This window comes from Muscardinus avellanarius (genome assembly GCF_963383645.1).
Source record: "Muscardinus avellanarius genome assembly, chromosome: 20".
Classification (NCBI taxonomy): Eukaryota; Metazoa; Chordata; class Mammalia; order Rodentia; family Gliridae; genus Muscardinus; species Muscardinus avellanarius.
Genome location: NC_137806.1, coordinates 13,442,689 through 13,731,046, shown reverse-complemented (window position 1 = coordinate 13,731,046; position 288,358 = coordinate 13,442,689).

The window sequence follows — 288,358 nt, the reverse complement described above, 5'->3', positions numbered from 1 at the left end:
CTGCAGTGTGTGAATTGTTGGGCTGCCACTGGCTGAGGAGCCTGGCAGACAGCATTGCCATGGAAACAGTGGGAAAACACAATTAACAGAATGCTCCTGATTTTTTCTTCCTATTTCTTTTTCTACTCTGTGGATTTAGGGAGGATATTCCCCCTTTAAAACCTGCACTCATAAATACATGAGCACAGGCACGTAAGAAAATAAGAAAGCATTTGAACGTCTACTCACTAAATTGGATCCTTCTATGGATGGCATCATTGAACTCAAGCAAAATCAAACCTCCAATATAAAGTATGTGTGAATTGTTCTCTCAAGGCATCCCTCTCTCCCCCCTCCAGTGTTTGTTCTTTTCAGACACTGAAATAATTCTTTGGAAATATCCTTAGGTAAACGACTGTTAATGAGCAGAGCCTGTGATTTTAACCCTGGCACATTCTCTGGACTTTTAATTAGTCCCTCTTACCATCACTCTGTGACAGAGCACAATGTGAGCCCGAGAGCTCAGCCCTAAAGGAGCCTCTCGTTAGATTCCCAGCCTTAGTTTGAGTTGGAGCATCAGGAAAATGTGGGTTGCATGTCCACGATGGCGAGACTCTGACCACAGGGTTAACAGGCGCATAAGGAATACATGTCTGATGTCACCTTAATGCTAAAAACGTGTCGCAGTCCAAACTTTGTCAGTCTTTGATTTTTTTAAAGGGTATGTATAAATAGAGGAAATTATTGAACATTGAAATCATTACAATTAAAGTAAAATATGCGTGGGAGACCTATTGAGCCTAGGTGTCAACTACCCCATTGAAATGAAACATTGTGCTTTGCAGATCAACACTACATGCCAAGAAACAGGAGTGAAAATCCTTTCCTTTGCAGGAGATTTGAAATGTTTCCTTCCCTAAACTTTATGGGAAAACACAGTTCTGTAAGAGGCCGAAGCTTAGTAGAGAACTTGAGCTTGCTCTGACTTTAGTTGAGATTAAAAAACAAGTTCTCTTCAATAATAAAGCTTTCAGTACCTTTTATTTGATACACAACTTATTGGCATCCCTGAAATCCTGGGCAAGCCTTCAGAAATAATTCTTAAATTTTCACCAATCAAAGAAAGTTTAATCGGGTAATACATCCTATTTTCTCAGTCTTTGACCTACTTAGAATTCTGTTCTTTTCTGCAGTTGTATTAATTGTAAAAAGTGTCTGTTAGCATAAAATTCCAGGAAAAGTTTTCAGGCAAGGTCATAATTTGTTTTCCTCAATTTAGAATCCATGTGAATTAAGAGACCCTATCAGTTCTGCTAAAACCTTCTGATTTTATTTAGCCTGGCAGGACAAACCATCATCTTTATGAAATAACACTAAAACAGAGCCTTGGAAAACTTTTAGATATTCTTGTCTTGAACATTTCTATATTTTTGAAAGATACTAGACATTTAGACTATGAAAATATTTTAAAAATCTAAAGAAATCATTTAACTAATAGTATTTTAGAAAAAATAAAAAATATGTATGGTTTTGAACTGAAGTCAAGCAGAATGTGGAATTTTTAGCAAAAGGAAATTACAAACCTGCTTAATTAGAGATTTCCAAATTCTCTATTCCCATGTAGCTCTAGTTAACTAAACTTAGTATAATCTGTCTTTGAGATGGACACAAACCCCTACAGAAGAATTCATAAGGCATATGAGATTAGTATTTTAATTTATTATTAAGGATTCTAGAATTTAAAGAAGTTAAAAAACACTAATTGTGTACCAGGTACCTAGAGGATGACAAATCCTGGTAGACACCAATAAGTGGTCTTGGAACTCATGAGATTCACTGACACATCAGATTGGCCAGCGTATCGGCAATTGTCTCAAAGGACTTTCTTGCTCGCTCTCCTGGTGCCGCCGTAGACTCTAGTACGGAGTGTGTTTCAGGGCACCTGCTCAGTGAGTGCATCTCCCTTTGTCCCTGCAGAAAAGCAAGTTCTTCTGACGCATCCGCCTGTCCTTCAACCACAGCCTTCAATCTGCTTGATTTTTTGTTCTAGGTTTTTTTTTTTCCCTTCAATAGATTTTATGCCAGGTGATTTACACACCTACAAGAGTGGCCTAACATGTATTTCCAAGTATTGCTTATTTTCTTATGTTTTCTGGAATTTTTTACATTATATATAGCCAGTATGTGAGTTAAACTTATATAACCTCATATGTACAGAAAGTATGTCTAAAATGACCATTTGGATCTTATTTCCTCTTGTATTTTCCATTTAAAAAATACTTGTACAGTTCAACTATATTTTGCTTTATGGATTCAATTTTTTAAAAGGAGAAATAGAAAATTAAGAAGAAACAAGATAGAAGTAGAGAAGTAGGAGAAACAGGAGAGAGAGAGAGAAGTAAGGACAAAATTGGGAATTACAGATTCTTCTCTGCCTTGCACCATAATTGAGCTCCTTGAAATTCTGTCAAGACAAAGTATTCGTCATGATTTGATTATTACCTTGTAGATCAGCTGCTCAGCACATACCTGAGTGACTCTGTATCTTCATAGTATATGTGTGTCTGCCTATAGATGTGTGTGTGAGTGTGTGTGTGTGTGTGTATGTGACTTTATACTGATTCAAGAATAAAATAAAGGCCCCTCATAAGACCATCACATACAGAAAAAGCACTTTAAAATTTTTGTCTTTTGTGTTTCTAATTTTCTGCTCATTAACTTTCTTAATCACAGTAACTATAAATTTGTCTCCATTCTAACTATATCTTAATTTAGATAAGATAGTAAATATATTTACATGCTAGACAGTGTTTTACAAAGGGCTAGGCCATTAGTTAAATTTGGCTCTTTAAATAGAAAGCAAAATTAATAGGACACAACCCACGCCCAGGCGGTGTGAGTGAGTGTCCTCAGCCCTCTTGTGGTTCAGAACCACAAGGCTGGCTGTGGAGACCACCTGGTTTGTGCAGGAGGCAGTGCCGTGCGGACACTTGTTCTGAGGCTGATGCACCAGCCTTGTCTTCGGCACAATCTTAATTGAAGCTTATGTCTTTCCTTGACACTGTACCACACTCAAGTTCACTTAGGCCCATCCTACAAGCTGCGATCTCAGGAGGCTGGTGTTGGACCTTCAGCCCTCCCCACAGGAGAGTGTTCTCAGTCGGGGGACTTGGAAGTGTATGCAATAATCTTTTGTGACTCCACTGAGGTGACCACCCCTAAGGCTCTGGAATGCAGAAGTAGTTGCAGGCTGAGTCGTATCCACCTATTTTAGATGTATTTCTCTTCTGCCTGATCAGCTGCATGGTTTTCTTTAAAAAACAAAATAAATTCTATGGAAACCTAACTGTGGTTTTCTAAGGCTTATAGGCATAAAAGTCAAACTTTTTACATGTGAACAAGACCAAACATGACTTACCTACTAACTCTTTCTCCTGCTAAATGTTGATTTAGCAAGCAATAAAACTGAAGAAAAGAAACCTCTCAAAGAATACATTATTTAATTTCATCTAATCTAATTGACTTTTTTCCAAAAGCATCTGTCCTGTATTGATGGGAAGTATCCTCTTGCCTTGGGGAGCTGCGCGGTGCTTATCATATTTCTGCGGTGCACTCAAGACAAGAACACACAGGAAGAGTGAATGGTACCCTGGACTAGGTATCCAAGAAATATGAATTATTTCCCAACTTGAATTTTCAAGCAAAATTACTTCCTGAGAAAAATGGCTTGCACACTTCAAAACTCAGAAGCACCTTTCCTCCAGGACGGGAAGCTCCAGCTTGGCTTCAGGACCACTTTGTTCTACCCTCTGGTGCTCCTGAGGGCAAGGGCACATCCTGAACCACAAGGGCATGGCTTCTCTCCTACCATCTCCAAAGGCTTGGGGAGCCTCTTCTTGAAATACACAAGATTAAGACATTATCTCTTCAATAACTAATGTGTGCAGGATGCCCTTGTTTGAAATCCCACACAATCCTCCTCCCTCTGGCTGGGATCAGCAACCTCCCTATCTACCAAGGTCAAGGTCAGTCTGAAAGAAAAGAGCCAGCTTCCAACCCTCCACCACTTTCCTCTGGGTTGACCAGCAGGTGAGGCTGCACAATAGCCCCTCAACACCAAATTCCAACATATAATTTTCTCTCATCTCCAAATGCTTTGGCCAGGATAGACACAGCTATATAAACCAGGAGGACACTCTTACACACGAGAACATCTGGAAACAAACTGATGGATTATTTTTATAAGGCTATGCCATGTGACGAAAAGATCAGTAGCTTTGGAATAATAGACAGGTGCTTGGGTATTCCACAGCTGTGAATTCCGGCTGGGTCTCCTGGACAGAATCCCCCCAACACACCCCAGAATTTGGTTTCTCCTGTGCAATACTGAGGTAGGGTTCATTATCTGCAAGGTTGGTGTAAAGTGAGTAACGTGAAGATCTCTGTACCTGGCCCATAAATGTTCCTAAATGAATTGAGGCTGTCACTGTTAGTATAAATTGAGTACTCACATCTAGGGCTGTTTTTTCCTCATTGTCAAAAATTCAGTTCCATAAATCTATTAAAAATCTAGACAGGTTTTGCAGAATTGGTGTGAGGTCCTAGGAATTTCCAAGATTTCACTGAAGAACACTATTATCTCTTGTCATTATTCTAAGAAGGCTGCCGGATAAAGTGATATTTTAATAGTTGCCTCAATAAAAGCAGAAATAGTGCATAAATGCAATTATAAAATGTGTGATCTGTGAGAGATTTAATGAAATTTGAGAGAAATTCAAAGCTAGAATCATTTAAATCATATATACAATATACAAATTTAAAATACAAAACGGGCTGTTTTCAAATTTTACACTTATGCAGAGAAAAATGATTCTTAATATCAGCAAATTGGTATTTAGAATTTAGGAATTACAAAGGCTGACATGTTGATGAAATATTGGGTCTAGGTTTGTAAATGCACTATAGATTTAATTCTACTGAGGTATCTAGCAGCATGATCAACTACTGCCTATCACCAGTACCCCGATTCCTTTGCAGAATAATGCGTTCATATTCCTCTCATTACCTAATAGCTCTTGACTTCTAGTCTTCTCTGAAAGTCGTCTGCCTTTATTTCTCTCTCTCACGTCCCACCCACTTTTTTTTTTTTTTTTTAGAAATAAAAGGTAGAAGTAGAATTTAAGAGTTTGAAATTTCACTGTCAGGCCCTATAAATTAAGCATCTGATTCAGGTAAATTACACAAATAAATTTCTCGTTTCTCACCTGCAAATAAATTAGATGAAAACATTAAGATTTCTTGAAATGCGTTTCACCAAGCACCAATTCTTGGAATTATTTCATGAGTTTATATTTTGAGTAGAAGTACTGTGAACTATAAGCCCACTTAGAGATTTATAATTTCTCTTATGGATATTAGTTTTTCTTAGAAGACAGTTATTAAATATCTGTGCTTAATTTATTATCTCAAATCATTCTAAGAAATATACTCAGCATCAATGGATTATGATATACTTAGAGAAATGTTAGAACAAATAATCTGTAAATGCATTTTTAACCAACATTTTTTTTTTTTTTTTTTTTTTAGGTCTGGGGATAGAACCCTGGAGCATTCAACCTCCAAGCTACAGTCCCTGCTCTATTTTTTTTTTATTCTTTAGTTTTGAAACCAAGTCTCACTGAGTTGCAGAGGGTCTCACTAAGCAGCTGAAACTGTCCGGGAACCGTGATTCTCTGGTCTCAGACTCCCGAATGCTGGGATTATAAGCATGCGCAAACGTGCCTGGCTTTTAAGCAACTTTTGAATGAACAATTTTGGTTTATAGAAGAATTGTGAAAATAGTGCTCTACTCCATTTTCTCTCTTACCAATATAAATACCTCATGAGGGTTAGATGAGCCCTCCTCTGCTGGGGATTCTGTCCAGGGCCCCGTGTGGCATTCAGCCATCTGTCTGTCTTGACTAGAACGGTCCCTCAAGCTTGCTTGTTATAGAGGACCTTGAGACTTTTAAGGAAAATTGATTGGAATTTTGTAAAATGACAATCTATTCAGATGTGTTGGGCTGTTTTCCTCATGATTAAATGCAGGCTTGGAGTTGAGGGAAGCAGAGATGTCTATGAAATTCAATTCTCAACACCTCACGTCAAGGCACTTGCTTATCAGCATGACTTACCTCATCACAGCCACGATGGTGTCTGTCAGTTTTCCTCACCACCAAGTTATTATTTTTTTGCTTAACACAAAAACATTTAATTTATACCTTGGATTAAAATCAATAGTTTTGCTACTTTTCTGCTCTTGTTGGTCCAGCCTCGGGTGGAAGTGGCCTTTCCATTCTGGTTTCACTGTTATTCTTTACATTTTTGTACTTTCTGGCACAAAATTCTCAAAGCTAGTCATGTCCATTTCCTGCTCTACCTCTATTTCTAGTATCAGTTGTTTCTCCAAGATGGCTCCTTCAAGTGCAGTATGGTGTTGGTATGCTCAGTTCTCCTGGGATAGCATGGTTTTAGGTCTTCTCAGCTTATGGAGTGCAGAATAGATGTGTGCTGATGCTAATCATAGAAAGACACATACCTACACAGATTGCGATGTGTAACCACCGTGTCTTTATTAAGTACTGGTGAGTTCATGTCATGCTTCCAGCTTAATTTCATCATGACACAGATGACGCTGGCTTCGTCCCTCCCTTATGAGCTCCTGCTCCAACAGTGGAAGCCTGGTCCTATCATTCCATGCCTTTACCTAATGGCTGGGTTCAACTATACGTTTATTACACCTCACTATTAGCACTGCTATCCCTTCCTGCTGTGAGAACAGCTTTCCCAATTACATTGTGCAGCTTGCGAGCAGCCCCCTTTGGTCATCTTTTATGTCTCCATTCCCTTTCAAAGGTGCATAGTTAGCACACTGCCTGGGTCTCATTCTTCATTCCATCTGGGATGCTCAGACCACCTTAATGCTTTTTATTGTTGCTATTTTTTTTCTTTTGCAGGTCTGGGGATGGAACCCAGGGGCATTTGACCTCCGAGCTACAGCCTCTGCTCTATTTTTATTCTTTATCTTGAAACCAGGTCTCACTGAGTTGCAGAGGGCCTCGCTAAGTAGCTGAGGCTGTCCGCGAACCACGATCCTCTGGCCTCAGCCTCCCGAATGCTGGGATTACAAGCGTTTGCCACCACGCCCAGCTTTTATTGTTGCTATTTTAAATTTTTTTTGTACATTATGTTTACTTTTTTGTTTCAAGGATAGAGATGTTTATTTAAAATGCTGGGCATTGGCCGGATGTGGTGGCGCACTTGGGAGGCGGAGACAGGAGGATCGTGCAGGTTCGTAGCCAGCCACCCTGGCTTAAGAGATCCTGTATCCAAATAAAAAAATATATAAAATAGGTCTGGGAGTGTAGCCTGGAGGTAGAAGGGCTTCCAGGAACTCCAGTACCATCATAAATAAATAAATAAATAATAAAATGCTGGGCGTGGCTGTGCACATGTGTAATCCCATCATTTGGGAGGCTAAGACAAGAGGATCGTATTTTTCATGACAGCCTCAGCTACCAAGTGAGGCCCTTTACAATTCAGTGAGACTTTGTTTCAAAATAAAGAATAAAAAATAGGGCAGGGGGTGTAGCTTGGAGGGAGAATACCCCTGAGTTCCATCCCCAGTACAGCAAAATAAAATAAAATAAAATAAAATGAGATAAAATGCACACAAATTGGTTAAATAAGAAGCCAGTCACCATTTCTGCTAAACCCAATAGCAATACACATGCTTTGACTTTTTCCCTTTCAAAATTCATGTTGAAACTCAATCCTCACAAGAGGTAGGTCTTTAGAGAAGCCCGAAAAGAGGGCCTGAGCTTACCTTAGTGAATACTAGCACCCTTTAGAAATGGGCTGGGGCAACTAGCCTAATCCAACCTAGGTGCCTCCCCTTCCCCTTTGGGCAGATAAGGAGGACACAGCAACAAAACATCTCTTAGCAGTGGGAACCAGGCCTCATCAGACACCAAACACACTAGCAGCTTGACCTTGGGCTTCCCACCCCCCAGAGCTGTGAAAGATGAACATTAGGTATACCTTTAAAACTGTACTCTGGTAAAGTTCTTTGATTTTTGATAAATGTGAAGTTTCTACATTACAGTACAGACAGAATATGTTCAGTGACCTTGCTTCATGTGCTAACCCACACTGAACCCCTTAAGAGAGCATTTCTACTTCTTCAGTACTCTACCACAGAGCCTCACTCCCAGCTTTGTCCTTTCTTTTGAGATAGGGTCTTGCTAAATTTCCCAGGCAGGACTCAACCTTACAATCCTCCTGTCTCAGTCTCTCAATAGTAGGATGCTAAGCATGCACTGTGCCTGGCAGTACCATGGTAATCCCTTCAGTTCATGGACACCATGTACACTTAACCCAATCATTTATATTTTGGATTGATATCTGCCCTGTTTGCTTCTTTTTTAAGTCATTAAAGTTGTATCTACTTTTCTTACATCCTCTTATTTTTGTCAACTGTCTCATACCATTCAACTGTCTCTCTGCTCATGCATTTTTAAAAAAGTGGCAGCAGTTTACTAGAACTGGTTAAATACATTTCAGATGAATCTGTGTTGTGGCACAAGCAATGACTCACACGTTCGTGGTGGTGCTGGTGTAGACAACATTCCTGCAGTCACATAAAATCGTAGCACATACAGCCATTTTCATTGGATGATACTTGACAATAGCAATAAATGACCATGTTACTGGGCTATATGCTCACTATACTTTACTTTTTATTGTTATTTTAGAGTATACACTTTCCCTTATTAATAAAAAAAAATCTATAAAACAGTGGCAGGCAGCTCCAGCAGGAGGTGTTACAGAAGGAGACGCTGACCAGAGCAGGCGCTGGCTTCCTGCTTGTTGTTTTCCTGAGACTTTGCACCGAGACAAACGATGGAAGATCCTGATGTGGGCAATTCTGTGTGTACACCTACATCAATTTTACGTCTGTGTCTTAGTTTTACCAAAAAAAAAAAAAAGGTTAACAAGCAAAAGAGGGGTGATATGGTTTGGATTCTGGATGTTCAGACCTTATGTTGTAGAGGAGGTGGCCATGTTGGAGGTAGAACTTGGCTGTTGGGGAGGGGTTCTGGGCTGTGCCCTGGGACAGGGTTCCGGGGCAGGCCCCTGCAGCTTCCTGCTCTCCTCTCTCCTTCCTGCCACGAGCTGACAATAAGCCCTCTCTTCCCTCAGCTTCCCCCCAGCATCACTGAGCCCCGCCAACATGACAAAGCCTAACATGGACCCATCCCTCTGAAACCTCGAGGGATTTGATTGTAGGCTCCCGATCACATCTTTACATCTTCTCTCACTTAGGGCCATCAGGGATTTTGGGTTAGAGCAATGAGAATGCTGAGTGAAACAAAGGGTAAAAATTTAAAAGTAGAAAAAAGGTGTGTGTGTGTGTGTGTGTGTGTGTGTGTGTGTGTGTGTGTTATGTGTGTTACTGGGGATTGTGCCTGTTCTAAGTGCTTCACATTTATCTATATTATCTAGAAGATAATATATCTTTTAAGTAAGTACCCCAATTATTCCACTTAGCATAATGTTTTCAAAGTGTATTCTTGTGTCAGAATTTCATTCCTTTTGAATGGCTCTTCATGAGTCCACTGTATGAGTAGACCACAATTTGTCTACACATCATTCTGTTGATGGACATTTGTGTCGATTCTTCATCTTGGCTTTTGTGGTAATGTTACTATAAGTATTAGTGATATATGTGTGTGTGTGTGTGTGTGTGTGTGTGTGTGTGTGTGTGTGTGTATATATATATATATATATATATATATATATATATAAAATACCACCAAAGGGGGGGGGAAATATATATATAGTAGGTAGGTTTGGGAGTGTAGCCCGGAGGTAGAAGGGTTTCCAGAAACCCAATACCACCAAAAAAAAAAAAAAAACTAAACTATATATATATATATATATATATATATATATATATATATATTTGGAAACAGAGTCTTAAGCCAGCAAGGCTGGCTTCAAACCAGTACAATCCTTCTGTCTCCGCCTCCCAAGCGTGGGGATTACAAGCGTGCACCACTACACCCGGCAGTGATACATATTTAATGTCTTTTTTCAGTTTTTGAGTATAATTAAGGGCATGAAATTGCTGGATCATAGGCAGCTATGTTGAATTGTTCAGAAACCATCAAATTGCCCTTTACATTAGCTATACTATTCTACATTCCAACCTGCAAGGCACAAGAGTTTGAATTTACTCTAAACCTTGAAGCATACTTGTTATTTTTCTGGAGGATATATATTATAACCTAATGGTTACAAAATATTTCCCGTCATAGATTTGACTCTCCTTTATCTAATGGATGGTATATTGAACATCCTTCCAGGTACTTGTTTACCATTTACATACTTTATTTAAAGAAATGTCAAATGAAGTTCTTTTCTCATTTTTGAAATTGGGTTGTTTTGCTGTTGAGTTGTAGGAGTTCTTAGTATTTTATATATATTAATCTCATGAGATAGATATTCATATTTTCTCCCATGCTTTAGGCTGTTTTTTACCTTTCTTGGTAGTTTTCTTTAGTACAAATTTTTAATTTTGGTGAAGTCCAATTTATTTGTTATTTCTCTCATTCCCATTGCTTTTGGTATCATACCCACAAAACAATTGCCAAATTTAATGTCATGAAGATTTTCATCTTTGTTTTCTTCTAAGAGTTCAAGCATTTCTGTTATTATTTTTGATATTTTATTATTTTGAGTTCATCTTTTGTATTGTGTAAAATAAGAAACCATTTGATTCTTTTTATAAGAGGGCATCTAGTTTTCCCAGAACATTTGTTGAAAAATATTAACCAGATTTGATCCTAACATAACTTTCTTATTGTAACATACCTATTTTTGGGGGAAAAAAAGAAGTATTTCTCTATCTTTTTCTTTCTCACATGTTCTTGGAAAGCTTTCCCACCTTACTGGCTTCTTTAGGACTAGGTGAAATAAATTTTGATATAGGTTCATTTCATATTTTTGTAGTAGTTTTATTATTAAGATTATAAAAAAATTATACTTTAGTTTTCACACAGTATTGTTAGAGTCAGTCAACCAGTTGGTTGGTTAGAAATACCCCATGAATTTTAAAACCAAGCAAATCTCCAAAATTCTTACTGATAGAAAATACATGCCCATTCTTTTTTTACTCCACTCTTAAGGAGCATAACTATGACCATTTTTTCCTCAGACTCCTCTATGTGCTGATTGATAATTTGATGAATCTGAGGGAGTTTGAATCTATGTTGATACAACATGTAATACCCAGTTATGGCTCTTCATTATGTGGTAGCATTTGCTATAGGGCATCATGAAATGATCTAAATCTTTCAGGTCCTAGAGAGAAATCTGTGAACAGTGCCTACAATAATAGCTCAGTACTAGCCAAAAGAATTTTGAAGAATGTACTAAGCACTAGTACATATTCACATCAACTAGACAACTGCAAGCTAGCATATACTCGCACAGAAAAGGCTTAATGTGGATACCCATAGAATCCCTAGTTGTCATAACTTTCAGGCATCCCCCTAAGGGAATACAACATTAATCTGTAAAGCAACATTAATTTTTCAGGACAAATCAAACATTAAAAAACAAAATGGGCATAAACATAAGTCAATGTCTCCTTTAAGAACGTATTGCGTTTAGTGAAAGCCTGCTGTTCAAAGGAGATGTGCAAAGAATAGAAATGCCAGTAAGAGGGTAACATTACGCACAAGAGAAAGACAAATGAAAAGGTGTCTGAATATCAACGTATAGGTGGCAAGTTGTACACAATACTCCATTTGTTTGTTAGAAAAGTCAGAAGTTAAAGGGAATAATGTCTAACCGTTTGTAAAAGCAAACTGATAATATGCTATTGCCAATCATTTTGAAGACAGAACCAGCACTCTCTAAATGTTTAAAATATTGAAAAAGTCATTTGTTCTTATAAAAATTGTTAATCGTCTTGGTTGCTATGGAGTTTTTTAATGAGAATTAAAGCCTCCTTCTTTAACAGAAAATATATATATTCTTGATTCCAAAAGAAAGCCAGAATACTATAGTGATGCATGCTTATGCACATCAATAGCAGCACAATTCACAATAGCCAAATTGAGGAACCATCCTCCATCAATAGGTGAATTGCTTACAAATATGCATGCAGTGGAGACTTATTCAACCATAAAGAACAAAATCATGTCATTCGCAGAAAAGTGGATGGAACTAGGGAATATTATGCCAACCGAGATCAGCCAGTCTTAGAAAGTCGAGAGCCACAAAGAGACTTCAGGCAAAGGAGGAGGGAGACCTGCAGAATGGCAGAGGGTGGGAGGGAGGCGAGGTGGGTCAGGAGGCTTGACTAAGGAGACAGTCCCAGTGAGTGGGGCTGCGTCCACAGAGGACGGGGTCACCACCATCCCACTGACATGCACAGGCGCTGGGTGGGTCTGGAGGGAAACTCACCAAGTATCGTGGGCAGGTATTTCGTATCACCTTGAGCTTCATCATGATGTGTGATTACAATGTACCAGGACAAGTGTATTAGAATAAATAATTCAGATTGTAAGTTGTTTTGCTCTCTTTTCCTTTAACCCAAATGCTAACCCCAAATATAAAAGGCCCCTATAGGATTTGGAGTAAATTTTTAAAAATCAAAGAAGTCACTAATAGCTAAAGATAAATAATACAAACAATTCATGATAAATAATACAAACAATTAGCTAAATATATGTCTAAAATACAGGCTAAGCTTATTTTAATTGTCTTCATTTAAGTTCTCTTACTCTTTCTTTTCTAAGATTCTGCATAGGTCTTGTGCAGACTTCAAATCTGAAGAAAAGATCATTTGCTTATATTACTAAGATCTTTAAATTGTAAATAGAATTGCGAGTTTCTCTCAATCAAGAGATAGATGTGTCTCCATGGGATGAGCTGAATTCCTATTCTCAGATATGTGCTACAACCTAATCTTAAACCCTGTAACAGCAAGCAAGTACTGTTTGTTTTCTTTTTCATGTCTTTTTGCTTTTTCTAGTCATCTTATTAACCAGATGAGCCTATAGTTTTTTTTTATTTAAAGACTAAAGATTTAACCAAAATATAAGATTTCACATTGATATTCAGTCAAGGTATCATAAAACAGATAATTTAAGATGAGCTTTAATTTTATCAATCTTTATTTAAGCTGAAGGCAACATTGGTACATGTTGAGTCTTTCTTAGTCATTAAAGAGTCATTTCATTTTAATTTGGAATCCTCTATAAAGAATTAAGGCAAGGAAATAAACCTCTCTTCTTTTGGCTTTATATAGTAGGCTATGTATGAGGTCAATATGAAGAAAGCCAAAATAAAACATTTACAAATATGATCATTTTGTTCCAAACCCAAGAACAGCAATCTTTTGATTTGAATTGTGAATTGTGTATGATTTCCTCTGAATTTAGTCATATCACTGTTTGAGACTCCAGACCCCATTAGCTTTCATGTGAATTGTTTTCATTTTATAATTGATGTGCCATTTTAAATGACCAGTTTTAGAATAACTAGCAGAGAACTTCATGGGACTGTTTCACTTTTGTTTTGAAATGTGATTTTAAAAATTATATTAATTTTACTTAGAAATTAGAATATTTCAAGGCAAGAACATTTCTAAAGAAAAATACTTGAAAGGACAATTGATTAAGTGAATTTATCAATAAACTTTATTCAATTTAAGATTAATTTAGTAAGTGATATTTGCACAGTGAAATAGAAAATACTCTTTGAGGAAGAAGTTAGTCAAAACTACACTGAGACTCCATGTATGCCCAATAGGAATGGCAATCATGAAGAATCTAAACAATAGTAATGCTGGCAAGGATGTGAAGAAATAGAAACTCTTACACCATGTTGGTGGCATTGCAAATTAGTGCAGCTGCTATGGAGATGGTGTGGAGTTCCTTAAAAACCTGGGGATGGAGCCACCGCTGGGGATGCCACCTTTGGGATGTTCACAAAGAAATCGAAGCTAGGTTACTATAGGGATACGTGCATTTCCATATTTATAGCAGCACAATTCACAGTAGAAAACTATGTTACCAACCTAGGTGTCTGTCAACAGATGAAATATGAAATTATGGCATATAAACAATGGAATTTTTATCCATAAAAGTACAATTATGTCCTTTGTAGGAAAATGTATGGAACTCAAGAATACTAGGCTAAGATTAGCCAGTAACAGAAAGTGAAGGGTCATGTGTTTTCGCTTATATGCAGAAGCTAGGGAGTAATTGGGTTAAGAGAGACTTTTGATGATGGAAGAGAAACCCCAGTGGAGTGATGGAGTCTTGGGGGTGGTGTGTAGGGGAGGGGCATCAATGAAGAAACACTTCCATTGACCCCATGTACATATGTGAAATTACCAATGCCAATCTCAATACGGTGTGTAGACAAGGGCAGTGTGCAATGGGGGCAGGCGGAGCTCACCAAGTGCTTTGTGCATGTTCATCACTACCACTGAACTTTATGGTGTTAGACTATAGTACGCCAACACTATTATTTTATAAGAAAGAAGCCATTAACCAACTAAAATATAAGGCAGAATAAAGAACTCAAATATTACATATACAAGAAAGGCTCGAAGATCACAGATGTCAATTGGTTTTAATAAAGGCTCAGAGTCATCTTAATGGGAAACATAGTGCCAAGTTTTATGGGTTAAATTTCACAGAATGAAGAAGAAATTCTAGGTGACCAAATGGTTTAAGTAAATGCGTGGTAGATAGAAAGTGTTCATTATATTCATGGGACAATGGATTCTATATAACGTTAGGAACTGAGCTCTCCTACAAACATAAAGAAAACATTGGAGGAAGAAGAGCACAGAATGGTAACTTGTAGCTGCCTTATGTCAAGCACTGTAACTGTACTTCCTAAACCAAGACTAAACCTTAAAAAGCAGGTAAATGACCTAATCAGATATGTACGCTTTAGCAGAATTATAGCAGAAATAAAGAAGTGCTGTAAAAGCAAAGAAAAGGCTTATATGCACAATGGAGTTTTATTCAGCCATATAGAAGGTAGAAATTGAGTCATTTGCTTGTAAATGGATAGAACGCAGGCACATCGTGCTGGGTGAAATCAGACTTGGAAAGTCAAAGGTCACATGTTTGCTCACACATGGAAAAACTAGAAAGAATAAAGAAATAAAAAAGGAATCTCATGAAAACAGAAGGGAGACCAGTAAACACAGAAGGAATTGGAGGTAAGGGGGAGGCGCTAGAGAATGAAATTGAGCAAATTATGTTGCAAGCATGTACCAGTATATCAGAATAAATCTCATCACTGTTATGTATAATTAAAATCTACCAACTTAAAAAAGACTAAGCAATGAACTTAGACATATTTCTCAAATAGGCTAAACTAAGAACCTAACTAAGAAATTATGTTTTTTAAAGAAATTATCATACAATTGGTAAATATAATAGAAGGAAAATTAATGAGAGTAAGTGACCAATTAAATGTTGAATATAAGTAAACAAAGTAATTTGATACAATCCTGTGGTTTTAATCCTAGATTTCTGGGAGGATAGTGATGCCTTTCATAAATGTAGGAAAAAGCAAAAGTCTCAGATTTTGGTAGACAAATACTTTTATATATGATTTTCTTTCTGGAAAATTCTTCCTTTTTTAATTATCATTGAAGATATAATTTATTTATAATACAATGTACAAGTCTTAAGTATATGGCTGTTTTTACTTCTCTTTTTATGTGTCTATGTAACCATATATCTAACCTACTTCCAGGAAATTCCCTCTTATTCTTTTATTATCTAGAACACACACATACACACACACACACACACACACACACACACTCACTCACTCACTCACTACTTTAATTTCCTTCATTACACATTAGTTTTTTCCTAATTTTGAAAGTCATACACAAAGAATAACATAATATATACTATTTTTTTGGTGGCACTAGAGATTGAACCCAGAGAATTCTACCTCTGATCAACCCTACTAGGCCTATTTTATTTTTCATTTTGGAACATGGTTTCCCTAAGTTGCTGAGACTGTCCTCAAACTTGCAACCTTCTTTTCTCAGCCTCCCAAGTACTAGGATAAGAGGTGTGCATCACCTTGGCCAACTCCTCACTTCTTTCCACATACTGTATTGAGAATAATGCACTCTGGCTTGTGTAATAATAGTCACTTCTATTTCTGTGTAGTATTTATTTGTATGAATATTTTACTATTTTTTATAATCTATAAGTAGATGTTGATTTTTATTCAGTAATGGGATATCATAAGTATGCTTCTATAAAACATCCAATAAAGATTTTCAGGGAGACAGGTGTACTATTTTTTCTTAGTGTGTATCTAGGAATAGACTTTTGGGGTCGTAGAGTAGAGATGAGTTTAATCAATGGACAGGAGCATGCTAATCACGCTGTATCTCTCAAGAACTTTTGGATGAGGCATGATGTTCTCTAATATGAGTGTAGGCACATGCTACTTACTTCTTATCCTTTATTTTGATTTTGCCATATATGTCTTCATAAATTTTATTCATTTTAGTGGGTAGATATTTGTGTCCCAATTTTTATTTGCATTTCTCTCATGCCTTACCAATTATCTTATTGTTGCATAGTATTTTTTCTTACTTAAATGTCAACCTATGTGTTCTTATTTTTTAAGTGCGTCTCTTATAAACAACATAAAGTTAGGTTCTTTTGTGTTCAATCTAGTCTAATGATCATTTTTTTTAATTGAAGAATTTAGTCTATTGATATTTAATATACTGATTTGGTTGGAGGTAAGCCTACTGTTTATTGTTTATTCCATCTGTTCCTTGTTTATGTTTGCTTATGTTTTTTCAAATGAATCAAGTATCTATCGTTCTATTTAATATTCTCTACTGGCGTGTGTGTGTGTGTGTGTGTGTGTGTGTGGTACTGAGGGTAGAACCCAGGAACTTTTCTACCTCTGGGCTACACTCTCAGACCTATTTTATATTTTATTTGGAAACAGGTTCTCACTAAGTTGCTGAGAGCCTCACCAAGTAGCTGAGGCTGGCTTCGAACCTGTGCGACCCTCCTATCTCAGCCTCCCAAGCACGGGGATTACGAGCGTGCGCCACCATGCCCAGCTCTCTACCATTATTTTTTAGCTACAAATTTTTATAGTACATTTCTAGTTGCTGCTCAGGAGAATACGTGAGTCACTGTTTACGTGTTATAGTTTGTCTTCATTGAATGATATACAGAGTCGTATCCCTTCACTTTAATTAATATTGCTATATATTTTATTTCTACATGTTGTAAAGTTTTCAATATGTTACTACTAGAAATTGCCCTACATAATCAATGATCTTTTATTATTCATACTTTTACCCTTTGTGGGGAAGCAACAGGAGAGTCTGTCTATAGTGACTCTACAGTCTCTTCCTTCATCAAAAAGAAAAAGGCTCATATTCAGAAAATATTTATTTTCTCACAGGTGTTCAGACGTCTTAGCACTTCTAGCTACTCCTCAGAAAGGCTTATTTCTACCTAGGATTTATTTCCATGAGATTTTTAAAAATTTAAAGGTGCATTCATTTCGAGTCACACCCCCATGCCATTTTGGCATGGGGCTGTATTTCTATTTTCTGTATTTCTATCTTTCTAATAAACTTCTTTAAATCTTCAAAAGATATTTAAAGCCCTTCAATGTATTCCAGATAATTTCTGTTTTGTGCTATAATTTACTCTACTTTTTGGAACAACAAAAAAATATGTAGAAACTATCAGTGTTATTTTTATAAGATATTAATATTTTCATGACCTTTATCCCCAAATATTTAAATCATATTAGTTCAGTCAAAATATCACTACTATAGGATACAAGATAACATCATAAATAATTCTGGGGTTAGTTATATAGCCAGAATATTTAGAGTAGTAATATATCAGAATAATTATGTTATTATCATAAAAAGTATTATACATCTATTTCTCCAGTTCTTCTAAGGATACAATGTGATTATATATACTTCATATATACGTATATATATGAAGTGTTTTGTAAGTTATACAAACTATTATATTCAAATTGTCATAATGATGATATATAACAAAATGCTAATTATTTTTAACATGGAAAGAAGCAATTTTTTTCATAGGTCCACATAGAGAAAGAGAGAGAAACTGTGTCACAAGTTACTACTTGTTACCCATATTATTGTATTTAACACTACCATAGGCTCATCCTAACATAAGCACTATATGTTTCCATTTTACAAATAAAAAAGAACACAGGTAATTTATATAATTTGCCTAAGATCATAGAACTAGAAAGTGAGGAAAAATAATTCAAGCTGATTATTTAACTCTATATATGCTATATACTTCCAAATGTTCTTTCTGACTTTGAAATTCTATGATTCTCATAAAGCAAATAAATTACCATAAAATCTAAAAAATTAGTTATGGTAAAATATAAAAAGAATTACTCAATATAGAAGGCGAGAGATAAACCTAAAGCAAGAAACAATGCCAGGCACCCCAACTCAGCCGTGAACAGCAGGCGGGTAGCGTGCGCACCGGCACACACTGCAAGACATGTCAAGGGAAATTCCTTCCACCTGATTTCTTCTAATCACAACTTAGAACATCCCTGGAGCCCCATCTAAGAACAATTCTTTTTGTTTTTATAAAAAGAAACTGTGCCCGGGCGTGGTGGCGCACGCTTGTCATCCCCGTGCTTGGGAGGCTGAGACAGGAGGATCGTGCAGGTTTGAAGCCAGCCGCGCTAGTTTAAGAGACCCTGTTTGCAAATAAAAAAAGATATAAAAATAGGTCTGGGAGTGGGCTTCCAGGAACCCCAGTACCACCAAACAAAAAACCCCCAAAAAACCCAAAAAACTGTGCATACACAAATACGTACTTTGTGCATACACAAGATGAATGGCCTTTTGTTAAAATCAGAGGAAAACAGACAATGGCTCTCCATATCTTATGAAGAATATCACACGATGACTTGTTGAGCTCACATTTCAGGAGGACTAATTTAACAACAGAGTAACTGACCAAGACAACCCGGGTTTGTATACAGTTCCCCTGTCTGACCCATAAATAACCATGAATGAGGAGACAGAAGTTGGGTTTTGTCATGAGTCATCAGAAGATCATAAAAGAAGTAATTATAGGCAAATATAAACTGAAAATGTGGTAAATGAGTACACAATTGTCTTCATAAGTCTAAAAATCTTAAAATCTATATGCTTAAAAATATAGAAATTTAATCTGTTAAAATGATTATTTATAGCTGGGCATGGTGGCACATGCCTGTAGTCCTGGAACATGAGAGGTTAAGACGGGAGGATTGAAATTTGAGACCAGACCGTTTTCAAATATTAAAAAAATATATAAAATAGGGCCGGGTATGTGGCACAGAGGTAGAACTTCCTTGGGTTTAATCCTCAGCAAACCCCCTCCCCACCACAAAACATTCATACATACATATGTGTGTATATATGTATGTATACACACAGTTTTTACTCATTGGCTTAGTATTAGCTCTGAAACATAAAAATAAAAGAATTGTATAAAATTTCTTTTGATATTTGAGGTGACTGTTCACCAACAACACTCTTTTCCTGAGTGAATAACACAGAAACTCTAATAAATAAATTACGGTGTCAAAATAGTCACAAAGTTTACTAATTAACATACAACTTGTCTATTGTGATAAACATATATTTGATTTATAAGATTAATTATAGAAAAAATATGTGCATATTACATATGAAATTTAAAACAATACGTTTTCAGTGATATCATAGAAAGCTCTCTTGTTAGGCAGATATCTCTCAGGGTCTTTTCTGAGCAGGAGTTCCCTAGCATAATACAGCCTAGCCTTGGTGCGAATTCAATCATCTGTTTTAGAAAACCTACAGCTTCTGTACTTTTACTAGAATGAAGCACTGAGTTCTGGCTCTGCTTGATAAACACGGAGGAATATCAAGGTAGCGCTAAAGGCTTGAAGGGGGTGTGGTACAGCCAGATAAAACACAGATTAAATAGTGGTGAGAGTCTAGAAAGAAGAACCGAGAGTCTGTTGTCAAGATGCAGCTGGGAAATTCCTTGTGATCTGCAGCTTCCGGGTACTTGTGCCAGGTGTGTGCATAGACCGAGTACGTGCACAGTGATCCTCCGTCTTCTCCAGTGGTGGTCTTAAATCCATTGTGCCTGCAGCTAAGTCGGAGGTGGAAGTGGGCGGCTCTCTTTGTCAGTGAGAGCTGAAGTAGAAAGTTCAGCAGGTCAGGAGACTGGCATGTTATCAAGGAACCAAGACTGTCACGAGGTACAGGAGGGACAGGAGAAGCAAGAGCTTTGGCACTGAAAGAATGAATCATCCTGGAAGCTTGAAGAAAGATAAAGGAGACTGCCTTTGTGACAGATCTTTTTTTTTTTTCCCTCTTTTCTCTTGGAATATTCCTCAAACATATAAACAGAATTATTTTGAAAAGAACACTTTTGAACCCCAGCTCTTTATTAATGTACTGCCACCCTGATAGCAAAGGCATTAGGAATAAGCGCTCTGTGACCCGCTGTGGGCCTGTGGTCTCTGCTTTCCAGGGGATTGAGATTCTGTGCTCTGGCTGCCCACCTTGCGCTAGCCTGCTGAGTATGTAGCAGATGGAAGCTGTTGCCTGAATAAAGAGAAAGCACGGGAATAAGAATAAGAAAATTCTGGCTGTTCTGGCCCGCCCTGCTGTTGGAACTCACTTTTTCTAGGGCTCTACTCCCCTTTCCCATAGAATAGGGATATCTAAATGTACAATTCACAAGAAATTCAGAAGCATGTTCAACCTGAGCTCTACACGGAGCGGAGTCATGTTAGATGTTAGGTTGTGTGGGAAGGCACTGCTGACCTACGCACAGATCTCTGACGGCAGCTGAGAAGCTATGGGACTTGGGCAAACCTCACAGCCAGTGAAAACTCCTGACGCCCAGGATTCTTGACCACAACTCCATTTCCCTTAAGGCAGTGTTTTTTTACATTCTTTAAAATTTACATTCTTTAAAATTTACATTCTTTAAAATTTACATTCTTTAAAATTTACATTCTTTAAAATTTACTCTGCGCAATGTATGAGACACAGAATTGCTTTTGGCAAGGTCATTTAATTAAAATAGGTTTTATAATTCCATTCAAATATTTGTCCACTCTGTAAAAATGATTATCTTAAAAATAATTACATTAACCATACAGTAGGTTTTCATGAGCTATTCTCTTTATTTCTTGGTTGCCAAGTTTTATTAAAAAAAAATCTCACATAGAATATTCCAGATAAATTAATTTCATCATCATCTCCTTTGTCCTGGTTAATTTGAAAGTAACATAAGTCTTAACTCTTTCTGCTGACAACTACAAGCAACCAATCATGTAGATTTTTCCTCTTTCAAGCATTCTTTGGTGAAATATTTCAATGTTTTGGAAGAGGTCGTCTCAGAGATGAGGGTACGCCCTCCATGCCTGGCGCCTTGATTGAGATGCCCCGTTCCCCCATTCCCTCTGATTCTCTCTTGAAGAAACTTCTGGAGCTTGCAGCACCCACCTTCTGTGGGGCACGCAGTTAAGGGGAGCCTCAGGCCTGCTCCTGTGTCCTGCCCTCTGCCAGTGTCACTGCCACTCACCAAAACCCCAATCCCTTTATGTGTGGCCTTTGTGCCGTGATTCCCAGCACAAAACTCCTGTATTGAGAATTAACTGAATTCTGTTTTTTATTTCTATTATTTTTGCTGTACTAGGGATGGAACCCAGGAGCATTCTACCTCCAAGATGCACCCCCAGCCACACTTTTTATTCTTTATTTTGAAACAGGGTCTCACTGAGTTGCAGAGGGCCTCACAAAGTAGTAGCTGAGACTGTCCTCAAACTGTGATCCTCCTCAGTCTTCCAAATGCTGGGATTACGAGCGCACACCACCATACCCGGCTGAGAATTAAGTGAATTCTTATTCATTATCCAAAAATGAGTTTAATACTAAATCTAGAAGCCTTTCTAATCTCATGATTCCTGATGAATTTAACCAATCCCACGTTTGTGATGTCTTCAACAAAATTCTATTCTTAACTTCAATACACAGACTAGATTTTGTTTGTTTGTTTGTTTGTTTGTTTTATCAGAGGCTATACTGCATCCATTCCTCAAAACCAAGAGCAGCGCCAGGCAGCATTCAACAGGATGTTGAATGAGGACTGCAGGTTCAGGGAAGCGTGTGTCAACCTGGTGAGACCAAAGATAAAATTAAAGATAAAAGGAGCTGGAAGTGTAGTTCAGTGGGGAAATGACCCTGGGTCCAATCCCCAGTACTACCCAAGGGAAGGAAAGAAGGAAGGAAGGAAGGAAGGGAGGGAGGAAGGAAGGAAGGAAGGAAGGAAGGAAAAAAGGAAAGACCTAGAGCACTGTAGTGATGAGAATTCCCTACTGAAGTCTCCATATATATTTGTTAAGTTAAATTGAACTGAAAAGTTACAGATTTTAATATAGAATCCTCACATTTTTGTAATATCCAAATAATAAACTTTACTGAGGCAGCAGCACTTAATATCAGCAATTAAACAGCAAAATGAAGTTATAAATTCAAGTTGAATTACAAACAACTCTAATTTTAAAAGTATTTGCCAATCTTCCCAGATCTGGAGATAATCTGAAATTGTTCTTGGTCATATGATATATATTCAGGAGAAAACTTTTTGTTTGCTTTGTGTGTGTGTTTGTGACAAAGTTTCACTATATTGCCCAGGCTGGCCTCAAACTCCTGCTTTCCAGTGATTCTCCTGCCTCAGCCTCCTGAGTAGCTTGGACTACAGATATGTGTCACCGTGTCATAGCAGCTACCCTATATCTTGATGAAGATGTCCTCCCTCCTTCCTGATTTTGTGACTCAGAGTTGTTTGACCAAAACCCAGGGACTGGACTTTAAGCCCAGAAACTAGAATGCCTTAGATGGCCATTGTGGAGAAGCTTGAATATGTTTCAACCTGCTCAGTCTGGTGGCTGCCTCCCAGCTTCCCTCCTCAAAACAGAAGGTCGTGCAGCCTCCCTGCCCAGGATGCTAGGTGCATGCAGAAAGCACAGAACGGAGCTGGAGTGGGCCCGGCTCCCTCGGCTCACCTGCCCAACACAGAAAGAGCGCGCTGCCGACACCTCTCAGCATGGCTTCCTGAGCTACTCAGAGCCGGCAAAAGCCCAGCTCACCCAGGGCTTCCCTTGTTCCCTCTCTTGCTTTGTTTTCTAGCTAGAACTATTGAGAAGAAATGTGAGACGTTCATAAAGGAAAGGCAACAGTCTTGCAGGTGTTAGGAACATTGTGTATGTTCAAAATGATTGCAATGGCAAGATATTATTGTAATAAAACAATATTCAAGAAATTTTTCATCATGGGCTCTGACAGGGAATGCTCTGGACATGCTTCTCCAGAAGGAATGATTAATAGCAGTGCCTTTCCCTCTTTCAATTCTTCAGTTTGCTAAGCTGTCAAGGATATTTTCCCCAGGATATATTTAGGGATAAAATAACCAGTTTTATAATAGATTCATATTTTTATCAGGTCTGCTTATTTAGCTATCTATTTCTAAGCCTCGACTTGTATTCTCTGAGCCACAAGACTTTCCTATATACCTCATTTGTGCTGGAACACAGTGTCTCCTTACATCATGCTCACTCTGAGTGTGTATACATTGGCAGTTGCTTTTGTATTTTTTACTCTCCACCTGTTCGTAAAAAAGCCTTGACTATCCTACTTAAAGCCAGACATGGTTCCATCAAAGCTGAAAGAAAATGCCTATAACATTCCAACACAGTAGGATTTGTAGGGTTATGATATGTGGGATCATTTATTTTCTTCACTGATTTTCATTAGAAAACTAGAATGAAGAATGACATATACAGACGTCTTAAAAGTAATCAAATTAACACTCAACAGCTTATAGTATAGAACCATAAAGTAATCTAATACCAAAGACCTGGGGAAACCATGTCCGTCAATTAAGGTGACAGAAGAGCAAAAGTTGGTTCTACTAAATACATCTGGCCTGTTAATTCACACGAGAAAACTGTGGTAGCCTAAGAAGTCCTTGCTGGGTTTTTAAGGACTTCAAAGCCCAACTAAGGTGTTAGGTAAAAAGAAAAAGAACAATCTAGCCATTGTCAGCACGGGGCACCTCCACTGTTAACACGATCACGGGTTAAGCCCAGGTGATTTATAACAATGCGAGACTGTGCCCTAGTGCTTGAGTTACAGCACACCCTTTGTGGAGGCCACACAATAAAAACCAGGACAGGTGACGTGCACTAGAACAAAGTCTTAGGCCACACAAAGGGAATTGTGCCTCAGATGAAATTTTATCAGCTTGTTTAATTAAAAGGTGATGGTAGGGTAAAATTAAAAAAAAAAAAAACTAAAAGGAGACATGTCCTCTATACTAGGTAAGGAAAACCAAAGCCATTGGGTTGAGTTTGGTAATATTTCTTTCAAATCTTGTTGGGTAATTGTGATGTAGCTCATTGTCTTTGAACAATATGAAACAGAGACTTTATACACACTTAAGAACATCCCTAGATACATATCACTTTGGAAATTTTGTGCATTTCACCTAAAAAAATTTACTCAATCTACTACATACAACAACTATAAAAATCTCTGAGAATGTAAGTTGAATCCAAAAATATGAAGACATATTTCAGCATTCTCTTTTATTTCCCGAAGCATCATAAGATGGCTGTGGAAAGAATTTTATCACTGTTATATTCTTAGAATTATGTCTGAGAATCAGGCCTATGTAAATACAGTGGTAACTCCATCTTCCCTGAAGATTTGTCTACTCAGAAATCTTCATACATGTAGACACTGTACATCACAACCCCAGGTGACCTATCTGCTGGAATCTTACGGTTGTACCTAAAGAAAATGTTGTGCCTTCGTAGTTCTCTTCTTAAATAGACTTTAGAAGTCCCTTTTCTGAATTTTATGAATTATTAATATGAAGAGAAACAAACTTGGCAAAATAGCTGGAGTTATAAATTCAGTTTATAAATTCAATGATACATATTATACATGATCTCCATTGTTTCTGCTTTCAAGCAGAAAGAAAAGTCAATTATTTTATATTATTCCCCTTGGAAAAGGGCTTTATTTACCTAATGGAGAAGAGTCTTGCAGATCAAAGATTGGTAACATAAAACAGTGAGCCAAAACAAAGCTCAAAACTGTAACAAATGGCCAGGCATGGTTGCGCACAGTTGTAATCCCAGCATTCGAGAGGCTGAGACAGGAGAATTGCGGTTCACAACCGGCCTCAGCTGCCTAGTGAGGGAGGCCCTTTGCAACTTAGTGAGACCCTGCTTCAAATAAATAATAACAAATAGGGCTGGGGGTGTAGCCCAGAGGTAGAACGCCCCTGGGTTCCATCCCCAGTACCACACACACAAAAAAGTTACAAATACTGGACTCCACTTCATTGTAAAATGGGGAATCCTAACCCTGCCGATGATGAAGATCTTATGAGGCTGGTGTAGGGTTCATGCGAAAAAAAAGCTTTCTTAAAATGCTTTTGAAAATTAGAAAATGAAGATTAAGATGATAAAATGATATTTGAAACAAAACAATTAACCCGGGGATAAAGTGTGTTCCCTAAAACAGACAGGGCCTGCATCGTCGTCACCAGGAGGATATGGCCTCAACCCACCAGCATCGCAAAGGCCGTAGTTCTGGTTCCTGGCACACTGGTTAATCACACTTTGGCTACACATTTTCTGAAATATGGAAATCTTCAGTCAAAAGGCCAGGTGTCCATCAACAGCTGAGTGGATAAAGAAGATGTGGTCTCTACACACAGTGAAAGTTTACTCAGTCATAAAGAAGAATAAAATTGTGTTATTTGCAGGAAAATGGACAGAGCTAGAGAATATCATGTTAAGTGAGATCAGCCAGTGTCAGAAAGGGCTTGTATGTTTTTGTTCACACGTAAAAGCTAAAGATAAAATAGGGAACTGAAGGGACTTCGGGTAAATGAGGAGAGGAACTAGTGGAACAGGGGAGGAGGGCTGGGGGAGGGAAATGGGAGGGAAAGGAAGCTCGGGGAAGGAAACTGTTCAGATAATGCTCTGTCCACCTACGAAGACACCGCCACCAATCTCACCGCCGTGTATGTGAGTGGGGGTCAAGATGAAACCTGGAGAAGAGCACCCAGCGCTGAGTGCATTTATGTCTGTATCACTTTGAATCTCACTATGATATATAATTATAATGTGCCATTAAAGTATAGAAGGAAATATGTGTCAGCAATATCCACTTTAGGTATCTATCTTGTTCTTATATAAACTCTAAAATACTCTTGACGGCGTGGTGGCGTACGCTTGTAATCCCAGCATTCAGGAGGCTGAGACCGGAGAATTGAGATTCGTGGACAGCCCCAGCTACTTAGTGAGGCCCTGTTTCAAAAACAAAGAATAAAAAATAGGGCTGGGGGTGTAGCTCGGAGGTCGAATGCCCTGGGTTCCATCCCCAGACCCGCCAAAAAAACAAAGACAAAAACAAAAAAACCTCTAAAATATTCTCTCAAAAACTAAAATGAGTAGGCTCAAAAGGCCTACCCTGAGCACACTAAAAAAAATTACTTCAACACAATGAAACAAAAAGATGGAATCATTTCCCAGGATGGAGCCCCATAGCCAGATATTGGAAGAAAATTGAGGTTATTTTAGTTCCAGTCTCCATTCCATGTACACACTCTCCCATTTTGAAGTTAATTCAGGCACAAATAATTTAGGTAGGCATAAATCATAAACATTCTATGCCTGGCATTTCAGAATTTTAAAATTTGTGGAAAACTATCATAAACTATCGTAGATTGAAACAAATATGTTTTTTAATTTTTTATCACCCCAGATCTCCTTCATATTGCCTTGCAGTAACTTTCTCACAAACCACTGGCCCTCGGGACCACTCCTCTTGCCGCAACAAACTCAGTTTCCGGAATTTCACAAGAACATTGAGCAAAATGTGAACTTTTGTGTCTTCTCTTTAGTATGGTTTAGAGAGTCTCTCATGCTGTTGCAGAAAATCAGTAGTTCTTTCTGTTTTGATTCTGTATGTGTGGAAATATGACATATTTATCTCTCACCAATGGATTTGTGAATACGATCAGTCTTTAATTTTTTAACAAATCAAGCAGCTGTATGCCATCAAGTGTGCATGTTTTCATTTCTATTAAGTACTTAAGGGTTGAACAAGTACATGTTTAACTTTCCTAATAAGCGGGCTAAATTGCCATATGGGTCGGGTCTACTCCTCCTAGCCCATGGCAAAGTGAGGACACGGGCATCTGGGTCTCCTCCAGCAGGAGGGACAGGCCTTCCTCCGGTGTTCGCCATAGCTTCTGCAGGGCGCTGCATCTTTTCTTCCGAGTCCCAGTCCTTGGCAGCCGACGATGATGCCATCTGCCCAGAGTTCATGGGCGTTTGTGCGTCTTTGGTGATGGTCCTCTGTTGAAATCCTTAGCCCATTTTGTTATTAGATTAACTGGTTACTACTGAATTTCATAATTTTCATGTGTTCTATGCAAAGTCCTTCTTCAGAATCTCTTTGTCCACAAGAAGGGAAACATGTTTTTTTTAATTTTGAAGGTACAGTTAGATATTTTTATGAAAATAGTGTAATTATTTAGATATTTTATAATCTGTTGCTCTATTTTATTCCCTATACAATTAGAAACCAATTTGGGGGTTTCTAATTTTAAGGGGTACTGGGGATTGAACCCAGTGGTGTTTGACTGCTAAGCTACATCCTGAGCCCTTGTAATATTTTGTTTTTATTTATTTTGACATAGGGTCTTGTTAAGTTGCCCAAGATGACCTCAAACTTGTGATCCTCCTTCCTCAGCTTCCCAAGTGGTTGGGATTACAGGTGTGCACTACTGCAAATATTCAAAATATTTCTGTTATCCTAATTAGAACTTTTATTTTTATATTTATGTAGAGATATTTAATTTAAAAGTAAGTACTTTTAAATATCTCTACATAAATTAAAAATATTTAATTTAAAAAGTATTTAAATACTTATTAGATATTTAATTTAAATATTTATTAGATATTTAATTTAAAATGTAAATACTTTTAAATTATTTATCATACATTAATTAAAATGTCTTTTTTTCTAATTGAGACATTTATTTTACTAGTATTTTCCTAGCTTATTTATTCATAAGCAGAGCCATTTGTTTATTATCATAATTTAATTATTTATGCCTATAATAAGGGTGTCTTATTTACAACAGAATATATAAGGTATACTAGCAATCCAAGTGTCAGAATTCTGTCAATATGAAGTAGAATTTTTGTTTTTTACATATTTTCTTTAAGAAGCTTGTATTCTATCTTTTGTAATTTACTATACTTTCATTTTCTCTTTTTTTGTTAATGGGTTGAACTATTCACCACTTTGGTTAAGTTTCATAAAATAAAACATAGTAGTTTTTTTTCTCTTACAATGCCAAGAATTGAATAAAATATATTAATCAGTATGGAAAAATATACGTTAAACAAACCCTTACCTCTTCCTGATCTTAATTCCTCCTACAACTGATTTCTGTGTGAACTCTTGGAATCCAAATACGGTTTGCCTCTCTTAAGCTTTAATAGTTTCACTGCATGAAAACCACTTTCCCATCTTGATAATTCCCACGTTCTCATCCCCAAGGATGAGCAGGTGGATGACTGGATTACTGTCCCACAGGAGTGACCACGAGCTTCCTCGTCTTCAGACTTCCTTTGTGTACTTTCTTTAGGGAAATATCCCAATAGTTTATTGCTACAATTAGCTAAAGTCAAGAAATGACTTTAGAAAGTTAACTTTAACTTCAGAAAGTTAAGAGTGAGCATTGGTAAAAGATTATAAATAATAGCTAAAATTTTCTATCTTCCAGGTGCTGCATCAATATGATAATTTCTAAACACAGATAAACAAATGTAGTTCCTTTATAGAGATATAATATTCATTTACTCTGTAATACAGATTTTACCCCTGAAATATCTCTTTTAAATCCAGGCAGTTTACAAAATGATTTCTTAAGGAGACTTGGTGAAGAAAACCACTCAAATAAAGCTATGTAGTTATACAAATGATAACATCTGCCTCAATTCCATGGACAGGGAGGGGGAGAGAGGAGGTGGGATGGGAAGAAAGCACTCCAAGTGCTGTGTGTACGTATGTTTTATCACTGCAAACTTCATTATGATGTATAATCAAAATGTACCAATAAAGGATGCCCTCATGCCGAGATGTCAGTAGCACATAGGCATTGTGGAGTGGAGGGTTGGACGAGATTCTCTCCAAACCACCCCTTTCCTCCAAAACAACATGTTGTGGTCCATTCACACCTTGAGAAATTAATTTATCTGGAAGTGTTCCAAACAAAAAGGGTTCAGAAAATAATACAGGAATGTATCACATGTGATATAGTATTTTTTAGGTTGCATATGTTAGGTTGCAATTGCAAAATGTGCTTCTGATTGTGAATTAAATTAAAATAAATTAAAATAATGAAATAAAGTTAGGTGTTTTACTAAGTGTTCCATAAATTTAATTTGGTTTAGAATATTTGTTTACTAGCAATACTTTTTAATGTATGTGAAACTTGTAGAAATTATTTTAGTATATAAGAGGATTGAAAGTTACTCTTTCTGCTTCTAAAATTTGAAACTTTATTTTAAAATTAGTTGCCAGATGATAATATATATTATGGGGCACCATGCATAATGTACCTTTGTCTTAAACATTTATCATTTGTTGCTGAAAATGGCAGAATTTTTTATTGTTGAAAAATAATAAATCAAATTCCTATCAATATTCCATTCCATCAACCAGTATATATGTATGTATGTATGTATGTATGTGTGTATGTATGTATGTATGTATTTTTACAGAATTTAGGATTGAACCCAGGGGCATTCTATCTCCTATACCCTCAACCCTGTTTTTATTCTTTATTTTGAAACAGGGTCTCACTAAATTGTGGAGGGCCTCACTAAGTAGCTGAAATGGCTGTGAACCTGCAATCTTGTCTCAAACTCCCAAGTGCTGGGATGACAAGTGTGCACCACCACGCCTGGCTCAGCTATTAGGTTTATGAACTGCATTTTCTTTACCCATTGATGTGTTGAGAGACACTTCGCTTGATTCTGTACCTTAGAAATTATGAATAGTGTTGAGAACAATTTAAAAAAGTATTATAAAATGTCTCAGTTAAAATACTGTGTTTTACTTTTGAAGGGAAGTAAGAATTTGGGACTCAGACACACTTCACTTTTATCCGCTACAATTTTGTTTTTGAAATGGAACTTGAATGTTCTAAGAATAATATTCTGAGAGTATTAAGTTCTGACCTTTCAAAGAATTAAAGCCTAAGTCAGATTCCAATTACAGTTTACTTGACGTTCTCACTAACGTATGTTTATTTATGTGAATATGTTTATCATCATTGACAATAACAAAAACACAAAAAGGTCATTTTTAAGTTGGATAACAAACATTTTTAAAAGTTATGCAGTTTTTTTACTTGTATGTGTGTGCAAATGCACAAACATTTATGATAGATGCATATATTTGCATATACACATATATGACAAATTAGCAATAGAATATTTATGAGAATTTACTCTCTGATTTGACGGCCCATTACACAAAAGGTAGACGTGGAGAAAACGTGAATGCAGTCCTAACATCCCTTAAGCGATCTGAAATATATCTGAAATTATTAAGGTATATGCCCAAATTAGAATCTTGTCTAATCCACCTTCTCTGCTTGTTATTATTGGGACATCCTTGTGCATGAAGCAGATGGAGATGTTTGATCAATGTCAAGTTCATAACGCAAAGGCAGTTGAAGGGCAGATTCAATGTCCGATGGGAGTGTCTTTTGTAGACCCTTCTCTTTTCGATCAACCACAAACCACTCACACCTGCTAAAACAAAAACTAAAAAGGCAGGTGGGAGAAATGCTCTACTAAACCAAGGAGTGTGTGCCAGGCCTGTTAGAGTTACTAAGCCACCCACCACCACCACCACCCCCACACACAAACACAGGTTTCAACAAAAGTGCTTAATCCTTCAGGAAATTGGCTCTAGCTTTCAAATTGTTAGCTATTTCTTTATAAAAAAAGACAGAGCAAAACCAAACAAGAAACATGTCCTTCTATGGCTTTTTGGAAATGAAAGAAAAAAGGGATTTGTAACTTTTCATAAAAGACCAAGGAGATAAGCTGGAACTGGTATATCTGTTCAATTCTGAGACTTACAACTTTTATAAAGAAAACCAGTAGACAGTTTGAACCAACTCTCATGTTCTGCTGTGTTCAGTAGAAACAATGAACCACATCCATATCAAGAAAAAAGGAAGGATTTAACACTTTCAACAACAAAGACTAGAGTATTTGACTTCTCTTTCTTAAAGCTCTATTTTTATTGAAGCGCTGTGACTGTACATCACTGTGAGATCCACTGTGATACAAACGTGTGTGCACACACGTCCTGTGTGATCCCCTCCGGATCCCACCTTTCTCCCCTCTTTGTAAGTTAGTGAGACTGGTAGTCACACCTCCAAATACAGAGATGGCATCATTGAATGGTTTCTTTCCTCAACCCTCCTTTTTCCCCTCCCCATCTCCTGCCCCCAACCCTCTTCCAGCATTCTACCCTTTCCTTATTTTTCTGAAGTCCCTTTTGTTTCTTATTTTATCTGTAGCTTCCACATATGAGACCCTTGATTTTATGAGATTGGCTGGTCTCACGTAGTATAATATTCTCTAAGTATTTATTAAATTCTGAATACTATGTGACAATTTTTATATTAATTTTTTAGTAAATTGAATATAATTCAATGGGTTTGCTTTAGTGATATCTTTGGTATGATAATTTTGAAATCATGATTTGAATTAGACACAATAATTTCTGATATAATAAAAATACAAGAAAATTGATTTTCTTTAAATATAGTTATTTCTTTCCCACACTAATTAAAGTGAATTGTATTTCTTTTTTCTTTTTTGGTGGTACTGGGGTACCTGGAAACCCTTCTACTTCTGGACTATACTCCCAGACCTATTTTTTTATATTTTTATTTGGAAACAGGGTCTCTTAAACCAGCAAGGCTGGCTTTGAACCTGTGTGATCCTCCTGTCTCCACCTCCCAAGCGCGGGGATTACAAGTGTGCGCCACCACGCCCGGCTGTGAATTATATTTCTAATGACAGAGATTAACACTAAATTATCTGACATTTAATGACATCCAGGAATGATTAGCCTTTCTATAAGATAGGTGTCTATAAGATAGGTATCTCAATACTTTCAAGAAGATTGTAATTGTGTGCTTTGAACACTAAAGATTTGTTTTCACGTGTCAGTATCAATTTTTTGTGATTATTTGTTTTACAATTACGTGCTTACTGTTTTCAGTGGCAGTGGTACTTGTAGAGTTTACAGAAGAAAGGAAAACATTGTCTGAGCCTTTTTATTAGGTAATTCATCACATAGATGGAGACATTTTCATTGGACCTTAAAGAATGAATGATAATTGGCAGTGAATAGGTAAAAGAACTGAAGTGGGTAAGTAAAGAACGAAGGGCTAAGTAAATTGGATAGGATGAGTCAAAGCAGTTTTAAGATAGGCTGGCTTTGCTATAAGCCAACTTGTCCGTGTCATTACAGTGTGGGTTTAAGAAGGAATGTGACAGACCAGTCAGGATGATGTCTCTCAATACCAGTGATTCTTCTATTTCACACTTAGATAACAGAATATAGCAATGACTTTTACATGCATACTATATACATTTCATCCATCTATACATTTTCCTTCTAGATTGATATATTTGGGTTACATTTGAAAGAAAGAGGTAGAAAGCTCAGTCAAAACAATGCAACTCTGTTCCACTCTATGATGCCTATGAGGTGGTCCCAGCTATCTGAGGCTAAGAAGGAAGATTGTTGCAGCCCACAAATTCAAGACCAATCCATCTCAAAACAAAACAAAGCAAAACATCAACAAAAAACAATTTTAACTCTATGGGCATAAAATGATGAGTTGCTAAGTTAAAGGAAGAGCCAATAAATATTCTCAGTTTTCTTGGTGACAAATTTGATAAAATCATCGTTAGAAAAAATGGATAATACCTTAAAGGTTTATTTGCTAAATCACAAACCATCTTTCTCCAACTCTGCTTCCAGGTTTCCTTCCTATTTTAAGTAACAATGTATTCTATGTTTACCTCATTTTTCAATTCTGTTTTAATAATTACTACCTTTTTTGAGCAGTACTATTGAAATTACCATAAGAATTCTATATGAGCTTCCTGAAAGTTTATGATTCTTGTTATTATAGTTATGTGTTGCTTAGAAACAGCCATTAGTTAATTTCATCCTTGTGTGAACATCATAGAATGTGTATATACAAACTGAAATGATATAGCATTTTACAAACATAGGAGATATGGTATACATAGTGGACCATCATATATGTGGTCCACAATTGACCAAAATGTTATGTGGTACATGGCTATGTTTGCTTTGAATGAAAAATATAATGGACCACTAGATTTTATCTTTTGAGTTCTTAAGAATATATATACCAATATAAAATATACACAGCACAGCATATTGGCTAAGCATGTGGTCTCTGGATCCAGACTATCTGGACCTGGAATGAATCTAAGCTCCTTCACTTTTTGACTATGTGACTTTGGGCAAATTAAGATTTTAGTAGCCTAGTTCCCTATAAACTGTAAAATGCAAATCATAATAAAACATATTTCCTGACTTGTGGGGAAGATTAAGTATACTTAGAATTATTAATGAAGTTTTTGCTGCATAATTTTGTATTTGCTTGAAAATGCAAATTCTAGAGTACTTTAGATCTTGATTCAGTAAATATCAGACAAGCCAGGACCAGCAATCTGCATGCTATTAAGAATCCCAGGTAATCCTCATACAAATGACTTTGGAAACACACTTTGAGGAACCCTGAAAGATACTGACACACAGGCACAAGGGGTATGACTAGGAAGTTCTTGGTATTTCCTAAAAGAAGAGTCAAGAGGAAGAGCTTCCTAGGGCTGTTGTGAAATATCTCAAACTCAATGGATTGAAACAAGAGGCGATTATTATCTCTTCTGGAGACTAGAAGGACAAAATCAAGACAGTAACAGTACCATGCTGTCGCTGGAGAGGCTAAAGAGGAATCCTTTCTTTTCTAGTCTGTGGAGGCTGCTGGCAATCTTTGGCATTCTTTGGCTTATAGATCCATCGTGCTAGTCTTTGCCTCCACCTCCCATGGTCTTCTCTTCACGTGACTGTGTCTCTTCTCCCTTTCATAGAAGGATACCAGTCATAATGAATTATCTATGACTTAATCTATAAGTTATATAACTTATATCTTAATTATATCTACAAATAGTTTAGTTTCAAAAAGCTCTCTTATAAAAATGCCAGTCATATTAAATTATCTGTGACATCATCCAACTAGAGGTTGTATAATGTGCTTTAAAATAGAATTTAGATGTTTACAAATACCTAAGGACTTAAGTCAGGTAAATGTTAATCTTAAAATAATATTGTTGGCAACAAGCTTGTCATTTCCCTAAGATGTAGGTGTTGTGACATGATTATGATATTTGCTGTTGGTATGACATGACTTGCTACTCACCTAGTAGAGTGATAGGAGGGCTTTAGGGAATATTATGGAGCCCTTTCTACAATAATATTATTTCCCATTTGCCCTGTTTTCAGGATGTGGATTTTGCCAGACTGGCAAAATATCTATTGTAAGAGGAAAAAATATTCTTAAGGTCAAGGGAGTCAAACTTTGGTAAGTCCTAGTCAACTCTGGATCCTTGCTTAGTGGTAGTCTATGAATTGCTTCACCTATTTGGATTCATAGAAACTTTATTAATACACTGGGCATGGTGGCACACACCAGTACCCCAGTACTTGGGAGGCTGAGACAGGAAGATCACAGGTTCAGGCCAGCCTCAGCTGTTGGGAGCCATTAAGGTCTTCCCCTAGATTGGTGTCTCTGACTCAGCTGATTGTCCTTCGCCCCGAGTCAACAAGGTTTGGGGTTATGGAAAGCTCAAAGAGGTCTGAGAGAGGATCAAGTGGTGATGACACGAGACTACTGATTGACCTATCTGTAATGTGTGTGTTTCGTATTGGTCTTTATTGTATTCTGGTGGTAGTAGCATGAGAATGTTGATTGACCTGTAGCTGTGTATAAATACCTCTGGAAAAACAAACCTGGGGTTGGCGTTGGCACAATAAAGACAAGTTTGACCCAGAAGCTGCGTTGGACAGGAGTGTCTGTGCAATAGAGAATACTGACCCAGGAATAGTCGTCGACCCGTAGGAAATATTGACCCACGAACAGGGGTCGACCAGTAGAGAGAGTAGGCTGGTGGCTCCCCCATGTTAGGGTTAAAAACTCTTCATCCTCACGCCTCGCTTCAGGACCCCTACTTTTGCCGGCAGGCTCCGGCAGGTGGTGGCCCATACGCGGAAATTCTGGAACTGAGGATCTCGTGAAGGACACCGCTGAATAAAAAAGGAGTGCACTCAAAAGATTTTTGGTAATGGTGAAACGTGGGAATTTTGTAATATAAAATCTGTCACTAAAGTAAAGCTTTGAGCAAAAGAAACTAAGCCGGCAAATGAAAGAAACTAAGATAGAAAATGAAGAAAGAAACTAAGATAGAAAGTGAAGAAAGAAACTAGGATAGAAAATGAAGGTGCCTAATATGTAAATAGTAATAGAGGATAGGTCAGAAGATTAGTTCCTAACATAAGAGTTATAAAAATACAATGGGAAAAAATATACAATGGGTCAAAAAATTAGTTTGTTTTTTGCATATATGTTAGAAGATATGCTTTGTGTTAAGCTTCCTAAGGAAGAAACTGCTGCTCAGTACCATAGAGATAAGTTGTTTTCTTTAATTTCACCACTTCAAGCAGGAATAAATCGGGCTGCAAAAAACGGAGAAGATACTAGGGGATTTAGAATTTTCCCAGATACTGAAGACCCTGATGGTTAAGAAAGTGTAAGTAGATTTCTTAGATGCCAACAAAACCGGGTCAAGGAGGTGTTATTACAGGACATAGACCCTTTTCAAACAATCCAGTTACTGAAAATCCTGATGGTCAAGGAGGTGTCATTAGAGGACATAGGCCTTTTCCTTTCAAACAATTAAAAGAATTAAAAACGGCTTATGCTCAATATGGACCAACAGCACATTTACTCAAGCCATGTTAGAATCTCTCTCCATGGAGGCTTTGTGTCCTTCTGATTGGAAACAGATAGCCCGAGCTTGTTTATCAGGGGGGGATTTTTTTATTGTGGAAGTCTGAATTTGCATAACAATGCCAATCCACAGCAGATTTTAACATAGCTCAGGGAATACCCATAAATTTTGATATGTTAGCAGGAGAAGGACAACTTAGGGAGACTGCTTAGCAATTAGAATTTAGTCTAGCTTCTTATGCTCAGACCAATGCTGCTGTGCGTCGAGCATGGAACAAGTTGCCCTCTTCAGGAAAACAAACAGAAGATCTTTCAAAAATAAGACAAGGACCAGATGAGCCATATCAGGAGTTTGTAGCCAGGCGACAGTGAAGCAGGGCTGTTGCTCGTAAAGCAATTAGCCTTTGAGAATGCTAATACTGTTTGTCAAGCTGCCTTACGCCCTTTTAGAAAGAAAGGAGACCTGTCTGATTATATTCGGCTATGTTCTGATACAGAACCTGCATATACACAGGGGTTAGCTATGGCTGTAGTATTACAAGGGAAAACTGTACAAGAAATCTGTTTCCAACAACATAAAAAATTGGGACCTTAAGAATAATATGGTTAAAAGCTATGGGTGTGGACAAAATGGTCATTTAGTTAACTGTCCACAGAGACAGAGTGCTAGTAATAGATGAGAGCCAGACTTATGCCCTCGATGTAGAAGAGGGAAGCATTGGGCTAAGGAGTAAATCAAAGACCGATGAGCAAGGGAATTAGTTCCTGTCGAAATGGGAAGAGGGGCCCGCCTCAGGCCCCGCAGCAACAATGTTATGGGGCACTTCAGACAACTGTACCACAGCAGGACAACTGTCAACAAAACAAACCATTCAGGACTTATTCAGAGCAACCCCAGGCAGTGCAGGATTGGACCTCTGTGCCTCTACCTATACAGTATTAACTTCTGAAATGGGAATGTAAGCCCTTCCCACTGGCCTTTATGCATGAAGACAATGCACGGAGGATACCTGAGCGGCTTGTACAACATATGGATCAAGCAAGAATAGAAGACTCTCGGATTACTGCTGATGACTGAAAGATAGAAGACTCTTGGATTAATGCCGGTGACTGAAACATGGGCTTACGTTCCAGATCATCCCATACTTCATCCAGCTATTTAGGAGCAGCGCAAGATCGCTGTCTTCAGTAACAACTTGCTATTGCTGGGACTTCTTGCTTTGAATTTTACACCCATTGTGGAAACTTTTGGTTATGCTGAACAAAAAACTTTTAAAAATGTCGGGAATTTTGCACCCATTGTGGAAACTTTTGATTATGCTGGACAAAGAACTGGTAAAATTGTCGGGAAGATGGGATGTCTACAGTTGATACCTGTGATATTGCAAACAAGTACAGAGACTGATATTTTGGACAGAGAATTGGTAGTACAAAGACTCATAGTATTTTTTCGGAACTGGTACTTTTGATTATTCTGGACAAAGACTGATAAGTTATTGTGCTATTGAAGGTTTGGTCTTGTGGGGCCCTGGTTACTCAGGGAAAAAAGATAAAAATGTTAGCCCACTAATAACTTGTTTACCCTGTAAAACTGATTTAACATGTAAAAAGCATTGTGTTAACTGGAGAAAATGTCTTGCTGAAATACCTATGTTACATAATACTCCCAATATCTTGTTTATTAGAAACTTGGGACAAAATGTGGTGTCAGGACAAAGTGAGAACATTTTTTCATCAGAAGTGCACAATTTACCTTTGAAGGGTACCCCCATTTAAGAGGCTGGAAGTCAATGATGGGTAAGATTTCCTTGGGACAAGGAAACCTAAGACAGAATATACAGCTTAGCTCTGTATTATCCAAAGACGGGTAATCCTTGATACAAAAAGGAAACAACCTAAGACTGACACAGTCTTCTTAGAATATAGTAAAAAAGGGGGAATTGTGGGGAGCCATTAAGGCCTTCCCCTAGATTGGTGTCTCTGACTCAACTGATTGTCCTTCGCCCCAAATCAACAAGGTTTGGGGTTATGGAAAGTTCAAAGAGGTCTGAGAGAGGATCAGGTGGTGATGACACAAGGGTACTGATTGACCTATCTGTAATGTATGTGTTTTGTACTGGTCTTTATTGTATTCTGGCGGTGAGAATGTTGATTGACCTGTAGCTGTGTATAAATACCTCTGGAAAAACAAAGCCAGGAAGGCAGCGCAATAAAGACGAGTTTGATCCAGAAGCTGCGTTGGCCAGGAGTGTCTGCGCAATAGAGAATACTGACCCAGGCATAGTCGTCAACTCGTAGGAAATATTGACACATGAACAGGGGTCGACCAGTAGAGATAGTAGGCTGGTGGCTCCCCCATGTTAGGGTTAAAAACTCTTCATCCTCACGCCTCACTTCAGAACCCCTACTCTTGCCAGCTGGCTCTGGCACTCAGCAACTTAGTGAGATTGTTTCAAAATAAAAACTAAAAGGGAATATAGCTGAGAGGTAGAATACCCCTGGGTTCAAACTACAATACCAACAAACAAAAAGAGGAAGAAAATTCAATTACTCATATAAAAGATTCTGTACATGGAGCTCAAATTATGCTATGGAGGTATCACTAACCCCCTCAGTAATATGTATGGGGAGGAGGAAGGGAAGCGCAGGGTGAGAGGCAAAGAAAACACACCAAGGAATGTATCACTTTGAACCTCACTGTGCTGCGTAGTTACAATGCACTAATTAATGTATAAAATATACACATTCTATTGTAAGTAGTAAGTATAAATATTTTTTATTCTGTTTTCCTGATTACATGGAAAATGATATTGAACCAAACACCAATAAAGTCTCACCAAATATTTCTGTAGCAAAGACAATTTTTGTGTGATGTTGGCCTGTTGGGACACTGCAGGCGTTTTCAGTGGTCTCTGCCATCTACTCATCCATCACCACTAAAATCAATGCGCAAACTTCCTTAAAAGCACCTTCAAAAATAGCCACTAGTCACTTTTGAAAGATGCTAGACAGTACCTTACCACTCTGCTTCTTAAGATCTTATCAAGGAATTCTATCCCAAGCCACATTATCAATATGACCTATGTGTGGATGAGAAGACCACTTCTGACTAATTATCATTTCTGTCTCTCCAGTGTGTTTAGTGCCAAAATACACGGAGAGAATCCAAGCTCTCAATTTCATTTACGGTAGGTCACTAATGTGTTAAAATTCCATTAACCAACCACTGGAATCCCTTAGAGAGGCATCATGTCAGTGAATTTGACCAAATCCAAATTTATGTTCCTTGCTCCTTGGTCTACCACCCACAGCATCCATTTCCACACATTTCAGATGTCTACCAACATAAATTATCAAAATTTGCATTTAGCCGGGCGTGGTGGCGCACGCTTGTCATCCCAGCATTCGGGAGGCTGAGACCTGAGGATCGTGGTTCGCGGACAGCCTCAGCTACTTAGTGAGGTCCTCTGCAACTCAGTGAGACCTGGTTTCAAAATAAAGGATAAAAAATAGGGCTGGGGGTGTAGGTCAGAGGTTGAATGCTCCTGGGTTCTACCCCCAGACCCGCAAAAGAAAAAATTTTTTTGCATTTATTTTTTAAAACAACTTTCCTTCTTCCTTACATTTTTCCATTCTCCCTCTCTTCCTCCCTCCCTTCCTTTCTTTCTTGCAATTGAACCCAGGAGTATTCTATCTCCAAGCTACACACCCAGCTCTTTTTATTTTTTAATTTGAAACAGGGTCTTGCTAAGTTACTGAGGCTGGTCGAGGTGAGAACTTTCTATTACGAAGTTTGCAAAAGTTTTCCATGGTTATGGATGTAGAAACAGCAAGAAATAGTAAAAGTGACAGAGGAGCCTGGCCTGCGGTGTTTTAGTCATAGTAAGAATGATACAGGAGAATGGCCCCATTGAGTTTTAGTCTGAAATCTCACCACCACTGTGACCTGAACACCCAACACACAAAACTTAGTAGAAGAAGGCTTTTACTTGTGTGCATCTCTGGAAGTCTCAGGTCATAGTCTGTGTGGTGGATGTTAGGACAGTGTGGTGGGAAGAGAGAGAGAAGGTAAGAGCTGTGTCAGCTCAAGGCAGCGGGGGCCCGGGGGAAGGAGGAGGAACAAGACTCTGCAGCCGCCAACCTGGAGCACACAGCCCTGACCAGGCCCCCAGGATCTCTCCCCAGCAACCGAGTCCTGCCATCAACATGGTGGACTTGTCTACTCCAGGAGGCCTGGGGACATTTAGATGCAACCCCAACCCTTGTAAGGTAATGCATAGGATAAGGTCTCTACAGAGCCTTCAAACAAAGCAAGATCATCGTCAAAGAACTGATTCCTTTGTCATTCACGGTGAGCTCAGTGGCTTCAGGCTTAGAAGAACCAGTGTCATCAGAATCCTTTCTGCCTGATCTTTAGAGGGGTTCATGGTATTGTGCCGAAACTTTCACATAAATGAATTCTGTAAGGTCTTACATTTAATTAAATTGACATTTTAACAAACAGTAGGATCAATATTCTTATTTGGCTTTTGGCAGGCCCACTCTGTTTGCAAAAGACAAAATATTTTAACAGTTACAGGGCATCTCTAGGTTTCAATTCGCAGATTGAACTAAAAATGGTAGAATTAGAGCCAGTTATTTTCTTTTGTTTTATAGTACAAGAAGAATTTGGTTTCAGACAGTAGACACTGTCTGCTTTTTCTTAAATTTTTTGTTTTTTGGCTTTTTTGTAATTTTGTAAAAAGTTTTCATGAGATTAGTGTGCTAAAATAGCAAGCGGAATCGGAAAACCTGAAAATGCATTTTTTTAGGATCAGTAAACAAAAATAAAATAGGATAACAACAAATATATTTCTCTCTTCCAAGAAAGGTAGATAAAATTAGAAAAAGTTTTCTAACAGAAACTATAAATTTCAAGTCAGTTTTTAGTCAGATTGTAGCTTTCAAAGACACTGATAAAGTTTTAATTCACATTGAAATACTTATTTTAAAAAAGAACCTATCAATATTAAAAGACAAATGTCATGCAAAAGAGAAGCACTGAATCATAAGTTTAAATCACAAAGGGGACCAACGTTACGCATTTACTTAATGTTGCCTTAATTCAAATTGAGACTTCAGATTTCCTAGGCTGTTAGATATGCACTTGCCAAACAGGAGCGTTTGTGGACTGACTACCTGCAATTTGCTCAGTGATAAAGCACAAAGATAGGTATGCATCTGAAGATGTCAATGAAAAATTTACATAAAACTTCCAAGAGTATAATTTTAAAAATAATAAATCTTTCCACTGAGTGGGAAACTATATCTGGAAGCCCAGCTGGGTGACGCACTATTTTAATGACTTCCTGCTCACCTGCAAAGCCTCTCCCTTCCCTCAATTTTGGCAGTTTGAGTTCCTGTTAAGGACTTGGTCTTACATTGGAGCTGCTATAAATGTCTGGGTCTCTGTCACGATGCTGTGAAGGTCGTTCTCCTTTAGGGCTCATGAGGATGCTGGAAAGCCGTTGCCCCAGGGAAGGGACATTTCTGAACCTGAGCTGTCCAAGCGTCAGCATGGAGTGGAGCGGCGTGCTGACTCAGGCCTGGCAGAGTCAGCGCTCTAACAGGGCAAACTGTGAGGCCCCTGCCAATCCGCCCAGGCAGATGTCACTAGAGGCAGCCCTGGGGCTCTGCAGCTGTGCCCTCAGAGAGGAGAACGAGGAGGAGAGGCCTGGTGCTCAGCTCAGAGAGGCTGGGCTTCACATACCCCCCAACCCGCACTTGGAGTTTCCATAACACCGTGATGGGGATTTCTATTATGAAACCAAAATGTTTACAGACTGTGCCTTCCTTTACACACAACACACTGGCTCGTATTTACATTGCTAGCTGAACACTGTCCAAGCTGCACTTAAACTGACAAAACATGCAGATGGTCTCAGTCCGACCACATGTCTGATGCAAGAAGAAACTTTCAGATAACTGAAAGAGGAGATGCTACCAGTCTAGAATATGGTGAGCTTAACATATATGTGAATTAAATATGGTAAGAACCTTTCCATCAGAAATCTTACAAGAGCAGCCAAGTACCATAGTCAGTCAGAGACACAGCTAATGTGGTCCTTGGACAACCTCGAGTAACTGTTTCTGTGAGTGGGATAATGATAGTATTCATCTCGCAGTGATGCGATAATTTACTGAATTATACATGAAACAACTCTGAGCTGTGCCAGAGCATGTGATCAGAGCTGTATAAGGGTGGGCTACTCATGCTTTTAACACATCTACAATATGCTTTTACTGGTGGTAATAGATCTCTTTTATGAAACGCCAGTCTCCTGTTTGTTCCAGAGCTCCCCGAGTCCCAGGGTGCCGCTAACACGTGAGCTGACTGTGCCTCTGCTCCCCTCCACAACATCCTGCAGGCTGCCTTTTGATTTAGCAACTTTATTTGTCCTTCACTAATAATAACAGAATATAGATCACATTTAAATCACTCCCCAAACTCCTCTTGTCCCCTTCCTGAATGGATTAACTGTGATTTTAAATAGCGTGAATGCAGGTCCACCGTCCATCAAGCGCAGGCTGCCCTCGGTTTTGAGAGAGGGTGCCAGTGACTTCTCTTCTGCTCAGCCCTTCCCACTGACTTCCAAGTTCAGTCATTTGCTCTTCCTCTTATATTTTTAGGGCCTATAAATAGGTTTCAAGAACTTCAATTGGTTACCACTAGTGGTAACATTGCCAAGTCTTTTTACTTTTTATTTTTTATGGTGCTAGGGATTGAACCCAGGGGACATTCTACCTCCGAGCTATACCCCCAGCCCGATTTTATTTTATTATTATTCTTAATGTTGAAACAGGGTCTCACTAGTTGGAGAGGGCCTCACTTAGTAGCTGAGGCTGACCGTGAACCCAGCTCCTCCTGTCTCAGCCTCCCAAGTACTGGGATTACAAGCATGCACAACAACCATGGTTGGCTTTGCCAAGTATTTAAAAAAAATGGAATGCCTTAAGTAAGGCACCTGATCTTTTAATCCAGAGGTCCCGCCCTTCTTTCATCCTTCCAGAGGAAGGGGCCGGGGGAGGAACCAGGGCCTTTCATACTCTAAGTAAGTGTTCCTCCACCAAGCAGTACACCAGCCCTGGCTCACTATTATTTTAATGTCTCCTCCATCCACATATACACACTACTATTAAATTACTTGCCTGGTTACTAAATACATGCATGCTATGGTAGCTGATTTAAATGATCTCCAGTAACCAAAATTATGCCTTTTCTTTGGCCCTACAGTAACAAATGGAAAAGTCTTAGTCTACTTCCTTTTTTTTAGAATTTTTATTGGTACAATCTATTTATATATAGCAGTGAAATTCAAAGTGGAACATTCAAACATGCGCACAACATCTCTCGATGTGGTTTTCTCCAAGCCCTGACCCCCTTCCTGACCCCCTGGTGAGGTTGCTGGTGATACTTTCATACAGACTTAACAACACTGAGCCTATTTCCTCCTTTAAGCCTCCTTCTCCCCTCTCTTCCTCACTCGATCCTCTTCCACTATGCTGCTGGGCTCACTCCTTATCATCATGAAGTCTCTTATCTTTCCTATTTTCTCTCTAGCTTCCATATATAAGCAAAAATACAACCCTTCACTCTCTGAGCCTGACTGGTTTCCCTCAGGAGGACGGTCCTAGTCCCAGGCTTTGCCCGTGACGGCCTCCTTAAGACATTTTTCCTCATCATGTTCGTCTCCCAAAAAGATGTGAACACTCTTTTCTCCCAATGACTGTTTTCCATTTGAGCATAACCATATTTTGCCTAACCTATTCCTGAACTTTTCTTTTTCTTTTTTTTTTGATATTAAGCATTCAATTCTGTGGATTTTTATTTAAAATTTTGTTTAAGAATGCTTTCCATACTGTAAGACTCCTAGGTATTTAAAGCTTATCATATTCCCAGATTAGTTCTTGAAAAGGCTATAAAAATGAATATCCATATGGCAGTTAAGATATTTACTTCCATATTATTGGTATCCTAAACATAAAAACACTCAGTTAAACAGATATCCTGAATAATTTTATTAAAGAAGTACGATTATTTTAGTTGTTTTACAGAATAAATATTCACTTATTACCTTCTGGTTATCTATTATTTTAAGGGGTTGTTTATTATTAAAGCCTCAGCTAGTGAGAATAATAACCCAGAAAGTTTTATTTTTACTTTATCCAATTTATGAAAGGAACAAATAGTTCTATGTACCATTAACAACTTTACTTCAGTGTCTTTTCCAAATCATTTATAATAATTTTTGGTCTTATTTTTAGTCTACTGGAGAAGTTATTATTTTCCTCTCATTCCAATGAAGTTACTATCAATATTTTAATATAAAAATATTTTTATATATAAAAATGCTTTGGCTTTTAGGTATGTGATTGCGGTATTTATATTTTACTGTTATGAATATAAATATATATAAATATAAATATATAATATCATGCTTTTAGTACATGTAATATGCTTTTCATCTCTAATTTTATTTGCTTTCTAATTTTGCCATTTTGAAAATACTTTTTTAAAAACTTTGAATATTTTTTACACTTTCTGTTATTCTTAATATTCCTGTGCCATTTTAGTCTTGACTGATATTTGTAAAAGACATGCTTTTCTAAAGCCTATTCTAGGTCTTTTAATTGGCTAATTACGTTTACGTCATGACTCAAGATTTGTTTTACATTAATCTTATTCCATAGACCCATTTTATTACTTATTCTTTTGCATTTCTCTCCTTATAACATTGAATATGCTTCATTAGTTTTTACAGCCTCTGGATATTTTCAAGTTATACATAGTCAAAATTATACAGGTGATTGTTTTGACTTCTCAAATTTTAGGTTTCATTTTCCAGGTTATCAAAGCCTTACTCTCACCTCCTGCGCTTCACTCTCGCGTCCAGGAGCTCTCTTCACGTTACTCCACTTACTTCCAGTTTGAACCCCTTCGCTGTTACTTGTTTTCTGTGTCATCAGTGTAGGTCTCATCAAATTGCCTGGTAGTTTTCCTGCTTTCTCTCCTGTGCTGAGAAAGCCTCATTTAGCCCAGCCAGCAGGTCTGACGTCTGGATTTGCCTTTCACCTTCAAACTGTTCCTAAGCTCAGGTCAGCTGTTTGCTTTGAGAGAAAGTCAGATTTTTATGTTATGTGTAATGTTATTGGAAGCAAATGGCAAGATTTTTATGATTTTCTCTCATTCCCTGTAATAACATCTCTAGAAGAGTGGCGTTTTGAGGGCAGTGGGTTCTCCTCTTCCACTGACAAAGGCTCCAAGGCTTTGACTGGCCACAACTCACCAAGGGCCAGTCTGGATTTTCCACACAGAGGGCTGTGGAGGCTTGGCTGTCCACACCGGCCTTGAACACACCTGTTCATAGTCATGAAGCTGGGTGACCTGTGCTCAGGAGGGATTCACTAGATCTTCAGGTTTTCTACAAGGCTCTCTTCTTGGCTTTTTGAGACAGATTTATTGAAAAAAAATTGTAGTTTCCCAGCACTTGGGAGACTGAGACAGCCTCAGCAACTTAGTGAGACTTTGTTTCAAAATAAAGAATAAAAAAATAGGGCTGGAAATATAACTTGAAGGAAGAATGCCCCTGGGTTCAACCCCTTAGTGTTGTGGAAAAATTGTAGTTGCCAGTGAAACTAGAATCAATGAGATCCTCCTTTCCACACCAGTTTTTTAAGCTCGTATTCGTAGACTTTCATCTTCTAGGATGGGAGGTCCTTTCCATGTCCTCTGATTGCGGGAAGAGACAGTCTAGAAATAGAAGGTATTAGTGTGAGGGAAAGGACAATGGATCTTTACTGAGTATTGACTCTACACCTGGGCCTGTCTTTGTCCATTCAACATCCACAGTTACCCCAGCCCTGGGTAGCATCACCACTTTGTATTTGGAGGGACATAACAGCCTGGAGAGGATAAGTGGCCCACCTAGCACACACTATTAAGTGACAGGGAAGGGAACAGACGCAGTTCTGGCTTCAGAGCAACCTTCTGAACCATGGATTTCTTCACTGTCTCTGGCAAATGCGCTGCCTTCGCCAGACTCTGCTCCTGCAGGGGGAGTGTGAGGCAAACCTGGGATGCCTCCTCCCGCCCATCCACACATCTTCACATTTACAGCTCAAGTCGGTTCAGACCTATTAGCCCAGAAAACCATGAAGAAACTCCTTAGTTCTCACAGTACCTTGACATCTATCTGTGGTCCAAATGTTATTTTGGTTTTTATATCTTTCCAGGTATCTTCTGTATTTTTAACAGAATACTGAGTTTGGTAAACTAGAGACTTCTAAAGTAATAACATTTTAGCCTGGAAATAAATTCAAGGCTAATATCAACTTTCCCAAAAAAGAGATTATGTTAGTATTTGAGCCACTGGCAATATAATTCTTCTTATTTTGAGACCAGGTTTTGTTTGTAATAAACTCCTCTGATGCCAGGTTGGTTTGGAACCTGAGCCTCTAGGAGCTAATGTAGATGAGCAGTAAGCTACATGAAGAGTAAGGATGTTTTCTCAATAACAGTAAAAGAATCTTGGAGACATGGGCAGACAACCTTGGATGTGGGCAAAGGGTAAAAGCCAGGCAAAAGTCATTACGGGTGAAAATTTTCATACGTGATCCCTCCTCATTAAGATCCAAATTGCTTTGTGTTTTTATAAATCACAAAGTATTTGGTATAATTGGATTATTGAAGAAATCATAGTGAAAAAAACTAAGTTTTACAACTCAGGAACTATTTACAACTGAAAGAAAATTCAATAAAACAGAGAGTCTTTGCTTCTGAATATCCTGTGCATGTGTTGGTGGCCAGCATTATTTTATCTCATTACTTGAGTTATAGTATGGTATCTATCAGGAAGTATACCTCATTCATTTTTGTTTTTTTCTTAATATTGTTTTTAACATTACGTTTTTTCTTTATTTTTATAAATTAGTTTATTTACTTTTTGTTAGTAGGGCTTGAATCTTGGGACATTCTACCATTATAAACCCCCCCCCCATTTTTGTTGTTGTTTATAACAGAGTCTTGCTAAGTTGCTGAGGGTATTGCTTATTTTCTGAGAAAAGCCTTGAACCTGTGATTTTCCTATCTTGGCCTCCCAAATACTGAGATTACACATTTGTGAAACCGTACTCAGAGATACAATATTTAAAATTTTAGAATTAGCTTCTCACTTTTCCACCTTCAAATCTTCTGTGAACTTTTTAAAATTACTACAGATTTGGCTGGGCGAGGTGGCACACACTTGTAATCCCCGCACTTAGGGAGACTGAGACAGGAGGATCACGCAGGTTCAAAGCCAGCCTCAGCTACTTAGTGAAGCTCTCAGCAACTTAGTGAGACCCTGTTTCCAAATAAAATATAAAATAGGTCTGGAAGAGCCGGGCGTGGTGGCGCACACTTGTAATCCCCACGTTTGGGAGGCTGAGGCAGGAGGATCGCACAGGTTCGATCAGTGAGGCTTCCAGCAACTTAGTGAGACCCTGTTTCCATAAAAAGGTCTAGGAGTATAGACCCGGAGGTAGAAAGCCTCTGGGTTCCACCCCAAGGACCACAAAAAAAAAAAAAAAAAAAAAAAACAGGTCTGGGAGTGTAGCCCAGAGGTAGAAGGCTCCTGGGTTCCATCCCCAGTACCACCCAAAAAAAAAAAAAAAAAAAAACCATCACAAATTTGCTGCCTACTTTGGGACTATATAATGTTTTTGTAATGTTGAATTTCTGATACCTAAGCAGTCTTTTTTGAATTCTCTCCATGACATATAAGTTCCTTTGGGGTAGAGAACAGGAACACTCATTCGTCCCGGTCAGTTTTCATTCCTGATGACTGTTTTTGCATGATTCACCTGTCATCTCCATTAATGTCCCAGAACTAATAAACTGGTAAGGGTTTGTCAGATTTTTTAAGAAGTAACTTTCAGTTGTGTTGATTTCCTCTAACATGTTTGTTTTCTAGCTCACTAGTTTCTACTTATATCTTTGTTATCATTTTGAGTCTTGCATGAGGCTACCTTATGATGGAATTAGAGGTTAACTTTTCTCTGCTAGGAAAACAGATCATAGGACTGACTCCTCACTGAAGCAGGGTCCTGGGGGGGCAGGATCTGGATCTGGTGCAACTTAACCTGAGAGTGATTCCCCCACGGCCGGTATCACCGGCTCCCTCCAGGCAGATGTCATCTCCTGTGGACTGCATGGCTGAGCCGTACTGTGGACAGCGTGCACGCAGCACTTGCTGTGACTGGGCGTGCGCCTCTGGCCTCCCCACGCAGGGGTAGACGGCGCAGTGGCTGGAGGCAGCGCCATGAGAGATGTGGCCAGTGGCTGCACTGTCCCCTTCCTCACCATGCAGGGCAGTGGGTGCCAAGGCGGAGAACGGGGCTGCTGCTGGTGGGCAGCACGCTGTGTGCTGTGCGTGGCTGTCGACTGCGGTGTTCCTCACACCTTCCCCGGGGGCACTCACGGAGGCCAGGAACAGTGTCGACTGCCAGGCGAGGAACTTCAGAGTGGTGGAGTGTGGGGACTGCTCGGCCGTTTCTCAGTGCTCTGAGAACTGAAAGAGAGCACGCACACACATATATATTTCACAGCTTTGCATCGCCTTTTCTTATTGAAGTCCACAGTGCCCAAGTGTCTAAATGCTTTGGCAGTGGATAAAGACTTCTACACTGTCCACAGTACTCTGAACTGTGCTGGGAACACAAGCTATGTACTTTGGGGAGCCATTGAAAAATGAAAATACAGAGCCTCCTTTTCAAAAGTTACTAATACTTTTAGGCAGCCCCCGCAGAGCAAAGCAGGTGTGCAGGCCTTCTAAGAGTGGGTCCTGTGCGCCGCTTGCCCCAGCCACAGCCCCCGGACCACCAGGGCCAGGGGACTTTGAGCAGCACTTGAGTCTCTCTGCTCTCCTGCCCTTTCTCCTGTTAAGATTATAATCTTTGCTGTAGTGGAATTTATTTGGTATGACTGTGAAGAAATTATCACCATTCTTCTCTCGTTTATGGCTGCATAGACGAGCACTGCAGTGCTAAAGCACCAGGCTATTGATGAAAATGGGCACGGATAAGTTTTTAATGTCACACTTGGACTCTGCATATATGCAGGAACATCAGAAATATCTGCATCTCTTCAGATTGCTTCCTTACCGTACAGGCTCTCACTAGTAATGTCCGTGTGCGTGCGCACGCGCGTGCGTGCGTGCGTGTGTGTGTGTGTGTGTGTTACTTGGAATTGGACCCAGGGGTGCTCTACTACTGAGTTACACCCACAGCCCTATTTTATATTTCATTTTGAAACAGGGTCTCTTCAGGTTGCTGAGGCTAGGCTTGAACTTGCAGCCCTCCTGCCTCAGCCTCCCAAGTTCTGGGATCACTATTCTTGGTGTTTTTCTCAGTTATGGCTACATTTGTCTGCATTTTCTGGGCTCCTCATGTCAACGTTTGCCTCCAGATAGATGCTCCCTGCTGTTAACAATTCTGATGGAGGTTTTCACTGTGAAAACACTTAATTGTACTATCTGTGAAATAAAATGTGCTAAATAGCACTCAGCATGATGCATTTGCATAATTCTTTTAAATACTTCGTGTCTTTCAGAAATATTAATGGAAAGCTTACATTACTCTGTGAAGGTTTTCCCCACATTTGTACTAAACATGGAGCTGTGTCTGAAAAGGTCTTCAGGACCCATTTGCAGAGCACGATTGCAAAAAACACTCTAACAAAAGCCATCATGAGCTTCTGAAAATAAGAATCTTAGAAAGCCCTGCCCTCTAATTGTTCTCATACGATCTCAACAGTAGAGTCAGCAATTTCTCGATGTTTGACACAGAACTAGATTAGCTGAGGCTTTACATCTCTGATGCCAGCAAGGTCCTGTGCTTGTTTATTATCCTAAGTTAGAACTCAGTGCTAGCTATTTTAGCATCAACTCAAGCTTCTCATGAGAGTCTGAATCAAGCAGGGTTTAGAGAAAGCAATAACCACTCATCTATGGATCCTCAAATAACCTAACTGTTGTTTCTTTGAAGTGTTGTGGATTATCAAGACAGAAAGAAAATTGCTTCGGATTCAGTTTATCTTCCAAAGCAGTTTTCTCTCCATCAGAGAAAAATCATCACATCACCCTATCATGAATACCTCCAATTGATCAAAACCCAATCATCCTAACACATGAGATCTAAAAATGTTGTTTGAAATTAAGATGTCAGCCGGGTAGGGTGGTGCCTGCCTGTAATCCTGACACTTGGGAGGCCAAGATAGGAGGATGGCAGGTTTGACACCAACCTCAGCAACTTAGCTTATTTTTTAAATAAGATGTAAAATGGGGTGGGGGTGTAGCTCAGAGGTTGAACACCCTTGAGTTCAATCTCTAGTATAACAACAACAAAATAAATAAGTAAGTAAATAAATAAATAAATAAATAAATGGAGAAAGAAAGGAAGAAAAAAGAAAGAAAAAATTAATATGTCTTAAATCTACTGCCTTTATAAAGGAAAGACATGAAGTCTTTTCTTGATAGCCCTCCATCCCGATGGATCTACTCTGGATGCTACTTGTCAATTTAGTGACAAGCGCCACGTGGTATTCTGAGTGCCTAAATATAAATGGCAAAAAATGCCAAAGTAGAGGTGGACTATCTTCAGGGTAAATCAGACCAAACTGGAGGTAAAGGCTCTATTACTAGTGAACAGGGTAGAAGGTTTTTAAAAGTATTTAACTGTCTTTTTGCTGATGTCAAAATATCAAAGATTTTATTTATTTTTTTCTTTTCCTGAAAGACAGTGTTCTTTTACATATGGATAGGGTTTTTGAGTCTGTGTGCTTTTGTGATTTTAATTTTGTGTCTTAGTTTGTTAATAGCTTATTTAATTACTAAGGATTTCTGGTAAAAACAAAATAAAGAGCCATTTGAACTTTATAAAGTGCTTAATTATATTGATCTGCCAATCATCATATCTCAAAGATTAATCACTTCCTTGAAATATTTACACACTACTCAAAGTAATAAATCTATGTATTTAAGAGATTTTAAATTTTAATATTTGTTTTAATATACATTAAAACATAATCACATTTATTTTTTATTTATTTACTTTTTTATGGTAGTACTGGAGTTCCCGAAAATGCTTCTATCTCCAGGCTACACTCCTAGACCTATTTTATATTTTTATTTGGAAACAGGGTCTCTTAACCTAGCTTGGCTGGCTTCGAAACTGTGCGATCCTCCTGTCTCTGCCTCCCAAGCGTGGGGATTATAAGCGTGCGCCACCACGCCCGGCTTAAATTTTTAACTAATATTGCAATTCTAACACACAAACAGGTAAGTCATAAACTACTATAATTATAAAATTAATTGCAATACCATACCATATCATATTCTAAAAATGGTATTTAAAAGTACTTTTATGTCATTTATTTAAGTTTGTATCCTGATTGCTGTTCTGTTTACTTCTTTTCAAGTTTATTTTCCTATAGTCTCAGTAGTTTTATTTGAATAAAATGGAGACTAGATTCCGAGTGGATTCTTTTCTTTCATGGTGGAGGTCCTGGTGAGCCTGGCCAGGCTCCTTAAACCCACCTCTGTACTGCGCTGAATTCTTACCTTGCTAACCGAGATTGTTTCACAACCAGAAGCAGTTAACATCTGCACCTTCACCTGAGTCTTACACAACCATCCTCAGCTCCAAAGGGTGGGTTTTCATCTCTGCCCCTTTTCTGTCATTATGTCAACCTGCTCTCTGGCCACGGTTGAAATAGTGCACTTTTAAATTTCATTATAATTATTTCATGTAGCTGGGATTTTTTTCTCCTAGAAATGATGTTTGCTCTGCATTTAAAACCTGTACGGCATGATTCAATAATATTTTAAATTTATTCTTTCCTTCCTTTACTGGTCAACAATGGCCTCATTGCTTTCTTTGCTATCATCCTGAGTGACTTGCTTTTTTTGTTAATGATAGATGTGATTTTCGATTTTGGAACTTATATAAATGGGAACTTACATATCTGTGGTTAGAGTGAGCCCTGACCCACCAACACAGCAGCGTTGGATCCATGACGGTGCATTCATGGCCGCGGAGGGGGGCTGGAGTCGGGCACGCGTGTGAGCAGATGTTCAGGGCTCTAACTCGACTCCTCAAGAACTGTCTTCCTTTTGTTCATACAAATTTGAGCTCAGTTGACATTAAGCTCACAGAATCATCTCTGTGGTCCCTGGCTATTGGAGCAGATGATAACAAACTTCCCCTCTGCACATTTGACAGTGAGAATATGGGTGACAGTTGGATGTTGGGATAACCTGTGACATTTTGGGCTAAATCAGTTGCAAAAAAAAAGTTCCTCATTTAGTGAACAAAGAGAATATTGAAGAATTTGTTTTTAGAGAAAATATGGAAGTACCTCTTCACGATGTTGGCACTTTGAAATGTTAGGATAAATCAGGAGAATAAAGAGAATAAGTGTTTCCTTTTGGTAATTACAGTTCTACAACTCAAGAAGGACAAATAAGTGTTCTTCTTGTGCTCTGACTGCAACAAACACAAGACGCAGAAGCCAGGAATAATAAACTCTGGTGTGTATAGTATCGCACACAGGGGCGAGAACTGTCTTATTAAAAACAAGACAACTCAGAATTCTGGAAGCTTCTCAACTGATCATTCGAAATTTAGAGGAACGCTGAATCATGACTTGTTTTGCAAATGTATTTGTTTTATTCTTTATTTATTTATTTTTGTGTGTGATACTGGGGATTGAACCCAGGGACATTCTACCTTCAAGCTATACCCCTAGCCCTACTTTTTGTATATTTTAAAACAAGGTCTCATTGTTGTGAGGGTCTAACTAAGTTGCTGAGGTTGGCTATGAAACTACAATCCTCCTGTCTCAGCCTCCCACTTACTACGATTACAGGCACGTGCCACGATACTTGGCTCTGTTTTTAATTATTAATTAGACCATAGCCTGTATATGATTAACCTTGATATACATTTTCAACATAATTTCAGTGTGACTATATTTAGTGTTTCAAAAGATAAAATAAGTGTTTATAGGCATTGAGATTGATGAAACTTTCTATTTTAGTTTTTTCTTTTTTAAAAGAATTACTTTAAACATGCACTGTCTCCAGGGTTGGGAAATAGTAGGCTTTAAAAAGTTTGTAGATTTAAATGGAAATATGATCTTATAAAAATTTTAAATAATTTTTCTTTAATTCCTTTTTGGACTCTTTCCAATTTTTCACTTCTTTCTAAATTTCTCCTTTCTGTTCTGCTTTATTTGCATGGTCTACTTATTTATTAGAATCCCCTTAACAGGTAGTCAAAAGAAGACACTGCTTTTTCAGAGACATATAAAGGAGCTAAAGCAAGACAAACGTCACGTTCTAGACTGTGTTTTCCGGCAAGATGAGCCTGGAGTTCTTCGACAACTACTATTAAAGGTGTTTGATAACAGCTTTGGGACCTCATTGTTATACACAAATACACAACTGTATTCTTTTCTTTTCTTTCTTTCTTTCATTCTTTTTTTGTGTGTGTGTGTGTGTGTGTGGTACAGGGGTTCCTGGAAGCCCTTCTGCCTCCGGGCTACACTCCCAGACCTATTTTATACTTTTTATTTGGAGACAGGGTCTCCTAAGCCAGCGCGCGTGGCTGGCTTCGAACCTGCGCGATCCTCCTGTCTCCGCCTCCCAAGCGCGGGGATTACAAGCATGCGCCACCACGCCCAGCTACACAACTGTATGCTTAGGAAGAAAATTTGCAAAGGTATGAAATAGGAAAAACACTTATATCTCGTCTACTTTCTCTCTAACACATGCATCCCTAAGAACATAACTTTGTAACAGCACCACAAAGAAAACGCAAGAGACTGGCAAATACTGGCATTTCTGATGCATCATAATACTAATATATATTCCTCCAAGTGCTTCTCCTGTGGGCGTCTGAATGTGATTCTAATGTGTGGACTGCTTGGACTGAGCCCCACTCACAGCCTGATGGTGTGCTGCTGGGACACATGTCAGAAATCACAGAGCAATACAAAGTCAGAATAAGTCAAAAGCATGGCCTCTGACGTCACAATATTAAAAATTTCAAAAGTGACTAGAATACTTTACATTGGTCTTTCAAATGTAAGCCAAATGTTCTTTTATGTTAAACCAATTCACTTTGGAGCAAAATGCCATGTTTTATTTGCACCGACAGAAATAATGCATGCTAAAAGCCAAAATCCTGATGCTTCGAGCTTATAAAATACGTGTTAGGATGCTGTGTGAGGGCGATAATTGTCACTGAAATACTTCTACTGTTAAATCTCTCCCCATAGTAATCTGTGTATGTGAAAATTATTTCCCCCACTTTAAAATTGGCAAAAGCCAATTTTTGCTTTAAAATATACATTCAAAGTTTAATTCCATATAAAGTATCAATTCTAGCTCCCCCCCTTTTTTCCCCTGAGCAAGCAAATATCCCCAACCTCAAATCTTTGCCAACGTTGGCCTTGAAATGTTATATTTAAAAAGCAAATAAAGAACACACACTTGTTCAGGTTCTCGGAATATTTGAGCTCACGACTCCAGGAAAGCCTTTATCTAAGACCGATGAACTTTTCAGGACTGTGGAGAAATGACCAGAGGGGCCAATTAGCTGCTGCACAACTGGAATTTTCCTGACGCTTTGTCAATAATTGATAAAATGGAGAGGGCAGAAGGGGTCACTGTCACTGAGGCAAAGTTAAAATTAAAACACTTCTCTTACATATCATGCTCTAGGAAGCAAAAGGATACTTTTTCTTTTGCAGAGGAAATTTATTTTGTTGTAAAACAGGTGATAAATTGTGCTTCATTAGAAGTCAACAGTTGTGCAGTACCTGTTATTGTGTCTGCATAACATCTTTCCTACTTGCCTTAGATTTCAAATCCCTAATAGATAATGCAAATATATTCCTTCTGATTTTTTCTATTGCTATTTCTAGACATGCTTGGAATCCTACTAATTCCCATTGCTTCATTTTCTGAAAGAGAAGTATAATCAATCTATCTTTTTCTTCTCTTGCTCAGTAATATGAATAATCTAAAAAAAATAAATTTAGCTTCAAATTCTATATTGCTCACAAAGAAATGAAGCTGAATCTCTTATTCCATTTCCTACTTAGTATATCCTGGTATTGAGATTCTTACCCCTTAAGTCCAACATTCAATTTGCTTCTCAAACTTTGTGACTTTATGAAAAAATTTATGTGATTCTCTCATTGTTTAGTAAGTTCATGATATGGCAGGATGAACTGAAAATGACTATATATATATATATATAGTCATTTATATGTCATTTACATAGTGTATGTATATATATATACATTTATAGTCATTTATATAGTCATGTATATACACACACACACACACACACACACACACATTGGTGGTACTGGGGATGGAATCCAGGGGCCTTCTACCTCCAGGCTATACTCTCAGACCAATTTTATATTTTATTTGGAAACAGGGTCTCTCAAGCCAGCAAGGCTGACTTCGAACCTGCGTGATCCTCCTGTCTCTGCCTCCTGAACACGGGGATGACAAGCGTGCACCACCACGCCCAACTGAAAATGACTATATTTAAACCAGAGGTTCCTAAATGTTTTTGACTTACTGCCCCCTTTTTAGAAAAACAAACAAACAAACAATACTACTCTGTGTCCCCCAAGGTTATTTCTTTTATTGTTTTATTTTGGATTTTAGAGAATTCCTTTCATCATTTCTTTTAGTGTACATCTTGTGACAAATTGTCTGAATTTTTTTTTGTTTCATCTAAGAATATCTTCACTCCCTCTTCATGTTTTAAAATTACTCTCACTGGATACTGGGCTCCAGATGGCAGTCCTTTTTCTCTACTCCTTTCTCCTTTTCTCTGTCCTCCTGTTTCCTGGTGAGAAATCTGCTGCCTGCAAAAAAGGTAGTAGGTGGGGTTTCTCTCTTGCTACTTTGAAGACTTTCCCCTTTGTTTTTAGTGTTGTAAGGTTTCATTATTATATGTATGGGTACAGATTATTTTCAGACTTACCTTGTTTGCGATCCACTCAGCATCTTGGATCTGTAAGTTTATGACTCTTGCCAAAATAAAGGAAGTTTCAGTACTATTTTATCAAATATCTCCTTCAGTCTTGTGCCCTTTTATCTGTGTTTTGGGGACTTTACTAATATGGATTTTAGATATTTTCTTCTAGTCCCATAAATCCCTTAAGTCTTTATTCATCTTCTTAAAACAACACTGAATTCTTCCTGTTTTTGCCCAGATGGGTTTTTTTCTTGTTCAGTTCGTGCATCCTTTCCTCTATACACTTAATTCTGCCATTGATGGAACTTTCTCCACTCACTGTTTAATTGTATTTTTCAGTTCTAAAATTTCCACTTAGTTCTTTATAGTGTGTATTTCTGGCTGAAGTTTCCTAGCTGCTCCCTTCTCAAGGTGTGTGTGTCTGGCCCTTGGTTTTGTCTTTTCTGTTCATTACTGTTTCCAGTGCCTTTATCTTGCTTCATCAAATCCCTCATTCAGCAGAGCCATTTTTTTCTTCCAGCATGGTACCACAAAGTTCAAGATCCTGGTGGATTCTTTTGTTGTTGGGTAAGGTGTGTTAGAAATAAATTGCCATGGCGCTGTTAGAAAAGAAATATGTTCAAAATGGCTTGGCAAGGCGATTTTGCTCTTTACAAAAAGAATCTTGCCACCAGAAAAGCCAGTTATGCAAGCATGCCGGGCCTGGAGCTGCGCAGGTTTTACATTACTAATGCGGACTTCTGCACCATTCCCCAGTTGGTGGGAGCATGGTCTTGAGTGTCAGACAGTTGGCTAGTTCATCTGGAGCAGGGTGCTAGGAGAGCGGTTGGCAGTTGCAGTATTTTAAGAAATGCTAACTTACAAAAAGACGAGTGCTTATGCAGGGTTATAAAATGGCAGTTTTACAAAATGGAGTTTGAGTTAAGCTGTTTCTTTGATAGAAAAGATCTAATTACATTCTCACCAGCATCACTTGCCTCACACTTCTTGGATTCTTTTTTCTTATGGAATCTCCAAGGTACTGAGTCAGCAAATGCTGACTCCATTTGCCCTCACACTACAGACGGTCTCTCCCTCAACTGTGTAGAGACCATGGGGGCCACACATGTCCTTCTCTCTCAATAGTTCCTCCAAATAGATATAAAACAAGAAAGAAAAATAAAGGTACACAAAAGTCACACACTCAGTGTAACCTGAAACCAGCTCATGCCTGAAATTCATATGATTGCAGAGTAAGATGACAATACCCCAGGAGCGCACTGCCTCGTCCCTGCAGGCTTCGCTGTGAATGAGAGCAGGCCTACGCAGGTCTGGGTAGAGGAGGCCCAGCTACTCACCCACAGTCAGCCTAAACCCAAGACCACCTATGAAATAGAGCAGAGGTGTCTGCCACTCACCCGAGTATCTGACGACTGCCTTAAAATCTTTGTCAGATCCTTGTGTTAGGAATAAATTCCCACAGCGTCTTAAGAAAAGACGCATGTTTGAAAATGGCTCAACAAGGCGATTTTACTTTCTGTGCAAAAGTTCTTGCCACCAGGGAGGTGAGGTCTGCAAACAGAGTGGCAGAAACCCGTTGGGCCTCTGATTCCTACCAGGAATCTCCTGTGCTACACTCCTATTGGTGGGAGCATGGCTTCACAATCTTTAAGCGATTGGCTAGAGGAGATGCCAGGGGAGGGGTTTGCATTTGCAAATTTAAATTAAGTTTAAATTAAGCTATTCCTTTGTTAGAAAAGATACAATTATATTCTCACACAGCATCAGGTCTGGAGTCTCTATGTTGACTATCTACACTCATTTTGATGCGTTCTGATTTTGGTATAACAAGTGATCTAATATTGAAGCCTGCACACTTCCTGTTGTGTTGTGAGACTGTATTTTATTTAAATCTTCTATTTTTACCTGCCTCTGACACCAGCCTCTTTATTTCCACCATGAAGAGGAATGGCCTTGTGACCACTGGGCAGTGGTGACTTTGCTGACTGCAGTGGGCCTCTTACAATACCAACCCACTAAAGGGCTGGGGGATGTGTGGTTACTGCTGGTGGCCTGGATGCCCAAGCTGCTCACGAGGCTCCAGCAACCCAGCAGCTGAGACAAATGTCATCTCCCTGGTTGATCTTCTCAGATGCAGCCTGGTGAATGTTGGAGCACCTTCTCATCACCTTACAGGAGAATGTGCGGGTTGGGATCTGTGCTGGGCTGGAGGATCTGACTGGGCCTGGGGCCCGTGACTTCTGTTGCATTTGTCCATTGTTGCCTCACAGCTCTCTGTCTGGCTGCACTGGCTTTTGTGTGCTCCTCTGGCGTAGACGGCAAGCTTTTGTTGGGACTTTTATTGTCTCTGCCCCTTGACATTTCCACTTTTCTGGCTGCTCCAGACTGAGTATTGGCTTTATGAAGAAAACTCCAACTCAGGAGCTTACCACCACACGGTAAGCCCTAGTGTCTTGAGCAACAGCCGAAAGGTCCTAAAACCCATAAGTCACATCACATGTGACCTGTGCCTTTCCACAGTGTCCTGCCATCTATTCAATACTTGAAGGCTGGAGCAGCCAGGATCTCAAAAGGCGATTCTCTAAATAAAGTTAAGCTAGTTTTGGATGCTGGGCAGCTGCTTTGCCCAAAGCCAATTAGCTAGGACCGAACATCAAACAATACACTTCACACTAGCAAATCTAACAGTTTAGTTTGAGCAAGTATACTAGGCAAACGCACAAGTTCCATAGCTATAGCGATCATCTACTTAGCAAGTAACATGCTACAAACAAGGAGAAAAGGGATAATGAGCCAAATCCAGGAATGGAGAGTCACGCTGGTGAGAAGACCAGCACCAGAGGGAGGGTGCCAGGTCGGAGTCATGGGAGGCACAGACTCATCCAGATGCAAGCAAGAGCTCAGCGCTCTGCTCATGGAAAAAGTTGCTCTTGTAGAGGGTTTCTGTGGGTGCGCTCAAGGGCCTTTGGCAAGCTCGTGCAGGCTTATAGGACATTACCAGACACTGTCAGGAGACAGATGCATTGATGGAGTAAGCCCATCAGAGGCGAGAATGCATTTTATGATCCAAGAGCCAGTTATCCACTGCAGCACAGATGTGCTGGTCTGAGCCATATGCCGACATGTTCAAACAAGCTGTGTGAGTTTCTGAGTTGTCTAAGCTATGCCAGGCATGTCTAAACACATTGTTTATGGGTTCCTGAATGTTTTTTTTTTATGTCCCATGCTCTATACAGCCAGTACCCTAGTCAACCAGCCACTTTCTTCCCAGCATTCAGGGGCTCTTTGTGTTGGGTGAAAATTGCTGATACCAAGGATGAGTAAATTGTTCTTGTCAGATCAAGACAAAATTACAACTGGGAAATAATGAAGGAGAGCTCAGGCCTCTTGGCTGAGATGAGAACTTTCTCAAGGATTTCCTAGAGGCCACAAAGAAATTCCTTCTCTGTCCACTTGCAGCCCAGCTATGGAACCCCTCATGTACACAGAGTTCTGTAAACAAGCTTATCTTTAATATTAGTTATAAGACTGTTTCCAAGTTTGTGGTGCATGCCTGTCATCTTAGTACTTGGGAGGCTGAGACAGGAGGATCCCAGGCTCAAGGCCAGCTTCAGCAACTTAGCAAGGCCCTGGGCAACTTACATGACCCTGTTTTCAAACAAAAAGTAAAATAGAGTGGGTGCAGCTCAAAGATAGAATACCTCTGGTTTCAATTCTTAGCATATTCAACAAAGAAAATAAAAAAAGGACTGCTTAAATTCAGACAAGATCCCTTCTGCAAAACAGTTGCTCCCCCATCAATGGGCTGATGCCAACTTCAGCCTTCTGTCTCCAAGATACAGCTGTGGAAGAGGCAGATCATGAAACATCCCTCTTACATGCCACAGTGAACTATGGCACATGTATTGCTGTGCTAGTGCTCTGCCAGTCCCAGTAAAAACCACTGTTCTCTAAAAATAACCTCTCTGATTATTATTTAGTTTGGTGGCTTTGTACATAACTGTCAAGGCTTTTGAGGAAAAGGAGCAGAGAAAGGCATGCCTGCTGTATCTTTGCAGAAGCAGAGGTCCTGTTCCTGTAGACTGTCCTTTTCCTCATAAGTGAGGCGGGAAGGGGCTGGGTAGGATGAATTCCTCCCTTCAGCTGGGATATTTCTCCATCTCATCCCAGATCAGTTGTCAAGCATCCCCTCTCTGCCCTCATCTAGTACAAGTAATGCGCTATGTCACAAAAATCATCGGTAGCCCCTCATCTCAGAGGAGCCATGTCTCTTTCTCTTTTTAATAGTTATTTTTGGGTTTTCTCTTCTGTGAACTTGTCTATTTATCATGTTGCCAATTTTTTCCTATGCTTTTGGTTTTTAAGTTTTTCATACATTCTTTATCCTAATTACAACCTGACTTCCTTTCTTTCTTTTTTTCCTTTTTTCTTTTTCTTTTTTTTGGGGGGTACTGGGGCTAGAACCCGGGGGCATTCTAGCTCTGAGCTACACCCCCACATCCCCAGCCTTATTTATTTTATTCTTTATTTTGAAACAGGGTCTCCCTGAGTTGCAGAGGGCCTCACTAAGTAGCTGAGGCTGTCTGCGAACCGTGATCCTCCTGTCTCAGCCTCCCGAATGCTGAGATGACAAGCGTGCGCCACCACTCCCGGAAGACCTGACTTCCTTTCCGAGCACTATACTGAAACTGATTTTTGAGGCAACTCCTGTATTTCCAAACCCGACGCTCTGGGGCCTCATCCCCCTTGCTGTCTCCTCGGTAGTCATGGGCTCACCACCCCCTTCGCTTTGGTGATTTATTTTCTCTTATCTTTTGTGTTTCTCCCTTTCTTGTGTGTCTTTTCAGCTACTAATTTTTTCAGTGTCAAAAACATTGCCTGGTATAAATATAATGCTTAACAAATACCTCCTAGTGCCTTGTCTCCAGTGAATATTCAAGATGTGCTCTGCAGTTCTATTCCCAGTTCTCTCATCAACCAGGAGGGCATCTGTGCACGCCTCTGGAGTTCCATCCCTGTTAACATTCTGTTAATCCTCATAAAGCATTCTTCCTTTGTCCCTAAGTGTATTTATTAGCTGTTGTAATCAGTAGCTTTTTAAATGAACTTTGATCCTGACACTTGGTAACATTTATTCTAACAAGCTCAGATACAGATGCCAGCAATTGTGTTAAATTATGAAGTGCATATGTAATGTGCTACAATAGTTAAGCCTAAAAGAGGTCATCCCATGTGCTCTCCCTGGTGGGTGACTAATACAACATTAAAGGCCAGGAATTCACAAGCACACAGTTATACTCTGCCTACTGAGCTAGTTTACATGCCTAAACCAGAATCATTTCTCCCTTTTCTTATTTTTCTTTTTCTTTCTTTCTTTTTTTTTTTTTTTTTTTGGTGGTACTGGGGTTCCTGGAATCCCTTCTACCTCCGGGCTACACTCCCAGACCTATTTTTACATTTTTATTTGGAAACAGGGTCTCCTAAGTCAGCACGCGCGGCTGGCTTCGAACCTGCACGATCCTCCTGTCTCTGCCTCCCAAGCGCGGGGATTACAAGTGTGCGCCACCACGCCCGGCCCCCCTTTTCTTATTTTTCTTCTCCTTTCTCCTCCTCCTTTTTCTTCCCAGCCTTCTCCTAATCCTCCCCTCCTCTTCCTCCTCCTTCTTTGTTGTACATGTTTCTAAAATCAAAGCAAAGGGAAAAATGTAATAGTTTTACCAAAAGTAAAACATTTTAAAGAGCTAACCTTTATAATGAAAAAAGTCAAAATATTAGGATATATAAAATATTTTCAATTTTTATTAATGAAACAACTGATTCCTTACTCTCAATGATTTAAAAATTACTTTAGTAATAAAGGAATTGAAAATTCCAAGTTGGTTTTTCACAGTTAGGAATTACCAAAAGATACTATTTTATAAAAATTAAATGTCACAAAATTCTGATAATGTACATATTTATTATGATAAAAATAAAGATCAATACTCTCTATTCACTTAGAATATAACTGGATTTAAACATCTCTTTTTGACCAAGAAGTCCAGAATGTGGTATAGAAATAGAATAATAGGATGCGAGTCCTTTCTTTCCACTCCTTTTCCTCATCCAGAGTGTTGAGGGAGAAGTCTCTTGCACGATGGAAACGTTACGTATTGGGAGTACATCAAGGACTTGCATGGACTCCATCCTCTTATTTGGAAAGAGGGCACTCTGACCATTAATACCTTTATTTCTATTGAATTCTATGAAAGAAGCAATGGTGAAGAGCTCCTTGAGGACAGGCACAGCTCTGTGTAAGGAGAGGTATTATAGGAGTGAAAACAACCTACGTTTTGGCGTTTTTGTTGTTGTTGCTGCTGCTGTTGTAATCAGTAGCGAAATGAGGGAGAGAAGGTAGAACTGTGGAGACCAGCCCTGTAGGACCAGGACGGGCTGACTGCCTGCCGTCCCCGCTGCTCCCTGGAGGGTCTGCCCTATGGGCATCCACTCCAGTCCTTCCCACTTACCTCTCCCGCCGTCCTGAGGAAGCACACCCAGAACCTTGTAAACCCAACCCAAGAAGCATTTGTTGCTATATGGGGTGCAAGAAGAGAAAAACCTGGGCGTTAGCTGTTGACCTGACCAGCCCCTTGGAAACATTTGCTTCTCTGAAGAAAGGAGATCTCAGAAGACTCCCTCCAGGCAAACAGGAGAAGCAAGAGGCACCACGGTTCCTGGCAGTGGTTCCCAGCGCTCTCTCCAGCCACGTCTCTGGTGTTCCTGAGTGGCACCCATGTCACCCCGGAGATGCTCGGAATCTTGCATCCATGCTAAGGACCAGCCATGCTGAGGAGGAAAGGTGGGCGGGAGAATGTAAGTTACTGTGCACAAATGAAGTGGAACTCACAGCTTCACAAACTGTCCTGCCTGGAACGCTTAGCAATTATAGTTATATTGCTACTGCCTGAAATAGTTCTAAAAAGCATTTTTTTTTTGGCAGTGTTCCTCAAGAGACTATTCTTAGCTTGCATTTTTTTATTCTTTTGGGAATAATTTTATTTTTGTAACAGCCAAAACTAAACTTTAAGTAGTATATGATGACTATTTTTAAACATTGTGTTTGTTCTATTTTTAAAAGTTATACTTAAACAATAATTATGGATTATAAAATGACAATAAAATAATTATCACAATGATTTAAGATGTATTATGGAAATCAGTGAATAGTATCAGAAGGTTGATGCCTAGAAATGCAACATTTACTTGAATATGTATTAACAAATGCAGTCACTTTATTTTAGTATCACAATTCAAAAGAAAAGTAATTCATCCATGTGGTATTTCCTGAGGGTCCTGAGGATCATGAATAATGTGAAGACACATTATATTTGCAATTCTCTCCACTACAAATAAAAAATCCTACACAAAAACAGACAATTTTTGAACTCAGTATTTTCCATTATTTCTGTACTTAGGGCTGCTAAAACATATTGCAAGCTTTCAAAGCCTCCTTCCAATGAAAACATGGGTCTGTGCCTCTCTTGTAGTTGAAGTGTGAGTTCTGAGTTCTTTCTTCAACATTGGTGATTTATTTCAGACATTTATTTGGATTTTTAAAAGGCATGGTGACCCTGGACCTACACATAGCAAATTGAACTACATAGTATCACATGATAATTTGATACTTTATTTCTATATAAAAAAAAAAACCTTCAATGCCTATTTGAAAACAACCTTTGCCACTGTTCAATAAGATTGTATGCAGGAGTTTACCCTTGTGGGATAAAGTTTAGCGACCAAACAGAAAACTTTGAAAGGAGTGAGCGCATTATCCTTTCAAGGAGAGATATCCAGTCTAATCATGTAAATTAGAGAGCTATAAACTCACAGACATTGTATGATTGCACATTGTCTTGTCATGAAATCTTTTATAAAATAACAAGGAAATTCTATGAAAGTTAGCCATCCTTAGAGTCAGTAACTTAAAAGGGACGTCTAATCAGTATGAGAAGTGCTTTAACTAGAGATTAATACCTAATAAGCATCTTAGCCATTATATTTACCCTATACTATCTAAGTGGCATTTCTCTCAACATATCTTTTGAATGATTTCTGATTATAATCTTAGATTGAAGCATTTGTGTGTTCCATGAATGTGGCGTGTAATGTAAAATGCCATTTTACTTATTTTATAGATTTTTGAAATTTCTTTATGGCCCAGAGCTCTGTCACCTAAGAAGTAGTCTTGCATACGGTGACAGTATAAAATGGAAAATAAACAGCAGGGTCCCCCCTTGGGGTGGGGAGAAAAGCTTACGCCAAATCTCCTAGCTACGGATCCTTCGAGCTCAGTGCATCCTTACTTGGCCCTGTCAAGAACCTGAATAAATCACAGATAAGTAAGTGGGTTAAAATTTAGTACCCAATGAGACTGAGAAAAATATACTACTTTCTGTAAATTAGTAAAATATTAACCATGGTGCCCCCAGTTTTGCAGACATGAATACAGGGAAGAAAAGGGCCCCTTTCTAATCTCTAGGAGAGGTTGGCATTGCCAGAAGGCCAGAACCATTGTCACAGAGATCAAGCTGAATGATATGGATGCTTCTGCTGAGAGGTTTTATGTCTTTATTTATAGACATAATCTTTTCTCTTCTGCTCATTAGTCACTATTTCTAAAATACTAACCATTTGGCAGACAATTTGGATTACTAAGTGCTGATTTTAAAATTGTTTGCTATTTAGCCAGGCGTGGTGGCACATGCTTGTAATCCCCGCAGCTTGGGAGGCGGAGACAGGAGGATCGCGCTGGGTTGGAGCCAGCCTTGCTGGCTTAAAAGACCCGGTTTCCACATAAAAATGTTAAAAAAATAGGTCTGGGAGTGTAGCCCGTGGGAGTGTATCCCGGAGGTAGAAGGGCTTCCAGGAACCCCAGTACCACCAAAATAAATAAATAAATAAATAAATAAATAAATAAATAAATAAATATAATTTTTTTGCTATTTAAAATCATCAAAACTTGATTTGGCTAAGCTCTATAGAAAATCACTTTCTAAGATTTATCAGTAAACCTGTTAAAATGGGAAACCTATTAAAATCATCAAGATAGCCTAAAGCTAATCTCATTGGCTATTCATTGATCACCACCAACAACACACTGTGACCTCACTCCAACAGAATGTAAACTTCAAGCTCATGATGGCAGGCCCAGCTGGGGCTAGAACCTGGGCTCTCTGTGTAAACTGTTTGACTCAGATGATGAATGGTGGCAAAGGTGATGGGCACTGGGTTCAGTATCATGGACTGAACTCCAAACTGTAAGGAAATAAATCTTTGCTCTACGTTATGTGATTGGTCTTTAGGTTATAGCAGTAGGAATGCTTACAGGAATATGCATATATATATATATTTATGGTTAGCCAATATGTGGTTTCAGAGGAATTATATTTTTATTTATATATTTTTATATTATTTTTTAATGTTTTAATTTTATAGTTGTACACATTTCTTCTCTCTCCATATAGAATTCATATACATATATGTGTTATGTATATGACTTCTCTCCACAACTTGCCCTTTACCTGAATATAAGTTTAACAAAACAAATTTCTTGTCTGTGTATTCTGGGCCACCCAGGCTTCAAAACAGCGTTTAACATTTAGTGAGCAAAAAATAGGTAGCTGTTGAATGAATTAGTGGATGTCAATAAGATAATTTATAAGTGTTCAGAAAAGATGTAAATAGGTCTGAGCACTGAAGTTCAAAAATTGAAATACCTACATGCTTTCGTAACATTTAAAACAAAACCCAAACCACAATAAATATAGCAAAATTGAAATACTAGATCTTTAGGAGCAGTAATATGTTAGATGTTTACTGGCTATGGTTGAAAGAGACAAGCTTTTGCTTTGGTAAACTTGTATACGTTAGCTCAGTGTAATCGCTTTGAACTATATCCCAATTAGACATATTATAAGATGGTTGATGTGATATAAGCATGTTCGCCAATAAATTCAAAAGGAAAGAGAAGCATTCTTATATAATAGAAGATTTAATAGGAAGGACTTTCTTTATCTCAAGTATTTACAATCAACAATAAAGCAAATACTAATTTTTTTTCTTGAAAATCTTGTAGAGGTCTTATATAATCATCTAAAGAAATAAAAATTTTATATTATAAATACCCAATTTTCAGGAGGTTGGCCATTTTGGCACAGGGTTAAAGGCCATGTCCAGCTGCAGTTCAAGTCTCTGGGTTGAGTTTACCGCTCTGTCGACCAGTGTGTTTTGTCTCTCACAGAACCAGTGCCACCAATGGCTGTCTACAAAATGCTCAGTGGCAGCTCCAGAAGCCGCCGCAGGGTGCACGTCATCTGCCTCCTCCTCCTGCACCATTTGGGAGGTGAGTGAATGTGATTCCTACAGCCAGGGCAGCTCTGCTCACAAACACTCCCCTCCGGGTCTTTAGCCTCCAGGCTGGCAACCTGGAAAGTGGCAAAGGCAGCATTTATTGCCTTTAATTTTTGTCTTCGCTTTTTAAAATACTTTTATTAGGTCTTTGTAATTGCATGTCATAGTGAAGTCCAAGGTCATACAAACACAAACGCGTATGCAGACACACACACGCACGGCACTGGTGTGTTTCCCTCCACGTCACACCCTGCCTCCCCTCCCTCCCGTACAGGCCAGGGGACACAGATGGACATCGTCTTATTTGAACTCTTTTTTCTAATCTTCCTTTGTCCCATCTGTACCCCCTCCCGCAATCCCCTCCCACTATTATACTGGTCTCTCTTCAGTTATTTTCTCTCTAGCTTCCATTTATCTTAATCGAATCTTGATTGCCTGTTTTATTTTCATGCTATACAGTGAAAACTATTTTTAAGGGTCAGTACAAATACTCACATCTAGTAATATCATCATTCAAGCTGAAAAAGAGTAACGTGCGTTACAGCTGGACTTTCAAGATCTGCCCTAACGGGTCTACGAGCCACACTCCCAAGTGCACACACACACACACACACACACACACACACACACACACTCTTGTGCACAGACTGACTCACAGAGCATTCGCTCAGTAGCACTTGGTGAATAAGAAGGTCAAATTAGTCCTCATTTAGATGGTATCATAAGAAGAGCAGGCTTGGCTGCAATAGGTCTTCTGTTCTGGTTCTAATTCATCTGAAACCATATATTGGCTAACCATGAATGCATGTAGCAGGAAGAAATGCTTCTGTGAGCTATAATTAAAAGGCTATTTGTACTCACTATGTAATTACGCTCCCTGCTTCCTAGCTCTTAAAGATGCCTAGGTGGAGGGAGCCCCTAAATTAGTTGCACATGTGAGGGGCTTTGCCTCAGCTTCTGAGTACAGCAGAATTTGCCAGTCCATTAGCCCACAGCTGACCCTCGTCTCATGGCCTGCTCGTTGCAGGTACACCCCTAGAGAGCATTCAGCTGGCGGGTGGCCAGTCCTGTTCCCCATGGATGCTGCTGTGGCCGAGGAGGGCCTTCCTGTCAACTGCTCTTGGTCTAGAGTTGGGCTGGTTCCTGAGTCACTCCAGCAGAGCGCCCTGGGCAAGGGCGGTGAGCATCACCACTCAGCACCACTGGGCACCACGGGCACCGGGCCGAGTGTGAGCTTGGCTGTTTTCTAATGCCATGCAACTCTCAAGCCATATCCTAGCCCATGTGCTGGTGGGGGCCAGGTCAGACCCCTGCCGTGCCCAAGCAAGCACAGCCCCAAGCAGAAGGAACTGAGGAAGTCCCGGGTCAGACCCATGAGCAAGGTCAGTGGTGTACAGTGGCCTTTCACCTCTTGCCAGTCCGACCACCAGGCTGCTGTGCTGGCCTCCTCATCGTGCACTAGGCCTTCCGTGGGATAGTTTTCTTGTTGGGGGTTTTACTTGGTGTGGGGTTGGCACTGTAATAGCAAATGTGGGATGTGTCTTATTCTGTTCGATTCTTGTTGTTTGCTTGTTTTAGGAGAAGCAAATCTTCTGTCAAACCAACCCAGCAATCTATTAGAACAAGGATTCTTGATTTAATCACTTAGTTAAATGCATCCTATAATTTGGCATATTGTGTTTTTTTCTTAAGAGAAAATTTTCCCTTCAGCACCATGTCCCTACTTCTTGTCCATGGAAGGGGAGGTGCAGGCCGAACTCAGCACATTCACACCATCAGTCAGGAAGGCCCATGGAGGCTGTGACACTGGACCCTTTGACCTGCTAAGAAGCGAGCCCAGTGAGCTGAGGCTGCTGTGCCCCAGGAGCAGGAATCAGACTTAGTGGCTGGTGAGTAGTGCTCACGTCACACACGGGGCTCTCACCTCTGCCAACTTTGCTGGAGTGATTTAAGGGTCAGTGCCCCAGGCTGCTCCTTTATTTATCTTAGACTTACTGGCCTCCGTTGATGAAAAGCAGCAGTTTTCATACTGCAGACTCAGCCAGCCAGTGGAGCTCAGTGTTTATGATTACTGCCCACTGGCGATTTGAGTTAAGGATTGGTTTGTGCCTCTCAAGTCACTTTCAAGTAGCAGGACGATGTCATTTTTTTTCTTTTTGCTTTTGTTGGTGCATTGTGGTCTCACACCCTAATGTAAATCATGTTGACAATGACATGCATGCACACGCTTTTGGTGCCCCCTCCCCCATTTTTCTCCCTCCCAATATGGAGCACCCAGGTTGACACTGGTATATGTTCACATGTACACGCATAGTCTATGGTAGTATTTCTGTTATGAACCTAAGTCTTCCTCCAGCCCTACCCTTATATCTCCTCCCTGGCTCCCCTGAGGTTTCTCCTCATCATCTGGAGTCTCTCTTGTATCCCAATTCCTCCCCATCCTGCACATATTAAAGAAAACACAGGATCCTTCGCTCTCTGTGATTGGCTAATTTCACTTAACATAATGTTCTCCAGGCCCTTCCATTTTCTTGCAAATGATGTAATTTTATTTTTCTTTATTGCTTAGTAGAATTCCATTGTGTGCATTTCCCATAATTTTGTTACCCATTCATCTGTTGATGGCTCCTAGGTTGGTTCCGTAGTTTGGCTGTTGTGATTTCTGTAGTAGCAGGACTGTGCTTAAGTTGCTGAATCTGAATATACAGTGGAGACGTAATGAAAAGCAAACCCCAGCATGAGCCTCTGGATCTGCTACGTGCAAAGCTATAGTTTTGCCACAAAGGTGCTGGAGAGATGAGGATGGCCCTGGACCAAATGTTAGAAATAAAGCCCAGTGGAGGGAATGGAAGTACTTTGAGAGGAGGCATTCCAGAGGAGGACTCCACTGCTCTTGGGGATGAATGGACCCGGGTTAATCTGCACAAGGAAAATGAGTTAGTGTAAACTTCAGCCAAGAAAGCGAGGACCTCGGTGGAGAGCCAGGTGGCTCTAAGGGAAGCCGTTCGACCTGCCCGAGGCTTTCAGCAGTGAGGATAAAGAGGGCCAGTGACTTTAGGGTGCTGGGATTTAATCTAGTTTTTCCTAACAAGGAGCTCCCACAGTATGATGGTGATGATATAATAAAAAGTAAAAAAAAATTGAAACCAAGGCTCATGAAATGAAGGACCATGGAGTCCAGGGCCATGTGTAGTGCGGCTGGCTTTCCCTTGGGACCACAACAAAAGTTGCTACCGTGAAGAGAAGAATTGATATTTTGAATAGAAAGGTTAAATTTAGTCTACTGACCCAAAAGCCTCTGGTCATACTGCAGACCTGCTGGGACACATACTGGTTTATTCTCAATCCATGCCACTAAATTCAGGGGTTAGTGTCCTCAAGTATCTGCCCCACATTCACCTCCAAAAAACTGCCAAGCAGGACTTAAAGTCACCTGACAGCAATGTGAGAATGTGACCTGCAAAAGAAGACGCAGATTCTGGCTCAGCTACTCAAAGTAAGATCTGAGCTTCCCCGAGGTTCTGAAGCTCAGTGACCATGACACTGGCCACAGACCCCACGTGAGGGTCACAGTTAGAGAGGGGAGTTGACGGAGGGGAAGACAGTAAGATGATGACTATAGCAACCAAGGAGCAACTGAAGGACAGACACAAGCGAATCGGGATATTCTTAAGGAAAACTGCAGTGTTGGTGACACACTAAGAGGTGGGAATTAAATGAGGCAAAGGCCCCGTTTCTAGCGTGAGTGCGTGCATAGTTACTGCACTGGTCCTGCTGGAGGAATGCCAAGGTCCCTACTGGCTCTGAACCCTGCACCTGTAGGCCACTATGAGATCTAAGTGCTTTCTGTGGGTTTAGTATTTTCCCAGGTAGAGTGTTATGCAACTATGAAAAGACATGACAGGGAAGTGATGTTTTGGCTTTTATCACTGTGACTGAAATACCTAACAAGAGCAACTTAGAGGAAAGATTTATTTGGCTCACAAGTTTAGAGGTTCAGTCCATGGTCGGCTGGCTCTAAGGCAGAGACATCATGACAGAAGGGTATGATGGAAGGAAGTGCTTAGGTCATGACAGCTAGGAGGTAGGGAGAGAGGGGAGAGAGGGAGGGAGAGAGGGAAGGAAAGGGGGAGGGAGGGAGAGAGGAAGACAGCTGAAAGACCTGGAGTCAAACAGAGCTGACACAGTCAATGGGTTCTCCAAGCCTTGCTTCCCCTGTCTAGGTAGCTTGAATGACATAATCCGTACACACGGGGTCACTATGAGAACAGAATGAGGTGTACAGTAGCACTTGGCAGGCTGGCCAGCAAGAAACACATGATCCATTATTAATTATTGTATGATGATTACATATTTGGCTTTCTCTAAGAACACATATCTTAGTGTAAAAGTATGTGGTTTTAGAAGATTTAAGGCTGAATTAAAATATATAAAACACAAATGAGTAACTATATAAAACACAAATAAGTTACTACAAATAAATAACTATAACAAATAAATATAAATAAATATAATAAATATTTAGTGCAAATATTTTTAAATATTTTAATATCTATATTAGGGAAATGGATTGAATTTACTTATCTTTTTACGTATGAGTTCATTAACATTTAAAAATAAAGTAGAAGCAACAAGAGTATTTTTCAGGACAACAATTTGCTCTCTTACGTCTTCTTTGAATTGTCCAGAGCCCCCACCTCGTCCCCCTCCTACTAGAGTTCTGTGATGTAAATAGACTTATTTCCCTGACCTATTACAACTTTTGGCTCTTAGAAAGTTCTCAATAAATACTTCCCCAAAAATAGGGATTTAAATGTCCCGAGTGTACAATTCGACACTAGGGAAGATCTGCCACGGCCAAAGGACTACCTCACTGCCCAAGTCACTTCCTGTGGGAACTTCAGAGATAAACGGCATCAGATGAACTGGTCCTCCTGTTAACTGGGTTGGAACTCATGTTTGTTGACTGAAAAAAGGTTCTTATTGAATTGCTTTTATGTAGTTTCATTTTTCAGTTAGTTTGGGCTAAAGCAGGATTTTAAATCTTGTTGGTGAAGTAATTGGTTACAAATACCATGCCTGCCACAGCATTTGCCTGACGCATGCAGCATTTTGTATTTTAGAGTTTATATTTAACCAAATGAACACATAGAAAATGAGAGGAAATGGACATCAATTTGTGTTTTTACTGTCTCCCCCCTCAAAGTCTTTTGGATTGCATAATTTAAGAATATATATTTTTTAATCTTGCAGGGCATTCGCTAAGTATAGTTAGTAAGAAAGTAGCTAAGGCCAACCCTATTTTTTATTTTTATGTAACATTTGATTAAATTAATTTGTGGTGACTTCTAGACAAAATATATTTGAATTTTATTCTTCTCTGTATCCAGAAAGAGGAAGGATTTTGGAATTCACTGTTTCATTTGTTGTTGTAATGAAGGTTGATTATCATAAAGACATACATTTTTATAAAAGCTGCGGTTTGTTTAGTTTTAAAGACATACTTCATGGTAGTAATGTATTATATAACACAACCCAAGTTCATGGCATCAGAGAGGCCTGTGATAGAAGCCAGAAGGTTGTAGAAATGTTTTTAGAATGGAAAATCTGATCTTATTCTCTCTTTCTGGCTCCTCAGAGCAACCTCCTGCATTCTCTTGTTCCTCTCAGGTTGGAAAGTTCCCAGAGTTCGGGAAGCCAAGCTCTGCTGCACGCTGGCTAGTCACGCTGCTCATCTGCAAGGAGAGAGCTGCTCTGGGGAGCTCAGGCTTCCCTGCAGGAGTTCACTTGTATTTCATGGTTTCCATTTAAAATGCTGAGTCCCCCATGGATGGGCTGTTTCCTACTAATCTCCTTACAGACACATGAGGAGAGTCAATTAGACATAAGTGCACAATACTAGGGCGATAGGTGCAGGTATTACTACCAATTTCAGTGCTGTGCATAGGAGGCAGGTAGACTGTACAGGGAAATACACAAAGAACTGAGTACATGTGTTTTTAATCACACTGAACCTCACTGTGATGTATAATTGCAGTCCACCAATATGATAATTTAAAACTTAAAAACACATATAAATATGCCTAGTTTAATGCTTGGATTAAATTAAATTAAATTGAGTAAACTGAGAGATTTCCCTCCTGGGGGAGAGCTTGGGTCATTGGGATGTGCCGTAAAGGTGCATCGAAGGTATACTTTCCAGTAGTGGAAAATGGACAGTTAAAATTTTAACAGCTTTTCCAGTCCTTTCAAAGCACTAGCCCTTGGCTGTTGGTTCTTCTGTGTTTTAATCTGGTTTCTAATCCCTTGCTTCCTTCTGGCTTTTCCTTTTCCTTACTCCCCCATGCTCATGACTTTAATTAATGGATCTTATTGAGCGCCTCTCACATAACAATAAGAAATCCAAACATGTATTCTGTCTAATCGCGTCCTGAGCTCCAGCTCGCAAGTTTTGATGTGCATTTCATTGTCATTCAGACTAAAAGAAATTTAAAAATAAAATTGTAATGTATTCTATTGAAACCATGGGTAATACGGTGTGTTGTTTAAACAGTTGATGAAATTCCAAATATTTTTCTGTTTTTTTCTAGTTTAATTCTATTCTGATCAGATAACATTCATTAAACAATTTATACATTCGTCATTTTAGAGCAATTAAAAATTAGGTAATTTTGCACCGGGCGTGGTGGTGCACGCTTGTAATCCCCATGCTTGGGAGGTGGAGACAGGAGGATCGTGCAGGTTCAAAGTCAGCTGTGCTGGCTTAAGAGACCCTGTTTCCAAAAATAAAAAAATTGGTCTGGGAGTATAGCCCAGAGGTAGAAGGGCTTCCAGGAACCCCAGTACCACACACACACACGCAAAAAAAAAAAAATAGGTAATTTTTACCTACATTTATTCATGATTTTTTGTTTGTCTAATTTATGTCTGATAAAAATTTTCGTCTCCCTACAATTTTCTGCTATAGTGTAGCCTGCTAGCAATGAGGTCTCCAATATTTTTGTTTGCAGAAATATATGTATGTACTTGTATATATATTTCTTATTCATTTTATAATAAATTCTATTAGATATGACTAGATTTATATGAAGTTGTATATATACTACAAAATCCCATGAATCTATTACTCTGTTCTTTCACTAGTGATATCCTGTACAAAAATGTATTCTCATAGCCAGGATAGCCATACTGATGGGGTCAAAATACCAAAACCTCCCTCCACATTGATGGAACAGATTTCACCGGGATAGGACACCCGCTCCCCTCCTGCTCCAACTGTCTCTGTCACCCTATCATCCACTCATTTTCCATTTCTATAATTTTGTCACATCAAGACTCTAATATAAAGGGAACCATGCCATATGCAAACTTCTTGGCTACTTACTGGAGATTCATCCAGGCTGCTGTTTGCATCAATAGTTTATTTCTTTTATTGCTAAGTAGTTTTGATGATGTGTTTCTACTGCAGTTTAATTAACCACTTACTAACTGAAGGATACCTGAGTTCTTTCCAAGGTTGGTATATTATGAATGAAATGTCAATGAATATTCATGTAAAAGTCTTTGTGTGAACATAAATTTTATTTTCCTGGCTAAATGCCCAAGAGAGCAATTGCTAGGTCATATAGTAGTTACTTGTTTTTATCAATAGACCAAATTGTTTTCATAAGTAGTTGGACTACTTTACATTTCTATATTCTCACCAGCATTGTGTTTTCATTGCTTTAACTTTAGTTATTCACATAGGTATATAGTGATATTTCATTATAGATTTAAATTTCAGTGCATGAATGGCTGATGATATTGAACATTTTTTTCATGTACTAATTTCCATCCATATATCGTTTTTTACTGAAATATCTCTTCGTATCTTTTTGCCCATATTCTAATTGGATTGTTTAGTTTGTTTACTGTTGAGTATAGTGAGTTTTTCTATGTTCTTAATGTTAGCCATTTGTCATCTCTGTAGTTTATAACTATATTCTTCCCCTCTTGGTTATTTATTTACCTTCTTCATCATTTCACACTCAGAACAAAATACTTTAATTACGGTAAAGTTCAGTTTATCATTTTTATGGATCATGCTTTTAGTACTAAGGCTGAGAAATTTGTCTAGCTCTATCAATTTTTATATTTTCCTTTCCTATTTTACATTTTATATTTTGAATTAATTAATGTATAAGATGTAATACTTAGGTGAGCATCTTAAAAATATTAATTACCTATGGACAACAAATGCTTATAAATGATCAATTTATCTTCTCTGTTTGAAGGCTATCTTTGCTATACTCAAATTGCTATTGGCAATTTGTGTGTGTTCTTTTTATTCCTGTGCTAGTCTCACTATTTTCCTATTGAATTGATTATTTTAAAGAGCTAGATCTTTGTTTCATTAACATTACTTATTATTTTATCTATTATCTTTTGTTTTATTATTGATAGTTACTCATATATACATTATTTCTTCTCATGTAAATAAAGTAATTTACATTACTTTTCCCATTTTAGGCTCTTGTGTGTGAGGTATGCTGGGGATTGAACCCTGTAGCATTCTACCTTTGAGCTATACCCCCATCCCTATTTTTAGTTTTTAGTTTTTGTTTGGTAACATGGTCTTTCTAAGTTTATGAGAGCCTCTATAACTTCCAGAGGCTGACTTTGAACTGGTATTACTCTTGTTTCAGTCTTCAGTTACTGGGATTACAGGTTTGTGCCAACGCAACTTTTTTGTTTTCTTTATTTTCTACCTTTAATCGCATCAATTTATCTTTAACTTTTATTATTTCTTTCTTCTGTTTACTTGGCTTAATTTGCTTATTTTTATAATTTTACAATTACAAAAAGTATAGACAATTTTATATTTTCTAATATATGCAATGCTATACATTTTACTTATAGCATTGCTTGTACTGAATTCCATAAAATTTGATAGATTGTATTTTCATTTAATAGTGTGAACTATTTTTAATTTCTATGATATTTCCTCCTTGACTTAAATGCTATTTAAAAATGTTATTTAGCTGGGAATGGTGGCACAGATCTGTAATCCCAGTACTTGGGAGGCTGAAACAGGGTGATTACAGGTTCTAAACCAGCCTCAGCATGTAGTAAGATACTCTCATCAACTTCGTAAGACCCGGTTTCAAAATAAAAATAAAATAAGGCTGGAGCTGGAGCTCAGAGGTAGTATGCCCCTGGAATTCAATCCCCAAAACCACAAAATATAAATAAAAATATGTTGTTTAATTGTCAATTGTTTGGGGAATTTCTAGCTATCATTTGGTCACTGATTTCTAGTCTAATTCCACGGTGGTCTATGATTAGACCTTGCACTACTCTACTCTTTAACGTTTTTTGAGGTTTGTTTTATGTGCCAGATTGAAGTTGTCTTGGTGACCACTTCATGTGAGCTTGAAAATAATATAAATTATGTGTCAGTTACTGATGTGTTTATAAATTCCTATTAGATCTAGTTGATTGATGGTGTTATTTATTTATTTATTTATTTATTTATTATTATTATTTTTTTTGGTGGTACTGGGGTTCCTGGAAGCCCTTCTACCTCTGGGCTACACTCCCAGACCTATTTTATATTTTTGAAACAGGGTCTCTTACACCAGCGCGGCTGGCTTCGAACTTGCGCGATCCTCCTGTCTCCGCCTCCCAAGCGCGGGGATTACAAGCGTGTGCCACCATGCCCGGCTCGATTGATGGTGTTATTTAGATCAACTAGGTCTCTATTGGCTTTTTGCCTACTAGAGTTATTACCAACAGTGGGGTATCGAAAGATCCAATAACATTGAATTTGTGTATTTCTCTTTGCCATTCTATAAGGTTTTGGTCTACATTTTTTGATGTTCTTTTTTTTAATTGCTTACACATTCATGATTGCTATGTCTTCTTGGAAAGTTGACCTTTTTTGTCAATGTTTTTACTACTAATCATTGTATTTCTTACTCTGAAGTTTTCTTTTTCTGCAGTTAATATAACTATTTCTGTTTTTAATATAACTATTTTCTGTTTTTTCTGTTTAAAAAAATCATATTTGGTTCTTATATGCTATAACAACCTTTAGACTCATGTCAATTATTTTCATCTTTCTCCATTGCATATATTTTTATTTGAGTATCATTAACTTATTTATCATGCTTTTAAATTTTAGGCCAGATAATTTCAATATCTCTAACATATCTCTATCATGTTGGAAAATGGTTTGGATATTAGAACATATTTTTTGTCTTTTAACAGGCCTCAAAATTTTTTCAAAGGCCAGATATGATGCACTGGGTAAAGAAACATAGATAAACAGAGCCTTTGTGTGAAATTTTATGTTTAACTTGGTGAATATTAGGCTATAGATCTGGCTAGCTGTAACTGCAAGTGTTAGCTGTTAATGTTACTTCTTAAATTCTTCTTTTTGTCTCTTAGCTTCGGGGCTTTCTAATGGCCTGTTCTTAAATGAGTCCTGGAGAGTGCAGTGCTTCAGCAGCAGGAGACCTACCCATGGTGGTGATTAGGTGTGGCCTTCCACGCTGCTAATGACTATCTCTCCATCTCTTTGCAACCCTGTGCCCTGGACTGTTATTCTCACAAGTTCAGAAATCCCCTTCTGAAGATGAGGTAGAAGGCTAGAACAGGCTGGGTTTGGGTATTTCCCTTCCTCAGGCCAGTTATACTCCAGTAAAACCACAGTGAGTTAGTTCCAATGAAATAATTTATTATGAAGATAAGACTTGCAAACCCTTTTTCTTTCCTATTTTATCCCTAAAAAGAGAAACCAGTAAAAACATGGAAGAGGATAGGGGAAAGGAGAGGGGGAAAAGGAGGCATGAGGAAGAAAGTAGATCAAATAATGTAATGTTCATAAATGAAGGTATCACTATCAGTCATAATTTTATAGGAGGAGGCCAGGTGGGATCCAGGGAGAAACCTACCAAGTTATTTGTGCATATAAAAATATCTCACTTTAAATATTACCACATTATATCATTACAGTGCACTGATACAATTATAAAATTTTTGTTTTTGTTTATTTTATTCTTTTGTGGAACTACGGATTGAACCCAGGGACATTCCACGGCCAAGCTACTCCCTCAGCCCTATTTTGAAACAAGGTCTCACTAAGTTGCAGAGAGCCTCACTAAGTAGCTGAGGCTGGCTGTGAACCTGCAATCCTCTTGTCTCAGCCTCCCAAGTACTGGGATTATAACTGTGTGCCACCACACCTGGCAATATATTAATTTTTGTATAAGAAAAAGGACAGAACTTACTAAGAAGCACCGAAGTCTCTGAACATATTTTAAAATAGATAACATTCCCCCCCAGTAGAAACACAAAATTAGTTTTATCCAATTTTCACTGGGAAAAGCTGATAGACTTCAGTAAATATACCTCACTGAGCCTGGGCCCTTTTGAAGTTTTTAGCTTTCAGAGTTATCTACATGGAACCTCCAATAATGTTTTAATGCAGTTCAAGTTTTCCTCTCCCAGTACTGGTCCCCCAGGAACCACTTCTGCTCATGAATGTCTGCTTTTAGAAACTGTAATTCTACTTAGCAGTGTGCCTCCAATTTGGGGGAGTGGCAGCAGACTGCCCATGTCCTCAATTTGAAAAATCCAAGAAGAAATGTTAATTTTCAGTTTGCTAAGCTTTTTTTCTTGTTGGGTGAACAAGAGTGATGATTTTTGAGCTTCTTCCATCCTGAATCCAAAGTCAAAAGCCTCCATAAAATTTTTTTATTTGGGATATCTTCCTGAATTAAAATGACCTCTGTTTATTGTTTCATCATGTCGTATTTGTTTGATAAGAGTATTTTTTTCTGTTTGTTAAAATATTTTAATGAATATTGAAGAATGTTTCTCATGGGTACTTTAAAATAATTGTCAGTTCTAATATCTATGCCATCTTGATATTGTTTTGCATTAAGTTTTGATTCTCTTAAGTAATTTTCTCTTGATAATTTTATAAACATTTTTCACTTGAAACTGAGACATGTTGGACATTATGCCATAAAACTGTTTTTCTTATTTACATCTTCTGTTTCTGCTGTCTTTCTTGGATTCTGTGCTTTGACAAGGAAGAGGGCATCGATGCCACTTTGTGATCATGTAAGATAGAATTTCAGGCTCCACACTGAACCTCTGTTGAGACTTGAAGATGGGTTTCCTGCTCCACTAGGCAAGAGTGGAAGCAGGACTTCCCACTGGTATCTAGGTTTTCCTCTCCAGCTGGGAGGTTGCTGCTCCTGGAGGCTCCACCAACCCCATACAGGAGGGCTTTGTCTTGCAACCCTGAGCATTGGTGAATCGTGACTCCCCATGAGCCTTCTCTGCCACCGCCTCACAAGGGCAGTTAGAGAGTCTGTCTGCTCAAGAGGGGGGCGAAGTCCAGTTGTCCACAGGCCTCTGCCGACACCAGGCAAAGGGGCCTTGTTATTGTCTTATGAGAATATTCTGCTTGCTGTGTTTTCTTCAGCTCCGGGTCTATGGAGGGTGGGAGACAGAAGCCCCATGGGCCAAGAGGACCATCACTGCCTCGCAAGGGTGGGACCTGCTCTCCCTCTCAGACTTTGCTGGTTGGAGATGAGAGCTGCAGTTTATGTTCTGGTATTTGGTTGGAATGGTTGTTTTCTAAAAGTATTGTCTTACTTGGCTGCCCCTTTCTTGGTCCTTTGGATATAGAGAAACTGATGTGGGGAGTATTTTGTCTGGGTGTATTGGTATTTCTGGATTATTGCTTGAAGCTGGAATATATTAGGCATAAAGAAAGCCCAGGGCACTCAACATCATATTGCTCTTTAGAAACTCTCTAATCACTATGCCAGCTACATCTACAAATTTGACCCTTTAAATAAAATATTCCTTTGAAATGGCAAATCATTTGAGTACAGAGAGAGAAAATACTTTGATCTTTTTCTTTTATTTCTTCATTCTCCAACACACTCTATGATCATCATGGATCCTTAAACAGTTGTGTATTAATGTTAACTTTCTTTTATGTGTACTTTTACAAGAATCGAATTTATTGAGTTTCTATATTTTATTATGTGTTTGATCTTGCCTTCTGTTTTATTTATTTATTTATTTATTTATTTATTCATTCATTCATTCATTTTGGTGGTACTGGGGTTCCTAGAAGCCCTTCTACCTCCAGGTTACACTCCTAGACCTATTTTACATTTGGAAACGGTCTCTTAAGCTAGCATGGCTGGCTTCGAACCTGCTGATCCTCCTGTCTCTGCCTCCCAAGTGCAGGGATTACAAGCATGCACCACCACGCCCGGCTTGCCTTCTGTTATTTAAAGGAACATATTCATTCTTTTGAAAATGTCTAATTTGAATTTTTCAAAACTACTACATGAAAAAAATTGTTCTTAACCAGACATTGGTGGCACCTGGCTGTACCTCTACTACTGGTTAAGCTGAAAGAGGAGGGTCACAAATGTTGGGCCAGTGTGTGGTAACTTAGCAAGACAAAGTTTCAAAATACAAAAGAGGTGCGGGTATAACTCAGTGGTAGACCACTCCTGGGTTCAATTCCCATTACCCTCCCTTACCCCAAATGAGAGAGAGAGAGAGAGAAGAGAGAGAGAGAGAGAGAGAGAGAGAGAGAGAGAGAGAGAAGAGGGAAAGAAGGAAGGAAGGAAGGAAGGAAGGAAGGAAGGAAGGAAGGAAGGAAGGAAGGAAAAGAAATAAAGAAAGGACACTCCATTTAAAAGCATGTGGAGTTGAGATCACACAAATTAAATGCATATGCACTAAATTCTATATACACTCAAAATAACTATTAAGTGCTAATATATTGAAAACACATAAGAATAAAATACATTGTATATACACTGTCCTTAAGTGAATCTGTTAAAGTGAACCAGGGTTGGAATACTTGGGTCTTATTAGAAGAGTTTGAAAGTGACAGTAAGTCTTAACAGTTTCAGGAAGAAATGAGAAAATGAGAAGAGATACATAGTCATTTAGGAGTGAATGGTAACCAAGAAAGAGAAGAAAATGAATATTGCTAATTTTGATCGATAAAGTTCAATTTAGAAGTTATTTTCTTCTAGGTTTGCAAAATAGGCTTCTCATAATGATTTGTGAATTCCATAGCCCTCTCAGTAATGATGCAGTTATCAGGAAAATGTTCTAGATGTCCAGTTTTAGTCACCAGATAGTCAGGAGGTGGAATATACTCTCCTAGTGCCACTGGCACGTGTTAAGTCCTCACCTGTCACGTTTCATGAGGCAAAATTGTCAAGAGAACTTATGCTCCAATACCCATGGTTCCCCAGATTTCTTTCTTTTTTAGAGGTGGTGGTTTAAATAGTTTTTATTTGGGGATAGTTTTATATTCATGGGAAAAAAAGTGAATTTAGTACAGAGTTCTCACTGTCCCATGCCTAGTTCCTCCTACTATTAATATCTTATATTTGTAAAAGCAAACATACATGAGTATAATATGATTATATTTACCTATAATGAATAATGAACTAATACCAATACACTGTTATTAACTAAAGATGATGTTTCACTCATATTTCCTTAACATAATTCTAATATTCTTTTTTCCAAAGATCTCATTCAGGATACCAATTATATTTAACCATCGTGTCTGTTTAGGCTCCTCTTGGCCGTGAAATGTTTTAGACTTTGCTTGTTTTTGACAAATCTGACAGTTTTTTCTTCCTTTTATTTTTGTGGTACAGGGGATGAGTCATAGGGGCCTTCTACCTGTGAGCTACACCCCAGACATAGTTTATATTTTATTTGGAGACAGGGTCTCACTAAGTTAGTCTGATACAGGAGGACCTCAGATTCAAAGCCACCCTAATAGTGTGAAGAGGGCTTAGTGGGGGTTTTTGTTTGCTTTGTGGTGTTGGCGATTGAACTCAGGGCCCCTGCACACTAGGCAAGCACTCTGCACTGCGCTACATCACCAGCTTGAATCTCTTCATGAAGGTTTGTATAGTAAAAAATTATTGGGTATTTTATTGCTCATTCTCATTTGAAGAGAAAAGGTCAATCTTGTTTTATTTTTAATTCTTTTATCGGTGCATTGTAATTATACATCCTAGTGAGATTCACAGAGAGACATTCATGCATAACTTGATGTACCCACACTGTATCACACCTGGCCTCCTTCCATCTCCTACCTGAGAGCGAGCTTGGTTGTGATACCATTACATGGAGACCTAACATTATTTGAACTGTTGAAAATGTCAGGATTTTTTTTTTTTTTTCAGTACTGGGTTGGAAACCAGGGGCATTCTACTTCTGAGCTACACCCGCAGCCCTATTTTTTATTCTTTATTTTGAAACAGGGTCTCACTGAGTTGCAAGGGGCCTCACTAAGTAGTAGCTGAGGCTGTCCATGAACCACGATCCTCCTGTCTCAGCCTCCCAAATTCTGGAATTATAAGTGTGTGCCACAACACCCAGTGAAATGTCAGATTTAAAAAATGTCTTTCTCTGCTATATTATTTTTGTTTACAAGTAAATTCATTATCAGATTTGTATGAGTAATTTTAAGACAAAGCTAATTTTCTCTCTTTCCTTCAATCCTTTCTGTGTTATATATAATGTTTACACATTATGACCAGTCCTTAGGTTTCCGGGTGTGTCTGTGCCACTTTTCAAAGTAACCCCTAAGGAGTTTTTCAAAATGGCGACTGAGGGATACAGCACTTCTCAGTAGCTGAAACAAATAAAGTTCAACTACTTAGAAAGCAGTGTCTTAATCAACAAAATAAATACATACCAGGAACCAAAACAGATCCAGGTACCTCGGCGGAACCCTGAACTCGAAGAAGAACAAAGATCGGACACAGACCTGCTGCAGATACAATTGGAACGCCCGCCGGCGGGCTGCCTGCGCAGTTGCCTGCCTGAAATCACCTCGGCAAGATAATCCGGGACTGAAAACGGACATAGGACCTCATCTTAGCGAGCAGCACCCATGTCAGAATTCTGTGTGCTCACCAGCAACTAGATCACAACAGCACAGGGACTCCCACGGAAGCCTGAACCAAGGAAGCCAGGTACCTGAGTGCGTCCAGGGAAAGTGCGGGTCCTAGCGTGCACCCCAGCCCCAACCCCAGCACTGGCCTGGGGCATCTGTCCCATGCCTCAGAACCCAGCACTGTCCTCGCGCACCCTGTCTGCACCCCGGACACCTGCTAGTAGTCAGTGCCGGCTCCACCGCCACCCCTAAATCGGAACCTACCTTGTGTGTCTAGCCCCCGCCCCCACTGGAGCCCAGACATCCACTTTGCCAGAGGTTTGCCTTCCAGGCGGCGAAAGCTCTGTGCGCCCCCGGAAATCTCCTCGGACCCCCCCCCCAGCTCCTACGTCCCGCGGGAGGCAGAGATCACTGCTGGTCACTGTGCAGTGCCTGTGCACCCGGACCCTTGAGCACCTATCCTGCACCCCTGGCCCACCGCTGGGAGTTCCCACCTGCCCGGTAGCCTGATGCTTAGTTCTAATCGAGAACACAGCTCAATACACCTTGGAAGAGCATAGCAGCAGCAATAGGCAGCTGCACCCACTCACACCTGGGTCCAGTAATAGCAGCGCACCCAGCCTGCACTCTTGGAATAGGCAGAGCTCTGGCAGTAAGTGTGGGCATCCAGGAACCAGCATCCCTTTGCCCAGGGTACATCTTGGGACCACACCAGCTAGCCCAGTTGGAATTTCCAGAAACAGGAAAATCCATCGAGACACAATATCTGCACAGGACCTCAGGGGGAGGTTTCAAGTATACTTTGGACATCCTCCACCCCTGCTGTAGGGAAGCACAGGCGGGAGTCTAGGGTGGTGAGTGCAGAGGTGCTGACTACAGGTTGGAACTTCGCAGAACCTGTGAATGGTACAGAATCTAATAACAGTGAAACCAGACATCCTGACACATAAACCCAAAGAAGTTAAAGGAAAGAAAGGTGTCCAAACACCCAGAGTGACCTAAGAAGATAAAAATAGAGTACAAAGAAAACTAAGAGACATTGGATTATATTCTGAAAGCTACCAAAGCAATCAGATACGCACATATTATATGAACCTGACCCCATATTCGTAAATAAGTAGGACTGTTTGTTTTACTTTTATTGTGGATGTTTTGTTTTGTTTTGCTTTTACAGTGCTTTTGTTTTGGTATGGTTATTGCTGCTTTATTTTTTTTTCTTAACCCACCCTTTTACTTTAACTTGTTTTTTTTATATATATTTGATAGTTTGCGTTATTTTCTGATGTCACACAGCTGCTAGTTCCTTTATTTTATTCTTGTCCTTTTTTCCTCTTTCTTCCTCTTTCCTTCCTTTTCTCATTCTCCTCCTTTGATTGGTTTTTCCTTTCTTTTTCTTGGATTACATAATAGTCTTGGTATCTTGTGTGGATTTTTTTTTTATGTTTGTCTGCTCCTTCCATCACCCCTATTTACAAACTTCCCCACACTAACCTACATACACTTCTCTCCCAAAGCTTTTCCCCATAATGTACCTCCTTGTTTAATACTCAAAGTATTTCATATATCCATACTTACTCTACTAATGACAAGAGTCCTACTAGTTAACTCTCTCTCATTCTTAGGAAGATATTACCTTATCATACTTAAAGTCTTTCTCAACCTAAACATATCCTCTACCTAAAACGACTCCTTTACCCATCACCCCAGTTCCTCCCACATCACCCACCCTCAACACTAGAAAAGCTCTGCTGACTTGCCGATACCCCTAAACTTCTAATATTAAGATTGGACTAAGCATAATACTCACGAATGATGGGTAGAAATCAGAAAAACAGGACAGAGAATGCTATAAATATGAGAACCAGGAATTATGAAGGGACAGCAGAAATCATGAATACTGACCTCCTAGAAATGCAAGAAGGGGAGTTCAGAATCTTGATTTTCAATATGATGAAAGGATTTAAAACAAGTATAGAGGAGGTTAAAGGTGAGTTAGAAACACTAAAAAAGAATCAGAAAGAGGTCTGGAATGAAATGAAAGAGGCAATAAGTGAAATGAAGACAGCAAGAGAAAGAAATTCTGAAAGATTAGATGAAATGGAAAACAGAATATCAATATTAGAAGACAGTACATCCCAAACCGAAAACACAGTCAGCAATATACAGAAATCTTTACAGCAACAAAACCTAAACATCCAGCAATTACGGGATAATATGAAGCGTCCTAATTTATGGATAATAGGCATTGAGGAAGGGTTAGAGGTACAGACCAAGGGCATCTGTAATATCTTCAAGGAAATAATCTCAGAGAATTTTCCAAATATGGAAAGAGACTTGGACCTTCATGTCCAGGAGGCATACAGAACTCCACTGAGACAGGACCAAAGAAAGACCACTCCATGCCACATAATAACCAAAATGACCAATATAGAGGCTAAGGAAGGAATCTTAAAAGCAGCGAGAACAAAAGGACGGGTGACATATAGGGGCAAAACAATAAGAATCACCCCAGACTATACAACCCAGGTCATGAATGCTAGGAGAGACTGGTACGCCGTGATTCAGACCCTGGAAGAAAATAACCTCCAGCCCAAACTAATCTATACAGAAAAACTACTATTCAAGATCAATGGTGAAACGAAAGTCTTTCAGGATAAATAGAATCTCAAAAAATTCATGAATTCAAAGCCAACACTAGAGAAAATTCTTAAAGAAATAAACCATAAGGAAGAAAAAAGAAGCAGACTTCAGAATCAGAGAAGAGAGGAAGTTAATAAGTAGGCCATTTAAGTAAAAAAGAAAGATCACACCACCCAAGAGTAGACAGAACACAAAATGGCAGAAAACAAAAATCATATTTCAATAATATCTCTTAATGTCAAAGGACTTAACTCACCAATCAAAAGATATAGACTGGCAATGTGGATTAGGAAACATAATCCAAATATATGCTCTCTGCAAGAAACTCACCTCCCAGCCAAAGACATTCACAGACTGAAAGTGAAAGGATGGAAAAAGATATACCATGCCAACAGTGACCAAAAAAGAGAAGGGGTAGCAACCCTGATATCCAACAAAACAGACTTTAAACTAAAACACATCAAAAGAGACAAATCAGGGCACTTCCTTTTATTAAAAGGAACAATACACCAAGAAGATATAATGATAGTAAATATTTATGCCCCAAATGTGGGTGCAACCACATTTGTAAAAAAAAACCCTTCTGGACATAAGATCCCAAGTAGACCCAAATACAATAATTCTGGGAGACTTTAATACGCCTCTCACACCACTGGATCGATCTTCAAGGCAAAAAATGAGTAAAGTCGCTTTAGAACTAAAGGAAACCATAAACAAATGGACTTAATCGACATTTTTAGAGTATTTCAACCAGGAAGTACAGAATACACATTCTTCTCAGCAGCCCATGGAACCTTCTCCAAAATAGACCATATCCTGGGACACAAAGAAAATACCAACAAATTCAAAAAATGTAATATAATTCCTTGCATCTTTTCAGACCACAACAGAATAAAAGTAGAAATTAACAACAGGAAACTCAAAAGAAAGTATTCAAATTCATGGGGAATGAATCATACACTATTGAATTATGAATGGGTAAGAGCAGAAATTAGGGAAGAAATAAAGAAATTTATGGAAACAAACGAAAACAGAGATATAACCTACCAAAATCTATGGTACACCATGAAGGCAGTATTAAGAGGAAAGTTTATTGCATTGAGTGCCCACATAAGAAGGACAGAGAACTACCAAGTAAAGAACCTAGTGACACAACTCAAAGACCTAGAAATTCTGCAACAGTCTATTCCCAAAGCCAGCAGAAGGCAAGAAATCATTAAAATTAGAGCAGAAATAAATGAAATAGAGAACAAAAAAAAAAAAAAACAATTCAAAGAATCAATAAAACAAAAAGTTGGTTCTTTGAAAAGATTAATAGAATTGATAAACCCCTGGCCAACCTAACCAAAAGAAAAAGAGAATCAACTCAAATTATCAAAATTAGAAATGAAAAAGGAGATATCACCACAGATAGCGAAGAAATTCAAAAGATTATCAGAAACTTCTTTAAACATTTATACTCCAATAGACTTGAAAACCTGGAAGAAACTGTTAGATTTCTAAGCACAGTTAACCTTCCTACACTCAGCCAAGAGGACATAGCAAGCCTAAACCAACCAATACCAACCAAAGAAATAGAAATGGCAATAAAAATTCTTCCACCAAAGAAAAGCCCAGGCCCAGATGGGTTCCCAGCTGAATTCTACAAATCCTTCAGTGAACAACTAATACCAATACTTCATAACATGTTCCGGGAAATTGAAAGAGATGGAACTCTTCCAAATTCCTTCTATGAGGCCAGTATCACATTAATCCCCAAACTAAATAAAGACACCTCAAGAAAGGAGAACTACAGACCAATATTCTTAATGAACATAGATGCAAAAATTCTAAACAAAATACTAGCTATACGCATTCAAAACTATATCAAGAGAATAATACATCATGACCAAGTTGGTTTCATCCCAGAAAAACAAGGCTGGTTCAACATACGCAAATCAATACATGTTATTCACCACATAAATAGAACCAAGAACAAAAACCACATCATCATAGCAATAGATGCTGAAAAAGCATTCAACAAAATCCAACACCCATTTATGTTAAAAACACAGCAAAAAACTGGGATAGAAGGAAAGTACTTCAACATCATTAAGGCAATATACTGTAAACCCAAAGCCAACATTATATTGAATGGGAAAAAACTGCAAGAATTTCTGCTAAAGTCAGGAACATGACAAGAATGCCCACTATTACCACTCCTTTTCAATATAGTCCTTGATACTCTTTCTGCAGCAATCAGACAAGAGAAGGAAATCAAAGGAATTCACATAGGAAGAGAGGAATTAAAATTATCCTTATTCACAGATGACATGATCCTTTATCTGGAAGACCCAAAGAACTCAACCAAAAGACTTCTGGAGCTGATTGACAAATTCAGCAAAGTCGCAGGTTACAAAATCAACCTAAAGAAATCAGTGGCTTTTCTTTATGCCAACAACAAATCCACAATGAAAGAAACAAAACAACAATTCCATTCACTATAACCTCAAAACCAATAAAATACCTAGGAATAAACCTAACCCAAGATGTAAAAGACCTCTACAACAAAAACTATAAAACATTAAAGAAAGAAATTGAAGAAGACCTTGGAAGATGGAAAGATCTCCCGTGCTCATGGATAGGCAGAATAAATATCATCAAAATGGCCATTCTGCCAAAAGTGATCTATATGTTCAATGCAATTCCCATTAAAATGCCAGCGACATTCTTCAGAGACCTAGAAAAATCAATCATGAACTTCATATGGAGAAAAAAAAGACCTAGAATAGCCAAAGCAATTCTCAATAACAAGAAACACGCAGGAGGCATTACAATCCCAGACTTCAAACTATACTATAGAGCAATAGTAGTAAAAACAGCATGGTACTGGCACAATAACAGATATATTGACCAGTGGATTAGAATAGAAGATACAGAAACAAACCCACACATCTTTAGTCAATTAATCTTTGACCAAACACATACGCTGGAGAAAGGACAGCCTTTTCAACAAGTGGTGCTCGGAGAAATGGCTAACCATTTGTAAAAAGATGAATCTAAACCCCTATATCTCACCAAACACAGGAATCAACTCAAGATGGATCAAAAACTTAGAAATTAGACCTGAGACTGTGAAGTTAGTAGTGGAGAGCATAAGTTCAACACTACAACATATTGGCACAGGTAGTAACTGTTGCCGACGGGCTCAGTCCTGTGGGGGGCAAGTCCACTCGTGGTCGGAAGCCTCAGAAAGATGGGGCAAAAGGCAGGTGAAATTCTGCAGAATCTTATCTGCAGTGGTTCTTTACCCTCTATGAATTCCTTAAGTTTTTAGGTACGACGCTTTGGAAAAGAACCTGAGATGGACAAAGGCTTCTTGAGCCAATGACACTTTATTACAAAAAACCCCAAAATTTATACCCTTCACCAGTAAAGTTAATAATAAGAGAAGAAGAGGGTGGGTGTAATCACTGTGAAATAATAATGAATGACATGTAAACAAAGGTAATAAAACTAGTCCTTCAGCTGGCTGTTGATCTTCGAGAGATTAACTCCCTCCGGATTCTTTCTCAGGTTTTGCAGATAAGCAGTTCCAAACAGGCATGCCCAAAGCTTGGGGGCTTCTCGGGGAATCTTCTTTAACTTTCTTGGAACTTTCCATCTTTTGGGCTCAATTCATATAGCAAGTGTGGGGAGATGTGGTGATTCAGGTGGATGTGATGGAGTTTCTTCAGGTGTTGGCATCTTATGTTCTAAATCTGAAAGCTTAAGCAAACTCACAACACAGTTTTGCAGACAAAATACCACAAACAACACCACAAAGTTCTTGGTTTTAATTGTCAGATGTATTTCCTTAACTGCTGAGCACTCTTCTTTAGACAACAAGCCTATTAAAAGCCTACTCATCTTTAATAATCCATTTCTCTGTCACAAACCCTCTGCAACCTGCTTCTAACTTTCTAATTCCTTTCTTTCCCAGTTGGGACTTTCTTATGATAAGCTCTTCTTCATGCAAAAATGCTTTTCTTACTCTTACACGGTATTTCCTTTCCTTCATACATATATATTTAGAACGTCTGTCCTTTATTTTGTCATATTCATTTCTAACCATGGGTCAGTCTCTGTCTCCATGAATGCTCATACTGAGGTAAAAGTCAACAATCTTTCTCCTTGAGTCTATTGTATTTGGGCAACTAAGTTGTTTATCAACTAAATTGCTTTAAGGTCACACACAAGGTTTTTATCTTCTCTGTCTCTAGGCAGGATCTCAAGGGTAAACAGAGTTACCTTAAACTGAGCTACCTTACCGGAGTTAATAGCTTAACCTAAATTAGTGATTGGAATGAGGGTCGGAGGCCATTTGTGATTGCTGCAGCTGGAGTGCTTATCACAGCATCTGAGTTCTGGCCAGTTTTTATTATTATTGAGCAGAGCCAAGGACGTTTAGACAAATTATTAAAGAATTTATTTCCTCAGACTCAATTTCTTTCATAGTCCTGTTCTCACATCACCGGAGCAATTCGTGTAGAAAGTTAAAAGAATACTAGAAGAATAATAGTTATGCAAGAATATCTAAAAGTGGAAAGATCCTTTTGGCCAGCGAGCACACCTTCTCTCGGGGCTTATTTCTCACTTTGAGATTTTGCCTATTTAACTGCGAAAATGCAGATGCCGAGAGAGCATGGCTTTTGCTGGTATCTGCAAGTAACTTTCTTAACAAAACCTCCAAAGCTCAGGAAATTAAAAGTTTCTTCTCATCAAAGGAAACTATCAATAACCTAAAGAGGAAGCCTACAGAATGGGAAAAAATCTTTACCAGCCACCATTCTGATAGGGGGCTAATATCCAGAATATACAAAGAGCTCAAAAGACTCTACACTAGCAAAACAAACAACCCAATCAAGAAATGGGCAAATGAACTAAATAGACACTTCACAAAAGAAGAGATACAAAGGGCCAATAGATACATGAAAAGATGTTCTACATCACTGGCCATCAGGGAGATGCAAATCAAAACTACACTGAGATTCCATCTAACCCCAGTCAGAGTGGCAAGCATAAAGAAATCAAACAACAACAAATGCTGGTAAGGATGTGGGGAAAAAGGAACTCTTTTACACTGTTGGTGGGAGTGCAAACTAGTTCAGCCACTATGGAGATCTGTGTGGAGATTCCTAAGAAAGGTGGGAATAGATCCACCATATGATCCAGCTATACCACTCCTGGGTATCTTTCCAAAGGGGTTGAATTCAGAGAACAGCAACATATGCATACCTATGTTCATAGCAGCACAATTTGTAATAGCCAAAATATGGAACCAACCCAGACCACCATCAACAGATGAATGGATAGCAAAACTGTGGGAAATACACACAATGGAATTCTATTCAGCCATAAAGAAGAACAAAATTATATCATTTGCAAGAAGATGGAAAGCCCTGGAGAACATTATGTTAAGTGAGATCAGCCAAGCACAGAAGGAGAAGGTACGTATGTTTCCTCTAATATGCCCAAACTAGGAAACACAAAGGATACCAGTGGGACTCCAGATAATAGAGGGGAAATACCAGCAATGTTTGAATGGAAAGATAGGAGAGGAGGAAGGCTGATCTTGATTAATGAGGGTCTACATCTGAACATGTGTAAAATTATGAATAAGACATGGTTAACCTGGACAACCATTGGTGGGAGGGGGGAAGGGAAAACGGGGGCGCAGGGGGAGAGGGTACCAAATATAGTTTAAATGTATACTATTTATGTTCAATTAAAAAATTGTTAAAAGAAAAAAAATAAAACAGGGCTGCAGGTGTATCTCAGAGGTAGAATGTCTCTTGGCTCACCCCCATGCCAAAAAGAAAAAGGAAGAAAGGAAGAAAAAGTAAAGAAGGGTGAGAAAAAATAGGTCTGGGTGTGTAGCCCGGAGAAGAGTTTTCAGTACCACAAAAAACAAAACAAAACAAAACAAAACAAAACAAAAAAAACGGGGGGAGGGAGTATCTTCCTGAATATAGATTAAATTGAATATTTTAAAAAGATTGAATTTTCGCCGGGCGTGGTGGCGCACACTTGTAGTCCCCGCGCTTGGGAGGCAGAGACAGGAGGATTGCACAGGTTTGAAGCCAGCCGTGCTGGCGTAAGAGACCCTGTTTCAAAAATATTAAAAAATAGGTCTGGGAGTGTAGCTTGGAGGTTGAAAGGCTTCTAGGAACCTCAGTACCACAAAAAAAACAAAAAACAAAAAACAAAGTAACCCCTAAACTATCTCTGAATAATAGTAGATAGTAATGTTTTTCACCATTTAACAAATGGCCTACTGTCACATTCCATGGTGCCAGTCTCGCTATTTGTGTAAAGTAGGTCAATCAAGGCAGCTGCAATTCTTGGAGAAGTCACTGCTGGCGGCTCTCCCTCCAGGACAGCCCCGGGCCTGGTGATGTGATGTCCCCAGCTCCCCAATCGTGGGGAACTTGGAGTTAATGTGAGGGTCACCATTCTACTTCATCTGTTACATGTGATGGAAAAGTTGATAACAATTGCCAGTAAAAATCCACTAACAATGGAAATGTTTAAACCAAACCAACTACCAGTAATTTCTTACTAAAAATTCCTCTGTATTTCCCCATTCTTCCCGTTGCCTGAGCAGCCACAGAGCGCCTCTTCCCATTCAAGTCTTGACCTCTGCACATGGGGAGTGTGAAAATCTAACTAATCAACACAATCGTGGGTGGCTAATTATTAAATCTAATAAGGTGTGTATGTTTTTGAAAGTCTGTTTTTTTGTGTGAAATGTGTTATAACAGAAGGCGATTGTGGCGGTTGTGTGTGTAATTGAAAGGTAGATGCATTTCAGACAAATCTTTGATTTGAACTTAATCCTTAGAGAAAATCTTCCTGGCCTGACTTTGGCTGTTTTTATGTAGTGTTGCTTGGTATAGGTGAAGCATTTTACCAAATGCTTTGTCTTTAGTAAAAGGGAAAGCAAAGTAAGAAAATATTCGAATCACAGAAATCAAGGCTGAAAACAACCAACTATCCATTTACCCAACACTTGCTAGTACAAATTTTAACTTTACTCAAAATTTATTTATTGTTGAATAATTTAAAATACTATATATTAATAAGTAGAGTGGATAAGTATTGAAAATATTTACTTTTACCTTCTATTTCTTATTCTTGCTTAATTTTCTTTGATGTTAGATGTTCCTTTCAAACTTCCCGAATCTCTACTGAAAGAAGTTGTATTTTATTCAACTAGTATTTTATTAAAATAGACCCAGTTCTACATAGTAAAACATCAATATTCAAACTCATGTATTAATTCATTTACTAAATGTAACTGGATATGTGCTGTAATTTCTGTTAAGGGCTGAGAATATAAAGAGTAAAAAACACAAACTTCTTAAGGCACTTTAGCGATTAGAGGTAGAGAAGGCACGGGAATATAGGCAGTAATATTTGATAAATCTGGACTTTTACCTTGAAATCCAGGCTTCTATACTTAACTTTGTATTGAATATTTCTTCTACAAGTATCGCAATCACTCACCCCATCCAAGCAGTCACTGAAGCTAGAAACTTGAGCACCTCCTTCCTTTTCTCTCTGTCCTCTTAACAATCTGGCTAGCCATCAAGAGTGAGTCATGACCATTTACCACTCTAGCAGCAGCAGGAAGCCATGTTGGAGGAGTGTGAAGTAGAGCCAGTGGACTAAAATATTTCAGGCAAGAGATAAGGAGAGTGGGAACATGGTCAGTGGGAATGGGATTGGCTGGTTTCCTTTGAGAAAGGAGATCTGAGACAAGGAGTCTTAATAGCATCACACTAGTGCTTGGTGAAGGCCTCTGGTCAGGTATGGCTCCAAGTATCATGTGTGAAGCTACCTTTGTGATTGTTATTAATAGTAATGTCACTAATAGTATAATCTACAGTAAGGAATCCAACCCATTGAAAAATTTTATTTCTGAAAACTACAATGGGACCACCAAAATCTGACATCTGTTCCTCTATCCAATAAATGTTGGTAGAATGCCAGCAGTGTCCAGGTATTATCATATGCAGGATGTATACATACCTAAAAAATATACCAAGTTTCTCTGCACGTGAAACTCAAATCCTGTCACCTGTCACAGAGCCAGACATGATGGTTCATGTCTGTAATCCCAGTACTTGGGAAGCAGAAATAGCAAGATCTCAGATTTGAATCCAGCCTCAGCAATTAGTGAGGCCCTCAGCAACTTAGTGAGACTGCTTCAAAATTAAAAATTTAAAAGGGCCAGGATGTAATTCAGATGTAGACTGTCCCTAGGTTCAATCCCTAGGAATACACACACACACACACACACACACACACACACACACACACATTGCAGGAGTCAAAACAAAATGCACAAATACAAAATCAGAATTCACATAGTCGTAAGCAATAGTGTAAATATACAACTCAGCTAAATAATAAAGAGTATTCTAGAAATGTCCATCATCCCTGCAATGAGATCAAGCCCAAATCCCTGAGATCTGTTAATTATACCTTATTGGGGGAGGAGAATAAATTGCTCTGTAGCCACACATAGTTTGGTGCCCTTTAGTGAAGAAAACCAAAATGTTCTGATATGAAATCAGAAATAAGGGAGGGACCACAGAAAATTCTCCCTCACTCAGCCCTGCCAGCACAGGTCACACTGAAGAAGAGTATGCTTTGAATTCCCGGGGAAAGTCGCTTTATAAATACCCAATAGGGTATCGTATTTATATGTTTATTTTTCCTGTTAAATGAATGCCTTCTCCTTTATGTGGTAGCATTTTTATTTTTACAGGCTGAGGGTTTTTTTCCTCTTTTTTTTATCATTCACCTTGTGTGCAGTTTAGGATTCTACTGTTCTCAAAATATTCAAAAATATCCTGTTAATATCTGTTCTATTTTTTCAAAAAGTATTAATGTCTGATTTGTAAAATAGCAATTTGCAAGTTCACTGTGTATTCCTTATTAAAGCATAATACAAGACTTTATTGTTTTTCTAGCTTCCTTTGCCTCTTTGAAGTCAATTTGTATATTAAAATAGTGGCAAGTGCAAGCAATTCTCTTGTTTTTTGTATATTCAGGTTGTTGAAATTGTACATACCCCCTGTTGCCAAAAAATCTTCTGGTATTGGTTTATTTTCTTCAATTTCTATCATGAAATATTTTATATATAATTTTTATGATGTTAGTTCTCATAAATACTTCATAATACTTGTTTATATTTTACCTCAAATACAATTATCTATGGTTAATAAATGTCATCATCTTTTTTGTGTGTGGTACTGGGGTTCCTGGAAACCCTTCTACCTCTGAGCTACACTCCCAGACCTATTTTTTTATATTCTTATTTGGAAGCAGGGTCTCTTAAGCCAGTGGGCAGCTTTGAACCTGTGCGATCCTCCTGTCTCCACCTCCAAAGAGAGGGATTACAAGCGTGCACCACCACGCCCAGCTTAAATTTAAATGCTATAATTTTAATGATAGTGTTTACTATCACACACACACACACACATACAGAGAGAGAGAGAGAGAGAGAGAGAGAGTTCTATTGGAAATAAAAGAAAAGAACTACTTGGAAAATTCATTTTTATATAAAAAATCCAATTTCTCAAACACCTCTTTCTCTCTATCCCTTTTCTTTTTCTTTTTTTAAAAATAATTTTAGTATTGGGGATTGGACTCATGGGTATTCTACTCCTGTGCTACACCCTCAGCCCATTTTACTTTATTTTTAGTTTTGAAACAGAGTCTAGGTTGCCACTCATGGGTCAACCTTGCGATTCTGTTTCAATCTCCCAAGTACTGGGGTTACAGTCATGCACCACGATGCTTGACTGTCTCTTCTTTTTGTTTCTATTAACATGCATTTAGCCAGGCGCGGTGGTGCAGCTTGTAATCCCAGCATTCGGGAGGCTGAGACTGGAGGATCGCGGTTCGCGGACAGCCTCAGCTATTTAGTGAGGCCCTCTGCAACTCAGTGAGACCCGGTTTCAAAATAAAGAATAAAAAATTGGGCAGGGGGTGTAGCTCAGATGTCAAATGCCTCTGGGTTCCAGCCCCAGACCTGCAAAACAAAACAAAACAAAACAAAAACAAAAAAAAACCCATGCATTTATCTTACCAGGCAATTGCTGAAACTGTTCACTCAGAATTCAATAATCATAACTCTGCTGAAGGAAATAAAAATAGTTTGAGGCTATGCCATTACCAAAATTTCAGGAAAATGAATAAAATGTTTAAAAAGTGAATTTGTACAAATATAGACACGTCCCCGCCTGTTCTGGCTTACTGAGGCTACTCTAGCAAAATGCCATTCATGGGGCAGTTCACACAGTACACTGTTCCATGGGCCACACAACTAAGATCAGAGCACTCAGACCTGGGCATGAGGGCCTGCGATCCTGTGCGTGGTCAGATCTGGGCAGCGAGGGCCTGTGTCCCTGTGCATGGTCAGACCTGGGCAGAGAGGGACTGCAATCCTGTGCATGGTCAGACCTGGGCAGAGAGGGACTGCAATCCTGTGCATGGTCAAACCTGGGCAGTGAGGGACTGCAATCCTGTGTGTGGTCAGACCTGGGCAGTGAGGGCCTGTGCCTCTGTGCGTGGTCAGACCTGGGCAGCGAGGGCCTGTGATCCTGTACATGGTCAGACCTGGGCAGCGAGGGCCTGTGATCCTGTACATGGTCAGACCTGGGCAGTGAGGGCCTGTGCCCCTGTGCATGGTCAGACCTGGGAGGCGAGGGCCTGCGATCCTGTGCATGGTCAGACCTGGGCACGAGGGCCTGCAATCCTGTGCATGGTCAGACCTGGGCACGAGGGCCTGTGCCCCTGTGCATGGTCAGACCTGGGCAGCGAGGGCCTGTGATCCTGTGCATGGTCAGAACTGGGCAGCGAGGGCCTGTGATCCTGTGCGTGGTCAGACCTGGGCAGTGAGGGCCTGCAATCCTGTGCATGGTCAGACCTGGGCAGCGAGGGCCTGTGTCCCTGTGCATGGTCAGACCTGGGCAGCGAGGGCCTGTGCCCCTGTGCATTGTCAGACCTGGGCAGTGAGGGCCTGCGATCCTGTGCGTGGTCAGACCTGGGCAGTGAGGGCCTGCGATCCTGTGCATGGTCAGACCTCGGCAGCGAGGGCCTGCAATCCTGTGCATGGTCAGACCTGAGCAGCAAGGGCCTGTGCCCCTGTGTATGGTCAGACCTGGGCAGCGAGGGCCTGTGCCCCTGTGCGTGGTCAGACCTGGGCAGTGAGGGCCTGTGCCCCTGTGCATGGTGAGACCTGGGCAGCGAGGGCCTGTGCCCCTGTGCGTGGTCAGACCTGGGCAGTGAGGGCCTGCGATCCTGTGCATGGTCAGACCTGAGCAGCGAGGGCCTGCGATCCTGTGCATGGTCAGACCTGGGCACGAGGGCCTGTGCCCCTGTGCATGGTCAGACCTGGGCAGCGAGGGCTTGTGATCCTGTGCATGGTCAGACCTGGGCAGCGAGGGCCTGTGATCCTGTGCGTGGTCAGACCTGGGCAGTGAGGGCCTGCAATCTTGTGCATGCTCAGACCTGGGCAGCAAGGGCCTGTGCCCCTGTGCATGGTCAGACCTGGGCAGCGAAGGCCTGTGCCCCTGTGCATGGTCAGACCTGGGCAGCGAGGGCCTGTAATCCTGTGTATGGTCAGACCTGGGGAGTGAGGGCCTGCAATCCTGTGCATGGTCAGACCTGGGCAGCGAGGGCCTGTGCCCCTGTGCATGGTCAGACCTGGGCAGCAAGGGCCTGTGCCCCTGTGCATGGTGACACCTGAGCAGCGAGGGCCTGTGCCCCTGTGCATGGTCAGACGTGGGCAGTGAGGACCTGCGATCCTGTGCATGGTCAGACCTGGGCAGTGAGGGCCTGCAATCCTGTGCGTGGTCAGACCTGGGGAATGAGGGCCTACAATCCTGTGCATGGTCAGACCTGGGCAGCGAGGGCCTGTGCCCCTGTGCGTGGTCAGACCTGGGGAGTGAGGGCCTGCAATCCTGTGCATGGTCAGACCTGGGCAGCGAGGGCCTGCAATCCTGTGTGTGGTCAGACCTGGGCAGTGAGGGACTGCAATCCTGTGCGTGGTCAGACCTGGGCAGTGAGGGCCTGTGCCTCTGTGCGTGGTCAGACCTGGGCAGCGAGGGCCTGTGCCCCTGTGCATGGTCAGACCTGGGCAGCAAGGGTCTTTGATCCTGTGCATGGTCAGACCTGGGCAGTGAGGGCCTGTGCCCCTGTGCATGGTCAGACCTGGGCAGCGAGGGCCTGCAATCCTGTGCATGGTCAGACCTGGGCACGAGGGCCTGTGCCCCTGTGCATGGTCAGACCTGGGCAGCGAGGGCCTGTGCCCCTGTGCATGGTCAGACCTGGGCAGCGAGGGCCTGCAATCCTGTGCGTGGTCAGACCTGGGGAGTGAGGGCCTGCAATCCTGTGCATGGTCAGACCTGGGCAGCGAGGGCCTACGATCCTGTGCATGGTCAGACCTGTGCAGCGAGGGCCTGCAATTTTGTGCATGGTCAGACCTAGACAGCGAGGGCCTGCAATCCTGTGCATGATCAGACCTGGGCAGTGAGGGCCTGTGCCCCTGTGCGTGGTCAGACCTGGGGCCTGCAATCCTGTGCATGGTCAGACCTGGGCAGCGAGGGCCTGTGATCCTGTCCATGGTCAGACCTGGGCAGCGAGGGCCTGTGATCCTGTGCGTGGTCAGACCTGGGCAGTGAGGGCCTGCAATCCTTCCGCGGGAAGGACTCTCTGGGATGTAGAAAGAGAAACGCTGATATGATCTTGGGGACTTACCCATATCCGCGCTTTAATCGAGTGCTTTCTGTTTGTTGGTAACTACATAATTTTATTTTATTTATAGATTATGAAAGGTAATCTCTATCTAGTTATATTTGTTGGAAAAATATAGAACATTTTTTTTGGGGGGGGTGGTACTAGGGGTGGAACCCAGAGGCTTTCTACCTCTGGGCTATACTCCCAGACCTTTTTTATATTTTATTTGGAAACAGGGTCTCACTAAGTTGCTGAAAGCCTCACTAAGTAAATGTGGCTGGCTTTGAACCTGTGCGATCCTCCTGTCTCAGCCTCCCAAGCGCGGGGATTACAAGCGTGCGCCACCACGCCCGGCTTTATAAAACAATTTTAAACATAAGCATTTGGTCTGACTAGGCTGCCAAGGATGAGAAAAAAATGTCATCAGTCATCTTATGCGTTTGGATGCCCTTGGATTGATTCTGACATGCTATGAGCATTTAGCTAATTTATTTTGGTAAAGCTGAGTGTATATAGTTCATTACAGTCACATCTTTTGGAAATTTTCTGACTCTTTATCATATAACCAATATATAAAAAAAAATAACAACACTTACGAGAATCAATGAAACAGACAACTTACACCACATTTTTCACCTGTTTTAAGCAACGTAACTATTGTTTCTGTGTGAGTGTGTGTGTGTGTTTAAATCCAGTATCTAATGTTGAGTTGTTTAAAACACTGAGGGAGGTACGGTAAACTCTTAGAATCACTCAGTGTCCTTTGTGTTCCCAGAACAGGGTCTTTCCTCTGACACGATGAGGGAGGAGGGTCAGGAGAAAGAAAGGTCATGGCTTGGAGCCTAGAAGAAAGAAGAAAAAGGACTTATCAAAACACATGACTTCTCTTCTGTGCTAGCTATTAGCCAGCAACTGCTTAGAAACCACCCAAGCACGCAGCTGATTTATTTTTGAATTCTTCTTTGGTCATAAACAGAATGTTCATGGTAATTGGAAAAATAGCTGTCACTATATATTGAAAGTAACAGATGAGCTATCAAAGAATGTCATGACTTTCCCCTTTCACCTCGCAAGCTGCTTCTTAAAAGACTGAATCACCTCCTTCACATTTTACTGATTTTTCCCTTCCATCCAATTAAATACCCTATTTGTGGGTTCTAGCACATTCAGTTTATTTTTTCCATCAAGTTAAGTTTACAAAAAGCTAAGTTCTCCTAGAAAATAACGTTTTGTTTAAAATAAGCTAATGATACTTTCAAAAATTAATCATGGAAGATGTCAGGGAGGGAGAGAAAATTATTAGAGCCATGGGTGGATGGAAGACAAACCCAGGTTTTCAGGCAGGAAGCGGGAGCCACCAGTCTTACAGAGGTGGGAGAGAAGGCTCTGAGCCCGCAAGGCCAGCGCCTTGCTGATGCGCACCTTTTCCTCCGAAGGAAGGTCGGCCTTTTCCTCGGACCTTCATTGACTGATGGTGCGGTGAAGAGGGGACAACCTGAGCATCACGCCTCCATCCCGCAGACTTTGGGTGTATAGCTATTTTTCAGCTAGCTGTACTTTTATGAGTGAATTTTAAAAATTAAACATTACCCTTATATTTTCTAATTTAACATATAAATTATTTTCTAATTAAATATATAAAATGAAATAGAAACTGCACAGAATGCTGCTTTGTAAAAAGTTTTTTGAGCTGCAGACATGTAGTTTATGTGTGTTCTGTGTTACAGCATTGTTTACTTAAAATAAGTTTACTTTAGAAAAGAATTTTCTTTAAAAAAAATAGCTGTTTCAGCTATGAGCCAAGTTCCAATCTGCAGATCCTTAAGAGAGGACTTATTTTTTTAATTAATATTTCAAACTGCGTATAGTGGTGCACGTTTGTAATCCCAGCATTCGGGAGGCTGAGACAGGAAGATCGCGGTTTGCGGACAGCCTCGCTACTTAGTGAGGCCCTCCGCAACTCAGTGAGACCCTGTTTCAAAATAGGGCTGGGAGTGTAGCTTAGAGGTAGAATGCTCCTGGGCTCCATCCCCAGTAGTACAAACAGATGAAAAATTGATATATCTAAATGATTTATCAAAATCTGTATTGTATTTACACTTTGGACACTCTGAAGTACCCCTTATCAGTGAAATTTAGTAACTATCTCTCAAGGCTATACTTGTAGTTATTACCGGATAATATAAACAATGAACTACGACCTTCATAAAAACTGTTTGGCTGATAACAAAAAGTATTCAGAGAACCAGAAAGAGAGACAGAGGCAGTGACAGAAAGATCACCCAGGGCCTTCCCATGCATTTCCCTCTATTATAGTTAAAGTTTGATTTGATTGCATTTGATCAAATTGAATTGTAGAATAAGCAAGATCAAATAAGGTGCAAGGGATTAAAGATTATAAATATATACACCCCATTTCAAATAGCCTCAAATTTACTACCTGGGCAGAGTAATTTTCTATAATTTTTTTTCAAATTGTGGAAGAACTGCAGATTCTAGCTAGAAAAGCCAGCAGCAGGCAGCAAAACCACTTAGTTTTGAGGGAAAGAAAAACATTCTCTATAAATAATTCCATTAGGTAGATTTTGATAGCTCTCTACCCTTCTGACTCTCTCTATATATACATATACATATTTGATCTTCCTTTATAACAGACACAGGAACTGTTTAGAAAACAGGCAGCTATTTTACTCTAAAAAAATTACCAGCCCGTACTCTTAAGTAAACTGTTTGCAAGCCCTCTCAGTATGTGGACAGAGCAAAGGAAAACAGATAAACATGTCTTGAATGCTCTGACAAAGTGTAAAATCTCTGTAAATCTTTCTTGGGTGTCTGGAGCCTCAAGGACTGACTCTCTCTCTCTCTCTCTCTCTCTCTCTCTCTCTCTCTCTCTCTCTCTCTGTGTGTGTGTGTGTGTGTGTGTGTGTGTATTGTAGAAACACAATAACACAATTTTGGTAGTCTTTGCCACATTTATCCAAAAAATAGCATATACATTTCATTCTGATTTCAAAATAATCTTTCATCTTTTATTTTTGTGAATTTCATAAGTGGAAATCCCAGTAGAAAGTAGGGTAAGCAAGAAGTGGTCGGGGACTGATTCCTTTCAGATAGAAAGAATGCTCTATGTCATGGATTATCTAATACATTTCACAGGCAATTGACACCTGATTCAGTTCGTGCACAGCAATTTGCCAAGGACTGAAAGAACACTCGAACTATAAACTTTTGCTCCGTCTGCAATTCACATTTGCATTTTATGATATGAACAGGAATCTTCACTCTACAGAAGTTCACAGAGGTGCTTGCAGAGCTAGTGATGTGTTAAGAACTAAAATTCAGTCTTGCCGATCCCCAGGCTGTCAGAGAAAGTTGTCCCTACTAGAAGCAAACACAAGAGTGGAATAAAAGTTAATTTGACATTGTGAATTTCAGTATATCTTTCTTAGCCAGACAACTAATTTTCTTTGAAGACCTACAAAGGTAATTTGTATCTTTCGTATTCTGGTTTTCTTGTATTCCAATTAGTATTTCCTCCCAAATTCATGAAAATATGTAGGAGTGACAGAGTTGCTATATAGCCAGGCTCTGAATGCCTGGAAGAAAAAGTATCACCTCAATTAAAGCCAGGGTTATTTTTGGCAATTTTAGCAGAACTTTCCTGTGGTATATTATGATTAATTTTCTTCAGGCAATCTGGATGTTCATGTCATGAGTCAAGAATGTTTAAGTGTAATGGAAGAGCTCTCTCAGAAACGCTGCCAGAGGAAATTGCTGGTATCTTCAGGATGCGTTTGACTCCCTGAACCCAGGTAAAGAATGACAGGATCCCAATATTGGACCAGACATCGACTACTGTTCTTGCGTCAGCATTTGGCCCAGGAATTATTCTTGGCCTCAGAACTGTCGGGAAGACCACTGGAGGAAAAGGAAAACAGTACATTCCTTGAGAATGTTCTTGCTGGGTCTTGGTGCCTAGAGCTGTGGTCGGCCTCAGGGTTCACACACCAAGACAGTGAAAAGCTCGGCCCAGTTTATTCTGCACTTTACGTCAGGGAGGGAAAAAAAGACGCATGTAAGTGGGATGAGCTGCTCAGCCAAAGCAGAACAACCAAATGCTGACATCGACTCCAAAGGGGTGTGAAAGGCTGATGCAGCTAGAGATTTTCAAGAAAAAAAGATGGCACTGGAGCTGTAGGACATAACCGAATTTAGAAGTTGAAAAATCCATAATTCTTGAAAAGTGGCCCACATTCCTGCTTCTCGCACTCACACGTGTCAGTCACTACACACAAAAGTGTATGTTTTGCGTCTTCCACACTACCCTCTTTCACGTCCTCTATATTTAATTATAAGCTGGATTTGGGGTTTTAGGTGTGAAATATCATTTTTCCAGGAAGATCTTATCTGGTCCTCCAGTTTAGATGTGTCTTCAGTATGTTATCATTTATCTCTGATTTTTTTGTTTGTTTGCTTTTTGTGGTACTGAGGATTGAGCTCAAAGGCATTCTACCTTTCAGATACACCTCCAGCCCTGTTTTATTATTATTTTTTAGTTTAAATGGGATCTCAGTAGGTTGCTGGGATTCTTCTGCATTGCTAGGGCTGTCCTTAAACCTGCGATCCCCCCATCTCAGCCTACCAAGCACTGAAATCACAGGCGTGCATCCCCACATCTGCTCCTCTCTGAATTTTGACAGTTTAGTTTTGCAGTGACACTTCAATGTCATCCCCAGTGCATGAATGTATTCTGTATAAAACAGGGGCTGTTTTATACAGAATACATTCTCATCTGAGTATATCCCAGCGCCTAGGACTGTCATTAATGAATACATAAAGGCTTAAGAAGTCATATGTGCCGCTGCTCTTGCGTAAGAGTTATTCTGTTACCAAAGGTAAATCCATGGGTCACCCACAGGGGCTACGTTACAACCGCCCTTGAGGATTGCCACCTGAATGTCTTTTTGCTTCAGCCTGATGCTTCACTGATTGCACAGGGGGAGAGGAGAAGGACAGGTCAGGACAAGGGACAGTATCTTCCAGAGGAGGTAAGAGCAAGAGGTCCTGGTAAGCCAGTCATGGATGATTTCACACCACTCCCTGTCCCAAAGTCGAGCAGGCATTTAAAGCGTTAAACCAGGCAGCTCCTGACTGAGCCCAGTCTGTCCCTTTCTCCAGGCTGGGCACCTGTGGCGGAGAGATAAGAACACTGACTTGCCCAGCGGGCAGAGCAGCCGGGTGTCCTGTCCTCAACGAGATAGAGAAATTAGAGAAACTTGTGCACCCCCTGACATAGTCCTGGGTGATATCAGAACAAAGGACAGATTAGAGAACAAGACCGGCCTATTGATGAATTTGCCAACAATGATAAAAATGTTAAAATTTAGAAGGCCACGGGCTTGGGAAAAGCTAAAAGAAACATTATCCTCTCGTAGATGCTGACAAAGCAGGGTATTGGCCTGGGAACTTAGAAACCCAGATAAAAAAGACCAGATAGGACAAACCCTACTTAAGACCTGAGGTCTGGGACGGCATGATGTTTTCGTTCAAACGCTCCACCCCATTTCTCTGCTGTGGCGTTTTCCTTGCTTTCTCTCTTCTGCTTCTCATAAGCCTACTTAGCTTTGAGAATGCTCTTTATATTTATATGAGGCTGAGGAAAGAGCTCACCATGGCAGCAGCAACCCTAACGTGGGAACTGGCGACATCTGTGCGGGTTCAGAGCAGTTGCTACTGACATGGAGGCACAGTGCATAAGGAATTATTCAGTCTGCACCCTGTAGTCCTTCCCCACGATCCACCAGGCTGCCCACGGTCTCCCTTTAGTACTTAAGCCAGGCTTCGTTCTTCACGGGAACACAATTTTGTTGTTTGTTTTAAACAGAAATCAATTCCTTGTAGATCTTGTACTGCAATTACTGACAGTCCTCATCATATTCTTAGAATCTCATCTGATGCATCTATTTTATTCCACTTGAGAATAAAACTTGTGTATCTTGCGATACTTTGTTCTGAAGGGGAAGCTTTTAAAAAGAACACAATTTGCCCACATAAAAACCTAGATTATTCAAGACTTGGAAATCACTTGAAGCTATTAAGGAACAATGTGTACTTAGGGATATACCCTCAAAGCAATGGATTTTAGTGTTTCTTTTAGGTGAGTCTAAAATAGCCCTGCAAAAATATTCAGCATTCTGTAGAAATACTTAAAGCTAATTTAAAAAGAAGTAACACACGTAAAAACAAAATCAATGGAACAAAGAAGAAAATTTCAAGAAAAAAAAGAAAACATTTAGAACATAAAGAGCCCAAATTCTTATCTAAATACAGAAACAATGTGTGAATACATGGACATTTGAAGAGATTTTTCTTTTTGTTTCATTCCTTCTCTTTTCAGTCATCTTCCCTCCATCATCCCCATAGGGGCCATGCCATGTCGCCATGTAAGAAACTGCACTTGGAGAAAGATTTGGGGTATTAAGTCTCAGCAAAGGGGCTCATATAACACAGGAGAGAAGTCTGAAGGGCCTGTACTACAGGCCCTCTTTCTCAGAATGATAAATAGGTTTGTGATACTCTTATTTTGGCTCATTTTCTTTCTTTTTTTTTTTTTTTTACTTAAAAGTGCAGGAGAAAACTAAAGACAAACTATTACTACTCTATTCTGCTAACAAAATTTAACTCAAAGTAGTTCAGCTCTTTTGTGGATTTTTGAAAGACATTCTTGGTGTTGGATGAATTTTTCCATTTTCTGTTGGATGAATAAACGGGCATGTCGACATGTCACGCACAACACCCCAGTGGCGTTTGCTGGTCTGGGGCAGAGAAGATGGGAGAGGAGGTCAGCCGGGGTAGCTTGGGGACAAGGGCGGTGGGGACTTTGATCAGAGAAGTTTGTGAAGAATTTTCCAGTGCGCAGGTAGAAGCTCGATGCCACTCAGACCAAAAATGATAAAATCAGCATGGAGCATAGAGTGTGTGCCTCGTCCTGATGGGAATCACGGATGTGTGGGGTGGGGACTCAGTGACACATGAGGTGATGCAGGATGAAGAAGAGACTCGGTACCATGTCCAGCCTGACACGTTTGACAGTGCTGATGTTGTGGCTTTGAACGTAAGAATAGTTAGAGGACACTTCACCTGGGTGTTCATTTAGCATTCAGAGGAGGCTTTTCATATTCAATGATCATCTTTACAGGAGGAACACATCTGCCTCCAAACAGCAGTGTCCAACTGCGGATTGGGTCACCCAAGTTGCTTGCTGGCCAACATTGTTCATTCTCTGGAACTAGCCCCGGAGGATGAAGTTGGCCTCTCTGAATTCCATTTCTGATCAGGACATTTTTTAAAAGAAGCCTCAAACAAAGCTAATCATATGGGCCTGTGTCTTTTTAGAAAATAGAAACAAAAGGCGCGCTAGGAATTCAAACAGTTACCTGGAATTTATAGCTTTGTAAAGTGTTATTTTCACATGTATTAGCCATGATTCTTTAGGTTGCAAATGATAGAAACTCAAACAGAGCTACTCTAGGCCAAGGGGAGAATTTAGTGGTTTGCCAACTAGACAGGAAGGTTAAACCATCAAAAACAGGGGAGCTGAGGTGGAGACTGGAGCTGCAGACTTGCATCCTCTGGTGGGCACTGTCTCTACCTCTCCTACCCACAGCTCAGCATGCCTGCCGTTTGTAACACTGGATTGTCAGATTGTCCTTTAAAGACTACTGCTTGAGTCACCACATTTTTAAGTTCAAAAACCCAAAATAAATTGGACAAGTTTTTATTTTTTTCTTAGAACAGTGACCTGGGTCACCAAGTAAAAACATAGCAGTATTTTTTGGAAACCCTTAGTTAGAGCTGATAGAAAAGCTCTTCCTTCAGAAAGGGTTAGTTGGTGGCCATCAAAAACAGTGGCGCACTTGACCATGTACTGGAAGAGCAAAGTTCATCAAGTTAGTTGGCATGCTTAATTTAAAGCCAGAAGTTGATTCCTTATTTCTCTCAATTCTATTTTTTTTTTACTGGACAATGAAAATTACAGAGTTCATTATGCTTCTTATTTTTGCCATTGCTGCTCTAAAATGTTGAGAATTAAATTAAAATATGCAGTCAGTAAACAACTGACTTCAGGTTCATAGAAACAATTTCCACTACTTTCTATAAAGTTCTCACCCCTTTTTAAAAATTGCTTTAATAAGACATATTTTATTCTGCCTTAAAAAATTAAGTTCCTTAGCTGAGTTCTGTGGTACACACCTATAGTCCCAGTACCTGGGAACCTGAGACAAAAAGACAACTGGTTCAAGGTCAAACTTGGCAACTTAGGGAGACCTTATTTCAAAACAAAATATAAAAAGTGGTGGACTATAGCTCAAGCAAAATTCTGTTTCAAGCTAAAAAATAAAAAGGGTTTGGGGTGTAGCTGAAAGGTAGAATGTCCCTTAGTTCAAACTCCAGTACAAAAAAAAATTTTTTTCTTCACTTAAAATGAATAACCACAATTCCTAAAGATGTTTAATACCGTCTATCTAATTTTGATACTGGAAAATTATATATATATATATATATATATATATATATATATATATATACACATACACACACACACACACACACACACACATACCCAAACTCTCTTCCAATACAAGAGTAGGAACAATTTGCCTTGCAAAAGCAGATGCTGTGCTTTGGTTGCCATGGAAACAGCAGTGGGCATAGAGGAGAGCTGAGCAAGATCAGAGCCAGGAAAGAGGTCCTGAGCCGCCATCCTGGGGAGCTGGTCCTCCACCCGGGCTGCACTTCTGGGGACTGCTCCCAGTCTGCTGTCATCGTGACAAGGACAAATGCCCGACATACATGGACAGAGTGGGTGAAGCCAGGAGATTTGACATTGGAGGAGACATCTTCAGACACTGAGTTATTCTTTGAGGTTGTTTGCTAGGTCACTGGCCCTTGAGGAAAGGCATCATAGACTGACTTCCTTCACATCAGGGTGACTGTTGATGCCCCAGCATTTATAGGGACTGCCAGTGGCCCTTCGCATTAACGATACATAAAACCCATTGGAGGGTGAGGAGCTGTTATTATTTTTATATCCATCCTTACATGCTCTGATTTCAAAGTAGGGACGTATTTGAAATGTGAGTTTAGAAAACAAATGATTTTTAAAAATCGGTCTTCTTTTTGGCATGCACGAGCACCATTGGGCAACAGAAAATTACAAAACCCTCTGGAGGTGTGTGGTTTCCTCATAATTTACCAGACCCCAGGCTTCAGCTCCACCATCACATGCAAAGAGCAAAAGTGTCTCATTAACGTGGAAATGATTATGTGAGCTTGTAGCACATCTACCCATACGCATTTCCAGTTATTCTTTTTTTTTTTTTTGGCGGTGGTACTGGGGTTCCTGGAAGCCCTTCTACCTCCGGGCTACACTCCCAGACCTATTTTATATTTGGAAACAGGGTCTCTTAAGCCAGCGCGGCTGGATTCGAACCTGCGCAATCCTCCTGTCTCCGTCTCCCAAGTGCGGGGATGACAAGCGTGCGCCACCACGCCCGCTCCAGTGGTTCTTGATGACAAGCTTTTCAGTGACACTGCTGGGGCACAGGCCTGCTCCATCAGTTGGCAGGAGAGTTAGACAGCCCAGGGACACAACGCAGGGCCCAGCACAACTGCAGGGGAGCCGGAGGCTCTGGCCTCTGGAAGCACACTCAAAAAGATCCATGGAGTCGCTCTTCCTCATGAAATGTGTCAAACGTGTCCTAAGGACGAGTGCAGATTCAAGGAGTAAACAACGCGGTTTTACGGAGGTTGGGACAGTTTTCAGTCTAAACGGGCAGCCCTTATTACTCTTGAAAGCCACTAACTTGACACCTGTCAGAAGAAAAGGTGGAGTTGCTATACATTCACGCACAGCAGTTTGCGATGAATTGTGCTTTATCCTGTTAGCTGCACAGAGGAATGGCCACAGTGGAGTCTGAGTTGACCCAGATGCCTATCCCAGTGATGCCCTGTCTGGTAACAGCGCTGTCATGTGAACATGCCCACCACATCATCGCATGTCTGGGTAAGAACAGCCTATTTACTTATGTTTATTCTTTAGAAAAAGAACATCACTCCGATGTTTTCAAGAATGTAGGGATAAATAAGTGAATAAGCTGTAACACACACACACACACACACACACACACACACACACACAGAGTGCAGGAGTAAAAAGAGTCAGATTAAAAGATTAAACCTACCTTGTTTTTTTCTTATGTGACCACTGCTAGATCAGAAATGATTATACGCATCGTAACAGTGAGAACCTTCAGGTTCAGCATAGGGACAGGGCAACCCAAGACACGTGACTTTACCTCCCTCTTTGGACACATCTGCTGCTGTTTTCTGTTTCATGGATGATGCTTCTTGGCAAAATGAGAAGGTGGCCCCAGCAGACAACACCCGAGGTGTGTGCGGAAAAGCAGGTGTGTGCTCACTGTGTATAGCTACACTGTCGACAGACGGCAGACAGGTCGCTCTCAGTGACCAGGTTGGGATCGGAGGCTGGCTGCCTCTTTGGGTAAACAATGGCAAGCTCACACCATATTTTCTATCATCTGGGTCATGGGGTGAAAGCTGTTAAAAAAGCTGTTAAAACCTTCCAAGCAGGTGTGGTCCATGCAGTACAGGATACACATGTAATACAAGACACACAGCATGTATTCTTTGTGAAATCTCATATCTATCGCAAACCTCTTTTTTTTTCTTTCTTTTTTTTCTTTTTTTTTTTTTTTGGTGGTACTGGGGTTCCTGGAAGCCCTTCTACCTCCGGGCTACACTCCCAGACCTATTTTATACTTTTTTTTTTTGGAAACAGGGTCTCTTAAACCAGCAGGGCTGCCTTCGAACCCGTGCGATCCATCCTCCTGTCTCCACCTCCCAAGCATGGGGATTGTAAGCGTGCACCACCACGCCTGGTGCAAACCACATTTTAATTCACCAGAGAGATGATCTTTCTCAACATCATCTCTAAATAAAAATAGAATATGGCACTGCCCACTTGTTAATAAAACATAAAAAGTTAGACACAGCCACGTCTGGGGACCTCATGAGTCAGGCCTGGGCAGCGCAGGGAGCGAGGAGGCGCAGCTGCGAGGCGGTGTGCGCTGCACCTGGCGATGAAGTTGAGTGTCAGAGAGCGGGGAGAGCGCCGCTGAGCGCGGACTGCGCGGACAGTAGTGCAGTGAGGTGCTCCCTTTGTGGTTTCTGCATCTGGATAAAGACCTTGCTTGTCAGCATAGCCCAAGGTTCACGATGGGTGATGGCAACTGCAGTGAGGTTCCCAAAGCCAAGGTTTCTGTTGAAAATCTAGACAGAAATATTCTAGGTGTAAAATAAGGTCATCATCTGATAGAAATGGACATAACATGAATCTTGGGTAACCATTTTTCTACTACTTAACAAACAAAAATAATCTCTGTGGTGGTCTGAAGGGCTACTATCATAAAATTTGTTTTTATAGGTTTTTTTTAACTTAAAATACTTGAGAAAGAGGACGTTTGTGGGGCCTCGCTGGAATACTCAAAGCAGGAAAAGAATCTGTGGTGACATTTTTAAAATTCCATCGAAATATGAGTCCTCCATTGTTTTGCTTGGGATCCTAGACAACTCCATTGTTTTCTGTTGCATTTGACCTTGCTAGTTTTTTTTTTTATTATAGTTTATTCAGAAGTTGGTAACAAAGAGGGTTTAGTGTACTCAACAGTAGCACTTTTTTCTTTCTCTCCATTAATAGAGGATCATAGAACTGCCGCACACTGCAACGTCCAGCCCCTTACACATGATCAAAACACACGGCCACTCTCTCAAGGGGTCTTCGGTGAAGAGCGGTGGGAGAAGTGGGGACAGACTAACAACACAGAAATCAAAGATGAGATTTTCCTGCAAACTCTAATTTTACACCAGGTTCTCAATTCTTTTAAAATTTATTTCTTGGCTGATGATCACTTGATAAGATCACACAGATAAAATAACACTTCTCATTTTTCGGGCATAATTAAATCCAACAAAAGCAATATTCAAAACAGAGCAGATGAATACACGATGGATAATTACGTGCACGAGTTCTATCTCCCAGCAAAAAGGACCTAACGAGACCTTACGGGAAAGCCTCGCGGTGATTCTTTGTGCCCAGCACCGCCTAGGCCTGGATAAACCTCCCGCACTCGGCAGGTTGCTGAAAATTATTCAGCTGTTTGTTTCCTCTGGTACAAATTTGCCGCACTTATCTTTCTGTTTTGAACATTTTCCCATATTAATGAGATAATAGGACTACTTCATTGTTTTGTAAAATGCAAATGATTTTAATTATTCTCCCAGAATAATATGCACATATAACACAGAAACCTCTTTGCGAAATTTTAATTTGGATTGTATGCTGTGATAATAAAATAAAGGTTTCTTCAACACAATTGGGCAGTGGATTTTATTCGTTCATTATGAACATACACTCAATTTCCCGCAGTTAACTTACTATTTATTCAAATTAAAGGATTCATTCTGTCCATAACTCAAGAGTCACTGGCTCTATTTACTTGAGGTCATTTCAATTACTATAAGAAGTGTTTGACAACGCCAAACTACCAGCACTACATTTTGCAGTCGGTATCGGCCCTGCTTCATCCCAAAGTCCTTTTTTTCTCTTCTGTATGCATTAAAAATTATAAAATGCAGCTGGTTTTACTAGTTTCAAGTATTATTTTTTAAGAAAATTTCTCCATGTCGAGGATATTTAAATGAGTGTTGAAAACTGACCTTGTAAAATAAAATGTATTTAACCCAAAACTCGATAATAATGATTAAAACCCAGGGGAGAGGGGTCTAGAATACTTTCTGTAAGTATATTGATTATACTTACAGGAATACACAAATATGTACTAAAAGCAAGTTGAGCTGAGCAAGTCAGCACAGTGGCTCATCAAAATTATCTATAAAGTTGTTTCACTTTGCTAAACACACACTTGGACCAACTCATGTAGGATTTTCTCAGGAGGTCCCGGCAATCTGGAGGCCTCAAGTCTCCACAGATAATTCTCACTTATTGGTGCTGAGTCTGAAGAAATGTTTTCTTTGCATAAAATGAACAATATCTGCATGCCTATACTTATTGTGGCACTATTCATAATAGCCAAGCTATTTCCTCAACCCAAGTGACTGGTACACAGAGGAACTGGTAAAATGTGATATATGTAGTAGAATATTATTCGGCCACAAACATAATGAAATCCTGTCATTAGCAGCAATACGAATGAAATTGGAAAGACATTATGTTAAGTCAAAGAAGCCAGACACAGAAATTCTACAGAAATTCCATGCATTCCTTTTCATTTGTGTGAGCTGAAGAAGTCAAGCTGAAAGAAAAGTAGTGGCTACTAGAAATGGAGAGATGTTGGAAGGAGATTGGATAATGGATACCAGTAAGATAAGAGGAAGAAGTCCTCACGTTTTGAAGCAAACCGAGGGGGGGATAGATCACAGTAACTTATGTTTATGAAGAACGAGGAGGAAGAGGTTTGAAGGCTCCAAGCATGAAGAAGTGATGAAGACATGACATTGGTACCTGTCCTGATTTGTTCAGTGCGCATCCTATGCATGTGTTGAAATATCACACTGGACCCATAATAAATATACATAATCTTGCATGTTAGTTAAAAGAATACCCGAAACTAAATAAAAATTTAAAATGTCTTAAATATTTTATATTTTGCGACTTTAAAAATCACACAACTAACATTTCAAGCATGTGGAACTAGTGAAATTTGGCAACTAATAAAACTTCTCTATTGTTATGGTCAATATTATTATTAATTAAATATGCATTACATATAATTTCCACCAAACCCAAATCTAAAGTTTATGAATCTAGTTTTGTTTCTTGTTAATTTGGGACAAATATATTACTTCAAAATATATTTTTCTAAGGAGTATGTTTAAAGTTTTTTTTTTAATTTTTAAATTAAGAAGTTTAACAAGCATATCAAAGTCAATCACTAAGCCAAGCATGAGAAGGAGGGTGGGGGAGAGAATGGGGCAGAATTGGGTAAGGGCTAATTGGGTGATGTGCACATATATGTCTCCACCATCTTGTATCCCACTAAGATATATGGCTACAATGCACCAATAAAAAATAAAAAGGAAGTTTTACAAATTACAAGATGGTATATTGCATAAGAAATATACAAATAAAAAATACGCATATGGCAGAAGAGCCTGAGAGATGAAGGCTCTCTAGAAAGACTTCCTTCTCTGACGATGTGGCAGATATAAAGCCTCAGCCACCCTCCCACAGGAATGATGGAGCAGCTCTTTCAGTCACCAGTCTCTGGACCAGCTGGGGGCTCCGCCATGTTAAAAGTGGTGCTTTGGACTTGAGACTCCTGCATGGAGTCAGGGCGGTCCAAGACTATATAGGCTTTGAAAGGGGGAACCTTTGAAAGGTGGCACACACTTGTATTCCCCGCGCTTGGGAGGCAGAAACAGGAGGATCATGTAGGTTCAAAGCCAGCCGCTCTGGCTTAAGAAACGCTGTTTCCAAATAAAAAAGGTCTGGGAGTGTAGCCCAGAGGTAGAAGGGTTTAATCCCCAGTACCACTAAAAAAAAAAGGGGTGGGACCTAAATTCTCAATGCACAGACAGTGGCAGATGAGGCCGTTGGCAGTTGGCCTGCCTGGGCTGTGGTTGGAAGGAAGCAAAAACAGACACAGCATCTCCACAGAACCCTGAGTCTGGTGTCCAGTGATTGGCCTGGAAGAAGCTTCTGGGCCTAAGTTCACGTTGACACAGAGATTTGTATGGCCCCTAAAAGAACTCTGATAACAGAATTATCAGCTTAACACTCTAAACATGTTTACAGTGAAAGGACATAAAGAAGGACCTGAAACTATTAGAAAGTCCAGAAAGCCAACAAAAATGATTTGAAAGCAACCAGAAAGAAAAGGAAACAAGATTGCACAAGATTCAATCCTAGTAACCACCCTCTCCCCAGATAGAGAAATACGCCTTGTGTTCAAGTAGTACAATTGTCAGTAAGAGTCATGCACGCACAGTGGTGCATGCCTGTAAATCAGGCTACTCAAAAGTTAAGGCGAGAGGATCACAAGTTCAAGGCCAGCCTGAGCAATGTAGGGGGAAAGAAAGAAAGAAAGAAAGAAAGAAAGAAAGAAAGAAAGAAAGAGAAAGGAAAGAGGAAAAAAGAGCGAGAAAGTGAACCAATAGGTTTCTCAAGTATTTTAATTGTTAGAGAAATTTAAAAATAACTTTGATAAGTGTGCTAATGAATGAAGCAGAAAAGTTGATAAGTTAACAGATAAACAGTTTTAACAAAAATAGATGAAAATGAAAATCCTTGAAAACTAGTAGCTTACAAAATGGACTCAAGTGGATACAAACCCCGGGTGAAGACCGTGTGTCTGTCAGAAGGGACGCGATGCACATGTTCTGTCACCGGTCGGCATCTGGAGATGCGGTGTGTGTAACGTTTCGGTCGGCATCTGGAGACGCGGTGTGTGTAACGTTTCTTGGCCTCTTTCTTTTTATTATTGGACTGAGAATTATTAATTTAGATGTTTGAAACAGACAAAGTGAAAGTTAGCATGTCAGGCCAAATCCAAACATCAACAGCCATATTTCCCACTTGGACAGAATTCATGACGTGATAGCAACTGTATTTCTGGGATTGTTTTCAGTTATAGCTATATTTTCTTAACCTGTATCACTTTCATAGTGGAAAACCACCACGGGCCTTGGATCGAATTCATGTGAAAGATGAACATGGAAAAGGAAAATATATTCTTGCAGATGATTCAAGAAAAAGTTGAAGTTCATGAAGAGGGTAAGGCGCCGCCGCTGCCTTGGTCTAGAATGTTAGAGTCAGGAAAAGTATGTTTCAAACCTAATTCGGTTTCTTAAAATAAATTTGCAGGTGACTGCTTTAATCTCTATATACCTAAATTTCCTGATTTAAATAAACATAAATTATAAGGTTATAAAATGCCTTTTCGGTTCTAAGTTCTAGAACAAAGACGATTTAAATAAAAAAGAATGACGATATTAACAAGAGACATTGAGATTGAATACTGCAAAAAGAACTTTACAAATATTTGGAATATTCACTTGAAAACTTAATAGAGATAATAAAATCATCATATTGAGATATAAATAGTTCCCCATGGAAACCCCTGTATTGACTTGCGCTGCTCTTCTATGGAGGAAATAATGTCAGAAAATGAGTTTAAAAGGCAGAAAGAGTGAGCTCCTGACTCCCAAAGACTGCCCGCCCGCCACTGGGAATTCCATGAGAATTGGCTGAGCTTTGACATCTCCAAATATCATAAAGAAATCACAACAATTACTTTGCAATACTGTTGAGAAGATTAGTGATGATGTGTTTTAGTAAAAGACTCATCCTGGTAAATGTTCGTAGGTAAATATTATGACCTCCAGAGACTATTCCATTAAAGTAAACTGTTATGGAAAACACACCATAATAGCAGTAGAACAGACCAATTGTTGATTTTCTCTTAATATCTACATAAAGGTCATTCACTTTGCTGTGGAAAAATGTTTTGAAAATTAAATTATAATGTATAGCTCACATTTTGAAATTTAATGGAGTGGGAAGTAAACTGGGCTCAAGTAATTAGTTAAAATTTTAGATTTATATTTGTTGACCCTAAAGTTTTGCCTTTTAAAAATTTGATTTGATTTGAGCTGAGTGTGGTGGTGCACACTTATAATCCCAGCATTCAGGAAGCTGAGACTGCAAGATTGTGGTTCACTAAGAGCTTCAGCTACTTAGTGAGGCCCTCCATAACTTAGTGAGATCCTGTTTCAAAATAAAAAATAAAAAATAGGGCTGGGGTTGTAGCTCAGAGGTTGAATGCTCCTGGGTTCCATCCACAGATCTGCAAAATAATTAATAATAATAATAATAATAATAATAATAATAAGTTGAGTTAGTTACTAAAAGATTCAAGTATACTGTCTTTACCTAGTATATTAGTCTGAGATTTAAAATTACATATGTACTAAAAATTTTTAGTCTTAAACTCTAAGGTCTTAAACTTATTTTTTCAACACACATTCACGGACTAAACTTCAAACCTTTGCTTTTTCAACCATTTTTAAACTCCCAAATTCTTTTGTGTCTACACACCAAGTGCTGTGCGCATGTATGAGTCACTTCAAAACTTACTGTGATATGTAATTACTACACACCAATAAAAGTACAAAATAAAGACTTTCCCATTTTCACCCGTTTCCCTTCCTTCCTCCTCACATCTTTGCGAATGCCTGGCTTTCTGCTCTGGCATGCAGTTCCCTAAGCTGTCTTCTTTGCCTCCCATAGCAAGAATTCGTCTCAGGAAGTAATGAAATGAACGAATACCATTCATTTGCTGAAAGATGTGGGTGGCAGCGCTCTTGCCTTGCTCAACCACGTAGGTCAGAAAATGAGCCAGCACATCAGGTGTGGCTATGTGTCTTTCCATTGAATTAATAAAATACTCAGAGCTTATGATCTGGGCCTGAAAAATAATAATAAATCAAACTCATAATATCATGAACCATTGCTAGCCCAGTGATGTTCCGGCGGGTGTTCTGGTTACAGTCTATGACAATTACAAAGTGCATATTCAAGCTGTGTGTTTCTAACACAACAGACAAAAAGTGTAATTTACCAAAGTGGGAGAAAAAGGAGAGTTCCTAGTGTTAGTGCACAAACAGTTGGCACTGTGATTTAGCCTCCTGGGGTTAAAGTTGCATGGGAAAAGACATTTACTAAGTAGAATGCACACAGCTCTTAATTTGACTCTATTACATGTTTATGAAATTAGAAGCCATGTTGTAATATACAGCCTTATTTTTAAATAAAAAGTGTCATGTAGTTCTATTATCCATCTTTTGAAAAATAACTGGGAAATCATGTTCACCATCACACATAACATAGATTATAGTACTTGAACCAAAAGTCTGATATAACTTCAAAACCATTTATACATAAGTATAATGGCACACGCCTGTAATCCCAGTTCCCGGATGCTGAGACAGAAGATCCAACTTCCCTTTATAATTTAGGCTTTTCAATTCAGTTGCAGAACATCCCATTGCAAGGTCTGGCCTGTTGTTCTAAGAAGAGGCATCTGCGGAGTCAGTTGGGGCTGCTGGGGCTGCTGCCAAGAGTTTTCTTCTCTAGTTATGGTGAAAGGCAGGCCTGGCACTCCACCTTCATAGAGATGGTCACCTTGGTTCCCACTTAAGCCAATTAAACAAGGATTGCAGCCCTTCCTCTGAGCTGCAGCATTGAATCTAGGATCTCCGCTCAGTGGCCCTTGTGGATGAACTCAGCTGAGCAAGCTTTATGCTCTGTCTTTCCTCCACATCCCACACATGGTCTCCATCTCCACGCACATCTCCCACACTTCTCTCTAGGGATATCACGTAGCTGTTTGGGAGAGTGTCGCGTATTTAGGGGTCACTCTTTGCTCCTTAGTTTTTGTGTTCAGCTGGGATTTTAGTGTGTCTAGAGATCTGGAAGCACACGGGCCGTGGAAGGGGCTCCACGGACAGTCATAGTCGGTGGGTTACGTAGGCCACTGCCTAAATGACTACGGGCAGGCAGCACTAAAATCTGCAGGCCAGGCCAGTCGGACACAAATCTAGGGAAAAACTGATGCTTTGGTCTGTAGTCCTAAGATGGTCTGGAAATAGAATGCATATCCCTGAATGACCTCAGGCTCTTTTTCTAAGGTCTTTAACTGATTGGACAAGGCCCACTCACATCATGGAGGTAATCAATTAATTTAAAGTTTCTTGATTTAAATGTCAATCACGTGTCTAAAAAAACCTTACAACAACATCTAGTGTTTTACCCAAACCTGGGTACCATGGCCTAACCAGGTTGATATACAAAATTAACCATCACTAACACAAAAGACATAATCCATAAAGAAAATTTTGATAAATTGGACTTCATTAAAATGTAAAACTTCTGCTCTTATGTAAGGCACTGTCAAGAAAAATAGGGGAAGAGGTGCTTAGTGGGAGGAAATATATGTAAAACGTGGCTGGTAAAGGATTCATGTGCAAATACTTAAACATCTCATAATTGAACAATTAGAAAGCGAAACAGGATGGGAGGGGGAAGGAAAAGGACAACTGAAGGAGGGCGTGGCTCAAATCAGGCTGTAGCAATGCACTATGGGAGGGAGGAGGGCGGGGCAGAAGAGATGGAGCCGGGGGTGTGTGCACGAAGGTCTGTGTCTCTGTGACTCTCGCTACAGTGTAGAACCACAACACACTAACAAACGTTCAAAAGATGCACAGGACAGTCTGCAAAGACATCTCGCAGAGAGGCTGGACGGAGGCAGATACACACACGGAAAGACGCTTGAAGGCACAAGGCAACAGTGACATACCTTGGCGACACCTTCGGCTGGCCAGAATGCAGACTACTCCTGAGGACCCCGAACTCCACTGGTCTGTGGTGGGGTTGCCAACGAACACAGCCAGGTGGGAAGACGCTTGGCAGTTTCTTACACACTGAGCATCACGTGACCCAGCAAGTATGCTCCTTTGTATTCACCCAAATTAGCTGAAAACTTGTATCTGTGCAAATCCCTGAATGTGTGTGTTTCAAGCAACTTTGAACATGATTGTCAAAAATTAGAAACAACCAGATATGCAAGGTGACTGGGTAAACTATGGTCTATCCATGCATGGAATATCATCAAGGACTTGAAAGAAATGGGTTACTGAGCTGTGAAAAGACAGGAAGAAAGGTTAAATGTTGAATTTATTAAGAAATCGCACACTGTATAACTCTACATGTATAGTTTTGATAAGGTAAAAAGACGAAGTCAATACAAGGGTCAGTGGTTGTCAGGAGTTTGAGGATGAGGGGTGACCGTGCAGAACACTGGGGTTTCCGTGCAGTGAATCTGTTCTGTGCGCTGATATAAAGTTTGCCAGGTGTCGTCATACATTTGGCAGAACTCACAGGATGAACACCACTGAGAGAGCCCTACTGTAAACTAAGGACTTTGCTTAAAAATGATGTTAGTGTTGGTTCACTGATTGTAACAAATGTTCCCCTGTGGCGTGGGATATTAATGGCGGGGCAAGCTGCCTGTATGGAGAGGTAGAGGTTTGTGGGAACTCTATATTTTCTGCTCAATTTTGCTGGGAACTTAAAACTTCCCAGACGTTCATTTTTCAGTGTCTTCTAAGAAAATTTAAGTCATCTCTTTCTCCTCCAATACCTACTGCAAAGTACAGTAAATGCACAAGAAAGCTTGGCTTCAGCCCATATTGTGTCACTAATTTATTAGGTGGGGAGAGTCAGTTCTCTTCCTGCCTTAGAATCTCATTTAAATAATAAAAGCAATAATGTTTCCCTTCTATGTCTCTTAACAGGGTTATTATTAGATTTCCAAATTATGTGGTATATGCAAAACCCATATATAAAGCATATATATTTTTTAATCAAGGACAACATTTGTAATAGCTTTGCTTAGAGTCCTTTATTCCCCAATTCATGTATTTGCTCTGTTTCTACATCTCCTGTTTCCCTCTCTCTCTCTCTCACTCTCTCTCTCTGCATGAAAACACACACACACACACACACACACACACCATCCACACAACGTGTCCAGTGCTAAAATATTGTTAAGATAGAGGTTAGACAGAGTATATATGCTGTGAAAAGTCTTATAATTCTCTGCTTTTTGATCAAGAACCTCTGTCATGTTGACCGCATGGTAATATCTCAGCCAGGGGATCATCCTAGGCTGAAGCCATGTTCTCTGCAGTCACAGTGTGGCGTCCCTTCTGATTGTGTAAAGTCACAGACATCAAGCTATCACACAGACCCACTGGGCAACAGCAGAGGGCCAAAGAAAACACCTTCAGGTAATCCTAATCCTGGCACATGGCTCTATGTGAAGGTCAAAATTATACTGAGAGCTGGGTATGATGGCAAACACCTGTAATCCCAGTACTTGGGAGGCTGAGACAGGAGAATTGCAAGTTCAAGGCCAGCCTCAGCAACTTAGAGAGTCCCTGTTTCAAAAAACTAGGGCTGGGATGTAGCTCAAAGGTAGAAAACTTCTGAGTTTAATCCCCAGCACCACAAACAAAGAAAAATTATATTAAAAGATTTTCTATGTAAAACTATTTATTTATTTATTTATTTTTGTGTTTGGTACTGAGGGTGGAACCCAGGGCTTTTCTACGTCCAGGCTATACTCCCAGACCAATTTTATACTTTATTTGGAAACAGGGTCTCACTAAGCCGCTGAGAGCCTCACTAAGTAGCTGAGGCTGGCTTCGAACTTGTGCAATCCTCCTGTCTCCACCTCCTAAATGCTGGAATTACAAGCTTGCACCACCATGACCGGCTTAAGTAAACCAATTTATGAGAAAAAATTACAGAAGATACCTTCACTATTGGAAGTATTTCCTGGGCTCCGTACAGTGCACTGCCTTCGCTGTGGAATGCTGGCCCCTGCGTCTGGGAGCTGCTGCACACATTCTATTGAAGTTGATGGCATAGAGTTTACAAGGCCTCTCAGATGTCAAAAGCCAAATTTTCCCTTTTTAACACAGTGTCTCATCCTCTATTTTACCTTAATATCAAAGAAAGTCAGTTAAAGAGAGAATGAGGGAGGATTCTGTCATAATTTGTGATGTAGGTTTTATAGACTCATACTTGGAGTCTTATTAACCTCAAAAAATGCTTATAAGCATTGATTAATTAAAATTAATACTGCCAAGAATCATCATAGCTCTGTGCCTGTGTATAGTGATTATAAATTTATCATTTATCCAAACAAAACTCTCATGTTCTTGGGTAGGCAAAATAAACATCATCGGATGGCCATACTACCAAAAGCAATACATAGATTAAATACAATTTTTATTAAAATACCAATGTCATTCTTCACAGAAATAGAAAAAAAGTCCAAAAATTTATATGAAAATACAAGAGACCCAGAATAGTCAAAGCTATTTTGAGCAACAAAAACCATGCTAGAATCAACATAATATCCAACTTCAAAATATACTACAAAGCCTTGATAATAAAAAACAGCATGATATCCAAACAAAAACAGACACATAGAACAAAGTGGTACAATAGAAGATATAGAAACAAAATCCTGAACACCTGTAGCCACTTGGTCATTGAAAAAGGGCTCAAAAGCATTTTCTGGAGAAAAGCTTTTTTAACAAATGATACTGGAAAACTGGTTGAAGATAACTAGAAGAATTGAGTTAAACTCCAAATTCTTACCCTGCACAAGAGTCAACTCAAGATGGACAGAAGACCTAGAAATTAGATCAAAGACCTTGAAACTATAAAAAGTGGACATAGTACCAACTCTTCAACACATAAGCACCATAAAGATTTCCTCAATAAATCCCCAAAGCTTAAGAAATAAAAATATCAATAAATGGCATAGCATCAGATTAAAAATCTTCCATAAAGCAAAGAAAATCATCAAGAACCTAAAGAGAGAGCCTATAGAATGAAAGAAAATTGTGCCAGCTACTCCTCTGATAGAGGATTAATATCTAGAATATAAAAGAACTTTAAAAACTTAACACTAAGAAACAAAAAAACCAAATTAAAAAAAATGGGTAATGAATCAGAATAGACACTTCTCAAAAGAAGAAACCCAAATGGCCGATAAATACATGAGAATTAAAAAGTTGAACTTCATTACCAATCAGGGAAATGTAAATCAAAAAGATACTGAGATTTTATCTAACTCTCAAACAATAATAAATAGATCAGGCTGCTACCACTGTTGGGTATCTACCCAAAAGAAAAGAAACCAAACTACCAAACTAATGCATGTGTATCTATGTTCATAGCTGCACAATTCACCATAGCCAAACTATGGAAACAGCCAAGATGTCCATCAACAGATGAATGGATTACAAAACTGTGGGATATGTACACAATGGAATTTTACTCAGCCATCAAAAAAAACTCAATTACGTCATTTCCAGGGAAATGGATGGAACTGGAGGACATTATGCTAAGTGAGATTAGTCAGTCACAAAAAATAAGAAATCAGATGCTTTCCCTAATATGTGAGAGTTAGGGAGAAAAGAGGAGCAAACAAGATAACCTAAAGGAAGAGAAAGGAGGGGGAAGAGAAAAATCTCTAAAGCACACAATGTACTTAAACATATTAAAGTCAATCACTAAGCCAAGCAAGGAAGGGAGGGACGGGGAGGGAATGGGGTGGTATTTGGGTAGGGGTTAAATCAGCGATGAGTACATGTTTGTACACACAAGTTTTTTACCCCAATAAGTTGTATGAATATAATGCACCAATAAAAAAATAAAAAAATAAAAAAATAAAAAAATAAAAAAAATAAAAATTAAAAAATAAATAAATAAAAAATAAAAATTAAAAAAAAATAAATAGAAACCCTTTCACACTGTTGGTGGGAATGCAAATTAGTGCAGCTGCTATGGAGATCCGTGTGGAGTTCCTTAAAAACCTGGGGATGGAGCCACCGCTGGGGATGCAACCTTTGGGATGTTCACAAAGAAATGGAAGCTAGCTTACTATAGGGATACGTGCATTTCCATATTTATAGCAGCACAATTCACAGTAGCCAAACTGTGGAATCAACCTAGGTGTCTGTCAACAGATGAGGGTATTATGAAAGTATGGGATACACACACAATGGAATTCTACTCAGCAATAAAAGAGAACAAAATTAGGTCTTTTGCAGGAAAATGGATGGAACTTGAGAATATTAAGATAAGATTAGCCAGTCACAGAAAGTGAAAGGTCCAATGTTTTTGCTCATATGTGGAAGCTGAGGGAGATCAGGAAGCAAAGAAGATTTCAGCTAAATGAGAGGGACACTAATCCAGAGTGGAAGAGGATTTGGGAGGGAGGTGGAGAGGAGACGGGAGCGATCTGATGATGGAAACAACTCCCATATATGAGCTTATCAGTAGCAGTGTTAAGTATACCTATAAAGAACAGAGGAGAGGAAGGAACCTAGAGGGAAACGAATGAGGAGTCCTGCAGGCATTTATATCTCTGTCACCCCGAAGCTCACTGTGATGAAAAATTACAAGCACCAAAAAAATTGTATTACAAACTTATTTTCTTTTGTATTTGGTTTCTCATGTACATAGATAACAACATTGACATGAGAAATAAAAGCATAGGATTGATATTTTGTATTTTGTTTTCATTGGAAATTTTAGAAGGTATATTTTTAGATTTTCGGGTAAATTATTTGTAATTTGATAACATCCTTGGAAAGGTTTCATAGTATAAAGCAAATTATAACACATGCTAAATGGTAAAGGGTGCTAACTTTATTGAGGCAGAAAAAATAAGCATGGACTTAAATCAATACCTCAAAAGCATTAATTGATCATGGCATTATAGTGATTGCAATATTTACCATTTTATTTTTGAAGAAACACTATAAATGATGTTGAAATTTGATAATAAACTCTATACCCATTTGAAAAGTGTGCAAACCAGGGCTTTTGTTTTTCCCTATGCCCTCTTTTTTATACTGACTTGGATGTCATCTTTGACTTGTATTTTAAGGGAAAATGGAAAATTAAAAGTATCCAAGCGAGGTGAAAATGAGTTTGGGAAATGAATATTACATATGCAAGCACCCTATTGTTATCAGGTTAAGAAGTTCCCAAGCTCCAGCCAAAATATCACAGCACTCTAAATTAGAGTCTGCTATTCAAAGTAAATGCAATATAAAGTTTCTGAGACAAGAAGTATATCAAAACAAAAGCCAAAGTTTCTGATGGACACCAGAGAAATAAAGCACTTTGGAATAAGTGAAGTGTCAGAAATGTTTTATGTTCACTCAGGTCAGACAGTGAGACCAGCCTTTATAAGCATAGTCTGGGGAGAAGGCTGTAAGCTATGTCACAGCCATCCTGACTGACGGGGCAGGTGCAGGCTGACACATGATGTCTAAAGGGTGTGTACATATGGTGTGGACATCCACCTTCTTCATTCAGTCACACCCCAAATGGAAATGATATTTAATTGAAAGGACAGAACAGATCTAACCTTATAATATAGTTATTTTCACTTGAGTTTATCAGTTTGGATAGTATGGACAATTATACCTCATATGGCAATATAAATTTCTCCTTATAAATGAGCAAGATGTAGCCAGACAGACAAGGGAGTCCTTATTTCCTTACAGTGGTGAGACTTCATAACAGAAAAGCACTGATCTACCGATTCCATTATCCTGTTTCAAAGTTTTCATGGCTTACCCAGAACAATTTTCAAACATTTTGGCCTCAGGAAACTTTGATACTCCTAAGAATCATTGAGCACCTCAAAGAATTTTGTTAATGTGGTTTATGCTTTACCACTTATTGTATTAGAAACTAAAACAGACATTTTATAAACAAAAATATACAAATACACGCTTTATTTTCCATAAAACAGTGATGTCATTGCATAGCATGCAGCTTCTGGACAGTTCCGTTGCATACTTGTGAAGACACGAAAGTAAAAATGAAAACAATGTCTTAGTATTGTTGTCGAACTGCCTTTTACTACCCGGACACTCTGTGAAGGTCTGAAGGAGGCCAGGGCTGCACAAACAAGCGGTGAAGAACCACAGGCCGTTGCTGCCATGTACTTCCACACCTGTTCTTTCTGCTCACGTATCTTGTCCATCTTCTCTTAAACTCTTCTTCAGCAGCACCCATTTGTCTGCATTTCAGCACAACTGTTCAATGCTCTCCTGCAAGGCTGCCATTGCTCTGGGTAGACAGTAAAGGTACAGCCTTGCTTTCAAGATCTGAAAATACACTGATCAAAGCCTAACTGCACAGATATAACTGATTTTGTAAAAAGATGTCTGCACCGTGCTGCGAAGGCAGAGAGGAGGAAGTTTCACCAGACTGGTGGTAAGACAGTTCACCCACGGCTGACCCAGGCTTGTTCTTCCATCTTGCTTTCTCTCTCTTCTTCGCCAAGGTCAAATTTCTTTCCAAGTGAGCTCTATTTGATGATGTCATCTACTTTGACTCCTTGTGCTTTCCTTATATTGAACAACTCTTTATAAAGATATCCCACTATGGTGTTTCTCAGCTATGATGAGGTGTAATTGACTATAAAATTGTGTTTATTTGAGGTATAATGCGTGTGGATATGTATGTATTCCACAGTGCATCTAATTAACATAGCTACATACTTCATATCTACTATTTTAGAAATTTCAAGAATACAGTACATTATTAGCTATAGTCATGATATTGTACATCAGGTCTTCAAGATTTTTCATCTTGTAGCCGAAAGATTGAACCCTTCCACCAATACCTCTCCTTTCTTTGACCAACCACCCTCCTGTTATTTGTCCCTATGAGTCCCCTATTTTAGATTGCATATAGAAGTGAGATCATGCAGAATTTGTCTTTCTGCATTTGGCTCATTTTACTTAGGAAAATGTCTACGAGGCAGATGCTTGTTGTTGCAAATGGTAGGATTTCTTTCATAAGTCCGAATGATATGTCTGTGCTCCTGTGTGTGTGTGTGTGTGTGTGTGTGTGTGTGTGTGTGTGATTTTCTTCATTCACTAACAAACAATTAATTACACTAAATAATTAATTACATATCTTGGCAATTGTGAATAATGCTATAATGGCAATAAGGATATTTGAGTTCATGACTTTATAGCCTCTGGATATATACCCAAAAGGGAAATGGCTGGATGATATGGCAGTTTCATTTTTTATACTTTATTGGTGCACTGTAATTATACATCAAGTGAGGTTCAAAGTGGTGCAAACATACAGGCTCACAGCATTCACTGTGCTTTCCTCTGCATATGAACACCCATTATCTGAACTGCTTCACCAAGCCGCCTGTTTCCTCTCCCTGCCTCCTTCCCCAGCCCCTCCCACTTCAACTGCTCTCTCTCATTTATCTGAAGTCACTCTTATTTCCTATTTTCTCTTAAGATTCCACATATGAGAAACAAATGTGAATTTTAACTTTTTAAGACTGGCTGATAGCACTTGCATAATGTTCCTTAGTTCCAACCGTTTTCCTGCAGTGGGTGTGTAAACCACATTTTCTTGACCCATTCGTCTCTGATAGTTAGTGTTTTTTTTTTTTTTTTTTTTTTTTGGTGGTACTGAGGTTCCTGGAAGCCCTTCTACCTCCGGGCTACACTCCCAGACCTATTTTTTTTTTTTTTATAATTTTGAAACAGGGTCTCTTAAGCCAGCACAGCTGGCTTCGAACCTGCGCAATCCTGTCTCCGCCTCCCAAGCACAGGGATTACAAGCGTGCGCCACCACGCCCGGCATATGTTAGTGTTTTGAAGAACCTCCATACTGTTTCCTACGTTGGCTGCACAAATTCACATTCCCTCCCACGGTTTGCAAGGTGCGCGCTTCTTCACATGTTTGGGGGCACTTGTTAAGCTTTAGCTTCTGAGAATGACCATCCTGACAGGCATGGAGTAATAGCTCATGTTTAATTTTAAATTTTATTTGGTACATTTTAGTCATACATCACACTGTAGTCTAAAGGAAGTTCTCTTGTACATAAAAACTTCTTTTCTCTTGCTTCAAGATTCTCTATTTGTCTTTGATTTTTGTTAACAGCTTGATTATAATAATGTCTTAGTGAAGTCTTCTTTGGGTTGAACCTCATCAAAGATTATCCAGCTTAATATGTCTGGAGGTTTGTATCTTCCCCAGATTTGGGGAATTTTCAGCCATGATTTTTTTATCCCTTTCTTTCTTCCTTCTATAGATTCCAAACTGCCATGTAGGAATAAGCAGACTGGTAGTAGTTCTGAGGTCTGAGATACGGGTTAAGTCACTGAGAGTGGCTTGATGTTTAGAGGTTCTCTGAACCGCAGTGGAACTTGGGGCAGGACTGTAGATCAGTGAAGAATGACCATGGTTCCAGGCCCCAGAATGGAGCTCATCAACAGCTGGATCTTGTCTGAGTAGCCAGAGTCTGAGGCATGGGCCGTAACACTGTATCCCATGGGTGGTAGAGGGTGCATCAGCATCTGTTTATCTGGGGACCTGCAGCGGCAGTGTCTGTGGTTGCCTCAGGGCCCATCCTTTGCCCCTGGACATCTGCAAGTGGCTCAGGGATGCTGACAACTCCAGCAACTCTCTGTTCACCGTTCCTCATATTTTGTCGCGTTGTGTTGCTGCGGGTTCTTAATTGAAACCTTGAGCCCTTGCAAGGCTATTTTCTCACAGATTATTTAATTGTTTTTTGCAGGGAAACGAAAGATGCTATCTCTTCCTTCTCCATCTTGCTGACATCCAAATTACAATTTTAATGTCTTTTCTTTCCATAGTGAAAATTAAAGAAAAGTCAGTGTATGATTAATGAGAAAACAAGATATCTCTGAGGAACTGAAGATAGTTCACTGTTCATAAGTAAGAAGCAGCACATTCCTCCTAGAAACAACCAGGATAGTGGCATTAACTGGGGATGTGGATGATTTATTTTTAACTCTTTTATGTTTAAAGGGCTGAAAGGAAAACTTGTATGGATCATATGGGAAGAAAATAACTCCAAAGATGGCTGTCCAATCAACCGAAACCCAAAAGTGCTGGGTGGGGCTCAGCCACTAGGAGAGTGAGCAAGAACAGGACAAGTCTGCCTGCCCTGGTCTCCCTTCACCTTTAGGGAACAGGCACACTCCTTGAGAATCCAGGGTGGTCAGCATCATCTCTTGATATTGAGTTCAAAGCTAAGCTTTGAATTTGACTGATACTAGCAGCAAAACTATGCTGGAAAGTTGGGCATATTATAGAACCTCTTTGTGGCTCAATTGACTCACTCAGAAAATTGAAATAATATTAACTCTTTATAGGAAAAGGTAAAGAGTTAATATATGGATAGGTCCCCTGCCCCACAGGACACATGAAGCAATAGCTTCTGCCTCTGGGATACAATGCTGATGTGCGTCTGGTGTCTCCTTTGCCACATCTAGAGCGGCACTTACAAGGTAAAGCCGGACAGTGTATTAAGTGCACGAGTGAGTGAATCACCAGTCAAACTGAATGCAGCACACTGTCAACAGAAACAGCATCTTGCTGAAATATAAATTACAGTTGAAGATCGCTGATTAAAGGTCTCTCTAACTGTGGCTGTGCAGTGAGTGCAACTCTCATATTGGGACTCTACCAGTCTCTTGGCCACTGAAGTAGTTAGGACTTCAGGGTAATTCTACTTAGAAGCAATAAGTTTGCAACAATTTTGAGATGTGGGCTCAAACCATTATTCACTTAGCTGGAATAAAGTATAAAATGACTACTTTTCTCTGTTTTGTGATGTGGATTTATTGGTTATATCTATGCCATGATACTTATCATATTGTATTACACAGACTTACGTTTCTACATCATAAGCAGCAAAAAAGCATGTAGATTTAGAGATATCAACATCTAGGATTTTACAGTCTAAAGGATTTTACTACCTGATAGTAGACAAGGGCTCTTCTCTGTACATCTTCCAGGATAAGACATATACAATTTAAATACTAAAGTGTAACATAGGTTTAAAAACATTTCTTTTGCTTTTATCTTTTGTTTTCCTCATAATATTTCACCAAGAAAGGGATTCTTAAATGAACGAGAAGAAGAGGGCAATTTTCAATTTCTACATGACTACTATAATTCATAAACACCCTTTTATAAAGTATATTGGTCTTTTGTCATAGAAAAACACTAAAAGATAAATAAAAATCAACTTTATGTTACATTTGCAAAAGAAAGATTATGGGTAAAAAAATTTACAAAACCATTGGATGCATTATGCTGTCAATATATCAACCAAAAGGAAACTCAGCCTCGTATTATAAGTGCTATAATGGTCTTGAAAACCTTCCTGTGTCAACAAATGAAATGTCAGCTTTTTAGAGTTAACTCCTAAAGTTACTTACTCAGAAAAAGAATGATGATCTATTCTTTTTCTGATGATTCCATTTATTCTGGACTAAATTGATTTTTAAAAAGATGAGGGAGTGAGGTTTAGAGACAAGAATAAACTAAGGAGAGTCACTTGATATGTGGATAGCCAGTGCATTAGCTTGGGATGTTGACGTCCATGAATCATTTGTCCTGACTTTGCTTCACTGTATTTTTCTTACTATATTTCTTCTCTTAGTTATACCATTTTGATGTAGATTATCCTTTGTATGCAGCCACTAGGGATTCACGGCACACAGTGGTTTCTGGGTTATTATCTCATTTAATCCTCACTGGCCCTGTGAAGCACACACCATCATTCCCAGCATGTCAGATGCAGATGAGGTTTACAGAGGTTAAGTACCTTGCCAAGGTCACACACATTTAATTGGAAGAGGCAAAATTTGAGTCCAAATCTCATAATCCTTTGTTTAGTGTTCATTAATACTTAAATCTAGTTCATATATTTCAAAAGCCATGTGATTTTACTTTACTATGTTTATAATAATATGATAAATGTACCCCAAAGTTAACCCTTTTTATCTTCTTTAGTGTACAATTACATTTCTCTTGCAGTACTGTAGTTATTATGGCATCTTATAGTGAACCTCATTGAAATATGATTTGTCATATTAATCATTCCCCAAGGCAAAATCTGGGAACAAGACCACATTTGCCTTCTATTAAAAATTTCTCTTTCTCCTTTGGTCAAGCAGGGTTCTGCCTATGACTTAACAGGGTCTGAAGACATTCTAGTCCTTGGGTTCCAGTTCAGAGCCTGTGCTGCACTGGTAATGACTTAGAAAAATATAAAGTAGTGCCAAGATGTGTTAAGATTTCTGGTCTCCATTCAGCTCCTGTCCCTACCTTTAATGCATGCACCATAGGGTGAAGACAGGGCAACCAGTATTTTGATGGTAAAGTCTCATTCCTGCAGGTTCTCAGGGACTTTCTGTTGTCTCATGTCTTCTCTCTGATCCCTGGGGGCTGTGAATATGCAGCTCAGCTCACTTAATAAGAGCACATGCACTAATTTTCAGGAAGGGTGTATATTGTCTTCTGAGCAATATAATTCAATATGCTACATTTTGTTGGTTTTTTTTTTTGTGTGTGTGTGGTACTGGGGTTCCTGGAAACCCTTCTACCTCTGGACTACACTATATAATACATATATATATATATATATATATATATATATATATATATATATTGGAAACAGGGTCTCTTAAGTGGCTTCCAACCAGCGCGATCCTCCTGTCTCCACCTCCCATGCATGAGGATTACAAGCGTGCGCCACTACGCCTGGTTCAATATGCTATTTTGAATAACACATAATTCACAAAATGGCTAATGCCATAGACAGACATTAGGTCAAAGCTGACTTGTTTCCCTTTAGAAAGTTACAGATATGGCTGTATTCAACAGATATCTTTAAGAGGGTAAGGAAACACAGATAACTTCTTCAATTTTCTAGGCATATACTGTAGGACATTTCTGAATCCTGTCAAATAAGTGTGCTTCTTAAGAACAAAAAGGCAAATAAGAAAACACTGAGAGCTGGGTATGGTGGCACATGCTTGTAATCCCAGCATTTGGGAGGCTGAGACAGGAGGATCGCGGTTCACAGAGAGCCTCAGTTACTTAGTGAGGTCCTCTGCAACTTAGTGAGACCCTGTTTCAAATAAAGAATAAAAAATAGGGCTGGGGTGTAGCTCAGAGGTAGAATGCCTCTGGGTTCCATCCTAAGATACACACACACACAAAAAAAGAAAACACTGATACAAATAGCTACTGGAACATGTTGCTTTATGTTTACAGTACAGATCTTGTGCAGGAAAATGTGTCCTTAGAAGTAAGAGGAGGTGAGCAGGCTTCAGTTTCTCCTTTCTGCTCCTATCATTCTGATTTGGCACCAAGTTATTGGTCTTTGGTATGTTGAACCTGAGAACAATCATCTAGCTTTGTGACCAAAACAAATAGCTATGGAAAACAGTGACCTTGAAGTTTTATGGTGTTCAGCATCTGCGCAGGGCTTCAGCCACGTGGCCGCCTTAGCTGGAGCTGGTCTAGTGTCTTGGTCAGGAAGTAGGTGGACACATTGGGAGGAAGTTGTAGAGATGTGTGATGAGGAGACAGGGAAGGTAGTAACATTTGCTGTGCTGTGTGTGGTTCTAGGGGTTGAGTTCAGAGACATTCTACCTCTGAGCTACACACCCAGCCCTTTTTATTCTAATTTAGTTTAATTTATTGTTATTTTGAAACAGGGTCTTGCTCTACTACCATGCACTGGCCTGAAATCTGTGACCCTCTTGCCTCAGCTTCCCAAGTATTGGGATTGCAGGCATGCCATCACACCCAACAAAGCGTGACATCTTTAATAAATGAATGCCCTCAGATTTCCATTTTAGAGCCGGAACGATGTCTTGGGGCAGAGGGAAACAAATGGCAGTTTCTGGACACACAAGCTGCTTTCCTGAGGGCACAAAGTAGCAGTGAATAGACCGTGTCAGTGGAGGGGGGAGGAACGCGGGGAAGTGGAGGCACACTATCACACTGAGCACCATTTGGGCCTTTTCTAGAGACTCATAAAAGCGTGAGGTACCAGAATATGTGCCTAGTATAAAACCAAATTTTATGTTGCAAACATGGGTTTATTCTCCTTGAAGGCATTGTTTCTGGATTTGATTCCTCTCTAAAACCACAAGAATGCAGTGCCTCCCTACTGTGAGAACGTTTACTTCAGTAGGGGAGAGAAGGGAATCTGGGCTCCCCACTCTGGAAGTCCAACATTTCAGTGGTTTCTGCAGCGTTGCTTCCGGAGCTGGAGAATCGCAAGAGCCCTGGCATTTCCTTTCACAGAGGAGTCAGGCACTGATAGCATAGCAGAAAACCCACAGTGTTTGAAACCTGTGAGCAGAGGAAGGAACAGCCCTAGAAAAACGGGAAAAAATCAGCCCCATGCCCAATAGAAGGTAGAAAATAATTAAAATTAGAGCAGAAAATGAAATAGAGATTTAAAAACACTAGAAAAAATCAATCAGACAAAAGATTATTTTTAAGAAAATAAACAAGATTGAGAAATCCTAATCCAAAAAAAGAGAGAAACAATCCAAATAAAATAAGAGATGAAAAGGAAATTAATAAAATATGCATCACAAAAATTCAAATGACCATCAGCAGCTGCTTTGGAAATTTATGTCTAGTACATTTGAAAATCTAGGAGAAATGGACAAATTTCTAGACTCTTGATTTTACACTGAATCAAGAAGACATAGATAACCTTAGCAGGTCTCTATCAAACAATGTGATTGAGAAAGCAATAAAAACCTCCCAAGGTGGAAAAGCCCAGATTCTTATAGATTCTTAGCTGAATTTTATAAAAAATTCATGGAAAAGCTAAGCTTTATGTTTCTGAAGTAATATCATGAAATAGAAAGAGATACAATATTTTCTAGGCCATTCTATGAAGCTAATGTCACCTTGATAACCAATGCAAATAGACATCTCAAACAAAAATTACAGACCAATTTCCTTAATGAATATAGATACAAAAATTATTAATAAAATACTAGCAACTTGAATACAGAAACACCGAGACAACCACCACCATGGCCAAGTAAGATTTATCCCAGGAATGCAAAGATGGTTCAACATATACACAAGTCAATAAATGTAATTACATAAACAGGACAAAAGACAAAACCACATATTCCTTTCATTAGATGCAGAAAATTTCACAAAAATCTAACACCATTTTATGCTAAAAACACTGAAGAAACTTTGCAATGGACAAACTACCTCAGTATCATAAACGCAATTTATGATAAACCCAACCTCAATATCATATAGAATGTCGAAAAACTGAAAAAAAATTCCATTAAAAACAGATAAGAAACCAAATAAGGATACCAACTATCACCACTGCTATTCAACATAGTACTGAAAATTCTAGCTAGAGCAGTAAGACAAGAGAAGAAAGTTAAAGGGGTATAAATAGGGAAATAAAAAGTAAAATTATCATTATTTGCTGATGACATGATCTTCTACTTAAAAGACCCAATAAAATTAATTTAAAGACTGCTAGAGCTTATAAACAAAATTCATCAGAAATTTGACAAGCAAATTCAGCAGAATAGCAGACTACAAAATCACTTACAATAATCAGTAGCCTTTCTATACATTAATCTTCAATCCACTAGGGAAAAATACAGGTAAACAATTTTTTATTCATGATAGCTCCAAAAATAATAAAATGCATAGGCATAACTAATCAAGAAATTAAAAAGTAAAAGAACTCTGATGAAAACTGCAGAATGTTACAGAAAGAAATATAAGATATAAAGACATCCCATATACCTGGAGGGGCAGAATAAACACCACCAAAATGACCATACTATCAAAATACCAATAAAAAATTAATTAGATGATGCAAAAGATGTTTTAACTAAGTGATATAAACCAGAAAATCGTCAATATGGAGGGGGAAGGTGCAATTGGCCAATGTGTATGTTGGGTTTGGCTGCAACCAAGAAAGCACAGAAAGACACAATCAAAGGGAAAGTGCATGGGTGCTTCACAACCATACTGAGTAGAAACAGAGAAAGCCCCTGCAACGTGCCAGACAAAAGGTCCCCAAAGCAACTTGAGTCAAGACTCTGCTAAGTGTCCCACTACTACCCTTCAACCTCCGGAATGTTAAGATGAGCAGTGCCCATCCCTTCTGAAATCTGGGAATTTATCAAGTCTAAAAGTGGAACAAACCATTTTATTCTTTTCCTACACAAATATTTATAAATTTTCTTCTGAGATTCACATGCTTTTAAGGATTTTTAAAACTTGAGTTTCAAAGCCAGGCATGGTGGTGCATGCTTGTAATCCCTGCGCTTGGGAGGCTGAGACAGGAGGATCGCACAGGTTCGAAGCCAGCCTCAGCTACTTAGTGAGGCTCTCAGCAACTTAGTGAGACCCGGTTTCCAAATAAAATATAAAAACGGTCTAGGAGTATAGCCCGGAGGTAGAAAGCCTCTGGATTCCACCCCCAGTACCACCAAAAAACAAAACAAAACAAACAAACAACAACAAAAAAAAACCCTTGAGTTTCAGGAACATAAAATATAAAACATATTTTCATATTTGTCAGCCTTTAGCTGAGAAATTTTGACAACAGAGTCATGCTCATTGCTTTTAGCTCAGCTTATGGTTTTGGGAAACTTCTTGTCTCTGTTGAGGGCTAGAAAATATAGTTTCTCCTCAAGTTTCTAGGTATTTGAGTATTCTAATTGTCTAAGAATTGCCCAAGATACTTTTCAAAGAATCTATATTCTGCTTCTAAATTCAATTTTTTGGTTGTAAATTTTTCTATTTGTAGTTTCTTGTCTTAAAATAAGCTTTTCTTGGCGCATTGTAACTATGCCTACTTTGCAGTTTAGTGTGATCTGGTGTACCTGCTCCGTCCCTTCCTCAGTCATATGTCGAAATTGGTATTGATAGTGTCATGTATTTATTTAGGAAGGTTTGAACTGTTTCCTTCATTAAGTCTCCTCCTCCCTCCACACCTGGCTGCTCAGCCCTGCTTAGTGTAGCTAACATAGATCTTGGCATATATTGGACTCTTAAATTGGATGTTAAGACATATCTAACATTTCCATTGACTGATTACAAGGTGGATGCTATTCTCTTTCCCTCGTATGACAAGCAAATCACTTGTCCATGTCCCTATCTAAGTGAACTGGGGCAATACCTGGAGTGTCTCTCTGCTGAATGAGTGGTCCTACAGGCTGTGGTCTGGGCTTATCAGCCTCACCACATCACACATCGTGTGCAGGTCTCATGTCTGTCCTGCTCTGAGGGAGGGGCATGGGGCCAAATACAAATGGCTGCTGTGGTTTGGGTCTGGACCAGTCCCCTAAGTCCCATGCATTGCTTCTGGGTTCCCAGCCTTCAGCTCCTAGGGCAGCACTTGGGGCAGTGGAGGCTCCTTTGGACTTGGGGCCTGGAGGGAGGTTTTAGGTTATTGCAAGTGTGCCCTAGGAGGGAAGCCTCAGCTACTTAGTGAGGTTTCTGCAACTCAGTGAGACCCTGTTTCAAAATAAAGAATAAAAAATAGGGCTGGGGGTATAGCTCAGAGGTAGAATGCCCCTGGGTTTCATCCCTAGTACTGCAAATAAATACATAAATAAAAATAAATAAAAAATAAACCTCTTCATAAATTCATTGTCTCAGTCATTGATCACAGTAACAGAAAGCTGACAGACAGCTGTTACCTCAGGTATTTTTCAGCCATTAGCACCTTAATCCGAGTTAGCCAATCGCTGTTTAGAATGCAAAGAGACCCTTGAGTCAACGTAAAATAGAAAACTCCTAAACCAACAGCGATACAGGAAGATGGGAGGGTGGCAGAATTCCACACCTGGGGCCTGGCACACAAGCAGCTCACACATCCTAGGTAAAGTGGATGCAGATGGGCATTAGGGAAGCACTGGGGGATGCTGGCGTGAGATTTTACAGTGTTCTCAGTGTGAGAAGCTAGCGAGCTTCATCCACCCAGGCAGAACCAGGCAGGCTGACCGCCACCACAGTCACAGTGGGTGCGGGAGATGAGCTGAAACTAAAATGCAGATTTTCATATGGGACCAAGAAGACCTTTTTCAAGTTAAATAATTAATGAATCAGTGCGTTCTGATTATTCCTAAGGATATTTTCAACCACATCGTTTCAATCTATATAGAACAATTTTGGCAGAAAATGCTAGCGCAAGCCATTCTAGATCTCTGTAAGGATGAGGTTTGGTCAAACCTTCTAGGCAAAGTGGACAGGGTTGGACAGGCCCTGGTGCTGCAGCTTTTGTTCTATAGGACAGAGTCCAGGAGCCCAGCAACTTAACATACACATGCACACGGACACACACACGGACACACACACACGGACACACACACAGACACACACACGGACACACACACGGACACACACACACACACACACACACCAAGGGTTTCCTGCCTCACAGCCTCTAGGATTAGAGGCTGAGCACATTTGGCTCAGCCAGTTCTTCCCCCTTGAGGCTCACAGGGCTGAACTCAGGGAGTCACAAGGGCTTCTTCCTTTTCCAAAGTTCTTGGAAAGAATACACCCGTGAGCGCATTCGGTTGTAGGAAGAATTCCCTTCTGCATTGCTTTAGGACTGAGGGCACCACCCCTTACTGGCCACAACCTGAGGGTTCACTCCAATACTATGCTTCCAGCTAGACTCTGCTGTGGCTCCTGCATCTCAGAACCAAAAGCCCAGCTATGAATGGTCTTCTGTTTGGAATTTTTCTGTCTTCTCTTTCTCTTCATCTCTCTGAATGCAGCCAGAGAGAGATCTCGAAGTTCAGGGCTTTGTGATTAGATTGTGCTCACCCAGGGAATTCACGCCCATACCTATAATTACACAGGCAAAGTCCCTGTTTTATGTAATGCTATATTCACAGTTTCCAGTGATTTTGGTGTAAACATCTGCTTGAATGGGAGCGAGGTGGGCAGAGGCACCGGATGCCTTGTTGTGGCCATTTGCTGGGCCCAAGACCTAGCAAGTTCCTGCTCCGGGAGGCCTTAGGATGGAGCCCAGGAATGTGAAGCTGAGCAGATTTTCAGGTGTTGTTGCTGCTACTGCTCTGGAAACCACATTTTTGAAAACCACTGATGTAGGATTTTCCAAACTAGGTGAAAATTATCAGCATGACAACCAGTTGAGATGATTTTTATATCTGATAATGTAAGTTGAGAAACACTGGCTTATTTTTCTTGCTTTTGTTGCTGATCTTTTAACCTTGAAAATTGAATTTCTAAATTAAATATTTGTGTGTCATATAACAGCTGTTCTCTATTTAGTTTTCTTATCTACATTGGGGGAAAAGCTGAATGAGTTTTAACCAGAGCTGCCCCACATGCCTATCTATTATGAGCTATGAAATTTTAATAGGGCGAGTTGAATTTTAGGAATTTCTGATGATTACAATGAAATAAAAAAAATAGTCAGCCTTCTCCATCCATGATCTTCCATTGTTCTTTGAGACACATTTGGATCAGGGACCACATAGAGGGCATTACTTTTAAAGTGAGGAAGCCACCATTCATGAAGTGGTTGCAATACCTCCGTAGCAGGCGGTATCACAGCCATGCCAAGGGCCCATACAATAAGATTCTGTGGCTTATTGTGTCAGTGAGCTGGGGTGAGCAGATTATTCACATATCTAAAGCCTTTGAAATGCTATATTCTCTTTCTATTTTTAAATCAAGGAAGAAGAGAACTCACCAAAATAGAAAATTATCATAAAGTAAGTTGCTCGTGAAATAAGTTTATTCATTATCCAAATTACTAATGTGTCTGCCAAAGTAGAATATGGGTTGCTTTTCTTTATTTGAGAGATGAACCGTACGAGCTACATATGCTTTGGGGGTCTTAGGCTTATCAGGTAGTGCTGTGGAGAGCATTTAAGATGTGTTTTTATCAAAGAGGCCCTCAGGCCACTGTCAAGAACACAGATGCTAGGTGGCCACTGCTCTTACTGTTTTGGCATTCTGTACTGTTCAGAAAAAAGTAGTATGGCTATTGATGGTCACCTTCATTTATAACTATATGGCAAAAATAACTGAGAAAGTGCACTCATACACGGCAAAGTAAGCATCCTGTGCCCCCTACACCCTCTTCTCTAAGATTCTAGAGATTCCTAATGCAACTGCTATAAACACTGACCACCGCTGCCAATGCAAAAACTCTAGACAGCTGTAACACACTGTGGTCTCCGTCCCTCCCAGCACTTGGAGGAGTGGAGGACCATCGAGCAGCCGCACGCCTTCCCTGCTGGGTACGGAGGCCTTCCCGACTCAGGTCCTGTGGATGCTCTTTCTAGCACTGGCAATGCTGCTCACAGAGAGAATGCTCTGGGCTTTGTGCCTGCAGACATCAGCGTAGGAATATAGAGACTGTAACTATGCCCTGGACCTTCATGCTGCAAAACAAACAGGCACAGGAAGAGGGAAAAACAAAGAGGACACAGAAGAGCAAATTTTTCCCATGGTCTTATTCAACAGTTCACATTGAATAATGTATTTCACTAAGGGTCCAACATAGGAGAGATAGGTGGTATATAATGAAAACCAGCTTGTGTATTTTGATTTAATATGCCCTGAGATAAGCTAGATTCATGAGTGAAATATAGGTTTGTGAAAACCAGACATCTTTTCAGCATTCAAGGAACTGTGTGATGGAGATGTTTTTTGGACAGGATGTCCACAGTCCAGGACCTGTAGACCGTACTCTTCTGGTGCAGAGCCTGGAGTCAGTCTGTCCACGTCGAAACCACAGCTCTGCTGTTTACCAGTGGGTAGACTTAGTCCAGATGAAGTGAGTATCCGCCCTCAAACATGACTGCAAAGATTTAATTAAATTAGCTACACAAAGCATTCATTTGTAATATCAATGCAAACTTAATAAAAACTAGTAATTATTAAGTGAATTGAAATAAAGTGATTATTTTCCATGTCCATTTTAATTGAATCTACTTTTAGTCAAGACACTAGGTTCTATGCAATAAAAGCCTAGGAGTTTGTGATATTTACTCAGCAATATAGAGATATCATCTTCCATATTTTTCCTTTTATAAAAAAGATATTATGGCTTATGTTTTATTATTAAAATTCAATTTTAAGAATTTAAATTAAAAACATACTTTGAGGCACAAATATTTTTTGAAAATAATTATTAGAAAAAGTATTTTAATTAAGCTTAAATTAATGCAGCATCTACAAAGAAATTTATTCCTCCAGGGAAAGATGCTTCCTGGAACAATTTTACAAACTTACCAATAACATTAAGCTTTGAAATTGATGATAATACCTTGCTCTGTGGTAGAAAAGAAAGCTTCCATCTGTGACCTGAAATTCAGAAGACCGAGGCTCTATGGTAACAAAACTTGCTATTTTCTTTCAAATAGAAAGATCCTCTTGATTTCCAGAATTTCTCCCTAGCAAATGTTATCCCACCCTCCAATACATTTTTCAGGAAAAATTTTTAAGATGATGATCTGCTGAGAAGTGGCTCGTGAATATCTAGAGACACTGATTCCTATAGATCACACTGCTATGAAATAAATGTCACACAATATCAGTTACAGTTTATTCTCTCTTCATATCAATGCTAAGGAATAAAACTATTTACGAATATAAATCCTCAATTTTCATGACCACTCATTAGCTGATATATCTAATTTATACTAAAACATTATACAACTGCCAGGAAAGTTGTGTTGTTGTTTAAGTACCCCAAGGGCAATGATCAATAGCCTTCCCTGTTACATTTTCCAACTGATAGCTTTACCGAATAGTTTTTTCCTCTGGCTGATGTCTTTGCATAATACAGATACTTAAGCCACAGTTACAGTTCCCAAGACTTGTCCTTCTGTGGATGAACCAGGGACCGATCCTGAGGCCAGGCAGGAAGAAGCCGACCGCCTCAGACCTCTCCTGCTGCTCCCTTCCTGCCTGGGTCAACTCTCCACTGCCTGAGATTCCTGAGGTTTTGCAAAATGTTCCATTTTGTCCTTGAAAAGCTATTATTTTGTGAAACATTTCCCAATTTAGCTCCAGCAGAACAATAGTCTAAAGATGTGCACCAGAGAGCAATTTTGTGGGTAAAACTACGTAGGGAAACTGTCTCGAATTACTCCTTTCCTACACATACATGGGAATTTACACGTGCATTGCTGTGTTGCAGATGGTGAAAAGTTCTATAGTAAAGAAACAGGTTTAGCATGGAGAAGTGTTCTAAATTTCTTTGACTAGCACTTTGGGTTACAGCTATTATTATTTATACGCTCTGTGGAGGAGACTCCAACACATAAAGCAAGCCTGTATTGTTATATTTGACCCAATCAGGTACCCCCAGAAACCTCACGAGAAGGCATGACTTCAACAAAGAGCCTTCTGTGTCCCAGAAGGTGACTCAGAAGCTGATGGACTCACTCGGAAAAACAAGCATCACTCCCACGAGGCATAGGCCCATCTTAGAGCCAATTTATATCTTTATGTCGATCACTGTGAATGAATTAAAGGAAGCACAGAAAGTTTACCAATAATTCTAAAGGGCTTGTCAGAAATATATGTAACTAATTCATTATTTTCTTTTGTGGTGGTATTGGGGGTGGAACCCAGGAGCTTTTCTATCTTCGGGCTATACTACTAGATCTATTTTATATTTTATATTTTATTTGGAAACAGGGTCTCACTAAGTTGCTGAGAGCCTCACTAAGTAGCTGAGGCTGGCTTCAAATCTGTGCGATCCTCCTGTCTCAGCCTCCCAAGCACTGGGATTACAAGTGTGTGCTACCATGCCCGGCTACCAATTCATTTTTAAAAAGTAAGACTTACTAAATAAATGGAAAAGGATTTGAACATATATACACATGCAGGGGAAAAGAATCAGATAGAGTGAGTGTTTGTACTTGCAAAGATAAAAGGAAAAAGTTAAATATTTAGGTGGCCTTAAACACATATTTCAGTTGGCTTCCAATGATTTACCATCACCCAAAGGCAAAATATGATATTGTCTTTCTAATTTCAATTCTAATTTTTAAATTATTTATTCTTCTATTTATTTATTCATACTGGGGTTTAAACCCAGTGGCATTCTACCTCTGATCCCAGGCCTTTTTATTTTTTACATTGAAATAAGATCTCCTTAAATTACTAAGGCTAACCTGGAACTTAAGATCCTCCTGTCTCAGCCTCCCAGGTACTGAATACCAATTTTAAATGAGCAGACTGAAGAACCTGTCGATGATTGGTGTTAACCATTTTCCATTTTCAATGTTTCTATTGATCATTTACTTACTAATTATACATATATATGTAGATAGATAGATAGATAGATAGATAGATAGATAGATGATAGATAGATAGATACACACACACTCACACGCACACATTTTCGAAACAGAGTCTCACTAAGTTGCAGAAGGCCTCACTAAGATGCTGAGGCTGGCCAAGGACCTGTGGTCCTCCCGTCTCAGCCTCTCAAGCAGTGAGATTACAAGCGTGCATCGCTATGCCCAGCTATTTTATTTTTTGTTAGTGCATTGTGATTATTTGTCTAAGTGATGCAACGTACAGGCACACAGCACTTGGTGTATTTCCCTCCACAACCCACCCCACATTGCCCTCCATCTCTCCATTCCTGTGAGTGAGACTGGGCGTGAGGACTTCACGTACAGACGTAGCATTGTTTGAATGTTCTGTCCTTAGTTTTCCTTCTTCCCCCCTCCCTCCCCCAGCCTTCCTCCACTCTCCTGCTCGCTCCTCCTTATCTCAAGTCCCTGTGCTTCCTCTTTGCTCTCCAGCTTCTACATATGAGAGAAAACATAGGACCCTTGACTTGCTGACACTGGCTGATCTCCCTCAGCACATCAGCCGCTTGTAAGGGAAAATGTATAGGATTAGACCACAGGAAGCAGATATCAGACAAACACGGGAAGTGATTATTGAGCAGGAAAGGTTAAAGGAAAGAGATTGTTTTTGCTTTCTTGGTATTCAAGTTTGAAGCATCAGCAGTAATAAAAAAAATTTGAAATTTCAGAACTGATTATTTATGTAATGTTGGCATTAAATGTCTCTCACATATTTATTTTTTAAAAAGATAATAATCGTTACCTTGATTTGAATATGTTTGTCAAAAGTAGGTCTTTCAAATCTGTGATTTTAGTGATCTTAGTTTAAATTAATGTAAGAAATATTCCATTAGAAAAGAAGTTAAGAATTTAAAGCAGCCGGGTGTGGTGGCGCACACTTGTAATCCCCGCGCTTGGGAGGTGTAGACAAGAGGCTCGCGCAGGTTCGAAGCCAGCCACGCTGGCTTAAGAGACCCTGTTTCCAAATAAAAAAGTATAAAAAATAGGTCTGGGAGTGTAGCCCGGAGATAGAAGGGCTTCCAGGAACCCCAGTACCACCGAAAAAAAAAAAAAAAGAAAAGAATTTAAAGCACTAGTTGTATATCACGGGCTTTAATAATAGACACAGAAGAAGTGCAAACTATGGTAATATTAAGGGTGGTAATACTTTGATATAAAATCTCCATTACTGGAGGAAGATAAGCTTGGGAGGTTAAATGGTAAAACTTGAAACTGAGTCACTAGGAAAACAGTATGGAGATGAGAAAAAGATTGCATTTTCTATGAAACTTAAATATTACCTAGTCAAATTTTTAGTTTTCTTCCATTCAGTATTTGAATAATCTTCTTTGTCCACTATCTCCAAATAGCCCCTTGCTAATATCATTAAGACAGCGTGTGATGTGGCCTCTTTCGTATTCCTCTGAGAGCTGGAATTTAGAAAATCACGGGTGTTTCCGCACCCCAGAGGATTGCTTGTCTCTCATGTAGCTCAGGTTTTTATCTACCTGATCTGTTTCCACGTGACCACTTTCATGCATGTTTGGCTGGTAAACAGCTGGGAAGAGCTGTGCGTCACAGTCAAGCCTGCCCACCACAGAAGAGAGATCAGAAGAGACTTTCTGTGCCCGGTGTCCTTCTCTGGCAGGTACTACCCAGGCAAGTGCTGTGGCGTGGGCCAGAGAGCGTCCCCTATGCAGCTTAGCATTGCACCTGCCAGCCTTATGACCTCGGGAAACTTGCTTGAATTCAGCAAGCAAGACTTAGTTATCTTATCTGCAAAATGGGGACAAAGGTATATATACCAAAGAGCTGTAGTGAGCCATAAAGGAGATAATAGATAAAGTACTTAGCATACATCATACATGGCACCTGGCTAATACATCTTAAGTTGGCTGCAAAACTAGAAAAATTGATGTTTTTATTTGTGGTGAGTAATTTGCAGAGAGTATTAATATATCTTTCCAAGAGAATTAAAGTTAGAATACTCTAGGAATATGTGCTAACCTATATTTATATAAGCACAGCTCACAATGGCCACATTATGGAGCCAGCCCAGGTGTCCATCAACAGATGAGTGGATGAAGAAAATGGGGCGCACACAAAGGAATTGTGTTCAGCCAAAAAAGAGCAAAACTGAGCCGGGCATGGGGCGCACGCTTGTAATCCGAGCACTCGAGAGGCTGAGACAGGAGGGTCGCAGTTCGAGGACAGCCTCAGCTATTTAGTGAGGCCCTCTGCAACTCAGTGAGACCCGGTTTCAAAATAAAGAATAAAATATAGGGCTGGTGTGTAGCTTGAAGGTAGAATGCCCCTGGGTTCCATCCCCAGTACCACCAAAGAAAAATGAGAACAAAGTCATGTCATTTGCAGGAAAAATAAATGAATTTCTAGAACATTCTTCTGGGTGAGATCAGTGTCAGAAGGTCAAGGGTCATATATTTTCTCTCATATGCGGACGATGGAGAGAAAATGGAAAACGTAGGACTTTAAATAATGTGGAGAGAGTGGGGGGAGGGAGAGAGCAGTAGAAGAGTGGAAGGAGACTGTTGGGAGGGGAAAGGAAGACTGAAGAACAGTTCAAATAATACTCTGGCCATATATGAGGGCACTGCTATCGATTTCACTGACATGTTCGGGAAGAAGATGGAGGAAGGTGGCACACAGAAGAAACCCCCCCAAGAGCATGTGTGTTTGTAGCACCCTGAACCTCACTTTGAGGAGTAATTGCAATGCACTAACAGAAGTATTTGTACAAAGAACATTGATGCATTTTCCCACAGTTCTAGAGGATGGAATTCCAAGGTCAAGGCTGTAGTAGGTGTGGTGTCTGGTGAGGGCTGACTGTCTCTCCTTCCAAGATGGCACCTTGTCTCTGTGTCCCCTGAGGGATGGACGCTGTGTCCTTGTATGACAGAGGGCCAAAGAACAGAGAATGCCTGCATACTTCTCTTCAGTCCTTCATGAGGTGGCTAATCCCGCTGACAAGGACACCTTCTCACGACCACAGGAACTCGAGTCCCACCTCTAATACTTGTTAAGGTTGGAGGTTTAAGTTCCCATATAAAATTTAGATGGGACACAAACATCCCAACCGGGGCATCTGGCCAATCATATCCATGCTTTCTTGTAGAAAATACAGTATGGTTCAATAACCTCAGAAACTACAGTGAAAAAAAAAATGTCTGAGCTGGGCGTGGTGGTGCAAGTTTGTAATCCCAGCATTCGGGAGGCTGAGACTGGAAGATCATGGTTCTGGGCCTGCCTCAGCTACTTAGTGAGGCCCTCTGCAACTCAGTGAGACCCGGTTTCAAAATAAAGAATAAAAAATAGGGCAGGAGGTGTAGCTTGGAGATCGAATGCCCCTGGGTTCCATCTCCAAACCCACAAAATAAAGGAAGAAGAAAGAAAGAAAGAAAGAAAGAAAGAAAGAAAGAAAGAAAGAAAGAAAGAAAGAAAGAAAGAAAGAAAGGAAAAAGAAGAGAAAATGTTTGTCTTACAATTTACTTTCTGTGCCATGTTTCACTGTCTCCAGATGTTACCGTTAGTGCTTTGAGGTTATCAGCCAGTGACTAGGAATTGTCTCCTGAAATTCAGCCGTGAATAAGAAACTGGAGCAGGCTGATCAAGTTTTGCATTAGAGTTGAATTGTGGCTGGTCACGTATTCCTCACCCTTTGTGTTTCCAAGATGACCTAGTTAAAGTGTGGTTGTTCCTGTGGAGTAACCATTAATCAGTGGTGTGGCACTGGCTATGACATCCTTTTGTAAAAACAAAAAGTATTATGTCATAATTAAAACTACAATGAGACTCAGAACGATGAAGCTTCATGGAGGCAGGCACACTCCAAAGAGAAAAGTTGTGAAGAAGATCATGAAAATCAAGTGAATCACCTAGTTAGGACAGCGAAGAGAGGAAGAGCCCACTGGCTCCAAGGAACTACAGGAGACGTGCGTGAGGGTGCACAGAAGAGCCATCGCCTGCCTGTCTAGCCAAGGTAGGCCAGAGCAAGGGCTGGATTGAATAGAATTGTTAGGTGGGGCCTCTGGGACCGGAGTGAGCGTGAGAGTGGTGGGGAAGGAAGAGAGCCGACAAGGAGTAGCTCCACTTCCCACACTTTAGAACATGCTGTTAATATTAAATCGGAAAACGGTAACAAAAAAGATCATGTGAAATTACCCTTGAAATGTTTTATATCTGCTTTGTCTCACCTTGTATCTCCTGAGATTATATTATGAGTCTTCAGGAGAAAAAACAGGAGTTTCTCCAAGAGATAGATATGTAGACCTGTGTATCCAAAGGAAACTTCATGCTGAATCCGAATCTGACATTGTTATTTGGTGATACTCTTTTAAGTTTCTTGAACAACTTGTATCTTTCAGTAAAAACAGTTATAGCTTCTTATTTTAAAAAATAATGTATTAAGAGACATTCCCTACCACAAAAAATCATGTTTTGTTCCCGAATTATTCTATCAGACAAGCGAGTGTGCATCCCAAGAGCGGCGTGGTGAAATATTTATGTTGCTGTGGCCCTTCCCGTAGACAGGCTAAGCTTGTGAAGGTTTCTGTCAGCCGCAGACCTGTGGCTTTTTCTAGCAAGGTCGCAGTTGCAGGCTGCAGCCATGTGATGCTGACACTATTTTTTTGAGCTGTTCTTTGAATAGATTTTGTGCTGTGGAGCATTTATTAGGCAGACTAGAGTGTGTGTGTGTGTGTGTGTGTGTGTGTGTGTGTGTGTGTGTGTGTTGATCTGTTCCCACTGCTCAAAATCTTGCCTACAGCTATCTTTTAAAGATGCTACAAATCTTTTGCCTCTGGGCTCTTCACACTTGTTTGTGACTTTCAGAAAGTTTTCCTGCAGATAATGTCTTTCCTCTGAAAATCGATAATCATGGGTTAGCAGATAATGGCACCAACTGTAAAAGCTCTTGTTAAGGTTAGAGCTACATCAAATAAACAACATCAATCTAATTACTCGTATCTTTAAAAATACTTTTTCTCTTGTACGTTATTACACATGGCTTATCTAGCTTTGAATTTCAACAGTTCTTTTGAATCAAAATTAAGTTTCTTCTTCACATTTAAAAGCAGCATAAAAGCATCAGCTTACTCCTAGAAATTCTTTAAAACCATATTTCCCGTGTGTCTCTCTTTTCATGTGTTGTGGAATCTCATTGATGGGTTGTTGCTTGCTTCTGTGACCTCATTTTTGTGACATGGCCCTCTTTTCTTTTTCTCTCCCTTCCTTCCGCTCTCCCTCCTTCCCTTCTTCCCTTCCTTCCTCTCTTCCTTCACTGGAGACTGCACCCAGGGCCATTCTATCTTCAAGTCATACCCCTCAGTACCCCTTTTGGGGGTAAATAGCACATCCCTACGTTGCTGAGAATCTCACTATGTTTCTGCATTTGTTGTCAACCTCAGAATTTGCAATCCTGTATTCACCTCCCGAGTACTGGGATTACAGCCGTGCACCATCATGCCTGGCTTTTCATTTTTAAAATTCACCTGTAAGTTACAGTACATGCAATCTGCATACTTATGATAAAAGTGAGCATATTTATAGGCCTGTCTATTTTGTAGAATATGTCATGGCTATTGTATAAATTCAGAACAATGCCAACAGCAAAGAATACAAACCAATAAGTTTGCTGGATAGAATCCTGCGAACACTAAATAATGTTTGAAATAAGATATTCACATGAAGTACATATATTAATGTTTATTCACGACTGAAGTACATTTGAGTGATTTAGAATTTCATACATGTCATAGAAATTCAATATTAGACAATGTTTATTGTAGCTCAACGTCTCACTTAAATTAATGATTAAACCTTTTTTGCAAAGGTAAACAATTATCACATAGCTTTAACTAATGGTTCATCCCCAAGAGACTACTAGACTTCATGTGATTGGTTTTATTTTTTTAATTTATTTTTATTGGTGCAGTGTAATCATATATCACATTGGAATACAAGACTTGAGAGGATATACAAGCACACATCATCCAATTAGCCCTCATCCACTCTCCATCCCATTCCCTCCCCCTCCCTCGATCCCATGCTTGTTTGGTGATTAACTTTGATACATTTGTTTATGTACCTCCTGCGTTTTAAAGAGGCTCCATCCTCCCCTATTCCATACCCTCTGATTGGTCACCTTAATTGCTTCACTATAGGACCCTTTCTATAGCTCGACCACTTCCTGTTGCCCCTTTCCTCCTACTTATTGCTGATTAGGGGAAGCATCTGGTTTTTATTTTCTGCGATATTTCTCTGTGCATGCTGCGTTGCAAGTACCAATCCCACTCTTGACGGCCCCAGTAGTGGCCTGGCTACCCGGTGGACTGATCCAGACCTCGCTGGCTCAAGCAGCAGCCTTGCCTCATGGGAGGCCCCTATTCTGGTCTCGCTGGCCCCGACACCAGCCTAATCCCTCAGCTGGCTCCGATCCCAGCCTCAGTGGCCCCAGCACTGGCCTAGCCCCAAGGCAGGCTCCAATCCCAGTCTCGCTGGCCCCGGCACTGGCCTAACCCCTCGGCAGGCTCCAATCCCGGCCTCGGAGGCCCCAGCACTGGCCTTGCCTCATGGCAGGCTCTGATCCTGGCCTTACTGGCCCCAGCATCGGCCTAACCCCTCAGCAGGCTCCGATCCCAGCCTCAGAGGTCCCATCACTGGCCTTGCCTCAAGGCAGGCTCCGATCCCGACCTCACTGGCCCCAACACCGGCCTAGCCCCTTGGCAGGCTCCGATCCAGGCCTCGGAGGCTCCAGAACCAGCCTTGCCTCACAACAGGCTCCAATCCCAGCTTAGCTGTGTCCGTTGCCAGCCTCACCCCTCGGCAGGCTCCAATCTGAGCACCCTCTTCGCCCAACCATTTGTCCCAAGTTCTCAAGGGTGCATGGTGGTAGCATTCTGCCTCTGGGGTTATTATTTCAAAGGTTCCAGGTGTAATGCATCAGATCTCTGCCTCCCCTGAGTACTGGTCACTGCCATTGCCACTGCCTCCACCATTTCAAATCTTTCCCAAGCTCTTTTACCACTCTGAATGTTTTCCAGTGTTCCTAAGCATGCGCGACGGTAGCATTCGCCATTTGATATAATTTCTCCAAAAAAATAAGGTTGGTAGGATCTGATTTCTTCTCCACCACCATCGCGGAGACTGCTTTCAACACTGCCTTTCTCCTTGGTCTCTGCTAAACTCTCTCCTTACAGGTGATGTCCAAGATTCTTAAGAATGTAGAGAAGAAGCAGTCCTCCTTCACGGGGAATTTTTCCAAAAGTTCCAGTTCATTTGGATAAGTTTTGTCTGCATCTCCAGTATCCTGGCATCCGCCACAGCCTTCTTGACCCCTCTCCGATATATATATTTTTTTCTTTTCCTTTTTTTTTTTTTTAATAAAAGAAGACAGTATGTGTGGTTTGAGGAGGTTGTGGGATCAGGCACTCAGTAGCACTGTGACCCAGCCCGGTTTCCCCAGGGGTCCAGCGTGCTCCGCAGGACTCCACCTGGGGCCCAGACCCCTGCCCGGGACCCCATGTGATTGGTTTTAAAATTTAATGACACCCGGGCATGGTGGCGCATGCTTGTAATCCCAGCATTTGGGAGGCTGAGACCAGAGGATTGCGGTTTGCGGACAGCCTCAGTTACTTAGTGAGGCCCTTTGCAACTCATTAAGACCCTGTTTCAAAATAAAGACTAAAAAATAGGGCTGGGGGTGTATCTTGGAGGTCGAATGCCTCTGGGTTCCATCCCCAGGCCTGCAAAAAGTAAATAAATAAATAAATAAAATAAAATTTAATGACAATATTGTAATAATAGTAAAATAGTACAGTTTAATTTATGCTTTTACCAAGAATAATTTCTACAATTTTATTGGACATATCTGTTGCACATTGACTACACTATTTTCATCAAAGAAATTCTTGTTAGTGATAAAAATGTTTAATGAAATTTATTTTTAACTGATGCCTCTTGTTTTCTGTTTTTTCACATGTGTGGTGGCACATGTCTGTAATTTCATACTTGGGAGGCTGAGACAGAAGGAGTGCCGGTTCAAGGCCAGCCTCCTCAACTTGGCAAGATTCAATTTTAAAATAAAAATTGAAAGGGGGTGTGGTTTGGCAGTAGAATGCCCCTGGATTCGATCCCCTGTGCCAAAAAATAGCATAAGCAACAAATAATTGTATGTGCATATCACTATAAATATCACTATTGTGAACAATTATAATACAGCAGTGAAATTTATAAAAATAATTGAAAATATGTAAATGAGTTCTACTTTTTATAATCACAAATAATATACCATTTTATCCTGGAACTTTTATTTCTTTCACATTCTTGTAACATAATTTTATCCTAATTTATTATATTTCTTAGTAACCCCATCATAAACTGGAAAAATATATGTATACATTTAAAATTTACCTAGAGATCAATATGGCTTTGTAGTTAAAAACAAAAACAAAACAAAACTTACTAAGTTATTGTTATAATTTTTACTAACTCACTCAAGAAAATGCATTACTGTTTGGATGAATGTATATAAAAGAAAAACTAGTCCCTGGAAATGAATTTCTCAGAGCCTGGACGCCGCGTGACTTTCTGGTGTGAGTGGAGCGTGGCATTTCTGAGCTGTGCTAACAATCCTGTGGGCTTCAAGAGCCCTTTCTTCCCGACACAGTTCCTGACTTGCCCGTCTTGTATTGAATCACTCCATCTGTGCTGTGCAGCCCTCACACCGAAGCCGTGTTGACAGAAGTCACTGCAGCTGGAATTTCCCGATGGCTGAATTTTCACGGATCCTACAGTTTGCAAGTCTAGCCTTAGGCCTCGGGACTCTGGAGCGAGAGCCTCCGGGCTGGGCATGCTTTCTGGACACTTCATCATGGCTCTTCCTGAGTGTGTATCAACGGGAGCTCATGTGTGCCTTGAACAGTCTCTTCACTACTTGCAGAAATGTCCTGCAATCCTAGGGGGAAAAAAAAGACTGCCAGCGAACGAGGGCAGGAGTGTAATGCCACCACATAATTGCACGAGAAAGGTGAAATTAGAACCACTTTCCGTTCTCTCTCCTCCGCCGGCCAGCGTGAAGCAATCCTGTGAAGGCAGTTTTCAGCAGCTCCTAGACTTCCACCTCTGATCTCTGCTCTGGTCATAAACACAGCAGCTCCTCGCAGTTCATTTCAGAACACTCGCAGCAAGCCTGTGACTTGGAGCACAGCGCCTGAGCACACGTCCTCAGGGTGCTCAGATGTGCTGTGGCCAGAGTCTGGAGCTGGAGACTGAGGGACGGGTGTTGTCAGCTCAGTGTTACTTTAGAACTTGTGGGCGCGTGATTGATGCTGTCTGTGGCCAGCTACTGTGGTTTCATCCCTGGAGCCCAAGCCATTCCACAGAAATGAGGTTATGACAGATGATTGCTGGTTCTGTTAGGAAGCTTCAGTCTTTACCAGCCAAAGTTTGGTTCTAACTAGAATGTCCACTTCTGATGCCAAATTTGGGAAATTAACAAAACAATTATGATTGGTGGAGTAGTCCACCACCACAGGCTTGACGCGCCGTATGTGTGCTCTTACAGCCGTACCTAAACCACATCTTCTCAGACCACTTGGCTATCAGGATGGCAAGAAAAACTGCTCTCCTTCCCGGGCCTGTGCTCAGCCAATAGCTGTGCCGAAGTCCAAGGAGCGCAAACAGGGTGGTTCAAGAAACAAGTCCCTCTATAGAGCGCAACCGTTTCTTAATTGTGAAGGGCTTGTCTTGTCTAGACATCTCGAGCACAGCTCCACCCTCCAGGCAGTAGGAAGACTCCTGTCGAGAGACTCCTTCACTTCTGCTAAGTCAACATGATTGTTTAGTTCTGTTTCCAAAAATTTCCAGAAGCTTCTACATGCCAGACAAACTTTCAGACATGGTGAAGGTAGAGAATAAAAAACGTAGAGTGCCGACTGGCTGATCTCACTTAGCAGAAAATGTCTAGTTCAGTCTATTTTCTGGATGACATACCTCTGCTCTTCATGGCTGGGCACAGTCATGTGTCCACGGTACATGTTCTCATCCTTCCTCTGCTGATGGACATCTACATCGGTTCCATAATTTGGCTGTTGTGAATTGTGTTGCTATAAACATTGATAAACAGGTATAATTTCAGTACTCTGACTTTAATTCTTTTGGAAAGATGCCCAGGCATGGTTTAACTGGGCCATAGGGTGCTTCCATGCCTAGTTTTTTGAGGAAATTCTGTAGTGATCTGCTTGGTGGTTGTACTAATTGGTAATCCAAGCAACACTGTATATGGACATTTCCCCACATTCTCACCAGAAATGATTATTGTTCTTGGTCATATATTCCCCTCATATGTAGAAGCTACAGATAAAATAGGAAACAAAGTTCCTTTAGATGAATGAGGAGAGACCAGTATAATAGTGGGATGAGGTCGGGAGGGGAAATACAAGCCTTGAGGAAGAAACAGTTCAACTAATGCTGTGTCCGTATATGAAGGTATCGCTGCCTCTACCAAGCTCGCCAACCTTGTACAGGGAGGGAAAGGGGAGATGGGGAAGGAAATGAACCGAGTGTATGCAAGTATGTTTACATGACTCTGAACCTCACTGTGATGTATAATCACAAAGCACTGATAAAAGTATTTTTAACAAGAAAAATGTAGATTCTCTAGAGCCTCCCAGGTGCTCGCCTGGAGGTGAGAGTCACATCATAAAAAGTGGAAAGATGGGATCATGCCCTGGTTAATCACAGCAGGGCTTGGTTGCAGAGGAACATTACATGACACACGTTCATTAATTGCCAAGTGGAGGATGTTGGCAGCCATGTTTTGACTCCAGCTTAGATAAACAATGGATGGCAAGCAGGCTGAGTTAATTATCACCTATGTGCCCGCTGGTGGCCGATGCTCTGTACACGGCCACAGTAGACAAACACGCATGCTCAAGGATGATGTCAGCAGTGCCTGGCTGTGCTGAGAGCGCAGAGTCACTGCTGTCTTCAGGGTGAAGATGCTGAGAGTCCAGGCCTGTGCAGCCCCTGGCTCCAACTCCATGGTCCCAAGAAAGAGCAGCTACTACCGTGTGTGTTAAGAAAATGGATTCAGAATCCAAGGCCGAATGTCAGAGCACTAATATCATGATGTTTTGATGGACAGCTCTTTGTGGACTGCTGGATGTCAGATCTGAGCAGAAGAAACACTTATTAAAGTCTTGTCCCTTTGGGCTTTACTTTCCAAACTTAAAGGACAAATATACACTTCAATAAAAGATCAAGACGTAATGCATAATGGAAACAGGACTTCACTACGTTGCAGAGGCCCTCGCTATGTTGCTGAGGCTGGCCACAGAGGTGCGATCCTCCTGTCTCAGCCTCCTACGTGTGCACCACCATGCCCAGCTGACATTTTTGTTTTCTTTATTTATTTTTCCCTCTACTTGCTTTTTCTCTGGAACTTACTCCGATGTGACCAGAAAAAAAAAAAAAAAAAGAAAAAAAAAGACAGGCAAAGCGAGCCCTTCCAGTTCTGTTCCACCTGTGAAAAGGACGTCTTTTCTCTAACACTGTGAGTTTATGATGTTGTGTCTATGTTTAATTTCTTGGAAACTGACTAATATCTTATTTCTTGTGAAAAATCACTCATGACCTGTGGACTCAAGAGAAAAGGAAGGAAAAATAGAGGAGGGGTGAGAATTGCCTCTCCATTCTGCGTCTGTCACCTGGTTCTTCAATTTCTGTCCATTGAGTAACTAAGAAAAACAAACATTTGCCTGTTTGCTTTGACTCCTAGGTGGTCTCTTATAATACAGAGCTGCCATCGCTGGCTGATTTCCTATTTCTTTTCTCTCTTTCTTTTTCTTTCTTTATGTCTTTCTTTTTCTTTTTCTTTTTCTTTTTTTTTTTTTTTGTCTTTGCAGTTCTGGGGATGGAACCCAGGGGTATTCTACCTCTGAGCTACACCCCCAGCCCTATTTTTTATTCTTTACTTTGAAACAGGGTCTCACTGAGCTGCAAAGAGCCTCACTAAGTAGCTGAGGCTTTCTACGAACTGTGATCCTCTTGTCTCAGCCTCCCAAATGCTTGGATTACAAGTGTTGCTCTCCTGTTTCTTAAGTGATAAAAGGTTTCCTGCAGGAGACAAATGGCAGAGGGTTTGTGCACCATGTGTCTCTTTGTATACTTCATTTTCTTACTGTTGATTTCAGGGTTGTGTACTATAGAAATCCCAGACTTCTCACTGGCTCTCAGTTTTGAATTCTCTCGTTTCTCTGTGAGGATGTTGTAAAGTTTCTGGTCACTGCTGTAAGAAGCACAGTGGTGTTTTATGCATCTGATTCTAATGAGGTTCTCTAGAGGACCTTTGAGGTTGTTTTCTACCATGCATACAGAGTTGGGAGGCTCTCCTCTGACAACACAGAGCTGTGGCCCAGGCAATATCTGAATGTTTTTCCTATGTGAAACACCCATCCAATCAAAGGACATTAGAAAGCGATCCACATGGGTCAGGGAGTGACACAAGTAGATTCAGTAAGTACATTTTTCAGTTCTGTAGCATAAAACATCTTTGAGTCAGGAGTAATGGTGCACACCTATAATCAGTACTTGGGAGACTGAGACAGGAGGGTCGCAGGCTTGAGAGCAGCCTTGGCAATTTAAAAATGTCCTCAGCAAACTAGTAAGACGCTGTTTCGAAATAAAAAATAAATAAACAAAAAGGGCTGGGGGTGGAGCTCAGAGGCAGCATGCCCCTGTGTTCAGCCCCCAGTACCAAAATAAAACAAACAATAAATGAAACATCGTTCACATGTTTCTCTGGCATCTGCCTGGTTTAGCAGCAATCTGACATCAGATTGCTGCAGCCAACTTTCAAACTGTCTGACTGCTTCCATTCCCAACTATGAGTCCATTGCTCATGCTATGGGCAGGGCAGCATGGTTCTCCAGATCCCCAGTCTAGCTGAATGACTTACAGAAAGGAAAGCAACGCTCCCATGTTCTTAGCTTCTCAGAGTGTTTGTACTCATCACACATTGTCCCCTTCCTGTTCTTTAGCCTCACACATGGCAAATTCCTGGTAAGCCTACAGAGTCCCACCATTTGCCTTCTGAAAGCTCACACCCACACCCTGCACTCAGCTTCACCCATGAAGGATGCTCGGCTAGAAGTGTGCATGGGGTGGTCCTCCTTCCCCTTCAGAGCCCTCTCGTGCCTTATTGTAGATACTCCTAACTCGTCTTCACAGGAGCTCCATGAAAATGGAACACCGTCTGTCTGCCCTCCTTTGATTTTTATAGCATTTCATATAAGGGAGTGGTGCAGAAAGAATGTTTGATCAATATCTCCCAATAGATGAGTAACTGAATCCACCAACTCGCTGATTTCAAGGGGACTGCTGGTGCGCCAGCTAGGAGATGAAGACGGAATTGGGAAACAAGGCAACTCTTTGCTGAGATCCAAGTTCAGGTTGGAAGAGGGGAGGGACTCAAGCTGAAAGCTCACTCATGAGCGCTAAGAGTCGTGGATGGGGAAGAAAAATACGAGGTCCTAGTGGTAGACACCAGGGTGGATTCGTGGACTAAACTACAGCAGATAATTGCTCCCCGTCTGCTTTTCACCCCAAACTCATCACATTACGTCACAGTTCTTTTCATTTACGTACGGCGACTAAGACTGTGTTAAAGATCAGCGTGATTTACGAGTGAGAAGACGTCCCCAGGAGCACAAAGGGCCCACGCAGGCTTCCCAGCCATTGTGCACAGACGAGGAAATCTTGGGTCCAAAAGTAAGGAGCACAAAGGAAGCTCTGTTACGGATCACTGTGTGGAATTCTGCACTAAGCTCCCAGAGCATTTTCTTTCTAACATTCTGTGATTTGGGTGAAAAGTGTTCACCTTCCCCACAACCCTCATGATGTGAGAGATTCCATTCATGTCCACTCTCATTATTTCCAGCCCGAAGAATCCCAATCTTTTCAGCCTATCCTGAATACAGTAGTTGCTCAAACCCTGTAATCATTTCAGTTACCCTAAGTAAGCCAAATACAGCTAAGGCAAACAAAACTCGTGTATCACCTTTCATTTCTTGACAACTCTGGGCCTGGCATTTTGATTTCTGAAAATTCGGAGAATTCTGAAACTTACTTCTTAGGTAATCTCAATGCACAAGCCTAATAGAATCCACAAGGAAGGTTCCATTGAAAATGTACTCAAGGCCGGGCGTGGTGGCGCACGCTTGTAATCCCCACGCTTGGAAGGCTGAGACAGGAGGATCGCACGGGTTCGAGGCCAGCCTCAGCTACTTAGTGAGGCTCTCAGCTACTTAGTGAGACCCTGTTTCCAAATAAAATGTAAAAAAAGGTCTGGGAGTGTAGCCCGGAGGTAGAAAGCTCTGGGTTCCACCCCCAGTACCACCAAAAAAAAAAAAAAAAAAAATGTACTCAAGAATCTAACGTAATTTCTTGACTTTACTGCTTATTTGCATCAATTCACTTGATTCATGTATGTAGTTACTGCTAAATTTAGAATTATACCATAAAATTATAACCAGTCACTTGACTTTAACACTTACATGACTCTTGGTTTAGCATAGGATAAACGTTAGATTTTGAAAAATACACTTTTTGGTGTAGTAGAGAATATATGTTGGTTTAGTGGAGGATATAGACAGTATTTCTTATACTCAGTGTGTAAGTAGGTCTCTATATTTTATAGTCTCAAAATGCCCCCCAAAACACTCAGTTCAACATTTGCTAATTTTATTAAATTTTATTTCCAATCACTTACCAATTTCAGATAATGTATTAGGAAGGTTCTGAACTACTACCTTATCAATTGATCCCCAACCACCCTGGGGCTAGAGGTGATTGATCCTTCTTAGATGAAAACAGGAGGAGGGACCATGGTTCACGAACAACTAGACGAGAAGCTTGAAGGTTCCAAACACAGGACAAGAAAGATCAGCTGCCCTGACTTCACCAGTGCAAGCTGCACACAGACACTGAGCTGCCACACTGCGCCTCCCAACCTATAAGAACGTGCACTATCAATTCTCGTAAAAAGTTTAAAGAGATATGAATTGTAACTGCCTTGATTTGATCATTATATACTGTGTTTTTGTGTTGAATTATTACATGTACTCCATAAGTTTATACAAATAAAAATAAGTTTAAAAATAATGGGGGAAATTACCTACTATAAACATAGTCTGGAATCAACAAATAAGCAATTTAAAGGCCTACTTTTCTAGGCTATATGTATCCCAAAGATAAATGTGCCTTATGGGAAGATGTTGAATACTGGGAAGAATGTTTCAGCTTAGCATGATCAGTAAACACAGTTATGATCTATTTTATTATTAAAATACCTAATAATAACATCTACTAACCAGGATTTAACACCTCCAGGCACAGTTGCCTTATTTTTCTTTGTCTTTACCACATTTGAGGTACAACATTAACCCTGTTTTATAGATGACAATATTAAAATGTCCAGGAATTAATAAACTTCCCCTTTTCACAAAACTAATCCCCCAAAACCCAAGTGTATTTATTTAGTGAAACTGAGACCTTAAACACATGTCAAGCGGTTACCTCATTTATTCATTCTTCCAATTGAAATGTATCGCGCATCTGCTGAGTCAGGCACTGATTTCGAAATCTTTGTTTTCTACAGTGTGATGAGCAATCAATGCTTCGTCTTTGGTGACAATTTTGAAACAAGATCTAAAAGAACAAACTATCCCAAGCCTGCCTTTCATTTGCATTTAGAGAAGAGCTAGGTTACTAAAAGTGAACTTTCTTTCACAATGTCAAACTTAGCAAAGATTCTGGAATTTATTTAGTCAGAGGAGGTATATTTTTTCCACAAGTTTTCATTAAATTATCAATGTTTATGAAAATTGTTACATATGAGAAGGCAGTTTGGTTTTCACTACTTAAATGTCATCAAAACTGCCAGCATTTAATTAAGAGACGTGAATGTTGTTTAGAGGCTGAAAGACATTATTTTTTAAATAAATTGGTGGATGTTAATTACTATTTATACATTAGAGGAACCCAATCAAGATAATAATTGCTTTAAATTTCCATTGCTCTGGACAAAGATATTTTTGTTTTATGTATGATTGACACAAACTGCAATCCTGGTATTCTGTAGGAAGAAGATTAAGTGTAACTTGTGTAGACAATTGCTCATTTTTAAAATTCATATTTAAATTACTTTGACTGTAAGGTACCATCAAACAAATTCAAATAACCTACCACCAAGCTGCTTTAAGCTTCCAAAAGTGTCCTATGAAAGATCTGTTTTAAACTCCCATGTATGAAAATTAGTTGATGCACCTGTCACTTATTTATAAAAATTAAGGACATGTTACTCAGGACTGTAAGGCAGGAGGATCACAAGTTTCAGGCCAAACTCAGCAACTTAACGAGACTGTGTTTCAAATAAAATAAAAAGGGCTGGGAATGTAGCTCATTGGCAGAGCACTTGCCTAGCCTGTGTGTGGCTTGGGCTCCATCCCCAGTACAACCAAAAGAAAACTATATGGTGAACTGGGCATGGTGGCTCACACTTGTCATCCCAGCATTTGGGAGGCTGAGACCGGAGGATCGCGGTTCACGGACAGCCTCAGCTACTTAGTGAGGCCCTCTGCAACTCAGTGAGACCCGGTTTCAAAATAAAGAATAAAAAATAGGGCTGGGGGTGTAGCTCGGAGGTCGAATTCCCCTGGGTTCCATCCCCAGACCCCCCCCAAATATATATATATATAGTCTTATACCAAGGTATGCCAACTCTCAGTTCACACATATCAGTGAACTAAGCAGTCAACTGTCTTCATAAACGCTCACATTTGAGGGGTGACGTACAAGAAATGCATTACACGCTGTGAGAGAATGCACTAAGTCTCTGGGAAGAAAAAAAGATCACAGCAGCCTGCAGGGGTTAGGATGTACAGTTCTGAGAGCAGAGATCCTAAGTAAATGGGGGGTTTTCCAGGACTAAGAGAGAAGGTGCGGGCAGAGGACGCAGAACCCGAGGTGGGTGGGTGTCCGGCACATTCTAAGGATCTTCTGGACGTCAGTGAGCCAGGAGCCAAACAAGTGCCCACGTGAGTATTTAGAGGCGGAGTAGGTGGTACCTGAGCCCTGATTCCAGCACCTCGGGCATCATCGCAAGGATACTGTTGCTACTGGATGTAAAGTGGGCAGCCATGGTAGTGCTGTAGAGAGAGCAGCGTGAGGACTCCATGAATGTCCTAGAAAAGGCCCCGGCTCCATTCTCAGGAAAGGTTACAAGTGGGCTGGGTTGGAGCAGAGACGCGGTAGAAGGAGGGAGGGAGGGTACGATGCTACCAGGGGTGGCCTTGGGTCAGAGGGCTAGTGGGGAGGTGTTGAGAACGTGAAAAACCCAGACAGATTTTGAAGATGGAGCCAGTGGGATTTCCCCTTATAGCAGATGATGATGTGAGAAGGAAGAGGAAATGAGGAAATAAATCTGTGTGTTGCTTTGAGAAGTTGGAAGAGGAACCTCCTCGCTTCACTGGAGATGGAGATGTTTACAGGCTAAGCAATTTGGGATCAAGAGGCCAGTTTTGATGGGATTGTGGATTAGCGCAGAGGCTATGGAGATCAGTGTAGAGATTCCTCAGAAGACTGGGAATGGATCCACCATATGACCCAGCCACACCACTCCTGGGAATCTTTCTAAAGGAACTGAAGTCAGAATAGTATAAAGGTACATGTATACCGGTGTTTATAGCAACACAATTCACAATAACCAAATTATGGAACCAGACTAAGTGCCCACTGACAGAGGATTAAATTACAAAACGGTGATATATACACAATAGAATTTTACTCAGCAATAAAGAAGAATGAAATGATGTCATATGCATGAAAATGGATGGTACTGAATACTATCATGGTGAGTGAGATTAGTCTCAGAAAATGAAGGTTCCTACGTTTTTCTCTCATATGTGGAAGCTGGAGAGGAAACAGCAAACAAAAGGGGCTTTAGATGAGAGGAGAGAACCCCCAGGTGAACCGCAGAGGAGGTTGGTGGGGACAGAAAACAGTGTGGATAACGCTATAGCCACATATGAGATTCTCAGGCCAATTCCCATGACATGTATGGGGAGGGAGGGGCAGGACCTGGAGAGAAGCCCACCAAGTGCTGTGTGCACGCATGTCTACCACGCTGAATCTCATTATGATGGTTCATTACAGTGTACCCGTAAAAGTGCATTAAAAAGAGAGAAAGAGACCAGTTTTGGACATGCCAAGTTGAGAAGTCAGTTTTATCTTCAAGAGATGATAAAACTGCATATAACAGTATGAGTTTCATAAAGACATCTGAGTTGGAGAAAAATATTTGGGCCAGGCGTGGTGGCGCACGCACGCTTGTCATCCCCGCGCTTGGGAGGCGGAGACAGGAGGATCGTGCAGGTTCGAAGCCAGCCGCGCTGGCTTAAGAGACCCTGTTTCCAAATAAAAATATAAAAAAAATAAGTGCCTGGGAGCTGGGAGTGTAGCCCGGAGGTAGAAGGGTTTCCAGGAACCCTAGTACCACCAAAAAAAAATAAAAATAAAAAAATAATGGGGATATGTTGGCATATATCAAGATAGCATTTAAAACTATTAAGAGTAATTAAATTGATGCAGGAGTTAGGAAGGACTGAGGACTAAGTGCAGGGACATTTCTCAGTAAAGTTAAAAGTGGAGGAAGACCATAAATGAGACTGAGAACGGCGTGAATGTGCCTGGAGGAAGGCCCCGGCGCGTAGGTCCAGACACCAAATGAAAACAGTCAAGGAGGAAGAACGCGCTATGGATAGGGTTGGTAAGACAGACGGACTATGGATTGAGCCATACAGACTTTGATAAGTTACTGAGACAGAAACTGAACTGACTATGGATCAAGCTATGCAGAGATTGGCCTTGACACTTTTTCATGGTATCGGTGAAAGCCATATTGGAATGAAATTCTACAGCAATGTCTTTTCCTTTTATTTTTTTTTTCAGATTTTTATTTATTTATTTTTTAATTAATTTATTTTTTAAATTGGTGCATTGTAGTCATATATCAATCACATTGGAGTACAAGACTTGAGAGGATATACAAGCACACATCATCCAATTAGCCCTCCTCCAGCCCCCATCCCATTCCCTCCCCCTCGCTCCATCCCACACTTCTTTGGTGATTTACTTTGATACATTTGTTTATGTACCTCCTGAGTTTTAAAGAGGCTCCGTCCTCCAGTATTACATACCCTCTGATTGGTCACATTAGTTGCTTCACTATAGGGCCCTTTCTATAGTTCAACCTCTTCCTGTTGCCCTTTTCCTCCTAGTTATTGCTGATTAAGAGAAGAGTCTGATTTATATTTTCTGCGATATTTCTCTGTGCATGCTGCGTTGCAAGTACCAATCCCACTCTTGATGGTCCCAGTAGTGGCCTGGCTATTCAGTGGACTGATCCAGATCTCGCTGGCTCAAGCAGCGGCCTTGCCTCATGGGAGGCCCCAGTTCTGGTCTCGCTGGCCCCTGAACCGGGCTAACCCCTAAGCTGGCTTTGGTCCCGACCTTGGAGGCCGCAGGAGTGAACTTGCCTCACGCCAGACTCCGATGCTGGCAATTGGCCCCTGCACCGGTCTAACCCCTTGGCAGGATTCCAATCCCGGCCTCGGAGGCCCCAGCACCGGCCTAGCCTCATGGCAGGCTCCAATGCCGGCTTCGTTGGCCCCAGCACCAGCCTAACCCCTCGGCAGGCTCCGATCCCGGCCTCGGAGGCCCCCGCACTGGTCATGCCTCAAGGCAGGCTCCGATGCCGGCCTCGCTGGCCCCAGCACCGGCCTAACCCCTCGGCAGGCTCTTATCCTGGCCTCAGAGCCCCAGTACCGGCCTTGCCTCACGACAGGCTCCGATGCCGGCCTCGCTGGCCCCAGCACCGGCCTAACCCCTTGGCAGGCTCCGATCACGGATTTGGAGGCCCCAGTACCGGCCTTGCCTCAAGGCAGGCTCCGATGCCGGCCTCACTGGCCCCAGCACCAGCCTAACTCCTCGGCAGGCTCCGATCCCGGCCTCGGAGGCCCCAGCACTGGTCATGACTCAAGGCAGGCTCTGATGCTGGCCTCGCTGGCCCCAGCACCGGCCTAACCCCTCGGCAGGCTCTTATCCTGGCCTCGGAGGCCCCAGTACCGGCCTTGCCTCACGGAAGATTCCGATGCCGGCCTCGCTGGCCCCAGCACCGGCCTAACCCCTCGGCAGGCTCTTATCCTGGCCTCGAGGCCCCAGTACCGGCCTTGCCTCATGGCAGGCTCCGATGCCGGCCTCGCTGGCCCCAGCACCGGCCTAACCCCTCGGCAGGCTCTTATCCTGGCCTCGGAGGCCCCAGTACCGGCCTTGCCTCATGGCAGGCTCCGATGCCGGCCTCACTGGCCCCAGCAGCGGCCTAACCCCTCAGCAGGCTCCGATCCCGGCCTCAGAGGCCCCAGTACCGGCCTTGCCTCAAGGCAGGCTCCGATGCCGGCCTCGCTGGCCCCAGCACCGGCCTAACCCCTCAGCAGGCTCTTATCCTGGCCTCGGAGGCCCCAATACCGGCCTTGACTCAGGCAGGCTCTGATGCCGGCCTCGCTGGCCCCAGCACCGGCCTAACCCCTCGGCAGGCTCTTGTCCTGGCCTCGGAGGCCCCAGTACCGGCCTTGCCTCACGGCAGGCTCCGATGCCGGCCTCGCTGGCCCCAGCACCGGCCTAAGCCCTCGGCAGGCTCCGATCCTGGCCTCGGAGGCCGCAGCACTGGTCATGCCTCACGGCAGGCTCCGATGCCGGCCTTGCTGGCCCCAGCACCGGCCTAACCCCTCGGCAGGCTCTTATCCTGGCCTCGAGGCCCCAGTACCGGCCTTGCCTCAAGGCAGGCTCCGATGCAGGCCTCGCTGGCCCCAGCACCGGCCTAACCCCTCAGCAGGCTTTTATCCTGGCCTCGGAGGCCCCAGTACCAGCCTTGCCTCACGGCAGGCTCCGATGCTGGCCTCACTGGCCCCAGCACTAGCCTAAGCCCTCGGCAGGCTCCGATCCCGGCCTCGGAGGCCCCAGCACTGGTCATGACTCAAGGCAGGCTCCGATGCCGGCCTCACCAGCCCCAGCACCGGCCTAACCCCTCGGCAGGCTCTTATCCTGGCCTCGGAGGCCCCAGTACCGGCCTTGCCTCACGGCAGGCTCTGATGCCGGCCTCGCTGGCCCCAGCACCGGCCTAAACCCTCGGCAGGCTCTTGTCCTGGCCTCGGAGGCCCCAGTACCGGCCTTGCCTCACGGCAGGCTCCGATGCCGGCCTCGCTGGCCCCAGCACCGGCCTAACCCCTCGGCAGGCTCCAATCCCGGACTCGGAGGCCCCAGCACTGGTCATGCCTCAAGGCAGGCTCCGATGCCGGCCTCGTTGGCCCCAGCACCGGCCTAAGCCCTCGGCAGGCTCTTATTCTGTCCTCGGAGGCCCCAGTACTGGCCTTGCCTCACGGCAGGCTCCGATGCCGGCCTCACTGGCCCCAGCACAGGCCTAACCCCTCGGCAGGCTCCGATCCCGACCTCCGAGGCCCCAGCACTGGTCATGCCTCACGGCAGGCTCCGATGCCGGCCTCGCTGGCCCCAGCACCGGCCTAACCCCTCGGCAGGCTCTTATCCTGGCCTCGGAGGCCCCAGTACCAGCCTTGCCTCACGGCAGGCTCCGATGCTGGCCTCACTGGCCCCAGCACTAGCCTAAGCCCTCGGCAGGCTCCGATCCCGGCCTCGGAGGCCCCAGCACTGGTCATGACTCAAGGCAGGCTCCGATGCCGGCCTCACCAGCCCCAGCACCGGCCTAACCCCTCGGCAGGCTCTTATCCTGGCCTCGGAGGCCCAAGTACCGGCCTTGCCTCATGGCAGGCTCTGATGCCGGCCTCGCTGGCCCCAGCACCGGCCTAACCCCTCAGCAGGCTCCGGTCCCGTCCTCGGGGGCCCCAACACTGGCCTTGCCTCACGGCAGGCTCCGATGCCAGCCTCGCTGACCCCAGCACCGGCCTAACCCCTCAGCAAGTTCCGGACCCGACCTCGGAGGCCCTAGCACAAGCCTTGTATCATGGCAGGCTCCAATGCCGGCCTCGCTGGCCCCAGCATCGGTCTAACCCCTCTGCAGGTTCCAATCCTGGCCACGGAGGCCTCAGTAGTGGCCTTGCCTCACAGCAAGCTCCGATGTCAGCCACTGGCCCCGGCGCCCGCCTGACCCCTCAGCAGGTTCCGATCACTGTCTCTGTGGTTATTATTTCAAAGGTTCCAGTTGTAATGTATTAGATCTCTGCCTCCCCCGAATATTGACCACTGGCATTGCCACTGCCTCCACCGTTTCAAATCCTTCCCAGGCTCTTTTTCCACTCTGAATGTTGTCCAGTGTTCCTAAGCATGCGTGATGGTAGCATTCGACATTTGGTGTAATTTCTCCAAAAAAATAAAGTTGGTAAGATCCGGTTTCTGCTTCTCCTGAATACAAGTCTCCACCACCATCGCAGAGAACTCTTTCAACACCGCATTTCTCCTTGGTCTCCGCTAAACTCTCTCCTTATATGTGATATCTGAGATTCTTACCAATATAGAGAAATAGCAGTCCTCTTTCACGGCGAATTTTTCCATAAGTTCCAGTGCATTTAGATAAGTTTTGTCTGCATCTCCAGTGTCCTGGCATCCATAACGGCTTTCTTACCACCTCTCCGATATTTTTCTTTATCTTTTTCTGTTCTGGGCCCGGTTTCTCCAGGGGTCTGGCGTGCTACTCGCAGTTTGGCCCGGGGCACAGAGTCCCGCGACCCGGGCCCCAGCTGGCGTGCCCCACGCGCGACCCCTGCCCAGAACCCAGCATCTTACTGGGCCTGGTTTCTCCAGGGGTCTGGCGTGCTACGCGCAGTTCGGCCGGGACCCAGAGGACCGCGACCAGGGCCCCAGCTGGCTGGCGTGCCCTGTGCTCGGCCCCCGCCCAGAACCCAGCGTCTTACTGGGCCTGGTTTCTCCAGGGGTCTGGCGTGCTACTCGCAGTTCGGCCTGGGGCCCAGAGTCCCGCGACCCGGGCCCCATCTGGCGTGCCCAGCCCGCGACCCCCGCCCAGATCCCAGCGTCTTACTGGGCCTGGTTTCTCCAGGGGTCTGGCGTGCTACGCGCAGTTCGGCCGGGACCCAGAGTCCCGCGACCCGGGCCCCAGCTGGCGTGCCCTGTGCTCGGCCCCCGCCCAGAACCCAGCGTCTTACTGGGCCTTGTCTTTTCCTTTTAAAACTTGGTGATTATCTTCATCTTATATCCTAGGGAACAAATAGTTTCTTTCCCCCACAAAACACAGCACAGATTAATCAGACTGCTGATTTCATGGGCAATGTTAATGCCAAGCTCATCTGATTTTGCCTCATTTTCAAAAATAGAGAGATATGGGCATGCTATTTAGTGCAAATATATTTGAGGCAGGAGCCTGAGTAGGTCCTTGAAGACAACTCTTTGGCTAAGCAGAAGACTAGCCAGAAGAATAGAACCTCCTTCCCAGACCCCCTCCAAGGTGGACAAAGCTGGGACCTTCTGGACAGCTCTAACTGTAAGAAGAGGCAGGTAACTTCTAGACAAAAGGTAATGTATGCCGGCTGATGCTGTACCGGTCCTACATCTGGCTTACACTAGAAAAAGGGTTTCCACTCACCCTTACCTTCTGAAAGGTGAGTTGGCAACTGTATAAAAACCCTGTATGCCCTAATCTCAGGGGCTCAGACCTGATGCTTTGCTTTCTGAGCCTCACTGGTGAATAAACAAACCTGCTATATCCCAATCTGGCACCTGAGTTTTGTTCTTAGACCAGTCTCCTGCAATGTATCTACACACTTGCAAATCAATATGGTTTTTAAAAGACCTGTGAGGACAGTGTTCCTTCCCAGAGGCCTGTGCTGCCCAGTTTGGACCACGCGTTCTTCATATTTAGAACATTCCCAAAAGTTTCTGAATGAGCAGAAGTTGGGCCGCCAGATTACACTACTAGATTACTTGATTACGAGATTACACTACCACATTACCATATGATAAGCCTGGCCTTTATTCTAGAATAAGGTTCTTATAAAGGGGAAAGTACAAGATACCGTGTAAAAGAATCATGTTCCAAAATAAAACAGTAACCAAATTCTGAAAACATAGAAGATGGAGTTGCCATTTTACATACCAAATAAAACATGATAGTATGTTTTCTCATTAATTAATCAGACTTTAAAAAGGAAATAACCACAGATCAGGAAAAAGAGAGATGCCCGTGGAGTACAGGAAGTCAAAACACCAAGACACGCAGAAATCGTGGCTCACACAGGAGGCTCGGGTACGAGTCTGGAAGCCGTAACCTTGTTGTCTACTGCTCCTGGGTGAGGGTGTGATTAGGACGGGTGCTGGATCGCACCTGCAGGGATGCCGCAGCGACCTCAGACGTTACACCTGGGATACGTGAAGGTCCCAGTCCCTGCCAGGCTCAGGGGCATGTGTGGAGCAGGGGCTAGTGAGGTGTGGAGGGAAACGCACCAGAGCTGCTGGGCACTTGTTCATATCACAATTGGGCCTCGCCATGATGTACAATTGAACTGGCAAACCCTTGTTCTAAAAATGTTGCCCTACTTACAAGCTAGGAAGCAAGGCCCAGTCACCAGGACGAGCAGCCGTGAGACTTGTGTCCATGTGGGATTCGAGGGTGGGGAAATGTCCACTGCTAGGTAAGCAAAGACAGAGTTGATGAGGAAATAAGTAATGAAGGGGCTTGCCAGACATTTAAATACCAAAACTGAAATTAAAAGGAAATCCTAGCAAAGACATATATGTATATAAGGATAAAATTAGAAGTAAATACAAGATTGGATGAACCAATACTGACCTTTACAAAGTAAAGTAAAAATGTATGCTAATATTAAAAAGCAACTAACTTAATTTTATTGTTGCTGTTGTTGTTGTTTTATTTTTGGTGGTACTAGAGAATGAACCCAGGACATTCTACCTCCAAGAAGACACATTCCCAGCCTCTTTTTTGGTTATTTATTTATTAATTTACTTATTTATTGTGTTGGGGATTAAACCCAGGGGCATTCTATCTCCAAGCTACAACCCCAGCACTATTTTATTTTTATTTTGAAACAGGGTCTCACTAGGTTGATCATAGTATCACCATTTGCTGAGGCTATACTTGAACCTGCGATGCTCCTGCTTCAGCCTTCCAAAACTGGGATTACATATGTAAGCCACCATTTCCAGCTTTTTAATATTTTGTTTTGCAAAAGTGTCTCGCTATGTTTCTGAGAGTCTTGCTATGTTTCTGAGGCTGTCCTTTAACCTGTGATCCTCCTATCACAGCCTCCTAAATACTGGGATTACTGATAGTACCACGACGCCTGCCAGCTTAATGCTTCTAAAAAATGTTCGCAAAGATTTTAAAACTTGCTTGTGATACAGAAAATAGGAGTCAAAATAAAGAAGTATAATAAGAGGTTACAGAAGCCTGTATATAATAAGTTGGAACTACTCTTCAAAGCTTTTAAAAACATATTTAGAAAGTGATCACGTTTGATTATAAAATAAAATTAACAATAGCTACATGTGTGAATAATTTAAACTATATTCCCTAAAAAAATTCAACAGAATAATAAATAAACATCAAACAGATCAGTATAAATAGATTTGTAGAGGTGAAATTATACTTTGAAATAATTCATTACTCAAAGAAAATTATAACTGAAGCTTTAGGATAATTAGCATTGCTCAGCAACTTAGCAAGACCATTTCAAAATTAAAAAGCAGAAACACAGAAAGGGCTGGTGGTGTTCCTTGGAATTGGAATGCCCCTGAGTTCAATCTCTAGAGCCAAAAATAAATAAATAAATAAATAAAAACACTTAACTGCCCCAAACTGACTGTGTTACAATGAGTGAGATGACTCTTCCACTTTTTACCCTGTCTATCTGTGCTCTTCCTGTGACTGTCACGCGTATTCTGTGGGATCTGTGTCCATTCCCATTGGCTTCCAGTCAAGGAAATAGAAACAAAGGAGACTAGGAGAGGGGGGAAGAGACTTTCTTGCTGTTACTTTTTTTTGCAGGGGCACTGCGGATTGGACCCAGGAGCATTCTACCTTCAAGATACACCCCCAGCCCTTTTTATTTTGAAGCAGGGTTTCCCTAGGTTGCTGAGGCTGGCCTCGAGCCTGCAATCATTGATATCCTCAAAGATTAGAGGAAGACTCCACTTCAGATCTGAATTTGGCCACCGTTCTGCACAGCTTTAGGGGTGCTCCTGCCAGTTGAAAGCACTGGAAAACAGGCCAGTCGTTACTTTTCTGTGCATTTTGAGGTCTCTTTCTGGGAAGCTGTGATTAGAATCAAATGTGATATTAAAAAGGAACAAATTTTGCGTGGTGGCGCGCGCTTGTAATCCCCGCGCTTGGGAGGCTGAGACAGGAAGATCGCACAGGTTCGAAGCCAGCCTCAGCTACTTAGTGAGGCTCTCAGCAACTTAGTGAGACCCTGTTTCCAAATAAAATATAAAATAGGTCTGGGAGGATAGCCTGGAGGTAGAAAGCCTCTGGGTTCTACTGCTAGTACCACAAAAAAAAAAAAAAAGGAACAAATTTATCAGAGTTTGGCTCTGAGACAAAGTGCTAAAACAGAATCAATATTAAACTTACCAAAGGAATTGCACAGAGAAGTCAGCATTTCTTTGTGAAGATTGATGGAGATTTGTCTACATTTCTTTTTGTGCTTTCAGCAATTTTCTTCTTTGAGAAAGTCTAAGTAGATGCCATAGTTCATGGTTATGAAATAGCTCCAAATAGATATTAATTGTGTTCCCATTCAGGCTGAAGTCCATTGTGAATCAGCACACTATACAGCAGTCTCAAAAAATGTAGCTTTAATTAATGTACATATATACGAATTCAGTATTTCACAACCAGATCCCATGAACACATTCCCAGTTCTGTCTCTTCAGCTCTCCAGAGTCACTATAGATGACATGTGATTGACTCTGTGTTCAATGGCTTACATTTTATAACTATGAAAATGCTGTTCACAACTAAACCACATAGTAGATCTATCATGATTAATTATCCTTATTTTATATCTATGCATTTTGTCCATGGTGAGCAACCTCTTTGTTTTTTGGCTTAGTTATCTTTAAACCTAATATTGATTCTGTTTTAGTACTTTGTTCCTGAGCCAAACTATGAGATATTTATTCCTTTTTGAGATCACAGTTGATCCTAACACTGCTTCCCAGAAAGAGACCCAGAATGCACCGCCGAGTGATGGCTGATCTGTTTCCCAGTGCCTCAACTGGGAGTATCACCAAGCCATGCAGAACGGTGGCCAAATTCAGATTTGAAGTGGATTCTTCCTCTAATCTGTGAGGGCGTCAGTGTTTTCATCAGAGAGGGGTCATGACAATTGTGGAAATATTCTCAAGATTAACTCTGAGTCAAGTTACACAATGAGAGTAATTTGAAAGTAAATCAAATTGGATTAACCTCTTTAAAATCCTAGTTTAAATATGAAAAATAAAACATCAAAAGAGGTTTTAGCATTCTTCTATGATAGTTTATAAAACTATTTTAAAATGTCAATCTTGAAATGAAAATATGCTTCTGAAATCCCACTCATTGAGGAAACAAATAACTTACCGGTCTTGATTTGAATCCTATGTAAGAGTATTTTTGTTTTAGTTTGGAGAATTGAACCCAGAGGCATTCTACCTCTGAGCTACACCTACAACCCTTTTAATTAATTTATTTATTTATTTTGTGGGTTTGAGGATGGAACCCAGGGGCATTCTACCTCCGAGATACACCCCCTGCCCTATTTTTTATTCTTTATTTTGAAACAGGGTCTAAGTTGCAGAGGGCCTCACTAAGTAGCTGAGGCTATCTGCGAACCACAATCCTCCTGTCTCAGTCTCCCAAATTCTGGGATTACAAGCATGCGCCAACCATGCCTGGCTTAGTTTTTATTTTGAAATAGGGCTTCTCTAAGTTGCCGAAGCTGGACTTGAACCTGTGATCTTCCTGCCTCAGCCTCCCAAGTATTGGGATTACAGGAGTGTGCCCCCCCAAACACCCAGCTATACATTAAGTAGTTTCATCAAAGGCAAACAACACCAGCAAAAGACTGAAGTGGAACACTTTTTTTCTGAAAAAAAAAAAAAAAAACAGAAGAGCGGCCACAACTGGTTCATGTGTTTACTTTATTAATCTTAAAATGACCGGTCATTTTGGACCTGCTTTTCCGCAAAGGGTTAAAATAATCACATGCTTCACTGCATAGAGTTCTGAGCAAATGTGCCTGGTTCTACATCAGGAGGAATCTCTGTGAGTGTCCGTGACTCTCGCTCAGTTCTCTGGCGCTATGCGTAGAGTGCTGTCGAGGGCATTAGCGCCATCTCTGATATGATATTTATATTCAGCTACTCTTAACTGAGTCATATTATTTCTCTTAAAACTCACTCATTAAAGCAGTGCATATGAGTTATAGTTATTAATATTAGACTTTTAAAGCAATTATCACTCTTAATATATGCGTTAAAACTCTGTTGGAAATAACTAGTGTGTGTGTGAGATTTGAAATTTTAAAAAAATTTGAAAATACCCTGATATCTTGAAAAAATGGGCAGCTTGAATATTCTCCAAAACAGAAAATTAAAAGAAAGGAAGAAGGAAGGAAACAAATAAAAAAAGAATAATTTTAAAAAGGGATAAAGAAAAAATGGATGGCTGCAACACATGTCCAGCATGCTCAAGGCACTGGGTTCCATCCCCAGCTCTGCAAAAAGAAAAAAACAACAAAAGAAAAGATATTTCCATGATGTACTTGGTAAATTAACTTAGGTCAGATTACTTTTGGGGAGAGTAATTGATTTGAAAGATTAGGACAATTCTTGGTACACAGTATGTGTTTATGACTAATGCATATTTGTTGAGTGAATGAAATTAGATAACAGAACAGGGATGATTTGTCTGAATTCAGCAAAAACCAGCTGAAAGGGAATCCTGCTTCTTGAATGAAAGCTGAGGAATGCTCATCTGCAAAGCCAGGTCTTACAGCTCATCACAAAAGCCTCGGAGCAATACCCCTCTCGAAAAGACTATGAAGTCCTGGGTGCCCCGTGGTTAGTATGGCCTACGGTCAATGAGCTATCTGTATATACTACAGTCTTCTGAAACCACAGGATACTTTGGAATTATAACTAATATTTGGTCAGATTCCCTCAAAATACATTTTCCACTCTTCTAACACGCCTTTGTAGAAGTGCCTGAACAAACTCAGAACTCTCCTGGAATTCTGTCTTCTTAAAGCTTTTGCATAAAGAAAGAATAACCTAAGATAAGTGACAAGTGTACATTTTTTAATTGTTGTTGTTTCAAGGGGCACTGGTACTAGGAATTGAATTCAGAGGTATTTTACCTCCAAATTGCACCTCTAGCCCTTTAAAATGTTTTGTTTTGAAGTAAGGTCTCCCTAATTTGCTGAAGCTGGCCTTGAGCCTGTGATTCTTCTGTTCCAGCCTCCAGAGTACTGGGTTCGAAGGTTCGTGCCACGATGTCTATCAAATGTGCATTCTTGTATGTATCTATATTTTGTTCTAGCACAGTCTGGAGCATGATATCACCTACTTTAGGAACCTAAGATACAGGCAAACAGACTTAAAACCTCTAAAAAATTATTGTTAGAACCCAAGCTTTTAAAATTCTCAGATAGGTTGTCTTAGTGTTGTTCAGTATGTGTATGTTTGAAAACACTGACTAGTACCTAATGTGCAAGACGTTGCCCTTGACACTAAGGGCCAAAGGCGATGGGGTGGAGCCTCTGCAGTTAAAGCATTCTCTTACTCTGTGACAAAAAAACAGAAGCAGGTGAATGAGGTCGAGAACCAGAAGTTATGGGCTTCGAAAGATGAGCCACTGAAGCAGAGAAGCCTGTTTTATTTTGTTGGTGCCAGCTATCACCAAAATGTCCCATTGAATCTTAGCTCCCTGCACCAACACAGTCACCATCGCAAACGGCCGCCATGTTAAATATCTCATTAGAGCATTTGCGATGCCTCTAAAGTGCTTTCTTGCAACTTAGCGTTTTCCAAACACTCAGTAGTCTTCATAATCCACGAAGTGCACACTGCTGTGCCTTACATGCTACATCCCCAGAGGCTGAGGCAGACCCTGAACTGCAACTCCACCTCTGTTGTATGCCTGGTGTGTGGGCTCACAGACGGACTTGAACGTTTTTCTCATCAGTGAAAGGTTTGTCTAGTGAGCTGGACAACACCCAAACAATGTTCTCTGGACACTGAGTCACACAGGCGCAGAGAGAGAAGCCAAGTTTCCAGCCAACTCAGACAGTTCCATGACTCCCAAGTCATTTGCAGGCAGTAAAACATGTGTTCAGAAGGCACCAGCAATGCTCGTGTGTGGCTCCAGCCTGCGGAGCATGGCTCACATGAAGAGATACTTCAAGCCTTCAGTTGGAGTATTGGATTAGGTGATTAGGCAGCGATAAATTCCACTAACAAGCAAACTCATTTTACTTTTCAATAGTCTTTATGAGATATCTGGGGCTTGGAATAGACAAATTAAAATTCAGTCCTGATCACCTGTGATATCCTATGGTCTCCCATGCACAACGCTTTATAATTTGATTGGAAATTTCAAGCACACACTCAAGACAACCTCGAGTCAAAATCTGTGATGGTTAGTGTCTTTCCTTAAGCTCTCACTATGAAAGGCTAGGCTGGAACATAGTAAAGGTTGAAGAGGATCCCCACCAGAGCCCAGCAAGGTGGACAAGTCGGCCTGCCGTCAGTGGATCAGGTACGGAAAGTGGGCCCTAGGTTCAAAACAGCACGTGGGCTTCTCTGGTGTGCATGCTACTTGGTATTTTAGGTAGTGAGGGTTTGTAAATCTTAACATTAGATATCAGCATTGTCACTGGGACTCTAAGTTCCCAAGTCACATTAGACTTTTAATACGTATATTATAATCTAGTGTCATAAAATAGAAATCCTTGCTAGTGATTATTTTCTAGCTGAACATGAGCACCCTGTTATTCCCCTTTCTTTCCATGTTTTGACACCATGCAGATATAATCTTATCAGGGCTAATTAACACATTGTTGAAAATGTGAAACAAGTAATCAAATAAGACAAATTTTCACTTACAAGCGTACACTTTAGAGAAACTTTCACTTGGATAAAGCCTGCTGTGTGCCTCGTGTGTGCTGGCCCCACGGGACCCTTCCAGTGGACACGCAGACCCCTCGTGAGGATCCCTTCTCCCCTCTGCCCAGCGCTTCCCAGCCAAGGCGCACCACACCCAGGCATCACAAACAGGGCATTTCTACAGCAGGCGTATTTGTTCCCGATTCTCATGCTCTGGAAAGACTCAGCTGACACTTCATAGGAACTTAATGAAGTGACAAGTGACCTAGTAATGATGATATAACACGAGGCAGCCATTTTAAGGAAAACTACCCAAAGTCAATGTCTCTAGCATAGATTTTAATGTCAATAGGGCCCACGGAATGGGAATTACATCATTTATAATGTAATGCCCTAGTGATAAGGTTAAATTCAATGTAAATTTGGAGGAAAAAAGGAAACAAATGCTATTTCCATGGAAATTAAATAATCTGCCAATTATAAAGTGAATCAAAATTCAAGATTGTAGAATGTATATCCTTCTTCCAGTGATAGGTGATGAAATTGCACCTTATTTTAAAAAGTAGAGGTTGGTTTGACTGTTCAATTAGACAGTCAACAGCTATATATTGGCTTCCTTCACTGCATATCATTCATTGAGACAGTTCAACTCCTTGAGCCCCTATGGGTTTCCCAACTGTTATGTGAATAAGTACTGTGGTTTATGAAGAAATTTCGGCCCCGTTTAGCTGAACTTTCACATGTAACTAACATTTCTCTCTAGTTAATACACTTTCTTTGGTGTGTTATAACTATACGTCGTAGTGAGGCTCAAGGTGATGCAGACACGCACAGCGCTGTGCTCCCCTCCCCAGGTCGGTGCGGTTGGCGTGATGCCTCCACGTTGGACTCGGCATTGTTGAATGCTCCTTTCCTCTCCCACCCCCTCCCCTCCACTGCGCTCTCTCCTCCTTGATCTCAAGTCTCTTCTCTTTCCTATGTTCTCTCCAGCTTCTATGTATGAGAGAAAACACACAACCTTTGACTTGCTGAGACTGGCTGATCTCACTTGGAATATCCTCTAGTTCCATTCGCTTTCTGCAGATGACATATTTTTGTTCTTTATAGCTGAGTAAAACTCCATTGTGTGTATAGACCACATTGTCTTTACAACAGATTGTCCGTTCATCTGTTGATGGACACTGAAGTCACTTCCAGAATTTGGCTATTATGAATAGTGCTATTTTTAACAATTCTTGAAAGGAAAAAACCATAAAAGTAATGCTCACAGACTTACCTTCTCTTCATTGAATGTATATACATCTACATAAAAATAGAAAAATCCAGTAATACATGGAGACAATTCTATCTAGAATCTTGGTTATTGTACTATAATATAGGATATACTATAGTATGTACTACAGATACTCTAGAAAATCCAAGTAGGCTAAACATTCATTATTCAATAAAGTCTTTATCAACGATTTATGTACTATATATATAATTTTTTTTTGCAATCCTGGGAATTGAATCTAGGGGCATTCTACTTCCGAGCCACATCCCCAGCCCTATTTTTTATTCTTTATTTTGAAACATGGTTTGACTAAGTTGTAGAGGGCCTCACTAAGTAGCTGAGGCTGGCCACGAACCTGCGACCCTGCTGTCTCAGCCTTCCAAGTACTAGGATTACCAACGTGCACCACCACACCCAGATTTTATACCCTAATTATTAATTGTTAAAGATTTGAGGTTTACAACGTATTTTTAAAATGCCGGGCATGGTGGCGCATGCTTGTCATCCAGCATTCGGGAGGTGGAGACCGGAGGATCTCAGACCGTGGACAGCCTCAGCTACTTAGTGAGGCCCTTTGCAATTTAGTGAGACCCTGTTTCAAAAAAGAAAAAGACAGAAATATAGGGCTGGGGGTGTATCTCAGAGGTACAAGGCCCCTGGGTTCCATCCCCAGTACCACAAAATATAATACTAAATCTCTTTGCAAATGGATTAAGCCTTGGATATGAGATTTGTAAGCTTATATAGTCACTCTGATTACCTTAGTCATCTTACAGAAGACTGTTCATCAAGTAGTGCATTCAATGGCTCTTCATTTTTTACAGAATAAAATTCAAAATCCTTTTTTCTGGTGTTCAAGGACATCCATAACAGATTAAACATAACTTTCTAAACTTGTTTTTTTTATTATTTCATTTGAAGCATCCTGTGCTAGAGCAAAACCCAAATAGTCTTAAGTTCTCTATATTTTAATAAACTTCAGTTTATAGGGCTGTTTAAGGTTCACTGTAAAACTGAGCAGAAGATACAGAGATTCCCCACCTATCCCCATGGTGTCTCATGAATCACAACCCACATCACACCACAAGGTACATTTGTTTCCCTTGAAGGACCTGCATCAGCATATTATTGTCCACGCCCGTCATTTCTGTTATGATTCACTTTAATTCTACAGGCTTTGACAAGTGGGTAATAACATATACCCACTTTTATAGCATCATAAAGAGTAGTTTCACTGCACTAAATGTCTTCTCTGCCTCACCTGTCCATTCTGTTCGCAATACTAGCCTCTGGCAGACACTGCTCCTTTTATTGTACCCATTGTTTGATGTTTTCTAATGCTATGTGGTTGGACTCACACAAGGTAGTCCTTTCTGATTGGCTGGGTTACGTACATTCAAGGTTCCCCTGAATCTCATGGACTGATAGCTCATTGTTTTCCAGCACATTATTTAGTTACTATTATTCATAGTCATTATTTTGTTGTCTTCAAGGATCACACATAGCACATGTACTTATCCATTCACCTACTTAAGGACATACTGGCTACCTCCATGTGTTGACAATTAAGTTTAGATAAAGCTGCTCTAAACACGTGTGCACCTACGCCTTTGGACATGATTTTTTAATTCATTTGGGTAGACACTGAGGCGCACAGCTGCAGTAGCATGGTCTGTGAGAATCAGCGGCATGTCTTCAGCGTGCCTGTGACCTGTTCCAGCAGTGCGTGAGAGTTCCCGGGGCTCCACATCCTCGCCTGCACTTGTTGCTGTCGACGGTGTTTAGGATTTAAGCTTTCTTTTTTAAGTGCACTTCTACTGGTGCATTGTGACCATATGTCCTACTGAGGTTTAGTGTAGTCGAACATGCATGCTGCCCTGCCGCCTCCTCTAACCCACTTGCAATGTTGCGATCGGTACTGATAGTTTCATGCATGTGCACACGTAGGATTGACTGAACCTACTCCTTCATTGACAAGTGTGTGTGAGTATGTTGTTGTTTAGATTTCCTAATGACATGACCTAAAACACGTTCCACAGGCTTACCTGCTTCCAGAGTATCTTCTTTGTTGTGTCTCTTCAAGTCTTTTGCCCATTTTTACATGAGGTTTTTTCTTATTGTTCCATTTTGTGACTTCTCTACTTAAGATAACAGTGTATTACCAAATATGCCTTTCAAATCCCTCTCTCTATGGCTTGTCTTCTCATTCTCTTGATAGTGCCCTTGGCAGAACACAAGTTATAATTTCAGTGAAGTCCTGCATTGAATTCTTTCTTTCACTGAAGGCACTTCAGGTGTGGCATCCCAAAAGGAATCACCATAGCTGATTTCACTTGGGTTTTCTCTCGTAGGATCTTCAAGAGGTTTTGGACTTTTGCATTTTGGTCTGTAATCCACTTTAGCTCATTTCTGTGAAAGGGTGGGGGAGGAGAAGCACGGTCATCGCGGTCTTAAGTGGCCACATTCACATTGTGTGGCTGGAGGGGCTGCAGTGAGATTTCCTTCTCCGTGGCAGGCCAGGGCAGCTGGAGCTGAAGTTCCCTTCCCCAGGTGAGCTACGTGCTGATGCAGCCCTGGCAGGGCACGCTCTGGCAGAGCAATTTCTCCAAGGCTAGACCTGTTAGGAGCAGACCCTCGGGACAGTCCTCACCTGCTCCTTTTTCTTTCCTTCTGCTTGAAGCAGGTGCTTCATTGATATCCATCCACTGTGAGAAACTGGCAGAGCCCCCAGAGACAGAACTCATGCAGCAGTGCCCCTGGGCTAAGCTCGGGTCTTACGGTTCCCTCTCGGTTTCTGCTCCAGTGGGAGGGGCCTCAGTGGCTGTCTGTCTGCCTCTCCCATTTGGAATTCAGTATGTTGCTCTTTGACCCTACTTCTCTGATGGATCTACAATGACTGTTGGTTTTTCCGGTGGTACAGCATTTTTTTGTGATATATGTATAAACGCAGGGGCATTCTGCCTCTGATCTACACCCCCAGAACTTTTATTTTTTATTTCTATACAGGGTCTCACCAAGTTGCTAAGGCTGGCCTTCAACCTGAAACCCTCCTCTCTGTCTCCTAAGAATGGGATGGAAGGTGTGCTCCACAGTGCCCAGTTTGGCTTTTCGCTTTCTCTTGGGATAACTTGTTCACGTCCAATCTGCTTTCGTGCTACACAGAAACCTGCTTTCGGTGGTCTAACTCTTCCTGCCCTCCTCCTTTGTCCCTGTCTTTCCCTGAAACTTGTACAGGCTTTCTCATTCCGTGTGTTTTCTAGCCCTATAATGCGCAGCACACATCAAATGCCACATTCTCCTCCTTGGTGCCCTTCAAAGGCCTGTGTGTTTTTATCTGCCATAGCAACTCTCACCTCCCATAACTTTGTGTTGGCTTTTTACTAACTAAGCTCATTTATTGAAGGTCCTCCTAGAACATAATCTTTTCGGAAACAGGAGCCATTTCTGGTTCTGCATTGAATTCCATGATGCTGCTATTTGCTATGTTTGTGGATATAAAAGAAATATTTTGGAAATAGGTTAGCTAATTGTGTGTGCTGCTATAATCAACATTAATAATTACAACTATAAGCTACACCCAGGCTGGGTGTTGGCACAAGTTTTAAGGGTTTGTGTACTGGGAAGATTAGTCTCCAGTTTACATCTCTTAATTCCTGTGTCCTGAGCAGATTTAGATGGAAACAACCAAAGGGCTGCCTCCGTCCTCTCGAGAACATTTATTGTAATCTCGACAGAGACTTGGGTCTGGGTCCTTAGATTGCCACCTTGGTCTTCAGACTGGACGTAAGGGCTAAGAGGATGGAAGGGGTCTCATCGTAAAAGAAACTTAGGGATGGCTGATAGGTATCCTGGAAAGCCTGGACTGAGTGCTGAGTGGTCGGTGGTCAGCAGTCAGAGCGCCCCCACCCCCGGGCTGGGATGCAGCTCAGGGGCTCCCGCTCGAGGCCGCGATTACAGCCTTCAGGTTGCTGGCGTTGGTTGCCAGTGAGTAAGCCATTCCTGGCACCTGCACATTGCCTGGAACACCCAGGTGTGTCACATCACCCCCAGAGTGTGTGCTTCAGGAGTTCCATGTCAAAAGCAAGTGTATCTACCCACAATCAAGTATGCTTTGAGAGATTTACATGCACGCTGGCGTGTCTCCCCATGGTTGAGTGTGCCTCAGGAGATGTGCATGCACGCTGGCGTGTCTCCCCATGATCGAGTGAGCCTCAGGAGATGTGCATGCACCCTGGCGTGTCTCCCCATGGTCGAGTGAGCCTCAGGAGATTTACATGACTCTGGTGTGTCTCCCCACGTTCAAGTGAGCCTCAGGATATTTACACGCACTCTGGTGTGTTCCTCCAAGATCGAGTCGGCTTCAAGAGTACTTGTCACTCTCTGGTGTGTCAGGCCTAGCCTGTGTCCTTCAGGAGTTATCAATTGTGTTTTGGTGTGGCCTGCTTGCTGGAGTGTGTTTCAGGAACCGCACCTCACTTGCGTGCGCTTGAGGACATACACACCATAATGTGCTGTGTCACGGTATGATGCAGTGTGCTTCAGAAGTTTTACAACATTCTCGAGTGTTTCGCACCAGACCCAAGTGTGCTTCAGAAGTCCACATCCTGCTCCCGTGCGTCGCACCACGCCCTGTGCTTCAGTGTTAAGTCTTCTTTGTGGTTGGTGGATTCTTTTTATATGTTCGCCATACATCCTGATTGTCCAGTGGGTTTCACGGCAGAGGCCAGGCTAGGTAACCTTTAACAATGTGAGTTCTCACCCTGTGAAGGAACTAAGGGTCCTGCTATCACAACAGTGACTGCTTGCCATCCCGTTCTTCTGCTCTGATCGTTTATCTCCGTGCTGGCTTCAGTTTGCCTCTGGCTTTAGGACCTCTGCACATCCCATAGGGGACGCTCTGAAGGCTGCCTGCCTCTGCACAGCCTTGGCCATGCCCTGGTTGGACGTCCCTGTGAAGGCGTGCTCAGAGCTCTGCGGCAGCCCGTTGCCTTCCCTGTCTGCACTGGACATCTTCTAGAGCCTCCTGGAAGGCTGGACATGCCCCGGGCTGGCGGGTGCCCCTGGTCCTGGGCAGAGGAGGCTGGCTATTTCCACTCCTGATGCGGCAGATAGGGCGATGAAGGAACAAAGCCATTCTCCTCAACCTCAGCAGTGTAACTTAAAGCTTTGAATTCTTGAGACAAATGAGAGCATTGTCTCCCGAGTCACGTCATCCGGGGATTCCGCCACGTCTTGACTTGGGATTACAAACCTTCTGAGTTTCGCTGCGCTCCAGCACTGCGGGCTTCCCAGCTGCGTCGCGGACTGATGCCACGCCACAGGCTGGCCGAGTCTCTCTCTCTTTTGAGAGTTTGGCTCCAATCATGTGAAGAGAAGTCCACCCACCTTGTCCTCTACCAACCTCAGAATAATAAGCCGGATAATATCCACTTCTTAAGGTAAGAACTTGTACTTCCCTAATAATTTTAGTACCATTTCTAGATGGTGGTGAATGAGTTAGGTATTCCACTTCCTTCAAGTCCAGCCCGTTTTGAGCCCAGCTTTGCGCCACACGCAGGCCCTGGAGTCCAGCATCTGTGAAGAGATCAATTTTGCACCACAGCGTCCTGGAGTCCATTACCTGTTACAGGGCAAGCCCGGCATGGTGGTGAGTGCTTCCTGGATGGTGGTGATCACTGCATAAACAGCACTTTACTTCTGTCCTACTCTGCTAGGAATACCAAGCGCTTTGCTCAGAACGTGTAGCAATGATACTTTACAAAAAGATGTTACAATTTCACCAAGGTTTTTTTCTTTTCTTTTCTTTTTCTTTTTTTTTTTTTTTTTCTGTGGGTCTGGGGGTGGAACCCAGGGGCATTCGACCTCGGAGCTACACCCCTTGCCCTATTTTTTATTCTTTATTTTGAAACCAGGTCTCACTGAGTTGAGGAGGGCCTCACTAAGTAGCTGAGGCTGTCCGCGAACCGCGATCCTTCAGTTTCAGCCTCCCGAATGCTGGGATGACAAGCGTGCGCCACCACGCCCGGCTTCACCAAGGTTTTTCATGCTAAAACTGTAAAAAAGATAGAATTGAGACATTACTGCCTCATTTTCTGTTTCAAATGGGACATACCAGGGAGACTGTAGCAGAGCCGTTTGGTGTTAAAGAAGCGTGATTTTTAAATATTAAGATGATTATTTAAAATGTGTGGAGTCTTTTTTTCTCAAAGTTTCTAATACAATTCAGTCAAGGGAACTGTTGAGGAGGCTATAATTTTGAGGGAAAGAATAATGGTTTTTAAATAGGAGACACATTTAAGACTCATCCTTTCAATCAAATTTAATTTATTTAATGACTGACTGATTTATGAAAAATAAAGCAATAAGATGCCTGGGAGTGTTGTGCTGTATTCCCATACCTCATCTCTCCGTGGACAAGGATTAAATCAGTTAAATATATCTCTTTAAAACTCCGTAAGACTTAATGTCACCAGGACATTCCTGCTTCCTCTCTATTAGGTGTGAACTCTACTAAGGGTTTATAAAGGTGTTTGGGGAGAAACAGAATACAGTCTTTGCCAAACCTGACTCAGTAAGGATTTACAGAGGAGGATTGTATAACGTAAGCCAATAAAGTCCCCGAAAGGAGCACAGGGACATCTGGAGCCAGTGATCTCACAGGACTAGTTTCCTCCGCGCAGCTTCTCTTGTTTCTTTCTCCCTTTCTGCTTTCTGGCAGGTTATCCAGGCCATAACTCTAGGACATTATATTTTGCTTGGTAATTAAAATATATGTGGAGATGCAGCTGCAACCTGAGTTTTGGGTCAAAATGAGAACAACTGTATAGAGAATTTAGGAGAGGGAGTTGGAAATCAAGTCATTTTACATGTATTTTTCATTGACCAAATAAACACAACCATTGCAAGGAATAATGGTATGTCTAAAAAAATCAAGGTTTCAGTTAAATAAACACAGATTTTCTATAAAAATGAGCTGGATTTGAAGAGAAAGCTCAGTTTTGTGTATAACTAGATATATCTCAAAGTGATGCAATCATTGAAATACAAAGCAATATTTCAGCTATCTCACACAAAGCATTAATGTGTGGTCGAGGCTCCAGGAAAAGAAGATGGAGAAGAGTGAGGCCTCAGTCACTTCCCTACCGCAGAAAGCCTCACCCTCTCCCCGAAGCTCCTGCCGAAGCTTGAGCACCATCCTCGGCTCACACATTTCCTTAAAGATGAGACAGAGTAAGGAGTTGGTGTTCTCTTCTATGTTGCTTTGCTGTGAGTTTGCTTTTTTGGATTAATATAATGTAAAGTTGAAAAGGGTATTTTCTGGGCACAGTGGTGTACACCTGTAATTCCAGGATTTGGGAGGCTGAAACAGGAAGATCGCAGGTTGGAGGCCAGCCTCAGAAACCTAGTGAAACCCTGTGTCAGAGTAAAAAATATATATAATATATATACATATATACATATACATATATATACATATACATATATATAAAATATATATATTTCAGTTTGGGGTGTAGTTCAGAGGTAAAATATCTCCGGGCTTAACTCCCAGTACTACACACACACACACACACACACTCATCCTATGAAGATAGCTGTCTCAGGAGCTAGAGCTGTCCATCATTTTACTCATATACCCCTTCCACGGTGACATGCCTAGGATGAGGTGGGGGCGACACATGCTTAGACTTGACCTTGTGTTTTTGATCTGAGGTCCTATCAAGCGCTAGGTCAATCGCCATTACTACTGATATTATGCCCTACAATGGCGCTATACTTTTTGTTGTTATTGCTATACTGGGGTTGAACCCTGGGACATCCTACCTCTGAGCTATCCCCTAAGCTATACCCCAGCCCTATTTTGCTTTTTATTTTGAAACAGGGTCTGACTAAATTGATGAGGCTGGCCTCAAACCTGCAATCCTTTCTCAGCCTCTTAAGAACTGGGATTATAGACATACATCATGCCTGGCCAGTGGCTGATATCTCAATATTTAACAAAAGTCATAGGTTGAGAGCAGCATTCGCTGTACAGGCTGAGGTGCCTGGCACTCAGTTCTATACAGTGGTAGAATCCCTACCCTAATACTTAGGGCATTTAACCCAGATGACCACTATCTGCTAGAAAATGGGATTCCTAGGAATTTGACCCACAAAATAAAGGAGAAACTTATGTACTTGCAAGACCATAATATGTTAGCCTTTCCAAGTCTCCAATGCTGGGTTCATATTTTCAGATGATAAGTAAAATCAGTTTTCATTCTGATATCAATGCCTCTTTCATTACAAATTATCATTTTAATGTTTATCCCAAGAGCAGCAAAAACCGAGTTTATTCATTAGCTGCTTTGGATTTTTGTTCATTAAGAAGTCTTTCAAAGGGGTCAAAAGAATCCTGATAGAATTTTGTTGTATAGTGGGGTTATCTGAAGGACACACATATTGTAGATTTCATTCAACTCAGCAATTCCTGTTAGTAATGCTAACTTGAATTAATTCTGTTAGTTCAAGTAAGAAACCATAAACTCTGATTAATGGATAAACATCAATGTTGCTTTATAAAAGGCAGCCCTAATTCTGATCAAAGTGTCCATCGATGTGCTCAGACTTTAAATGCATGAGCCTGTTGTCACCTGTTATTGCTTCGTCAAAGGCTGTGGTGCGGATTGATTACCTCTCAATCACCTTTTTTCCTACTGAGAGTCCCAAGAGCACAACAGGAATACCATAGCTTAGTCTTTAATAAATTTTAGCTTTACAGATCCGTAAATACTTTGCTATATTAGGTTATATTATACCTTGGAACACCTATCAACGACTGGAGCAGGAAAACATAGCAGTTTCATAATTTTGAAATAAACTCTACTCTTTCTGCTTTCTTATAGGTATATGGCTTAGAAAACACATTCTCTTCACATAGTAGAGGTTTAATAATGAATTGTTACATTGAGTAGAAGGGCCTGGATTAATTTTTAGTAAACTTCAATTTGAGAACAGTTTTATGTAATAATCACATACATAATCACTGAAAAGATAATAAAGAGAATTTTCATACACTTAGCACTCAGTTTCTTCATTTTACATTAGAAAGGCACACTTGTCACATTGTTTTAATTTAGGTTCATACTTTACTCAGTTTCCCCCCAGTGTCTGTTTTCAGTACCTGGATCCAATCACGATACCACATTGTTAACTGTCATATCTTCTCAGGTTCCTTCTTACTGGGGCAGTTTCTAGACTCCTCTTGCTTTGGATGGCTTTGACTTACTGAATATTACAAATCAAGAGTTTTGTAGACGGTCCCTCGGTTTGGAGCTTTCTGAGGTTCTTCTCATGAATGACTGAAGTTGGGGGAAGAAGAAGATAGAGGTGACTGCCGTGCCCATCACCTTCTCAGGGCTACATACTACCAACATGAATGACTCCTGCAGCCTAAGCTTGGCCCACAGGGCCCGAAGTGGTGTTTTCCAGGCTTCTCCACCCTAAGTTCGGTATTTTCGTCTCCTCTTGTGCTCTTTGGAAGAAAGCCACTCTAGCCAGCCCACATACAGGGCGTGGGGTGTTAATCCCCAACTTGTTAGAGCAGAGTATGAGTAGTCTTTGACTTCAGTCCTCCTCCCATTTCAAAATGTATTAGATAATTCATTTATATCCATAAGGTCTACTCGTTTTATGTTGCGGGTTGGGCCTCAGTACCATTTTACCACTCGGTTTTCCTCTAGTTCTGGTCACTGGGAAACCCGTCAGTTGGATCCTGCATCTGCCTGGTGTTTCCCAACCGGCAGGTAGTTTTTCTTGTTTAGGACTTTGCACTTTCTAACACCACAAGACACTCTAGGCTCATCTTGAGCATTCACCGTCCCAGTCCCATAGTAAGCCATTTCCCCACGGATCCCTGGCCTTTGGCGAGGTCCTTAGAATACAAGGGCTGGGTGCTAGGCATGTGTCCCCTGATGCCGAGCGTCGAATCTCAGGCCTCTTTCAGTTGCCCTAACATGGACTTAACGTGTGTGTAATATCATGTGTGTGTGCATGCCTTAGATCTATCTGTGTGCTACCATCTGTATCGACACCGAGCTGAATGTAAGTTCATGCTGATGTCTTCGCTCTTATCCATGATCCATAGTCACCCGAGTGTCTCCCATGACTTAATCGATAACTTCCTACTACAACAAACCTGGTTTTCACAATCAACCTCACACTTTCTGAGTACTAAGTTTTACCATAGGTGAGCATTAGTCATGGTTCTCCAGAGAAAGAGAAGCATTGGGATAAAATACACGCATGACCAGGGATTTATTATGGGATGGGCTTACTGTATTGAGAAGACCAAGGGATCCCATAGTGGGTGGTCTGGAGACTGCAGAATCAGGAAAGCCATTGAGGTGATCTAGCTGAGTCTTGAGTCCTGAGGAAAAGCGGGCCAGTGTGGGGGCTTCTAGTGTAAGGTCTGGGAGCCACATGAGGGCAAGAGGTTCCTGGGGCTCCAGGACCCAAGAGGCTGGAGCGTGGGTTTTCATGCTCAACAACAGAAAGCAAACCTGCCCTTCCTCTGCAGTTCCGTTTCTTCTGAGCTTCAATAGATTGGACAATGCATGCTCAATTTGATGAGAGTGGATTGCCTTTTTTTTTTTTGTCTACTGATTCAAATGTTTTCTAGAAACACCCAGAAATAGTGATTTATGAGCTAGATAGGCGTTCCAAAACTTAAGTTGACACATAGAATTAACCTCACAACATGTATAATGAATTCATAATTGTTAACCCACAGGCCTGTGGGAAGCAACGTCATCAGCTAGACTATGGTTCTTAGATGTAGCTCCTTTGATCCTTAGTTTTAGAAAATTTAGTCATTTCCAAAATTATCTGGATCGGCACACGACTCTCAGACTTCCAGAGAAGCTGTTTCTGTTCTTAGCTTTTTTTTTTTTTTTTTTTTTTGGTGGTACTGGGGTTCCTGGAAGCCCTTCTACCTCCGGGCTACACTCCCAGACCTATTTTTACATTTTTACTTGGAAACAGGGTCTCCTAAGCCAGCGCGCGCGGCTGGCTTCGAACCTGCGGGATCCTCCTGTCTCTGCCTCCCAAGCGCAGGGATTACAAGCGTGCGCCACCACGCCCGGCGTGTTCTTAGCTTTTTTTCTGGTCAGAAATGGGCAGTACCACGAAGAAAATAGAAGGAAGGAAGGAAGGAAGGAAGGAAGGAAGGAAGGAAGGAAGGAAGAAGAGAGAAAGAAAGAAGAAGTGGATGTTGCCAGACTTCCTTTGTGTCTGTTTTGAATTGGCATTTGGCCATTTAAATGGCCATGCAGTGTTTGTATTTATTGTTTTAACCACAGCACCCTCATAAACAATGCTGAGCACCATTTGAGAAGTGACCTGGGCTCTAGCAAGTTATAGTATTTTATGACAGACTCAATTCGTGAAGGGTTTCACAAGTACCTTAAATCTGAACGTGGTCAGAAAAGATTTTAAGTCACATTATGATTATGTTATTCAAACAAATGCAGTAGCCGTCTATGAAAGCCATGTTTTACAGTATCCTCCATGTTCTCTGAATAGATGTGTGGTATTCAAAGCATCATGATGTAGCAGCATACCATTCCTGTTTTTTATTGTTTTCAATGAATAAAGAATCTCCCCAGTGGTTTGCCTCCAAGGGACTTGGAACTTCTGAGTATTAGAGCAAGCCACCTCTAAGAATTTGCCAATTGCTTGGTTAAGAGAATGTAGAAATGATTTTCCCCATAGTTTTCAGATAATCTTAGTATCAAGTATATAGAGTTGAAAGTTTATCAAAGAGAGGACCCTTAGGCTAGAAACATCTCTGAAATTACTGAGAACTACAATATGAAAATAAAATTTGTTTTTAAGACCCCAAATTCTTTCTCTCAACTTACACAAATATTTTTATTTTCTTACAATGATATAATTTTGATTTAAGGCTGGTAGAAAACAACTTTGCTAGCTCACTTTGAACAGGCATCAGGTAAAATTATTTTTTTAAATAATGTCATTTTAAATCAGCCTGGATGTGTATTAAATGTTATCTGAGTGTCTCTGATAAATGTTCCCAAATTAGTTATCTTAATAGTGATTAGATTATAAGTCCTTTTACAAAGAAATAAAAATTTTCTTTTTCTTTTATTGAGACATATTTATACATCTTTTCAGTATACAGATGGGGCAATTTGATACATGTATACACTGTGTAACAATCAAATCAAGGTATTAAGCATTTCCATCTCTTCAAACGCATTTTTTATTTAAGAAATATTCCCTGTCTCTGAAGGTATGCTATACTATTCGCATTATGTGGACTTGGATTGTAACCTAATAAACAGAAGTGAAAAATTTTTGTCTTGGTATGGCTGATTCTTTCTCTTAAAATTTTATCTAGCTGTGATAACATACTTAAAAGATGGTTAACTTTTACCAACATACAGGCATTAGAAATAAGCCTCCAAAAATCACAAAAAAGAGATACTACAATAACTGGGAGTGTTTTTACAGCTGCTGATATCCCGTTCCTTCACAACCCCCTTTTACTTATATGCAAGGCAGTAACCTCAGAAACAATTAGGGAAGTATGTTTCTTTGAGCTCGATAATTAAATGCCAAGAAAACTCACCACTCAATATGTAATTCACTCAGCATCTTGCTGTTTGAAGGGGCCAGTGTTCAGCAGAGGATAGATTGAATTCCTAACCGCATCTGGCGTGAGCAGTGCACTTGGCCCTGGTCATAATAGCATTACATTCAAGGCCAGAATGACAGCTCTCTGGATGGATGGAGCCTGTCGCAGGCCGGGCAGATCCACGGCCACAGCATAATGAAGCAGAATGCTGTAACCCCTGGTCACACACACCCTGGCCTGTGGCTCCCTGCAAGCTCTATCAGGGGATGCGGAGTAAATTTCTGTTGTCAGATCTAATGGTGAAAGATGCTGGCTTCTAACTTACGGAGAAAGCAAAGTAGAATTTCCATTCCAATAATCCGGATCAAAACATTTCCTGATCGCCCTGGTCAATTTATTCTGTCACTTAATTACACCCAAAGCATTGCAAATCATGTCAGTAAGCAGAAGAGAGACTACCTCTCAACCTTGAAACCAGTCCCTGAGACAAAAACAAAGTTGGTTAAATTCTAGGATTTGCATTAAAGTGCTTTCTCTCCAGGGCTTTCTCATGGGTTAAACAGGGATTAAGGCAAGTGAAAAACAAAATCACAATTAAGAGTTACAAGAGAAATACAAATGCAAGAACAAATTCACACAACGTGATAAAGTAGAATCCCCACCGCGCAAGCTCTCCCACACAACGCAAAGTGAAAACCCGGGTCTGGGAAGAGAAGAGAACTTAGCTAATGTTATTTATTTTTTCCTTAAGCCTAACATGTCATCTGTAAAGTTTACTGAGTTAAGGGTCCTTGTATGTTGGAAATAAATAATACTAATTAATGATTTTTTTTAATTTTCAAATTAAAAAAATTTGAGCACATCTCTTTTCTTTATTTCAAAATATGCATGGTTTTGCAAAGCTCAAAATGACTGGAAGGAGAACTGAAATAACATGGCCTTTGCTGTTGGCCTCACGTTTACTGATCCCAAAGTAGCATCCGTTCCCAATATTGAAATGTCCTTGTCACCAACACCGTCGCCATTTAGGAGGCATGATGGTCGTAAACTTCCATCTGGTGATTATAGCTGAGCTCATGCTCTGAAACATTTGTAAGTATCCACTACAAATATGAACCAGGAGGATAGTTCTACACTGGCCCAGAGTTTTGAAGACATGACCGCACCTCTAGAGATGAATAGTGTCTCCTGATGGCACACGTTTATGAGGAAGTGTGCGCGAGCCCTGGGGGTGGGGGAGGAAGCACTTTCTCAAGAGGAAGAACAGATGGAGAGACGTTGCCAAATCACCTCGTCCATCCTGTATTTTAGAACACTGAATGTATAATTGGGGTATTTTCTAGGTTAATTTGCAACAGTTCCACCTGGAGGATAAGGAGGCTCCATACAAATTGTTGCATAGCTTAAAATAATGAACACAAGGATTTTAGCAGCCTGCAAGTTGCTCTACAAACGTTCTAAAAAATGCCGTATTGAAGGAGAGGGAGAACTCTTTGCCAGAGAGTTCAAATTACTTAAGTATATAGATTTTAGATTATGAGAAAGGATGACCCTGTAAGTATAAATATGGCAAATCTATATCTTGGTTTATAAAGTGTTTATTATGATGTTCTGCAAAACCATTTTTATCCGCCAAGACTCAGGTTTTAAAATCAATTCATCTGCAATTAGAGCTCCATCGGCATCTTAAAAGCATTAGACATTTTCAGAGATATGTATTCATTTTCAAAAATCAAGATTCTAGTATAAGTGTTCTCTAGGTAAAGAAAGAAATTTTCACAGATATGTAAAATTTTAAGATGAAGTTTTGTTTTTTGGTTTTTTTTTTGTTTTTGTTTTTGTTTTTTTTTGTTTTGTTTTTTGTTTTGTTGGTGGTACTGGGGTTCCTGGAAACCCTTCTATCTCCAAGATATACTCCCAGATCTATTTTATATTTTTATTTGGAAACAGGTTCTCTTAAGCCAGAGCAGATGGCTTCAAACCTGTGCAGATCCTCCTGTCTCCGCCTCCCAAGTGGGGGCGGGTGGGGGGGGATTACAAACATGCGCCACCATGCCTTGCTAAGATGAAGTTTTAAATGTGATAGGAGCTTTCGCCACCTGGAAAGCAGGCCCCCTGCAAGGTAGGTGCCTGGGCTCCAGTGGGGAGCAGGGACTAGGTGCACAGGTGAGCTCCAAGTTTAGGGGTGGGGGTGGCGCAGGCACTGGCTACTAGCGGGGGTCCTGGGGGTGCAGACAGTGTGCATGAGGATAGTGCTGGGTTCTGAGGTGCGGGACAGATGCCCAGAGCCAGTGCTGGGCCTGGGGCGCACGCTAGGACCCGCACTTTCCCTGGACGCACTCAGGTACCTGGCTTCCTTGGTCCAGCCATCCATGGGAGTCCCTGTGCTGCTGTGGTCCAGTCTCTGGTAAGCGCACAGGATTCTGGTGTAGGCGCTGCTTGCTGCTTAAAGAGGAAGCCTACAGAATGGGAAAAGATCGTTACCAGCCACCACTCTGATAGGGGGCTAATATCCAGAATATACAAAGAGGTCAAAAGACTCTACACTAGCAAAACAAACAACCCAATCAAGAAATAGGCAAATGAACTAAGTAGACACTTCACAAAAAAAGTGATACAAAGGGCCAATAGATACATGAAAAGATGTTCTACATCACTGGCCATCAGGGAGATGCAAATCAAAACTACACTGAGATTCCATCTAACCCGTCAGAGTGGCAAGCATAAAGAAATCAAACAACAACAAATGCTGGCGAGGATGTGGGGAAAGAGGAACTCTTTTACACTGTTGGTGGGAATGCAAACTAGTTCAGCCACTATGGAGATCTGTGTGGAGATTCCTAAGAAAGGTGGGAATAGATCCACCATATGATCCAGCTATACCACTCCTGGGTATCTTTCCAAAGGGGTTGAATTCAGAGAAATACAGCAACATATGCATACCTATGTTCATAGCAGCACAATTTGTAATAGCCAAAATATGGAACCAACCTAGATCACCATCAACAGATGAATGGATAGCAAAACTGTGGGAAACACACACAATGGAATTCTATTCAGCCATAAAGAAGAACAAAATTATATCATTTGCAAAGAAGATGGAAAGCCCTGGAGAACATTATGTTAAGTGAGATCAGCCAAGCACAGAAGGAGAAGGTACATATGTTTCCTCTAATATGCCCAAACTAGGAAACACAGAGGATACCAGTGGGACTCCAGATAATGGAGGGGAAATATCAGCAAAGTTTGAATGGAAAGATAGAAGAGGAGGAAGGCTGATCTTGATTAATGAGGGTCTACATCTGAATATGTGTAAAATTATGAATAAGACATGGTTAACCTGGACAACCATTGGTGGGAGGGGGAAAGGGAAAACGGGGGCGGGGGGGAAAGGGCACCAAGTATAGTTTAAATGTATTCCATTTATGTTCAATAAAAAATTTGTTTTAAAAAATAAAATACTTACAAAATAAATAAATAAATAAATGTGATAGGAGACAGTTTCATGTGTTATTATTACTTTAATTTAATTCTGTTTACATAATTTATGCAGATCCAAAAAATGCTTCAATACTACAGATAGATGGGCCCATTTTTTGTTAACAAGAAAGTAGCTACTTTCTGGCTTATTATTAACCATCTCAGGATCAAGAAAGCGTTCATTAATGTTTACTTAATTCATTAATGTCTTACCTGCCACTAGACTATATATTTCAGCAAGTACTTCAAAACTTGATGCAGAAAATATCACTTGTTTTAGGGAAAAACTAGATGAAATATTAATAAATATTAAAATATAAAAATTTTAATGTGAGTTGTATTTTAGAAAGCAACCGAGAGTACCAGACATGGTGGCGCACGCTTGTAATCCCAGAATTTGGGAGGCTGAGACCGGAGGATCACGGTTCATGGACAGCCTCAGGTACTTATTGAGGCCCTCTGCAACTCAATGAGACCTGGTTTCAAAATAAAATAATAAAAATTAGGGCAGGGGGTGTAGCTGGGAGGTCGAATTCCCCTGGGCTCCATTCCCAGAACTGCAAAAAAAAAAAAAGCAACTGGGAGGACCTCAGTTGTATCCGTTATAAGTGCGTTTAATTTGGTCTTTTGTAGTATACATGGTCCCAAAGAATTTGTATGAAACTTGACTCTTTTTTTTTTTTTCCTGGAAACCCTTCTACCTCTGGGCTACACTCCCAGACCTATTTTATTATTTTATACTTTTTTTAAAATTTTTGAAACAGGGTCTCTCTCTCTCTCTCTCTCTCTCTCTCTCTCTCTCTCTCTTCTTCTTTTTTTTTTTTGGTTGTGGTACTGGGGTTCCTGGAAGCTCTTCTACCTCTGGACTACACTCTCAGGCCTATTTTTACACTTTTTTTAAAAATTTGGAAACAGGGTCTCTTAAGCCAGTGCGGCTGGCTTCGAACCTGCATGATCCTCCTGTCTCTGCCTCCCAAGTGCGGGGATTACAAGCATGCACCACCATGCCCGGCTAAAACTTGACTTTTCACACCAGTGATTCTAGAATCATGAAAACACAAATGTAGGAAAATACAAAGACAAGAAATAATAGTACTGCTCTCTTTGATCCAAGCCAAGTGTCTTGGCTTCTTTAAGTCTGAATTTGTTGATGTGTTGTTAAAAATTCCAAATTCCAGTTATAATTAGCTATATAGCTATGGTCCAGAAACAATCAATTCACTGAAACACTAAAAATGCATTACCTTTTAAAATAAGTAGATATTTATTGGGGGTTTGAAGGCTAATTTTTTTTCTCACCGATAAAAATTGATATACCTGAACCCCAAGCACTTGAATCAATGACTAGTAAATAGAACTCAGTGATCTTTTGTCAAATGAATACATGTGAGTGTCTATGCAATTCCAGCGCATCTTTACTTCCAGTTATCTTTTTAAATGTTTTGTGTTATAGTATTTATATATCACATCTACATTAATAATACAGTGGGCTATGGACTCATTCAATCAATTTGTGAGACCCTCAGTAACTTAGCAAGACTGTTTCAAAATAAAATAATAAAATAGAGCTGAGGATATAGCTGGGAAGTAGAATTTTCCTGGGTTCACCAGTACCCAAAACCACAAAACCAAACCAAAGAAAAATCCAGGAGAGATTCTGCAAAAGGTATTAGAAAACTTCAGGACATTAGACGGATGGGAAGAGGGACGTGTGCAATGCCTTCTGGGAGCTAGGGTATGGGGAGGGCAAGGCAGAGTGAGCCTGGAAGCGGGGAGGAAATGCCATTTTCTGGGGACTGTGTTTAATGTGTCTGTACTTTATTGGTGCATCATAATTGCACCTCTTAGTCAGGTTTAAAGTGCTACAACATGTGCAGCACCCCAATGCATTTCCTTGCCTCCCACCTGGCTCCCCTCTCCTTGTTCTCCCTCCATATTAGTGAGATTGGTAGTGACGCCTTCCTATGTGGACAAACGTGTCATTCTACTATCCTGTGCTTTTCAGAAGGCTTTGGAGCACTTACATAGTGGGTTTTGGGGATACGAAAGCACATGGACTATAACCAACATGGTCACAGTGAGGACGAAGACGTAAGGTTTTGGCAATGGAGAAGCCGCAGGCAGCAGTGAAGTCCAGGGCCTGGGCTATGGCCGTGAGCAGCAGTGAGGACCGTCACATGGCTAAATAAAGGCTGCAGGTGAGTGATCTGGGTAGGAGTGGCCTGGAAGTTACGCTGGAGCTGGAGATGCTGTCCCATGCCAGGGGCCGAGACAACCCATGCATGAAGGAGACGTACTGGAAGACAGAGAGATAGAAAAAAGATTCCCTTATGCTAGACAGAAAACCCATAAAGGACTGCTTGGCTTATTGTTTGCTTTGTATTTTGTCAGTTCTTACACGAAATAACGGAGTAGTAGCAAATATGACCAACACCAGTGGCATTCCTGAGTTTGTTTCTAGGTCTTGAGTATCTGCAGAGTAAGAGAATAGATGCTATGCATTGGAGAGACCTGCAGGAAAGAAACTGTTCATTTGAAACAGACAGGGTTCAGACAGCTAAAAATGTTAAAAAAAAAAAGATGTATTAAAATGTTAGAGAGTTAAGTGTGTCCCAATATTTGTTTGTTTGTTTGTTTGTTTGTTTTTGATATACTTTTGTTGGTGCATTGTGGACTCACATTGTGATGTGTTCATAGGACAGGACATACATGCACCCAGAGGTTGGTGGGAACAGAGAAGGGGCAAGGCGTGGTCCAAGGTCAGCTAGGAGGGTGATGCAGAAGAGGCTGGGCAGGTGAGGATGAGCCCAACGAGAAACATTCGCTATTGAGCTTCCACGGAAACTATGGTGTAGGGATAATTCTGCACCTTCAAAGACAGATCTGCTGTCTTTGGTAACTGCGAGGAATTTGTCTTTCTTGGCCCAGCTTAGCCTCGTGCATGCCTAGGTAAAAATATAAAAGGAATAGAATTCACTGGGTGCCTTGGAACCCAGCGAAGCACCAACAGCACTGACCCAGACATCAGCATTGTCTCAAAGTGCTACTCTGCTCTTTCCCCAGGACATATTATGAGTCAATTATTTTTTAATGAGTCAGCCCAAGGACCTCAACACCCCTTTAAAACATTGCTGCTATTGGAAAATTGACTCAAAGTCCAAAACATCTGATTTTATAAATGGGCTTTCAGAAGCAAACTCACAAACCAGAGACACATTGTAGTGCCAAGATTTGTCATTCAAGGGGGGTGGAGAGCTACACTCAGCCACAAAAGTCGATATTAGCATTGCTGAGTATTCCTCAATAGATTATATCCTTACTTCTTCAGTATCAGAAGCTCCCTGTGGAATTATCTTTTCTTGAATGGTGTGTGAATAATTTAATATGGGATTTTAAACCATCAATAATTACTTTGCTGGGCGTGAAGTGTTTGTTGATTTCCTCATGTAGGTGGAGTTTATCTTTCCGAATTTATCCTTTCTTGATTTTCTTCAAAACTTTTTTTTAACTTCTCGGTGATTATGTGACTTTGCTCTGCACATAAGTCATTTATTTTTACTTCTACAGAGGGGATGTAGGAGGATTACATGACCGTCTATCCATCAGAGTAGTTTTACGGTAACAGAAAGTCCCCAGAAGTCAGTAAATGTCTCCTCTCCACTTCACACAGAGCCTGAGATTCCATCACTGGAGATATATTGCTTTAAGTTCATTGCTGCCAAAACAGCTTAAACCCAGCTTATCTGCTATTAAATTATTCTGATAAAGATCTGGGAAGAACACCCTACCAGGCAGGCACAGGAAGTCGAACAGCACAGGCCCAGGGCCTGCGACGCCTTGGTGGCTCTGTTAATGTCAGATTTAAAGTTCCATTTTCATGAAGTTTTTAAAGAAACGTCAAAATCACAGGACTTCTTGGCTGGGTGCAGCGGTACATGCCTGCAATCCCAATACGTAGGGGGCTAAGGCAGGAGAATCATGTGTTCAAGGCCAGCCTCATCACTTTAGGAAGATCCTGTTTCAAAAAAAAAAAAAAATTAAACAGGTTGAGAGGCTAGCTCAAAGGGTTAGTCCAATGACCAGTAGGAAGAAAAAGAAAAAAGAAAAAGAAAAAATTGTATACTCAGCCAACTTCTTGATCTTGATTCTGTTCTGAGGTTGCTGTTTGATCCAGCCCTTTCTCTGTCCTCCTTAGTGGAATCTGAAGAACACCTTGAAAATTAGCAGCATTAGTGAAAACGACAGTGGTTCTTACAAACACACTTCCCTGACCCCAGGGCTGAAGCCCGCGGTCGGCTTGCCAGGGCTGTGCATTTTAGTCTGGAGAGGAGAACAAAGCGCGTGCTCCTTCTTAGTCTGTTCGGGAGTTGTTCAAGCCCAGGTCCTCAGCCACCTCCCCCTCCTCAACGTTGGCATCACAGTTAGCAGAGTAGCCGGGGGAGGAGGGAGGGCAGTGTCAGGTGCTGCTCAGTCCTTGCTGAAAAGACCTCTACCTAAAGACGGGCCAAGACCGAGTGAACGCCAAGGCTTCCAATGCGTCCTGAACTGCAATATTTTGAGGCAGTAGCATGCGTGTGTGTGCATATGCGTGTGTGTGCATATGCGTGTGTGTGTGTGCAAATGCGTGTGTGGTATGCACTCTTCTGCGGATGAAAATAGACATAGAAAAAAAAGGAAAGTATAAAAAGTACTTGAAAGTATGAGCAATGGAAAAGGACGGGTTTTTATAAACTTGTTGCGGGACACGAAGCGCGTGTGTGGCTGACCTGCCGCTCACCCGCCTGGCCGGGGCGGCGTTGGGTCCCAAGGCCCTTTCAGCCTGGAGCCAATCCTCTGCTGCAGCTTTTCAAGTTCCAGACCAAGTGCTTAGCTTCTCTTCCAGAGCATCAGCATCCACCGAGGTGCTAGTAAACTGGCTTTATGGGGAGAGAAAATAAGAGCCTCATTCACAGTGTTTGCCAATTTCCACAGTGTAAACTCTCCCGCCGTGGCTAATTTAGAGCTATTAACAGTTGGACAAATGGATGGCAAAATTCCTGAATATTTAACAGCCCGTCTCTTGAGCCAGTACGAGCTAGCTCCTGCCCACTCTCCCCCTGTATAGACAGAACCAAACAACCCTAATTGTTTTTTGGAGAATTTGAGGTATATTCAAGGAATGTAAGATTCTTATTTATAGTTCCTTTTGCATATTATTATTGAATGCATACCAGGAAATATTTAAACGACCACTCTAAAAGAATACTTTTGCCTTCAAAATCTGTATATTTCATACTCTGGCTGTAGTATTGAATGAGCAGTTAACCCAAACACAAGCCTTTCTTCAAGATACTGAAAGATAAAGGTGGCCGGGCATGGTGGTCCAGACCTGTAATTGCAGTACTTGGAAGGCAGAGACAGGAGGATCATGGGTTCAAGGCCAGCCTCAACAATTTTGCAAGATCCTATTTCCAAATAAAAAATAGAAAGGACTGGGGTATAGGTCAGAGGTAAAATGTAAAATGCCTCTAGGTTCAAACCTCAAAAAAAGATAAAGGTAACACAATTAAACCGATATGGCGTACACACAAACTGCCTGTTCTTTAACCCTCTCTAGTGCACCATTAGCATCTGCAGTACTTCATCAGGTGCATAGCTTGCCACTGTTGTTTAAATGTTACCTCTGCTTATGTTTGGTCTCCCTCAAGTAAATCCAAACTTCTTAGTTTTTTGAAGTTAACACCCAGGTGTCCAGTTTTGTCTTCCTAGGGAGCCTAGAAAAGTGTCCCCCTCAGAAATTATGAACCCGATGAAAAGCAGATGTGGAGTTCCCCCAGGCTTTACAGGCCCCGCTCAAGCTGGCAAGCCGGCGCCCCCGGCTGGTTGTGATAGTATCAAGAGCATCCTGCGTCCCTCATGGTGAATATGGGAGACCGGAGTGAGCACAGACTGGCTTCTCGCAGGCAGCAGCTCCTATCTGGGCAGTGGATGTGGAGGTTCTCACAGGGCACAGAGGGAAAAGGAACACTGGTGCGGAAGTGGAGAGCGCGAACCGGGGACTATGCCGAGCAAGCATACTGCTAGCTTTGCGAGGAGAGAGGACAGTGCAGCCGGGACAGGAATCCTATCCACAGTTGGCAGAGAAAGGGGTGGGAGAATGAGAAATAGGAGCGTAGACGGGGTTAGCCAGGGAATCCACAGACGGCCCCGCACAGCAAAAGAACCCACTCGTTCTGCAAAGGTGGGGCCGGTGCCGTCGGAAGCGCTTGCAGGATACACGGGTGCTGCGCAGGATCACCATAGGAGCATGCAGAAGTCCATGGACAGAAAGGCTTGGAGCAGAGAATGCGCCACGTTCCGCAGGGGAAAGGAGAGATACGTGGAGATGTGGCTCCAATTTCATTTCATTATAATACATAGAATAGTTAATACATTTAAAAATGTAAGCTGGGTATGGTGGCACACACCTGTAGTCCTAGTACTTGGGAGGCTGAAAAAGGAGAATCACAGGTTTGAGGCCAGCCTCAGTAATTTAGCAAGACCCTTGGCACCTTAATGAGACCCTGTTTCAAAATTGAAAAATGAAAAAAGACTGGAAGGTGTAGCTCAATGATAGGGTTCATACTCAGTAGCCCCAAAAATGTGTCTATGTGCTGTGTGTGTGTGTGTGTGTGTGTGTGCATGTGTGTTATATACTGAAAGAAAAAAATTTCAGAAAGACCAGGCCCTTTCCTTAGAACTCAGAATCTCAGGACTAAGTGCACTATTAAAGGCAAATGTAACTGGCACAGCAACTGCAAATAAATCGTGAGGAATCCCAGTGGAAAGTGTTGCTTTTCCCATCACAAACCCCCCATTTCCCAGCTTGGCTTAACGGCCAGAGACTGCAAGAGTATTTATTTAAGCAGGTTGAATTCAGGGAAGTACCCTCCCTCATTCTTAACAGGTTTCAATGGAAAATCAAATTCTGTCCATTGGACATTTTGTCATATCTTAATGTTTAACACATTGATTTATTAGTGCACAGCCAAAATTGACCTTCATGGGTTATTCTAATAGAATCACTAAGAGGAAAAGTTTAGACTGAAGGCAGGAATCGGATCCAGTGGGTTAGAGACCTCCTGCAGAAACTGGGTTGTGGGTAAGGAAGAGGGGAGGGGGAGGACAAGGAGGGGGAGGGGGAGGGGAGGGAGAGGACGAGGAGGGGGAGGGGGAGGGGCAGGGGAGGAGGAGGACAAGGAGGGGGAGGGGGAGGAGAAGGAGAGGGGGAGGGGAGGGGAGGGGAGGGGAGGGGAGGGGAGGGGAGGAGGCTCCCACAGAAATGAAGGCAGAAGCAGACTTGCAGGGAAGGGCGTGTGCTGAACCTGCCTAGCAGCTGATGGCTGGAGGCCTGTCTTGCTTTCAGTAACTACGCACTCATCTTGTGTTTGCTTTGCAGTAATCCAAACGCCATCCAGCCAGCGTTTAGTTTTACATTCCATAAGCCCACAGGAGCCACTTGACTTCAAGAGATGATCTTCTCCCATCTGAACAGCTTCCTTTACACGATGTGCCAATAAGTTGGCCAGGAAATGAAAAAGAAAACCAAAGATATTATTGACTGCATTCACATCTTTATCATGTCTCGAAGAAAGAGTCTGCTATTTTTCATTTATCCTTTAAAGTAGAATGGTCACATGACCATAATAGAAATATCACTGAAGTCCAGCAAGTTCCTAGCACATGACCTGTGTTTTGCAGTAAGTGGAGAGCGCCTCTGAAGGCAGCGTGCCTCTGTCAGGAGTGTGGGAACTGTTCTTCCATGCTCTTTCTAGTCCTCCTTGGGATCTGCAAAACATTAAGTCACGTGACCCTCCCTCTTAAAGAAGGTACTGCAGACTGCTATAAAATATAACAGCACTCAGTTGCAGGCTGTCTCCTAGGCCAGCGAGGTGTTAAAGGAAAGACAATTTTAACTTAACCCTCCTCACAAGCACAGTGAGCTTGCAGCAGCCGCAGAAGCCACGAGGCACAGAGGCGCGAGCTCTGCCTGGAAGGCTGAGCGTTCCTCAGCCAAGGAAAACGTGGCTGGATGGAGCCTGACATGGTCGCCAAAGACACACACGAAGCACTTGGCAGGGAGCATTTGCCCAAATATAGCTCAGCATGTTAAGATGTGGGTGGAGTAACTTAGGAATATTCTACCTCTAAGCTACCCATCCTTTTTAAATTTTTTTTTTGTTTTGAAACAGGGATTTGCTAGGTTGCTGAGGGCCTCCGTAAGTTATTGAGGCTGTACAGAAACATAAACCCTCCTGTCTCAGCCTCCCAAGTACTAGGATTATACATGGAATTACATTCAGCCTCAAAACTCTTAAGGTTATTCTTAAGGTGCTGAAATAACTGGAGGGGAAAAAAATGAGTAAAAAATGAACAAAAAAAATTTTCTCATCATTCTGTGACTTTCCAAAGATCAAAAGTCCACTTGAAGGTGAGACAGGAGGATTGTACAGGTTCGAAGCCAGCCTCAGCTACTTAGTGAGGCTCTCAGCAACTTAGTGAGACCCTGTTTCCAAATAAAATATAAAATAGGTCTGGGAGTATTGCCCGGAGGTAGAAAGCCCCTGGGTTCCACCCCCAGTACCACCAAAAAAAAAAGGGGGGGGGTCCACTTGAAGTATGTTGTTTTCTCTCTGTAATGATCAGAAATTCTATAATACATAAATGGTGCCCATGGTCAATTTCAGCACTCACCATTCCAGTGTGTTGGGGCAAGACTGCTAATGCTCTCTGGACGCTTCTTTGGCCTGGAACCTGCTAGGGAGAGGTGTCCAGGAAACCATCCTTCAGGAAGCAGACATCATGGGATGAGAGGAGGCATCAGTACTTAGAGTCCGCTGTTTCTGCTCCCTGGGGTGTCGGGGCCCGCTCAGCTAGACCGGGATGGGCCGGTGGCTCAAGATGGCGCCTAGGCATGTTGCCAAGTCACGAGGCTCACGAGGCTCACGAGGCTGGCGGTGCCCTGAGCCTGCGCAGTGAGCCCTATCAGGCACCCTACGGATGATCAGTGACGCAGCGCCTCGTGCTACCACCAGCCCGCCTATGAGAGGGTTAGAAATGCGCATGCCCTAGCTGCAGGAAGCTTGGGGTTGGTGGAGTGATGAGGGAGGGGTTATGAGACTGATATATATTTGCCTGCTGTGCGCATTGAGGGGGAAGGAAGCATTAAAGAGGAAGCATCATCAGCAGACTCTGCATTTGTGTCTTCTTTCCTGGGGCTCTGCAGGACGGAGCCTTAGGGACGGGACACTGGGGGAACAACTGCTCTGCACCCCTTAGAACCCACGACAGCTCTGCCTCTCCTCAGATGTCACCTATACAGCAACACACGTCTCAGAGGCGTCTTCCCTTCCCTGTTTCTTGCCACTCAACTACCAGTCCAAAGGTCACTTCTGCAGAAACTCGCTGCTTCTGCAGAGACCCCACTGAGACACTGTCTAGAGCTCAGGGTGGGTCCATTGCCCAGAGCCGACCCACCCTGAGCTCAGCTGACCAGCACCTACGGATTTTCTGGACCTAGTCATTATTAAGAAAAGGCAGTATAATTTTCCTTCTGGATGCAAATTGAAATGTGCCCTGGGTGAGATGGTTCACATCTATAATCCCAGTACTCGGGAGGCTGAGACAGAAGGATCGCGGGTTCAAGGACAGTCTCAGAAACATCGCAAAACTCTCACAACCTAACAAGAATGTTTCAAAAAAATAAATTTTAAAAAGGGGCTGGGAGTGTAACATGGAGGTTGAATGTCTTTAGATTCAATCCCCAGTGCCACAGAAAGGAAGGAAGGAAGGAAGGAAATAAAAGAGAAAGAAGAAAAAAGGACGGAAGAAAAAAACAGAAAAACCTTGGCTTCTGGATCACACTAGAATTGATTAAAGTCCTGGTTTACTCTGTATCTTGGATGATTTTCTTAAGCTCATTAGACTTACTTCTTCATAGGTATAAGAGGAATAACGAAGGTCTCTGCCATGTAGGGTTGTAGTGAGGACTAATACAATCATCAATCCACCATGCCGAGCATGATACCAGCACGTGGGCGAGAAGCGATGAATGCTAATTATCAATTTTGTCTGAACAGCTGAAGCATCCTGAAGCAACTCCCCTGGTAAAACTGCAGAACACTTTGCAATGCTGCTTTTGCTGGCCGGCGACGCAGGCCTGCGATCCCACTGGGAGGCTGAGGCAGAAGGACTGCAAGATGGAGGCCATCCTCAGAAACTTAGCGAGATCCTATCTCAAAATAAATACAAAAGGTATCAGTAGTAAAGTGCCTCTTGTTAAAAAAAAAAAAAAACAACTAAGGAGTTAGAATAAACTGGTTTCAATACTAAGAAATTCGACTTTAGATTGAAGCTTTAAACACAGGTTTTTGAAAGCCTGGGTTTACTCAGAGCAACAGAGTCTTCAAGGCCTTGACCATCCTGTTTGTGAGCCATTCTTTGAAGAGATGAGGGATAGGAAGAGCCCAGAACCTAGTGGCGTGTGGCCTCCACAGAGGGCTAGGCAGATTCCCAGAGCCCCACAATGGATGACTGTCAAGATTCTGATTTAATAAAATAATTTGTAAGTGTGTTACAGACAGTACATATTTAGGAAGTTAATCACTGGTGCTTTCAAGATTTACATATTTTACATGACAATGGAGATTATAAAATATGTTTAAGGAAGTATTCGAGATTGTTTACTCCAGATAAATGTTTCCCACAGAGACATAAATTGGCTAGAGAGTCTTCATGGAAACACAGATTCTGTTTCTTTTACACTTAGTAATATGAACTTCTGGCCCTTTTTTGTGTTCTTATTATTTCTGGGTGGGTAAGAAGTCATGATTTATGTGAGAAGCTCTTGGAATTTCACACAAGGAATCATTGGAAAATATTTCAGTCTCTAAAGTTATTGCAACAACATTCCTAAATGAAAGATTTCAGTAGAATGGAGAGATTTTCTTGTTTCCATTAGACACTTAATGGGATCGCTTGCTGGTTTCACAGAAATTCATGGCGCTGAGGTCTCCCTGTGCTCTGGCAATCTTTTCCCGTGGACACAGAGGAGCTCTTCCGCCCTGGGTCTGTGGAGACTCTCAAAGCACCTCCTCTGTTCTCCAAGCTCACCATGGGGTTCCAGAGTCTGTCTACACACACCATTGCTTTTGTGTGTGTGTGGTACTGGGGCTGGAACCCAGGGGCATTCTATCTCTGAGCTACACCCTCAGCCCTTTTTTATTATTTATTTTTAAACAGGGTCTCACTGAGTTGCAAAGGGCCTCACTAAGTAGCGAGGCTGGCCGCAAACCACTATCCTCCTGTCTCAGCCTCCCGAATGCCGGGATTACAAGCATGTACCAACCACGCCCGGCGACAGCGTTGCTTTTAACCAGTCTCTGTGATAATACATATATCTAGTTTTAATTTTCCTCCCAGTATAAGGTAAAAGAGTAAACAAGAGCTGAAGTAGAAAAATGAATAGGCAAAGAACCAAAGATAATGGCAAATTATGTTTTTCATAGTCAAATATCGAGAGGAGTATAAGTCATTTTAAGACCTCCCCAAACCATGAAGAAGAAAAACACATGTACTTAAAGGACAGGAAAGTAAAAGGAGATCCCATGAGTCCGCATCTTCCTCTAGCTGCCGAGAACACACTGCGCCAAGGAACCTCAGAAGTTCAGACTCCTTCCCTCCCTCCCTCCCTCTCCGGCAGCTGCAGACACTCTCCTGCATCCTGCATCCTTGGCTCTCCTCTGGCCCGTTTCTTATGGTGGAGTTTCTCTCATATGCTGGCTGGGGAGCTGAAAGACTCAGGTTCAAACCCTGGCTCTGATATTTACCATTTTTTCACCTTTGGCATGATGATTAAAATCATAAAAAAGAACTAACATGTACATGTATTAGAAATGGACGTAAAAATTACTCACAAGTACTTGGGAGACTGAAGCAGGAGGATTGCAGATTCAAGACCTTCCTCAGCAACTTAGCGAGACACTCAGCTATTTAGACTTCGTCTCAAAATAAAAAAACAAAAAGTTCTAGGGTGCAACTCAGAGGTTGAATGCCCCTGGGTTCAATCTTCAGAACCTCCACCTCCCCCCCCCAAAAAAAACCCAACCTAATCACAAAATTTTGGTAGGAAGTGCACTATATAAAATGCTGAACATGAATACTAGCAAAAGCTCAATAAATAAAGCAGGGGGTGGTGGCGCACGCTTGTAATCCCACTATTTGGGAGGCTGAGACAGGAGGATCACAGGTTCATGGCCAGCCTCAGCTACTTCGTGAGGCCCTTCGCAACTTAGACCCTATTTTAAAATAAAGAATAAGAAATAGTGCTGGGGGTGTACTTTGGGGGTAGAAATACAATAAAAATCAAAATAAGCTGAGCGTGGTGGTGCACACTTGTAATCCCCACACTTGGGAGGCGGAGACAGGAGGATCGTGCAGGTTCGAAGCCCCTCGCTGGCTTAAGAGACCCTGTTTCCAAATAAAAATATAATATAGTTCTGGAGTGTAGCCTGGAAGTAGAAGGGCTTCCAGAAGCCCCAGTACCACAAAAAATCAAAATAAATAAATAAATAAATAAATAAATTCAACAAATATTAGCTACGTTCTCCCCTGACCACTATGGTACAGGAGGTGGCCACAGGCCAGTCTTTGACACCCTTCTCCCAGAGCACATCACTTTGGCTGACTACACCCAAGTCCTCAGGGTAACTTTCCTCTTTCCATGGAAAACAGTGTAGTCACAAGTAGATGTGGCTGTCGCAGGCACTCGGGAGCAAAGAAGGTTCTAGTAGTCCTGTCCTGATGAAAAATTTGCTGTAGACTACTTTATTTGCAGGGAATATCTGGACACCCAAGTGCAAATATATAATATAATGCAAATCTTGTTAATTGCCTCCATGGTGTGAAGGATGAGGATAGCACACAAAGAATGCTCGTGCATGTGCACACGGGCACACGCACACGCACGCACGCATACACACACGAGCGCACACGCGCGCGCCCTACTTTGAGTGGTCCTTTTCACCAGGCAGGCATGCATTACCTGTAGAAAGGTGCAGGAGAAGGAGAACCAGGTCAGGAAGAGTCCCCATCCCAGGCCGAGGGGCCGGGCAGAGCCCCCAGCAGGCGAGGGGGTGGAATAAAGAGCCTCCAGCCTGAGGGTCGCAGGTGGACCTGGATGCAGCCACACTGCCGAGCACAGCTGTGCATGCCCCGCAAGGGCCCCGTTCTTTTGGAACCCACAAGGAAAATAGGGTAAGGGAGAGGAGTAGAGTGAAGGATCAGAGCGGGAGATGCCGGATCCCAAAGGCGATCCTTGGGGTGAAGGGGACCCACCACTGGGTAGGCACTGGCTTCCTTACACCAGCCTCAGCCAGGCAATGGAGACCTGCTACCTCTTCTATGCTTCCTCTGCAACTAGGAATGCAATGCTATGAATTTATTAGTATCACAGTGGAGAACAAAACTTAGAATTCAGATAGCAACCTGAATGCCAGATACGCTTTGGTATTTATTTTAACAGTGGGAACAGGCCCGCGCAGAGCGACATATTTTCCTGTGTCGAATTCTTTCAAAATTAAATTTATGGACCATTCCTACATTCCAGCAACACGGGGTCACACTACTGCCTCAGTGTATCCTATGACCTCAGGAATTCGGAGGCGGCCATTCTCCTCCTGATGCAGTAAGAGCATAATTGGAAAGTTTAACTATTAAATATCAGGAGGCAGGCTAGTCCTCTGGACTGGTAAATTCATGTGGAATTATTTGGTTGGTAATTGTACCATGTCTAGTAGAAAGGATAGACATGTTTGTTAAAGATGTTGGAACTAAAAGCCAAAACCACTGGGAAGAGTTACGGAAAGGGATAGCCATTTGGTATAAGATGTCAGTTTCCTGGCTCCGAGAGTCTAAGTGGAAAAGAAATGGTGGAAATAAAGCAGCCTTGCACAGATACTGCCTGAAAGGAAAATCGTCCTGGTCCTGCTACCCGCCAGACATTGGGTTTGCAACAAATTAGCTCAGTTTCTTTGCTTGGCAATTTAATACCCCGCCTCATATCTGTTCTCCCTACCTCAAAAAAATAAAGTTGAAAACGCATTAAAAACTCGTGGAAAAGTGCACGGAACGTAACAAGAGTTCTCCTATAGAAAGTTCCATTGCTGTTATTCAGCTAATGACTCATGTGGCTCGAGCTCCCAGTGGCCTCCCTGGCAGTTTGTAACGTTTTTCCTGGTCGGAAGCCCACTTTTGCTTGGATCCTGTACAGTCTGGGTTTTTATGGAGGAGACATCCTGACTCTAGGTGAAGTGAGATGTGAATTTGGATTTTGAGCAGTTTTCCACAGAAGAACACTGGCCTCTCCCAGCACGCGGCCAGCTCTCTTAAAAGAAGGACGGCACTCGCGCTGGATGCAGTTACGGCGAGGCCGCTGAAGAACTGTGACGCTTCGTCAGGAGCGGGAGTTAGCTCTCTCCAACACTCCAGACAGGTGACAGGAGTCGTAAGAGGTCAGACGACTTTGCCGAGGACGATTCGAAGGCCCATGATTTGGGGAGTAGGCAAAGTAGAAAACGGACCCATCTCACAACACAGCGGCGCAGTCTCCTCCCTGCTCCCTTCCTGGCTTCCCTCTGGGGCGAGCAGTGTCTGTGCTGAGGCCTCCCAGGAGCTCCCAGGGCAGCAGCCGGGGAGGGACCTGGACACAGGCCCTGTGCTGGCCAGACCCTCCTCCCTCCCTCGCTGAGTTACATATTCTCCCTGAACTCCAGCCCCACTTAAAACCCACGGGAAAGTGAGAGGAGATCCGCGAGGGCAGGCGCTCTCAGGTACCCAGGGGCTTCCAGCGGGCTCTGACAGGCTCCCCCACGGGCCTTTATAACATGCTGACCAGGTACTCCACCAGCAGTGGGGCCTCAGGGACCCAAGAAAGTGTAGGATGGGGACTGGCAATCTTCCCATTAGAGCCTCTGGTCCATTTAAGGGCGGGTGGATAATTTGTGCTAACAGGTAGTTCAGAACAAGCCAACTTGGAATTTATTTAAAGTACCCTGAGCCAGGTGTGGTGGCGCATGCTTGTAATCCCAGCACTCAGGAGGCTGAGACAGGAGGATGGCGGTTCACGGACAGCCTCAGCTACTTAGTGAGGCCCTTTACAACTCAGTGAGACCCTGCTTCAAAATAAAGAATAAAAAATAGGGCTGGGGGTGTAGCTCAGTGGTCAAATTCCTCTGGGTTCCATCCCCAGACCCACTAAATAAATAAATAAATAAATAAATAAATAAATAAATAAATAAAAATACCCTGAAGTTAGACAAACCACCCAGTTCTTCCCATTGTCCTTCAGCCTTCAGCTCAGGTTTCCCCTTTAGGTTGTGACCCCCACAATGAAACCTCCGTGTCTTCCCTAAACAGGCTCTCTATCCCACAACTGATTTAATGAATGGTGTTAGTTTGTAATACATTCTCATGATATCAGCATTGTTATAAATTCCCATAATATCTGTGGTCAACATAGGGAGGTGATTTTTTATTTTATTTATTTATTTTTTTTGGTGGTACTGGGGGTGGAACCCAGAGGCTTTCTACCTCCTGGCTATACTCCCATACCTTTTTTATATTTTTTTTTATGTGGAAACAGGGTCTCATTAAGTTGCTGAAAACCTCACTAAGTAGCTGAGGCTGGCTTCGAACCCATGCAATCCTCCTGTCTCAGCCTCCCAAGAGCGGGGAGGACAAGCGTGCGCCACCACGCCCGGTTTCGGGAGGTGACTTTTTAAAAACCGTTCTTGTCTCCCAGGAGTTAGTGAAACTCCTGTATGACACACACTAAGTTTGATTGTTGATAATGGGCAAACCCGTAGGGGACGTGGTGGGAAATGGCTGGGTTGGGCGGCAATCCACGCGTCCACATGGGAGGGCAGCAGACGTCTATCTTTATGGTAAGCGTCTCTGCTGATGAAATAAGGACATTGGGCTACTGTAGCCACCACACAGAGTTGATCTGAAAGCCAAACACCTAAGTAGAAAAGAAAGTGCATTTAAGAAGCAAGAAGTGATCTAAAATAAATTATTTCCCTGTTAAGCAATGATGTGGCGACAGTATGAATCACACTCGTGTCTTCCAAACCTGATTGCAGGCGTCGGAATAATCCCCACAAAGACCGTGTTAGAGAAACACACACCTGGCTGCGGTTCTCGGCTGTATCTCGAGTACTCCAAAGGGCTCTGTGGCTGAGCTACTTACACATTCGCTCATTTGAAAGCAGAAGAAGGTTCACAGAAGTAAAGCCTCAAGTGCAGTAGTAGCTGGACCCGCTGTGCACCAGGAAGACTCTTGGCAAATCTGAAAGCGGATGAGGTCAAACACGTCCTCAGCTGAAATGAGGGGCGTTTTAGAAAACCGCGCGAGAAAGAGCGCCACAGGATGCGAGGCTTCAGTGGGGCCTGTGAAGACGAGGTAAGTAAGTAACCAGGCAGCAAGAGTGCAGGCGAACCACGCCATTCACTGCTTCTAGAAGCAGCTTACTTAATAATGTAGCCGTGGCGGAGACGTGCCGAGTACTGGCGTTGCTCAAGGGAAACGCTGGTCATCGAACCCTCCTGAAGAGCAAATCCCAAGGAGCCAAAGTTCTCCTACCTCAAGCCGGAGCTCCAGCCCTGCCCGCCCGCCTGGATCTGCTCTTTTGGCTGGGGTTGGGGCCGAGAAGGAAAAGGGGGAGATTCTAGAGTGAACAGGAAGCCCGGAGAAATAGGCCAGAGAGGGCGTTAGCAAAACTTGGGGACAGAGAGCCCAGTAGAAGCAGTCCACCCGCTGGGAGCAGAGGGCCCAGAGGGCCTCAGGTACCCTTCCTCTTGTTTGGGTTTTGTTTGTGATGACAAACGCTCTCTGGTGCCCAAGGTCATGACCTTTAGGGGGCAGCAGTTTACTAGTATTCACTGGAGACAGAGTGGCTGGGCTGTAATTAGAATGAAATGTGTGGGGCTTGTGCAGGGCCATCCAAGAAGCCGGCTGGGGAGTGCCGGTGCTCAGCTGGCCACTTTCTCATGGAGGGAGGCCTCTGGGGGTCCGTGAGGGAAGAAACTTAATCTGGCTGTGAGTAGGGGTGCTGCCAGAGAAACTTAGCATTCTTTAGCACTCCCCCCCCCCCAAAAAAAAGGAACAATAGGCTTAAGTGTTTTTAAAAAATGTGCTGACTTCTGTCAGGGAGTAAAAATGAGGCTGTAGCCCACAGGCCCGGCACTGGGCTGGGAGAAGGAGCCCCCACCTTGGAGTTCAGTTGCCTTTGCAAACTGGATTCAGCTCAGGCCACAGCACCTCTGCTCCCATCTGAGTGCGCACAGCCGGAGCAGAGCTCTGGGTCCCAGATCCTGGCCTCTCGGGGGCCTCTGTTGGAGGCTGGGCCTCACTGCTCTAGCCAGAAGGAACTCCACAAAGTCAGCTCTGGCCAAGAATCCTTGGCTTTGATTCAGAAAGAAAATAAGAAAATATTTTCTGATTATTTTTCACTTTCAATTTAAGGTCAAAAGAACTTAGAACCAGCCCAGGTGGTGGTGCACGCATGTGCTAGGAGACTAAGAAAGCGGGATGCAGGTTCAAGGCCAGCCTCAGCAATTTAGCAAGACTCTGTTTCAAAATAAAAGCTAAAACAGCTGGGGTAGAACCCTGAGGTGGAATGCCCCCTAAGTTTGAAGCCCAGTAGGAAAAAAAGTATCCCTGCTCCAGAAAGGAATTGGGAACTGCAAATCAAAATGACAGCGATCATCTCCCATTCTCTGGAAGCTCCTGGTGGTTTCCTTTGCTGTACACAGAAGCTCTTCAGTTTAATGCAGTCCTACATACGGATCCTCATTTTAATTTCTTGTGCCTTAATGGTCCCATGGAGGAAGTTTATACCTGTGCCTGTGTGTTGGAATGTGGCTCCTCTGCCTTCTTCAAGTAACCGCAAAGTCTCGGGTCTGATTTCCGAGTCTTTGATCCATCCTGAACCGGCTCTTGTGCAGGGTGAGAACGTGGGGCTATTTCCATTTTGCTGCTCATGGTTCACCAGTTTTGCCAACACCATTTGTTGAGGGGCTATCTTTTGTCCAGTGCATGTTTTTGGCTCCTTTGTCAAGCAAGAGTCAATTAGCTGTAAGTGTGTGAATTTTTTGTTACCTACATGTCACACACACACACACACACACACACACACACTCTCTCTCTCTCTCTCTCTCTCTCTCTCTCTCTCTCACATACATATATACGTATTCATGCATCTATGTGTGTATTTGTGTTGTATACATGTGCATGTAAGTCTATAAAGGTGTGTGAGCACATTATTTGGATCCTCTCTCTCTCTCTCTCTCTCTCTCTCTCTCTCTCTCTCTCTCTCTCTTGTAGTGCTGAGGATTAAATCCAGGGGCATACTACTTATGAGATATAATTCCAGGTTTTTTATTATCTATTTTGAATAGAATCTCACTTAGTACGGAGGGTCTCACTGAGCTGCTGAGTCTGGTCTCAACCTACGATTCCCAAGTACTGAGAGTAAAGTCATGCACCACCACGTGCAAGCGTCCCTTCTCTATGATGTCCCCGTTCAAGTTTTCTGCCCAGGCGGATGGACCTGCAGGGAGGCCGAGGCACAGTAGCCCGTGGGCAGCCAGGCTGCTGTCCTGAGAGGAGCGGCCTGGCTTCAGCGAGGCAGGCAGCTTTGAGAGCCGACACCTACGGGCCAGCTTCAGCCCTAACTCTACCCCCTGAGCCACGCACCACCAACACACACCCTCTCCGCAGGCCAGACAGCCATCTCCCCAGGCCTGCTGCTCTGTTCTTACTTTGTTCTAGAAGTGGCACTGCTCCCAGGAGAGACTCTGAGTCTTAGACCCGGAGGTCCAGCCGTCTGAAGGAGAAGCGGGAAGCTAGCAGAATTTGGCCTGTGTGCATACTCTGCTCATCAGTCAACTATGAAATTGATTTTTGAGAGCTGCTTTTCACAGTTGCTCACTGCCAGCCTTATACTATGTAAGAGACCTTTATAAAAGAGTGGGAGAAGAAATTAAACAGTTGCAGAATCTAATACCAGTAAGTGGAGTGAGGACACTTGTGAAAACAGATGGTAAAATAAAGGTATGACTCAAACAACGTTAAGACCCTGTGTCTAGACAGTCACCGCGTCTGGACTGAGGGACCCATGGCCTCAGAGGCTTGGCTTTCAAACCTGCCCATGGTTCAGTTCTGACTGACTGACAAGCATCACAGATAGTTTTCTCATCTATATATGTGCCCAATATGCAGAAGAATATATCGCTTTGGGTAACAAAACACAAAACATTTTGATAAATGCCCTATAGGAAGAGAATTCGTGAAAGATAAATTCTTCCCACGAAGCTATAAAATTTCCACCTTAAAAGTGGCTGTTCTTAGGAAACTCAAAACCTTATGAGTTTTCCAAATATATCTAAGTGATTAGTTATCCAGTAGTGATACCAAATGATATCATTTACAAATGAAAATTTAAGGTAAGCAAATATATGTATAGAAATGTAAACACATGAAATATAAAATAATATTTAAAAGCACAAAATTAATGAGATATTTTAGTACATAAATACTTCACATCAAAAACTACTATGAATATAAACATTTCCTTTGGAATCATTATTTTCTATTGCAAAACAGCATGGCATTTGATTTGAAGCTATAATCTCCAGATAAAATAAAGTACTATATGAAGATTAGTATTTTAAAGTTTCATTGAAAATAATAAATTATTTATAATGAACCAAGTGCTTGCCTATGTAGCCATATTTCTGTGTGTTAGTTCATCTGTTCATTTGACTATATTATACAGGAGGCTTAATAAAATTCACCATTCAATGGCCTAAAATTTTCAGTAAAACATAAAAATAATCAGGCTGGCCTTTAATCGGCTCGACAACGCTTATTATCAAAACATTTATTATCCACAGCATGAATTTCCATATTCTTTAGGTTTTTATCTTGGGAAATGTTGCTTGTATTGTCCTGAATATTTTTAATTATATCATATGGTTATATGATATTCTATGATTATAATAATGTCATATATAATCATATAATTGTGATATAAATATGTGATGTTAGATGATTATAATGATATATATTTTTTGGAGGTTACTAGGCATTGAACCCAGGGACATTCTACCTCTGAGCTATACCCCTCAGCCCTTTTTAATTTTTATTTTGCAAGAGGGTCTCACTAAGTAGCTGAGCCTGGCCTTGAACCTCTGATCCTTCTGTCTCAGCCTCCCAGGTTCTGGGATTACAGACAGGTGCCACCATGCCCAGCACAAGATGTTTTAAAAGAATGGCCTCTCCCTGTGATATCCTTTATTCAGTCCTATGCTCTAAGATGGAGAGAGAGAATAATAATCTTTCCTGAGCAAAATTACCACTGATTTTAAAGCTTAGGAAGACGCTGTACTGAGCCAAACTGCCATGCCTGTGGATGCGCAGGCGGCCGTACACACTCAGTGGCCTGCACGTGACTCCGCACGCCCTCGGCTCCTCTGCGTCACTGCAGTGCCGGCGACTCTGAGCATCGCCGGTCATGCCGCGGGGTTAGGAATTGGGACCGTAGCACGAGGGTGGCAAAGTGATCTCACAAGTGAGCGTGAGTCTCTGATCCGGATCCACTTCTGGAGCCCCCTTATTTCTGAAGATTTTGTGCAATTTGTCTTTTTTTGTACATTACGACTGTCGCTGCCATTGGGATTCCGCAGATCTTTAAACTTGCCAGATGATGACATGTTCTTCTTTTACAGCAATGTGTGACCATTTGCAGAATGCTTGTAAATCACTCCTAAACGTGGGGTGGAATATGAAGATAAATACGGAAGGACAAGCAGGTGTCGAGCCTGCGCTCCTCTGTTACTTCTGAAAGCAAAGATTAGGCTTTCACGTGGCGCTCCTTCATGACAGCTGCTGTTGTGGCGCGGGAGGCAGAGATCTTTGATTCCGGCGCAGCTTCCACGCAGGACAGTCTATTTTGGTGGTGTATTATTGTTAGAGTTGAACTGGGCTTTGGGATTCCTGTGTTGGCTTTGGGCTTGCACTGTCCCTGCGCAGTGCGGTCCTCTGGCCCAGGCTGTGGCGGATGCAGGTGACCCCAGAGCCGGATGCTCTCCCATCAGGAGCAAGTCCTTCTCTACCTGCCTGCTCTGTGCTCCCTGTGCGCTGCGATCCTTTGACCAGCAGTGCGGCAGAAGGGGCACTGGGAGCTACTGGGTCTGGCCTTCAGAGGACTGGCCCTGTCTACTTTGGAGTTTTAGAGCCCCGATCCACCTTGTAAGAGTCTCACCCTATTGGAAACACCATACAGTGAGGCTCCAATGATACAGAAAACCCAGCAAAATCCAGGCCTCTGGACGCCTCTGTCAAGACACCAAGCATAGAGCTGGGTGCCGTGGTTCACACTGTAATTGGAGTACTTGGGAGGCTGAGACAGAAGGCTCGCAGGTTGAAGGTCAGCCTCGACAACTTAGTGAGGCCCTCAGCAACCTGGTCGAAAAAAAAAAAAAAGAAAATACAAAGTGCTGAGAATACATATACGCAACTATTTATATACACACATACTTACACACACACACACACACACACACACACACAAGTCCAGTTCTTGGCTGATTACTGCTGAGCAGCCCGAGGTGACACCACTTGGATAAACCTGGGACCCTTGGAGACCTACCTCATTTCCCAAGACAGCATCATCAGATAAAATAAAAATAAAATGTTTCCCATTGTGTGTGTGGGTACTCAAGGATGGACCCAGGATGGCCCTATCGCCGAGCTACATTCCCAGCCTTTTTATTTTTATTTACTTTTTAATTTGTATTTATTTAATTATTATTTATAATTTTGTGGTACTGGAGATTGACCACAAGGGCCTTCTACCTCCTAGCCCCAACCCTATTTTTTTGTTGTTGTTTTTTAATTTGAAACAAGATCTCAGTAAGTTTCAGAGGGCCTCACTAATTGCTGAGATTGAGCTTGAACCTGCAATCCTCCTGTCTCAGCCTCCCAAGTACTGGGATTACAGGCATGTACCACTAGGCCCAGCTAGAGTGATGCTTATTTAGTAGTCTGTGGATTTTTTTTTTTTTTTTTTTTGGCGGGTTTGGGGTTGGAACCCAGGGGCATTTGACCTCTGAGCTACACCTCTTGCCCTACTTTTTTTTTTTTTTGGTACTGGGGTTCTTGGAAGCCCTTATACCTCCAGGCTACACTCCCAGACCATTTTATACTTCTTATTTGGAAACAGGGTCACTTAAGCCAGCACGGCTGGCTTTAAACCTATGCAATCCTCCTGTCTCCGCCTCCCAAGTGCGGGGATTACAAGCGTGCGCCACCACGCCCGGCCCTATTTTTTTCTTTATTTTGAAACAGGGTCTCACTAAGTTGCGGAGGGCCTCACTAAGTAGCTGAGGCTGTCCGTGAACCGCGATCCTTTGGTCTCAGCTTCTCGAATGCTGGGATGACAAGCGTGCGCCACCATGCCCAGCTTAGTAGCCTGTGGATTTAAGAGCTAAGATATTTTTAACAAGATTCTGAGCAGAAGTGCTAAATTAAGAAGAGCAAGCATACTGCTGAATAGGAGGATCCGGCTGCGAGGCAGGATGAGGCAGCGGCTCGTGGGAAAGCGCAGTGACAGGCCCAGCCTCCTCGGCCAGCCGCAGCCTCTCTTGTGCCCTGACACCGTCTGCCCGGAGCCCCTCGTTCTCCTGCTCCCATAGCTTCATACTTGAGTAGGATCAATACTCAGGGCCACTCTGCTTTGACCTTTCAACGACAGAGCAGTTGGTTCCCTTCTTCCTGCTAATGCCAGGAGTAGGGGAGGCGCTGGTGCATCATTCCAGGGCTATGTGCAGGCTGGGCAACTCACCCGTGAGCAGGCCTCCCCCAGAGCAGAGCAGGGCAGGGCTCCAGTCCCTCCGCCCTGGTCCATTGTGGTGCAACCACAAGGCTGTGCTCACACCCAAGACCTTGTAGGCTGCAGGGAAAGGTCGGGCCTCTCTGGGACTCAGCTTGTGCGGTTGGGAGCTGTGAGGACGAGCCTGCTCCAGAGTCCCAGGAAGGAGGGATGAGCAGACCCCCTGGCTGCCAGGGAGCCATCCTCTGCTGTAAGAGGAGACACACAGGGCAGAGGCCCACAGATTCTGGGAAAAGTCGCCCCTTAATAGACTTTGCCTTCTCAACCTGTACAAATCATTCTTACCTGAGGGACGGCCCTTTGGAGGCAGTGAGCACATGAGGCTTATAGAACTCCAAGAACTGGAGAGATTCCCTCGTTCAGACTCGGAAAGTGGTAGACCAGGAATCGAGACCCGGACAGGGCCCTGCGTGTGGCGAGGAGACGCGGCCGAGCAGTGGCTGAGAGAATGGAATCCGTTGGTCTATGCTTCTGTAGCAACATTCTTTCCATCCTATAATAGATGATAAACTCTGAAGAGAAGGAAAATTAGAAACTGGTCCGGCGCAGTGGTAAGCACCTGTGATCTCAGTATTTAGAAGTCTGAGACAGGAAGATCACAGGTTCTAGGTCAGCCTCAGCAACTTAGCAAGATCCTGTTTTAAAATAAAAGAGCTGGGGATATAGCTCGAAGGGAGGGCATTTCTGGGTTCAATTCTCAGTACACCTCCAACATAATAATAAATCGAAGGTACTTATACCCACCTTTCAATGGTTTCCACAGTTTCTGCTTTCTAACTTGTTTCTTCAAAGGATATTAAATTCAGGCTTTTGCATTTAGACACACACACACACACACACACACACACACACACACACACACACCCATAACCTTTGGATCTGGATTTGCAAGTGTCGAAAGCATTAGCTGTGAGTTTAAAGGTGCTGTTGTTATTATTTGCTAAGTAGAGCTTGGGATCTGTTCTCGCTTGCCAAGCATTTCATGTAAATAGTGTACTTAATGAAAAGAGGCTCTAGCAAGATTCTTACTTTGAAAAGGAGATTATGCTTAAAATTCTTAGAATTGCAGCCCACTGGGTCAAATATTATTATAGACGACATGATCTGAAGATATTATTTGTTTTTTAAAAAAGTCAACTCTCCTAATTAAGTTCCCGGATTCATGCACAGAGTCGGCTTAATTAGCAATGCCATTTATATAACGCCTGTCCGTGTATCCTGCATCTATAGAAGCGACGGATGAACAGCTTGCTAAGCACCCGAGTTATGAGTCACTTTTGCCCAAAGCAAAGAGGAAAGCGAGCTTCACCACAGGAAAGCCCAAACCTGAAGAAAGAGTTTGGCGTTATTTTTAAAAAGATATTTTATCTACTAAAGTACATGTCTGTCAACTAAAGCTTTGTAAGCATTTTTAATAGGAAAAATGAGCTTTTGCGCTTCTCGATTTCTTGAATTAAGGTAGATTAAAAGCAAAGACTGAGCCGGGCATGGTGGCACATGCTTGTATTTCCAGTATTTGGGAGGGTGAGCCAGGAGGATTGCAGGTTTGCAGCCAGCCTCAGCTACTTAGTGAAGCTCTCCACAACTTAGTGAGACCATGTAACAAAACAAAGAGTAAAAAAAGAAAATTAGAGAGAGAAGGGGGTGTAGCTTGGAGCTAAAATGCCTTCATAGCTAGATGATGGATAGATAAAGGCAGAAACTGAATGTAGGCTCACCCAGTCACGCCGCGTGCCGGCGACTCGGGCAGCACCGCGCTCTCTGAGGCCGTTGACCCTCCCGTCCTCTTGATTTAGCAGTGGGCAGGTGACTCAGGGATACGTAGCCCAGGTGTGTGTGTCTCATCCTCTCTTCTGTCATCTTTTTGCCGTTGGCATGCTGGCCCGGGCCGTTTGATAGCTGGTTGGTGCGCACGGGAGGAGTCTGGCCCAGGGGAGGGAGGGCAGACCTTGGTGGGGGTCTGGCATTTCCTCAGCGCACGCTCTTCCGAAGCCCTGGGTCCAGCTTCCCCCTCCAGTGGTCTGCGGCCCATTCTCCAAAAATGCCTTCAATTGACAGCAACATCCACCCAGGCCTCCTCTTCTGGGCCTTATGCTAGGTAGAGGCTAAAGATCTGTCTCTCAGACTTATTTAGAAGCAGGGTCATGAGTGCAAATTGATATACTGGTGTTAATCTCTGAAATAAGAACCACCACACCCTACCCCAAGTTTCTTCTAAAAGGCAAGGTCCGAGGGATAGGAGTTCTGAGGACCGCTGTGGAGGCCAGCCTCCTTGGGCCTCCTTTGTGGTCACAGGCATTTTGCAAATGCTTAGAGGTGGTTATGAGGGAGGAGATGGCGGTGTCTCAAGACCTTAGCCCAGAGCTAAGACAGTGCTTTCTGAGTAAATGACAATCATTTGTAACCCCAGCTTCAATTATTTCAGCCCTTGGAAAAATATCATAGTCCAGCAGGTGTGGAGGCACACACCTGTAATCCCAGGACTTGGTGGTCTCAGACAGGAGGATTGAGTTTTGAGGCCAGCCTCAGCAATTTAGTGAGGCCATCTGCAACGTAGCAAAACGGTGTTTCAAAATAAAAAATAGTGCTGGGGTGTAGTTCTGAGGTAGAATGCCCCGAGTTCAATCCCCAGTACCAAAAAAAATTGTATTTCTTGAATTAAATCTTTTCCTGCCCCAAATCTTAAGTCCATCCGTTGCACTGAACCACCCTGTTGTAACTGGACTCCACGCGTCCTGCTGCGGTGAGGTGGGTCCTTGGTGTGATGTGTAGGTCTGCTCAGTCTCACGCTCTCTTCCGCTTCTCCTGAGCTCCCGACTCCGCTCTTACTCTTGTTTGTGTTTATTGGTTTCTGGCTATTTAATAAGCACTTTTTATTGATGTGATGGTGGCAGTGTATTTTATAGGATGGAGGGAGGCAAAGTCTGGGGCCCGGCCTTGGCCCACCACCTTGCTCTCTGTGACGAGAATGGTTGACAAACTCCATGGGAAGAAACCCTTTTTAGGTGAAACTTCTTGACAACTTTAATCCAGGTCATCCTCGGAGAACTTACAATAGCAAAGTGGAAAGAAAAGGTAGAATAAATTACTTCTGGAAATAACTTGTTTCAGGTCTCTTTGATAATATGTCATATTTTTGCATATGCATTTTCTTTTTTTTGGAAGATTTAAAGAAGTTTATTAGAAAGATAGAAATACAGAAAATAGAAATACAGCCCCGTGCCAAAATGGCATGGGGGGGTGACTCGAAATGAATACACCCTGCATATGCATTTTCTAATGTCAGGGTTTTTTCATCAGTGTGTCTTGGCCCTTTAAACACTTGATCTTTACATAATCAGATGTTGAATATCCACTATGTACTTTGCCAGGTTCTGAGGGAAAAAGACAAGTGAGGCAAATTCTCACTGTTGTATCTCCAGTGAGCATTATTGCATCCCTAAAATTATAATTACCTGGATATAGCAAACTGTCCTTATTATTTAAAGAAAATTTTAAGAAAATAGATATGTATCCTGTCACAGCGTCTCATCAATGATCAGAGAAATCTTCATAAGCAAATATTAGCTTTTACATAGAGGAAGATGAAGACAGACACACAAAGGACTGGGTCCTGTCCCGCCCTGAGGAACGGACGGAGCTGGCTTGGAAACCCACACTCTCCACGTGCACATGCGTTTACTCATGAGTTACAGTTTGTAAAAAGGATGATTTTCCCCCAAACTTGCCACCCATGTTACCTTATATCTGAATAGTCCTGATACAGCTCAAAGCAAATTTTAAGTTATTTCCTTTAGTAAAATAATCTCATGAGATAGATTGCCAAGAGTGGAATTATTGTACCCATTTTATATATGTGTGAAATGGAGGAACTTAATCTAAGTCTATACACTGTACTAATCCTATTCACTTGTTTTTATTTTCAAAAGGCATGTGATAGCGTGGCGTGGCGCATGCTTGTCATCCCAGTACTTGGAAAGCTGAGTCAGGAGGATAGCAGGTTTTCCACCAGCCTCAGCTACTTAGTGAGGCCCTCTGAAGCTTAGTGAGACCCTGTTTCAAAATAAAGAATAAAAAATAGGGCTGGGGGTGTAGCTCGGAGGTAGAATGCCCCTGGATTCCATCTCCAGTACCGCAAAAAAAAAGGTCATATGATTGCTGAATAAAAGAGCCAAAACATCTTTTAAAAGGACAGTTATTTTCTGAATAAATACATTAGCAATATTCTTGAAAAATCAGAAGAAATATATTACCAGACATGGTGGGAAATGTCTATAATCCCCATATTTAGGAGGCTGAGACAGGAGGAAATCGAGGCCAACCTCAGCAACTTAGTGAGATCCCGAGCAGCCTAGCGAGTAAGAAATAAAAAGGGCTGGATTGTAGCTCAGAGGTAGAATTCCCCTTGATTTGATCCCCAGTGTAAGAAGAGGAGGAGGAGGAGGAGGAGAAAAGAAAGAGGAGGAGGAGGAGGAGGAGGAGGAGGAGGAGGAGGAGGAGGAGGAGGGGGGAAGAAAAAGGAGAAGGAAGAAGGAGGAGAAGAAGAAGAAGAGGAGGAAGAGGAAGAGGAAGGAGAAGAGGAGGAGGAGGAAAGGGAAGGAGAAGAGGAGGAGGAGGAGGAGGAGGAGGAGGAGGAGGAAGAAGAAGAAGAAGGAGGAGGAGGAGGAGGAGGAGGAGGAGGAGGAGGAGGGGGGGGGAAGAAAAAGGAGAAGGAAGAAGGAGGAGAAGAAGAAGAAGAGGAGGAAGAGGAAGAGGAAGGAGAAGAGGAGGAGGAGGAAAGGGAAGGAGAAGAGGAGGAGGAGGAGGAGGAGGAGGAGGAGGAGGAGGAGGAAGGACAATATATTAACCAAGTTTGAAATTTTGGTTGAAATAAACACAAGTATCAGGAAAGACTGCATGAGCCGCATTTGAATCAAGTTTGCAAAGCTTGGCTGACAAATGGACACCAGGAACATGAATGTGCCCACACACTTTAAACTAAAGATTAGTACACGTTGGTACTAACATAATTAGGTCTGCTATGGGAACATAGACTGTGCAATTCAAAAGCACAGGGTGACGGCGGAATCTGAAGAGAAATCAGATTTGCTCGAAACCTCATAGCTCTCCCGGCCCTTGGCCTATGCTGCCTGCTGCATCAACCTGGTGTTTTCCAGGCGGCCTCTCTCTCCGTGGCTGGCCAGAGAGGCCCACAGTTCACCAGCTCCAGAGCGCCCAAAGAGCTCTGGGATCACTGGCCCTGTGCTGGGCAGAACTGGGCCGAATCACTGGAGGCTGTTCAGAGCCCATGATGGTCTTTGGGTGCTTTCTGCTCTACGCTAGGCAGGATTTGTTCATTGGTCACCTCGGTTATCTTGTCCCCAATTTTATCTTCAAATGACCACAACTGTTCATTCGTTAACTGAGCTGCACAATGCACCTTAGCCACATTTAATCCTTCTCCTTTCAAGCTCACGTGTCCTTTGTGGTACGATGACACATTGATGGCTCCCTTCTGAACTGTCACAGGCACTCCAGCTGAGACTGGATTTCAGCCATCCCGTGACACACTGGCATTAACTTTAAGATAGCTTTCTTAAGAATTGCTGCCAAAAGGGACAGTTTAAAAAAAAAAAAAAAAAAACAGCAGCCGGGTATGGTGGTGCACGCTTGTAATCCCCACACTTGGGAGGCAGAGACAGGAGGATCGCGCAGGTTGGAAGGCAGCCACGCAGGCTTAAGAGACCCTGTTTCCAAATAAAAATGTATAAAAATAGGTCTGGGAGTATAGCCCAGAGGTAGAAGGGTTTCCAGGAACCCCAGTACCACCAAAACAACAACAATTCAAGGATTTCATAAGAGTTCCTCTTTCTAAATAATGGCCCTTAAAAATTCATCTCACAGAGTACTCCTGTTGTAAGAAGACACAGGACTAACTCAGTTCTCTCTCTCTCTCTCTCTCTCTCTCTCTCTCTCTCTCTCTCTGTCACACACACACACACACACACACACACACACACACACACACAAATGTAATTCCTAAAAATGGACGATGCTGCCAAGTCTCCCAGCCATAGCTTGTCAAAGCTTCGGGGATTTCCAGCGCACACTGTCATCTCCCTGACACCGACTCGTACGCTTGCTCCACTTCGCCCTCATCCAGCGACACGTTTTAATAGCCTGGGTGTGGCTGATTTTAAGAGGGAGCAGCCATGTGTGTTTCATGCTTTGCAAATCCTTAGCTATTTAACATCCAGATAAATGTTTTAGCATTTTGGCTTCAAGTGATAAACTCTGTAGTTCACAGGGTCCTAGAATTAGATATTATTTGTTGAATGGAGCGTATAAAAACTATGTCTGTAAACAGAATGAAATGAAGCCCTCACAGGGCTTTGAGAGGGGGGAGCATGTTGAAATACAAAGGATTGGCAAGTGTGGCAGAGGCAAGAGTCAGGATGCCTGTTAGCAACCTCAGCACCTGCACACATGTTCTGTGAGCCTTGCTACGCAGATTCCTTGTAAACAGAGCGGAAAGGGGCTAAACGGTGGCACTATTCTATCATTAAGAAAGGATCTGAAAGTTAGCTGATATTTTAAAATATTGATTTAGCCAGGTGTGGTGGCACATGCTTATAATCCCAGTACTTGGGAGGCTGAGACAGAAGGATCACGGATTCGTGGCCAGCTTCTGCAACTTAGTGAGACCCTGTTTCAAACTAAAGAATAAAAAGTAGGGCTGGGGGTGTAGCTCGGAGGTAGAATGCCCAAGTTCCACAAAAAAAAGTTGACTTATATTTCAAAAGAGGTGTTGAAACAAACACTAAAGAGTTTCTTAAGACTGAGCAAGCATGACGAGTATTCAGAAAGCTTTGTGAATAAGATTCACATACGATAAGATTTTCATCATGGGAATTTTAGAGCAAAGCCGACCTCTAAGAAGAGGGTTGTGACGGAAGACTGTCTTGATCCCTGTCGACTGCACATTTTGATTATATTCTTTTCCCAATATTAAGATAAGAGCTTTGCACGTGAGACAGCGTGTCTCTTTCCAAATCTGCTGAAGGATTACTCCTTGAGATACATTGGTCTATGAGGGCAACAATGAAATGATCCACTGTAACAAGACCTGCAAAATTCTGCTCAATGTTCTGCGGCTAGTAATATTTCTAAGAGCAAACGTTTGAATGTGCTTTGTATCTCAGCAACTGCTTAAAGTGGTTTACATAAATCCACATGACCCTCAGGGCACTTCTGTGTAAGCAGTATGATTACTAGCCCAGGTTACAGATGTGGGAACGGTACCGAAAGATGACAGAGATCGCCCACAGCTGTAAAGCCTGGTCACTTGGTGTTCAGCTAAGCTATAGCTCTGTTTCTTTGGAGGTGTCTGCAAATTTATCCACTGACAGGGGTTATGTTTCTAATACTAATTGCAAAAGTTACTGAGTAAAGGTAATCAGTTATCATAATGATCTCTTAGCTTCCAATGCTCCTTTTCCATTCTCTCTTGAAGATCCATCTCTCTTCAAGATTCCATCTTGAAGATCGTAATCAGCCAAGCCACAGAGCCATCCCTGAGTCAGGCAAGGATAGCCTCTCTCCATGATCTCCTAGGAAGCTTCCAGAGTGTGCTGCCTAATTAAAAGTAGATGGCATGGTCACCTCTGGCACCTGTTTGTGAACTGACTTCATTATGGAAGAGAAACCAAATGGTTTCCACGTAAAGCTTTTCAGGCTCAACTGTGAGGCTTTAACTTTCTGAACAGAATATGTGCCAAAAAGTATTTCTTCATTAAGAAACAACATGAATAAAAAGGCTCTATACTTAGACATAAATATTTTTATCTTTTATTTCCTTTTTTCTATTTTTCTGTATTTTAATTTCAATGTAAAGCATGGATGGAATTACTTTATTAACAGAGCTATTTCAGTACCTAGCAGTACAGTAATAACAATTGACTTTGTATGGAACAACAAAATGCATTTGCTGGGTAAAATGTTCAGATTCCCACTTTTGGAAAAGAAAAAGAAATTCATAAGCCAAAGATGAATGTGGCTCACTGTCGCCCATTTATCCACTTTAATGTATTTTATGCTGGGCAATTTTGAGAAATCCAAGCAAGCTTCTCTTTGATCTTGCCTTCTTTTTCTTAGAAACAACCGCTGACACTTCCCGTGAGAACCTGCGATCCTCCCGACTCAGCCTCCCAAGTACTCGGCTGTAAACATTGAATCATCAGAAAGAGAGACTTCTGGGGAGGGAGGAGAGAACAGAATTGAGGCGCCAGCGTCCGTGGAAAGGATCAGAGAGGAGTGCCAGTAAAGTCGAACAAAGACCCCCAGAGGTGAGAGGAACACGGGGGAGCACCCTGCCGTCAGAAGAGTCTAGGGGGCTTGTGAGGCCACCAGAAGGCAAGAGCCACCTCCATGCAAGGGGGAGGACCGCAGCGTTCCGCTTCGACGTGTTTGACCCCGAGAGCCGGGAGTGGTCTGCTATCAGATCTGCTTATTTACTAGTTCTCAGCAGGTCTGGCACTTGCAGTTCTCTCTAAAACAAGTCAACATGGCTAACTGCAGGAGTCAGCTGTTCAGACTCTTTGCTATTTTGTTATCATACCCGGAATAGAGACTAAAATGAATGGCTGGACCAGGAGCCACCAAGGGGCTTGCAGTGTGAAGACACTTCTGTATCACTTCAAAAACTCCAGGTTCCACTGAGCTTAAGATGAATCCCATGCTCTCGCCTTCTTTGAGTTCCATGTCACTTAAAAACAATAAGAGCCAAGAGCAGTGGCACACGCCTGCAATTCCAGTACTCGGGAGGCTGGGACAGGAGGACTGTAGGCTAGAAGCCAGCCTCAGCAACTTAGTGAAACCCTGATTCAAAATAAAATAGAGCTGGAGGTATATCTTGGAGGAAGAATGCTCCTGGGTTCAATCCCCAGTACCAAAACAAACACATGAAAACAAAAAGAAATATAAAGAACTTCTTGATATTAAATAAAAGCACTCAAGTGAGTTAAATTATGAAGAGCTGTGCAGTAGTAGATTGCTGGAGGGCAGTGTGGCGCTGGGCAGGGGAAGGTAGGGTGGCTGAGTAGCGCAGGCACCGTCGGTGCTCCTCCATCTGCCGGTCAGCTCACACGCGCGGAGCTCCCCACGTGTGGCCTGCCCCAGAGGGCTCCAGGACCTGAAGTGGGTTCAGCTCACCAACACTGGGGGTGCGGGCTAAGCTTTGCTCTTGACAACCCCAGGACATACTGAGAGCAGAGGCTGGGATGGGGCAGAAGAAAGAGCATCGGAAAGTCTAATTTCCTTTAAAATGATTTTTTTCAAAGGTCAAGACTTTTGATTAATAGATTTTTTCCTTGAAGAGGACAGAATCTTTAAGACCTAACCTGCAAATTCAGATTAACTGGGAAAGGAAGATATAGGAAGGAAGGGGAGGAGACGATTGAAAGGGGAAAACTAGTATATCACCTTGGTCAAAGACAAATTTTAATTTTAATCTTGGGAACCTCCAGAAAAGCGTTTTCCAATGGGCTTGATCCATGATTCTCGTGGAAGCCTACAAGAATCTCAGATGCACAGTACTTTCATGAAACTCCCCTTGGTTGTAAGGGAGAGAAAGAAAAATCAGACTACATCTCCACAACCAAATTCTCACCAGTCCAGAAGATTCTGTAGCCTTTTACATTTTATACTGTTTGAAGAAAATAATAAAGAGAATTTATAAACATCTAAATTTGGAGGCATACTTTCTCTATAAGAAATGAAAAGAGAAAAATAAACTACCAGCATGAAAGTGATGATGCAGACGAGGGAACCTTCTGGAAGCTGTGTGGCCAGCCAGGCCCCAGGCCCTATATCTTTGAGGACCGGGCTGGACCCTGGCTACTGGATTCACAACTTGAAGCTGCACGAGTCCAGCGGCTGCTTTGGTATTCCCCAGGGGCACGTGCTTCTAAGGACGCTGCGTATGATGCTGATGACCTTGGAGACTGCGCAGACCATCCCTGCATAAACACAGATATTCTCCATGACAATAAGGAGCCCATCTGATTACCTGTAGACACGCCACCTACAGAAAGTAAACAAAATAAGTAGAAGCACCAAAAAGTATCCATCATGTTAATGTTTTTTGTGATTATTTTAAAAGTCCTTAGCAGGATCCAATTACATGTACTCTCTAGGAAGTCATTGAGATATTTTGATAAAGTAATAATGCATATCCAAATCAAATTCATACTTATATGTGACACTAGACATTCTACAATTTCCATACTATACATACTCAAATTTTAAATATATATATTAAGAAACCAATTGACAATTGGGCAGAGGTATTCCTGTATACTTATTTAATTATTATTATTATTATAATTATTATTATTATTATTTTTGTGGTGGTACTGGGATTCCTGGAAACCCTTCTACCTCCGGGCTACACTCCCAGACCTATTTTGTATTTTTATTTGGAAACAGGGTCTCTTATGCCAGCGTGGCTGGCTTCAAACCAGCCCGATCCTCTTGTCTCTGCTCCCAAGAACAGGGATTACAAGCATGCGCCACCACGCCCGGCAATTAATATTATTTAATTAATTAAAATTAATTCTGTGTGTGTGTGTGTGTGTGTGTGTGTGTGTGTGTGTGTGTGTGTATGTGGTACTGGGGACTGAACCCAGGGGAATTTTACTTCTGCGCTACACCCCCAGCTCTTTTTACTTATTTTTTAAATGTCGAAACAGGGTTTCATTAAGTTGCTGAGAATCTGCTATAGCCTTGAATCTGTTATTATTCGTCTCAGCTTCTGAAGTACTGGGATTCCGTGCCACCACCCCTAGGTAGCCCTCGATGTCTCAATGGAAGATGAACCACCGTGTAGGACTGTGGGTACACTGGTAAGCTTACCAGCCCATCTGCTCCTTTTACATGGCTAAGTAGCTCAGTGTGATTGGCTCAAGTTAAAAAGTCACTTCGGGCAGATCAACAGCGCAGCTGCAGTTTCTTTCTCACCGCTAACGTGTGATCAGGGACTGACTCACAAGTGAATTGGTCTGAGAGGTTTTATTTGCTTATCTGGCCTTGCCTGATGTGAGAGGTTCTCAGTAAGTATTTTTAGACCTAACAAGAGCAAGTCCTCCCCTTCGGTCCCAAAGACCCAGGCCTGAAGACCCGGCCAGGCTCCCAGCTGACCCGCCTGAGACCACAGGGTGCACGGAGCTCCTGGCCCAGGGACAGCTGAGCGGCATCCAGGTGGGGTCATCTCCCCCTCTCTGCCCTGCAGCAGCACACGCTGTGTAAAGTCTGTGTGGAGTGTTAAGGACAGAGGGCCTGCCTCGGTCAGGGTTGCAGTAACGTTCTTGAAATGACGCAGGCTGTGTTTTGGTTGTTTTCCCAGTCTTAGTCTACTCAGAGCAAGCCTATTTTGTGTGACAAAGTGCAAAGTACCTGAGGCAGGATAATTTACTAAAAACAGACATGCATTTTCTCACAGTTTTGGAGGCTGGGAGACCCTACACCCAGGTGTCAGCGGGCTTGATGTCTGGCCAGGGTTTGGATTCGGCTTTCCAGAAGGCACCCAGAAAGAAAGGCACATCTCTCAGAAGGGAGGAATTCTGTGTCCTGCAGGGAAAATGGCAGGGGCGAGAGAGATGAAGGGCACCTACTCCTCTTCACAAGGGAGAAGCCTCCTGGACAAAGGCCCCGCCTCTAATGCCACGGCATTGGAAACATTTTGAAGGATTGAAAGAATAGAAAGAATTGAAAGAATAGAAGCTAGGAATCATACTACAGATCCCACGTGAAACAAAAGTCTATGTTAACACAAAAACCACAGTGCAAATGTTTATTCACAATTGCCCAAACTAGGAATCAATCTGGTCTATCCTTCAACTAGTTAATGCATACACATTGAGATATCTAGAGATACATGTATGCCTATATGTGTGTGTGTGTGTGTGTGTGTGTGTGTGTACACATACAGTTGAATACTACTCAATAGTGAAAAGGGATGGATGCTTGATACTACCAGTCACAGCATGGATCTCAAGAGTTTTACTATAAAGTAAAAGAGGTCAGACTTAAAAAGACCACACATCATCAAAGTCCATTTCAAAAAATGCAAAGCCATAGGTTGGAGAAAGAAATCGATTGGTGTCTTGGGGCTGGGGTGGGAGGAGAGTTCAACTTTAGCCACATATGGGGAGGATTTACAATCATAAAACCATCTTATGAGCCGGGCGTGGTGGCGCACGCTTGTAATCCCCGCGCTTGGAAGGCGGAGACAAGAGGATCACGCAGGTTCGAGGCCAGCTGTGCTGGCTTAAGAGACCCTGTTTAAAAAAAAAAAAGTATCAAATGGGTCTGGGAGTGTAGCCTGGAGGTAAAAGGGCTTCCAGGAATCCCAGTACCACCAAAAAAAAAAAAAAAATCTTATGTCTTCATTTTCTTGGTGGTTATATGCCTTTATACCTCTGTCTGTCAAAACTCATAACTCTGTCCTAAAGAGGAGCGATGTTTCTGTGTGTAAACTTTAACTTAATAAAGATCTATAAAAACACTGTCAAGCTATATAGGGCACAGATTACCTAGGATAGTCATGGATAGTGGCTTAATCATGGAGTCAGACACGTTGGGGGCAACCCCAGCTTATCTGTTCTGAATGGAGTGAACGTGGACAAACTGCCTCACTGTGTCTCAGTCATCTTGCTCCTACTAGAGACGACAATCCCACCTTCATCACGGGGCAGAGACAGTGGAATGAGATGCGGCTTGAGGGTCATAGTAGAAGCCCTGGCAAGGACTATGAGTTCAGCAGTGCTAGAAGTCTGCAGTAGCAGCAGGAAGCGTGTAGGCAGAACACAGACTCTACCCACCGTGGTTGTCTCTTGTCTGATTTCACCGCATCCGCATTGATTTCCAGTGTTCAGCCATTTGTCAAGTGGCGGGGACTCAAGTGCCTAGCTCCTTCCCTTGGAGGATATGTGATGCTGGGATGAGGCAGGTATGTGGAAATGTTTTGTTAACCAAGATCTCTACTCTGCCTGCACTTACGCTGGGGTGAAGATTTTAAAGATGGGCCATGAAGATTTTGCTGGGGTCCATGGTAGAAAGGCATCGACCTGCTGTCTGCAGGGACCTGGCCCCAAGGACACTGTAACCCAGCTGCAGAGACAAACTCACCCATCACCAGTAAATAACACACTTAAGAGAATAACAACTGAGGAATTTGGATGGACAGAGAAGGAAGAAGTGTTTCCTACAGACAATTTTGTATACTCAATGGCTAAATTGAAAGGGGGTAGAGGAAATTGAGGTCAAAGACTGCTGGAGTTGTTACAGGTGTTCTTTTAGATCAGAGAAGACTTAAGTTGATCTGAAAGAGATAAAAATATTGTGGATGGCTTTAAAGAAAAAAAGGAGGAAACTACGAATTATTTGCTATAGAAGGAATTTAATCCCAAGGGATACTAGGAAATACAGTCGGTCCCTCTGTCTGTCTGTGGTATCTTGTGGGTAGGAAGTATTTTGCCCATGAGCTTTGTTTACATTGTTTCAAAAATAGAAAGGCCCAGGGGTGATCTGAGAAGCTGTGGGCTCTCCTCCCTTCACGGGGTCTAGAAGCATCTGTCTCCAGACAGCACAGCCGGGTTTGTCACCACTGTGTCTCATTCAGTTGTTCCTCACATATTTTATCGTGAACAATTCCGTATTTCTTCCTACTGGTTCACATGGCTCCTCCGGTCCCAGCAGAGGCCAGACTCCAGTGGCTTCGACACTGTCTGACATTCTGGGTGCCTCCCACACTGTCTCAGAGGAGCCAGCTCCAGTGGGAAGAAGCCAGACGGGAATCTGGGTCATTCCACAGAGCGTCTCGAGCCCACAGCTGAGGGAATGCTTACACTGGACATACTCGGGCGTGTGTCGGGGGCTGGAGAGATGGCACTCTGATAGGATGCGGTGCGTCTATTCAATAACACGTCGTGCATAGACATCCATGCAAGGACAACTCTTAATTGTCCACTGAGAATAATAATAGAACTTGGCTCATTGCAGCTAAAGAAATGTGTCTGCAATTACATGAGCATTTGTTCTCTCTGAGGAACAGAGGAACAGGTTGTCATTATTGTTTCTATAATGATGATCTCATTTCTTAGTTCCAGTCCCCACCCCCAGATGCCCCAGTGAAAGAAAGTGTGGGACTTGAGTTCATAACTTCACCTCTCTGGGCCTCGTGAATGAAACAGAGAGTTGGGTTTTATTTGAGGTTATGCAGGTCTCCTGGGCCTCAAGACCCTAGAACAGGGAATTTACCCAGAGAACATATGCAGAGCTCTTCTGCTTACCCAAGAGCCCTCTTTCCCCAGGTAGCCCCTCAAAGTCCTGTCTAGCCCACAGAAGGTTCATTGGAGGTGGTAGGGAAACATTAAGGAGGTCCATAATTAACTCCAAAAAAGGAGAGTTGCACAAGTACAATGTACCAGGAAAGCTCACCAAGTGCTGTGTCCTGCTGTGTCCTGCACGCCACTGCTACTCTGAACTGCACTGGAATGTGAGACTAGAATGCACCAATAAAAGTATAGAAAAAGGTTTGAAGGGGGCAGGAAATTGTTCTAAGGGGAAAAGGGTGCTGCATGCCCTTCCTCCCCTCAGCGCCAACCTGTTGGGATAGAGAGGAAAGGAAGTGGCCGTGCAAACGATAGAAGGACAAATCTGAACCAGAAGAGCAGCCCCTGTCCCCAGGGGTGCGGGAGACGGACCTGCTCCTCCTCTCAGCCATCCTCCCTGCACCTCCTCTCAGCCGTCTTCCCGTGCACACATCCGGGAGGCGCACGTGCAGCGCACCAGCCCCCTGCTGGGACGCCCCAGTCAGGTGTTCAGGATGCAGAAAAGCTCCAGATGTCGCAATCCTGGCCTATTGTTTATGCACATAATTAGATACACATACTTCTATTTTGAACACTGCTGTTGTATTTTTTAACTAAATGGTTCAACAAACACATCATGTGTATAGGGAAATAAAAACTCAAATTTTCCACAGATTCTAGCAAAACTGCTCTAATATATTAATTTCTCGAGGTGAAGTTTAGACAAATAAAAATTCTCAGGCATACCAGCCATCGGGCTCGCCAGCACACCAATGCAAAGTGAGAGCACAGGGCCCTATCTGTGGAGGAGCCAGGCGACTCCGAAGGGTTGAGAGCAGTCATCTTTAATCCGATTCCTGGTGGCGGTGAGGGGGAGCAACCCCAATAGGGCGTATATGTTTTGTGAATCAAAACAAGTAACTCTGGCTCTAAAAGATCGTTGATTGTTTTGAAAGTTAAAACAAAACCCCCAAAATCGAGTTATTTTTGAAAACACAATTAAAGAAATATATTCAAAGTAATTCAACTTTCTTCCTGCAAAATCAAACCTTAAGATCTTCTACATTGTTATTCTAACCTACATATTGATTATGATGAATTGAAAACATTGTAAGCAGACAGTGTCAGAAGATTGGAATCACTAAAAAAATTGTTCATCAAGTAGGGACTTTGGTCTCTGAGGGAGATCATGTTTTCACAAGTAAACAAGGGGGGGGATTATAGGAAGATGAATTGGATCTAATATGTCTTAAAATAAGAAAATAGTTTTACAAAGCATGCTTGCTCATCCCCAGGCCTTTGGAGCCATGGTCAGTTGGTGGCAGATGTATTTTTGAAGACTTTTAGGTTCAGTGAAGCGATTCCTTTATACCAAGAGTATATTTTTCATTTTCTATCTTCTTAGAAAAGAAATCCAAGAAGAACAAGAGGATAGACATTGTATTTCAAAGCCAAGTTCTTTGCAACATCCTCATGGAAATAAACCATCATATGTCAGCTGAGAGAGGACAGAAAACTGAGGGAGAGGCTGCAGCGGGGGCGCCTGGCAGAACTCTGAGCTCCAGGACCCTCATTTGGATCACGAGTCCCGCGCTCCCTTGGTGAATATGGGAGCGAGTTATGCAGAAGTACAGGCCCTTGTTTTCTTGATGTGCGTGCGCCTGTTGCCTCCTGGCCCTGCCCTCTCTGTCACAGAGCAACAGGCTGTGAATGAGGACACGGGACAAGAGCCCGCAGTGTCGCCGGGCCAGGCCAGGACGCGTGCCAGGTAAAGCCTTTCAGCGCCTAAGAACACTGACAAAAATGGCAGCCTCCATCCGCGAACCACAGTTCTCCTCCCAAATAGCTACGATTCTTCAATTGTTAAGGGAGTAAACATTCGCTGCTTTCCAAGCATGGCTTATATTCTTTGGACTTCTTCTCTCCTCCTTTAAAAGCATGGTACTCATACTAGGGTTTTCTCACCAGTATTGGGTTGCCCTGTTGTGGCCAAATTTTATGGTTGCAGAAAGCATTAGCAACCCCGGCCAAAAAGCTCTCTGACTGTTATTTAATATGAAATTGAACATTGCATTCCCAACTCTTTCCATCATTACAATAATTATTTGGCTAGTGTCTATTTTCATGCTGACTGTAAGGTTCCCCTTTTTTCAGAAAAGCAGTGGTGCTCAGTAATAAACAGCTAAGACATAAACACATTTGTCAATAGAGCACTCTCACAGAGCACTCTGCTAGTGACTTTTTAAGTAAGTCTCAATGATATATTATTTTACCACTGAATTTGTCCTGGTCCTGAATGCATTTATACAACTTAGATTTTATGTTTTTCAGGTTTCTCTCACCCATACAGGGGTCAAACCATCTTTTTCTCTCTCCTAAAATTTTAGATGGCCTCTGTTACATAAAATATACCCATATGTATTACATACACAATGCATAAATTATGTAAAATGATATAATGTGAGCAAAAATGCTGCTAAAGTAGTTTTACTTAAATATCTCAGGACAAGTAATTTCCTTTATTTTATCCTTTATTTCATCCATCTGTACTATGTTATTATTAAAATGAACTATTCAAGCCGGGCGTGGTGGCGCACTCTTGTAATCCCCGCGCTTGGGAGGCTGACACAGGAGGATCACACAGGTTTGAAACCAGCCTCAGCTACTTAGTGAGGCTAGCAGCAACTTAGTGAAGCTCTGTTTCCAAATAAAATATAAAAAATAGGTCTGAGAGTATAGTCCAGAGGTAGAAAACCCCTGGGTTCCACCCCCAGTACCACCAAAAAAAAAAAAAAATGAACTAAATATACAAAATATCCTTTGCTTACAAAATATATATTTTTATATAAGTTTATCCTATGACAAAACATGTGTCCACTAGTAGATAGTAACTGTGATCTTATAAAAACTTGCAGAGATCATTTAAATAGTGTTATTAAAGGTATTGCCTGGGCATGGTGGCCCACAACTGTTATCCCACTACTTGGGAGGCTGAGCCAAGAAGATTACAGGTTTGAGACCAGCCTCAGACATTTAATAAGTCTCAGCAAACTAGTGAGACCCTGCTTCAAAACAAAAATTTAGAGAAAACAGTGGGGATATAGTTTGGAGGTGAATGCCTCTGGGTTCATCCCCACTACCACCCCCACACACAAAATATCCCATTTTACGAAGCTAATGTTTGTCATTTTCTGTGGCTTCTATATTTTTCTGGTAATCCCTAGTTCCATTATAATTTTTCTATGTCCCATATGTTAAAGAAATATCCTTAAACAGAAGTGCAACTCCAGGTGCCTGGAGTGGCTAGGTAATCTATTGTTCCAGGTGGAGAGAAGAGGAACCAGCTGACCTATTGCTATCCTTTGGATCTGGAAGGTCCATGAGTTATGGGCTTGTCCCCAGGGTAGACCTACTGGGAGATGGTGGGCCTTTAAGAGGTGGAGCCTCATGGGAAGACTTCAGGGCATTGTGGGTATGCCCCCAGAGGGAATAGGGGACCAGCACCCTCCTTGCTCTCTTTCTCTTCCCGGCCATGAGCAGATCCATCCTCTCCGCTGTGTTCTCCACCAAAGCCCAAAGCAACAAGGTCCATTTGATCACGGTCCAAAATCTGCAAAGCTATGAACCAAAGTAAGCATTTTCTTTTCGTATGTCAATTTTCTCACGTATTCTACTGTAGTGATGAATGTTGACTAACACATCTATAAACTCCAGTGGGAGCAGAAGAGTGAAATTCGAAGATGGAGATCTCTGCAGAGCCACGCAAGTTTCCCTCATCCCACCTCAAGAACTACTGGTCCATGTGACAGGTGGACACCACGGTCTATCTTGGCGATAAGGCTGTTGCTCAATCACAATGCCCTTCATGATCACTTGAGTCTGAGTTCACAGCTGCACATTTTTCCATCAGTAATCGGACGTCAACTTTGCAACTGCCTACCTTTGTAATGGTACAAGAGCAAGGGGAGTTGTACCTCGAGTTTAGGCTGAGGGCCATAACTGCTCTCACTGTGTTGTTGGACCAGGAGTCTGCTGCTCTTTGATTTACCCCAAACTGCTTGCTCAAGACCACTTTGCTAGGATGATTGAGCTGAAATCTAAATTAAATCATGTGAATTCCCAGGAAGCAGTGGCACATGCTCACAATCCCAGCGACTTGGAACCTGAGACAAAAGGGTTCAAAAGTTCAAGGCCAGTTTAGGAAACTGAGCAAGACTGTCTCAAAAATAAAAAATTAAGCTGGACTGGTGGCACATACTTGTAATCCCAGCATTCAGGAGGCTGAGACAGGAGGATCGTGGTTCACTGATAGCTTCAGCTACTACTTAGTGAGGCCTTTTACAATTCAGTGAGACCCTGTTTCAAAATAAAGAATAAAAAAAAAGAGCTGGAGGGAGGTATAGAGCTCAGATGTAGAATGCCCTGGGTTCCATCCCTAGTACTGCAAAAAAAAAAAAAAAGGAAAAGAAAAGAAAAAAAATAAAATAAATAAAATTGAAAAGGGCTAAGGATGGAGTTCAGCGGTACAGTGCTCCTGGCTTCCACTCTCAGTACTATCAATAATATTTGTAATAATAATAATAAACAAAATTCAAAAGGGCTGAATATTTAGTTCAGGAGTAGAATGTCCCTGGGCTTCATTCCTACTACCATTAAAAAAGGGACATGTGAATTTCAATAACAGGATAAAGATTTTTTTCTAAGTAAAATATATTAGACATTCTGAGAACAAAAACTGTGGTTAACTGTTAGTGAACAGAACATGTAGGACTTCCCAATATTACAAGGGCACAAAGCATCGTCTTGGGACCTCACCGAGAGCTGCCTCTGCAGAGCCTGAGGCTCCCCCAGAGATGCTCCGCAGAGTTCCCACGACTCTCAGATCTGAAAGCTCAGTTAAAGACCAGATAAATGGTTACATCAAATGACCTGCAAGAGTTCTGTGATTTATTTTGTTGTTGTTATTATTATTATTATTATTATTATTATTAACATTATCATCATCATCATCATTATTATTATTTTGCTGCTACTGGGGAGTGAACCTAGGGGCATTCTACTTTGTAGCTACAACTCCACTACTTTTTTTATTTTTTACTTTGAAGTAGGGTCTTTTTTTGTGTGTGGTACTGGGAGGGTCTCACTACATTGCTGAGGTTGGCCTCAAACCTGCTATCCTCTAATCTCAGACTCCTAAATACTAAGATGATAGACATGTGCCACCACGCTCAGCTTCTGAACTCTGTAATCTTAATATTTCAATGATTGCCTAGAATAGAATTTTATAAACTATGTCCCTATGTTCCATGGTCCATGAATAAAGTGGTATGTACATTTTTCCCTGGTTAGAGATTTTTTTAAAAGCTTATTTGAAAATGTAGGGCTCTAGGAAGTTGCACAGAAAAGAAATCTGCCCAACGTTGTCAAATTCAACATTTCCAACATACTTCCCTTTCTCACAAACATGCTGTCATCACCCACGTGCACCAGTGTTCTGGCAGACACAACAGCGCTACGTCAAACATGCACATTTTTCTCTTGAAATCTAGCTTGTAGCTTTTGTGAGAGTAAGTTTTCTTAAATAAGTTTTATTAGTTACTGCTTTTTAACAAGTCCAAATTCTTTAGACTGCCATTTAAGGCCAATATATATTTTTTTCTTTTTCAACCTATCCCTTCATTCCCTAAAATGACTATTTTAGTGTACCCCAAACGCATTATTTTTTGTTTGTTTGTTTCTTGTGTTTGTTCACACTTTCGAATGGCAGCCACTCAAGAGGACATTTTTCAAGCTTCAACTCACAACTCACCTTTGAGGCTTCTTCCTCATCCTAATACTTTAGCCTGCATGGTCATGGTGCAGATCTATAACCTACATTTGTTGTTTGTTGTTTGTTTGTTTGTTGGTTGGTTGGTTGGTTGGTTGGTTGGTTTGTTGGTGGTACTCGGGTTCCTGGAAGCCCTTCTACCTCTGGGCTATACTCCCAGACCTATTTTATATTTTATTTGGAAACAGGGTCTCTTAAGCCAGCGCGGCTGGCTTCCAACCTGAGCTTTCCTCCTGTCTCCGCCTCCCAAGCGCGGGGATGACAAGCGTGGGCCACCACGCCCGGCTTATACTCTGCATTCTAATGTGTAGTCTCACTTCCTGAAACTTTGTCTCTCTCCTTCTGTTCCTCCCTTCCTTCCTATCATACTTTCTTTTTCTTCTTTGTTTCCTCTTCTTTCATTGTGAATTTTCATTAATCTTATCTATCTAAATTGATTTTATACTTCTCACAAATGAAAGTCATGTCTTATATATATATTCCTAGGATAGCAGAATTATGATTATATAAAATATATCTTATTTCATCACAGAATTTACAACTCATAGATATATGAGTTGCACAAAAACATAACAACTTAGAAGATTTTATTACTAGAATTTGTTATGTGCTATACTAACAATATGAAGAGCCAGGAGTATAGTGGGTACCCAATAAAGATCTGTCGGATAAATAAATGTGTCGATGGATAAATTAGTCTATTTCCTTTTACTTAATCTTCTTTTTGCATATCCTGCCACAACACAGTTTATGCATTTTTGTTTTATGTGTGGAAGAAGAGGAAATGAAGGAAATGTTTGTTTTCACAAGGTATACAAAATTTGAAACCTGGGTGTTGGTGGACCTGTGAGGGTCCTGGGGAAGCCCGTGCTCTCAGTGTCTGCGCACTGCAGGTGTGTTCCTTCATAACTTTATGCTGTTTTGTTTTGTATTCACAAAAATCCCAACTGTCATTGTATTAATATGGTCAAAGCCAATCTAAATACAACTGTGTGTGTGTGTGTGTGTGTGTGTGTGTGTGTGTGTGTGTGTGTGTTTTTCTTGGTAAGTGTCCCTATCATTAGTTAAATGCTAGTTTAATTGCTTTTCATTGAGCATATTTCCATTTATCTGTACTCAGTTCTATTTTAGTTCTATTTTAACTCTATTTTTAGACTCTGTAGTAACTTTCTGAATACATTTTAAACAAAGAATTTCTTTAACCCTTCACCTAAGTACTATTCACATGAAAGTTTCTATAGAGCACTCATTAACCCTATAGTTTTTAGTTTAATAAATCGTACCCAAGACTTATGACGAAGGCAAAAGCTAGGAGGACCCACCATGCATGTGTGTGAACAAACGGCCGTCAGGTTACCATGGGTTACAATGTGCTGGTTGTAACCACAGCTCACTCAGCTTAACTACTTCCTGATGTGTCTTTCATCCAAAATGGTCTTTAACAGACCTAGAAGAGAATATGTCTATATTTTCTGAACTAATTTGCTAACTACTATCACCAGGATGTTTTTGAATAGTGTATTCTTTTAACTCCCAAATGTATGAGTAGGTAGGCGTGTATGCACACACTTGTATGTGTAGTGAGGAAAAACATATACATTGTGCCACTGTGGACACATGTCTGGAAGGGCATGTGGGACTCCGCCATCGTACACTCTACCTCTGGCAACAGAGGAGTACCCATCTGAATATTTTTATCAGCGTTTGCCTTCCTCGTATATTGAAGAGAGGATGCTATTGGATTAAAGCAGAGAAGAACCTAGTGGCACAGCATATCATACTAAGGGCACACTATTTTTCCCAAAATCAGAAATAAAACAATCTATTTTTATAAAAAAGCATAATTTTAATATCGGTCCCAGCGAATCTAGGGACTTCCTCTAAAGAGAGGGGTGATGGGGCTCTTAAAGTCCTAATGCTTCAGCCGGGCACCGGAGACTCCTTTCCTGACTCCTGTTCCTATTCCCCCTAATGTGTCCATATATACAAAGCAGATGGTAGGACTTGGAGTGGTGTATCGTCTGTGTGAGCTCAGACTCCCGTGGCCGCTGGGCCTCTCGGCTGCCTCGGGTCCCAAGGCCGGGAGCCTGTGGTTCCTGTTTCCCACCGTTGTTCAGATCCTCGCCTTCAAATGATGGTGATCAGGGCACACGGTGACCAAGCGCATGGCTGCGTGTTTAAATGAACTTGTCAACCACTTACAGGGTACTGAGAATTGTACCAGCCCCAAAATATCACCCCTATCAGCATTCCACTCAGTCTGAAATTCTCTAGAAGTGAGTCACCCCTCATCTACTTCAAGCTCCTGTTTAATCCTGAATAGACACTTCTCAACAGGAGAAATACAAATGGCCAACAAATATATAAAAATGTTCAATATCACTTGCAATCAGAAAAATGCAAATCAAAATACTGAGAGTCTACCTAACTCCAGTTAGAATGGCAGTCCTCAAGAATACAAACAATAATAAATGTTGGCGAGGATGTGGGAAGCAGCAACTCTTCAAGTGAAATGGAATCTCAACTTGGTTTTGATTCGATTTTCCCTGACTGTGAAGGATGTTGAATGATTTTCTCTATATTTGTTGGCCACTTGTATTTCTTCGATGGAGAAGTGTCTCTTCGGTTCAATCATTTATTTATTTATTTTACTGCAGGGCTAGAGATGGAACCCAGGTGCATTCAACCTCTGAGCTATACCCCCTGTCCTATTTTTGATTCTTTATTTTGAAACAGGGTCTCACTAAGTTGCAGAGGGCCTCACTAAGTAGCGAGGCTGTCGGCGAATGGTGATCCTCCTGTCTCAGCCTCCCGAATGCTGGGATTATAAGCATGTGCCACCATGCCTGGCTGAATCAACTACTTTTCATAGGAACATTTGTTTTGTTTTCAGTTCTTTATATTTTCTGGATGTTATTCTTCTGTCAAAAGAGTACCTTTGATTGTTCCCTTTGCTCTGCAGAGCTTTTTAATTTGATGCCTTCCAATATACTAAGTTTTATTTCATGAACTTTGGGATCTTATTGAGGAAGTATCTGGCTGTGACCCTATGTTGGAGAGTCAGTCCTATGTTTTCTTCAGTAATTATAAAGTATCTGGTCTAATTTCTAAGTCCTTGATTCATGTGAGTTGCCTTTTATGCAGGGTAAAGCTAGGGGTCTAATTTAATTGAATATGAATATCTGAAGTTTTATATCAGTTCTTAAGTAGAAAATATCATTGCTACTTGTGTGAAAAAATATTATTCTGACAAAATGGAAGCCATATCGTACATGAGTAATGTGGAGAGACACCAAAGTCCATCAGACACAACGTAGGATGAGGACTCAGCCTGGTGTCAGGAGGGAGAGAAAGGTATCAGAAAGGAGACAGCTGGGGCTCGTGGTGGAGGATCTACAGTATCGTCCCCTAAGACTCCGACCCGCAGGGGCTTAGAGAACGACACAGACACCTCTTCAGCTGAAATATGAATTCTTCTTTAATGGATCCTTAATATGTCTCTTCTTCCTTCTTCTTTTTCAATGCGTACAACAAGCACAATATATATCAGCATCATAATCCCTCCTTCTATTCCCTACCAACCCCAAGCTTCCACAGCTAGGGCATGCACACTTCTGACTTTCTAATAGGCAGGCTGGTGGTAGGCGTCACTGATCATTTTGCAGGCACGTAGCATGGCACACTGCGCATGCTCAAGGAGACGTCCATCTTATGAGTCTCATGACTTGGCTGCAAGCCTAGGCGCCATCTTGAATCCACGCTGGCAACAAGCCTGGGTGCCATCTCGGTCCAGCCGAGTGGGCCCCGACACTACAGGAACTGGGAAGGAACTAGAGGGTGAGAGCAGAGAGGAAGGAAGGGCCAGGAGGACTTGAGGCCCTTTCTACAAAGCCGATATCTGAGTTATTCGTGGGATGGTGAGAAGGGTAGAGGGAAGCAGTATACCTTTTCTTTTGCTCTGCAAGTGATGCACACATACACACAGGAAAATGTCCTCCCTGGACATCCCGTGAAGGTTCAATGGGCAGTGCAACCCGTGGCTTTGAGACTCAATAGGAAGTTAAGCACAAAATGGCCACTGTCCCGCAGCATTTTCAGAAAGGACGAGAAGGGTTCAGCAAGAAAGGACGAGCACCCAGGTAAGTCAGGGAAGACTGAAAGTGGGCATGATTGGCAGGTCTGTGTGGACTCTTAGGACCCAGAAACGAGAAAAGGGAGGCCAGGTGTTGTGCAGAGATGAGGAGAAATAGCTAAATAACCAAGAGGAACCATTTAAAAATCACTAGGGTAATTGCTTACTGGCAGCTCAGTAATTTTCTATTAATTGTAAAACACAAGGCTACAACCTTTTCTTTCTGCTTCTTATCTATCGATAACCTCAAGATCTTCAAAAGGAGAAAATGAAGGACATTTCTACTGTAAAGGAAAGTGTCTGTTTACACGCAGCAGACTCTGACTGCGCACTTAGCACGCGGAGCACGTGTGCGTCTCTTACCTCTAACGAACGCTGGCCTCTCTCTATCTCAGTTGTTCTGGAGTACTAAACCCTCCGCGAACTTCAGCAGCTGCCAAGCAGAACACTCCACAAACACACAAAGGAAGCACCAACCTCTCCACCCTCTTACCTGTAGGCATGTTCTAGGAATGGTGCAGAGATGGGGTGTTCAGGCACAGAAGTGCAAACTTCAGGAAGTGGGAAGACGGCCCAAGACTGCCAGGGAGGTGCAATTTACAGGCAGAGGAGAACTTCAGGAAGGAATAATAGTGCAAAGAAACGGTAAAAACAAATCTACAAAGGTGTCTTCTTAACGTTCTCTAGAGAAACAAGAAACAGCACCAGAGCTCTCAGGAAAACTCAGGCATTGGTCTGAGACCTGAGTTTCAGCATAGAAGTGAGACTTCTCTGGACATCTAAGATTAAATTGTATCCAGCCTTGCAAAGCTTTAAAATTATTAAAAAATGAAGCTCTGAGTTAACATACTTAGACTATCATGCGGTTAACTCATTTTTAATGAGCACTCATTAAAAAATCAGGCTTTTGACAAAGTGATATTTCCCAATATCTACCACATTTTTAATTAGCCAGACACACAATAAACAAAATGCGACCCATAATCATGAGGTTTTTTTCCCCAAAGAGTCATGAAGTACAGACCCTGAGATGGCAGCGATGCTGTGATTACCAGGGAAAAGTAATATGGACACGGAGAGGAGAGAAGCTGGGGTATTCAGCAGAGAGAAGGAAGCTGTGCAGAACTTTAGACAGAGCTCAAGACACAAGTACCTGAAATTGGACTTGATGCACTTCATGGTGAACAAGGTACTAGAGAAAGAAATTGAAAATCAGAAGAGCAAAGAGCGTACAGAATACAAACGCCAAGGTATTAAATGAGTCAGAGTAACATAGGAGAGTATTAAGTGTGCTCTCATGTGCGCAACTGGAGTCCCAGGAGAAAAAACATGGTTGAAGAAATCATCCTCCCCAGGTTTCAATAGTTGTCAACTCATCAATATTAAATATTTGATAAATTCTGAGCAGCTTAAACATACATGCAACAAAAATATTTGCAGTTATATTGCCAAAAAGCAATGCTCAAAGGAAGAAATCCTAAAAAGCAGCAAAATTAAACACATCAAAAATAGAATAAAAATAATTAAGAATAGTGTTTATTTCTCATTAAAAACTAACAAACCAGAAAATGTTGGAATGATATCCTGAAAACACTGAAAGAAAAAAGAAAACACTTCAAACCAGAATAGTGCAAGCAATGAAAATTCTTCAAAAATAAAGTGGACATTTTAAAAATAGACAAAATGAGAATCTCTCGCCACAGACCTGCACCGAAAGAAATGTCAAGTGAGGTTCTTCGGGATAAAGAAAAATGGCGCCAGATGGAAACTGGATTACACATCGAGACGAAAGCAACGGAAATAGGATGTACATGGCTAGACATAAAAGGCATTTATTTTTATAAAATCTTTTAAAAATTGAATGTGTGCTGGGTGTGGTTGTGCAGGCCTATAATCATTATACTTGGGAAGCTGAGATGGGAAGATCATAGGTTCAAAGCCAGCCTCAGGAACTTAGCGAGACCCCGTTTCCAAATAAAAAATTAAATAGGGCTGAGGGTGTAGCTCAGAGGCAGAATGCCCTGGGTTCAACCCCCTGGCACCACAAAAAATAAAAGTAAATTTGATGTGTAAAGCAAAATAATAGCAATGTATTGTGGAGAACATAACACACGTAGAAGTAAATTTTGCAACAATAATAGTATAAAATATGAAGGAGTAGTTAAGTATGGGTTTCTTGCAATTTACTTATGGATTTCTTGCGATTTGATTATGGATTTCCTGCGATTTGACTAGCCAGCCGTGGTGACACATGCCTGTAATCCCAGTACTTGGGAGGCTGAGACAGGAGGATCACAGTTTTCAGACCACTCTCAAAAACTTAGCAAGACCCTCAACATCTTAGTGAGACTTCGTTTCAAAATCAAAAAATAAAAAGGGCCGGGAAGTAGTTTAAAGGCAAAATGCCCCTCGCTTCCATCTCCAGGACCCAAAAAGAAAATATTAAAATTAAGAATGATAACTGAAAAGCCCAGCAAGCTGTCTCAGAGTTCACACATGTGGACGTGTATATGCAGATGTGCATGTGAGCTCCCCATGTGTGCATAGTCAACATGTCAGAGTGCCCCCTACTCTGTCCTTTAGGTGTACACACCCAGACCTATCAAGTTTAACATTGACTTTTTAGCTGGGCGTGGTGGCACATGCTTGTAATCCCAGCATTTGAGAGGCTGAGACAGGAGGATCCAGGTTCACAGACAACCTCAGCTACTTAAGTGAGGCCCTTTGCAACTTAGTGAGACCCTGTTTCAAAATAAAGAATAAAAAATAGCGCAGGGGGTGTAGCTCGGAGGTCGAATGAACCTGGGTTTCTTCCCCAGACCCACACAAAAAAATTACTTTTTGTAACTAATAGTTTGGAAAGCCCGTTTTTCCTGTTGGGGAAAAACAGCACACACACACACACACACACGCACGCACGCACACATGCACACATGCACGCACACGCTTTTTTAGATGTAGGTTTCCCACTGGAAAACAAACAATTGCCTGTGTGAATCTCCCGCAGCGCTAAGGTCCTAACATCCCTGGACTCTATCCTGGAACTGCTTCCGCTCCCAAAGCTGTGAAGATCAAAACTCCTCCTCTGTTGTCTCAACTGCGCCCCCCCTTAAGAAACACAATTCTAAGCCGGGCGTGGTGGCGCACGCTTGTAATCCCAGTACTTGGGAGGCTAAGACAGGAGGATGCGGGTTCTTGGCCAGCCTCTGCTACTTGGTGAGGTCCTTCACAACTTAGCGAGACCCTGTTTCAAAATAAAGAAGCCGGGTGCGGTGGTGCACGCTTGCAATCTCGGCATTTGGGAGGCGGAGACCAGAGGATTGCAGTTCATGGACAGCCTCAGATACTTAGTGAGGCTCTCTGTGCAACTCAGTGAGAGCCCTATTTCAAAAAAATTTAAAAAAAGACTAAAAAATAGGACTGAAGGTGTATCCTGGAGGTAAAATGCCCCTGGGTTCAATCCACAGTGCCGCAAAAAAAATGAAAGAAAAGAAGAAAGAAAGAAAGAAAGAAAGAAAGAAAGAAAGAAAGAAAGAAAGAAAGAAAGAAAGAAAGAGAAAGAAAGGAAGGAAAGAAGGGAGGGTAAAAATAGTCTGGGGGTGTGGGGGTGTAGTTCGGAGGTAGAATGCCCCTGGATTCAATTCCTTGCACCACAAAACAAAACAAAACAAAACAAATAAACAAAAAAACCCAGGTCTAGAATGAGTTAGCATCAACACTTACTAACTCTTTGGCTTCATGCCAGCTTTTCAACCAAAGTCCCAGTGGCTTCAATAGTAAAGTGGGATACTAGAGGTACCAGGTCGATAATGTGTTAGTCAAGATTAAAGCAGCTGATGCTTGATAGCATAATACTTAGACTATAATAAGGAATGCAATCATTGATTGCAATTTTGATAAGTGTTGCTTTAGAGGGTGTGTACATTATCACTGTAATAAAATTAATAATAAACTTTCAATAGTTTAAACATTTTTTGGTACTAGGGATTGAAAGCAGGGACATTCTACCTCTGAGCTACCCTAAACTTTTTAAAAATTATCACTATTTTGAAACAATGTCTCACTCAATTGCTGAGGATTTTGCTAAATTGTTGAAACTGGCTTCAAACCTATGATTCCCCTATCTCAGCCTCCTACAGGTATGTACCACCACATCTAACATAAATACTTTAAACTTTAAAATATACTCACTCTATGGTATACAACTGCTCTTCTAGTAAGGGGAATAACCAAATAGTCAACAAAAGAGTTCAAACAAATAAAATGTCCCATTATTTAAAATGAGAGAAATTTAGAATAACTCAAAATTTTCCATGGTAGAAGTTGTTCAAATATATGATGAGAATATTTTATGACTGAATGCTATAAAACTGACAATTTAGTATAAGAATAAAGATCATTCCTAGATCAATACAAGTTACAAAAAGGCCTAAAGAGTATAATCCAAGATTTACTAAAAATGCAAATTTGTGTATACATGCACACACATGCCTAACTATGCAAGTATACACACATAAGTATTCATAAAGGTATTGAAAAAGATAGCGAGGCCAACCTGTTCTGTGTTTATCTCTGAGTGTCTATGCTACGTGATAGTTTAAAATAGCATTAACTATTTTTTATGCAAGTGCACATCACTCTTCACGTCTGGATACGCTCATACGGAAAACAAACGGAAACAGCCCTGACCCTCTTGAAGCAATAGCATCCATGGCGACGCAAACTTCCCAACAAGATCGCCCCCTTAGGGCCAAGCCCCGTGCCCCTCAGTGGAGCAGCCATGGCGGGTCGGCCCGTGAGGAGTGCGGGATGCAGGTTTCCCAGTTTCACGAATCCAGCGTCCTGTGCAAAGTGCACGATGTCTTCTTACGACTCAATCCAGCTTCTGCTTCTCGAGCTGCCGCAGGAGGAACTTGTCCCTTTCCCACCCGTCTTTTTTGTCACCCACGACAGTGACAGAAGTCCCTGTCATGGAATCTGTTAGGCTACTATGTGAAGGACTGACAGGGAGGGCCCCCAGTAGTGGCAAAACTGGCTGACCATTCTGCTGTTCAAGCCACATGCAGCAATGGAAAACCAACATTTGAAATGTATAGCATAACAATACTGGAATTGAACGCAGAGGCATTCTACCTCTGAGCTGTATCCCCAACCCCTTTTATATTTTAGCTTGAAACAGGGTCTCACTAAGTTACTGAGTCTGGCCTCGAACCTGTTACCCTCCTGTCTCAGCCTTCCAAGTTCTGGGACTACAGGAGCGTACCTGTAGTCCTGCTAAATTTTGGCCTCCAAGCTCTTGAGGTGACGGGGACACTGGAGGCAGATACACATAAGCCAAAGGTTTAAGACGCTGCACCCAATGGCAGCTGAGCGGTTCTGAAATATTACATAATATTTTTCTAACACAAAACTGTTTTTAAAAATTGAACTTTATGATATACAAACCAAACGTCTGAGTTATTTGCTAAATATAAAATATATAATTAAAATCAGCTTTTTAAAGCTAAAAGCATGAGAGTAGGCAAATAATTTGGGCCCTTTTTATTCTTTGGAACAAAAGCCCTATGGTAATTTTCCTGTCCTGGAAGAGAATGTTGGTTTTATGATAACTCTTACACGTCTTGTTTACCTTTTCGGCTAATAAGGAAGTTTTTTTTTTTTTTTTAGTTACTCGTTTCCTCTTATGTAACAGAGTTCTGCAGTTTAAGTGCTAATTGGCCATTCTCAGGAATAAATTCCTCTTTAAAAGGTTTGCCATTTAATCCCAAAGTGCCTTTTGATTTCTTGAGAATGATCAAATGGGAATCCAGCCCTGGTTTGGTATCAGAGACGCCCACGCGCACTCCCAGTTCACTGCCATGGCTCCAGCGTCCCGCGGGGAACCTCCGCTGAGATTGCGCTGACCAGGCCCTCTGCGTTCACACTCAACAGAACCTCCAGCACACGGGTAAAAGTAATGGCCCTTTGCAGTTGTACAACTTGGAACCACTCCTTGAATGTCAAAACTCATACCAAAAATCATTCTGGACGAAGATCTAGAAATGACGTTTCACTTCTTATTCTGGCGTCTGCAAGATTCTGAACAGTCCCTCCAAAGCCGAAGGCGGCTCCAGATTTCTTGAGGAGATCTGTGCAAGGAACTGAGGTGCATCTGGCGGCACCCTCGCTGCCGATCCTGGAGCACCCTCGCTGCCGATCCTGGAGCACCCTCGCTGCCGATCCTGGAGCACCCTCGCTGCAGATCCTGGAGCACCCTAGCTGCCGATCCTGGAGCACCCTCGCTGCCGATCCTGGAGCAGCCTCGCTGCAGATCCTGGAGCAGCCTCACTATTGATCCTGGAGCACCCTCGCTGCTGATCCTGGAGGACCCTCACTGCTGATCCTGGGCCTCCTCGCTGCTGATCCTGGGCCTCCTTGTTGCCTGTATCATTCCTCAAGTCTCCCCTAGGGACAGGAGCAAATGAAATAGAAAGGGCAAGAATAAAGTGTTAAGAGATGCAGGCAACTGGTGGTAATTGACATGTATTTCCAGGTAAAATGACTCCATTCTCTTATCTTGCTGATATTTTCTCACAAGCCAGAAGCCTTTCTTCACAGCCAGTTTCACAGGCAATGAGAAATAGCCCTATTAGCTCGTTTATTTGTGCTGACACAAAGAACCATGAAAACTCCAAGTTCTGAACTACAATTTATTCCTGATAAGTGGTAAATCAGCAGGCTTCCCCTGCCCGTACAGGGACTCGCCATTAAACAAGAACGGAGACACAGTGAACCTCGTAAACCTTATGAGCTCTGAGTTATGCAGCTATGGAGCTATTATTTATACACGAGCTAATCCAGCAAGCTCTCCTCCTGGTCACGGTAACCTGGTGCCCCCAGGATGCTGTAAGACTTACAAGAAAAATGGTGACCCAATTCTAGAGTTAAAGTTCAAGAAAATATTTTAAAAGCCCTCTTTTTCATGGTCTGCCAGGTTAACCTCATTGCTCCTTCCAAGGCTTTCTGGACAACTTAGGTTAATTCTCAATCCCAAGACCTCGCTTCTCTTATTGGTCACATTTTTGGTAAAAGTAGCCATTGTCCAAATCCTATTATGTGAAATACTGTTAAACAAACAGCTGGCTATTTTTCTCCAAATAAAACAGAAAGTGGCTGACCCCCTAAGCGATAGTATAGATTAAGGTCATAGTTTTCCAATTGCCAGAGTAAACTGTGGTCCAGTACAGTGTACACTCTATGACTGGGGAGAGCCATATATTCACACCAACGGCATGATGAAAAATTGGTCCTTTCAGAATTACTTCAGTAGAATGTCATAGAACATCATATGAAAATAATTTTAAAAATGGAATAAGAGAAAGAAGACATGAATTTTAATCCCAGAACCCCAAATTTCCAGCTATATAGACTACACTAACAGATAATATCAGTCATATACGTTTGACCAATAAAAGAACAAGACAGAAGTAAATGAATACAGACCAGGCATCCTTAACCTGAAAACCTAAACTCTCAACGCTGTGAGCACCCACACCAAGCCACGAGGAGACGCTCAGCGCTTCTGCTTGTGTGACTGCGACAGTGAGGGCCGCGCTCATGCGGCCTCGGTGTCCGTGGTCCAAAGCTCGCCCGCCCCTCAGCCCCCCCGTCACTTCTTTTTCAAATAAACTCACCCACCAAGGGTGATGGGAGCGGACATCGGCGAGCTGGCCGTGCAAAGGTGGCGAGATGGCCGGGGCCAGGCCCTCCTGCCCGAGGACCCGGCGAGATGGCCGGGGCCAGGCCCTCCTGCCCGAGGACCCGGGCTTTGTTTCTTCCCTTGTTGAGATTTCAAGAGAGGCGCCGCAGCGGCAACGGTGTGTAGAAAAGAAGGGTCTGTGTCTACAACCGGAGCCAGGCGCTGGTGCTGGATGGCCTTTGAGGAGCGCCCTGCAGGGCTGAGGAGTCGGCCTGGCCTCCCCTGCAGCCTCCAGAGCAGGATGAACAGTGGCAGCTCCTTGCTGGCAGCAATGGCAGAAGCCAGTGAAACACAGAAAGAAAAGCATGACTGAACGGAAATGAAGACCTCAGCTGTGCCTGATTGGAGGCCTCGGGGTAGCCATGAATGCGTTCCAGCGGATGGCACCATGGCACGCTGGCCATGGACGAGGTCAAGACCCGTCACCGGCACTGACTGAGGGAAACCAGACCTCAGCAGGCTGCCCAAAGAAACGGAAGGACATGACATTCTTGGTTTTGTCGGTTTGCTTTGGGCACTAAGATTTGAACCCCAGCTCTTCTACCTCTGAACTAAACCACCAGCCCTCTTTAATTTTTGTTTTTAAACAGGGTCTCACTCTCGTGAGAGGCTGGCCTCAAACCTGTGATCCTCCTGTGTCAGCCTCCCAAGTATTGGGATTACAGGCATGTGCCACAATGCCCAGCTAGCCATTACATCTTAAAGGTTTGTGGTATTTAGGAAGCAGCAGAGAAACACATCAGCAAGTTTGCCAGGGTCATTGCTGTTGAAAAGCTGACTCTAGAGGCAATCTAGAAAACTAACAAAACATCACTGTTTGACACGATCGCCCCAGAAGCACACTGAGCACCGCTGGTGAGAGGCCCCTCACAACAACTGCTGGGAAGTGCTAACTTAAGGGTGAGCTTCTGGGTTGCCAAGAGCTTTGTCCTTGCTGTTTCTTACCCGCCCATTATAACGCAGACGAAAGGCCTTAGATCTCCAGAGCTCTATCTTTCCTGATTGGTTTCACACACATCCCAGGAGCCTGTGTTCATTAAACAAGAGCAGGATGAAGAGCAACTGCAAGATTTGTTATTTCTTGACTTCTCCGCTCATCCTTCCGCAGAGAGTATCAGATATTCATAGCATGCACTTTCCCCGCGTGTAACCTCGTTAACTCAGTGTGTGAGCAGGGGCTCCTCAGATCAAGGAGACCTGAAGGGCGCTCTTTCCTGAACAGCACGCCCGCAGAAGTTAGCTGAGCGCGGGTGCAGAAGGTTTCCCAAAAGAGTTGGTGTGGGGGGCGTGGCCGAGGCTGCCAGGGAGCCTGCCAGGGAGGCTGCCAGGGACACTGTGGGAGACCAGCTGAGCTGGCCCGGTGCAGCTCTGGCTCTGAGGATGAGCAGGGTGGCAACTCCGAAGGAGCCAGCATGTCAGGAGGGAAAAAGGATGTTGGACCTCCTCAGTTATGCATGAAATACCCCTCCAGAGTCCCTCAGCAGCCAGAGAAGTGGCTGTCAATCAGCTTTAACATCAATAATGAGGCTCCTCCTATCTGCTTGTTCTGGTACTCGGGACTGAACCCATAGGCAGGCATTCTGCTTCTGAGCTACATTCTCAGCCCTTCCTTTTTTTCAGAAACAGGGTTTCACTAAGTTGTTTTTTGTTTGTTTGTTTTTGTTTTTGGTACTGGAGATGGAACCCAGGGGCATTCTACTTCCAAGCTAGACCCCCAAGCCTAATTTTTTATTCTTCTTCTTCTTCTTTTTTTTTTTTTTTTTTTTTTTTTTTTTTTTTTTTGTGGTACTGGGATTCCTGGAAACCCTTCTACCTCCAGGCTACACTCCCAGACCTATTTTATATTTTTATTTGGTAACAGGGTCTCCTAAGCCAACAAGGCTGGCTTTGAACCTGCGCGATCCTCCTGTCTCTGCCTCCCAAGCGTGGGGATTACAAGTGTGCACCACCACGCACAGCTTTTATTCTTTATTTTGAAACAGGGTCTCATTAAGTTGTGGAGGGACTCACTAAGTAGCTGAGGCTGGCTACGGACCTTCAATCCTCCTGCCTCAGCCTCCCAAGTTCTGGGATCACAAACATGTCCCACCATACCTGGCTCTCACTAAGTTTTTGAGGTTGGTCTCAAAACTACAATCCTCCTGCCTCAGCCTCCCAAGTACTAGGATGAAATTCATGTGATATACCTGGCTTACAATTTTTTTCCTTCCTTCTTTTCTTCCTTCCTTTTTTTTTCTTTTATCAGTAGCTGAAATGATCCCACATCAAGAGAACCATGTTAATAGGAGTGCTGAGACTGACATTTTAAACACTGCAGTAAAACTGCCTAGAGATGACTTGGGACTTAATGTGTGGGGGGCTTACTGGAGGACTTGAGCTAGGTGCATCTATAACTGTACAAAAATCATGTAAGTTTATAAAATCAGAATGACTTTTAAGACAAAATTGTCAAAAAGACAGATGACTCTAAAGGAAGGTTTTTGTTTGTGTACTAGGAATTGAACCCAGAGGCATTTTATCTATGAGCTACACCCAGCCCTTCCTTTATAAAAGGAAAAATTCAGAGAAGGAAGAAGAGATTTCCCAGCTACTGTCGGGAAATGGCAGGGAAAACCTAAAAGGCAGCACCCAAGGTGTTCACAGTGTGGCAGAAGACCATCGCTGTTGAACACAAAGACACACTCTGGGAAGGGTCCCCGGGGACCTGCTGTGGACACTCCAGATAGATCCAGACAGCCTGAGAACAGTGACGTGTGCAGTCAAGATGGACACATTTAGCAGAACAGACGCTGCGGCAGTTCTGACGGGGATTCGTGTAACTCCTAAGAAGCCCTGCTGTGGGTCTTCAGCCTGACGGCTGTGTGGAGAGCTCGGTCAGTACCCTGGATGGGTGATAAGCTTCTCTCTAGGAAGGGGACTCAGACCTGTAGAATAAGATTAAACAAAACAGAAAACGCCAGTTTTGCAACAACTCTGTTATGTATTTTGTCTTGAAAATAGTTTGGGGATAAGAATTTATATACTTAAGTACAAAAAAATTAAATTTTAAACAGCTTAATGGGTTACCATAGGATAATAGCCCACCATTCAAGTTAAAAAGGAATAGTACCCAAACCCAAGAATGCCCCTCAGACCCTCTCCCAGAAATACTGGACTAATTCCCTAGCTTATCAGAAAACTTCCCCTGATGTTCCCAGAAGTGTTCTTCACTGGATAGAGTTCTCAGCTTACAATTTTCTTGCTCAAGTTTATGAGCTCTCATGAGAAGTTAGACTAGGGCCAGTCAGCAGCCAGCCCCCTGCGAGACTTGAGGAAGTCCGAGGGGCGATTCCAGCGCAGCGTGGGGGTTCCCCGAGGACTCCCTAAGGATACGTCTGTCCTTTGCCCACTGGCTCTTCATCTGCAGCTGTATTTCTCCAGACCGCTTCCTGACCAACACAGTGCACATGTCTTAGGTAAGTGTCCCTGGTCAGCAGAGACTTGTGTGCCAGGTTTTCCGGTCACGTTCTCAGCAGGGACAGCTCACGGGGACAATGCGGAGCTGGGATGGAATCACAGTCAAGGCCTTATCCAGTCCTGAAGGGAATCAAAGCCAGGTCCCATGGTTGCCTGAACAGAAGCAGCAGGTCGGGGCCTTTGAACCTGTATATGGAGGGATCGTGAAATGCAGGCTGCCCTGCTGAGAACCCAAGACCTTGATGGAGACAGCCCTTTTTCAAACATAAAGGGAATTCTGGAAAGACTACATTTGAACCACCACCAGGCGAGGCTCAGGCAATTACGGCAGCAGGCGACTTCATCCTGAAGCAGACCAGCTGGCAGGCCACCGTGGCCCCGACACTGTTTTTGCTGGTCTCAAATTCTGTCCTGATTTCAGAAACAGTCCAGAAAGCAGGCTCTGAAATGTGATTTTGTACCTGGCTGCCTGGCGTAAGAACCCCAGTCCCCTGCCCGGCGTGGTGGCGCATGCTTGTAATCCCCACGCTTGGGAGGCGGAGACAGGAGGATCGCGCAGGTTCAAAGCCAGCTGCGCTGGCTTAGGAGACTCTGTTTCCAAATAAAAAGTATAAAATAGGTCTGGGAGTGTAACCCAGAGATAGAAGGGTTTCCAGGAACCCCAGTACCACACACACACAAAAAGAACCCCACCCCTGTGATAAACAGTGCCTCGATGACCCTGCTGCACGGTAGCATCCAATTCTGAACTTTTCCTAAGGTGAACGTTCACTGGGGGATAGAGAGAGATGGACTGGTGACTGTACTATATCAACTAAATTGCTGAGCATTGCCCCTGAGCTGTTCACGGGGCCCCGCGCACGTAGGCAGCATACACATGAGATGAACTTTAAAATTTAGATATACATAACAAGTTCTCATTTTTACTTTCAAAATATTTTGAGACCCCTGGAGAAACCAGGCCCAGTAAGACGCTGGGTTCTGGGCGGGGGTCGCGGGCTGGGCACGTCGGATGGGGCCTGGGTCATGGGACTCTGGGCCCCAGGCAGAACTGCGAGTAGCACTCCAGACCCCTGGAGAAACCAGACCCAGTAAGATGCTGGGTTCTGGGCAGGGGTCGCGCGCGGCGCACAAAAGCCGGGGCCCGGGTCGCGGGACCCTGGGCCCCGGGCCGAACTGCGCGTAGCACGCCAGACCCCTGGAGAAACCAGGCCCAGTAAGACGCTGGGTTCTGGGCGGGGGTCGCGGGCGGGGCACGCCAGATGGGGCCCGGGTCGCGGGACTCTGGGCCCCGGCCGAACTGCGCATAGCACGCCAGACCCCTGGAGAAACTAGGCCCAGTAAGACGCTGGGTTCTGGGCGGGGGTCGCAGGCTGGGCATGCCGGATGGGGTCCGGGTCGTGGGACTCTGGGCCCCAGGCAGAACTGCGAGTAGCACGCCAGACCCCTGGAGAAACCAGGCCCAGTAAGATGCTGGGTTCTGGGCAGGGGTCGCGCGCGGGGCATGCCAGCTGGGGCCCGGGTCGCGGGATTCTGGGCCCCGGGCCGAACTGCGAGTAGCACGCCAGACCCCTGGAGAAACCGGGCCCAGAACAGAAAAAGATAAAGAAAAATATCGGAGAGGTGGTAAGAAAGCCGTTATGGATGCCAGGACACTGGAGATGCAGACAAAACTTATCTAAATGCACTGGAACTTATGGAAAAATTCGCCATGAAAGAGGACTGCTATTTCTCTATATTGTTAAGAATCTCAGACATCACATATAAGGAGAGAGTTTAGCGGAGACCAAGGAGAAATGCGGTGTTGAAAGAGTTCTCCGCGATGGTGGTGGAGACTTGTATTCAGAAGCAGAAACCGGATCTTACCAACTTTATTTTTTTGGAGAAATTACACCAAATGTCGAATGCTACCATCACGCATGCTTAGGAACACTGGACAACATTCAGAGTGGAAAAAGAGCCTGGGAAGGATTTGAAACGGTGGAGGCAGTGGCAATGCCAGTGGCCAATATTCGGGGGAGACAGAGATCTGATACATTACAACTGGAACCTTTGAAATAATAACCACAGAGACAGTGATCGGAACCTGTGGAGGGGTTAGGCGGGCGCCGGGGCCAGTGGCCGACATCGGAGCTTGCTGTGAGGCAAGGCCACTACTGAGGCCTCCGTGGCCGAGATTGGAACCTGCAGAGGGGTTAGAACGATGCTGGGGCCAGCGAGGCCGGCATTGGAGCCTGCCATGATGCAAGGCTTGTGCTAGGGCCTCCGAGGTCGGGTCCGGAACCTGCAGAGGGGTTAGAACGATGCTGGGGCCAGCGAGGCCGGCATCGGAGCCTGCCGTGAGGCAAGGCCAGTGTTGGGGCCCCCGAGGACGGGACCGGAGCCTGCCGAGGGGTTAGGCCGGTGCTGGGGCCAGTGAGGCCGTCATTGGAGCCTGCCTTGAGGCATGACCAGTGCTGGGGCCTCCAAGGCTGGGATCGGAGCCTGCTGAGGGGTTAGGCCGGTGCTGGGGCCAGCAAGGCCGGCATCGGAGCCTGCCTTGAGGCAAGGCCAGTACTGGGGTCTCCGAGGCCAGGATAAGAGCCTGCCGAGGGGTTAGGCCGGTGCTGGGGCCAGCGAGGCTAGCATTGGAGCCTGCCTTGAGGCATGACCAGTGCTGGGGCCTCCAAATCCGGGATCGGAGCCTGCCAAGGGGTTAGGCCGGTGCTGGGGCCAGCGAGGCCGGCATCGGAGCCTGCCTTGAGGCAAGGCCGGTACTGGGGCCTCCGAGGCCAGGATAAGAGCCTGCCGAGGGGTTAGGCCGGTGCTGGGGCCAGCGAGGCCGGCATCGGAGCCTGCCTTGAGGCAAGGCCGGTACTGGGGCCTCAAGGCCAGGATAAGAGCCTGCCGAGGGGTTAGGCCAGTGCTGGGGCCAGTGAGGCCGGCATCGGAGCCTGCCTCGAGGCATGACCAGTGCTGGGGCCTCCAAATCCGGGATCAGAGCCTGCCAAGGGGTTAGGCCGGAGCTGGGGCCATGAGGCCGGGATCGGAGCCTGCCGAGGGGTTAGGCCGGTGCTGGGGCCAGCGAGGCCGGCATCGGAGCCTGCCTTGAGGCATGACCAGTGCTGGGGCCTCTGAGGCTGGGATCGGAGCCTGCTGAGGGGTTAGGCTGGTGCTGGGGCCAACGAGGCCAGCATTAGAGCCTGCCATGAGGCTAGGCCGGTGTGGGGCCTCCGAGGCCGGGATTGGAATCCTGCCAAGGGGTTAGAACGGTGCAGGGGCCAATGGCCAGCATCGGAGCCTGGCGTGAGGGAAGTTCACTCCTGCGGCCTCCAAGGTCGGGACCAAAGCCAGCTTAGGGGTTAGACCGGTTCAGGGGCCAGCAAGACCAGAACTGGGGCCTCCCATGAGGCAAGGCCGCTGCTTGAGCCAGCGAGGTCTGGATCAGTCCACTGAGTAGCCAGGCCACTACTGGGACCATCAAGAGTGGGATTGGTACTTGCAACGCAGCATGCACAGAGAAATATCGCAGAAAATATAAATCAGACGCTTCTCTTAATCAGCAATAACTAGGAGGAAAAGGGCAACAGGAAGAGGTTGAGCTATAGAAAGGTCCCTATAGTGAAGCAACTAATGTGACCAATCAGAGGGTATGTAATACTGGAGGATGGAGCCTCTTTAAAACGCAGGAGGTACATAAACAAATGTATCAAAGTAAATCACCAAAGAAGCGTGGGATGGAGGGAGGGGGAGGGAATGGGATGGGGGCTGGATGAGGGCTAATTGGATGATGTGTGCTTGTATATCCTCTCAAGTCTTGTACTCCAATGTGATTGATATATGACTACAATGCACCAATTTAAAAAATAAATTAATTAAAAAAATAAATAAATATATAAATATAAAAAAATATTTCAAAAGATAGATGATTAATTTTCAGATAAAAATTTTCATAATTCTCTATGCAAAATCTTGAGATCCCAAATTAAGTGATCTTAAATATGAGAGATATGTACCAACTCGGAAATGTCGACCACCACATGTGAAGAGGTTTAATTAGTTAGCTAGTTAACTCATTATTGTACTGTGACTCCCACCCAGTGCCTCACTCAAGGGGGGCAAATGTTCTGTCGCTAAACTGCTTCGAGCTCTGAGATGATTGATGGTTAAGAAAATTCTTTTAGCAGCCTCTGTCTTCCCACTGTCCTTTTCCAGCAGCACTTAAGGCATAACTTCCGCTGACTCGGGAAGCCGCGCTCGATGGGCTGGACATCGACAATCGCGCAGTGGGGTCTCCTGACCCGGGTCCTCCTGCGGAACCCGCCCGTCTCCTAACAGTCTGCTGCTCACCCTACTGATCCTGGGCGGACAACACAGGTCCATCCCGCACGGCCCTGACCTGCCATCCCAAAGCCAGGTCAGGGCAGCTGCCTGCTCCTCGGTTCCTTGTCCTGAAACGTACTCTCACAGCCAAAGTAGCTACCAAGGAGCCCTGACCCTCCGTGTGCGCCCTGGCTCCGGGGCACCCCTGCAAGCACCGCACGCAGCCACTGTGAACAGCAGGGCGGGCAGCTTTCCTTCCTCAGTGAAATGCCCACAGATCTTTTATGATGCTTCACCTAGAGATGAGAGGACGGGGAGCTGGGGCGAGTTGCCCTCAGCCCTCCCAGCGCCTCCCCGGTTGCAGAGGAGGACATGGACAGGCTTCCGGGCAGTAGTCCAGATTAGACTTTTGGAATAAAAATGACCATGGTCCTTTCTGGCTGCCTGATCATGACCCAGCCATCACTGCCGCGCTTTGAAGTGCTCCACAGTCACCGCGGTGGGAACCGCATCCCTGATACTGCGGGGTGTGGAGGAAGCTGTCAGCTGGTGGTCAGTCCGGAGTGTTCTGTACCCCCGGTGAAGCTCCAGGCTTGGTATTTTGTAATAACAGCAAAAGAGAGGAAAAAAGAAGTGTGCACTCTAAACAAAAGGGGAAGGGATATTTGAATTACGATTATTAATGAATAACCTCTATTCTTAGGTGATATTGCAGGTAATTTTTTTCACGTAAATTCTTGATAATATTTTTATTCATTTATGTGTGTGTGCGTGCATGCGTGTATGTGTGTGTGTGTCTGTGTCTGTGTGTGTAAAACCCAGAATCATTCTGCCTCCATACTACAACCCAGCCCTACTTTAGTTTTCATTTTGAAATGGTCTCACTAAGCTGTTGAGAGTCTAAGTTGGTGAAGCTGGCCTCAAACCTATGAGCCTTCATTCTCAGCCTCCCGCTTACTAGGATGGCAGGGATGTACCACCGTGGCCAGCAATAGCCTTTATAATAGATTCTAGTAGCCAGCTTACATCACTGTGAACAAAATACAAGTCAAGAACAACTTGGAGGTGCAAAGTCCTATTTGGCTCGAAATTTCAGAGGGTCAGAGTCCGTGGTCGGCTGGCTCCGTGGCAGAATGTCACAGCAAAGGGCATGGTGGCGGAGCCTGGAAGCAGAGAGGGAGGGACGGGGCAGAGAGAGTCCCCAAAGCCACACCTGCACTGACCTCCCACCCCAGCCACACCCCTTCCCACTGGAAGCATTTGAATCGTTAATTCATCTGCAGAGGGAGCCACAGGTGAGGGTGCGGGATTGGGCTGTGTCGCCCCAGCATCACTGCCTTGGGGGCCTGTGCAGGCACGCAGGCTCTGAACCATTACACGTGTGTTCCAGTAGCAAGTACCCACCAGGGACTGTCGGGCCGCACTCTCCACTCTAATTGTTGAAAAGCAATTGTTGCTACCATGTTTTGTGTGAACCTATTTTTTAAAAATCTGGAAGCAAAAACAAAACTTCCTCTGGGAAATAGAAATGTGCATCGAGGCCTAACAATACACTCCGAAGCATCCTAAACAACGCCGTCACCACTGAGGCCTCTGGTCTTTGTCTGCAGCAAGGGTACGAGGGAGAGTGTGTCTGCAACTGCTCTGCAAATTTTGTTATTCTTGTTTGAGACTTGTAAGTAATTATTTTGGAGAGGTTTCAAATAAATATTTAAGTTGATTATCTTATCTCGTTGGTACATTACTTTTAAAAAGCAGCTGGCTGCCAAGTCGGTATTCCCAGTGAGTTCATCGTGAAGAACAAGTCAGTCCAAGCAACACAGTATAAACACTACAGAGGTCGCCCTGAACAATAAGCTGCCGTAATAGAAACAGTCTGAATTACCCAGTAATAGAATGTTTTACAATAACTGACCTCCCTTTGAAAAGCAACCTGTTTATAGGAAACCACTGCTTTAATAACATATAAAAATTACATTTATAGTCTAGTTCCTAAAGATAGGGAATGCTAAAGCTATGGAGGAAGGAGGAAGATATCTTTGATTTAAACAGTCTGTGGCACGGGGAGGAATATGTAATTTAGCTGCATGATGACAACTTTGGCCAAGGACCAATCTTAGATGTTAAGGAAATTCAGTTTTGAAAAACCATGCTGGTCTTGTTTGTTAAAACACTTTTTTATTCCAAAACAACTCAGTTGGGAAACTTGGACTCACTAGAAGAAAGGGTGGGGTGGAGAAGTATTGTTTCTTATTGTAAGGCTTCTAACTTTTATTAGTAGTTCTTAGATTATCTGAGCATATTAATGTCCCAAAACATTCTGATTTCACTAACATATGTTACATGTTAGCTCAGAAATACACTGTTTCAAGAAATCACCTGTCTCTTTTAGCTGATTCTTTTTTCTGTGGGTAGTCCTAAGTAGCAGCACCCTCGGGTTGCTTCTACCCCGGGCCCTTTCTCAGCCACAGCCGTGACCTCAGTTACCCATCCCTGTGATGTTGATTTCCCATGTATTATCCCAGCTGTGGCAAAGCGTGTGAGCCTCAGTGCTGTGGGCCCACCCATCTCCTCAGATTTCCTCCATCCCACACTGAGGTTGTCATCTCCTGAGCTGTCTCCTTCCCTTTGCCCCCTGCACTTCCCCATCGCCACTGACCAATCAAAATTTTGTTTTCGCCCCTTACTTCACTCTTCTTCCAGGTCTAAATAATAATCACTAGTCATCAACTGACTTCCTAAACTCTGTCCCCACCTAATATTTTTATTGAGATATAATTCAAATAATGTATAATTCACCCATTTGAAATTTTCAAGTCAATGTTTTGCAGAGTATTTACAAAATTGTGTGTCCATCCTCATAATCAACTTTAAAACATTTTCATCATTCCAAAAAGAAACACCGTGCCCAACAGCAGTCACGCCCCACTCCTCCCCTCCTTCTCAAGCACTAGGCAATAAGCATTCTACTTTCTGTCTCTCAATAAAAGTTTCTATAATGGACATTTCATATGAGACAAATAATACAAGTATTAGTTCATTTTTGTCACCGTAACCAAAACACCTGACAACTTATAGCAGGACGGGTCTATTTGGGCTGATGGTTTCAGAGCTCTACTCCACAGCTGGCTGGTCTAAGGCAGAAATACCATGGTACCTCCACCAGTGGAAGAAAGTTGCTCAGCTCATAGCTTCTGGAAGCCAAAAAGGAGAGAGCAGGGACGTGTTCAGTTATAGATACAGTCCTCAGATCTACGTCCATGACCCAGCTCCTCCAACCATGCCCCACCTCTGAACCTTGCTGCACTGCCCAACACATGAGCTTTCCTTTCTTTTTTATCTTTTCATTGGTGCATTGCGGTGTCACCTTGTAATATAGTTCAAAGTGATGAGGACTTGAGGACATACATGCACACAGCACGTACGGTGTGAGCTCCCCACCATGGCTTCCTCCCCTTCCCGATACAGGAACTGAGGTTGGCACTGGTGATTCCACCCAGGTGTCTGATGTCAGTGGATATGATGCCGTGTTTCCTGACTTCTTCCTAGACTCCCTTCCTCCCTCCACTGGGGCTTCTCCTCCATTCTCTCAAGTCTGTCTAGTATCTGATTACTTGATAGTATCCATATATGAGATAAAATACATGATCCTTTATTTTTTAACTGGCTAATCTCACTTAACCTAATGTCCTCCAGGTCCATCCATTTTCTTAAAATGAAGCAGTTTTGTTTTTAATTGCTGAGCAGCATTCCATGGTGTGTATAGACACGCTTTCTTTATCCATTCATCTCCTGATGGACACCTAGGTTGGTTACATAATCTTGCAATTGTGAATTGTGCTGCAATAAACATGGATATGAATTTATCATTATAATGTTCTAGTTTCAGTACCTTTGGAAAGATCCCAGGAATGATATAGCTGGATCCATTTCCAGTCTTTTGAGGAGTCTCCACACTGATTTCCATAGTGGCTACACTAAACTGCAATCCCACCCACAGCAGAGAAAAGTCCGTTTCTCCACATCGTCACCAGCAATTTTTGTTGTTTGTTTTTGTGATGATTGTCACTTTAACTGGAGTGAGATGGAATCTCACAGTAGTTTTTATTTTGGCACCTCTGTCAAAGATGAATTGGCCTTAAGTATGTATATTTGTTTCTGAATCTTCTATTCTGATAAACTATTTTTGTGCTGTTTTTATTACTATAACTCTGTAGTAAAATTTGAAATCAGGTATTGAGATGCCTCTTGCATAAATCTTATTGCTGAAAATTGCTTTGGCTTTACTGAGTCTTTTGTTTTTTCATATGAAACTTAGGACTGAGTTTTCTAGCACTGTGATGAATGATATTGGCAGTTTTTAAATGTTCACAATTGCATTAAGTTATAATTACATAAGTTTTATTAAAATAAAATATACTGAGAAAGAATATAATAGATTAGAGAGTACTTTATAACTTTTAAATTTGTGATGACTACCTGATTTACATAATATTTTAATGCATTAAATTCTGTTTGCAGCATAATCTACATTTATGTTTCAAAGATTTTTTTGTCATGTATTGGTAAGATAATGACTTGATTCAATTACCTTTTTCTAAAATTATCATTTAGTGCATGACTAAGAGATCTGTATTTTTCTCAAAGCCCAATCTATATTATTTTTACATAATGAAAGATATTTGTTAACAAGGTATTTAAATATATTTAATGTTATTTAATGTTGTTTACATTACTTAACTCTGTACAAAAGTTATTACATTTGTATTACAAAAATAATAAAATAAGATAAAATAAACAGAATTTTGATTCAGGTGCACTGAGGCATGCCTGTAATCACAGTACTTCCGAGGCTGAGATACTAGGGCAACAGATTCAAGGCAAGCACACAATAACTTAGGGAGACCTTGTTTTAAAATAAACATTAAATAAAATAGATTACTCCAAGCCCTTCTGGCTCTCATGACCTGGTTTGGGAAGTCTGGAGTGATTCTAATTGGTTTGCCTCTGAATGTCACTTGGCCCTTTGTTTTTGTTGCCTTTAAGATTCTCTGCTTGGCTTCCACATTGGTCATTTTGACAATTATGTGGCATCGGGATCCTCTTCTCTGATCCTTTCTAATGGGAGTTCTATAAGTTTCCTGGACCTGTGTATCGACCTCTTGCTCTATGTTTGGAAAATTTTCTGCTATTATTTCCTTGAAAAGATTGTTAATCCCTTTGGTTTCACCTTCTTTTCTCTCCTCTATTCCAATTATTCTTAGGTTAGCTTTCTTAAAATGGGCCCATATTTCTTCAATGTCAGATTCCTGCTGTCGGATTTTTTTTTCCAAATTAGAAACTATGCATTCATTTTTTGAATGATCATCTTCTAGGAGTGAGATTCTATTCTCCATGTGGTCTAATCGGTTGTTTGTACTTTGAAAGCCAGAAGGGCTTGGAGTAACATATTCCAAACTCTGAAAGAAAACAACTTCCAGCCAAAAATTTCCTACCCAGCAAAACTTTCTATCAAATTAGATGGGGAAATAAGAAACTTCCACGAAAAACAGAAACTGAAGGAATTTATGTCTTCAAAACCAGCGCTAGAGAAAATACTCAAAGAGAATAACTACAAAGAAGAAATAGGTAACACACACCAGAACCAGAGAAACAAGATTTCCCATTCAACAGACAACTAAGATTGGTTATCTGTGGAGATTCATTATTTATGTTAGTCTTTTACCTATCTCTAAATTGTATTGTTTGCTTTTGTTGTTGCTAATTTTTAGGATTTCTAGTTGGAATACTAATATACCTTCAGATATAGCATTTGGAAATATTTTATCCCATTCTATCAGTAACTTTTAACTCTGTTTACATTGTCTTTGGATATACAATATGTTTTTATTTTTTAGGGAGTTCGTTTACCCTTTTGTTGCCTGCGCCATTGAAATCATATCCAAGAAATCACTGCCAATTTCAATGTTGTGAGGTTTTATGAACCAGATTTTCTTCTAAAAGTTTATAGTCTTAAGATTTATATTTAGGTCTTTTATCTATTTTGAGTTAATATTTGTAAATATGTTAGGTAAGGGTCCAATTTTATTATTTTTCATGTAATTATTATTTTTCAACAATATTTAGTTAAAAGATTATTATTTCCTCCACCAAATGTTCGTGGAAACCTTGTCAAAAATAACTTGACAATATATGGAAGAATTTGTCTCTAGGCTTTTATTTAACTCCAATGGTTTATATATCTGCCTCTGGAACAGTACTACACTGTTTCAATTATTGTAGCTTTATATGGTTTGAAATCAGAAAATATACATCTTCTAGCTTTGTTCTTCTTTGAGATTGTTTTGGGTATCTAGAGTCCATATTCCATATCAGGATAGATTTTTTCTGAAAAATAAATAAATAAATGTATGATAGCTTCACCTAAAAAAAAAAAAAGAAAAGAAAAAATATTCTCTGGTAAGAAAGAAAGCAAAAAGAAATATTGAACTGTTATCTTTTAGTCATCAAAAGCTTGGTATCAGACAAATGAAACTGCTATGTGAGATTATCATCGTTAATACTGGATAAATTGCTATAAAACTAGATGTCAACCACTAAGCCAAGCATGGGAAGGAGGGATGGGGAGGGAACAGGGTGAGGATCGGGTAGGGGCTAACTGGGCGATGTGTGCATGTATGTCTACAAAAGTATTTTCTTGATACCATTATGATTTATGAATACATTGCACCAATAAAAAAGAAAAAAAGAAAGAAAAAAAGAATAAATAAATAAATAAATAAATAAATAAATAAAATAGGGCTGGGGCTGCATCTCAGCACTAAAGTATAGTAAACTATAGTATCCCTGGGTTCAATTCCCAGTGCCACAAAAAATAAAAAAAAAATCTGAAAACCTAATGGAAAAATAGCCCCTCAGTACTTAGTAGGCTGAGACAGGAGGATTACAGTGTTGAAGCCAAAGCCTCAGAAATTTAGCGAGGCTGTCAGCAACCTAGCAAAACTCTGTTTCCAAATAAGAAATAAAATTGGGCTGGAATGTCTCTGGGTTCAATCCCCAGGACCACATGACTGCAATCCCAGTTCTTGAGAGGCAGAGACAGAAGGTTCAGCGGTTCAAAGCCAGTCTCAGCAATATAGCAAGACCCCGTTTCCAAATAAAAAAATTTAAAATATGGCTGGTGGTGTAGCTTGGAGATAGAATGCCTCTGGGTTCAATCCCCAGAACCGTTTTTTTTTTGTTGTTTGTTTGTTTTTTTAATGCAGTAACCAAGCAGGGTGACACACACCAAATTAAATGGAGGATCACAGGTTCAAAGCCAGCTTCAGCAACCTAGGAGGCCCTCTGCAACTTAGTAAGGCCCTGACTCAAAATAAAAACTAACATAGGGCTGGGGGTATAGCTGAGATGCAGAACGCCCTTGGATTCAATCTCCAGTTCCACAAAGAAAAAAGAAAAATTATATAATTATGCAATAATTAGTGAGTCATAACTGTAATAAAATGAATAAGTAACATAATGTATAATCTCTAGATTATGATTTCCAACATTTTTGATGAACCTGTGTCAATTTCACTGAAATAGTCACAAAATCGAAAACTTGAGGCTTAATAGGTTAATGCAGCTTAGTACAAATGGCACTTTCTAATATTTAGAGAAATATTAAGACACTTTAAGTTTTCGTTGCCAACATCACTTTTATGATCATTTATAATTCCTATCTGCTGCTATAACTAAACTTATTCTGAGATATAATCCAGAATTATAATGGTGGGAGACACGGCAAATATTCTTGTTCCATAATTTTCAAAAGTAAATACCTTCTAGCTGATGATACATGTTTTGGTATCCAACTGTGGTAATAGGTCACCATAGTTCATATCTACTGAGCCCCTCTTTCTGAAGTTAGATTAGATACTTGAGGACAAGTTGTCTTACTCAATATATTTAAAAATAAATATTTAAGATTAAGATTATGCCAGGATTGCTGGCAGAGTTGCATTTGGAGCTTGCTGTTGCTGAGACAGGTGAGTGTTCTGCGCACCGTGCTCTGTCCCTGCCCAGAAAGCTCTGTTTGCATGATCCAGGCTTTGGTGGAATAGCAGGTGTGGTCAGGTGAGGCTGGAAGTACCTGTGCACCACTTTGGCCTTACACACGTGGCCTGGAGGCTGGCCTCAACCATGTTTACGTAAGGTCCAGGACACACCCTCAACCTTGTCGGGGACGCAAAGTGCACTGGCACCGGGCGGCAGGTCAGTGTGGGCAGAAGCTGACACTGGCATTTGGATGGGGTTGCATTGATCTGCAGGTCACTTTTGGTGCACGGCTCTTTTGATAATGTTTATTCTGCCTATGCAAGCGCATGGGGGGGGGGTCTTTGCATCTTCTAAGGTCTAAGATCTTCAGTTTCTTTCTTTAGTGTTTTATAATTTTCATTGTTGTGGTCTTTTACCTCCTTGGTTAGATTTATTCCTTGGTATGTTATTAATTTTGACGTTATGATGAACGGAATTGCTTTCCAGATTTTTCAGTGGATTCCTGGTTGGTGTAGAGAAAAGCTACTGACTTTTTTAGATTGATTTTGTGTCCCACTACTTTGCTGAATTTGTTAATCAGCAAAAGTCTTTTGGTTAAGTTATTTTGGGTCCTTTCTTCTAAGTACAGGATTATGTCAAAATTTTAAAAAGCACATGAATTTTTCTGGGGAACATTCCGTCTCTATGTCATTAGAACAAAATATGTTCCTTTTGTCACTGATTCTTTTCACTTAGCATGTTCTCAGTTCATCAGTGCTAGAGCATGTATCTTCACTAACAATATGCCATTGCATGAATATGTATCCATTCATCAGCTGATGGAAATTTGGACTGTTTCTACCTTTTGGCTATTATGAATAATGCTATCATCATTTTTATGCAAATTTGTTTGTGAGCACATGTTTCCATTTCTTTAGAATGCATTTGTTGAAGTGGAAGTGTTGAGTCATATGGTAACTCATTTTCCATTTAACCCTTTGAGAACCTGCTAGACCCTTTTCCCAAGTGGCTGCACGGCTTTACATTTCTAATATGAGAATGTCCCAACTTCTCGGCATCCATGCCAGCATTTGCAATTCTCTATCTTTTGAGTATCTGATTTTCATTACAGCCATTCTGGTAAGTATGAAGTGGCATCTTATAATGATTTTATTTGCATTTTTCTAATGGCTAATTATATCCGACACATCAATCACATGCTTAATGTTCATTATGTCTCTTCTTTGAAGAAGTGTATATGCAGATCCTTCAGCCATTTTAATTTTAAAGCTGTTCTTGTTAGATTGCAAGAGTACCTTATATATTCTACTTATATGTCTCATTATATACATATATTGAAAATATTTTCTCCCATTTTGTGCATTTTCCTTTTACTCTTGGTGATATCCTAAGAAGCACACATTTTTTAAATTCTTGTTGGTCTAATTTTTTTTTCTTTCATTGTGCTTTTTGTATCATCACTAAGAAAACCCAAGGCTGTGCGGATTGACTACATTTTCTCTTTTAAGGGTTTTATTGTTTGGGCTCTTATGTTGAAGCCTATGATCAAATCTGAGTTAATTTTTGGACATGTTGTGACTTCTAAATACTTTTACATGTTTCTGTTCATTTTCAACAACATGGCCGTTTCTGCTGTCCAATCCAGGGACTCTTTTGCACCAGTGAGGTCCCCTTTGTTTTCAAAGTTACCTTCCTTCTGAAGCAAGCATTGCTCTACCACGTCACTCTTCTCAGAGAAGCATATTTTTAATGATGCAGAAGCTAGCTCAGGCTTTGGCTTTAGACATAAACCTTGAAGAGGAAGAAACTCAGATCCATCTCATAACTGACATTTTGTTTTCTGTCTACCTAGCCAATTTACTTCAAATCAAGATTTCAAGGTAACAAACTGAAATTCCTATCCTAAATTATAAGAAAAACTTTGTTTTCCTCTTGCATTTTTAATGTTGTTTTTGGTTAATATACTTATGAAGAAATTATATGAAAGAATTCTTAGAAAGTGGCATTGATAAGTATATATCAAGTATACTCACATCATAGATACATATGGATAATTCAATAAACAGGAATTATTCTTTATATTCTTAGATCTCAAATTACAAAATAAAGGTATTAACTTAAAAATGAGAGATACTTCTTGTCTTTAGAGTTGAACAGCATCAACTTTGTACCCATATGCCTAAGGTTTGGTCATGTTTATAGTAGGCAACAGATAAATTAACTTTTTAGAAAAATTAATAAAATGTGGCCCTGATGAGATAATACAATTAAAATTAGAACACAATATAATAATTGTTTAAGTGCTAAATACTGTGGTACAGTTGAATTTCTCAATTTAAAAATGCATATGAATTGAACCAGTTTATATGAATTCAATACTTATAAAAGTTTGATAGTTTTGATTATTCAGTCGTGCTTTAGGTGATGATTTACTTTTCTTGTGTCCTAAAGAAATCAAACTACGTAATCCATGAACAAACTTGCACACCCTATTTTCAAGCTTGAATCTTGGTTTTCATCCAGGAAATGATTGCAGGATTTCAGGATGACCCAACAGATGAAACACTTTCACTGCAAGTCACAAGCATACAAGACAGCTGTTGGATGGGGGAATGAGAAGTATGTTTAAAAATTGACTGGAACAGCCGGGCGTGGTGGTGCACGCTTGTAATCCCTGCTCTTGGGAGATGGAGACAGGAGGATCGCGCAGGTTCGAAGCCAGCCGCGCTGGCGTAAGAGACCCTGTTTCAAAAATATAAAAATAGGTCTGGGAGTGTAGCCCGGAGGTAGAAGGGCTTCCAGGAACCCCAGTACTACCAAAAAACCCAAATTGACTGGAACAGATAGGGCATTATGAACAGTAAGCAGTTTTCTCCTGCCATCTTACCCACAAGACAGAAGCCTGTCCACACTCTCTCAGTGCACACAGGACGCAGGAGCTGGTGGGCACAGGGCTCTCACTGGGTGGCCAGTGTCCCAGAGACCCGAGCCCACATCTCCGCACACGAGCTGCTGCTTCCCAAAGAAAACCATGAGGCTCATGTTGCTGACCCCGCTGACCACTTATCACCTATGGGTCATTTTGTGAAACGATAGAAGCGGAAGAGTTCTGGATTGGCCAGGTAGAAGCGGAAGAGTTCTGGATTGGCCAGGGAGTCGAACATCAAAGACTCTTTGTATAGTGGTAGGCCAGGTTCTTGACTTCAGCGCATAAGCTGTGCTGTGCACTCTATGAATTCCTTCTTGTCTCATACAGGGAATTAAGTTCATTTAAACTCTCAATATTGGGAGTTGTGCAGAGCACAACGGACCACTGGAGAAACCGGGACCCAGGTAGCAAGGCCCTGGGCCCCGGGCGGTGATCAGGAGGGGCACGCCGGACCCCCGGAAGAGCCAGGGCCCGGGTCGCAGGACTCTGGGCCCCGGGCGGAGTCATGCGGAGCATGCCAGACCCCTGGAGAAACCAGGGCCCGGGTCGCAAGGCCCTGGGCCCTGGGCAGGGGTCAGGCGTGGCACACAGGACCCCCCGGAAGAACCGGGGCCCGGGCCGCAGTGATACTGAGTGCCTGATCCCACAAGCTCCTCAAACCACACATACTGTCTTCTCTTATTTAAAAAAAAAGGGAAAAGAAAAATATCGGAGAGGGGTCAAGAAGGCCACAGCAGATGCCAAGATACTGGAGATGCAGACAAAACTTATCCAAATGAACTGGAACTTTTGGAAAAATTCCCCGTGAAGAAGGACTGCTTCTTCTCTACATTCTTAAGAATCCTGTACATCACCTGTAAGGAGAGAGTTTAGGAGAGAGCTAGGAGGAAGGCGGTGTTGGAAGCAGTCACCATGAAGGCAGTGGAGACTTGTATTCAGGAGAGGCAGAAATCTGATGCTACCAACCTTATTTTTTGGAGAAATTATACCAAACATCAAATGCTATCATCACGCATGCTTAGAAACACTGGACAACATTCAGAGTGGAAAAAGAGCTTGGGAAAGATTTGAAATGCTGGAGGCAGTGGCAATGGCAGTGGCCAGTACTCAGGAAAGGAGGAGATCTGATGCATTACACCTGGAACTTTTGAAGTAATAACCCCAGAGGCAGAATGCTACTACCACTCACCCTCGAGAACGTGGAACAAATGGCTGGTCGAAGAGGGTGCTTGGATTGGAGCCTGCCGAGGGGTGATGCCAGCGACAGAGACAGCAAAGCTGGGATTGGAGCCTGCCGTGAGTCAAGGCCGGTTCTAGGGCCTCCGAGGCCAGTATCGGAGCTTGCCGAGGGGTTAGGCTGGTATCGGGGCCAGTGAGACCGGGATCGGAGCCTGCCGTGAGGCAAGGCCAGTGCTGGGGCCTCCAAGGCTGAGTTCGGAGCCTGCTGAGGGGTAGGACGGTACTGGGGCCTTGAGGCCAGGATCAGAGCCTGCCAAGGGGTTAGACTTGTGCCGGGGCCAGTGAGGCCAGGATTGGAGCTTGCCGTGAGGCAAGGCCAGTGCTGGAGCCTCTGAGGCCGGGATCGGAGCCTACTGAGGGGTTAGGCTGGTGCCGGGTCCAGTAGCCAGCATTGGAGCCTGCTGTGAGGCAAGGCCACTACTGAGGCCTCTGAGGCCGGGATCAGAGCCTGCCGAGGGGTTAGGCCGGTGCCGGGGCCAGCAAGGCCGGGATTGGAGCCTGCCGTGAGGCAAGGCCAGTGCTGGGGCCCTCGAGGCCTGGATTGGAGCCTATGGTGAGGCATGGCCGCTACTAAGGCCTCCAAAGCCGGGATCAGAGCCTCCCGAGGGGTTAGGCCGGTGCTGGGGCCAGCGAGGCTGGGATCGGAGCCTGCCGTGAGGCAAGGCCGGTGCTGGGGTCTCTGAGGCCAGGATAGGAGACTGCCGAGGGTTTAGGTTGGTGCCAGGGTCAGCGAGGCTAGGACAGAGCCTGCCTAGAGGCAAGGCCAGTGCTGGGGCCACCGAGGCTGGGATCGGAGACAGCTGAGGGGTTAGGCCGGTGCGGGGGGCCAGCGAGGCCAGAATCGGGGCCTCCCATGAGGCAAGGCCACTGCTTGAGCCAGCGAGGTCTGGATCAGTCCACCAGGTAGCCAGGCCACTACTGGGGCCATCAAGAGTGGAATCGGTACTTGCAACGCAGCATGCACAGAGAAATATCACAGAAAATAAAAACCAGATGCTTCCCCTAATCAGCAATAATAGGAGGAAAGGGGTAACAGGAAGAGGTCGAGTTATAGAAAGGGCCCTATAGCGAAGCAATTAAGGTGACCAATCAGAGGGTATGGGATAGGGAAGGATGGAACCTCTTTAAAACTCAGGAGGTACATAAACAAATGTATCAAAGTTAATCACCAAACAAGCATGGGATCTAGGGAGGGGGAGGGAATGGGATGGGGATTGGATGAGGGCTAATTGGATGATGTGTGCTTATATATCCTCTCAAGTCTTTTATTCCAATGTGATATATGATTACAATGCACCAATAAAAATAAATTAAAAAAATAAACCCTCACTATTTACTGAGCCGTTACCACGTGGAAGATGCAGTCCCACCATGCTGGGGTGTATACTCTAGAAAGAAAATACCTCTTAGTTCTTTGACATTCGGGCATCTTGATTAAAATAACCTGGTAATAAAATTCCAAATGGGAGCCAGGCGTGGTGGCACATGCTTGTAATCCCCACACTTGGGAGGCGGAGACAGGAGGATCGCGCAGGTTCTAAGCCAGCCGCACTGGCTTAAGAGACCCTGTTTCCAAATAAAAGTATAAAATAGGTCTGGGAGTGTAGCCCAGAGGTAGGAGGGTTCCCAGGAACCCCAGTACCACCAAAAATAAATAAATACATAAAATTCCAAATGGGAGAAGCCCATGGGAAGCATGGTTGGTTGGCAGGAACACCTCCCCAGCTGTCTGTGGAGTTTTCAGATTTCCTCTGATGCTTTGCTCATACGAACTGCACACGTGAGATCCGATGAGGTGCAACAGGGTGTGAGAAATAACTCAGTCTATGCTTATTAATTCTGGCCATTCTAACATGCTCAGTGAAGTTTCCGGTCGAGCCCAAGGTGATGTGGGCCAATGCACAAAGCGTGGTGTGTGTTTAACCCGTCCTTCCGGTCAAACTCTGCATGGCGTCTGACAATCACCTTGTCCCATGTTTTCTCATCTGCAGAGCAGTCGTCGTAACAATGACTTGTAGGAATGACATAAAATAACCACAGGCACTTAGGAGGTTCAGTAAATATTAGCTTCCTTGCATCTTCTCTGGCCAGGAACACCTCAAGATCCAGCTGTGGCAATAATTCAGCTACACTGAAATTGTGTTTTCTGACCGACCAGATTCTAATCCAACATCCATGGTAAAAAAAAAAAAAAAAAAAAATGCAGAGAACTAAATGTTGGAAAAATCTGAGCTGTGAGCCTTTGGCTCTTCTCCGATTTAATTTGTGACTTCAGAAAGTAACTCAGTATCCTTGGGCCTTGTTTAAGCATCTGGGAACATGGAAATCAGTACTGCCCCACTGCTTCTTACATGGTTGCTAGGTGAGCCAAATTAATGGTGAAAATGGCTCAGAAAAAAATGCATTATTCATCTGCCAGTATTCTTATAACTTTTGGTCTAAGCAAAAATTTTAAAAGGCAGAGAGGAGAGTTATGTTGAAAACCATCCAATCTTTTTCCCAAGAATGAACTTGCAAATTCATGTTATCAAGAAATTAGTTCAATATGTCCATCAACAATTTGCACAGAAACAATGTTTGGACACAAAACACCAGGCCATTTCTTCATGTCACAAGTCAGATTCAAAGCCACCTGTGAGACTGACCACATGCAGCACCCTACCTAAAAGCTAAGTAATAATTTTAACTCATGAGACTTTCAGACACTAACAAGAGTAAAATAAGGATCAGACGAGGTAATTGAAATAAGCCAGCTGGGCACGGTGGCACGCGCCTGTAATACAAGTGTTGGGAAGACTGAGACAGGATAATCCCAGGTGTGAGCACAGCCTCAGAAACCGTATGATCAGCGGCGAAATGTCCCTGGGTTCAATCCCCAGTACCAAGAAAGGAAGGGAGGGAAGGAGGGAAGAAAAAGGGAGGAAGGCAGGCAGGCTACTGCTTGCTTCTCCCACGCCTGTGACCCCTCAAATGGGATGTTTAACCTTCTAAAATCTACCCTGGTTACCCTGGGCTCTCTCTCCATACAATTCTGAATTTCAAAATTCAGCTGGTGAGGATGTTTTCCACAACTGACTATTAAGGATATATCTCTTTTGGCAGAATAAATACCCCAAAGGATTTTATTATCCAGCCGTCTCTGCAAGAATGAAGAGAACAGTCCTGGAATGGGAATCATCCCTGGGGGCAGCAGGAGGCCTGAGAGAAAGTGCAGAGTACAGGCAGGAACCGGGGCTAGTGTGGAGACAGGCCTGCACCTGCAGAGTTCACTATGACTCTCATACAGTTGATGAATACCGAGGAGAGAAGGGCTCAAAGGCTCTAAACACCCAGTAATGATCCGGAGATAGAAGCAGTGACCGGCCAGGCCTGGTGGTGCACACTTGCAATCCCAGTACTTGGAAGGCTAGACAAGAGGCTCACAGATTCAAGACCAGCCTCAGCAACATAGTGAGACCTCATTTTAAAATTAAAGAAAAGATTGGGGATGTAGCTTAGAGTTGGAATGCCCTTGGATTCAATCACCAGGACCAAAAGAAAAAGAAAAAGTTAGTTATCTTGATTTGATCACTATATATTTTGTAAAGTTACTGAAATGCCTCGCTCTATCCCGTAAATATTGCAAGTTTTGCATCCTTATCACAAAATTTTTAATTTATGTTTAAGGAGATTGAAATAACTGCCTTAATTTTATCATTGCATGCTATATATATGTGTGTATATATGTATATATATAATATATATGTATGTATATATATATGCATCGAATTGTTATGCTGTGCCCCATAAATCTGTAAAACTAAAATAATTAATTTGAAAAAGAATATATGTACACCACATAATGCTAGGAAAGGGAAAAGCCAGATAATCAGGAATAAATTAAAACATCTCCAATTCCACAGGAATAATCAAATTTTAAAATTCAAAATATTTCATCTGTTCACCTGTTGACAGACACATAGATTATTCCAATAATTTGCTATGAAATCAAACGAGTTACCTGCTTCTAAAAGGCAGTAGTGAGACAGGAAGGACCCTCCCTGTTCCAAAAGAGAGACATAGAAGGAAGAAGGGTGACCGGTCCCAAGTAAGCCCAAGCCCAACAGGCAAGTGAGATTAAATGTTAAGGCTCACAGTACCTCCCATGAAGTGGACATGGGGCTCAGGCCTGTGAACTCAGTACTTGGGAGGCTGAGAGAGAAGGGTCACAGGTTTGAGGCCAGCCTCAACAATTTAGAGAGACCCTGCTTCAAAACCAAATAATAAAATAGGGCTGGGAGTGTGGCTCAGAAGTAGAATGCCCTGGGTTCACTTCCCAGGACCACAAAAAAGTGAGAGAGAGAGAGAGAGAGAGAGAGAGAGAGAGAGAGAGAGAGAGCGCAAAAGAGAGGAGAGGAGAGGAGGAGGAGAGCGGAGGGGATGGGAGGGGAGGGGAAGGGAAGGGAAGTGAAGGGAAGGGAAGGAAGGTTACCACGCACCATGCCTTGATGGGCGCTGTGCTCTGCCTTGGGGCACAGTTCTGGGTGCCACCCACTTGGCAGCTCGCACGGTTTGGGTAGAGGACCCTGCAGGGCCTTCCCCTAGCCTTTGTGCATTAGCCCACCTCCCTGGCTCCACCGGGCACCATCCTGGCAGGAGGCCTCTGGCGGCTCTGCCCCTGGATAGTTCTCTGACTGGTCCGCTGGCTTCCTAGGGTGTCCTGGGAAACTGAGGGAGGCAACCTGGTCACCACTGCTCACACCTTCCGCACTCCAAAGACAATGTAGCCAGGAGATGCCACCAGATTCTGTCCCTTTGGGCTCCGGGGGGATGGCCTGGGCCACACACGAGGAGGCAGAGGGCCCCTGCGCCCAGATGCTAGGGGAGCCTTGAGCCCTGGCATGGTGAGCCCGGACCCAGCAGGGACCGCAGAGCTCCAGGAAGCTTTCTCCCATCCCTGCAAGAGACCCCGGCTTCTGCCATTCACACCAAACTCCTCACCAGAGTTGTGCAGCCACACCCATGGCCACATCTTCAGAACACGGTTTCCTCCTTCATAACTGGGCGGGTTAGGACTCTTCCAGAGCTCCAAGTTCTGCTTCCATTTTGATTAGAAATTCCATTTTTAAATCTTCTTCTGTCACATTTTACAATAAAGCAGTTAAGAGAAGCCATACCATTCGGCCAACGTTCTGCTTTAAAGATCCAACCGCATCACTCACAATTCTCTTCCTTGAGCCAAAGGACATGAACGCAGTTTAGCCAAGTCAGCGTTTCTACCGTCTCCAATGGCACGTTCTTCCCGTCCACCCAAGGTCTGGTCGGGGTAGCCTTTACCGTCCACAGCTCTGCCAGGATTCTCCTAGTGACTGTGGAAGTCAACGATAGAAGACCGAGCTTTCTCGACGACTTTGCACTTATTGGAGCCAGCAGCTTGCTGAAGTGCTTTCCATGGCAGAGCCTGAGGAGCCCTCTCTGCCCCACCGCCCCTCCGCAGCCCTGGAGCCTCCTGCCCGTGGACCTGTACAGCCGCCGTGAGGAGACCCTGCAGCTCACCCCCAGCCCGCCCAGCTGCAGTCCTCTGCACAGCGGACCAGGGTCTTGTTCACCAGGGAAACTGGGGGCTTACCCACCTTGTGTCACAATGCAGACTCTTTGTTTGCTTGCTGTGATTGGTGCACTGTGATCATACATCAGAGGCCTCACAACGCACCTGGCTCACCATGCGGGCAGGGCTCAGCTCCCCAGCTCTGTCTGGGAGCGGTTCTGCTCTGTTGGGTCCTGTTGGGAGGCATTCCTGTCTGAGTCTCCATGATGGGCCTGCCAAATTCTGTCCCACAGAGCGTCCTCACAAAACTTCAAGTTTCAGCCCTTTCAACAGTGAACTGAGAGCAGCTCTGGCACCCTGGGGATCCAGGAGACAGGCTGTGCATGCTGATGCCCTGGTCTTGGTTCTGCTATGGATTTTTAAACAGCTGGATAAAGTCGCTCCAATACTTCTCAACCACACTCTAAGAGCAAGCTGGCTCACACAGGAACCCACCCTCTGGAAGACACCAAGCCTTGTGCCTGTAGGCAGGTCAGGATCTAGGACTTAGCTATGGACCCTGAAACGATCGTGTGTCTCAGTTACAGCCTACCTCAACCACGCCTGGGACAGTAGGACCAGTTCAGGGCCCATCAGCGACCCAACAGGGCTGCACTCACAGCATACCTGGTGACAGAAGCAAATCCTCACCGCAGTGCCACACCCAGGTCAGGCTGGAAAAATCCAGTCATGCAGGGACCACAGAGCCCTTGGAATGGGTGCCCTTACTGACCCCGCACACTGTGATCCCAGAGGCCCAACAGCAGAAGACTCTCGCTACCACAGCCAATGGGTAGAGACTGAAAGATGGGACTGCTCCTTCAAACACATGCCAATGTAGGCCACACGGATTTACAAAAGAAAATGTAATCACGAGGCCTCTAAAGGAAGGAAATAAAACTAGTAACCTACCCCAAGAACAGGAAATAAAGATATAATCTGGAAAAGAATTCAGAAGAATCATCTTAACTAAGCTCAATAATATGCAAGAAAGTACGCATAGACAATGAAATCAGATGAGAAAATTAATGAACAAAATGAGTGTAATAAAGAAACCTTTTCTGACCATAATGTAATAAAATAAAGTCACTAATGGGATAATTTTAGAAAATACCCAAATCAAAAAATGTGTCTTATTGGTCATAAGAAGGACGGAAGAACAAAAGCCATACGATCATCTCAACAGATACAGAAAAAATAATATTTGACAAATGCAGCTTACTTCCATGATAAAAATTCTCCACAAATTAGACATAGAGAGAATATAACTCAACCCAATAAAAGGCAAATATGAAAACTCCACAGCTATCATCATAATTAATGGTAAAAAGCTGGAAGCTTTTCTTTAACATCAGAAATAAGATGAGGACGCTCAATTTCACCACTTGTATTCAGAGTAATGGGCATTCCACACAGGGCAATTAGACAAGAAAAAGAAATAAAAAGCATACAAATAAGAAAGAAAAGAATGTTTCTGCTTGTCAGTGATGGATCAGATAGAGAAAATCCTAAAAACAGCATAAAGAATGTTAAAACTAAAAAAAATGAATCCAGTAACGTTGTAAGATACAAAATCAACACACAAAAACTTAGTTACAGAAGCAACACATTTTTTTTTTCGGTACTGGGGGTGGAACCCAGGGCATTGTACCTCTAAGCTACACCCCCCAGTCCTATTTTTTAGTCTTTTTATCTTTTGAAACAGGGTCTCACTGAGTTGCAAAGGGCCTTGCTAAGTAGCTTAGGCTGTCTACAAACTGCGATTCTCCAGTCTCTGCCTCCCGAATGCTGGAATTACAAGCGTGCACCACCATGTCCTGCTCACAACACACTATTTGTTTAAGAAAAATAGAATATCAATCCCATTCACAATCAGATTAAAAATGCTCATTAATAAATTTAACCAAGGAAGTATTATAGATACATAGGTAGAGAGAAACATAAATATATATAAAAAAGATGAAACACTGATGAAAAACTAAAGACACAAATAAGTGGAAAGATATTTTTTCTTCATGGGCTGAAAGAGTTAATATTATTAAATGTCTATATTACCTAAAGAAATCTAAAAATTCAACGTAATCTCCATCAAAATTTTAATGCCATCTTTTATGAAAAAAGAAAAAATACTAAAATTTATATGAAGCCACACACACACACACAAAAAAAAAAAAAAAGCCAAGGCAATCTTGAGGGGGAAAAAGTAGTGCTGAAAACTGGAAAGTACACTGAACTTCCTAATATACTAGAGAGCTAGACTCATCAGAATAGCAAGACACTGGCACTAAGACAGACGCACTGATCAGTGCTACAGGGCAAAGACAGAAATAAACCCACATACTTGCAGTTAATTCACTTTATTTTGTTATTTATTTAGTTAGTAAAAAAGAAATAGAGGAACGATCTACTGCATAGAAATCATATTGTGTGGTCCACTCTTCCATTTGTTTTATTTTGTCTTGACTTTAAAATAAAACATTAATTTGACTTAGAAAAATTGGGAATAGATGAAAAAGACAGAGTTTACAAAATGTCTTCCATAAGTGGGTCTTAGGCAAAAGGCATGGCTTTAAAATGTATATAGTTACTGAGAATAAGTAAAGATCACAGCAAATTACACAATCCTGTGTCTAGAGAAGACAAGTATCTCACTGTGGAGAAGAACCATCATTCCCTATTCTACTTTACTATCTTAAGATTCTTCTTAATACAAAGAATGAGGGCAGCTCACAGTTGGCATGCTCTGTAAACTGGGGGTTTAGTCAGTGCTGTCGTGTGGCTGGGGCTGGATCCTCTCAGTGAGTTGTTCTCAACTGGGGTCAGTTTTGAGCCCATTGGAAATGTCTGGAAACATGTTCTCTTGTCACTACAAGCGAGAATGCAATAGGTATCTAGTGGGCAGACACCAGAGCACACGCTAAACACCGGAAGAAAGTCTTCCACAGCAAGCAGTGCCAAGAGCGTAACCATTCATCTTTTGATAGACACCAAAGCTGGTTCCATAGTTTGTCTACTGGGAATTACGCTGCTATGTGCATGGGTGTGTGTGAATCGCTGTAATGTTCTGACGTCAACTCCTTTGGAAAGATCCCCAGGGGTGATGGAGCTGGGTCACCTGGCGGTTCCATTCCCAGACCCACACAGTGGGATTTCACTCAGCCATAAAGAACAAAATAGTGCCGTTTTTAGGAAAATGGGTAGAAGTAGACCATATTAGGCTAAGTGAGCAGCTGGTCTCAGAAAGCAAAGGGTCACATGTTTTTGCTCATTTGTGGAAGCTAAGGAGAAACTAGGGAAGACAGGGACTCGGGACAAGTGAGAAGAGACCAGTAGGCTACTGGGAGGGGACTGAGGGAGGACGGAGGACTCAGTGAAGGAATCTCTCCCGACAATCCTAAGTACATATGCGAAGTTATCAGTACCAATCTTAATATCACCAACAGGGAGCAGGAGAGAGTGAGGCGGGATCCAGAGCGAAGCGTGCTGGGTGCTGCGCTCACACACGCCTCTATCGCTCTGAAATTCAACACACCATGTAATTACAAAACGTCGACACACCAACGCAGAGAAACCCTGGGCTGAGCCCTCTCCCTTCCCTGCTCGCGACCTGGATACAGTCCACTTATTTCTGCCATTAAAGCCCTACCAGATGCAAGAGCACGGCAGATCTGTGGAAGTGTTCCGAGAAGTCGTTCTGGAGGAAGAAAACGTAATCCCATCTATCTCACTTAATCACACAAGAAATGAGATTTAGTCTTTAACTTTTGGATTCCATCACAAACACCACTCGGACAGCTGCCGTGGCCTCGTCCTTCGCCTCAATGGTTTGCTGGGCTCCACTCCTCTGGAATGACAGGCACCACCGTCCCAGGGAAGAAGACCGAGGACGGGAACTGTCCTGTGCCGTTCCTCTGAGGCCAGTTGCCTCTATGTCAACTTGGTTATCTATAATATTGACAAGTATCTCTTTCACAAACAGTTGTAAAGAGATATTATGCATTTATGAAAATCAATGCGTCCATTCCAGAACAGCTACTTAGCTCTTAGTCTGTATCTGAGAAGAAATTGATTTTGAAACTGCAGTTCCCGATGTCAAATGGAGTAAGCATGGAGCGGAGGCACTGAAGTCTGTCCTCCGTCCTCGCACCCACGCGCTAGTCCTAGCGCAGAAACTCATCTTGTGGCTGTAAGCAGCGCCTGGCCGACCTTGACTTACCGCCTGCCCTGGGACTGTGCCTCTCACGGAGCCGGCCTCAGGTGGCACTCTCCAGCTCTGGGTTGCAGGGTCCTCAGAGGCCACTCTGCCTGCAGAGAGGGGCAGCCAGCCCGCCAGAGCTTGCACTGGGCTTCCCACTAAAGGAGAGGACCCAGGCTATTTTTATCTTGAGAAGCTGCTGGGTTGAAAGTTGAATCTGAGGAGGCAGAATTCGATTACAGCATCCCAGGACTTATTTTATTCTCTGTTCCTTTGTGGGTTGACACAGTAGTCGTTCCTAAAGAGTTGTTTAGGAAGGGCTCACTTGGTGAGCACCAGGATACAGTCTCCTAGCATCTCCACCTGATGCCTAGAATGGTCCATTCCACCGAGTCATCAGCAAGAATGTACCCAGAGCTTTACAAACCTAAATGTTCAGCAAGTCCTGCTCACAGTGAGCTTGTACTCTGGTAGAAAGGTCAGGACAGCTACTACGAGAAAATTAGAAAACAACAGAATATAGTGCTCTTTAGAAAAGCAAAATTTAAAATGCTATCAGAAGGAGGGCATGGTAGCAATGGCTTAAAATCCCCATACTTGGGAGACAGATATAGGAGGATCACAGATCCTAGGCCAGCCTTAGCAACTTAGCAAGATTCTGTTTCAAAATAAAAAATAATGGCCGGGTGTGGTGGTGCACGCTTGTAGTCCCAGCATTCGGGAGGCTGATACCAGAAGATTGTGGTTCACAGACAGCCTCGGCTACTTAGTGAGACCCTGTTTCAAAATAATAAAAGTAGGGCAGGGGGTGTAGCTCAGAGGTCAAATGCCCCTGGGTTTCATCCCCAGATCCTCAAAAACAAATAAATAAAAATAAATAAAATAGAGCTCAGGTATAACTCAGAGGTAGAATGCCCCTGGGTTTAATCTCCAGTATCAGTAATAATAATAATAATAATAATAATAATAATAATACTATCAGAGGTATAAAGAACAGTGACTTAAGAAAATATTAAATTTAATTTAGAAAACTCAGAGTTTACTCTAATTGTGGAACTGATATTAACTCTTTTGTAACCAAGAGAAGATGTGGTAGTTAACATTTCTTTCAAATGATGCTGAAATATTTATATTTAATAATTATATTAAACATAATATATTATAATGTATACTTATATTAAATATAATAATATATTATTATAAATATTTAATATTTATTATATAGGGAGAATAAATGTACATTATCTTAACTACAGATCTCAGTTTAGTGAGTGTCAGGAAATTCGAGGTGTATAGGGCCTAGGAGAGTGGTATAGGTTGGTGACAGGAGCCATTAAGCAACAGTTATATTAATATCGTTCATATTAATCTTCCCATTGCTGTGATATGTAAATCCATGCTGGCTGGGCCAAGGGATGCATGTCTGTGATCTCAGAACCTGGGTGACCCTTTGCAAATGCTAGCCTTTGTTTAAATGAAATGTTTAAGGTGTGTTCTTTATGATTTATTGGCAAAGACTGTTTAATGTCAAGTATGCATGGTTAGGAAACAGGATTTGCTTGGTTGGTTGGTTAGTTTGTGGTGCTGGACATGGCACCCAGGGCCGCGCACCTGCTACACCCCGGCTCTACCACCAAGCTACACCCAGCACCAGAAAAGCAGCTTTACCTGTGACTTGGGGTGACAGTTCTAATTTATTATTTCCCTTCCTGCCATGGGTTTTGTGGGTGCAGCCACTGTCCTCTCCCAGCACTTCCCCTCAGTGCACCCTCTCGGGAGCAAACCTCTCTGCTGCTCTGCCAGGGGGAGGCCCCACACACACGGGTGCCCTGCACACAGTGAGCAGACTCTTGGGATGGCTGGCGCTATGAAGAGCCGGGCCCTCTCCATAAATAAACCTAGGTAGGGCAAGTCCAACTCGGAAGCACAGGTAGGAACACATGGCTGCTGGGCTGGGCACCTCAGCTAATCTGTGTGTGTGTGTGTGTGTGTGTGTGTGTGTGTGTGTGTGTGAGAGAGAGAGAGAGAGAGAGAGAGAGAGAGAGAGAGAGAGAGAGAGAAGAGAGAGAGAGAGAGAGAGAGAGAGAGACCAGGAAGTGAGCCCAGGGCCACTCTACCACGGAGCTACATCCCCAGCCCCTTTTATTTATTTACTTATTTTTATTTTGAAACAAAGACAAACTAAGACTCTGAGGCTGGTCTGCAACCTGCCAGCCTCCTGTTCCAGCCTCCCGACCCCTGAAGAAAGGGCAGGCGCCGCTGCGCCAGCTTCCCCCTTTGTTTTGAGGTGTACGGCCCAGCTTCCTTCTGTCCCTGTCCATCTCCTGGGCAGACATTCATTTGGACCGTAGGTTCCCAGCCCGATCTGGCATACTGCTCTCCTTTAAGAAGAATTCCGCAGTGCTCTGCTCCCCTGGGGAGCCGATAGACAACAGAGGGACGCGCGGGTCCTTTTAGGTCAAATACGGGTTTATTCCCCAGCACCCTGGGCCTGTATTGTACACTGGGTATATATTCTTATTATTTTGGTGTTTTCTCCTAAACATATTTTTCTCATCTTTTACACAAGTTGAATTTTCCAAATATTTATAAGTTCTGCTTTATCATAAATTCTCTCTCTCTCTCTCTCTCTCTCTCTCTCTCTCTCTCTCTCTTTTTTTTTTTTTTTTTGCTACTGAGAATTGAATCCAGGGAAATTCAGCCTCAAAGCTACACCCCATCCCTAAATAAGAAATAAACCTTTTTTTTTTTCTAATTTTGAAATAGGGTCTCACTAAGTCATGAGGCTGGTTTCAAATCTGTGCTCTCCCTGTTTTGGCCTCACAAGCACCAGGATTATAGGCACCACACCCAACTATAAGCTCCATTTTTACATTCTCTCTCTCTTCCTGAATTTTATAATAAGTGTTCAATAGATGTCATGGCGCACTGCTCAGTAGTTCATCCGAATATTTCTTATTTCAGCTTTGTGACATATTAATGCTAGTATGGAAAACATGCTGCGTGGATTTCTTGAGGAGAGTCAGGGCTGCAGCATATAGTTCATCAAAATAAAAATAATAATTCACAAAGAGCAAGCATGGAAAAAATCTGTCAAGGCAGTCAAAGGAAAAGGAGCATGAGTTGAAGTTATATCGGTTAACTAACCGGAAGAAGTAAAGAATTCATGGTGGAAAAAATTGTAGGACAGTTAGATGTAGTGGAAATTTTTCACATAAGACTTAGAGAGGCTTTTTTTTTTTAATAAACAAGAAATGATTCTATCTGCTAGGGTGATGGAGGAGATCCAGGGCTACAACTGCGGTAGACATACTTGTCCCATGTGATTTAAAATGTGTACCTCACACAAGGCATGGAAGATAAGGATTTTCTTCTCGTTTGAGAAGCAGCTACCATTTGGCTTACCGTCAGCATTTACTGCCCCCTCATCAAAACAGGAAACAGGAACTGCGGAGCATCTCCTCCGAGAGAGACGGACAAGGAAAATTCCAGCTCCGTGGACACAGTCCAAAGACCCGCTGTCCTCGAAGGCGGGCCTCCCAGGATGGAGATACGGAGGCCAGAACACAGCACACATCCAGATGGAATGCTGTGGGAACTTATCAGCGACTTCTCCAATTAGAGCCGGAGCCTGGGAGCTTAACTCCGACTCCACCCGCCGGGTGCAGTCTAAGTCCTCGCTCATAAATGATAGAGCCGTTCTAAGCCCTCTAGACGTGCAGGGTGTCAGGCATGTTCGGACCTCCACCCCAGCAGCTGAGGCTGAGCAGGCTCACGGTGAAATGTTATCGCCAGCACCAATACACACTGCTGTACCAGCGTCCAGAGCGCAGGGCAGGGCGCCAAACTGCCACTGACCCCAGGGTATTTCCAGCCCAGTCTGAATATCCAGAGGCGAGAGAACAAGCCAGCACCTGTGACCACTACCATCTCCAGCCACACTAGCCGCCCTACTCTGAATACATGAGACATGTCCACCTCTACCGCCAAGACGGCTTTCTGCGGTGAATTCAATATGGGAAATTCTGAGTAATAATAATCTTCCAAAGGAACTATTTTAGACCATTCAGAATTGATATGGAGATCTCTATCTTCATGCTGCAAAAGTGCTATCAATTCATCATATATTTGTGATTATAAAAGCCTCATATTGTATATGTGGAATTAGACATGGACAGAGGCAAATCCCAAGGGCACATAGTATTAAAGTTTCCATTTCAAGAGGAAACTCGATATTCAACTTTAAATGAGTTAGAGATTTGCTACGCTTCCCATCAGGATGAGATAACATTATCTTTCATCAAAAGGGCCTTACACTGTGAGGAGATTTGTAAAGCAGGAAAATTTAATGTACTCTATTGTACAGGATTTTAGTAAATAAAAATTTAATTTTGGAAGGAAAGGGGATAAACATTAGTTTGACCACTTAAAATCTGAAATAAGTGTATAAACAAACTAAAAGAGAACAGATGAAAGCCACAAATACAAGCAAAGAAAGAACCACAGGAATCAAACAGTGAGCAAGCACCCCAGGTACGGAACGAAGAGGGTTGTGGGGTGCCGGGCTGGGAGGGGGAGCTTCTGGAGTGATGCTGCGTCCGCACCGGGAGAGCCAGGACTGCAGCAACACAGTGAGTATTTCCAAACAGCAGGACAGAGGACCTGGATGCTCCCCACCCACAGAAATGAGGCTTGTCTGAAGGGCTGTGCAGTTACCTGCTCTGGTCCTTACCATTGTATACATGTATTGAAATTCACTCTGCATCTCAAAAATATGTAAAATCACTACATGTCAATGAAAAATAAAATATCTCTAAGTGAGAGGAATCACAAATTTCTTTAAATTGTAACTCATATCATAAAAGACTAATTTCTGTAATGTACAATGAGCTATAAAAAAAAATCGGGCGTGGTGGCGCACACTTGTAATCCCAGCACTTGGGAGGCTGAGACAGGACGATCACGGTTCAGCTGCTTAGTGAGGCCCTCTGCAACTCACTGAGACCCTGTTTCAAAATAAAGAATAAAAAAATAGGTCTGGGGGGTAGCTCAGAGGTAGAACGACCCTGGGTTCCATCCCCAGTATCAAAAAATTTAATCAGGAGAGGGAAGAACCTAAGGGGAAAATTAGCATAGATAGAATAAGTATTCTAGAAAAGGACCCCAACATTTGAAAACTTGTAAAAAATATGCTCACCTCTCATAAGTTTAGCTAAACATAAAAATGAAATTACAGTGAGAAAGGAGATTACGCTTACAAGTGAAAGACAATGAGATCCAGTTTCTCGCACGCTGAAGGACAGCAGTTCAGACGCCTGATGGCTCAGAACGTCGCCAGTGCCGAGGACAGACATCTTTTATTTCAAGTGGGACCATAAGATGTGAAAGTCTCTGTGCATCTTTCAAATGACAGATAAATTTACTCCTGGATCCTCCAAGTCCTTTCCTGGGAAACTGTCCTCTAGGCACAGCTTCAAGTGCTCAAAATGGTGCTCACAAGTGACTTCTGCACCGGCGACTGTGCCAGCACTGCTTGTAATGTCAGGTGTGGTGTGGGAATTGCCTTTCTGCGGGTGAGGATTATCTATGATCCTCCCACACAAGAATAATCGCAGAGATGGAAGTGAAGAAATTATTGTTTCTTCTGTAGTTATTTCTGTACATTTTTTCTCTGTACAGTTACATAGAAAGAGCCACAGGAGCTCCAAAGTATTCAAGTTAATACAGGAAGCTTATCATTTGTGTCAAGCAGAAATAAAATAGAAAATATATTCATGTTTATGGACATCTTCATAAAGAAAGAGAAAATGTATACATGAAACTAATAAAGGCAATTTCTGATTGGGGCAAAGAGGTGTGGTGGCTTGAGCAGCAGTCAGCATGGAAGCAGCGGATTTTAACACATACCTTCCTGTGTATTTTTCTTTGGGTAACATGTCAATACTATCTATTCAGAAATAAAATCACCTTGGGCAGGTGTGGTGGCACCTGTCATCTCAGGACCTGGGAGACTGACACAGAAGGATTGCAGGTCTGAGCCATACTCAGCAATTTAGAGAGACTCTGTTTCAAAATAAAAAATAAAAAGGGCTGGAGGTGTAGCTCAGAAGTAAAATGCCACTGGGTTCAAACCTCAGTACCAAGTAAAAGAAAAGAAAAGAAAAAAAAAAAACAAAATTAACCTGAAAGGCAGTATAATCATTCATGCTTTAAAAGAACAGAAAGCACCGACTTCGTACATTGCTTTTCGACACCAAGCCTTCTCCAAGTGAAGGTTTTCTATGATGTCTTCTAGATGGATCCACCTTTCACACTACGTGTGTGTGTAGTATATATTTAGCATTATTTACTACATATATACTTAATATAGAATGCTAAATTTCTAAGTATGTGAGGATGACAGGTGTTGGGTCTTTTGATAAATATTCCACTTGCTGTCAGGAATTAATCCACATGTCTGATACTCTTGTTACTTCGAGTGGGATAATTAGGTGAGCACATCAGTTCACATGCGGATAAGACAGTGACTCGGTTTTCTTCTTACGTCTTCAGGGAAACTTTGAATTGTCTTCACCAAGCATGATTAATCTCCTAATCACACGAGCTGATATCCGTTGCTGACAGGGTCTGAATTCATGACCAACCGGCCTGTTTTATGACAGCTGACTGTCCCTGGCCAGGGCACCCCCTGAGTGGGCAGCGGTGGCGGTCTGGGCTGGGCTGGGGAGCTCAGCTCCGGTGCTCACCTGGGGCAGAAGGTAGTGAGCTGTCCTATGCGCGTTCAGGAGTGACCTCAACCCATCCACACAGTACAAATACTGGATGTTTCTAAAATGAGAGAAACTCTGCAGAAACCAAGACTGCCCGGGGCCACCAGTCCAGGCTGAACCCTGAGTCTTCTATTGTCCTCCCTGCTAATGAAATAAGCTGCCTGTTTCCTTAACAAGCTGGGTTTGTTCATTGGAAAATGTAACAAATAATTCGGAGGCTACGTCACTCTTGGCAGGCGCAGTAAGGCTGATAGAGAAAGGAAGTTTTCAGAACAAGGCAGCGACTGAAATCTTGTTTGGAGCTCACAGCTCACAAGAGTGTAGTAGAGCCTCATTGTCCAAGTGTACAGGATGCTCGGACGGGGAAGGCCAAGGGGCTCTCACAGGGACGGACGCTAAAAGGGAGCGCTCTGGTCACATGCAGCCATGAGTGAGGAAATGCAAGCTTTATATTGCTTTACATCCGCGTTCTGTATTGTCGGTCCTTCGTGAGGAGAGGGAAGGATGCCTTTGGCTTGGTTCTAATCATAGCCAAGTCTTGATTACTGAGAGGTGGTTAGTAACTTGACTTCTGCGTTTCCTTCCTCTTGTCCACTCCTGTAATTTTATTGTTTATTAGCCTTTCCTTCATTGGATAAGCAAAGAAAGGGAAATTAAGGTAAACTGGAATCATTCACAGTAGGCCAACTTTATGTGAAATATGCTGACCCTGCCGTCTTTGCTATTAAACCTATCGAAACACTTTCTTTTGTAGAGAGGAGAGAGAGGACAGGTGGTGTGGCCCTGGCCATGGGTTCTGCCTGCAAGCCGCCTGGCCACCCACACGAACCCTGTACCTCACCACCACTTTTTGTTCTGCGGAATTTTTAAAAATACTTTCAGAGAAGAATGGGAGAAGAAATTTGAAAATGCCTATTCAATACACCAGGCTCCCAAAGGAAGTTGAAATTCAAGAATGCATAGAAGCAGATTTGTTTCTTCCCAGGAATCCTAACCTTTGCTCCCTGTGCACAAACACCAGCCAATTAGCCATGTGTGTAAATCCCAACTTGCTCCGTAGCCTAAAACATTCCACTTTTCTCAGGCTTTGCCAGGACATATTGTTTTGACAGGTACAATCACATTACAATCAGCTCTAGCTGTATCTTCAATATGATTGCATATGCTTTAGGTTACAACCAGGATTTAAGGATTGTATTCTTTAGAGAATTTTCTGTTTGTAGCATGTTCCATAATTTGACTCTATTGCTGCCATGATTATAATTGCACTTGCCAATAACCTTTGGTCCACAGAGACTTCCTAAATCCACACTCCTAAAGAACAAGGACTGCACTGGCTGAAGGAGCCACCAAACACATGATTTTGAAAAAAATTTTCTCATTTAGAAAGTTGGTTTTAGTCAATGAGCAAGTAGTGGTAATTTTCCCTTCGTAGTCTTTGCAAAAAAGAGGAGGTGTAAGCAAACATTTTTAAAAAGGGGAAAATGATCATCCTTTTCCCCGGGGCCCCTGTATCCTCCTGCAACAGGACGATAGACTCATGAGGAAGAGTGTGGTGCTCGGCAATGCAGCCTCAGGAGAACAAGCTGTGGAAGAGGCTAAAGAAAACAACCGTCCTGGATTTGAGTTTTAGTTTGCTTGTTTTGTGTTGATTCTAATCATGAAAGGCACCGTGAAGCAGTAGATGGAACTAAGCCACAGATTCTGATTCTTCGCAATAACGTGTACGCCTGACTAATCCCTCTTACTTCCTGGAAGACTTATTTTAGTGAACACTTAAAGAGAAAATTTAGCTTGTCAATCTGACTCGCTTCTTAATGGAATACGTTTGCTGGGAATCTATTTCGGAAGTCAGCTGGCTTGGTAATTGAACAACAGCTTTCCCAGGTAACCCATGAACTTTTTTCTGTGTGTGTGGTACTGGGGTGGAACCCAGAGGCTTTCTACCTCCGGGCTATACTCCCAGACCTATTTTTTATACTTTATTTGGAAACAGCGTCTCACTAAGTTGCTGAGAGCCTCACTAAGTAGCTGAGGCTGGCTTCGAACCTGTGCGATCCTCTTGTCTCAGCCTCCCAAGCGCGGGGATTACAAGTGTGCTCCACCACGCCCGGCTTAACCCGTGAACTTGCAGAACTTTTTAATAGCTTCTGGGGGAGGAGGCTGGGGGAAAAGGAAAATCAATTGTGGGAGTAATAAAAAGTTATATATAACTGCATAATATTTTAATAAAAAGCATTAAATTTGAAACAATATAAAACTTTGGGAAAACTTAAGGCAAATAACACACTAATGCAAAATGAAAAAAAACAATGGGGTTGGAAGAGTATTTGAATACTCTTAGCCTGGTGTGGTGGTGCACACCTACAACCCCAGGACTTGGAAAGCTGAGACAGAAGGATCACGGGTTTGAACAACTTAGCAAAGCCTAATTAAAATAATAATAAAATAAAATAAAATAAAATAAAATAAAATAAAAATGAGCCAGGCGAAGTGGCGCAGGTTTGTAATCCCAGCATTCGGGAGTCTGAGACTGGGAGATCCCGGTTCGCGGACAGCCTCAGCTACTTAGTGAGGCCCTCCGCAACTCAGTGAGACCCTGTTTCAAAATAAAGAATAAAAAAAAAAAAATGGGCAGGGGGTTTAGCTCAGAGGTCAAATGCCTCTGGGTTCCATCCCTAGACCCGCAAAAAAAAAAAAAAAAAAAAAAAAAAAATTTGGAGATATAACTCAGAGGTAGAATATTCCTGTGTTCAATCTCCAATACAAACACCCTCTTAAACATACTTTGCCTCTGAACCACTGAGCTATAACATATTTGATGCATTTCTGTTATTATCTTATATTTTACATCAAGAATTCTGATAAAAGGACAGAGAGTTACATTTTAAGTAAAGCTCACAACCTAAAAAAAAGCTCATTTTCCCAGCTAGAAAGTGGAACTACCAAAAAATATAGTGGAAAATGTTATAAAGTATATAAAAATATTTATGTTTTATAAAGCAATATCAAAAAAGAATATCTTATATGTTTATCTTAAAGTGAAATATAATGTACTATGACCCCCCCCATTAGGTGGGAATTTTTCATCAGAATTATTTCATAGTTTTTCATAGTTTGCCTGTTCTTCTTTTCTGTATTATTTCAAGATATTTTAATTGGAATGGAAGTTTTTCAAAATTACCTTTCAGCCTATCTCATAAAATAAGAGTCAGTATATATACAATGCAAACTTTAGGTTACTTTAAAAACTGGGTTATTGGTGATACATCCCTGTGAACTATGTTCTACTATTTCAAACATACCTGATACCATTTTACATAAATACAGCATATGATAAAACATAATATAAAGGGAGAGAAATACTGAAGTGTCACAAAAACCTAATGATGTTGATAAAGATGATATCATTTTTAACACCCATGAAGAAGTTGAGCTCCTTGGGAAAAAAGGCACATGAGTATAGTACATGTTTATACACATACATGTGCATCTCCACACTGCTCATTTGTGCAAACACGCAGTCACTTGCACACGTACAAGCACAGAATGAAGTCACTTTAGGATAACACTCGGGGAGGGGACACATGAGACACCCAGCTCACTACACAAAGTCTGTGAGGCCGCTCTCAGAGGCTACGCAGGAATACCAGGCAGACTTCTACTGCAGCGGGACTGAGTGACGCCCTGGGGCTTTAACCTGGAGCTCCGGTATACAGACCCATTCAGAAATCTAACCTGACTGAATCGAATCATTTCTGTCACCTGGACCATCCACGGGCATCGCCCCCACAAAGCCACTATTTGTACAGTGTAAACTACAGTGATCTGGGAAGGTAGTGATAGCAACTCCCAATCACTTTTAACATATCAGCAATTGTCTCAAATTCCAGTCATAGAGGACCCCAGAGCCCACTTTAGGAGGGGTGCCCGCCACTCAGCCTCCTCCCAAGCAGTCTCCTTCCCAGCCTCCACCCTCTCAATGAGAGAAGCCACATTTTTAGTTACCTGCCTTCAGGTGTGCTCGAATCGCCACGCCCCACTTCAGTTGTCTACCTTCTCACTACCCCTAGGACAGAATTCCTGTCCACCTCCTCCCTCCAACCTCCCTCAAGACACAATGGCTCGGTGCTTTTTCTAGATTCAGACATATCTGACTACATGTCCATCTTTAAAATGAAGCCAAGCTGGTGGTGCACGCCTGTTATCTCAGTACTTGAAAGGCTGAGGCAGGAGGATTGCAGGTTTAAGGCCAGCATCAGCAATTTAGGGAGATCCTGTTTTAAAAAAAAAAAGTAGCTGGTTGTGGTGGCGCACACTTGTAATCCCTGGGCTTGGGAGGCGGAGATAGGATTATGCAGGTTCGAAGCCAGCTGCGCTGGCTTAAGAGACCCTGTTTTCAAATAAAAAAATATTTTAAAAAATAGGTCTGGGAGTGTAGCCCAGAGGTAGAAGGGTTTCCAGGAACCCCAGTACCACAAAAAAATAAATAGGGCTGGGGGTGTAGCTCTAAGGTAGAATGTCCTATGTAAAAAAGAAATGAGAAGAATAATAGTAGTGGCTTACAAGTTTATCATTATGCAGATAAGCCTTAGTAGAGTATTCAGTGTGAAAGTGGACAAATTTTCAGAGGTACATAAATGAATTAATGCTCCAAATGTCTTTTGTGGGATTATAGTATTTTTCAATTATATTGTGTCTAATTTTGCCCATTCAGATTAAACGTTTCACTTTTGTAGAGATAAAAATATGAGTCCTTTAAAATATCTCCTGATGGGTTTGTATTATTGTTTGAATCAACCTTCCCATCTCTGTGACAAGAACAACTTAGAGGAGGAATAAATAGCAATAAATAGCAGTAGTGGGGCAGGTGGGTGGAGGGACGCTGCTCTCCAGCCAGGGAGGCCAGAGCAGAGGAGAGGAGGAGCGCATTGCCTATGTGTGAGCTTTTCCAGGGGGCATTCTGTATACAAACCACGACAATCTCCCCCTCCTCCTCCTCCTCCTCCTCCTCCTCCTCCTCCTCCTCCTCCTCCTCCTCTTCCTCCTTCTTTTCCTCTTCCTCCTTCTTATGTGGACTCTATAACCCAACAATTTTATATCTAGGTAAATACTCAAATAAATGAGTGTATAAAGCTATCAAAAGGGGAGTTGAAGAATCTTTATGACAACTTTATTCATAATAGCTCACAACTCAGGATGAACCAAACACCTGTCAACAGTGCAGTGGATGAAGCTTTGCAGCATTTTAACTGTAAATTCCTAGGGAAACAGGAAAGAACGAGCAACAGACAGGCGCAAGATGGGTTGGCCTTATACAATCATCCTGCGTGAAAGAAAACAAATAGAAAATACCTATTATATGATTCCACTGACATAGATTTGAACAATAGATGAAACTATTCAATGAAGTTAAAAGTCAGAAAAGCAGTTTTCTTTTTTCTTTTTTTTTCTTTTTTGGTGGTACTGAGGGTGGAACCCAGGGGCTTTCTCTCTTTGGGCTATACTCCCAGACCTATTTTATATTTTATTTGGAAACAGGGTCTGACTAAGTAGCTGAGGCTGGCTTCAAACCTGTGTGATCCTTCTGTCTCAGCCTCCCGAGCACGGGGATTACAAGCGTGCGCTACCACACCTGGCAGAAAAGCAGTTTTCAACTCGAATTATTGACGGGAAGACACATCAAGAGAGCTCTCTGAAGTGTTGGCAGTATTGCCTATGTTGATGTAGGTGATGATATCAAGGAGAAACACAGGCATTATGCAGGAGAAAAAAGTGATTGAGATGCACGCTTTTAAGATTCTTTTACCCTTTACCTCATTTATGTTGTACTTTATAGAATTTTTTTTAAAGCAAGTCCCAACGAGAAGACAAACATCTTAAGAAGTTACTGCTGCTCAAGCAGCAAGGAAAACGAGAGTCTCAAGAAGAGACAGCTCACACAATGATTGAACTAGGTTGAAATTTCCTTTATATTCATGCAATTAGAAGAGCTTTCTCATTACTTTATAAAAAGGTACAAATACAACCACATGTAATCATTAATTACACTTGTCTCTAACATAAGTTGTTCCACCTTTGAGTGGTGTCTCGACCAATTTATTTTCTCCTATTAAAAGTTCTAAGCTCAGAAGACTCGGGGAACCTAAATTTGGCATTAACTTCTGCTGATTAATATGATCATTCCACATGTGGGGGCTTTGCGTTGCTAATTGCTCGTATCTCATATTTTTAATTGTCCTAACAACTTTGTCCAAATTATTTCAGTAAATAAATATGCTAAAGTCTTCTAGAAACAAAAATCAAATAACCAAATCAAATAATTTATTCTGTCCCCCAAATGGCACTTTAGCGATGGCTCCCGTTGAGTGCCTTTGGGGGACCGGAGCGCATGGTGAGGCGCTAATTCTCCCTCTCCTGCACTGTAAGCCACCCCACTCCAGGAGCACTCCCCAGAGACTCCGGCTCCTTGGAGAACAGAAGCTGTCCATCTTAGAGCCCTTTTCCCTGAGGTTTTCTTCAGTCAGCCTAATCCCAGACATGATTTAATGTGGCGTATGGTGACGCACCCACCACTGCAGACGTGGAGAACACTGCAGGGCTCCTGAGAGAGGAAATACAGGTGAGTCCTGAAGATGGAGTCTGCAGGAGCGTGAAGGCAAGTGCTAGCATGCTTTCTGAGAGGATGCTCAGGGAGCTGTTTCTAAGTTTCCTGGCAGCCGACTCTGATGCTGAGCATATTGGTGTCCAGTGCACATGGAGTGCTGTTGAATGGAAGCCATCCGGCGGTGCACCCTGGAAACCTGCAGGAGGCTGCCTCACCGCCTCCCTTTCTCCCTCCCGAGGACCTTTTACAGCCTGTTTTGATTTGTGAGCATAAGCCCACCTGCTTCTGGAGCCCTTCTCTTCTGACCCCTCTGACCCAGCCTCTGCTCTTAAAGACCTCACACCTCCACTTCTGATTTGTTTTTATTGCTCATATTTAATAATTTGCCTTTGGAATTCTTGACTTGGCTGAATAAGTACCAGGGAATAAAAACCGACAACTCCCTGTCCCTTAGTAAATGAACCAAACCTAATTTAATGTTAGTGTTAGATGTTAATGTCTAAGTGACTGTTAAAGGGAACAAAAGTAAAACTGCAAAATAACTCATGCCCAGGCCTCTGTTACTTTTGTGCCGAATTATGTAGGAACTGAACATGATATTCTGTGTAATTCCAAGTAATGTGGGTTGATTTTATTTGGGGAGAAAATATAGGAAAAAATGTATTTCAGGCTGTTGCATGCCAAAATTTTAACAATGTAACAGTTATTACTTGACAAGTAGGAATAGGGGCAATTAGTATTTTCTTCTACTTTTGCAATTTACAATTTTATATTTTGCAAAGGACTTATATTTCTTTTCTCTTTAGCAACAAATATACATTAAGCTGCAAATACCTATTGTTTAGCAGAAATAACCTAAAACAAAGCTCCTTGGCTTCTATGAATTATCTAGAAGCCTAGCTTCATCTATTGTTATTACTTTATAATAGGACCAAAAGAATAACTAAAAGAAGCATAATAAATAAATGCTCTGCCAGCATACCTCTGTTTGTTTACAGGCCAATTCATACAACTGCATACACGTCATACCCAGATACACAGCTGCAGCAGACTCACGCACCCTGTCTACATGAAGGGTGAGACTTTCACTCTAAGTTGGGCAGACTAGGGTCCAGCACCCAACTGCACTAGTGCCTAATGTAGCTGCCATTAATGTTTTATTCTACACGATTCAGTTAAGACTTAAAAAGAAAAAAGGAAGGAAGAAAGGAAAACACTAAGGGCCCTTCTCTCCCATTGATGTAGCAGACTTTAGAGGACAAGCCCCCATTAGTGTGAATGGTAGCTCTGTGTCTGAATTTCCCCATGTTCACCAGGCTAAGTGGGAAAATTTGACAGCCTACTCCCTAAAACACGTACAGCAGCAATAATCTCATCTTTTCAGATTTTTCTATATGCAAGCTCCCCCAAATCTTGTGTTTGATGTGTTTCACTCATTAAATTTGACTAGACTTTTTTTTAAAACTCTCAACTAATTGTTCCTTAATTAAGTTGGGTAATTTGTGATTCAAAAAGGACGTTA